The sequence below is a fragment of the Chiloscyllium plagiosum genome, unplaced genomic scaffold (assembly GCF_037043375.1).
Source record: "Chiloscyllium plagiosum isolate Xiang-an unplaced genomic scaffold, Cpla_swu_hap1 HiC_scaffold_1, whole genome shotgun sequence".
Lineage (NCBI taxonomy): Eukaryota > Metazoa > Chordata > Chondrichthyes > Orectolobiformes > Hemiscylliidae > Chiloscyllium > Chiloscyllium plagiosum.
This window is the reverse complement of record NW_028270139.1, coordinates 81,382,928-81,671,285: the sequence shown is the minus strand read 5'-3', so window position 1 is coordinate 81,671,285 and position 288,358 is coordinate 81,382,928.

Sequence of the window (288,358 nt, the reverse complement as noted above, 5' to 3'; positions counted from 1 at the left end):
ACCAAGTCAGAAGATTTATCTGTCTTTAGCCCCAACAGTTTCCCTAACACTTTTTCTCCAGTGACAATTATTGTATTGATTTTCTTCCCTTCTTTGTCCCTTGATTATTTAGTTATTTTGGAATATTAGTTGTACAAAGTATTTATTCAACCCCTCTGCATTTCTTGGTTCCCCATTATTATTTTTCCAGTCTCATTCTCTAATAGGCCTATGTTAACTTTAATTTTATCTTTCTTGTTCAATATTTAAAGAAGCTCTTGTTGTCCATCTTGATATTACTTGTAAGTTTACTCTCAAAACTTATTTCCTCCCTCTTTAGTTTTTGGTTGTCTTTTAATGGTTTTGAAAATTTTCCCAGTCTTCTGGCATATCATGTTATTTTCTTTCAATTTGCTTCTAGTATCTGGGATATTGTCAAACTGGCAAACAACTGAGGACCTTCGTATATAATGAGAACAAAGAACTGTGAAAATAACAGTGGTAGGATTGAGAAAAAAATGTCAAGTAGAGTATACCAAGTACAAATAAAGACATTAATTGATGGAAAAATGGGAAAAAAAGTGGATTCTAAGCTTAAAAAAAACCAAAGGAAAAGTTAAAAAAAGTGAAAATGTTACATGCTTAGATATATCAAAAACAATTAAAAATGACAGTCCACACCTGTAGTTTGTTAATTTTCAGTGCCAGAACATCTGGCTACAGTAAATGATAGTTGTTACATCATTAAACTAACAGAGGTAAGATTTAATTTTCTTTAGTAATTTTTGTTCACATCTATAATGGAAATACAGCAATTTCCTGCCATTCATTGCATTTCAATTATCATCCAGCCAGACAACGAGATGACATTTTTACAAAACTAATGGGGCTGTAAATCTTTTACTTTAATTTTACATATTTTCCTTGCCTGATGTCACTGTACCACTTTTGCATAAATAATAATGGATAATTATTACAAATGATAAATCGTGTTTATTTTGACACTAAATATATCCCGATGTTTCAATGTGAAAGCAACTTGTGTTCAATGTGATTGTGTTCATGCAAGGTCTCCTGAAACTTAGCTTCTGCCAAATTTCTGGCATCTGGCTAACAGCCAGTGCAGTGACCTTTTGTACTTCCGCAGCCTCCTTTTACAACAAATGATGTTGTGCAGAATGTAGCAGGTCTGAATCATCTTGGTTTGATTGCTGATCTATCCAGGGACCAGAAACACTCTTTCAGCAGGTCATTTGTACTTTCAATGTGTAAGGCTAAGACTTCATTGTATCAGTGCTTGAATGCTGCAGATGGTACTTTAGTCAATGCTGTAATGGGTTTTCCTACCCCACAGAAGACAGCCTTTCATTGCTTATATACAGTAGAACCTCAATTATCTGAACGAGATGGGCGGGCGTATTTTGGTTGGATAACTCATCATTCGGTAACTGATCTGATCATGAACAAGTGGTAATTTGAGAGCAGGTTATCAAACATTTCTCGGTTATCTGGCAATGCCCACCATAATGCTGTTTAACTGATAACTGAATACTGAGTTGCCTAATGCCATTTTTACGGGACCTTGAGATCTTGTTCGGTTAATCCTAAATTCGGATAATTGATGTTCGGATAATTGAGGTTGTACTGTATTATGATGGCTGCCCATAACTGATAAAAATTGCAACTTGTAGTACAAGTGGTCATACAGAATTTGCATATTAACAGAGAACTAATTCTACAGATTATGAGAGAGTGACCTTTAGTTTAAAGCAAAAAGAACAATACTGTTGACTCAAAATGTTTTGGACCACGCAAAGGTTTCAGTTTCAAAACATTCTTAATTTCAGTTTAGCCAGCAGGAGATTGAGAGTCAACACCATGGAGTATTCTACAAGCTACCACTTGGTGGACTCCCAGCAGATCTCTGTCTATAGGTTAAAGGCAGTATACTTATAACCTGTGTGTGTGAGACTAGTACATATTTCCCAAGCCCCACATGATTTACCATTACTACATCTCGTACTGTTCACATAAGTCAAAAGTAGATAAGCAAAGCAGTTAACAATGTTCTATTAATTAAAAGAAAAACAGCCCGGTCCAAGGACAGGGAGAGGATTAGACAAGAACAGTTCCAAGGTTAGGTAAAGACACCTGCAATATTTCAATTTGTGATTCACACAGACACTGCAATACTTAGTCGGCCATGTCTGCAAGCACCCAGATCGAACTTTTAAGGCAAATCATTTTACACATGTAAACTTTTAACCATTAAATTGTGTTAATGCAAGGTCTCCTGAAACTTAGCTTCTGCCAAATTTCTGGCATCTGGCTAACAGCCAGTGCAGTGACCTTTTGTACTTCCGCAGCCTCCTTTTACAACAAATGATGTTGTGCAGAATGTAGCAGGTCTGAATCATCTTGGTTTGATTGCTGATCTATCCAGGGACCAGAAACACTCTTTCAGCAGGTCATTTGTACTTCCAATGTGTGAGGCTAAGACTTCATTACATCAGTGCTTGAATGCTGCAGATGGTACTTGAGTCAATACGGTAGGGGGTTTTCCTATTTCACGGAAGGCAGCCTTTCATTGCTAGATATTATGATTGCTCACTACATTTGATAAAAAGTTGCAATTTGTAATACAAATGGTTACACAATTTGCATATTAACAGAGAACTAATCCGATAGATTATGTAGAGAGCAACCTTTAGTTTAAAGCACAAAGAACAATATTAATGTCAGCTATAACTTCCTTTTATTGGGACAATTATATGCTTTTAGAAAAGCTGACACATTTCCTGGGATTCAGGGGAAACCTAAGCCCGGATGTCAGAAAAGCATTTTGACAGTATAGATGCAATAAAGGTGCACGAGACCTGAAAAAAGAGACAGAATTGGAAATAATCACTTCCAAGTGGGATTTTCCACTATGTGTGTGGAAGCTGCCCCAAAAGGACAGCAGTGAGGATTAAGAGGAAAAGAACAATAGAAAGAACTTGCAGTTAAAGGGTACCTCGGAAAATGCTTTACTTTCAAAATGACATACTTTCTGAAGTACAATCCTGTTGTCATGTAGAAATTGTAGCAGTCAATTTGCACACAGTGATGACAACCAGAAACAGCAATGTGCTGATGACCATATAATTGCCTTCAGGCACCTGGTCAGATTCCAAATAGAGATGGAAATGTGTTGCTGGAAAAGCGCAGCAGGTCAGGCAGCATCTAGGGAACAGGAGAATCGACGTTTCGGGCATTAGCCCTTCTTCCTGAAGAAGGGCTAATGCCCGAAACGTCGATTCTCCTGTTCCCTAGATGCTGCCTGACCTGCTGCGCTTTTCCAGCAACACATTTCCATCTCTGATTTCCAGCATCTGCAGACCTCACTTTCTCCTCACAGATTCCAAATAGGCACAACGTGGATATTTGGTAAATTCTAGAGGTAATATCACAGGCTATTGAACCATTGGTGGAGAAGTTCTGATTATGGTCAGTTAGGTAAGAACTAGAAATTAGAAGAGACACATTGAGGAAAATGTTATTCTTGACTGTCTCAGCAGTCAGGCCGAACAGATGACTGAACTTGAAGCAATACAGCCACTTGTTAACTGTTGTTGGGTCAAAATTCTTGAGCTTCCACTATAACAAACTATAGGTCTATACCTACAACATGGACTTCAGCTGTTCAAGAAGGCAGCTTACTGCCCCATTCTGTAGGGCAACTTGGGAAGGGCAATAAATAGTGGTTCAGTCAGCAACACAAACATCCTGGGAATTATGACTTAACAAAGAGGATATAGTATTTTATAAATATGCAGCAAAGGTGATTTGATCCAACCTATCCATGCCAGTGTTTGCAGCCCACATAATCCCAGATTCATTTATCCTCATTTAGTTCTCTCAGTTTCACTTTCTATTCCTTTTTCCCACACATATCTTAATTGCCCTGAAATAAAAGATGCTTAGACAATATAATCTGGAAAGGAAACCCTAATTGAATGAATCCAATTAGCTGAATGTAGGGTATTTGTGATCCGTCAGAAGAACCAGATGGTCTACTATCCCTTGGTTTTTCGGACAAAAATTAGAATTTTTTCCTACAGTCCATTGTATGAGAATATAAACATTCAAACTGATCCAACTGTAATTGTGTAGCATATTGTATTTCATCTAAAATACATTCCCAATTTAAATTAAAGAGACACATGACATGCACAATCAAGATTTCATCAATTTCCTCCAAGATCCAATCAGTTTTGAAATGCCTACTGTGGCTATCTATTAAATCACTTCTAAATAATAGATTTCACATTTATCCCAAGGAACTTAGAAAATTTGAGCGCAGTTAAAATGTACTTTTTTTTTAAACACAACTTAGTGGATTGGAAATTATTAAATTCAAATCTGTAGAAACTGGTGATCTGAATACAAATCTATCCAAGTATGATTGTAATGTATTCACAATGTGCACAATCAACATCTGTCCTAGCCCAATGAATTACCCTGACCAAGCTTAATAAAATTAATACTACCATGAAAGATTCACTACATGCGATACATTAGGAGGGATGAGCAGTAGAGTAGAGTTATGGAGAGTTTAGATGGGGGTAGGGATATATACTACAGAAGTCTCCAATCAGGATTCCTGCACAAATGGAATGTAAAGTACAGCATGAGTTAAAAGAGGGACCAATACTCGAGAGGTCAATTTAAGAAAACTAAGCACAAGGTCCTTCTCTCGTCATTCCAAGATTTTTTTACATTCTTCCAAAGAACTTGTTTGTCACTGGCTAGGTTAGCATTCATTTCACATTCCCAAATACTGTTGAGAAAGTGGAGGTGAAGATGCAGGCTATGTGGTGTAGGTTGTCCTATAATGCTATTAGGAAGGAAGTGTGAATAGTTCTTTTTGTTCACCAACACTTACCATTAAGAGTATAAGCCCTGCCCTAATTTGCCTTTCCAAAATGCAGCATTTCACATTATTAAAATTAAACTCCATCTGCCACTCTTCGGCCCAATGGCCCATGTAATCAAGATCCTGTTGTACTCTGAGGTAACCTTCTTCGCTGCCCACTACACCTTCAATTTTGGTGTCATTTCCCCACATTCTGTATTTTCCATGTCCTTCTCTACAGTAAACAGTGATGCAAAATGCTCATTTAGTATCTCCCCCAACTCCTGCGGCTCCACACATCATCTGCCTTGCTGATCTTTAAGGGGTCCTATTCTCTCCCGAGATACCTTTTTGTCTGTCATGTATTTATAAAGCCTTTTGGATTCCCCTTAATCCTAGATGCCAAAGCTATCTCATGTTCCTCTTTTTGCCAGCCTGATTTCCTCCTTATGTATACTCCTATTGCCTTTATACTCTTCTCAGGATTCGTTCAATCTCTGCTATCTATCCCTGACATATGCTTCCTTCTTTTTCTTAACTAAAACCTAAATTTCTCTAGTCACCCTGTATTTCCTACATCTCCCAGCCTTGCTGTTCACACTAACAGGAACATATTATCTCTGGACTCTTGCTATCTCATTTTTGAAGGTTTTCCATTTTCTAGCTGTCCCTTTACCTGTGAACATCAAGTTTTGAAAGTTCTTGCATGAGACCATCAAAATTGACCTTCCACCACTTTTAGAACTTTAACTTTTAGATCCTGCCTATCCTCTTCCATCACCATTCTAAAACTAATACAATTTTGGTTGCTGACCGCAAAATGCTCCTCCACTGACACCTCAGTCACTTGTCCTGCCTTATTTCCCAAGGGTAGGTCAAGTTTTGCACCTTCTTTACTAGGTACATCCACATCCTTAAGATAAAAATCACACAATACCAGGTTATAGTCCAACAGGTTTACTAGGAAGTACTAGATTTTGGAGCACTGCAAGTGCTCCCAAATAAACCTGTTGTATTATAGCCTGGTATTGCGTGATTTTTAACTTTGTAAACCCACGTCCAACACCGGCACCTCCAAATCATGACATCCACAAACTGAATTAGTAAATTTTCCTGTACACACTTGACATATTCCTCTCCATCTAACCCTTAATACTATGGCACTCCCAATCTATGTTTGGAAGATTAAAATCCCCTACCATTATCATCCTATTATTCTTACAGATAACTAAAATCTCCTTACAACTTTGTTTCTCAATTTACGGCTGACTATTGGAGGGTCTATAGTACAATCCTAATAACATGATCATCCCTTTCTTATTTCTCCCTGGATGTATTCCCAGGAATATCCTCCCTAATTACAGCCATAATGCTATCCCTTATCAAAAATGCCACTCCCCCTCCTCTCTTGCCCCCCCTTCCAACCTTTCTGTAATTCCTACAGTATTTGTATCCTGTGACATTAAGCTGCCAGTCCTGTCCATTCCTGAACTATGTCTCTATAATTGCTATGATATCCCAGTCACATGTTCCCAACTATGCCCTGAGTTAATCTGCCTTCCTTGTTAGGCCTCTTGCATTGAAATAAATGCAGTTTAATTTATGAATCCTTTCCTTGTTTTCTGCTTTGTTCCTGCCTGCCCTGACTGTTTGACTCACTCCTTTTCCCAACTGTACCCAGTCTCAGACTGATCTGTTTCCTCACTATTCCACTGGGATCACCCCCCACCAACACCTCCACCCCCACTGTCCCACCATCTTATTAGATTAAGTCCTCCCTAATAACTCTAGCAAATCTCCCTGCCAGTATATTAGCCCCCTTCCAATTCAGGTGCAATCTGTCCTTCTTATACAGGTCACTTCTACCCCAGAAGAGATTCCAATAATCCAAAAATGTGAACCTTTCTCCCCTGTACCAGCTCCTCAACCATGCATTCATCTGATTTATCTTCCTATTCCTACCCTCACTAGCTCGTAGCACCAGGAGTAATCCAGATGTTACTATTCTCGAGAACCTCCTTTTTAAATTTGTGCCTAATTTCCTATATTCGCCCTTCAGAATCTCATCCTTTTCCCTTCCTACATCATTAGTTCCAATTTATACAACAACCTCCTGTTGTCCCACTCCCCTTTGAGAATATTCTGCACCGTCTCCGAGATATCCTTGATCCTGGCACCAGGGAGGCAACGCACCATTCAGATTTCTCACTATTGGCTGCAGAAATGTCCATCTGTGCCTCTGACTAGACAGTCCCTTATCACAATCGATCACTTGGAACCTGACATACCCCTCGTTACATTAGAGCCAGTCTCAGTACCAGAAATCTGGCTGTTTGTGCTACAGTCCCCTGAGAATCTATCACCCCCTCCATTTTCCAAAACAACATCCTTGTTTGAGATGGAGATAGCCACAGGAGACACCTGCACTATTTTCTGGCAGTAGCCCATCTACCTGATTGTATCTGCCCTTTCTATAACTGCCATGCATGACACCCTTTAGCTCCTGCAAGTTCCTCATTGCCTGTAACTGCTGCTCCAACTGATCCATGCAATCTGACATGCTTCACAACCAAATATACTTACTGCAGACAGAATCATCAGTAACATGGAAACTCTCCCTATTCTCCCACATCCATCAGGAAGAGCACATCACTCTATTAAAGGCTATCTTTGCATTTTAACAGTCTACAGACCCAGAAAATAGCACAATCTTACTGCTCTGAAAAATCACTACTCCAGGCTAACTTAGAATCTATATTTTATATTTTTAAATTTTTATCAAGAGACAGATCTCAATAAAACATTGAATCAAAGACAACCCACTCTATTCACTATTGGAAAAGACAGCAAGGTTAAACTTAAAAACTATGCCCTTATCTGTTCCTGTACTGTGAGCTCTCCCACAAAGGTTCCTCCAAGGTCATCTATGAATTTCACTGTTTGTTATTTTTTCTTAGACCCCCATTCTAATGTCCAGACCTCAAACAGCAAAGGCAGCAGCTGTGCAGCTTTACTGCTGTGGCAGACTGCAATGTAGATTTCTTTCTTTCTCTTTCTCACTGACCAACTGATCTCTACCTCTGTCGCTCTTCCTCCTTTTAAAATTGCCATTGTTTTGGTCTTTTTGTTCCCAAAACAATGCAACAGCTTAAAAAACATAATTACTGCTCCTGAAATTAAAGGAAATAATCCCCAACACCTAAAATATCTCAAAAAAGGAGCAGCTCTTATGGTCACAATATTTTCTGTCCTCCATCTTGGATTACCCAGAATCCTTTTATACTTAGTTTAAATATATTTCTCCAAGGTCTGCACACTCTGAATGTAATGTGGGTCAGATACAGTGCGGCAGTGCAACAGAGTTGTTTGTTTTTTGATGCTTATGGCCTGTACTATCTGGAAGGACAAGTGCAGTACCCATACTAAAAATAAATTCTAAATTCTCTTCAGTCATTTTTCTGACTTGGACAGAAATTGTCATTGCTTAATTTTTGTCAGGTTAAAAATCCCAGGAATTTGCTACCTAAAGACACTGTTGGAATAACTCCAACATACAGATTACAGCAGTCCAAGAAATTAGAACATCATTTTCTGAAGGAAAATAAGCAATGGATAATTGATATGACTAACCCATGACACCACAATTGCAGAATTAATAATTATAAAAATGTAAAATATTTTAACGGACTCCTTGGGTTTCCTTTCAGTTAACTGAATGGCTATTTATAAACTTGAACAAATCTTTCCGAATATCTCTTAAGCCCCTGCTGAATGAAATAAATCCTTTGGCAATATATGACATTTGCTCAAAGTTACAGAAAATTTTTCGATTAAAAGAGAAAGTGAGGTCTGCACCACCACTTCGTTTATAATTCTCTCCCAATAGACAATTTCTCGCTGGATTTCTGTTGACCTTTTCTGTAGTCATTCCTCTCCTTTTTGCCCTCATTTATTAGCTAAATGCAGCAAATTGCTACAGAGGACAGATGGAGCTCTGATACCAGTAAGTGACATCTCATTGGTGGCACTGATAAATTATAAAGTGTGAGGCAGAAAGTTAAGGAGCTACTGAGAAGGAATGAATCAGGTTTTGAATACCAGACCATCAAGAACAAACAGTATAAAATAAACTTTGTCTGAAAAGTTTCATTGGTTGTCCAATATCCAACATTGCTTTGACATTTTAGGGCAACTTTTAATTTTCATATATAATTGTACACATGCAATCCTGCTGCCAACATCCATTAATGTTTCAGACAATTTTCATGCTCTGTATCAGTACTCTGAAGACAAAACAGATTATATTCTCATAAAGTACACACAAAATTGGTGACAATGAGGCAAAAGGCAGACGAAACAATAGCCTCAAACATTCTAATAGTGAATTTGAAGCTTTGCATTTTGCACTCATCAGGACTGAAATGCAAAACAACTAACTTTATAAAAGGAAGCAACATATTATACAGCATGAGATGAAGATACTGATTGGTTGGACTATTTTTGGCATGGTGATGTGGCAGGAACTGTTAGCAGTCTTAGTTAATTGATTCAATTCAAATGAGTCAAGTTGACTCTGAATAGCCGGCACATTGCCATGTGGATATAAGGTTTGGCTATCTTCATAGGTCTCAAACCAGGAGGGGCAATAAGTGGATATATTCCTTTTTTCTATAAAGAACATTAATGTTGCTTTGAGCATTTGAATCACTGTGAGCTCAACTGGTAAGCCTGAATTAGCTTCTAATGCAATTATTAACACAGTCAGGGTTATTTAGTAAGTGTTGTCAAATACTAGAATCACATCTAATTTTGGACAGTGTGGACCCACTTTTCCCCTCCCTAGAGTGATGAGAGAAATAACAAAAAAAGGTGATAGAATATGGTGAGAATAAGAAAATCAGATTCTCAACAATGAGAGAAAAAAATCCAGATTTTTCCTCTAGTAGCTTAAACAGCTATATCAGAATTTAGCCCGCCCCAATTTCCATTATTTATATCTTATTAAATCCTTAACTTGCCTTACTTCTAATTATCCTCTCCTCCATTGAGAAACTGGAAGTACAAAATATATGACAGGTTATAGCTACAACTCACTGAATGCTCGTCCTGACCATCATGCAATTGCTTCTTCTGTCATTCCTGCATGCTCCATGTCCACTATGTGCCTTGTCTCTACAGGTATGCAACTGCCAGCCTTACCTCACCATCATCATGCCTCATTTCAGGCAAACTCAGTCACCCCCTCAGGCTGTCAACACTTTACTTTGGAGTTTCTGCTTCTGTCATGTTGCTTTGTGTATAGTATTAGACATAAATGTCACACATCTACACAGGATATTTTTATGCTGACATGAGCACATGCATCTTATTGCTCCTGATTTCTTAGTGCTCACTCATTATCATTGTAACTTGGAGCATTTCAGCCTCTGTCTGCTTCAAAATCCTTCCTTAGTGCACACTGACATCAGCACCGAGCTACAGGCTGCCAGCCTCTGTATGAATTGACTTTGATTCTTATTACACAAAGTCTTTTGCACTCATTTACTGCTGTCAGGCTCTGTGCTTTCTTTATAGCAAACAGTGAGAAGCAGGAAAGTAATGAAGTTGGGGAACATTAAACAATCAATCTATCAGATGGGGGGACATAAGGCTTATTGATGGACAGTATGGTAAGGCTTCAGTGCCGTAGCTGTATCGTTTCCAGTGACAGATGTGGCAAAAACACTGCCCGTGCTTCAAGCAAGTGGTGATGTTTGAAAGTCAAGAGGATAAGTGCTCAGTGGAGTGAAGTAACAGAGTGTAACTCAGAGGATATTGCTACAATTAGTCAAGGTACTTGTCTAATTACACTACAGAGGGTGGTCAGTCAGTGTGGTCCTACTTGGGCTCAGGGATCTGTATCATTGCAGTCCAGGGACTGAGTCATTACCATACTTGCTGGTCAGTTGCAAGTAGACTTTTATTGCTAATGTAGCGTACAAACTTTGGTTATGTAATGCACAATTACACAAACTCATATGCCTCAGATGCCCTTGTAGAGGCATGACCATGAACTCCTTGAAAAACCTCCACGCTGCAGAGTGTGAGAGATCAGAATTTTTAACAGCAACATCCTGTAATATTCCTTACAAATTGATTGAGCAATTGTCATGGTTCAAATATTAGAATACACATATTCCTTCTGAGATCTTTGGCCATTTAAAAGTTGGAGACAAAAGTTATCTCCTCCATACACAGCTTTTGGCACATTTACAAAACCCTCAGATGTATGCAGAATGAAGATACAACACTGCTTCAACCAGAGCCACAGTGCAATAAATCATTAGCTTCTTTAAGATGAGGTTTCAATGCCTGGCCCACTCTGATGAGATCTGTGGTATAGCCCAGAAAGGGTGTTATGTGGCACCCTATGTTCTTCAGAAGTGGAACTGACAAAGTGAGGACCTCCTGGCTACAAAAGAAATGAGGGATCAAAAGAAAATCTCTGAAGATGATGATGAGGGTGAGTATCAGGACTTTGACAGAATGGCTATCCGAGGCAGAACAATGAAGCAATACATCACGGAGCCTGAGAGGCCAAATATAACCTCATTAAAACCTGCTTCCAGGGTGAAAAACCTGCCTTTGGACTTTGTTCAGCTGTTTCAGATTCTGTTGCTAATCTGGCAATCAGCGTCTGCCTAGTGCAAAAGACATAAGTACTTTGTTCTTTTAAGTGGAGCTGGTTAGTTTTGCATTCATTGACCTTTCGTATTGCAAACTAAATGTCTCAACATCCATTTGATTCCACTTTAAAATATGTGCAAGTAACACATCATACATAAGAGAAAAGCAGCAGCTACTATGGAAATACGCCAGCACCACATGGTACTAAGGATTAGTAACTCCTCAGGTATCTGTCAGACTGTGACATCTGAATCTTATGTAGTGAAGTCCTTTATAACAGCTCAATGTTTGCAGGAATCCTGAAGGGTCTCCTTTTGACTGGTCATACTGAATTGATTCAGAATAGGCATGGCCTGCTAATTTGTCCTGAAGAGCAGGTCACTGCACTATGAGGGAAAGTGGACATGTAAGGTGCCCATTGTACACCTCCCAGCCTTGAATATCAGTGTGCTCTCATGAAAAACTGATAGATATAATAAACATTTCTCTGTAGAGATATGGGAAATCTTCACCTAATTCATCCTCTCTCTCATTCACAAGATGGGTATGTAGAAAGATGTGTGCAGGCCAAGCCTTTTGCACATTCCCTGCACATTATGTTGAGACTCTGTGGTTCACATTAAGGTACAATGGCTTAGCTGCAGCCTTTGTCATCAGGTTCACCAGTCCCTGAAGCCTGATACAATCTGCAGTCGAAGAGCGTTGTCTGTCTGTGAGAGATGATTGGCGATTACAACTTCTTTCATCCTTGACATGTCTGAAGTGATCGTTCATCTCTCACATAGGTGTGATTTATCAAGGTCTAACAGTGTTAATTATACTGTACCATACATTTTAACTGTGTGTGTGAAAATATATTGACAAAAGGGGAAGGTTGCCTGCACAATGTTTCACCTGTGCTACCTGTGTACACTCAATATGTTTTCTTCTTCCTCTGTCTCCAATCCATGCTTAAGTGCAGTCCCAATTTCTACATTTGGGGTTGAGGAAGTCTGCTGTGTAGTTGGTCTTGTCGGTTTGGAAATCTTGGGCTGTTGCTCTCTTAGTAGCTTTAGGTCCGGAAGGGTTAGGCTCACTTCTACCCAGATATAGGTGCACCCTCCTCAGCTTGTACCCTCAGGGATCATGAGCAGTGAGGGAGGCGAAGGGACATTGTACTGCTTCATTATCCTGAGAAGAAGCTTCTGGGGGACTTGTGTGTGTTGCCTCTCCTCCTTACGGATGTCCGGTCACACTTCCCTGTTTCCTGGTAGGGAAGGGGCACCCGAAGTGAGATCAAGGTCTTTCAAAATGCCCTTGATATTGAGCTCCCACGTCAAAAACAGTGGGGCACAGAGTTGTGTGAAAATCTGGCACTCACTGTGTCTTCAGCTTGAGTTGTTTCTCCACAGGATTCATCAGCCTGCCAATGGAGACAGCCAACTTCACCTATGCTGGAGTCAGTACAGTCTTGATAACATTGGTGAACTCCTCTGACCTTTGATCCAGTTTACCAAGCGTCTTTCACTAACCTGCCTGCCATTCCTGTGACTGTTTGTGCATTTGGATAAGGTTATTAATGGCTGACACCACAAGGTTAACAGCTGACTGGAGCTGAACAGGTGCCTGGTCCCTGACAGAGCTCTGAACTCCAACAGCCTGGGGCATTTTTTCCTTGGCCAACTGCCAAGATGTGTCAATGTGCACTCACCAGATTGTGTTCCTGAGTCTAATGTAGTAAGAGAAAGAGGTGAAGGCTCTGACCTTAGGTACAAAGGTACAGATTCTTGAGTACAAATTCTTAGGGAAAATAAATTAGAAAAATAAAGAAATAAAAAGTCCAGCACTACAGACCTTCAAAAGTACAAGATTATACTAAAAAATTAGAAAGATTAAGAAATAAAAAGTTCAGAATAACATTCATCCAAGACAACACCATAAAGACACAAAAGGATTTTAGAAGAAAGAGAACTTAAGACAAACTTCACTTGGTCTATTTCACGGCTTTGTGCTGGAGGACCCAAACCCCACCGTTGGAATCCTGGCCTGGACCCATGACAGTGCTGAAGATAACGCAGCATGGAGCCACAGACTCACTGAAGCCACCACAAGGAGACCCAAACCAACAGCCTTCGAAGTCGTCTGAAGGGAATTCTAAGCCGGACCAGAACAACTATACTACCAAGAAGATGGTGTAGAAACCTCAAGGAAAGCCGATCTATTGGAATTCCTGACCCACATCACCTACAGCCATCGCCGAAGCTGCTTGGTCGAAGGACTCAGTAGGAAGCAGTCATGAGGAACAGCCGAATCCATACTCCATTCTCTGCTACAGCAGCCCCCGGAACCTCATTCCTCACCTGAAAATGCCAAATCAAAGTGCAATGAATTTGAGGTTGAGTTGGTATTAGGACCGCCTGAACAATCCAGAAGCCACCTAAAACCTGAACTCACCTCCGACATTGCTGCTACAAGTCCACACTGCTAGGCTCACTTGAGTCTGCTCTGCTGGGCTGACTCAAGTCCATGCTGCAGGGCCCACTTGAGTCTGCGCTGCTGGGCCTACACAAGTCTGTGCTGCTGGGCCTACTCGAGTCCATGCTGCTGGGCCTACACAGGTCCATGTTGCTAGGCCTACTCGAGTCCATGCTGCAGGACCCACTTGAGTCTGCACTGATGGGCCTACACAAGTTTGCATTGCTGGGCCTACTCAAGTCCACGCTATTGGGCCTACTCAAGTCCACACTGCTGGCCAGTTTGAGTCCATGCAGCTGAGCCTACTTGCTGCCACTGATACCGTCACTGTGACTGAGCTTTTCACTAAATTAAGTAAAGTAAAAAAATAAACAAAATAAACAAGAGGAGAGAAAAAAGAAATGAAAAGTAGACAGAGAAGAGCCCTGTGCCATCTTAAGAGAATTTGTGAATGCCTAAAAGAGACGGAATGAGCCATTGAATTAAAGTTACTGGTTGGTTGCCCATTGATATCTCTTTATCCCAACATGAACAGACCTACTCTTATTCAGCCAGATTAAGTATTTTCTCTCTGTCAGATCAAATAAGCAACGGTTTTATTGGGATGTTCTAGTCCTTGCTTCAAGAATGCTATAGTGTGCTCACTCTTAAAAGAAGAATTCTTCTCAGGCTGTTGCCAAAGTTCTCTTCAGCTGAAACTGTGTAATCAGATCGTCATGGAGTGATTTTCACTTTAGGCTGTGAATGAGTTCCCTCCTTTGATTGGAGGTACATCTAATTTAGACAGTCAACACTACTCGTGCCTAAGATGGAGATATATCAACTTGGAAATGCAGTCATGCTCAGGCACATTCTATTTGGAACCTATGGAAACTCACCAGCTCACATACGTTTGAGTGGAAAATTGGAAGACAATCCGAACGTATCTTAATGGCATTACTATTTTATGCACTGGACTTTAATACAGAATTATATTTAATTTCAAATGTTCGACTCAGTTAGAATTTCAAGGATTTACCAGTTTTTCAGGACAGAATTGTGGTGGCACAATGGCTCAGTGGTTAGCATTGTTGCCTTACAGCACCTGGGACCTGGGTTCAATCCCATTCTTGGGTGACTATCTGTGTGGAGTTTGCACATTCTCCCAGTGTCTGTGTGCGTGTTCTGGCTTTCTCCCACAGTCCAAAGATGTGTAGGTTAGGTGGATTACCCATAGTGTTCAGGGATATGTGGGTTAATCATAGGGAATACATGGGATAGGGTCGGGGGAGGTTGATACAGGTGGAGCGCTCTTCAGAAGGTTGGTGTGAACTTGATGGGCTGAATGGCCTGCTTCAGCACTGTAGGGATTCAATGAGTTAAAAATCACATCAGGTGGTCTCCAGTTTATTTATTATGTGATAGTAAACTTATCTTCCAAGAATTTCTTAGTGGAAGTAAGCTCTCTAACTCTGTTTAAACCCACTCAGCCTCGCTTTATTCCAATTTGGCCCACAATGATTTTGTTCTAAATGCTGAGCCAAAACAGATTAACATCCGTCACTTCCGCATGCAATCCTCTTGTTCTGTTGGCTAATTTTGTTGACCCACATAGTCTTCATGGAGGTTACAATAAACTGTATCAAATGAATAGCATGCTAATCATCTTGTTTGAGTTGGAATCCTTTTGTGAATAAGACTGTACCTTTAAAATTGTCTTTGTGGCTTCTGGGGCTGGGTCTCTGTGCTCTCAACACAACAAAACCTTAAAAATGATTTTTTTGTGGAAAACAAAATCACTGCACCTGCCATCCTGAGAAAATCATTTTCCGGTATTATTTTTAATTCTATTTGATGCTCATTCCTATTGGCATTGAAGTTGTGAGTGCACCTGACCAATGCTGACTGTTTAGATTCTGGTAAGAACAGCTGGCAAATTATTATGTCTGTGTGTTCCAATCATCCAACCGTTCAGTCTGTTTCTAAGTAATTTGGAGGGCAGCTTTTTTGCATATTTACTGAAAATATCAAGTTGTGTGACCAGGTGACAAACACAAAAGAGCAAAACAATTTTCAAAGTGATTTGGACTATAATTAAGCAGATATGCTAAAGAGTGGCAGATGGATTTTAATGTCGATGAATTTAAGTTGATGCTTTTTGGAATAGTAATTCTGTTGTACACAAGCATGCTGATGAGATGGTTTCTTTTAAGGATGGAAAATTATTTTGCAGTGAAGTTTATTATTCAGTGGAACTTTCTCAATCACAGAACAAACTTTTACTAATGCCTTAATACACTTATTGAGATACATCTCAAGATAGTAAATTATAAACCAAAATAATTTTTATTCTAAAAATATCTTTTGATAAAATTGGATTTGAAATTTGTGTCCAATTTAGATGTCTATCTGTTATACCAACACTTGGTCACTGGAGAGTCCTTAAAGTAGAGTGACAAGAATGTGACATGTTATGACTAATCAAAAAAACCACAACTTAAGTTATGACTCATCTAAAAACACAAGATTCTCCCCATATCTTATTAGATCTGATTAGACTTGATATCATGGAAAGGGTAAGAAAGAGCATTATGTACAGGGGATGCATTTGACATCAACTTAGGATTCAGAGACTGGGGGAGAAGGTCCAGCTTACATTATATCTAATGGGAAATACAAGGTACAAAGTGAAAGGTACTGGAGATTGGAAAGCCATGTCTCTTTCACTATGAACCTGCCACAATTGCAGCAAGCAGGAAATTAAAATGCCAGAATTTCAGCTGAGATCAGGTTAGGCTGCATAAAGGCTTTATATTGAAAATTTTACAGTACCATATTATGCGGTGAACATGCCCTCATTCCAGACAAAGTAGATGGGCAGGAGGCTGAAAGAACACAGCAAGCCAGACAGCATCAGGAGGTGCAGAGATCGACGCTTCGTGTCTAACCCTTCTTCTTGAAGCATCGACTTCTCCATCTCCTGATGCTGCCTGGTTTGCATGTTCTTCCAGCCTCCTGCCTGTCTACTTTGGATTCCAGCATCTGCAGTTTTCTTTTGTCTCCCCCTACTCCAAACAAAGCCAGGAAGTTAGGAAGGAAGTGATGGACCCAAGGTCAGGGCCTGGCCAAAGGCAAAGTTGTCAAATGCTGGAAGACTCTGTGAGCCTTGAACCCTCTAGGTTATTTGGTGAGTCATGGGGGTGCAGCTAGAATAATGTGTGAGAATATCTAAACTCTACTCTTTAGTGAGGTCCAGTTGGAGTCTTAGCCTATTTGTTTGCTGGCCTTGCCTAGATCTCCGAAATTCATGAAGCAAGCATTACACCTAGGTCCTTTCTTTCACTGTTTTCTTTCCCTGGGATATGAGTTTCGCTGATAAGGCCGGCATTTATTGCCCAATCCCGAGATGCCCATGAGAAGGCATTAGTGAGCTGTAGTCCTTTAAGTGGAAGATCACATCCAGTTTTGTTAGAAAGTGAGTTTGGCTCAGCCACAGTGAAGGGTCAGTATTATTGGCTGGAATCTTTGAGAAACAAAGGCCGTGGTGAATTTTCTGACAGGATTAGACAAGAGGTTCGACAAGGCCAATTTGACGTCAGGAGCAACTTGTTGTGCCTTTTGAGCATTTGCTGAGCAGTGAGGCAAGTTTCCTGTGGGGGCAGTTTGTCGGTTAACAGGAATTAGAGCTTGTTCTACATCTTATTAATGATGTGGAGGTGCCGGTGTTGGACTGGGGTGGATAAAGTTAAAAATCGCACAGCACCAGGTTATAGTCCAACAGATTTATTTGGAAGCACTAGCTTTTAGAACGCTGCTCCTTCGTCAGGTAGCTAGTGGAATTTATAGCAATTCTGTTTTCTAGGATCCTCCTCCAATAGCTACCTGATGAAGGAGCAGTGCTCTGAAAGCTTATACTTCCAAATAAACCTGTTGGACTATAATCTTATTAATGATGTAACTCATTTACTTTACAAAACTTTACAAGGTAAGCGTTGAGAATTCTCAACACTTAGGCCTAAAACTGAAGACTTGATCTTCAGCACTAAATATCATCACAGGGACAATCCAAGGGTACCCATCACACACACCACTGTCCATGTCCATAGTCATTAACATTTGGCATTTGCATTCTCTTTATGACCATTCAGTAACTAACTTGTAAAGGATGCTGCAAGGACAGTTTGCACACAGGGTCAGGCAGCCACCTGACAGAGTTGGATCAGGTAACATCGCAGGGCTCAGCAGGTCGGGCAGTATCTGTGCAGAGAAAACAAAGTCAACCTTTCGAGTTCAGTGACCATTCTTCAGAACTAGACTTGAAACATTAGCTCTGTTTTCTTTCCACAGATGCTGCCAGACCTGCTGAGTTTCTCCAGCAGTTTACTTTTGTGTGTTTCAGATCTCCAGCATCTCTGTGCTTCCTGCTTGCTTTCTTACAGCCCACTACCCTGGATGCTCAAAGCATGGATTGCCTTGCTTTGCCAATAAGCACAGTCACACAATGAGGAAGCTTGCCTTGGTGGTCAGTAATCCTCAGTCAAACAGAAGCCCATCTTGTTGTTGAACATCGGACTGTATCAATCTCTCAGCTGTACCCTATACCAGCAATTTCCACAGCAAACACACTGCAGCGAGTAGGCAGCCATTGTTCCAAAGTTTTAGGGGAGTGGTCCTCACCAATGCCCATCAAATCAGTCACAGGGTCCTGGCACAGCAAGTCAAGGGCAGTTTCCAATACCAGTCCAGGTCCTTGGCTATGGTCAGACATCTGATCAAGGAGTTTGAACTAGTTTAACCAAGGTTCCCAGCATGTTTGATTGTAGCTGTTAACCAATCTCCTTGTCATTTCTGCTGCTGGTCCCCTGACCACACCTGTAAACCACTCTAAGAAATGTTTGCAGTTCAATCAAGCCTCATTCTAAACTTCTAAACTCCAATGAGTACAAACTAAGCCTACAAATCCCTCTATACCCAGAATCAGTCCTGCGAACCTTCTCTGACCTGCTTCCGTGGCTAGTATATCCATCGTTCAATGATCCCTGACAGAATCAGCAGTGGAGATTCTGTGTAGGCGCATCTTGGTGTATGCTTTCTGTGATCATTTGGTGAACAGTCTTCATTTAAATCTAATTTCCTGCTCAATGTAATAATGGTAAAACCGTAGCTCCTTATGTACCAGACTAACGCAGCCTATGCCAGATGGGAGACAGGAATAGGTTTTGTGAGGGACATGCAAGTACAGAATCCTTAAGCAAAGATTTCAGAGATTATTTTGAAAGTAGTGAGGGTGACAGCCTATCAAAAATGGGTTTGTAAATCAATAGGGGTGGTTTCATATCCCAGGCTTCTGATTACTGTGACTCCATGTTCAGAGTAGAGCTTCACAAAATTACACTTTTATTGCCATGCTGATTAAACCTTTCAAGCAATAACCAAATAATTATCTGATTGAAAGCACAATTCAAGTTAGGGACAATAGATACAGAAATAATAAGATGGTAAATGAGGCATGATAGTACCTGTCTGGGCTGGAGGAAGAATTGTTGACCATGGAAGGAAGCCAGCCTGGGTTAGATCATGGTGCTGTATAAATACTTGAATTGATTATTGATTACTTTTAGTGTCTGTAGGGGCAGAATGTTCCGTCAAGATACACTGTATTGAATAAATGAGCTAGCGAATGTCAGTGGATAGCCAGTCTGGAGGGAATGGGTTTAAAGGTCTTTCGGCTTCTATGTTTCAGGATGTTTTTAACTTTACCTTCTGTTGATTGGACTATTTTGAACATGTTCTCCTGTTGAAGGTGTGTGATGGCAATGAAAACTGTCTTTACTAGGACAACTGATTATAGTTCTTGATAGCATATTGGAGTGTTATTATTACAATCTCAATATTTCCTATTGTCTAATCAGCCATTTAAGACAGACATTACCTGCATTAAGCTACAAATAATTTCCCTATGCTTTTGCCAGAATCAAAGTGGATGAAGGAAAGCTGCAAATGCGAGAAATCTTTATGTCCATAAAAGCAGAACTTGATCACGGTACCTGGATCAGAGAGATTAATGCTTTGATTTGTATGCTTTAGAAAAATGGAAAGCTCCATCAAAACCCAGGTGCATAGATGTTAATGTGAACTGAAATTGAGAATAGAAATCTACACAGACACCACCTTAGTGAGGAGTGAGATGGCAGACTCTCTGTCACTTATCTGCAACCTCGTTTGTACAAACAGAGTTGTTTTCTCTCCACCTTATCTGCCAAACCTTCATTCTCTGCCCTGCATCCAAGGCAGTAAAGGGTTGAAATCCTTCTTGAGTGTCAGCAGCTCCCATCAGAGGCTTGGCACAATTGAAAAATCCTTCTTTTATATAAATATTTGCCAGTCGAAGGCTGGAGGACAGGCTCAGCACATTTGAAGTAGGGTGACCAACTCCCCTGAGAAGCATGTCCAGCTGGCAGTCAAGCCGATGAACGAATGTCATATTCCAATTGAAAAGCTTCCTTTAAGATTATTCAGCGCTCAACTGTTTATTATCCATTGAATTGTTCAGAGGAAATTATGTTTGCATATTCTGATTCACTGTTATTTTTGCCATGGCATATTAAATTTGCCGTGAAACACAGAAGAATCTATTGACAATGCAATTAGTGCTGCATGAAAATGAGCTAATGTTTCAAACATTAGTCATTGCTAGGTAAATTTCACTTTAAGCATAACTGACTTTGTGGAACATTTTGGGTTCACTATAACACTTTTAAAAAATTACTATTTCTGCGTAATGTTTGTGAAATTTTGTAATATTATTTATGTTTAATTGTAAGAAGTGAGCATTGTACAACATGTACATGCTATATTTCTATAGACCATACATAATAACCCTTTTAATATAGATGTTGAAACAAAAATGCTGGAGAAACCTAGCAGGCCTGACAGTATCAATGGACAGTGAAATAGAGTTAACATTTTGAGATCGATATGGTCATTCTATGGAACTCATGTTACTAGATTTGAGATTTTCAGATGATTAGAAATATTTATGCTAAATTTTTAAAATTGAAATATGCAAGCTTATGAATCCTGTTAAAATGGATTATTTTTGTGTGATGTTGTTCACAGTGAAATTGAGAAGTTACTGGTACTTAGTAGAATGTTTGGGAAGGGTGTAACTTCCACGTTTACTGCAGCACAACTGAAAAATAGCTTTATCAAAAAAAAATGCTCTTGCTAAAATTCTCCTTTTCTTTTAAACTTGAGTTTCGATTAAATTAGATTGCCAGAAGACAGAAACATTTCTTTGCATTAACACAAGATGAAAGCCCATTAATGGTGAGTGGATGTTTGCAAGCCCCACACCCGGTTAATAAAAATAGCTGTTCTGTCAGGAATGTTTACAAACAGTTGTGTCAAACCTAGTTTTGGTGGAGTACAAGTATCAGTCATAGAACTTTAGGTGAAATCGGTTTCCAAATGTGTTTCATTTTGCTTCTCCTGACCTTACATAATGAGCCAATGTTCAAAAAACAAGATTTAAAATGATTTTTTTCTTTTGATCTACTTTAAAGTATTTATATTGGTAAGTGCACCATTTCCCATCCCAAGTGTTTTAGTATAACATGACATTTTTCTTCTTAAATGTCAGCATATGTAAAACACAATGAAAGGCTGCAACAGCACAAGACAGGAGTGAATCACATTCACCAAAATGACAAAAGACTCCCTTCAAGATAAAATCTTTGCCTGTAAGCCAAAGTGCCTGCTACTGAAGTGTAGCACTAAAAATGTCATTAGTAGCTTAGAGAGATCCATCTGCATTTTCCAGGACATTTAAAATAAATTAACTTGATTTTTTTTTGTAAAAAGAAATGTTATTTGAACAAGATGATGTTATGAAGAAATGTTTGAAAGAGCAATTTGCATGCCAACAATCAACAATGTAAGTATTCGCAAAGCATCCCAATGATGGTACATTAACATTTGTTATGAAGCTAACAATCCATTTATACTGAACAGGCACAGAGCTGCACACCCTCTAAATGTGGGATCAGTGCTTGGGCCTCAGCTATTCACAATATATATTCATGATTTAGTTGAGGGAACGAAATGTCAGGTCTCCAAATTGGCAGATGACATAAAGCTGGGTGGGAGGGTAAGCCTTGAGAAGGATGCAGATTTGGACAGGCCTGAGTGTGTGGGCAAATGAATGCGAGATAAAAAAACTATATGCATACATGTGATGTTATCCATTTTAAGAGCAAAAAGAGGAGACGGATAATGATATGAACTTTTACAACTTGAGGAAGTGAAAGTATCGAATTGCTACAGTGCAGAAAAAAGCCATTCGGCTCATTGCGTCTGCACTGGCCCTCCGAAGAGCATCCCACCCAAACCCACTCCCTTAACGTATCGCTGTGACCTGGCATTTCCCATGGCTAATCCATCTAACCTGTATGTCTTTGGACTGTGGGAAGGAACTGGAGCACCCGGAGGAAACACACACAGTCACAGGGAACATAGAACATTACAGCGCAGTACAGGCCCCTCGGCCCTCGATGTTGCCCCAACCTGTCATACCAATCTGAAGCCCATCTAACCTACACTATTCCATGTACGTCCATATGCTTGTCCAATGAAGACTTAAATGTACTTAAAGTTGGTGAATCTACTACCATTGCAGGCAAAGCATTCCCTACCCTTATTATTTTCTGAGTAAAGAAACTACCTCTGACATCTGTCCTATATCTATCACCCCTCAATTTAAAGCTATGCCCTCTCATGCTCGCCATCACCATACTTGGAAAAAGGCTCTTCCTGTCCACCTTACCTAACCCTCTGATTATCTTACATGTCTCTATTGACCTCTCAACCTTCTTCTCTCTAACGAAAACAGCCTCAAGTCCCTCAGCCTTTCATCATAAGACCTTCCCTCCAGACCAGGCAACATCCTCATAAATCTCATCTGCGCCCTTTCCAAAGCTTCCACATCCTTCTTATAATGCGGTGACCAGAACAATGCTCCAAGTGCGGCCACACCAGAGTTTTGTACAGCTGCAGCATAACCTTATGGTCCAGAACTAGATCCCTCTATTAATAAAAGCTAAAACACTGTATGCCTTCTTAACAACCCTTGAGGAGAAAGTGAGGTCTGCAGATGCTGGAGATCAGAGCTGGAAATGTGTTGCTGGAAAAGCGCAGCAGGTCAGGCAGCATCCAGGGAACAGGAGAATCGACGTTTCGGGCATAAGCCCTTTCCTCATTCCTGAAGAAGGGCTTATGCCCGAAACGTCGATTCTCCTGTTCCCTGGATGCTGCCTGACCTGCTGCGCTTTTCCAGCAACACATTTCCAGTTCTTAACAACCCTGTCAACCTGGGTGGCAACTTTCATCGATCTGTGTACATGGACACCGAGATCTCTCTGCTCATCTACACCAAGAATCTTACCATTAGCCCAGTATTTTGCATTCCGGTTACTACGAACAAAGTGAATCACTTCACACTTGTCCACATTAAACTCCATTTGCCTCACAGCGCCAGAGACCCGGGTTCAATTCCCGCCTCAGGCGATTGATATTTGGAGTTTGCACATTCTCCCCGTATCTGCGTGGGTTTCCTCCGGGTGCTCCGGTTTCCTCCCACATTCCAAAGATGTGCAGGTCAGGTGAATTGGCCATATTAAATTGCCCGTAGTGTTAGGTAAGGGTAAATGTAGGGGTATGGGTGGGTTGCGCTTCGGCGGGTCGGTGTGGACTTGTTGGGCCAAAGGGCCTGTTTCCACACTGTAATGTAATCTAAAACCTCTCAGCCCAGCTCTGCAGCTTATCTATGTCTCTCTGTAACCTACAATACTACATCCTTTGTCACTATCCACAACTCCGCTGACCTTAGTGTCATCTGCAAATTTACTAATCCACCCTTCTACGCCCTCATCCAGGTCATTTATAAAAATGATGAACAGCAGTGGTCTCAACACCAACTCTTGCGGTACACCACTAGTAACTGGACTCCAGGATGAACATTTCCCATCAACCACCACCCTCTGTCTTCTTTCGGCAAACCAATTACTGATCCAAACTGCTAGATCTCCCACAATCCCATTCCTCTGCATTTTGTACAATAGCCTACTGTGGGGAACCTTATCGAATGCCTTGCTGAAATCCGTATACACCACATCAACTGGTTTACTCTCATCTGCCTGTTTGGTCACCTTCTCAAAGAACTCAATAAAGTTTGTGAGGCATCACCTACCCTTCACAAAACCGTGCTGACTATCCCTAATCAAATTATTCTTTTCTAGATGATTATAAATCCTATCTCTTATAACCTTTTCCAACACTTTACCAACAGCTGAAGTAAGGCTCACTGGTCTATAATTACCTGGGTTGTCTCTACTCCCCTTCTTAAACAGGGGAACCACATTTGCTATCCTTCAGTCTTCTGGCACTATTCCTGTAGACAATGACGATTTAAAGATCAATGCCAAAGGCTCGGCAATCTCCTCCCTGGCTTCCCAGAGGATCCTAGGATAAATCCCATCCGGCCCAGGGGATTTATCTATTTTCACACTCAGCAGGATTTCTAATACCTCTTCCTTGTAAACCTCAATCCCACCTAGTCTACTAGCCTGTATCTCAGTATTCTCCTCGACAACATTGTCATTTTCTAGAGTGAATACTGTCGAAAAATTCCTTTAGTGCTTCCCCTATCTCCTCTGACTCCACACCCAACTTCCCACTCCTATCCTTGATTGGCCCTAATCTTACTCTCATCATTCTTTTATTCCTTAAATACCTATAGAAAGCCTTAGGTTTACCCTGATTCTATCCGCCAACAACTTCTCATGTCTCCTCCTGGCTCTTCTGAGCTCTCTCTTTAGGTCTTTCCTGGCTACCTTGTAAGCCTCAAGCGCCCTAACTGAGCCTTCACATCTCATCCTAACATAAGCCTGCTTCTTCCTCTTGACCAGAGATTCCACTTCTTTTGTAAATCACGGCTCCCGTGCTCTACAGCTTCCTCCCTGCCTGACAGGTACATACTTATCTAGGACACACAGTAGCTTTTCCTTGAATAAGCTCCACACTTCTAATGTGCCCATCCCTTGCAGTTTCCTTCCCCATCCTATGCTTCCTAAATCTTGCCTAATCGCATTGTAATTGCCTTTCCCCAGCTGTAACTCTTGCCCAGTGGTATACACCTATCCCTTTCTATCACTAAAGTAAACATAACAGAATTGTGATCGCTATCACCAAAGTGCTCACCTACTTCCTAGTCTAACACCTGGCCGGGCTAATTACCCAGTATCAAATCTAATGTGGCTTCGCCCTTTGTTGGCCTGTCTGCATACTGTGTCAGGAAGCCCTCCTACACACACTGGACAAAACTGACCCATCTATAGTACTCGTACTATAGTGTTCCCAGTCAATATTTGGAAAGTTGAAGTCCCCCATGACAACTACCCTGCCTCTCTCACTCCTATCGAGGATTATCTTTGCTATCCTTTCCTCTACATCTCTGGAACTATTCGGAGGCCTATAGAAAACTCCCAACAGGGTGACCTATCCTTTCCTGTTTCTAACTTCAGCCCATACTACCCCTTTTGACGAGTCCCCAAACATCCTTTCCGCAACTGTAATACTGTCCTTGACCAACAATGCCACACCTCCCCCTCTTTTAACATCTTCTCTGTTCTTACTGAAACATCTAAATCCTGGAACATGCAACAACCATTCCTGTCCCTGCTCTAACCATGTCTCCGTAATGGCCACAATATCGAAGTCCCAGGTACCAACCCATGCTGCAAGTTCACCCACCTTATTCTGGATGATCCTGGCATTGTCACATAGATCGGTTCACTCCAGGAAGGTGAGAGAAGTCGACACCTAGGACTGGAGACTTTTGTGGATATACCCATTTCAAACAAGTATGCTGTTCTGGAAAATGTAGGGAGTGATGGATTCTCAGGGGAACATAGCACGAACAGCCAAGTTTCTGGTATTGAGACTGACTCTAATGCAATGAGGGGTACCTCGGCTTCCAAGAGATCAATTGTGTTAGGGGATTCTGTAGTCAGAGGTACAGACAGACGTTTCTGTGGCCAGCAGAGAAAAAGCAGAATGGTGTGTTGTTTCCCTGGTGCTAGGATCAAGGATGTCTCAGAGAGGGTGCAGAATGTTCTCACGGGGGAGAGGAGCCAGCAGGAGGTCATTGTCCACATTGGAACCAACGACATTGGAAGGGAAAAGGTTGAGACTCTGAAGGGAGATTACACAGAGTTAGGCAGAAATTTAAAAAGGAGGTCCTCAAGGGTAATAATATCTGGATTACTCCTGGTGCTATGAGCTAGTGAGGGCAGGAATAGGAGGATAGAGCAAATTAATGCATGACTGAGGAGCTGGTGTATGGGAGATGGATTCACTTGTTTGGATCATTGGAATCTCTTTTGGGGTAGAAGTGACCTGTACAAGAACGACGGATTGCACCTAAATTGGAAGGGGACTAATATACTGGCAGGGAAATTTACTAGAACTGCTTGGGAGGATTTAAACTAGTATCGTTGGGGGCTTGGGACCCAGGGAGATAGTGAGGAAAGAGATCACTCTGAGACGGGTACAGCTGAGAACAGAAGTGAGTCAAACAGTCAGGGCAGGCAGGGACAAGGTAGGACTAATAAATTAAACTGCATTTATTTCAATGCAAGGGGCCTAACAGGGAAGGCAGATGAACTCAGGGCATGGTTAGCAACATGGGACTGGGATATCATAACAATTACGGAAACATGGTTCAGGGATGGGCAAGATTGGCAGCTTAATGTTCCAGGATACAAATGCTACAGGAAGGACAGAAAGGGAGGCAAGAGAGGAGGGGTAGTGGCATTTTTGATAAGGGATAGCATTACAGCTGTGCTGAGGGAGGATATTCCCAGAAATACATCCAGGGAAGTTATTTGGGTGGAACTGAGAAATAAGAAAGGGATGATCACCATATTGGGATTGTATTATAGACCCCCGAATAGTCAGAGGGAAATTGAGAAACAAACTTGTAAGGAGATCTCAGCTATCTGTACGAATAATAGGGTAGTTATGGTAGGGGATTTTAACTTTCCAAACATAGACTGGGGCTGCCATAGTGTTAAAGGTTTAGATAGAGAGGAATTTCTTAAGTGTGTACAAGACAATTTTCTGATTCAGTATGTGAATGTACCTACGAGAGAAGGTGCAAACTTGACCTACTCTTGGGAAATAAGGCAGGGCAGGTGACTGAGGTGTCAGTGGGGGAGAACTTTGGGGCAGCGACCATAATTCTATTCGTTTTAAAATAGTGATGGAAAAGGATAGACCAGATCTAAAAGTTGAAGTTCTAAATTGGAGAAAGGCCAATTTTGACGGTATTAGGCAAGAACTTTCGAAAGCTGGTTGGAGGCAGATGTTCACAGGTAAAGGGACGGCTGGGAAATGGGAAGCCTTCAGAAATGAGATAACAAGAATCCAGAGAAAGTATATTCCTGTCAGGGTGAAAGGGAAGGCTGGTAGGTATAGGGAATGTTAGATGACTGAAAAAATTGAGATTTGGTTAAGAAAAAGAAGGAAGCATATGTCGGGTATAGACAGGATAGATTGAGTGAATCCTTAGAAGAGTATAAAGGAAGTAGGAGTATACTTAAGAGGGAAATCATGAGGGCAAAACGGGGACATGAGATAGCTTTGGTAAATAGAATTAAGGAGAATCCAAAGGGTTTTTACAAATATATTAAGGACAGAAGGGTAACTAGGGAGAGAATAGGGCCCCTCAAAAATCAGCAAGGTGGCCTTTGTGTGGAGCCACAGAAAATGGGGGAGATACTAAATGAATATTTTGCATCAGTATTTACTGTGGAAAAGGATATGGAAGATATAGACTGTAGTGAAATAGATGGTTACATCTTGCAAAATGTCCATATTACAGAGGAGGAAGTGTTGGATGTCTTGAAACAGTTAAAGGTGGATAAATCCCCAGGAACTGATCAGGTATACCTGAGAACTCTGTGGGAAGCTAGAGAAGTGATTGCTGGGCCTCTTGCTGAGATATTTGTATCATCGATCGTCACAGATGAGGTGCTGGAAGACTGGAGGTTGGCAAACGTGGTGCCACTGTTTAAGAAGGGTGGTAAAGACAAGTCAGGGAACTATAGACCAGTGAGTCTGACCTCAGTGGTGGGCAAGTTGTTGGAGGGAATCCTGAGGGACAGGATGTACATGTATTTGGAAAGGCAAGGACTGATTAGAGATAGTCAACATGGCTTAGTGCATGGGAAATCATGTCTCACAAACTTGATTGAGTTTTTTGAAGAAGTAACAAAGAAGATTGATGAGGGCAGAGCAGTAGATGTGATCTATATGGACTTCAGTAAGGCGTTCGACAAGGTTCCCCATGGGAGACTGATTCGCAAGGTTAGATCTCATGGAATACAGGGAGAACTAGCCATTTGGATACAGAACTGGCTCAAAGGTAGAAGACAGAGGGTGGTGGTGGAGGGTTGTTTTTCAGACTGGAGGCCTGTGACCAGTGGAGTGCCACAAGGATCGGTGCTGGGCCCTCTACCTTTTGTCATTTATATCAATGATTTGGATGCGAGCATAAGATTTACAGTTAGTACGTTTGCAGATGACACCAAAATTGGAGGTGTAGTGGACAGCGAAGAGGGTTACCTCGGATTACAACAGGATCTTGACCAGATGGGCAAATGGGCTGAGAAGTGGCAGATAGAGTTTAATTCAGATAACTGTGAGGTGCTGCATTTTGGGAAAGCAAATCTTAGCAGGACTTATACACTTAATGGTAAGGTCCTCGGGAGTGTTGCTGAACAAAGAGACCTTGGATTGCAGGTTCATAGTTCCTTGAAAATGGAGTCGCAGGTAGATAGGACAGTGAAGGCTGCGTTTGGTATGCTTTCATTTATCGGTCAGAGTATTGAGTACAGGAGTTGGGACATCATGTTGTGGTTTGTGCAGGACATTGGTTAGGCGACTTTTGGAATATTGCGTGAAATTCTGGTCTCCTTCCTATCGGAAAGATGTTGTGAAACTTGAAAGGATTCAGAAAAGATTTACAAGGATGTTGCCAGGGTTGGAGGATCTGAGCTACAGGGAGAGGCTAAACAGGCTGGGGCTGTTTTCCTGGAGCGTCAGAGGCTGAGAGGTGACCTTATAGAGGTTTCCAAAATTACGAGTGGCACGGATAGGATAAATAGGCAAAGTCCTTTCCCTGGGGTCGGCGAGTCCAGAACTAGAGGGCATAGGTTTTGAGTGAGAGGGTAAAGATATAAAAGAGACCTAAGGGGCAATTTTTTCATGCAGAGGGTGGTATGTGTCTGGAATGAGCTGCCAGAGGATGTGGTGGAGGCTGGTACAATTGCAAAATTTAAGAGGCATTTGGATGGGTATATGAATAGGAAGGGTTTGGAGGGATATGGGCCAAGTATTGACAGGTGAGACTAGATTGGGTTGGGATATCTGTTCGGCATGATCGGGTTGGACCGAATGGTCTGTTTCCATGCTGTACATCTCTATTACTCTATGACTCTAAGTAGACACACTTCAAACCAACCTGTTGCTTGCCGGTGCCATCTTGTGTCCCTGAAACTTGATTTCAGACCTCCCTACTCTCAACCTTTTCTATACTCGAACTACAATTTTCTTTCCCATCCCCCTGCTGGATTAGTTCAAACCCACTCCAATAGGCTTAGTGAATTTTCCCCCCAGGATATTGGTACCCCTCTGGTTCAGATGAAGACCAACCTGCTTGTAGAGGTCCCACCTACCCCAGAAAGAGCCCCAATTATCCAAAAATCCAAAACCCTCCCTACTGCACCATCCCTGTAGCCACGTGTTCATCTCCTCTTTCTCCCTATTCTTTGGCTCACTAGCACGTGTCATGGGCAACAAACCAGAGACAACAACTCTGTTCATCCTAGCTCTAAGCTTCCATCCTAGCTTCCTGAATTTCTGCCTTAAGTCCCCATTTCTCTTCCTACCTATGTCATTGGTGCCTATGTGGACAACAACTTGGGGCTGCTCCCCCTCCCCCTTAAGGATCCCAAAAACACAATCAGAAGCATCACGAACCCTGGCACCAGGGAGGCAACACACCATCCGTGAGTCTCTCTCATCTCCACAGAACCTCCTATCAGTCCCCCTAACTATGGAGTCCCCAATGACTACCGCTGTGCTCCTCTTCCCATGTGAAAATTCCACACGGACAGTCACCTGAGGTTGGAATCAAATCCGAGTCCATGGTGCTGTGAGGCAGCTGTGCTAACCACGGGTGACTGTATTGTAATGTGTTATGTGACCTGGATGTCCTTGTACAACAGTCACTGAAGGTAAGTGTGCAGGAGCAGAAGGTGGTAAAAGAGGCAAATGATATGTTGGACTTCATAGTGAGAGGATTTGAGTGCAGGAGCAGGAATGTCTTGCTGCAACTATACAGGGTCTTAGTAAGACCATGCTTGAAATATTGTGCGCTGTTTTGTTCTCCTTATCTGAGGAAGGATGTCCTGGCTACTAAGGGTGTGCAGCAAAGGTTTACCAGACTGATCCCTGTTATAGCAGGACTGTCGGATGATGAGCAATTGAATCAGTTTAAGATTATATTCACTGGGCTTTAGAAGAATGAGGAGAGATCTCATAGAAATCTCTAAAGTTCTAACTGTGCTGGACAGGGTAGATGCAAGAAGGATGCTCCTGATGATGGGGGAACACAGAACCAGGGATCACAGTCTCAGGGTACACAGTAAATCATTTAAAACTAAGGTGAGGAGAATTTTGTTTCATCCAGAGAGTAGTGAACTTTTGGAATTGGCTACCACAGAGAGCAAGTGAGGCAGGAGTTGGACATTGCACTTGGAGCTAAAGGTATGGGGGAGAAACAATAATACGCTATTGAGTTGAATGATCAGCTATGATCATAATGAATCAAAGGGCTAAATGGCCTAAACCTGCTTCTATGTTTCTATGTAACAGAGTTGACGAAAGGTTTTTGTCAGAGGGGGGTTGTGGTGTTGGGTCTTGGGAGGAGAGAGAAGGGTCAGGTTCTGGGGGTTAGATGGGGTTATGTCTGGGCTCAGGCAGTGTCAGGAAGTAGTAGTTTCCTAAGTGGAGAGGGGGAAGGAGGTGCATTAATGGATCTTGTGCAGACTAAAAAAAGGGGGTTGCTTGGTCTGGGGCAGGAGGGTTTAAGGGCGAGGGAGGGTGTGTGTTTGTTGGCTATTTAAGGGCGGGGATTTTTTATCCTTCCCAGGGGGGATTGTTAGGTTCCTAGGTGTCAGATCAGCACCAGGGGCTGTAAGGGGTTTGGGGAAACTGTATTAATTTGAGGGGTTCAGTTCAATAGGTCCCAGGACCTAAACTAGGTACTTAAAACTTCACCTTTCCTGACTGCTTATTTACCTTACTGCAACATAACACTCTAGATCCTCTGACAGATCTCACCCACTTAAAACCTTCCTAGAAGTCCTTAGCTCATCCCTCACACCTCTCGGCAAATGGAGGCCCCGACGCCTGAAGTAAGTGTTTTAAATGGTTAGACTCACCTTCCAGAAGTCCTTTGCTCCTCCCTCGCACCTCATCTATTGTTTATTCCTCGCCCCCTCCCCACGCACATATAAACCTTTTCCCAGCTACCATCAGTCCTGAGAAAGGATCAATCAACCCGAAATGTAAACTCTGATTTTTTTTCCACAGAGGCTGCCAGACCTGTTGAGATTTTTCAGCAATTTCTGTTTTTGTTTCCAATAGCTTTCGAGATTCCGAGTAATTGATTTGGAGTTCAACAAATCAAACACAAACATAAACAGGCCATTTCTTGTAATCGGAAACTTTGCAACATTTAACTTTGCATTAGGTGTTAAGCTAAAGTGAACAAAAAATAAAAATTCCAGTGTTATGTGCACTGCAGCAGGATTGAAGTTCACCACCTAACTGACTGGCAATGACTTACAAACCCTGGAAAAAGTTGACATAAACACTTGCTGTGAGTATAGAGGCTGTGGTGATATCACCCCTCTCCAATCAGTCGAACCACTGCAATCACAGTTTGTTTGTCATTGACTATAGCATCTGAGTGGCAGCTGTAGTTCAAAATGGAACTTATATGTGATGTAAACAGACATATATTTCACTGGGCTACAATACATGATCATTAGAAGTGTATTTGCTGAGACTCCCAGGGAAGAAAATGAATAATTACAGCAGATTGCTGCTGTGATACAGATGGAATCAGCAGGAGAAGCATTAATTCTCCTCACTTTGAAATTTCATACATGTTTGTGAATTGGGAGAGAAACCAGTTACTTCAGCCTTTTTTCCAGCATTTGCAGCTACCAAGCCGACACTATCATTTCACTAAAGGATAGTGTGAAATTTCTGCCTTCAGATATTACATGTGGGGACACCACCCACTTTGTATGCAGCAGGTGCTTATGTGACTTGGCCAACATTGTGTATCTTATACACTGCAGGCAAAGGTGCCCAGAGGCATGGTGCATTTGAGGAGACCAAGTAGACACTACGACAACAGATGAATGGACACCATGCAACAATCACCAGACAGGAGTGTTCCCTCCCAGTCGGGGAGCACTTCAGTGCTCGGGGACAGTTGGCCTCAGATCTTCGGGTGACCATCCTCCAAGGTGGACTTCTGGATAAGCAACAATGCAGAGTTGCCGAGCAGAGGCTGACAGCCAAGTTTGAGACCCATGGGGATGGCCTCACCGGGACCTTGGATTCATGTCACACTACAGGTGACCCCAAAACACCCCCCCCCCCCCCCCACACACACACACACACACACACACATAGTCTCTCTCCCTCACATTCGTGCACACACATACTGTCTCTCTCCCTCACATGCATGCACATATGCATATAAGTCTATTGGGTGAATTTCCATTTGCAGAATTGTAATTTCAGATACATTCTATTTAGTTCGAAAAGCACACAATCCATGTAATATTTTATAAATTCTTACTTTGGAAATAGAACCAGTCTGACCCAAGATTGGGATACAGACAGACTTTAACCTCACACCTTTAATGCAATGTCTGAGCTGAGCTGTAATCTTTTTATATAAGACCTTAAGTTATCTCAAAAATGTGACTTGAAAGAAGTTCTGGGATTTACATATCAATGAAGCAAAACTTGCAACCCATTCTAAGAAATGAAAGACTTAACTGCAATCTGGCTTTGTTCAATATATCACTTCAGTTGCATGACAATGTGGACTTTTGCTATAAATTCTGTGTTTTACAATCCTGCTTCATAGGAACAGCGCTCCAAAAGCTAGTGCTTCCAAATAAACCTGTTGGACTATAACCTGGTGTTGTGTGATTTTTAATTTTGTCCACCCCAGTCTAACACCGGCACTTTCACATCATGGACTGAGTAGGCAGAGCAGTGACCTCTCTGCCTGTAGCATTAATTCCTGCACTGTATCTGTTTCCTCACTGCCAAGGTGTGCTGACAAGTCTCATATCCAGGACTACCAGTACCTGCAATAAATCTGCACCAGGACTACCAGTACCTGCAACAAATCCGCAGCCTCCAGCAACGGACCTCCCTCCGGATCCTCCACTCCACGCTTGCAGCCATGCGCCGGTACCTACATTCCCTGCAACTCGACCTACCCCAGCTCAGGACAACTCTCTCACAGACCTGTAAAGGACCTCTACTGTTCTTCATTTACAGAAGAATCCATAGACTGAACAAACAGTTCTTTCTAGCCATTTCGGAAATTAAAGGCAGTAAGTACCAAAAACTTTCATGCACTTACCCCCAAACTCCGGATTCCTCAACTGTTCCAGAAACTTCCATCGGCCTCTGAAACCAGTCCGGCGCCATTACACACGCGGCCGCTACAGCGCCCGCGGCTATAGCCGCAGACGCCGCCGACGATGACGTCACTTCCGCCCCCACTGACCTCGCAACCTTCATGATCGCGGCCCAAACAACCGCCTCCGGGATCGCCGCACAGACAACCTGCTCTGCGATCGTCATGAAGACAATCGCCAACAGATTGGCGACCTCCGCGGCTATGGGGAAGAACTCTGTCTCCGTGGTCGCCGCAGCTACTTCCGCCCCCAGTGACGTCAGCAACCTACATTTGGACCACATCGCCGTATGTGTCTCCGCCCCCCCGCCGCGTTCCGTCACCACGCCTAACCCCGCCCCCCGCCGCGTTCCGTCACCGCGCCTAACCCCGCCCCCCCACTACGTTCCGTCACCGCGCCTAACCCCGCCCCCACGCCGCGTTCCGTCACCGCGCCTAACTCCGCCCCCCGGCCGAGTTCCGTCATCGCGCCTAACCCCGCCCCCCCCGCCGGTGTCCATCACCATGTCCAACTCCGCCCCCACGCCGACCTCTGTCCCTGCCCCCAGGCGTAACCCCGCCCCCACATCCAGCTCCAGCCCCACACCAGGTCCTAGCTCCCCGCCCTGCCGTGTGTTCACCATCCCTCCAGACTTACCCCTCTCTGAGGATGAAAGATCAGTCCTCAGCAGAGGTCTCACCTTCGTTCCCACACGTTCTCGGGTCAATGAATTCAATACACGGAGTGACACCGAACAATTCTTCCACCGCCTTCGCCTCCGTGCCTTCTTCTTCAATCAAGACTCTCGCCCACCCTCTGACGACCCCTTCTCCCACCTCCAACACACCCCGTCCACCTGGACACCCCGTGCTGGCCTCCTACCTGCCCTCGACCTCTTCATAGCAAACTGCCGCTGCGATATTAACCGCTACCTGAACTCCCCCACCCCTCCCACCCACTCCAACCTCTCACCCTCAGAACGCGCAGCCCTCCACTCCCTCCGTTCCAACCCCAACCTCACCATCAAACCAGCTGACAAGGGAGGCGCAGTAGTAGTTTGGCGCACTGACCTTTACACCGCTGAGGCCAAACGCCAGCTCGCAGATACCTCCTCCTACTGCCCCCTTGACCATGACCCCACCCCCCACCACCAAACCATCATCTCCCAGACCATCCATAACCTCATCACCTCAGGGGACCTCCCATCCACCGCCTCCAACCTCATAGTCCCACAACCCCGCACCACCCGTTTCTACCTCCTGCCCAAAATCCACAAACCTGACTGCCCCGGACGACCCATCGTCTCAGCCTGCTCCTGCCCAACCGAACTCATCTCGGCATACCTCGACACGGTCCTGTCCCCATTAGTCCAAGAACTCCCCACCTACGTTCGTGACACCACCCACGCCCTCCACCTCCTCCAGGATTTCCGCTTCCCCAACGCCTCATCTTCACCATGGACATCCAGTCCCTGTACACCTCCATCCCCCATCACGAAGGACTCAAAGCACTCCGCTTCTTCCTTTCCCGCCGTACCACCCAGTACCCTTCCACCGACACCCTCCTTCGACTGACCGAACTGGTCCTCACCCTGAACAACTTTTCTTTCCAATCCTCCCACTTTCTCCAAACAAAAGGAGTAGCCATGGGCACCCGCATGGGCCCCAGCTATGCCTGCCTCTTCGTAGGGTATGTGGAACAATCCATCTTCCGCAACTACACTGGCCTCACCCCCCATCTTTTCCTTCGCTACATTGATGACTGTATCGGCGCTACCTCGTGCTCCCACGAGGAGGTTGAACAGTTCATCCACTACACTAACACCTTCCACCCCAACCTCAAATTCACCTGGACAGTCTCGGACTCCTCCCTCCCCTTCCTAGACCTTTCTGTTTCTATCTCAGGCGACCGAATCAACACAGACATCTACTACAAACCAACCGACTCCCACAGCTACCTGGACTACACCTCCTCCCATCCTGCCCCCTGTAAAAACGCCATCCCATTCTCCCAATTCCTTCGTCTCCGCCGCATCTGCTCCCAGGAGGACCAGTTCAAAATACGTACAACACAGATGGCCTCCTTCTTCAAGGACCGCAATTTCCCCCCTGACGTGGTCGACGGTGCCCTCCACCGCATCTCCTCCACTTCCCGCTCCTCCGCCCTTGAGCCCCGCCCCTCCAACCGCCACCAGGACAGAACCCCACTGGTCCTCACCTACCACCCCACCAATCTCCATGTACAGCGCATCATCCGCCGTCACTTCCGCCACCTCCAAACAGACCCCAGCACCAAGGATATATTTCCCTCCCCTCCCCTATCAGCTTTCCGTAGAGACCACTCCCTCCGCGACTCCCTTGTCAGATCCACACCCCCCACCGACCCAACCTCCACTCCCGGCACCTTCCCTTGCAACCGCAGGAGGTGCAACACTTGCGCCCACACCTCCCCCCTCACTTCTCTCCAAGGCCCCAAAGGAAACTTCCATATCCGCCACAGATTCACCTGCACCTCCACCCACATCATCTACTGCATCCGCTGCAGCCGGTGTGGCCTCCTCTATATTGGGGAGACAGGCCGCCTACTTGCGGAGCGATTCAGAGAGCACCTCTGGGCCACCCGGACGAACCAACCCAACCAACCTGTAGCACAGCATTTCAACTCCCCCTCCCACTCCACCGAGGATATGTAGGTCATTGGACTCATCCACCGCCAAACCACAACAACCCGACGGTCGGAGGAGGAGCGTCTTATCTTCCGACTGGGAACCCTCCAACCGCAGGGGATGAACTTGGACTTCACCAGTTTCTTCAACCCCTCCCCCCACCTTGTCTCAGCCGGATCCCTCCAGCCCGGCACCGCCTTTCTGACCTGCAGTCTTCTTCTTGACCTCTCCGCCTCCATCCTACTCCGACCTATCACCCTCACCTTGACCTCTTTCCACCTATCACATTTCCAACGCCCCTCCTCCAAGTCCCTCCTCCCTACCTTTTATCTTCTCCTGCTGAACACTCTCTGCTCATTCCTAAAGAAGGGCCTGTGCCCGAAACGTCGAATCTCCTGTTCCCTGGATGCTGCCTGACCTGCTGTGCTGTTCCAGCAATAAAGTTTCAACTTTGATCTCCAGCATCTGCAGACCTCACTTTCTCCTCATATCCATCACTTGCAAAGTATCTTGCCGGTTTTGGAATACAGAGGAACCTCAATTATCTGAATATCGGATTATCTGAAGGAGATCTCGAGGTCCCGATAGAAACATTACGTCAAAGAGCTGTTTCAACCCTGATCGCAAAGTCTCTAAATGACTGACCACACGCTCTCTCTCTCTCTCTCTCTCTCTCTTTCCCGACACTTTCCTTGGAGTTCCCTAAACCTCCACTTCCCCAGATAATCTCTCCAACATTATCCTGTACACGGCAGAGGTGGAAACTGTCAAAACGTTGCAGTAAAAAGTTTTGTGTGTGTGTATATGTGTGGCTGTGTGTGTGTGTGTATATGTGTGTCCGTGTGTGCTATTTGGAGCCTTACTCCACAAGGGCAGCAGCAGTCTTATTGTTGGTGTCCAGTCTGGCTACCCCGGCCGGGGGGTAGGAGGTCAGCCGAGGGTTGGGGGCGCAGACCAGAGTCAGATGGTGGGTGGAAGTAGACGGGGGTGTGGGGTTGGGGATGTGGGGATGGAGGTCAGGCGGGATGGGAGTGGACGGGATTGGGGGGTGGGGTGGGGGTGGACAGGGTTGGGGCGGGCAGGTATTGTGGGTGAGGAGGGGGTGAGGGCAGGGTTGGGAGGCGGATGGGGGTGCTGGGACTCGCACACAGTGTAATTTTGCCTAGTCTGCTGAACGGGGAGCAGACTTCACAGAAATCCCCAAGCCCCAGAGGAAATTAATTAACCCAATAATCAATTATTTGAACGAAATAATGCCCGTCCATCTTGTTTGAATAATCGAGGTTCCTCTGTATAATAAGGAACATTTAGTTTTGAGAATTCTTTGCTGGTTTTCCATGATGAATAAAATTGTTTGTAACCATTTTTGTTCTCTACATTACTGGTAATCCCAGTTACATCAGGGATTATTGATAACACAGATAACCACTATTTACCAAGGTTTTCACCTTGTTAAGATCTCTTAACCATGGGCAAATTAATGCTCTAAAGGAATGTATTGAATTTTTAATTTATATTTGCTAACCAAAGGCTTTTTAAAAACTAATGTAGCTGCCTTCTGACATGATTACATTCTATTGTACCATAATTTTAAGTAGCATGAATAAGTGTGAATCATTCAATAAATCTCAATAAGCAAACACACTGAATTTTTGAAAAAAGATACATTTTGTCTATAATCTTACTGTTGCCAGTTAATCTGCATCATAATGATTGGAAGAATAGTACTGAACAGTGAGGAACAGAATAGAAATGGCAACAATATTTTGGAAAGATTGAAGGAACATTAGGATTTACATAGAGGTTAATTGAACCAGTTCAGTTGTTAGTTTTAAACATAAAATTAAACAGTATGAGGATCCTCTGATGGTGCTGGTACTTGCAAACTATTCAATTTAATTTTAGAAAATATAGAATGAACAATTTGGATGTTAAGACTGAGGATTTCTGCAAGCAGAGGTGTTTGTGAGACAGACATCATGCATGTAAGATCTGGAAAATTGTGAATTCTCAATTGTTTGTTTTCCACCCACTGTGCACTGCATTTTAAATTCTTGATCTGGTTGTCTGCTGTGCTGTCAAGCTTCATCAACAATTCAAGTTGGATTCTGAAGAGTCGAGCCTGTGAGCTTCCTATTTATATGCACTGCACACACACACACTGTGCTAATCACACCCATTTCAAAAGGATGTTAAAGAACAACAGGGGTCTTGTAAATTGGATACTGATCCTGTAAAGCTGTTTTGGCTGTCTGGGGTTTTCTGCTTCTGCACTGTCTTTTGCCCACAAAACTGAATGGGTGGAGAATGTCAGGTGGCAAGCACAGTAGGGAAAATTCCAACTTTATTTCATTTTACTATCAAGCACTTGCTTGCTTTGGGGATTAACTTTCAGCGTCTCTCCTGTACAGGGTCTATTGGTAGAAAATGGCAAAGAGTAAGACAATCAAAATGAATGCTGAAGGAATCAGATTGCATCAAAGATGAACTGGTCATGACCCCCATTGTTTAAAATCAGAAATCGTTTTTGTTGAGTTTCATGGACGGTTTCTCTCGATAAAGCCTTGTGCATTTTATACAGTCATAGAGTCATAAAATCCAACAGTACGGAGACAGGCCTTTTGGCCAAAACTAGTCCATATTGACCAAAATGCCCATCCACACTAACCCCATTTCCCTGAACTAGACCCATATCCTTCTAAACCTTTCTTACATATGTATTTGTGTAAGTGCCTTTTAAATGTTGTTAATGTACCTGTCTTAACCACTTATGCTGGCAGCTCATTCCATATGCGTACCACCCTTTGTGTAATAAAGTTGCCCCTCACGCTCCCTTTTATTCTTTCCCTTCTAACCCTGGGAAATAGACTGAGTACATTCACCTTATCCATACACCTTTATAAGGTCCACCCTCAGTTTCCTATGCTCTAAAGAAAAAAGTCCTAGCTTGCCCAACCTCTCCTTGTAACTCAGACTCTTAGGTCCTGGCAACATCCTTGTAAATTTTTTCTGCACTCTTTCCAGTTTAATAACATGTTTCCTATAGCAAGGTGGCTGAAACGGAACACAATACTCCAAGTGTGGCTCCACCAACATCCTGTTCAACTGCAACATAACTTCCCAACTTCGATACTCAATGCCCTGACTGATGAAGGCCAGCCCCAAACTAACCTAATTAACCATGAACCACTGCCATATGGCACCCCATTTGTCTGATTCTCCAACTTGGAGCAGGAGGAAATACTTGCTTGTGCCAGGATCTCTCTTGATTCCTAGCTCCAGCACCATCTTGACAAAGCCATTTTCTACCCGGGATCGACTACAGAGACCATGACACCAGAACCTGACAACCTAGTCTGAAGTTGCCACCTAGGTCAGTATGGTCTCAACAAGTACCCAGCAGTGTAGAAAGAAGGTTAATAAGCTTCTCTCCTCTACCAGGCTAACAGCCACCTTTTCTCTGCTACCTCACGCTCACTCTTATCACTGCTACTGCATACACATCCCACCAAGGCAAATACTCCACCTCTCTCAAATATTCCCTCAGTCACTCTCACCCACTCAATCTCCTCACATTCTAATAGATCTGAAGACCCTCTGTGCACCTATGCACTCTCTCAGGACACCTCACCACTGTTCCCCCCTGCAACAGCAGCACCAATAACTGTAGCAGCCACTTCACCTCACCCAATACCTCCTTTGTCTCATTTGGTGAAAATTATCTGCAAAATGGCTGAAAGGGCCAGGATGGGTGATGGGACACTTGATCTTGAGTTCCTCACCCATTATGAGGAGAGGGTCGTGATCCTTGCTGGTGAGGACATGAATTGTGGTCCTGTTACTGAAACATCCTTGTCCTGGCATCCGTTGTGTACTCTCTCATTGGTGCCGTTGTGACTGTTTTTGAAACATGCCAATATTTAGACCCTTCATTCATAATGCAATCCCCTCTTTGATTGTTGTCACATGTACCTAAGTACAATGAAAAGTTTTGTTTCCAAATCTTTGTCTCCAGGAAGGCATGAGCAGCATTGGCATGGTCTCCATGGCCAAGTAGGTGGTGCTGCAAGACTTGCCTCCTCCTTCTATCAGATGCATTGGCAAGGTTGTCGAGCCAACTCAAACCCTGGCACCTTGCTGGGCATTTTAGCGAGATTAGTGTCAGGAGCACCTAATGTGAGCGTATCTTTGCCACGTCTCCACAGTCGGCTGAGCGAGAGACAGCCCCAGGTCACTGACACTCAGGTTCTGCCGGAGACCAGGCACCAGCTCAGCCCCAGGTAGGAGAGGACCCCGTGCTATCCACCTTCACTGAGATGTGCAAGTGGGTAGAGGGCAGAGGACAGGTATGTCAATGGTGCTGGGCAACTTGACACAAAAGTGACAGCAATGCAGGAACACTGTTGGGAACAGCACTGCCTCAGGCATGCAATCGCCTGGCTGCCTCCACAGATGGGTTTGTGGCTGCCAGTTGACAGTCAGGTTCAGCAGTCTCAGAGGAAGTTGGCTTTGCACACAGAGATGCACTCCGTCAATTTAGTTACTGGTGCTCCACACCAGTGGTAAGGTGACCGGGAGATGAGGAACCTTGACCTCACTGCAGGTGCCCCGATCTCATACAGAGACACGGCTGTGCCAGGAAGGAGCATGGTGGAGGAAGAGGATACATATTCAGAGGCCTCCCCTCTGCACACTCCAGAGGTCTGCAGTGAGGCGTAGTGAGAGGGAAAGATAGAAAATGAGCTTGTAAAGGAATATAAGTGGCACCAGTAGCATTACAAATACATTGTCATATTTTTGATAATCTGCTCAATTTTCATCATTAGCAATGTGAGCGAATGTCTATCTAGCCACAACTGCATCATTGAAGAGACACAGGGTAGTCATTCTCAGAATAACATGAGATTCTATGGTCTAAGGTGTGAAGTGGGCAGTTCCTGCAGCATGTACAGGGTCCAGGAACACGTACGGTGGTTGCCACTTTGGTAACTAGTCTCAACCTTTCCAAGCCATAAAATATTGCTTGTGTATCATAGCCACGAGTGGGACTGATTCCGGACACTGCCTGATGTGGTCGGCAGTGTTAAGGCCAGGATTTGGAGTACACACAGCACTTTAGTGCCTATGGTTCACACAGCATGTGGTGCTCGCGCAGTGTCTCAGCTTCAGTGGATGTGCGTCTGTGGTTTGATTGCTGTTTACAGCAAGATGGAAGGAAAGAGTAGCCACTTCACATGCCGTGAGACTCAGGCTCAGTCTTGTGTTATTGGTGAACCCCTAAACGTGCAGATTCCCTTCATAGTACCTCTTTCTTTCAACCCCACAGGCATCAAACCTCTGAACATTCCCAGCCAACCAGTCTACTGAAATACAACAGCAAGGGCTGGAGAAACTCAGCAGGTCTGGCAGTATCTGTGGGGAGAATGCAGAGTTGAAGTTTCAAGTCTGATGATCATTCATAAGATAGCAGCTTGGAAAAAAAGTGGTACTTATGGTAAAGGTGGTGTCGGGAGGGTGGGGAGAGAGGAGAAAGTGAGGACTGCAGATGCTGGAGATCAGAGCTGAAAATGTGTTGCTGGAAAAGCGCAGCAGGTCAGGCAGCATCCAAGGAGCAGGAGAATCGACGTTTCGGGCATAAGCCCGGGTGGGGAGAGAGATGAGCAGACAGGTAGAGACACAGCCCAAAGAGGGAGACAGAGACAGAGAGACATGTGAAAGGGGAAAGGCAAAGAAGGGGATTATTGATTGTAAACCAGGACATAAAAGCTGAAGAAGTGATAATGAAGCTTAAGAATAGGAGGGAATGGATTGGTTGTGCTGAAACAAGCCAAGTCATACCAGGACTGGGTATTGGGTTGGTTAAAAACAAATCTGTAAATATTTCTTAATTTCAATGAGATCCCTTCTCATTCTTCTAAGCTCTAATGGATACAGGCCCAACCTTTTCTCATAACATAAGACCACTCTTATCCCAAACAATCCAACAGAGTTAGTCTGAAGTCACATTTAGGGTAAGGTATACAACTTTCTTTCTGGGTCATTGATGCCCCATACTGTTCAGGGGCACGATTGGTTTGGGAGCATGATCAATGTCTGAGAAAAAGCATTCCTAGATCTCCTGATATCACAACAAATAAGTTTAAATTGACGTACTTGGGGTCTCTTTGACAGTTAAAACAGTTTTCTTGCAAAATGACAATTCCGTAAATACCAGCAATGTCATATTAAAGGAGCCTGTGACTTGAAACAGGCAGCTATTTTGGCCACCGATTGGTAAAGCTCTTTCAGGCTGACATCATCTCAATCAGACATGGAAGCAACTTAAGAAATTCTTCATGATTTTAGGAATGAAATTATCATCCAAGGGAGTCAGTGACAAATTTTCCACCTCCACAATAAACACTTTGATTTATACCCCACAATTTCTCATTGATTTCAGTAGAAGAAAAGTTTTGGGATCTACATTTCTGAATAAACTCTCTGCAAATGCAAATCTCAGCACTGACAGCACGAAGGAAGAGATTTACTCTAAAATAAATAGAAGTACTTTAGTGTGTAAGGAAAGTAGATCGCAGAATTACAACTTAGTAAGAAAGGGGCATCATTCAATTTTCCAATTCCCTCCCTGCATTTGTTAATATATTTTCTGCTGGCACAATTGTCTCTGAAATAAACTGTTAACTTAGGACATATATTTCGGTTAAGACAAGCAGTTATGCTTGTTCTACTTTTTGATGGTTAAGCCATCCTTTACCTTGTTGTAGATGTTTCTTAACTCCAATCACATGAAAGCATCCCTTAGCTTGCAATAGTTTCACCCCTGCAGTTAGCTAACCTCACTCATAGTAAAAAAATCAGAAATATGGCAACCTAAAAAGACACATGCTTCAGGAATTAGAATGATGGGTGCCTTGTTCAGATTCTAAGACAGTTTACTTTTCTTTATGTCATATTTTATAAAATCAATACAGGTCTAAAAGGCATTTGTTCAAACAGAAAAGTGATATTATGGGTTTAAATGGAATCAATTATTTTTAATCTTTGTCATTGCAGTATTGAAGTTGGCTTGACTAGCATTTCAGTTCTCAAAGTTATTCATCAAATCATTATGCTGATTTATGGTAATATGTTTACTTATTCTACTATTTACAGATGGTTCATTCTTCTAATGCTAAATGTAAAGAAGTGATTTTAATTACTGGTGGAAACTGGCAGGCAGGCAGTTATAAATGCCCAAGCTAATTGCCCATCCTAAAGCCATAGACAGCTAACAAGTTAGGGTTTTGCTGTGCTCTCCTGAGAAGGTGATGCTGGGTCCTTTATAGCATGTGCAAGTCAGGTCCAAATGACATGATCAGAATTTTTTTCCTAGTGGGCCTAATCAGGAACTGAAGAGAGTTTCATGCCAGGCAAAGAACTACTTTCTTATTTTAATCTTTTCTTGAAGTTTCTCTCCTACTTGCTATACTGCTTGCAAGCAGGCAGCAATCAATCCCTCCTCTGGAGAAGAAAAGCAGGTGTTGCGCTGGATAAACTGCTGATTCATTCACGGCCAATCTGGATGGTTGCCACTGACCAATGTTATTGATGGCAAATCCACCTTGGCCTTGACCCCGGTCCGAGGGAAAAGAATGTTAGTAGTATATGCCAGTGGGTAATAACAGAAGATTTGTCTCCTTTTCATTCAAATCTTTAGCTTGTCATTTGCTGCTGCTATACATTATCCAAGCAATCTACCAGAGAGAAAGAGATTGATGTACATCCCCACATGACAGGGGGGAGACCGTTAACGGGAATTAAGTTAACAAATTTGTATAACCTGATCCTGATGCACACAGATTTGTTTCTGTTGAAATTGTGGCAGGTATCATGGCAGATACATGATCTGCTCTGGAGAGGCATTGTGATATTAAAATTAGACTATTGGTGTGAGATTTTGGCAGTGATTCAAATTCCTTCCCAAGAGGACCTTTGAATTGGAAGCGAGCTGGAGAAAAGTTTCTGAGGACAGTTAAAGGTCAGGAATACTGCTATGAAGAAAGACTCTGTGCTTTCAACCATTTTATAAGTTCCTTCTGCCCCATAGTTAATTGTGAGAGATGTATGTATCCATTTTGGAGGCATCAACAGAGAACATCAGGGTAGATGATCACATGCTTGCTTTTGAGGAGACTCCAAATGATATTCAGCATGCACAGGATCAAGGAAGGCAAGGAACAGGAAGAAGTCAAGTCAGTAACATTCACTCCTGTCGAACACAGTACACCATAGAGACTCTATTTACTTCAGCTCTTACAAGTGCAGTGCTCCCACAGTTTGAGATTTTGATGTCAGCTGGTGGCAGACAGCTCCAGCTTCCAAGTACCTGTTCCTTCTTGCAACCTCTGGCCACATATGTGCAAATCATCACATCTAATTGTTCTCTATAGCCATTTCAATGATGTGCCTAAACACATAGAGGCTTGTGCCATCAACTAATAATGAATAAATAAATAAACAATGGATGAATGAGAGTTATAGCAACCTTCCTTGTGACAGGAACTGCCAGAATGAGCATGCACCAGGACGAACATCACAGGCAGGCTTTTCAAGGGATCATCAGGCTTTTAATCAGACATCCACAGGATCAGAACAAGATTTGATTTTATTGTCCATTTGTAATTGACCTTGAGAAAATTGTTCTTGAAGCTCAAAAGACAGGGCTATCTGTTCCCACAAACAACTGTGCTCTGCACAGTCATACTTCATCCAGTTGTGGATGGTAGTGGCAAGTAAACAATTAATAGAAGGAGGAAGCTCCACAAACATCCCCACCCTCAGTGATGATGTGGTCAAACAGGTGCTTTGGGCCTTTCCTCTCTAGGCAAGATATTCCTGTGATTTTCTACCAACAATTCACTGCTGCTCAAGTTGAACTCTGATTAACCCTGTTAATAACACTCAGGAAAAATGTACATAATATATTTGCTAGTTTCTAATAAAGACGCTGATGCAGTTTTAGACATCTTGTTTTCACTGTATCTTTTGCATTTGGTATTTGTGCTAGTGCATGGTCATCACTGGTATGCCAGTGTAACCTTAGAGGGATGAGGTTCATTTTCAACTTGCTGTGCAAATGAAGGACGTTGGGGAGAAATAATTCAGTCATACCAAAGTCATATCTTTGACAATCTCCACACTCTTCTTATCTTCACATATTTCAGTCATTGATGAAACATGTCAGCATATGTCTATCAGAGCATTTGTAATTTTGCCACCAGGTATTCGGGAGCTCCTTTTCCCTATTTCTGATGAGACAGATATAGGGCCTTTTTCTCTGCACCTGTTAACTGGACTATTTGGCAATAGCAAGTACTAGTTGTCTTCCTTCTCCTTGGAATTTTGCACTGTCTCATTACACAGGAGCCTAACAACAGACCTGAAAACCAACAACAGACCTTCCTATTCACCAGATCGATGCAATAAACTTGTTGCAGATGACTGTGAGGCAGATGTATAACTGAGGTGATAATGTTAGGTGGATAAATGGGGAGATGTTGAAGAATAGAGAAAATGAATGCTGGATGATGATGAAAATCAAATGGGTGTGTGAGACATGAACCCCAGAAGTTAATCGGCTGAACTAATCACAGATTCTGGCACACTTGATTGACTTCTGGATTTTTCTCATGCAATCCACCTGCATGGAGTCTATGTTCAGGTTAATGTCAAGATCTACATTTTACATTCTGGATATTTTCCATTCTGGAAGTGAATTTCAGTAATTTTAGTCAGTGACACTGCTGTGATCACAATATATTTCCAAGTCAGGGTGGCAAGTGGCTTAGAGGTGAAGTAGAAATGTTGGTGTTCCCATGTATCTGCTGTCCTTCTAGATGGAAGGAGTCGTGGGTTTGTAAGGGGCTGTCTCAGGAATTTTGGTAAATTTCCATTTTGTAGATGGTACTTAGTGTTGGTACTGGAGGAAGTAGAAGTTTGATTTTGGATGTCCTGGAGCTGAGATGACTGACCACCAACATCTCCCTTTATGCCAAGTATGACTCCAACCAGCAGAGAACTTTCTTCCAATTCTCATTGACTCTAGTTTTGCTAATGTCCTTTGATGCTACATTCAATAAAATGGAACTTTGATGTCACAAGTCATCATTCTCACCTCATCTCTGGAATGCAGCTCTGGAAATCCAAACTATCTTCTCCATTTTTCAAGAACAATTATTTTACATATCCATCTGCAGCGAAGACTCTACAGAACTTCCCCAAACTGAAAGTAAAAGTGAAATGTTTTTCACCAACTTATGGGTGTTTAAAAAAAGTTTGACATCTTCTAATGAAATCCTAATGTTTATGTAACATCACTGTGATGTTAATATAGTGGAACTGTAACATTGTGTAATGAGGTAGTTTATTTACGTTGAAAGAATCAATGAGTGAATTAAACAAAAACGTTTTAGTTTTTGGAAACTATCTCTCTCAAACCAATTTAAAACAAATCACCTCTGCTACTAAAAGACTTCCATGTTAATGGTTAAACCCCCTTAGATACACAGAACCCCCCATATTATGCTAATTCAAAATTCAAACATCTAAACTTAAAAATAAATGAAAATAAAATGTACGTAAATCAGAAAGCTCATATAGAGTGAATGCAGAATTCCAAAGGAAATATAGGAGAGAATTTCAAGCATGTCAAAAACTATTCAAAGGCTTAGGCATTTAAAAAAAAAATCATTTAGTGGATGTGGGCTTTTATGGCTGGTCTGTAGTTGCGTGGAGAATGTGGTGTTGAGCTTCCTTTTTGAATTGATGCTGTCCACTTCATGCAGATACATTCACAATACTGTAAGGGATGGGAGCTCCAAGATTTTGACCCAATAATATATTGAAGGAACAGAAACATATTTCCAAGTCGGGATGGTTTAGAGTGGAACTTACAGGTGGTGGTGTTCCCATGTATCTGCTACCCCTGTCCTGCCTGATGGTAGTTGTTGTGGGATTGGAAGATGCTTTTAAAGGAGCATTGGTGAATTTCTTTTGTGAATCTTGTAAATGGTATACACTGCTACTACTCACTGCTGCTGATGGAGGTTGTAAATGTTTGTGGATGTGATGTCAAATTTCTTGTGTGTTTCTTGGAATTGATCTCATCCAGGCAAGTGTCAAATAGTCCATCACACTCTTGACTTGTCCCTTGTTGGTGGTGGACATGCGGAATCAGGAAATGAGTGACATGCTGCAGGATTCCCAGCTTTTGACCTGTTTTTAAGTATTTGCATAGTGAGTCCAGCTCATTGTTAATCAATAGTAACTCCAGGATATTGATAGTGTAGTCAGGGATAATTATACCATTCAGTGTCAAGCAGTTCAATTAGATTGATTCTCTTTAGTTGGAGATCTCGCAATATTTGGACATAGACAACTTCAGTATCTGACAAGTTGTGAATGGTGCAGAACATTGTGCAATCATCAATGAACACCTCACTTCTGACCTTAGGATGGAGAGAAGGTCATTGATGAAGCAGCTGAAGATAGTTGAGTCTAGGACACTGCCCTGAGGAACTCCACAGAGATGTCCTGGAACTGAGATGACTGACCTCCAACTTCTTTTGTGCCAGAGGAGAGACTTTCTCTGTTTCTCATTGACTCCAGTTTTGCTCGGGGTCCTTGATGCCACACTCGGTCGCGTGCAGTTTTGATGTCTAGGGTAGTCACTGCACCTCCCCTCTGGAACTCTTTATCCATGTTTGAACCAAGGTTGTAATGAGGTCAGGAGCTGAGAGAATCTGACAGAACCTGGACTGAGGATCAGTGAGCAGGTTGTTACTAAGCAGGTTGCTTGGCAGCACTGTTTTGTTTTGCGTACCAGGACACACCTGGGCAACTATTACCAGTGTTATAGTACTGGAACAGATTGGCTAGGGGTATGACAAGTTCTGGAGCATACGTCCTCAGTGCTATTGCCTAAATGTTGTCTGAACCCATTGCCTTTGCAGTATCCTCGTTATCACCTGGAGAGAATTGAATTAGCTAAATTCAGGCATTCTGTGATGACTCCATGTTGGGTGCCTCTGGGACAAGCTGGGATGGCTCATCGACTTGACATTTCTAGCTGAAGATTGTCGAAAATGCTTCAGCCCTTATCTTTTGGTCTGTTGCAGAGAGCTCTTCCATATTGAGGAAGGGAATATTCATGGACTCTGTCCAGTGAGTTGTTGAATTGTTCACCCCTGTTCATGACTGGATGTGGCAGGACTGCAGAGCTTAGATTTGATCCGCTGATTGTGAAATTATTTAGCTCTGTCTATCACCTGCTGCTTATGCTGTTTGGCATGCAAGTAGTCTTGTGTTGTATTTTCACCAGGTTGACATCTGATTTTTAAGTATGCCTGGTGCTACTGCTGGTTTGCCCTCCTGCACTCCTCGATGTACTCCCTCCTTGATCCCCTGGCTTGATGGTAATGGTGGAGTGAGGGATATGCCAGGGCATGAGGTTACAGATTGTGTCGGAGTACAATTCAGTTGCTGCCAAGTGGTCACAATGTTTCGTGGATGCCCATTTTTGATTTGTTAGATGTGTTCGAAATCTAGAGGTGAAACGCCTCTGCTGTGGTTTCTCGACATTCCATGTGTGAAATTCAAAGGGGACGGATCTTTACTGTAGTCAAGGGGACTGTGAGTTTGTCACAGATCAGGTGTAACTAGTCCAGTATTGCAGCTATTTTGAGGTGTTGTGGAAATGTCTGTACAGATTTGGGCTACATTTTTGGACAATGAGATAAAGGGTGTGACTGTGTATGATGACAATGGATTAAAGAGCAAATAGTGGTGCTTCAGGAGAAGGAGTAGTGATAAGGCATCCCAAGTAAGTGTGTAAGAAACACAGAGGTGGGTAAGATCAGTAGTTTGGGGAGATGAGGCGTGTGAGAGTTGTTGAGGGGACATTATGCACACAATATTGACAGGTTGTACTCGATAAGGAGAAAGTGATGCTGGAGATCAGAGCCAAAAAGTGTGGTGCTGGAAAAGCACAGCCAGTCAGGCAGAATCTGAGGAGCAGGATAGTTGACGTTTCTGGCACAATCTCTTCATCACTTGTGCTCCATAAACCTTGGTATGAGATGTGTTTGGTGGCAGATTTAAAGCTAGTGGTGCCTCTGTGAGTGTGAGGTAGCAAAGAGAAGATGCAAACACTTAACCTCGCAGCAGATCATTACCATTCTTCCTGCAGTGCTGTGGGATTTGTTTCACCCAGGATATTGCACTGACCAAGGCCACTATATCGATGGATGACTGAGTCTGTTGGCATATTTCCTTTGCTGGTTAGCAGGAAAAAGCGCTGCCTGCCATTGCACCACCAATATCTTCAGATCCCTTAAGCAAACTGTTGCAGCTAAATGGGCCATTTCCTTCAGGACAACAATGCAGGACTACAATGCAAAGGGCAGTTTCTGGTTAGCACTGTCTGAAGAGGCATGCGTCTGTGTTTTAAATATGGCAATGGTGTGAACGTTACAAAGTCATGGCAACGGTGGGTAATGGTATCCCTTCTTCCACACGATTCCATGAGATGGATACTGAAGAAATCATTGTATAATTAAGAAATTGAAGTGATTAAGATTGCATGAGAAAAGATGAGAAAAGAGAAAAGACAGGCTCCGTCTCGTGCAGCTTATGTGAATAAACTTTTTACCTAAAAATAGGGAAAATAAGTCCTACGTGTCTCTGAATCTAATGTTTGTTTCTAATGGTGAACAATAAGAATTGATCTGTTAAATTATTCAATATTATATTGGGGCAGCACGGTGGCTCAGTGGTTAGCACTGCTGCCTCACAGTCCCAGGTTCAATTCCAGCCTCAGGCGATTGTCTGTGTGGAGTTTTCACATTCTCCCCGTGTCTGGGTGGGTTACTCTGGTCCTCCCACAGTCCAAAGATGTGCAGGTCAGGTGAATTGGCCATGCTAAATTGCCCATAGATTAGGTGCATTAGTCAGAGGGAAATGAGACTGGGTGGGTTACTCTTTGGAGGATCGGTGTGGTCTTGTTGGGCCGAAGGGCCTGTTTCCACACTGTAGGGAATCTAATCTAATCTATACTATCCATATCTCGTTCTTATTTTCCAAGAAATGACATAAGCATTTTCACACCAGATAAAAACATCCTGCTGAAGGAAAGAGGCACATCAGAAATGTTTAGTTTCCCTCATGTTGGTGATGGTCTTTGCCCCGCTTTTCTATGTCACTAATATGACTAGTCATTTACCAGCCCATGCATGAATGTTATTCAGGTCTTGCTGCATACTATTGCTTCACCATCTGAGGAGTTGCAAATAGTGCAGAGTACAGTACAATCTTCAGACAGCATTGCTAAATGAGGATCTGCTCAAATTGGGCATCATGATATAGTCGTGGACTGTTTCTTTCAGTTTGTTATTAATCAAATTATTATTCTGTTTTTAAGAAGATTTGAAGAAAAACTTGTGTTGTTTTATAAAATAAAACGGATTGTACTGTCTCTTTCCTTTGTGAATCAACTTTGCAACTGTTCGAACTAACTGACTGCACAGCTGTTTCTTTTTTCATTCTATATCATTGAATCCACGAACTGTGTAGAGCCAGAAGGTAATACATGACTGCTATGACACATTTCCTTTTCAAAACTACAGTGTTATAAACATAAAAACTGAGAATAGAAGCACAAATAGTCTCTGCCATTCAAGATGATCCTCTGTCTCAATATCATATGTCTGCTCTCTCCTCTAAATCCTTTGACACCAACTAGCTTCTAGAAATTGATGGATTTCTTTCTTAAATATATTCAGTGACTGTGCCTTCTGTGTTCAAGAGTTCCACAGGATTACCACTCTCTGAGTGAAGAAATTTCTCCTCATCTCAGTCCAAAATAGTCTAGACCATATCCTGAGACAATGATCTCTTTTTGTTTGGGCACCCCAGCCAGGGGATATTATCATCCCTGCATCCAGTCTGCCTGCCTTGATGATCTTTTATGCATTTCTAACAGATTCCCTTTGATCTGTCTAAACTCCAGTGAATACTGGACCCAGTCAACCCAATCTCTCCTTATTCGACAGATATCCATCTCAGGAACAAAAGCAGAAATTAATGGAGAAATTCACCAGATCTGGCAGCATCTCTGAGAGAAAGCAGTCAATGTTTTGGGTCTAGTCACCCTTCTTCAGAACACCATTTGCCTTTGTAACTGCTCGCTGCACCTAAATGCTTGCTTTCAATGATCGTTGTGCAAGGACAATTAACCATTCTAATCTCGCACTATGTAGAAACTACTCTGCCATCCCGCTCTTCCTACTGAAGTGGGCATCTTCACAGTTATCCATGTCATTCTGCATCTGCATGTATTTGCCACTCACTCAACTCATCTCAATTACAATGAGGCTTCTTAACATCCTTCTCACCACTTACACCTAGATTTGGGTCATCAACAGACTTGGAAATAGTACATTTGATTCCCTCATTCAAATTGATGATATATTGTGAACACCTTTTCTTTAAAAATTCAAATTCTACTGCATGCTATAGTGGGATTGGAACTTGGGTCCCCAGATTATTAGTCTAGTGACAATCACTATGCCATCATTTCATAGAATACCTACAGTGTGAAAACAGGTAATTTGGCCCAACAAATCCACACCAACCCTCCGAAGAGTAACCCACCCAGACAAATGCACTTAACCTTACACACCCCTGAGCACTATGGGCAATTTAGCATGGCCAATTCACCTAACCTGCACATGTTTGAATTGTGGGAGGAAACCCACACAGACATGGGGAGAACTCAATACAGACAGTCACCTAAGGCTGGAATTGAACCCAGATCTCTGGTGCTGCGAGGCAACAGTGCTAAACACTAAGCCACTGTGCCACCCTGTAGGATAACTATGACAATTATGTTATTTTTGCAATGAATGAAAAACAATCAAGTGCATGCACTGCAGTTACACTAATTTTAGTTAGATGTATTTCACTTCCAAACTCTTCTCATCTAATACCAGACACATTTTTTAGTGGAATATGGAATGCAGTAATCCTACTGATAACATTAAGTAAATTATACTGGAGATTGAAAATGTATCACCCTTCCAATGCTGAGCAACTTTTAAAATCATATTCATATCTACCAAATAAATTGAAGTCCAGAAGGACTGTGAGACCTCGGCCACTGGCCTACCCTTGTCTCATTTGAAACCCGATCTTCAGGTCAGTGGGGGAATTCAACAGCCAGAAAGTGACCCTCACCAGTGTGGGCAGGAGGTAGCAGGGGCATCTCTACCAATGCCCTCCTTTCAACATTGTTTGAGAAATGAAACTGTCCATAATGTTCTAGCTAACTTTCTGTAGTCATGTGCTATCAACCCCTATTATAACTTGCTTTGACTTTCAGTGGTGGAGAGCTGTAAACATATTACTTGAAACATGATGTCAGTGATGAACAGCTGTGATTTGGAGAATTTTCGAAGCTGTGAGAGAGTTAATCAAAGAGAGAAATGAGGAGGAATTGAAATTGCAGCCCACAACTCTGGCATGCTGGTTGACTCAAAATTCCATTCCATGTTGTTGTGGACATGAAAGGATATATGAGATAGCACTAGATTTTCTTTTTAGAGTCATATTGTTGAGATATCAATAGAACTGCACAAAGAGACTGAGCAAATAAGAACAGTATCTGAAAGACAAGTGTCATGTTATATTCGAGCGTTAACTCCAGGAATGACACTCCCCAGGGAAGGAACAACATTCCTAGAAATGAACAGATACCAGGCAAACTGACACCAACTTACACACACACATTAAAAACAAAACTTGGACATGTTAGAGACAATGAATAAAATGTATATACAGAGACTGACGAAAGTGTGACAGATTACAATTATTACAGTTTCCTTCAAGAATGACAATTTTTCTTTGTTCAATATGTATATAAGTTACCATGTATATTACCATGTACACAGGGGTAACTTACAGGTACAAGTGATAATGCATGCATTTTCTTTTGTTTTTCTTATGGAAAGGAGGATGTTTGGAGAAATTTAATTACAAAAAATGTATTTGCTGGCTTGCTGTGGGCATACCTCTGCTCTAACTTGTTTTCATGTCAGTTTGTGATGGTTATGAAGCAAATTGCTTGAAAGATACTGCTGCTATGAGCTGGGTCTCCCTCTTGGGTGTCTCTTTCACCCCATGACAAGATTTTCTACCAACAGCCTGGGCTCACTTGGCCTGCCTGTCCTGAGAAACCCACTTTACTTGGGCTTCTCCTTCAAGATTTGACCCTGGGGATCCTCTGCATTCTGTCCACTGCACCTTCTGGGCAATAGCTCTCTGAGGTGGGACTTTCTCCTGAGAAAGGGGAGATGAGATCCCAACTCCAGCCAAACAATACCTTGGAGCAATGAATGGCAGTGAGGAAGCCAGTATTGGTAGGAATCTAGCCTGTCTTGGCCTCTTGGATTGACCATGAAAGCCACTGTTCAAGTTTCACCACGCCTGACCCCGCCCCCCCGCCGCGTTCCGCCACCACGCCTAACTCCGCCCCCCGGCCGAGTTCCGTCACCGCGCCTAACCCCGCCCCCAAGCCGCGTTCCGCCACCACGCCTAACTCCGCCCCCCGGCCGAGTTCCGTCACCGCGCCTAACCCCGCCCCCACGCCGCGTTCCGTCACCGCGCCTAACTCCGCCCCCCGGCCGAGTTCCGTCACCGCGACTAACCCCGCCCCCCCGCCGGTCTCTATCACCATGTCCAACTCCGCCCCCAAGCCGACCTCTGTCCCCGCCCCCAGACCTAACCCCGCCCCCACATCCAGCTCCAGCCCCACACCAGGTCCTAGCTCCCCGCCCTGCCGTGTGTTCACCATCCCTCCAGACTTGCCCCTCTCTGAGGATGAAAGATCAGTCCTCAGCAGAGGTCTCACCTTCGTTCCCACACGTTCTCGGGTCAATGAATTCAATACACGGAGTGACACCGAACAATTCTTCCGCCGCCTTCGCCTCCGTGCCTTCTTCTTCAATCAAGACTCTCGCCCACCCTCTGACGACCCCTTCTCCCACCTCCAACACACCCCGTCCACCTGGACACCCCGTGCTGGCCTCCTACCTGCCCTCGACCTCTTCATAGCAAACTGCCGCCGCGATATTAACCGCTACCTGAACTCCCACACTCCCCCCACCCACTCCAACCTCTCACCCTCGGAACGCGCAGCCCTCCACTCCCTCCGTTCCAACCCCAACCTCACCATCAAACCAGCTGACAAGGGAGGCGCAGTAGTAGTTTGGCGCACTGACCTTTACACCGCTGAGGCCAAACGCCAGCTCGCAGATACCTCCTCCTACCGTCCCCTTGACCATGACCCCACCCCCCACCACCAAACCATCATCTCCCAGACCGTCCATAACCTCATCACCTCAGGGGACCTCCCATCCACCGCCTCCAACCTCATAGTCCCACAACCCCGAACCGCCCGTTTCTACCTCCTGCCCAAAATCCACAAACCTGACTGCCCCGGACGACCCATCGTCTCAGCCTGCTCCTGCCCAACCGAACTCATCTCGGCATACCTCGACACGGTCCTGTCCCCATTAGTCCAAGAACTCCCCACCTACGTTCGTGACACCACCCACGCCCTCCACCTCCTCCAGGATTTCCGCTTCCCCGGTCCCCAACGCCTCATCTTCACCATGGACATCCAGTCCCTGTACACCTCCATCCCCCATCACGAAGGACTCAAAGCACTCTGCTTCTTCCTTTCCCGCCGTACCACCCAGTACCCTTCCACCGACACCCTCCTTCGACTGACCGAACTGGTCCTCACCCTGAACAACTTTTCTTTCCAATCCTCCCACTTTCTCCAAACAAAAGGAGTAGCCATGGGCACCCGCATGGGCCCCAGCTACGCCTGCCTCTTCGTAGGGTATGTGGAACAATCCATCTTCCGCAACTACACTGGCCCCACCCCCCATCTTTTTCTTCGCTACATTGATGACTGTATCGGCGCTACCTCGTGCTCCCACGAGGAGGTTGAACAGTTCATCCACTACACCAACACCTTCCACCCCGACCTCAAATTCACCTGGACAGTCTCGGACTCCTCCCTCCCCTTCCTAGACCTTTCTGTTTCTATCTCAGGCGACCGAATCAACACGGACATCTACTACAAACCTACCGACTCCCACAGCTACCTGGACTACACCTCCTCCCATCCTGCCCCCTGTAAAAACGCCATCCCATTCTCCCAATTCCTTCGTCTCCGCCGCATCTGCTCCCAGGAGGACCAGTTCAAAATACGTACAACACAGATGGCCTCCTTCTTCAAGGACCGCAATTTCCCCCCCGACGTGGTCGACGGTGCCCTCCACCGCATCTCCTCCACTTCCCGCTCCTCCGCCCTTGAGCCCCGCCCCTCCAACCGCCACCAGGACAGAACCCCACTGGTCCTCACCTACCACCCCACCAATCTCCATGTACAGCGCATCATCCGCCGTCACTTCCGCCACCTCCAAACAGACCCCAGCACCAAGGATATATTTCCCTCCCCTCCCCTATCAGCTTTCCGTAGAGACCACTCCCTCCGCGACTCCCTTGTCAGATCCACACCCCCCACCGACCCAACCACCACTCCCGGCACCTTCCCTTGCAACCGCAGGAGGTGCAACACTTGCGCCCACACCTCCCCCCTCACTTCTCTCCAAGGCCCCAAGGGAAACTTCCATATCCGCCACAGATTCACCTGCACCTCCACCCACATCATCTACTGCATCCGCTGCAGCCGGTGTGGCCTCCTCTATATTGGGGAGACAGGCCGCCTACTTGCGGAGCGATTCAGGGAGCACCTCTGGGCCACCCGGACGAACCAACCCAACCAACCTGTGGCACAGCATTTCAACTCCCCCTCCCACTCCACCGAGGATATGCAGGTCATTGGACTCATCCACCGCCAAACCACAACAACCCGACGGTCGGAGGAGGAGCGTCTTATCTTCCGACTGGGAACCCTCCAACCGCAGGGGATGAACTTGGACTTCACCAGTTTCTTCATCCCCCCTCCCCCCACCTTGTCTCAGCCGGATCCTTCCAGCCCGGCACCGCCTTCCTGACCTGCAGTCTTCTTCTTGACCTCTCCGCCTCCACCCTACTCCGACCTATCACCCTCACCTTGACCTCTTTCCACCTATCACATTTCCAACTCCCCTCCTCCAAGTCCCTCCTCCCTACCTTTTATCTTCTCCTGCTGAACACTCTCTGCTCATTCCTGAAGAAGGGCCTGTGCCCGAAACGTCGAATCTCCTGTTCCCTGGATGCTGCCTGACCTGCTGTGCTGTTCCAGCAATAAAGTTTCAACCCTGATATTTTAACCTACCTAAACTGGTGGTAACCTGGATAGGGTTAAATTTTCCCCAATAGATCAGTACTTTCCAAAATAAATGTGGACATCACTTTTTTAAAAATCAGAAGACTTTCAGAACCTTTTCCCAATAATCATATAGACTCTGATTTTTATGTTGATGGTGATGGTTGGATAGTGGTAATGGGGTATAATTGGTGGTTAATTCAATTGATGTTCTTGGTAAGTTCTTATTGTTGAAGGTCTATTTAATTTAATGACAAAATCTCGCTACAATTTTCTCTCCCATTTCCTGACTGGCAGCCTGTCCAATTTGTAAGATTCTAGGAACCCCAAACATCAATCACATTCTCTTTCTAGTAACCCATCCTGTAATCCCCACAGGCTTCACTCTTCCCCAAGTCATGATTTAACCCACTTACATTCAACCATTCCTGCTCACCTTTCCCACCCAGTATCCGGCCATGCCAGCTGCAGTCATTCACTGTAACGCTTTACCCCTTGAAGCCAGGGTGCTCCTGATCGTGGATGATGCACCCACTAGCCCCTTCCTGTCTTACAGCCTTCTTGGTCCTACTTTACCAATAACTACCTCTGTAAAACTCACAGCTCATCCTCAAAAAATGTTATGTTTTCTTTAATATCCAACTGAAAATGGAATTGGCACATGAGACATTGGGTTAATATCTCAGTTGATGGTGAAGTGGGATGAAAATTAATAATTAATATCTATATATCATCAGCAAAAATTCAGTCATATTAATTTATAACTTTGTGCCCTTTCTCACAGTTCAAATAATTGTTAAAGGGTATGAAGATAGATCATGTCTGGGGTAAGTTAAGGCCTCCTCAGCACCCAATATTGCATAAGCAGATCAGAAGCAGAGGCAGGCCATTCAGCTCATCAAGATTGTACTGTCATTCTCTGAGATCATGGCTGATCTGATAATCCTTAACTCCACATTCCTACCTTTTCTCCATAATCCTTGACTACCTCACTGATTAAAAATCAGACCATTTTGGTTTTGAACATTTTAATGATCCAGCCTCTACAACCCTCTGCAGTAAAGAATTCGACAGATTCACAATCCTCTGGGAGAAGTAATTAGAATAATAGAATTGATATTGTGCAGAAAGAGGCTATTTGGCCCATCAGATCTGCACCAACCCTCCAAAGAGCATCCCACCCAGACCTAGTGCCCTACCAATCCTTGTAACCTCTCATTTTCCATGGTTAATCCATCCAACCTGCATATCCCTGGACACTACAGAGCGATTTAGCATGGCTAATCCATCTAACCTGCACATCTCTAGACTGTGGGAGGAAACTGGAGCACCTAGATGAAACCCAAACAAACACGGGGAGAGCATACAAACTGCACACGGACAGTCACCCAAGGCTGGAACCAAGCCAGGATCTATGAGGCAGCAGTACTAACCACTGAGTCACTATGCCATCTTTTCATCTCTGCTTTAAATAGATCTCCCTTATTATAAGATTATGCTCCTGGTCTTAGAGTCTCCCACAGGGAAAACAACATCTCAGCATGTACAACGTCTTCTCACAAAAGTTGTCTTCGCTGAACATCTCATCTGATTTTCCCAGCTTGCTCGCAATGACCCCTTTCAGCATGAGGCTGGAAAGATTCCGTCTCATGTGTTGAACCTGTACAGTGAGGCATGACCTCTCCTCAGTGCTGTTTAAAATCAATTGCCCTGTGACGTAACTTTAGGGTGACAAAATACACGTTATATTTAGCTATCTCTATTCATACTGGATGAGTCACCAGCTGGGTACTAAAACCATATTAATACTTTCAATGTATTGAGTTACAATAAATATGTTTTTTTTCAAATGTTTCCAGTTATTCAAAAGCCCCAGTGGGTTTGAAGGACTTCATGAGTGACTGCGTGTACTGATATTGATTTGATTAATGCCACCATATCACAGTGTGCCCACTTTTGATATGGGATGCATTTAAAGTTTTTCCAATTTGGGCTGTGAGTATCTAACTTGCCTGACAATAGTAGGATGGAAAAACGCTCTTCCCTGAAGCATTAGTACATGTCATTTAAGTTTCCTCATTGTTAACTATGAATCTGCCATTGAAAAATGAGCAGGTTTTCTCGATGAAATTAACAGCATCTAAAGCTGACTAAAAATGTTCAAATGTTTATTTGTGATTTTAGAGAATGATTTGTGTCTCAGCGGAGTTTAAATACAACAATGGTCAGATATTCAAATGGCCACAGATCCCTTAAGTCTAGTCGTAAACCAGGGAAAGATAGAGGAAGATAAATGTGCTCCAACTCTTGACTAATTACAAAACTAATCCTACCTCCTTATCTATACATGCACTTCTCACCTACATTGACCCCAACCCTTTGTACTCCCCATAATCCTGGCTAGCAAGTCTGGGCCAGACACTCTTCCCCAACCAGATACGACTCCTCACACCCTGGATCTAATGATGGGAATCCAACAACGGTACATTTATAGTCTTCCTTTTCTCCAAAGTACATGTTACTCCTTTAAGGGACTCTAACAAATTGGTTAAGCATGATTTCCCTTTAGGAATCCTACTGAGTCTTCCTGATTACTGTGCATTTTTCAAGTGCACAACTATAATCTCTTTAATGGTTGATTCTAACATGTTCCCTATGATAGAGTTCAAACTAATTGGCTGCTTCCTGATTTCTGCCCACATTTGATGATTAGAGGAGTTATATTTAGTACATTCCCATCTGCTGGAACTTTTCTAAATCCAGGGAATTTTGTAAAATTGACATCGATGTACCTCCTACCTCATTGGTGACATCTTTTTAAGACCCAACAGTCGTACAAGTTCGGAAAGTAGAATTATAACATGCATTAATTGAAGAAGCGTTAACTGTCATCAGTGCTTTCAAGCTTCAACTTATTAAAAGAAAGCATCTGTTCAGAATTTCTCCCAGCTTTTAACTGAGAGCTCTGAAGGAACAGGAAAAGAAATGTTGGCATAGAAAAACAGAAAGAAATTCCAGTATTGTAAAACCTCCAGAGAATGACTTTGGACGTTCTATACAAATAGGAGGTTCAGAAGCTAATTGGAAATTGGATGCTGACCCTGGTGTGCACTAAAACTATTTCACTCATCAATTGTAATTTTGAAATTACTGGTCGTTCTGCTATAGCGTGTGTTTCATTAACACAAATTCGCTGTAATGTGTTTCACGAATTAGGGATATTGTTTCTAAAGCGTGAACTTTCAAAATGTGTGTTGTAACACGATTGCATCTGTAAAACTTTACATGCTGGTTCTAAAGTGTGATTTTTCTGTAATGTGGGGTTACGCAAGAACGTAACCATTGTATTGTAGAAGAACTACCAGCATACAGGTAGATGATTTTTAATATTATTCCCCTCCAGAGATCATTCTTTGTAGTGTTTTCATTTGAACATGACCTGTGATACAATAGTCATTTTAAGGTGTTAAACTGTAAGAGAGAAGTGTAGAAGTTATGAACATATGAATTCAGAACAGGAGTAGGCCACTTCATCCCTCGAGCCTGCTCCACCATTCAATAAGATCATGATCAAGCTAATTACTGACCTTGCTTATCAAGAATCTATCTGACTCTGAGGGGATTCAAGATGGCGGTGATGAAGTAGGTCTGCCCTGTCAAGCTCTGCACCAGAACTCAGACAAAGTGGTGCACTCACCACCCTCCCCCCCCCCCCAACTTTTATTACCCAATGTGGTAGAAATAGTTATTTTTGGACCCCCAGAGTTGTTCAGTGTTAGTTTAAAATAGTTAGAAAATGACTAAAGGAAAGGGACCACAAGGATCGCAGCAAGCCGGCAACAACAGACATGCCTGCAGCCAGGGCATCGGCCTCCATGGTCGTCCCTGGGGACTTACCTGTGGAGAAGAGCCCTCTCAGAGTAAAACTCTGAGAGAAGATTAACTCAGCGATGGAGGAGACCCAGGCCAGGCTGGAATTGATCTCGGCTATGCTGCAGAAGCATGACCAGAAGATCCAGCTTCTCAGGCAGCGCGTCATGGAGGTGCAGCAGCGGACTGCAGCGTCCGAAACTGTGGTGGAATCCTCAGCGGGTTGGGTCTAGGCCTTGGAACGGGGGGTATGGGCCTTGGAGCAGCAGATTGACAACCTCGAAAATCGAGGCCATCAGAACAACATCCGTCTGGTGGGGCTTCCTGAACAGGAAGAGGAAGACCAGCTTGTCAGCTTCTTGGAACAATGGCTCCGGAGTTTTTGAAGCTGGAAGTCGAGGCAGACTGGGTGCGGATCAAGCACGCCCACTGGGTCGCAGTGCACAGGCCTGGGTCGGACTAACGCCCCCTGGTCTCAGTCTGGCTCCAGCACACAGAGATAAGCAAATGATGCTGGAAGCCTCGAGAGCACTGGGGAAGGATCCACAGGTTCTAATATACAAAGGATCATGAATTATGCTTTTCCAAGACTTATTTGCAGTTGTGATTCCTAAGAGCAAGGTCTTTGATGAGGTAAAAAGTTGGCTGAGGGACTTGAATATCCAGTATTCCGTAAGATATCCGACAATATTACGTTACAGCCACGGAGGGTCTGTCTTTGATTTTGACTCACCGGAAAAGGCAAAGGACTTCCTAATTGCTTTAAAATAGGCTGGCTGGCTCAAATAATATGGACAATAAGTATACTTTGTTTTTCTCTGTAATTTGCCTGGTTGACCTGGTTGTTGGGTTTTTTTTAAATATGTGGGAGTCTTACTTTTTTTTCCTCTCTCTCTTTTCCCTTCTCTCTTCCTTCCCGTTATCCTTTGTTCTTTTTTCTCATCATTTCCTTTTATTTTCCTCTCTTTGTATGGGATGGGAGTGGTTGGGGGATGTTTGGGCGGGGTGCTATGTATTTGTGTTCTACCAGGAGTGCCTAGGGTTACTGTATGGATGGGACGGGTTGAGTGCCCACTTTTAACTTTCTTGTTATAAGATGTGTGTAACTTTTTCTTTCTTTGTGTTGTCTGGGGCTGGACGTGGCTTCAGCTAGAAGGAGCCATGGAAGGGTTAGTGGGTAATATGAGTGCCCCGAGTGGCCAAGGGGAAAAGTTTCCTTTCATTCATGTTATATGTTGGTCTGTTGGAGATGGAGCTGTTAGAAGTTTTGATTTGGTAGCTTTGGTAGCTGTATTTTTAAATTTGTACAAACTGTTTACTGTTTTCACTCGGCACACTATGAGTGGGATTCTTCCTCCCGAGGGTTCACGAGCTGTTTCAGATGATTATGGCTAATCATTCATTTAAATGGTGCACCTGGAATATTAAGGGGAGTTGTTCACCAATTAAGAAAAAAAAGATACTTTCAAGTCTTAGAAAAGAGAAGGGCATTTAGCCTTGCTGCGAGAAACACACTTAACTGATAAGGAGCACTTGAAGTTATAGCAGGGAGGGTTCGGACAGGCATTTGTCTCTCACTTTACTTCAAAAAGTAGAGGAGTTGCTATACTCATCCAGAAGAATCTCCCATTTCAATTGTTTGACCAAATTAAGGATGAATATGGGTGGTTTATGTTTTTTGAAGCTTTAATACATGGAGAGGAATATGGAATTTTGAATGTATATTGCCTCCGGCACATTCCCTCAAATTTTTAATGGATGCATTTTCCAGGTTGATAGCCCTTGGGGCACATCATACAGGAGGAGACTTTAATTGACTTATTGACCCCGAAGTGGACAGGATGCCTAGGGGTATTGTGGGTATGTCCCCGCAATCCAGGCAGTTAGTGGACCTGAACAGGGAGCTGGGGTTGGTGGACGTGTGGCGATGTCTTCACCCTAAGGGTAGGGATTTCACCTTTTTCTCTAATCCACATAAGTCCTCTACCAGAATTGAAATGCTTTTTGTTCCATTGATCTTTTTGAATTTGGTGCTGTCTTGCAGAATCAGGGACATAGCCATTTCCAATCACTTGGCAGTGTGCAGGTTAAGACCGGTGGTAATGGGATAGGCTCGCGACACTAGCACATGGATGCTCTTGATGGATAGCAAGTTTATAGAGTATTTTTCACTGGAATTTAAAATCTTTTGGGACATTAATTTGGCTACCGCCAGTAATCTGTCAGTGCTCTGGGAGACTGCCGAGGCCTGTGCAAGAGGTTTGATTATTTCTTACTCGGCGACCCGGAAGCGGCAGAGGGGAAGACAGCAGCGTTTGCTTGAGGCTTGCCAGAAGGCAGCTGAGTTAGCATACTTTGACAGACCGTCTGTAACCAAATCACAGCAGATTACAGCCCTTAGAGCTACTTTGAAAGCTGCGTTCACCCAGACAGCAAAGAGGGAAATCTCTTTTGCAAAACAGAGGTTATTTGAGTATGGTGATAAACTGGGTAGATATCTCAGATACCTGGCCAGAAAGAAAAATGCTCTCCAATCTATCATATCCATCAGAGAGAATGCTGGTACTTTTACTTATGATGCCATAAAAATTAATGCAGCATTTTGGAAGTTCTACTCTGAGCTGTACCAGTTGGAGGGCTGTGAGGACAGATTGGCAAAGATGGAGTCCTTTTTCAAGACCCTGGACCTTCCAGGTGTAACTTCATAACAAGCGTCTTTTCTGAATGCCCCCCCGACAATCCAAGAAATGCAAGAGAAAATGAGGCAGCTCCAGAGTGGTAAAGCACCCAGCCCAGATGGATTTCAAAGTGAGTTTTATAAGAGGTTTATAGACATGCTGGCCAGGCCACTGTTGGCTATATGCAAATACTTGTACAGTCAGGACTGCCTCTCCTCCTCACTGAGAGAAGCAAATATTTCTTTTATTCTCAAGAAAGGGAAAGCCCCAGAGGGTTACACTTTGTACAGGCCCATAGCGTTACTGAACGTGGATTTTAAAATTCTGCCAAAAATGCTGGCGTCAAGGTTGGAGCGGGTTTTGCCCTTCATCATAAAGTAGGACCAGGCAGGTTTTATTAAGGATCGTAGGTCTACTAATAATATTAAACATGGTCCAGGTATACCAGCAAGGGTCGATTCCAGTTTGGTAGTCTCTTTCTCGAAAAAGCATTTGACCAGGTGGAGTAGCCGTGCCTCTTTTATATATTAGGGTGGTTTTGTCTTAGAGGGGTCTGTGCCAGGCGGGAACCAGTGTTATATAGTGACCCAAAAGCAGCAGTTCTCACTAATGGTATACAGTCGGAAAATTTTAGTATCGGCAGAGGCAGCCGACAAGGATGCCCTCTCTCGCCACTATTATTTATATTGAAGATTGGGCCACTGGCAGAGGCCATCCGGAGGGACCCCAATATAATTGCCCCAGGCAGGCATAAAATCACCCTTTATGCAGATGATGTTCTTCTATTTTTAACTGATCTGATGACATCTCTGCCCCGTTTTATGCAAATGATTAATTTACTTGGTTTGTTTTTAGGGTATAAAATTAATTTTATCAAGTGGGAGGCCATGCCTGTGGGGGTCCTCACTAGAATATCCGATCTTGTGAATGGAACCTGTTTCCCTTTCAGGTGGTCACAAGGAAGTTTCTTGTATTTAGGCATTTTTAACACCCCGGCCTTTGTACAATTATATAAAGTTAACTTTGTGCAGTTGCTGGAGAAGATAAGGTAGGACCTTTGGTGATGGGAGGATCTACCAATATCTTGGTTGGGTAGAATAACACTGGTCAAAATGAATGTTCTTCCTTGTTTATTATAGCCCATGCGAATGCTCCCTTTGATATTGCCTAGGCAAACACTACAGAGGTTTTACAGTTGTCTTGGGTCTTTCATCTGGCATCATAGGTGGCCTCTTGTTAAGCTGGACAAATTGCAGCTTCCAAGGAGGATTAGAGGTTTGGATTTCCTGGATTTTAAGAAATATCAGTTGAGTTCCTTATTATCGTATGTGGCTGAATGAACTTGCCAGGATCTGCAGTCAATCTGGTTGGACATTGAGACCTCCCAGACAAAATGCCCCCTCATCAATTTGTTGTTTATGGACAGGATGAGAACTGTTATGGATCATTACAGAAACTCGATTGTCCTTAACACGGTTAAAGCATGGAGAATGATGTGACATGGTGAGAACAGCTTATAAAAAACTTCCCCTTTACTCTCATAGTAGGAATGTTAGGATTCTAACCAGGGTTGATGGACTCTGCCTCTAAGCTCTGGGAGTCTAGAGGAGTCTCCTCTTTGGGAGATTTATTTGACAGGGGTCATGATGTCTTTTGAGCAGCTGAGTAAGAAATATAAGCTATCTAGGAGGGATCTCTTTTGTTAATTTGAGGTTAGGGACTTTATACAGAAAAAGATGACATCAATGGTTAGTCTATCAGTCGGATGTGGAGAGGAGAGTGCTCCAGTCTACGGGTGCTCTCTCGGTCAGCACCCTCTATTACTTGTTAGAAGGTAATTTTTTGAAAGACATTGAATGGCTATGCAGAATCTGGACTCAAGAATTGGGGGTGGAAATCTAATCAGAGGTATGGGAGGATATTTCGGAGAACGGAAGGAAGATTTTGATTTGTAACAGGATGCAGGCTATGCAACTGAAGGTACTCCACAGGGCTCATTAGGCACCAGAGCAGTTGCGAAATTTAAGACAGGAATGTCCCCAATGTGCCCCAAATGTAAACAGATATTGGTACTCTTACTCATTGTTTGTGGTCATGCCACAAGCTTCGTAGGTATAGGGTGTCATAGTGAGTGTTTTAAAAGGTGTCTTGGGAACTGAGGTTGTGGTGGATCTGGTGTCTCTCCTTTTGGGATTGCCAAATCTCCCTTCTTTGGACACGCATGGGAAGAACATTCTAATGAGCTGGACTCTCAGGGTGCTGTAGATTAGTTCTGGAGCACATCCCCTGGACTTCCTTAGGAGTCCTGAAAATGGAACTGTTTTCTAGAACGTGGCGGCCCTTTCGAATTATGTAGTATTTGTTGGCTATGTTGGTCAGGGCCTTTGTGTAGACATGAGGGCTATGTCTGGCGGTGCGGGGCCCCTGGGAGGAAGAATCCTGAACAAATATGGGCTTGCTTATTGATGCTCCCGGTGATGGGGAACTTTGATGGGATTGTGCTGAGTGCAGTAACTCAACTGAATGTAATTTAATTTGCCTTGGTTTAACTTGGTTTAATTTAGTTTGTTTTTAGTTATTTACTGAATTGTAGCTTTTGTATTTTTTTTTCTTTTGCTCCTCAGTGGTTTGTGGAGTAGAGTAATAGTTTATTTACTGTTATTGTGTTATATTATAAGGTTGTTATACTTTCTGTAGTGATTTTGTAATTTTGTAAAAAAACCTTTTTTCAATAAAAATATATACAAATAAAAAAGAATCTATCTGACTCTGTCTTAATAAAGATTTATAAACTCTGCTGCACTGCCATTTAAGGAAGACAACCCTCTGACAAACCATTTCTTCTTATCTCAGTCTGTATTATGAAATAATGACTTCTAGTTCTAGATTATTCCACAAGAGGAAACATTCTGTCCACATGCCCACTGTAAAGACCTTTCAGGATTTTTTATGTTTCAAAAAGATTGCCTCCTAGCCTTCTAAAGTCCAGCAGGTACAAACCTGCCATGACTAACATTTCCTTAAAAGACAATTCTAGTGTTTGTCTAGAAAATCTTCCCTGAGCTGCTTCTAATGCACTTGTACCCTTCCTTAAATAAGGAGGCCAATAATGTACACCATACTCCGATGTGGTATCACCAATGATCTGTAAAACTGAAGCATCAAACTTACCTACTTTATATGTTTAATTCTCCTCGCAATAAACAATAACACTATTAGCTTTCTTAATACTTGCTGTATCTGCTCGCTATCCTGTTGTGATTTGTGCACTATGATACCCAGCTCCATCTGCATCTCAGAGCTCTGCAATTTCTCACCATTTAAGTTACATGTTTCTTTTTATTCTTCTTGCCAAAATGACCTATTCCATAATTTCTTACATAATAATTGATGTTCCATAGCTTTGCCCATTGACTTATCCCATTTACAGTAAAATCATAACACCAATCACAGATGGCTAGCCCACAATTTGCACATGAAGACTTGAGAAAGCACCTGCGCAATCAATTAGCCTTGAAACATAGTCAATGTGTAAAAAAAGACACAGTAATACAGTAGGTTTGTGCAAAATGTCCTTGTTATTTGAATTTGTTCACACTTTACAACATCCTGACGCTGAACTGAAAAATACGTTGAAAAATGTTGGCACTTAGCTTTGTAAAAGGTCAATAATCTTTCTCTACTTCATGTGATGCCTTCAAATAGGTCTGCTATGGTCGTCAATGTGGTTAAACACGTTTGCTGTGATCTTTATGCTGCAGTATGATACCCTGGAGCAGCTCTATTGTATTTGCAGCTTCACCTGGAGAAACAGCCAGGTGAATGGGTGGGCATTCATTGAACTCTTCAGTGACATTAGGCTGATGACCTTTCTTTTCTTCCCTTGATACATTTTGTCCTCATCATGAGCTAATGTTGGAATGCATCCAAACAATTTTGTTGGCCTCAATCTGCCTAGTTAATATCTTGACATTCGCATAGGATTGTGACTTCTTATTCATAAAATTGTAGAAGCTATACAGTGGGGAAGCCGGCCATTGAGCCCATCAGGTCTACACTGACCCAGGGACCCTGGTCCTTGGCACAGTGAGGCAGCAGTGCTTACCATTGAGCTACCATGCTGTCTATATTCCTTCCTATCCTGAGAAGCTGCACCTTTTTGGTGCCATTTGTACTGGTGCAGACTGAAGTAGTGACACATCAATTGCTTTGCTTTCTATCATTACACAATCCATCATCAATGATTAAAGATGATGCATCCATTCAACTGTATTAGAATTAAAAATATCACTGGGTACATACTCACTCAGACATGGACAAGGCTATTTTGCAGCCATCACTACTGGCTTGTCCATGATTTCACAAGCTAGCATAGCCATTGTAGTATCCCCTGTTTCTAACTGTAAGGAACCTACATTTGTCTTTACCAATGTAGTTCTCTTCATATACCTATTGGGGTATTAAATTGGGCGATGGCAAATTACGTCAGTATTAGGCAGGAGCTAGAGAGTGTTAATTGGGAGGAGCTGTTATCGGGTAAGTCTACATTTGGCATGTGGGAATTGTTTGAAGACCTGCTGATCGGAGTTCAGGACTGGCGTGTTCCACAAAGGAGGAAGGACAAGAATGGCAAGGTAAGGGACCCTTGGATAACAAGGGAGGTTGTGAATTTAATCAAAAGAAAAAAGAAGCATATATAAGGTTTAGGAAGCTAAAATCAGACAGGGTCTGTGAGGAATATAATCAAAGCAGGAAGGAACTCAAGCAGCGAATTAGGAGAGCAAGAAGGGGCCATGAAATGACATAAGTGAGTAGGGTTAAAGAGAATGGCAAGGCATTCCATACATGTATTAAAAACAAAAGAATAACTGAGGAGAAGGTAAGACCCCTCAAGGATAAAGGAGAGATCTTACGCTTGGAGGCACAGGATGTGGGCGAGATCCTAAATGAGTACTTTGGGTCATTATTCATCCAGGAGAATGATATGGAAGATAGTGAGATTTGTGTGCAGCACGCTAACATGCTAGGACATTTTGATCTCAAGGAAGAAATGGTGTTGGGTCTCTTGAAGAGCATTAAGATGGATAAGTCCCCAGGGCCTAATGCTATTTAGCCCAGGTCATTGAGAGAGGCAAGAGATGAGGTTAGCCACTGGAGAGGTCCCAGAGGACTGGTGAGTAGCTAATGCTGTTCATCTATTCAAGAAAGGAAGTAGGGGTAATCCAGGAAACTATACACCGGTGAGTCTCACATCGATGGTTGGGAAGCTAGTGGAGAGAATTCTGAGGGATAGGATTTACATGCATTTGAAAAAACATGGCCTAATTAGGGACAGTCAGCCTGACTTTGTGCAAGGCAGGTCATAGCTTACTAAGTTGATGAATTTTTTTGAGGAGGTAATAAAGGTGATTGATGAGGGTAGAGTTGTGGATTTTGTCTGTATGAATTGTAGGAAGGCGTTCAGCAAGGTCTCTGATGGTGGGCTCATCCAGAAGATTAAGATACATGGGATCTGTGGTGACTTGACTGCATGGATACAGAATTGGCTTGGCCATTGAAGGCAAAGGGTACTGGTGGAAGGGTATTTTTCAGGCTGGAGGTCTGTGACTAGTGGTGTACCACAGGGAGCCGTACTGGGACCTCTGCTGTTTCTGATATAAATAAATTACTTGGATGAAAATGTACATGGGTGGGTTCATAAGTTTGCAGATGACACAAAAGTCAGTAGAGTTGTGGATAGTTTAGAAGGTTGTCAATGGATACAGCAGGATATAGATCAGTTGCAGATATGGGCGGAGAAGTGGTAGATAGAGTTTAATCTGGGTAAGTGTGATTTACTGCACTTTGGGAGATCAACTGTAAAAATTTACAGTTAATGGCAGCACATTGAACAGCATTGATGTACAGAAGGACCTTGTGGTTCAAGTCCAGAGCTCCCTGCAAGTGGCCACGTAAATAATTGGGTGTTAAAGAAGGCTTGGCTTTATTCGTCAGGGAATTGAATACAAGTGTCAGGATGTCATAGTCAAACAGTGTGGCACTGGAAAAGTTCAGCAGGTCAGGGAGCATCCAAAGAATAGGACAGTTGATGTTTCAGGCATAAACCCTTCATCGGGAAGCCCCTCCTGATGAAAGGCTTATACCCGAAACATCGAGTCTCCTGCTTCTCGGATGCTGCCTGACATGCTGTGCTTTTCCAGTACCACCCTTTTTGACTCTGGTCACCAGCATTTGCAGTCCTCACTTTCCCCTCGTCAAGATGTCATGTTGCAGCTTTATAAGACTTTAGTTAGGCCACATTTAGAGCAGTGGTGCTGGAAGAGCACAGCAGTTCAGGCAGCATCTGAGGAGCTTCAAAATCGACGTTTCGGGCAAAAGCCCTTCATCAGGAATAAAGGCAGCGAGCCTGAAGTGTGGAGAGATAAGCTAGAGGAGGGTGGCGGTGGGGAGAGAGCAGCACAGAGCACAACAGGCCAGTGGGGGAGGAGATGAAGGCAATAGGTCAGGGAGGAGAGGGTGGAGAGGATAGGTGGAAAAGGAACTAGGCAGGTCGGACAAGTCCGGACAAGACAAGGAACAGTGCTGAGCTGGAGGTTTGAAACTAGGATGAGGTGGGAAGGGGAAATGAGGAAGCTGTTGAAGTCCACATTGATGCCCTGGGGTTGAAGTGTTCCGAGGCGGAAGATGAGGCGTTCTTCCTCCATGCATCTGGTGGTGAGGGAGCGGCGGTGAAGGAGGCCCAGGACCTCCATATCCTCGGCAGAGTGGGAGGGGGAGTTGAAATGTTGGGCCACGGGGCGGTTTGGTTGATTGGTGCTGGTGTCTCGGAGATGTTCCCTAAAGCGCTCTGCTAGGAGGCGCCCAGTCTCCCCAGTGTAGAGGAGACCGCATCGGGAGCAACGGATACAATAAATGATATTAGTGGATGCGCAGGTAAAACTTTGATGGATGTGTACGGTTGGAGGCCTTACCACGTGGTTAAAGATGCCCTCCAACGCATCTCGTCCACATCCCGCACCTCTGCCCTCAGACCCCACCCCTCCAACCGTAACAAGGACAGAATGCCCCTGGTGCTCACCTTCCACCCTACAAACCTTCGCATAAACCAAATCATCTGCCGACATTTCCGCCACCTCCAAAAAGGGATATATTTCCCACCACCAGGGATATATTTCCTCCCCACCCCTTTCCGCCTTCCGTAAAGACCGTTCCCTCCGTGACTACCTGGTCAGGTCCACGCCTCCCTACGACCCACCCTCCCATCCTGGCACTTTCCCCTGCCACCGCAGGAACTGTAAAACCTGCGCCCACACCTCCTCCCTCACCTCTATCCAAGGCCCTAAAGGAGCCTTCCATGTCCATCAAAGTTTTACCTGCACATCCACTAATATCATTTATTGTATCCGTTGCTCCCGATGCGGTCTCCTCTACATTGGGGAGACTGGGCGCTTCCTAGCAGAGCGCTTTAGGGAACATCTCCGAGACACCCGCACCAATCAACCAAACCGCCCCGTGGCCCAATGTTTCAACTCCTCCTCCCACTCTGCCGAGGACATGGAGGTCCTGGGCCTCCTTCACCGCCGCTCCCTCACCACCAGACGCCTGGAGGAAGAACGCCTCATCTTCTGCCTCGGAACACTTCAACCCCAGGGCATCAATGTGGACTTCAACAGCTTCCTCATTTCCCCTTCCCCCACCTCATCCTAGTTTCAAACTTCCAGCTCCGCACTGTCCCCTTGACTTGTCCGGACTTGTCCGACCTGCCTACCTCCTTTTCCATCTATCCTCTCCACCCTCTCCTCCCTGACCTATCGCCTTCATCTCCTCCCCCACTGGCCTGTTGTGCTCTGTGCTGCTCTCTCCCCACCCCCACCCTCCTCTAGTTTATCTCTCCACGCTTCAGGCTTGCTGCCTTTATTCCTGATGAAGGGCTTTTGCCCGAAACGTCGATTTCAAAGCTCCTCGGATGCTGCCAGAACTGCTGTGCTCTTTCAGCATCACTGATCCAGAAATCTGGTTTCCAGCATCTGCAGTCATTGTTTTTACCTCACATTTAGAGCAGCGCATTCAAGTCTGGTCGCCACATTACAGGAAGGATGTGGAGGCTTTGGCGAGGTTTACCAGGATGCTGCCTGGATTACAAGATAAGAACTAGAAGGAGAGGCTAGAAAAACTTGGGTTGTTTTCTCTCGAGTGGCAGATGCTGAGTAGAGACTTGATAGAGATACATAGATAGAGTTGATGGTCAAAATCTTTTTTCCAGATTTGAAATGTCTAAAACTAGAGTGCATGCATTTAAGATGAAAGGGGGAAAGTTCAAAGGAGGTGGTGGGGGGCGTACATTTTTTACACAGAGAGTGATGGGAGTGTGGAATGCACTTCCAGGGGTGATGGTGGAGGCAGATATAATAGGAGCAATTAAGAGACGTCTAGATAAATAAATGAATATGCAAAGAATGGAGGGTTATGGACGAAGGTCAGGCAGAGGGATTAGTTTAATTTTCGTTACGTTCAACACAACATCATGGGCTGAAGGACCCATTCCTGTGCTGTACTGTTCTATGGTTTATGTTCTATGGAGAACGGGAAAAATTTCTGGCTGTCAGAGCTGCTTTTTTTTTGAGGTATTTTAGGCATTGGAGGTGATTTCCTCGAATTCCAGGAGCAGCAATTACTGTTTTATAGGCTGTTACATTGTTTTGGAACTTTGGAAAAGAAAAGTCAAAATTAAAGCAGTTTAAAAGGGAGAAGAGCAGACAAAGGAAGCACATGGTGAGCACAGTGCAGGAGAGAGAGAGAGAGAGAGAGAGAAAAACCTGCACAGTTACCACCTTTGCTGTTTGAATTTGTGTATTGCTGGACATTGGAGTGCATCTGGGAAAATTAACAAACAGTGAAATTCACAACTAATCTTGGAGGAACTGTTGAGTGACGTTCACAGCACAAAATCAGATAAGTTAATTGTTGTTTTAAGTCTGTCCAAGAGAAAGGCTGCAGTAATGAGTATTGTGGATTCTTTCTTGATTATATGTTTTTGGAGATAAGTCTCTGATTAAACTTAAAATATAAGCCATAGCTATTAATTTAACCTGGGGCAGTGTTTGTAGAGGAATAAGATGGTGTTATTTTCTGGGTCTGTAGATTGTGAAGGAGCAAAAATGGCCTTTGCAGTGAGATGTACTTCTTGTCAGATGTGGGAGTTTAAAGAGAGTTTAAGGGTTACTGCGGATTATATCTGCCATAAATGCTGTTGGATGCGAATCTAATCAGATCAAGTGGATCGGTTGGAGAGACAAATAGAAGTGATGAGGAATTTGCAACACTATGTGATGGATGGCAGTTATAGGAAGGTGGAAAGTCTCAGATACAGTCACATAGATGGGTTAACTCCAGGAAGGGTAAGAGAGGTAGGCAGCTAGTCCAGGAGTCTTTTGTGGCTATCCCCATTTCAAACAGGTATGCTGTTTTGGAAAATGTAGGGGGTGATGGATTCTCAGGGGAATGTAGCACGAACAGCCAAGTTTCTGGTATTGAGACTGGCTTTAATGCAGCGAGGGGTACATTGGCTTCCAAGGGATCTTTTGTGTTAGGGGATTCTGTAGTCAGTGGTACAGACAGACGTTTCTGTGGCCAGCAGAGAAAAAGCAGAATGGTGTGTTGTTTCCCTGGTGACAGGATCAAGGATGTCTCAGAGAGGGTGCAGAATGTTCTCATGGGGGAGAGGGACTAGCAGGAGGTCATTGTCCACATTGGAACCAATGACATTGGAAGGGAAAAGATTGAGATTACAGAGAGTTAGGCAGAAATTTAAAAAGGAGGTCCTCATGGGTAGTAATATCTGGATTACTCCCAGTGCTAGTGAGGGCAGGAAAAGGAGGATAGAGCAGATGAATGCATGGCTGAGGAGCTGGTGTATGGGAGAAGGATTCACATTTTTGGATCATTGGAATCTCTTCTGGGGTAGAAGTGACCTGTACAAGAAGGACGAATTGCACCTAAATTGGAAGGGGACTAATATACTGGCAGGGAAATTTGCTAGAACTGCTTGGGAGGATTTAAACTAATAAGGTCGGGGGGGGAGGGGTGGAGGTGGGACCCAGGGAGATAGTGAGGAAAGAGATCGATCTGAGATGGGTACAGCTAAGAATAGAAGTGAGTCAAACAGTCAGGGCAGGCAGGGACAAGGTAGGACTAATAAGTTAAACTGCATTTATTTCAATGCAAGGGGCCTAACAGGGAAAGCAGATGAACTCAGGGCATGGTTAGCAACATGGGACTGGGATATCATAGCAATTACGGAAACATGGCTCAGGGATGGGCAGGACTGACAGCTTAATATTCCAGGATACAAATGCTACAGGAAGGATAGAAAGGGAGGTAAGAAAGATGGGGTAGTGGTATTTTTGATAAGGGATAGCAATACAGCTGTGCTGAGGGAGGATATTCTCAAAAATACATCCAGGGAAGTTATTTGGGTGGAACTGAGAAATAAGAAAGGGATGATCACCTTATTGGGATTGTATTATAGACCCCCGAATAGTCAGAGGGAAATTGAGAAACAAACTTGTAAGGAGATCTCAGCTATCTGTAAGAGTAATAGGGTATTTTAACTTTCCAAACATAGACTGGGACTGCCATAGTGTTAAAGGAGAGGAATTTCTTAAGTGTGTACAAGACAATTTTCTGATTCAGTATGTGGATGTACCTACGAGAGAAGGTGCAAACTTGACCTACTCTTGGGAAATAAGGCAGGGTAGGTGACTGAGGTGTCAGTGGGGGAGCACTTTGGGGCCAGCGACCATAATTCTATTCGTTTTAAAATAGTGATGGAAAAGGATAGACCAGATCTAAATTGGAGAAAGGCCAATTTTGACGGTATTAGGCAAGAACTTTCGAAAGCTGATTGGAGGCAGATGTTCACAGCTAAAGGGACAACTGGAAAATGGGAAGCCTTCAGAAATGTGATAACAAGAATCTAGAGAAAGTATATTCCTGTCAGGGTGAAAGGGAAGGCTGGTAGGTATAGGGAATGCTGGATGATTAAAGAAATTGAAGGTTTGGTTAAGAAAAAGAAGGAAGCATATGTCAGGTATAGACAGGATAGATCGAGTGAATCCTTCGAAGAGTATAAAGAAAGTAGGAGTATACTTAAGAGGGAAATCAGGAGGGCAAAAAGGGGACATGAGATAGCTTTGGCAAATAGAATTAAGGAGAATCCAAAGGGTTTTTACAAATATATTAAGGAGAAAAGCGTAACTAGGGAGAGAATAGGGCCCCTCAAAGATCAGCAAGGCGGCCTTTGTGTGGAGCTACAGAAAATGGGGGAGATACTAAATGAATATTTTGCATCAGTATTTACTATGGAAAAGGATATGGACGATATAGACTTAGGGAAATAGATGGTGACATCTTGCAAAATGTTTAGATTACAGAGGAGGAAGTGCTAGATGTTTTGAAATGGTTAAAGGTGGATAAATCCCCAGGACCTGATCAGGTGTACCCGAGAACCCGGGAAGCTAGGGAAGTGATTGCTGGGCCTCTTGCTGAGATATTTATATCATCGATAGTCACAGGTGAGGTGCTGGAAGACTAAGGTTGGCAAACGTGGTGCCACTGTTTAAGAAGAGTGGTAAAGACAAACCAGGGAACTATAGACTGGTGAGCCTGACCTCGGTGGTTGGCAAGTTGTTAAGGGATGTACACGTATTTGGAAAGGCAAGGGCTGATTCGGGATAGTCAATATGGCTTTGTGCTTGGGAAATCATGTCTCACAAACTTGATTGAGTTTTTTGAAGAAGTAACAAAGAAGATTGATGAGGACAAAGCAGTAGATGTGATCAATATGGACTTCAGTAAGGCGTTCGACAAGGTTCCCCATGGGAGACTGATTAGCAAGGTTAGATCTCATGGAATACAGGGAGAACTAGCCATTTGGATACAGAACTGGCTCAAAGGTAGAAGACAGAGGGTGGTGGTGGAGGGTTGTTTTTCAGACTGGGGGCCTGTGACCAGTGGAGTGCCACAAAGATCGGTGCTGGGTCCTCTACTTTTTGTCATTTATATAAATGATTTGGATGTGAGCATAAGAGGGACAGTTAGTAAGTTTGCAGATGAAACCAAAATTGGAGGCGTAGTGGACAGTGAAGGAGGTTACCTCAGATTACAACAGGATCTTGACCAGATGGGCCAATGGGCAGAGAAGTGGCAGATGGAGTTTAATTCAGATAAATGCGAGGTGCTGCATTTTGGGAAAGCAAATCTTAGCAGGACTTATACACTTAATGGTAAGGTCCTAGAGAGTGTGCTCTTTGAAAGTGAAGTCACAGGCAGATACAATAGTGAAGAAGGCGTTTGGTATGCTTTCCTTTATTGGTCAGGGTATTGAGTACAGGAGTTGGGACGTCATGTTGCGGCTGTACAGGACATTGGTTAGGCCACTGTTGGACTATTGCGTGAAATTCTGGTCTCTTTCCTATCGGAAAGATGTTGTGAAACTTGAAAGGGTTCAGAAAATATTTACAAGATTGTTGCCAGGATTGGAGGGTTTGAGCTACAGGGAGAGGCTGAACAGGCTGGGGCTGTTTTCCCTGGAGCGTCGGAGGCTGAGAGGTAACCTTATAGAGGTTTCCAAAATTATGAGGGGCACGGATAGGATAAATAGGCAAAGTCTTTTCCCTGGGGTCGGGGAGTCCAGAACTAGAAGGCATAAGTTTTGGGTGAGAGGGTAAAGATATAAAAGAGACCTAAGGGGCAATTTTTTCATGCAGAGGGTGGTACGTGTCTGGAATGAGCTGCCAGAAGATGTGGTGGAGGCTGGTACAATTGCAACATTTAGAAGGCATTTGGATGGGTATATGAATAGGAAGGGTTTGGAGGGATATGGGCTGGGTGCTGGCAGGTGGAACTAGATTGTGTTGGCATATCTGGTTGGCATGGATAGGTTGGACTGAAGGGTCTGTTTCCATGCTGTACATCTCCATGACTCTAAGCTCCCATTGTTTTTTCCTTATAGGTCATCATTGTCATGTGCTTAATTTTAGGGAGCTTATCGACAATTCTCACAGTGATTTCATGCCTTTATTACTTCTCACTCCTACCCAAACGACTTCTCCATGCTATTTTCCTGAATTTAGGCCAAAACTTCTTTATTACGCTGATAACATCATTTATTATTAAAGCCATCTTTTACTAGCTTCCTATCCTTCCTAAATGTCATGTAGCCATCAATATTCAGGTCTCAATCTGTGTCATCCTACAGCCATATCTCTGGAATGACTAACAGATCATACCAACTTAGTTTGCTCAGAAGCAATTACTTGTAATTTCCTTTCATTTTGTTGATCAGCTTCTCCCTCACCGACAAAATGTAACTGCCACGGTAACTTATTTCAAAAAACCATTTACTTATTATGAAATTAACCTTAAAATTATCCTTTCAGAAGTAACTGTCAAATCAATTAACTGCAGGCCCTTCACTGGATGTTGTGGCCATCACTGACAGCGCAAAATATTTGAAAAAAATGTCTGTGCCCTTGACTAGAGGGTAAACTTCAAAAGGCAGTTGTCACTCAACCAACATTATCTCAGTTGTAGTAGACATGCAAAAGTAAATTTCTCTCAGATGTGAAAGCACAGGGCTTAAGGTCAGAATTATCCAGAATTTCATATGTTGCAGTGTACAATGACATTAGTATAGTTACTTTGCTGAGAAAACAGTCAATTCTATTCTGTTTTAACATCTCTGTAACTGCTGTCATTATGTTAGACTACTTGTGTTTGCAATAGAGCAAATACATCCAGGTTTGAAGTTATAAAGATTGAATCCTTAATTTGCAAAAGGAACAAGCAACTATTCAAACAGAAAGATTGGTACTGACTTCATTTTAAAATCTGTTTCTCCTATTAATTAACCTCACATTTCAATTCAACATTAGGAGGTCAATGGCTCAGATTAAAATAAGCTCAAGTTAATCAAACTTAGTGTCAAATGTTACACGTAAAAACTACAAATTAACGTCATGTTGGAGGAAAAAGACCAAATTATTCAAAAGTGCTCTCTTCAAATTAATTTGTAGACATTTGGACCAATTGAGATTTGGTACTGAATTTTCTCATTTGCAGCTCACATGTCTTGTTGAGTTGACATCGTGGTGCCTGGGATATAATGATTCACAGCAATTTTGCTCATGCAATCTTCCACTCTTCCCCTCATGAGGGCTCCTTGGTACCCTCTTTGTGCAATTGCATTCCAGCAGGAGTAGAGGTGCTTGCCACTTCTGGGACCTATCAGTGTTCGCACTGCTGGTGCCATATTTAAAACCAGGTTACGCGCTTCAGATGATGTAAGTTGGGAACTGCACCTCACTCTGTGGTGTTCTACCATTATCACTGAGGAAATATCTTCAAAAGACAAGTTGGCTTTCTGCTTTCTGGACGGGGACCTGGAGGTGCTTGTTTCAGGAGTAGTGGAGAGGAAGGTTGACCTTGATTGAGTTGACCACTGGAGACAGATAAAGGCCTGGGTCTGTGGTTAAAACAAAGAATGCATAGCAATGCAGAATAAAGATCAATGATCTTCTGCACTCAACAGGGGAAAGTGCCATCACCTTCTTTCCACTAATTCACACCACATCAGGCCACCACACACAAAATCTGCCATATATCTCGCATCAAGAGTAATGGATTGTAACTCTTGCTTTTGTGTGCATCATGTCCACCAAAATGCATGCACCTATCTCATCGTCCCAAACTACTAGCCTTTCCTGCCTTTTGCTCTTTCTCATTACTCACTCGAGTTATCTCACTACCATGTCGTGCTCCTGCATTACCACTAACTACTCTTCCATCCACCTTCATCACATTCAAATCCCTCCCAACCTCCAGACTGATGGCTCCATCACCCTCTGACTGAAGTTCTTGGAATCCTCGACTGACTCTGGTCCAATCCTCAAACTCTAACAACATAAATCTGACTCTGGTAGGACCAAGTTACTAATGAAGGGCTTTTGCTCAAAACCTCGATACTCCTGCTCCTCGGATGCTGCCTGACCTGCTGTGCTTTTCCAGCATTACAGTCTCTACTCTAATCCCCAGCATCTGAAGTCCTCACTTTTGCCAAGTCACTGACTCACCCATCATTATACCCCTGGATTGAAATTGGATGAGAACAGGCCCGCTTGACCCTAGTAAGGACTTTGACTTTCTCACCTAGTCATTTAGCTGAAGCAAATGCAGTGTGTTTGCTTGTCCTGTAAGCTACTGGCACATGTTGTAGCTATGGCACTGAAGTAGCATGGTGTCATATAGCAACATGTTCCCCCACCTAACTGTTGAGTGCTCTGCACTGTGGTAAGCAGACTGTCCTTCTGTGCTGAAAAGCATTGTTAACCAGTGAGACTGGCAGCCTCCAAGTGAGCTGTGAAGTGACTGAGTGCTAATAAATCATGAGGGGAATAGCTAAAGTGAGTAGCCAAGATCTTTTCCCCAGGGCAAAGGAAATATTTTAAAACGGAGGGTGGTGCGTATATACAATGAGCTGTCAGAGACAGTGATACAGGTGAGTACAATTACAATGTTTAAAAGACATTTGGACAGGTACCTGGATAGGGAAGATTTAAAGGAATATGGGCCAAATGCAGGGAAATGGGATTAGTTCAGTTTAGGAAACCTGGCTGACATGAACAAGTTGGACCAAAGGGTCTGTTTCCGTGCTGTGTGACTGTAGGACCCTATGATACTTTTTTGCCCACTTTCCAGGCCTGTCCATGTCCATTGTCAACTGCCCACTTGCTCAAAGTAGTGTCCCTCCACCTAGCTTTATGTCATATGCAAATTTGACAACAACGTCCTCTGTTCTTTTGGACACATCATTAAATTATAACATAAACACTTGTAGTCCCAACACTGACACCTGCGGAACTCCACTGTGATCCTGCGGAACTCCACCAGCTGTGATCCTGTAAAAGACTCCTATACCCTCTGCCTACCTTCTGCCAGTCAGCCAATCCCCTCTCCATGCCAATACCATTCCCCTAACACCATGGGCTCCTATCATATTTAGCAGACTCCTGTGCAGCATCTTGTTGAAACCCTGTGGAAATCCAAAACAATCACATCCACTGGCTCTCCTTTGTCTGGCTCATTACCTCTGGAGAGAATTCTAATAGATTTTTCAGGCATGACTTCCCCTTAATGAGGCTGTGCTGCCTCAGCCCTATTTTACCATGCACTTCAGAGTAATCTGCAGTGCCATCCTTACTAATGGACTCTAAAATCTTACTAATGACTGAGGTCAGGCTAACTAACTTATTGTTTTCTGTCTCCTGCCTCCCTCCCTTCTTCCCTCCCTCCCACCTATCACATTTCCAACGCCCCTCCTCCAAGTCCCTCCTCCCTACCTTTTATCTTCTCCTGCTGAACACTCTCTGCTCATTCCTGAAGAAGGGCCTGTGCCCGAAACGTCGAATCTCCTGTTCCCTGGATGCTGCCTGACCTGCTGTGCTGTTCCAGCAATAAAGTTTCAACTTTGATCTCCAGCATCTGCAGACCTCACTTTCTCCCTCCCTTCTTCACCTGGGGTGTTACATTAGCCATTTTCCAGTCCTTTGGGACCCACCCTGACTCCTGTGATTCTTGGAAGATCACAGTGAATGCCTTCATAATCTCCTCAGCTGTCTCCTCCAGAGCTCTGGGTTGTAGTCCATCTGGTCCAGGTAATTTATCCACCTTCAGATCTTTCAGCTTCCCCAGTGCCTTCTCCTTAGTGATGGCCACTACATTCACCTCTGTCCCCAGACTCTTTTGAAGTTCTGTTATGCAGCTGGTGTCTTCCACTGCAAAAACTGATGCAAAGCACCTTATCAGTTCCTCCGCCATTTCTTTGCTCCCCATTACTATTTCTTTGGCTTCATCCTCCAGCACTCAACTGTCCACTCATGCCTCTCTCTTGCCTTTTCAGTATCTCAGAAAAAAAATTGCAATCTTCTTTTAAATTACTTTCATGTTTCATCTTTCACCCCCCACCAATTGTTTTATTAGTTATTCTGAATTTTAAAGGTTTCCCAATTCTCTGGCTTCCCACTAATCTTCACTCATTGCATGCTTTGTCTTTTGCTTTTATGCTGTCTCTGACTTCCCTTGTCAAGCATGGTTGCCTCATCCTCACCTTAGGCTGTTCCTTCTTCCTTGGCATGAATTTATGCTGTGTCTCCCGAATTACACCCCGAAACTCCAGCGCTGCTCCACTGCCTTCCCAGTTAGGCTCCCACTCCGGCCTCACCATAGCCTCCCTCATGTCTTTGGACTTACCTTTACTTAATTGCAATACAGCATACTTTATTTAACTGGAACCTTATGAATTAGTACTCTTGAAAAACCAGCAAAACATTATGTACCTCAAATACTGTAAAGTTAATTATTATCACAATCTACGATATCTAACAGTTCAGGGTGCAAGTGAGAAGGCTCTCTGCCAGTAATTGTTATTTAAGGCAAAGTTGTATAATTATTTAAGTGATTTATGATGTAAATAAAGCAGAACATTTTTGTGTATACCCCATGCATTACATTTCTATTACTTTGTGTGTTTTTACATTAATTAGATGGATCTCTTGATCAACTGGTGCACTGCTGGTCCTATAGATGCTGTTTAATTAAAACCTTTACATCTGATTCCATCTTCTCCCTCTCAAACTGCAGAGTAAATTCTGTCATATTAAGGTCTCTGCTCCCATGTGGTTCCTTCACCTTAACTTCCCTTCTCAAGTCCCTGTCATTACACATCACTCAATACTGAATTGCCTGTTCTCCAGTGGGCTCTATGTACCGAGCTACATATTTAACTCTTATTTATTTTTATACTTTCACAAAATGTGGACATTGCTGGTTGGGCCAGCTTTTATTTTCCATCCCTAATTATCCTTGAGATAGAAGCAGCAAGTTGGCTTCTTAGACAGCTGCTGACCAATGGACTACAGTGCTATTCAGAGGCTGTTTCTGGATTTTTGACAGAGTAATATTGAAATAGTTTCAAGTAACGATAGTGCATGACTTGGGGGTGGGGCGGGTGATGTGGAAGTATGCTGCTGCTGTGCAACAGCTTTCTTCGTCTTCTGGGTTGTAGAGGTCATGGGTTTGAAATTACTGACAAAAGTGCCAGCCGGGTAAATTACTACAGTACATCCTACAAACATTACAGCAAACATTGTGCACCATTAAGTGCACGATGAAGGTGGTGGATGAAGGAGTGCCAATCGAGTGAACTACTTTATCCTGGATAGTGTCAATTTTCTTGAATGTTGTTGGAGCTACATTTATCCCAGCAAATGGAGAGCATGTCATCATACTCTTGGTATGTGCCTTATTGTGTAAGAAGGCATGGAGAGTCAGAAGGTGAATTACTTACCAGAGAACTTCTAGCCACTGACATGTTCTTAGACCACAATATTTAAATGGTTTGTCCAGTTCAATTTCTGGTTAATGGTAAAGCTGGATGTTGATAGTAGAAACCCATTGATGGTAAAGCCATTGAATGTCAAGGGGGGATGGTTATGTTCTTTCTTGATGCACATGTTAGTTATTACTTATCAGCCCAAACCTGTAGGTCTTGCTGCAGACAGCCTGCTCCCATATCTGAGGATTTTTGAATGGTGTTGAATGTTGTGTAATCATTGCTTATGATGTAAGAAAAGTAATTGATGAACCAGTTAAAGATGATGGGGCCTAGAACACTACCCAGAGGAGCTCCAGCATAGATGCCGTGGGATTGATGATTGTCCTACAATCGTACCAATCCTCCTTTGTGCCAGGTATAATTCAACCAGTTGAGTGTTTTCTCCTTGATTTCCATTGATTCTAGCTTTGCCCACTCTCCTTGATTCCAGATTCAGTCTAATGCTGGTTTGATGTCAATCAATGGCACTCTCATCTCACCTCTAGAATGAGTTTCTTACCTTACCTTGAGTTCAGCACTTTCCTTTGCCCACGTTTGGACCAAGGCTGTAATGAGGTCAGGAACTGAGTGGGGCTTGTCAGAACCCAAACTGAGCATCACTGAGCAGATTGGTCCATGTGCCTCTGTTGTATTCAATAATGTGACTTACTACCACATTCACAAAGGCAATTATGCATAATCGATAAATGCTGGTTTTGCATCCGGTGCACATATTCTGTGTGACACAATGGCTTAGGGGTGGCATTGTGGCTTAGAGGGAGGCACAGTTGCTCAGTGGTTCGCACTGTTGCCTCACAGCACCAGATTTGATTCCAGCCTCGGGCCACTATCTGTATGAAGTTTGCACATTCTTCCCAGGTTTGCATGGGTTTCCTCCAAGTGCTCCAGTTTCCTCCCACAGTCCAACCATGTGCAGGTTAGATGAATTGGTCATGCTAACTTGCCCGTAGTGTTCAGAGATGTGTAGGCTATGTGCATTAGTCAGGAGTAAGTATAGAGCAATGGATATATGGGAATGGGTCTGGATGGGTTACACTTCAAAGGGCCGGTGTGGACTTGTTGGGCCAAATGGCCTGTTTCCACATTGCAGGGATTCTAATTCTAATTCTATGATTTAAGAAAAAGACAATGTTCAATTCTATTTCAGAGAATCTAAAACTTTTTAAAAAAGAACAGAAACAAATGGAATCCTTCATTCATTTTGATAGAGAAGAACTTTGAACTATCAGTGTTCAGATCACAGAAATTAAAACTTACAGCTATGCTTCCTCTCAGTAAGACAATTATTTGGGAGGTTTCAAATAAATGTCATCACTTGCTTTTAAAATCACAGATACCAAACATCTTTACTTCCAACATTTTTATTATTTGAAAAGTTAAAATGAGAAGGGAATAAAGTAAAACAAAAGTAAATTCAAGTAATGAGAAGCTTGAAATCACACTCAGCAGATTTTGCCAATTCCCAAATCTGCCTGTTAGTCCAATTCATTGGCTTCTGTTTGATAACTTCTGGCAGTTTATGACTAGACAGTTGGATTAAGCAGCATGCAAAGGTATATGTATTAACTCAGAGAACAAGATTTGACGAAAATAATATAGATCAACCAACAGCACTTAAATTACCAGATTGTGAAATGAGTTGCATCAATATTGGTTGTGCAATTTTTCTTTTTTTCTGCTTGATAGATAGTGTAAAGCAAACTAATCAACAGGGCAATCTAAATAAATAAAACTCATGCATATATAAGACACCATAAATTGTAAGTTGTATTTATAATTCATTGAGATGAAATTGATTAATGGTGAAAACACAGAATGGTTGAAAACAATTTGCACTCATTCTACACACACTCATTTTCTCCTGTTTAAATGGAAAATTGAATGCAATGTAAAGTGTTGATTGGCCACTTCACACTTTTACTGCAGACCAATTTCAGCCTTATTTATTTACAATTAAGGCATCACAAATCAAAAGTAAATTAGTCTTGTTAGCCTACAAATATTTCATGTGGAACACTAAATTATTTAAATGTTTTTGTTGAAGTAACTGTGTGTATTTGGGAAGATGTAAAAATACCATCCACAGTAGTTCCTCCTTTCAACTTTCTTATTAAAGATTGGTACATATGGCTTACTTTTTAAAGACAAATGTTGCTTATTAGCTGCATGCCTTGTCTGTATTTAAAATATCACAACTGTTTAGAGTTACATAAGGAGAGATACAGGAAGTGGTGGAAGCCGTTTGAAACTAAATCTGCGCTCATGGTACTGTGTGCAAAGGCTGAACATGAGGAAGAATTTCTTGGTTGTCTTTTGGAATGAAAGCTCAGACTTTGTTCCTGATCATTCTTTGTCAAAAGGGTTTCCAGGGTCTCAAGTTCCAGCAGTCCATTGAGCTGGTCTGCACATCATGACAAATGTAAAAGGCAGCTGTCATTAGCTACATAGTTATATTAGTTCACTATTGCTAATTTTTGTTTTCTAGTAGTTTCTGGTTTATACGCTACTTCTCATTGACTTGGTCATTTATCCTGCACAGCTAGCACATGGATTAAAACTATATTAATTTGCTGTTAGAAAGAGCTCTACATAAATTACTATAATTTATTATGAACTACTGTTCATTTCAATGCATGCTCATTCCAATGAAAGGGGATTTAAAAAAAAAAGATTAAAGTATGTTTCAAAAGAATCTAAGATGGTTAATTGTGTTTTAACTACATAAATCCATTGATATTAATAATTAATTAAACTGCGACTAATGGATACCTTGGATGGAGCTTTAAGACGACAGTAATTCAACTAAATAATACTGACAACATCAGTTGAACACTCTACAAATGTGCACAGACTCTTAAGGTTGAATTACACATGTCAACCACTACTTTCAGTATAGTTTAAAAGATAAGTACCAAGTAGTGACAATGTAGGGAGGCATGGAATGTGTTAATTTGCTGGAGGACATAGCTATCAGACTGGACTGATACATGATTTTGACAGAAGCAGCACTAGTAAGAAAACTAGATGCTCCCATCTTCATGAATGTACTGCAACAGCCTGTCATTGTATTAATAGGAATGACTGTTGCACAGTTCTTGCTTGAGATGGATTCAGGCCATATCGAGGAACTCAAAACTGGATGTCTATGAGGTCTTGCCAGACAACGGCATCACTATTTTCCAGCATCATAATCTGCCATTTCATAGTCAGGTATTTCCTCAGTCATTCACTACAATAAAGTCCGGAGAACAATCAGGTTTCAATGATGAGTATAGAAGAGCAAGTCAAGAACAATACTAGACTAACCTAAAAAAAGCAGATCCCAGATGATGAAGGTGAAGAGAGGGTTGTATGTTTACTCAACAGTGGATGTAACACATTGTAGACAAAGTTAAGATAAGATCAAATTTCTGGTGTCCTACCACATTCAGTTCTGAGCAATGGTGGACAATTCAGCAATTGATAGGAGGAGGCAGCTTCGAGATCATTACAATCTCCAAAGATAATGGAGACCAATGCACAATTGCAAAAGATATAGCTGAAGTATTTAAAATGGCCTTCATCCAGAAATCCTGTGTTAATGATGCACATCATCTGCCTCCTGAAATCTCTACCATCACAGAAGTTCATTTTTAGCCAATTGGATTTACTCCTACCACAATCAAGAGATGTTATACACACTGGACACAACAAAGGCTAAGAATTCCAACAGCATCTTGGCTGTAGCAATGAAGACTTCTGAACTAATTTCATCTCTAGTCAAGCACATCTACCTGACAGTGTCGAACATTGCCCAGGTATGTCCCATTGAAGAGTGCAGGATAGATCAAATCCAACAAATTATCAATCTATTACTCTGCTTTCATCAACAGAAAAGTGATGGAATATGTTTTCAACACTGCAGTCGGCCACTACAGACTCAGCAGTAATTCGTTTTGGGTTCTGCCATGCACACTGACCCCAGACCTCACACAGTTTTGACTTAAATATGAACTAAAAAAGTTGATTTGCAGAGGTGAGGTGAGAATGACTGCCCTTTATATCAAGCATTTGATTGAAAATAGTTCAAGAAGCCGAGGTGCAGCTGAAGTCACTGAAGATATGATTGAAAGCTCTCTTCTGAGTGGAAACATGCCAATTATGTTGGATGATAGTTGTGACTGTTGGAAGCTACACATCTCAGCCTGAGGTTCATCAATGCAGGAGTTGCTCAGGGCCCAAACATCAAGGAAACCTCCCTCAATCATTATCTTGGCATCATAAGGTTTGAAACCCAACCTTAAATATTCACTCCCTTTACCAACAGTGTAACATGGTGACAGTGTCTCTCATCCATCAGATGCAAGGCAGAAACTTAACCAGATCTTTATAGAATCCCTACAGTATGGAAGCAGGCCATTAGGCCCAACAAGTGCACACCAATCCACCAAAAAGTAACCCACCCAGAACAATTCCCCTACTACTCTACATTTACCCCTGACTACTGCACCTAACCTACATATCCTTGAACACTACAGGCAATTCACCTAACCTGCACATCTTTGGACAGTAGGAGGAAACCGGAGCACCCGAAGGAAACCCACACAGACACATGGACAATATGCAAACTCCACACAGATTTTTGGCCAAGGCTGGAATTGAACCTGGGTCCTTGGTGCTGTGAACTATCATGCCATCCTCTTCATTGAAAGCATTCCCCAAATCTGTGACCCTTCTCGAAAAATAAAGGCATCCGGAATATAGCTGCTACGAAATCACATGTTATCCTATTTTGGAAGTATGCCATCAATCATTTATCATTGGTCAAATCATGAGAATTCCCTTCCCAAAAGCTCTGTGCGTGTACAAAATCACAAAATTATTACGGTACAGAAGAAGGCTATTCAAACCATCATGTCTGCATCAGGTCTCTGTATGAATATTACAAATACTGTTATTTTGCTGTCTTTTTTTCATAATGCTAAATATTGTTTCTAGTTGCTTTGTTGAATATTTCAATTAAACTTGTTCCCACCACATTTCTAATTACTATGTTCCAGGCCTAACTACTCAATTTGTGGGGAAAAAAAACATGTCACATTTGCCTCTTTTACAAACTACTTTACATCTGAGCCCTTTTATTCTTAATTTGTTCACGATGTGGATCAGTTTCTCTCGAACTCATGAATTTAAAAACCTACACCAACTCTCCTCTGAGCCGCCTTCTCTCAGGGAAAACTAGTCCTAGTTTCTCTATCTTATCTTCATAAGTGACTCATTCTTGGACGCATTCCCATAATCCTCTCTAAATAAAAATCGAAAGAACTGTGGCTGCTGTAAGCCAGAAACAGAAAGGGAAGTTGTTATGGACTAGGCCAGACCACCTCAAAACATTTCACAAAAGTAGCTCAGACCCTAACTTTGCTAGTTGTTTTAAGCAGGTGGAACATGGATAGAACAAAGAACAAAGAACAAAGAAAATTACAGCACAGGAACAGGCCCTTCGGCCCTCCAAGCCTGTGCTGATCCAGATCCTTGATCTAAACCTGTTGTCTATTTTCTAAGGATCTGTATCCCTCTGCTCTCTGCCATTCATGCATCTGTCTAGATACATCCTAAATGATGTTATCGTGCCTGCCTTGACCACCTCCGCTGGTAACGTGTTTCAGGCACCCACCACTCTTTACGTAAAGAACTTTCCACGCGTATCTCCCTTGAACTCATGACCCCTAATATCTGAGTTTCCCACTTAGGGAAAAAGTTTCTTGCTTTCCACCCTGTCCATACCTCTCATAATTTTGTAGATCACAATCAGGTCGCTCCTCAACCTTCGTCTTTCCAATGAAAATAATCGTAGTCTACTCAACCTTTCTTCATAGCTAGCACATTCCACACCAGGCAACATCCAGGTGAACCTCCACTGCACCCTCTCCAAAGCATCCACATCCTTTTGGTAATGTGGCAACCAGAAATGTATGCAATATTATACATGTGGCTGAACCAAAGTCCTATACAGCTGTATTATGACTTGCCAACTCTTGTACTCAATACCCCGTCCAATGAAGGAAAGCATGCTGTATGTCTTCTTGACCACTCTATTGACCTGCGTTGCCACCTTCAGGATGCAATGGACCTGAACACCCAGATCTCACTGTCCATCAAGTTTCCCCAGGAATTTTCTATTTACCATATAGTTCGTTGTTGAATTGGATCTTCCAAAATGCACCACCTCGCATTTGCCCAGATTGAACTCCATCTGCCATTTCTCTGTCCAACTCTCCAATATATCTATATTCTGCTGCATTCTCTGACAGTCCTCATTCACTATCTGCTACTCCACCAAACTTGGTGTCATCTGAATACTTGCTAATCAGATCACCTATACCTTCTTCCAGATCATTTATGTATATCGCAAACAACAGTGGTCCCAGCACAGATCCCTGTGGGACACCACTGGTCACAATTCTCGATTTTAAGAAACTCTATTCCATTACTACTCTCCATCTCCTGTTGCCCAGCCAGTTCTCTATCCATCTAGCGAGTACACCCTGGACTCCATGCGACTTCACTTTCTCCATCAGCCTACCATGGGGAACCTTATCAAACACCTTACTGAAGTCCATGTTTTATGACATCTACAGCTCTTCCCTCATCAATCAGCTTTGTCATTTCCTCTAAAAATTCTACTAATTTGGTAAGACATGAACTTCCCTGCACAAAACCAGGCTGCCTATCACTGATAAGCTCATTTTCTTCCAAAGGCGAATAGATCCTATGCCTCAGTATCTTCTTCAGCAGCTTCCCTGCCACTGACGTCAGACTCACTGGTTTATACCTGCTACCCTTCTTAAACAAGGAGACAACATTAGCAATTCTTCAGTCCTCAGGAACCTCACCTGTGTTCAAGGATGCTGCAAAGATCTCTATTAACGCCTCAGCTATTTCCTCTCTCACTTCCCTCAGGAACCTGTGATAGATCCCATCTGAACCTGGGGACTTGTCCACTTTAATGCCTTTTAGAATACCCAACACTTCCTCCCTCCTTTTGCTGAATTGACCTAGAGTAATCAAACATCTATGCCTAACTCAACATCTGTCATGTCCCTCTCCTTGGTGAATGCCGATGCAAAGTACTCATTAAGAATTTTACCCATTCCCTCTGACTCCACGCATAACTCTCCTCCTTGGTCCTTGAGTGGGCCAACCCTTTTTCTAGTTATCCTCTTGTTCCTTATATATAAATGAAAGCTTAACCCTGTTTGCTAAAGATATTTCATGATCCCTTTTAGTCCTCTTAAATTCCTTAAAATTCCAGGAGGGATGTAGTTGGTCAAACCAGGTAGTTTTAAAAAAAACAGAATTTATTTACAAGATTATCAAACAAAACACCACAAACAAATGAGAACAGAAGAACTAGACGGCATAGGTTTAGGGTGAGAGGGGGAAGATATAAAAGAGACCTAAGAGGCAACTTTTTCACACAGAGGGTGGTACTTGTATGGAATGACCTGCCAGAGGAAGTGGTGGAGGCTGGTACAATTGCAAGATCTAAAAGGCATTTGAATGGGTATATGAATAGGAAGAGTTTGAAGGGATATGGGACGGGTGCTGACAGGTGGGACTAGATTGGGTTGAGATATCTGGTTCGCATGGATGGGTTGGACTGAAGGGTCTGTTTCCATGCTGTACATCTCTATGACTCTAGAACTTAACCTATCTGAAAACCCAACAGATCATCCCAATTTAATGACACTGTTCCAAATACTTGCAGCAATCCCCATAAACACATCTCAGCACAAAAAGTAAAATCAAACACAGGGTCTTACAAGAGAGATGGCAGAGAGGGAGTACCAGCCTGGACCTGCTGCTTTGGGTCCAGCTGCTTTAAAACTGTGTTCAGTGAATAGCTAGACCAAACCAAACCAGAGTAAAGACTGAGCTGGGAGAACTGGCCACTCCCCTTTCATTGTGCAAAATTAAAACCAACTCATTGTACAAGTGTCTTTTTTAAAACTTGAAAGCCTTTTGCCTGAGGCAGTATTTGTTAGTTATAATCAAACTGGTCCTAATGCCCATCCCAGCAAGACTATTCAGAACCTGTCTTTTTACAACCTCCTGAAAAAAATTCCAAGGACAACATAACCTTGTTAAAGGAGTAGCATCATCACAAAGTTGCAGGAAAAGCTCAGCAAAGTTAATGTTTCGGGTCTGGTGACCCTTCCTCAGAACTGAGGAATCATGCGTATTACATTGGATGATAGTTGTGACTGTTGGAAGCTGCATATGTTGGAAGCTTCTGAGGAAGGGTCATTGGACCCAAAATGATAATTTTGATTTCTCTTCACAGATGCTGCCAGACCTGCTGAGCCTTTCCAGCAATTTCAGTTTTTGTTCATAATCCTTTCTAATCGTTTCCAATGTTGAGTGTAGAAACATACATGCACCACATGCATTGCAGGGCTTCAGGATGGTAGCTCACCACCACCAACTTGCTGAAGTCCCTCATCATCCCAGTATCAAAGAAAACACATGCAATGTGCCTCAATGACTACTGCCCAATGGTTTGAACTCCATAACCATGAAGTGTTTTGAGAGGCTCGTCATGACCCACATCAATTCAAGCCTCCAGCCTGCCTCAATCCCCTACAATTTGACTACCAGTGAAATAAGTCCACAGTGGATAACATATGTCAGGCTCCTACTCATTGACTACAGCTTTGCCTTGAACACGTCCAGACTAATCTCAAAGCTCTGCATCCTTGGTCTCGGTTCCGCCCTCTGCAACTGGATCTTCAGCTTCCTGACCCACAGACTGCAATCAGTGAAGACAGGCCACAGCACCTACTCTGCAATAATCCTCAACACTGGTGCCTGCAAGTATCCATACTCAGCTCCCTACTGTACTCCCTGTGCACCCCTGACTGTGCAGCCAGCTTTCATACAAGCACCATTGACAAGCTTGCTGATGACACCACAGTTGTAGGCCAAATATCAAACAATGATGCGTGAGAATACAGTAAGGAGGTAGAATGCTGGGTGGCATGGTGCAATGAAAACAATCTCTCTCTCAATGTCAGCAAAACAAAAGAACTGATCACTGATTTCAGAAAGAAAGAAGGAGGACATGCCCCTATCTACATCAATGGAGCTGAGGTGGAGATGGTCGAGAGTGTCACGTCCCTAAGAGTGACCATAACCAACATTCTGTCTGGACATTTTTGAAGAGGATTGATGAGAGCAGAATGGTGGAAGTTATCTATATGGACTTCAATAAGTCATGCAACAAGATTCCTCATAGTAGACTGGTTAGCAAGGTTAGATCACATGGAATACAGGGAGAATGAGTGATTTGGATACAGAACTGGCTCGAAAGTGATGGAACGTTGCTTTCTGCACTGGAGGCCTGTGATCAGCGATGTGTCACAAGGATCAATGCTAGGTCCACTGTTTTTTTGTCACTTATATAAATGATTTAGATATGAACATAGGAGATATGGTTAGTAAGTTTGCAGATGACACCAACATTGGAAGTGTAGTGGACAACGAGGAAGGTTACCTCAGAGTACAACAGGATCTTGGTCAGATGGGCCAATGGGTCGAAAAGTGGCAGATGGAGTTTAATTTAGATAAATGTAAGGTGCTGCATTTTGAAAAAGCAAACCCGGGCAGGACTTATACACTTAAAGGTAAGGTCCTTCAGAGTATTACTGAACAAAGATACCATGGAGTGAGGGTTCATAGTTCCTTGAAAGTGGTGGCCCAGTTAGATATTACAGTGGAGAAGGCATTTGGTTTGCTTGCCTTTATTGATCAGTGCATTGAGTGTAGCAGTTGAGAGATCATGTTGCAGTTGTACAGGACATTGGTCAAGCTGGTGTCCCTGCTATAGGAAGCGTATTGTGAAACCCGAAAACATTCAGAAAGAGTTAAAAGTGACATAAGGGGCAGCTTTTTCACATAGAGGGTGATTATATGTATGGAATGAGCTGCCAGAGGAAGAGGGGGAGGCTGATACAATTACAATATTGAAAAGGCATCTGGATAGGTATATGAATGGGAAGGGTTTAGAAGGATATGGACCAATGCTGGCAAATGGAACTAGATTAATTTAGGATATCTGGTTAGCATGGATGAGTTGGACCCAAGGGTCTGTTTCCATGTGTACAGTTCTATGACTCTAAGACTCTAGCATGGTGCAAAATGTTGCAGAAAAATATTAAAGGAAGATAATCTTTATGAAGCCATTAATGTACATGGATTTTCCAAAGGCATTCACACCAGTACCACAAAACAGCTTAGTGAAAACATTTATAGAACCCTGACAGTGCAGACAGAGGTGTTTTGGCTCACTGAGCATCCTCTAAAGATCTTCCCACCTCCCCCTGCTCCCCTTCCCCGCCTCCCCCTCTACTTTGCACAACCAGCCTGTACACTATGGAACAATTTACCATGACCAATTCATCTTACCTGCACATCTTTGGACGATGGGAGGAAACTAGAGCACCTGGTGGGAAACCCATACAGACACAGGGAGAACATGCAAACTCCCCACAGACAGTCATTCAAGGCTGGAATTGAGCAAAGTTCTCTGGTGCGCTGAGGCAACAGTGTTAACCACTGAGCCATCATGTTTCTCTTCGCTCATAGCCCATTGAATAAAACTGTTCTTAGCAAAATTGATTTAAAAAATTGGCTGAAGATATAAATTGGAAGTAATAGTCAGTGAATATACTTTGGACTGGAGAAAGGATTATAGTGGAAATCCGAGGGATTGCTATTGGCACCTTTGCTTTTTCTGATATATAATAATGATCAAGATCTTGGTGTGAAGTGAGTTCACAATTTCAAAGTTGCAGTGGATACAAAACTTAGATGAATTGTAAATTGTGAGGACGACAGTAAAACTCCAAAAGGACAAGCTGTAGGTGGCAGATGAAGTCCAATTTGGAAAAGTATGAAGTGATGAGTTTTGAAGAAAGAATATGGAAAGTTATTATAGCATAGATGGCAGGAGGAGCAGAGGGACCTCAGTGTATATGTGTTGAGATCACTCAAGATAGTAAGACAGAAGGAGATCAGATAATAAAGCATACCGCATTATTATTATTTAAGCTTTGTTAATAGCGGCTTGGAGTTCAAGCTCCAGTTAGTTTTCCTGAAACCATACAGGACAATTCTTAGATCCTAGTTGGAGTACTGTGTACAATTCTGGATGTCACACTATAGGACAGAGGTGAACACATTGGAGAAAGCACAGAAGAGATAAACAAAAATGGTTCCGGGCAAAATTTTTTGTAAGCTGCACAGCCATACAGTTATTGAATGGTTTCAGGCAGGTCAAACATAAATGCTGATCCATTAATTCCCATTTCCAGAAACGGTGGCTAAGCACAAACTCAGAGGTCTGTGCAGGAGGAAAAGATATTAGAAGGAATGTTGCTTCCAGGAACGATTGGAAATATAGAGACAGTTCTTCTTGGAAGGAAGATATCAGACAGGAGATATTACAATTTACAAAATCATGAGCGATATAGTTGGAGTTGATAGGGATAAACACTTCCCAGTCATAAAAGGATGAAGATCATCAGACCACATGAAATAGGAACACATGTATAAGACCAAAGGGTGGTAAGTTAAAAATGAGAAATAAGTGATTTAGAAGAAATCTGAGGAAAATGTTTTGACCCAGAGGATGGTAGAAATAGGCAACATGATCTCTGAGAAGGTGGTGGAATCTGGCAACATTAAAGAAGCATCTGTATACGTAATTCAAATGCCAGGAGGGCATAGTCAGCTATGGACCAAGTGGAGGTAAATGAGATTGGTGTGGTTTAGCGTTGTTGGTCAGCAGAGACATGTTGTGTAGTGCAGTTTAGTGTAGTTAGTCAGCAGATCCATGTTGTCTAGTGTAATTTAGTGTTGTTGGTCAGCAGAGACATGTTGTGTAGTGTAATTTAGTGTAGTTAGTCAGCTGAGACATGTTGTATAGTGCAGTTTAGTGTTGTTGGTCAGCAGAGATATGTTGCGTAGTGTAGTTTAGTGTTGTTAGTCAGCAGAGACGGCACGGTGGCATAGGGGCGCAACAGTGGCACAGGGCGGCACAGTGGCACAGGGGCGGCACGGTGGCACAGGGGTTAGCACTGCTGTCTCACAGCACCAGAGATCTGGGTTCAATTCCGGGCAACTGTCTGTGTGGAGTTTGCACATTCTCCCCGTGTCTGCGTGGGTTTCCTCCGGGTGCTCTGGTTTCCTCCCACAGTCCAAAGATGTGCAGGTCAGGTGAATTGGCCATGCTAAATTGCCTATAGTGTTAGGTGAAGGGGTAAATGTAGAGGAATGTGTCTGGGTGGGTTGCTCTTCAGAGGGTTGGTGTGGACTTGTTGGGCCGAAGGGCCTGTTTCCATACTGTAAGTAATCTAATCTAAGACATGCTGTGTAGTTAGTTCTGTGTTGTTGGCCAGCAGAGACATGTTGTATAGTGCAGTTTGGTGTTGTTGGTCTGTAGAGACATGTTGTGCTGTGTAATTTCATGTGGGTTGTCAGTAGAAACATGTATAGTGTAGTTTCATGTTGTTTGCCTGCAGAGACATGTTGTGTAGTATAGTTTAGTGTTCTTGGTCAGCACAGCGTGTTATGTAGTATGATTTAGTGCTGTTGGTCAGAAGAGACATGTTATTTAGTATAATTTAGTGTTGTTGGTCAGCAGGGACATGTGTAGTGTAGTCTTGTGCTGTTGGTCAGCAGGGACATGTTGTGTCGAGTAGTTTCATGTTGTTGGTCAGCAGAGACATATTGTTTAGTGTAGTTTAGTGTTGTTAGTCAGCAGAGACATGTTGTCTAGTGTAGTTTTGTGTTGTTGGTGAGCAGAGACATGTTGTGTTGTGTAATTTAGTGTTGTTAGTCAGCAGAGACATGTGGTCTAGTGTAGTTTAGTGTAGTTGGTCAGCTGGGACATGTTGTGTACTGTAGTTTAGTGTAGTTGGTCAGCAGGGACATGTTGTGTCGTTTAATTTAGTGTTGTTAGTCAGCAGAGACGTGTTGTGGAGTGTAGTTTAGTGTAGTTGGTCAGCAGGGACATGTTGTGTCGTTTAATTTAGTGTTGTTAGTCAGCAGAGACGTGTTGTGGAGTGTAGTTTAGTGTTGTTCAGCAGTGACATGTTGTATAGTGTAGTTTAGTGTTTTTGTTAAGCGGTGTCATGTTGTGTCATGTAATTTATTGTTGTTGGTCAGCAGTGACATGTTGTGTAGTGTAGCTTAGTGTTGTTGGTCAGCAAAGCCATGTTGTCTAGTTTAATTTAGGGTTGTTCCTCATCAGGTACATGTTGTGTAGTGTAGTTTAGTGTTGTTGGTCAGCAGAGACATGTTGTGTAGTGTAGTTTAGTGTTGTAGTCCGCGGAGCCATGTTGTCTATTATAATTTAGGGTTGATCCTCATCAGGGACATGTTGTGTAGTGTAGATTCGTGTTGTTGGTCAACAGAGACATGTTGTGTAATGTAGATAAGTGTTGTTAGTAAGCAGAGCTATGTTGTCTAGTATAATTTAGGGTTGTTCCTCATCAGGGACATGTTGTGTAGTGTAATTTAGTGTTGTTGGTCAGCAGTGACACCTTGTGTAGTGCAGTTTAGTGTTGTTGGTCAGCAGAGACATGTTGTGTAGTGTAATTTAGTGTTGTTGGTCAGCAGTGACACGTTGTGTAGTGTGGTGTTGTTAGTCAGCAGGGACATGTTGTGGAGTGTAGTTTAGTGTTATTAGTCAGCAGAGACATATTGTGGAGTGTAGTTTAGTGATGTTATTCAGCAGAGATATGTTGTGTAGTGTAATTTAGTGTTGTTGGCCAGCAGAGACATGTTGTGTAGTGTAATTTAGTGTTGTTGGTCAGCAGTGACACGTTGTGTAGTGTGGTGTTGTTAGTCAGCAGAGACATGTTGTGTAGTGCAGTTTGGTGTTGTTGGTCTGTAGAGACATGTTGTGCAGTGTAATTGCATGTTGTTTGTCAGTAGAAACATGTATAGTGTAGTTTCATGTTGTTTGCCTGCAGAGACATGTTGCGTAGTATAGTTTGGTGTTCTTGGTCAGCAGAGACATGTTGTGTCGTGTAATTTAGTGTTGTTGGTCAGCAGTGACATGTTGTGTAGTGTAGTTTAGTGTTGTTAGTCAGCAGAGACATGTTGTGTAGTGTAGTTTCGTGTTGTTAGTCAGCAGAGACACGTTGTGTAGTGTAGTTCAATGTTGTTGGTGAGCAGAGACATGTTGTGTCGTGTAGTTTCGTGTTGTTAGTCAGCCGAGACATGTTGTGTAGTGTAGTTCAGTGTTGTCGGTGAGCAGAGACATGTTGTGTAGTGTAATTTAGTGTTGTTGATCAGCAGAGCCATGTTGTGTAGTGTAATTTAGTGCTGTTGGTCAGCAGAGACATGTTGTGTAGTGTAGTTTAGTATTGTTGGTCAGCAGGGACATGTTGTGTCATTTAATTTAGTATTGTTGGTCAGCAGAGACATGTTGTGTAGTGTAGTTGAGTATTGTTGGTCAGCAGGGACATGTTGTGTAGTGTAGTTTAATGTTGTTGGTCAGCCGGGACATGTTGTGTAGTGTAGTTTAGTCAGCTTCACTGTAGTGTAGTGTAGTTTGTGTAGTGTACTTTCCGCAGCTACACTGGCACCACTCCCCACCTTTTCCTCCGCTACATCAATGACTGTATTGGCGCTACCTCGTGCTCCTACGAGGAGTTTGAACAGTTCATCCACTTTATTAACACCTTCCACCCCGACCTCAAATTTACCTGGACCGTCTCAGACTCCTCCCTCCCCTTCCTTGACCTCTCCATTTCTATCTCGGACGACCGACTCAACACGGACGTTTACTATAAACCGACTGACTCCCACAGCTACCTAGATTACACCTCCTCCCACCGTGCCCCTGTAAAAATGTCATCCCACATTCCCAATTCCTTAGCCTTCGCCGTATCTGCTCCCAGGAGGACCAATTCCAATACCGAACAACCCAGATGGCCTCTTTCTTCAAAGACAGCAATTTCCCCTCAGACGTGGTTGACGATGCTCTCCACCGCATCTCCTCCACTTCCCACTCCTCCGCCTTGAACTCCGCCACTCCAATCGCCACCAGGACAGAACCCCACTGGTCCTCACCTACCACCCCACCAACATCCAGATACATCATATCATCCTTCGTCATTTCCGCCACCTCCAAACGGACCCCACCACCAAGGATATATTTCCCTCCCCTCCCCTATCAGCATTCCGTAAAGACCACTCCCTCCGTGACTCCCTCGTCAGATCCACACCCCCCACCAACCCAACCTCCACTCCCGGCACCTTCCCCTGCAACCGCAAGAAATGCAAAACTTGTGCCCACACCTCCCCCCTTACTTCCCTCCAAGGCCCCAAAGGGATCTTTCCATATCCATCACAAATTCACCATCACCTCCACACACATCATTTATGGCATCCGCTGCACCCGATGTGGCCTCCTATACATTGGGGAGACAGGCCGCCTACTTGCGGAATGTTTCAGAGAACATCTCTGGGACACCCGCACCAACCACCCCAACTGCCCCGTGGCTGAACACTTTAACTCCCCCTCCCACTCCGCCAAGGACATGCAGGTCCTTGGCCTCCTCCATCGCCAGACCATGGCAACACGACGCCTGGAGGAAGAGCGCCTCATCTTCTGCCTAGGAACCCTCCAACCACAAGAGATGAATGCAGATTTCTCCAGTTTCCTCATTTCCCCTCCCCCGATCTTTTCTCAGTCCCAACCCTCAGACTCAGCACCACCTTCTTGACCTGCAATCTTCTTCCCGACCTCTCCGCCACCACCCCCTCTCCGGCCTATCACCCTCACCTTAACCTCCTTCCACCTATCGTATTCCCAACGCCCCTCCCACAAGTCCCTCCTCCCTACCTTTTATCTTAGCCTGCTTGGCACACCCTCCTCATTCCTGAAGAAGGGCTTATGCCCGAAACGTCGATTCTCCTGTTCCTTTGATGCTGCCTGACCTGCTGCGCTTTTCCAGCAACACATTTTTAAGCTCTGATCTCCAGCATCTGCAGTCCTCACTTTCTCCCTGTGTAGTTTAGTGTTGTTAGTCAGCAAAGCCATGTTGTCTAGTATAATTTAGGGTTGTTCCTCATCAGGGACATGTTGTGGAGTGTAGATTAGTGTTGTTAGTCAGCGGAGCCATGTTGTCTAGTATAATTTAGGGTTGTTCCTCATCAGGTACATGTTGTGTAGTGTAGTTTAGTGTTGTTGGTCAGCAGTGACATGTTGTATAGTTTCGTGTTGTTGGTGAGCAGAGACATGTTGTGTCATGTAGTTTCGTGTTGTTGGTCAGCAGGGGCATGTTGTGTAGTGTAGTTTAGTGTTGTTGGTCAGCAGTGACACGTTGTGTATTTTAGTGTTGTTGGTGAGCAGAGACATGTTGTGTCGTGTAGTTTCGTGTTGTTGGTCAGCAGAGACATGTTGTGTCGTGTAGATTAGTGTTGTTAGTCAGCAGGGACATGTTGTGAATGGAACCACAAAGAGATCCACAAGAAAATTTGTTTTTTGCTGTTGAGAACCATTGAAACTTAATGAAATTCCATCGCATCTCAGTAAAGCTATTTAATAAAAATGGAAACAGTGCCAATAATGGTAAGTCTGGAAGCAGTCTCAGGTGTCTTGTTAAACTTAGTATTCGGAAGCAGAAATTGAACTTCCAATGCAAGTGCATCCTGATTCAAAAGGCTTTGGGGTGTCGTGTGTGGCAAGATGTTCCGAAGTGAAGAATTGGATGCCCTTGTGAAGAAGACACTCTTTGGTGAGGTTTGATGACTCACTATGTTTGTAATTACAGTACAACCTCGATTATCTGAATGAATTGGGTAGGGAGTGTTCGGATAACTGATCTTTTAGATAACTGATCTGATCATAAACAAGTAGTAATTTGAGTGCCGGCTATCAATGAGTGCACTTATGATTTATGTAGCATAATGCAGCATGATCTGAAAAATAAGATTTTTGATGTGGAGAAAAAAAGTTCAATAATGCACCAAGGTGAGATGAGAATCTCTGGAGTGAGCAGTGAAAAGCACATGCTTCCATTAACATTGTATTATTGCCTATTCTCAACTGATTGGTTTGCAATTTGCTGTTCTCCCCTGTGGCAGAGTGAAATGAGACAGCCAGAATTCCCAACATGGTACATGGTGGCTCCAGCTTGCCACTTGCTCCTTCAGGCCCTCATCTTGGTCAACAATCTCCAACATCTCAGCGTATATTCCATGGCATGGCACCCTCAGAGGCAGGCACAAGACACACGCTCACCTCCCTGCAACATCGTGGCATATTCCAACTCACTTGGAACACAGATCAACACTTCAATATTGTACTTTGGAGTCCACCAACACCTTTTATTCCATCACAGCTGCCAGGCCACTCTACACACAAGGGCAGTTTCCCATTGCAAGCAACAGAGCAGGGTCCACTTCAAGTGCTCACTTACTTTGTGCTGGCTTGGAATCTCAAAGCATCTTTGCCATATTGCACTTTGATGCCTCATTCAGAACTTAAAGGGTCACAACACTCCTGTTTTTCATTACCTTTTGGTGCAGATCAAGCAGATCAAGGCAGCTAGTCACAGTTGTCAGCAATGATCAGTCAAGAGGACGGAAATGCCACTGTACAATTCTGTGCTGTATTAATGTCTTATCTACAGTGTAAACCATCAGCTAATCTTGCAGACATACTGCACAAATTTTAGCCAAATGGCTAGGTCTCAAAGTCTAAGGATTCTGGATCAGTGGTGCTGGAAGAGCACAGCAATTCAGGCAGCAACCGAGGACAGGCAAAATCGACGTTTCGGGCAAAAGCCCTTCATCAGGAATAAAGGCAGAGAGCCTGAAGCGTGGAGAGATAAGCTAGAGGAGGGTGGGGGTGGGGAGAGAGTGGCATAGAGTACAATAGGTCAGTGGGGAAGGAGATGAAGGTGATAGGTCAGGGAGGAGAGGGTGGAGTGGATAGGTGGAAAAGGAGCTGGGCAGGTCGGACAAGTCCGGACAGGTCAGGGGATCGAGTTGCTGGAGGTTAGAAGCTAGGATGAGGTGGGGGAAGGGGAAATGAGGAAACTGTTGAAATCCACATTGATGCCCTGGGGTTGAAGTGTTCTGAGGCGGAAGATGAGGCGTTCTTCCTCCAGGCGTCTGGTGGTGAGGGAGCGGCGGTGGAGGAGGCCCAGCACCTCCATATCCTCGGCAGAGTGGGAGGGGGAGTTGAAATGTTGAGCCACTGGGCAATTTGGTTGATTGGTGCGGGTGTCTCGGAGATGTTCCCTAAAGCGCTCTGCTAGGAGGCGCCCATTCTCCCCAATGTAGAGGAGACCGCATCGGGAGCAACGGATACAATAGATGATATTAGTGGATGTGCAGGTAAAACTTTGATGGATGTGGAAAGCTCCTTTGGGGCCTTGGATAGAGGTGAGGGAGGAGGTGTGGGCGCAGGTTTTACAGTTCCTGCGGTGGCAGGGGAAAGTGCCAGGATGGGAGGGTGGGTCGTAGGGGGGCGTGGACCTGACCAGGTAGTCACGGAGGGAACGGTCTTTGCGGAAGGTGGAGAGGGGTGGGGAGGGAAATATATCCCTGGTGGTGGGGTCTGTTTGGAGGTGGCGGAAATGTCGGCGGATGATTTGGTTTATGCGAAGGTTGGTAGGGTGGAAGGTGAGCACCAGGGGCGTTCTGTCCTTGTTGCGGTTGGAGGGGTTGGGTCTGAGGGCGGAGGTGCGGGATGTGGATGAGATGCGTTGGAGGGCATCTTTAACCATGTGGGAAGGGAAATTGCGGTCTCTAATGAAGGAGGCCATCTACGACCCACCCTCCCATCCTGGCACTTTCCCCTGCCACCGCAGGAACTGTAAAACCTGCGCCCACACCTCCTCCCTCACCTCTATCCAAGGCCCCAAAGGAGCTTTCCACATCCATCAAAGTTTTACCTGCACATCCACTAATATCATCTATTGTATCCGTTGCTCCCGATGCGGTCTCCTCTACATTGGGGAGAATGGGCGCCTCCTAGCAGAGCGCTTTAGGGAACATCTCCGAGATACCTGCACCAATCAACCAAATCGCCCAGTGGCTCAACATTTCAACTCTCCCTCCCACTCTGCCGAGGATATGGAGGTGCTGGGCCTCCTCCACCGCCGCTCCCTCACCACCAGACGCCTGGAGGAAGAACGCCTCATCTTCCGCCTCAGAACACTTCAACCCCAGGGCATCAATGTGGATTTCAACAGTTTCCTCATTTCCCCTTCCCCCACCTCATCCTAGCTTCTAACCTCCAGCAACTCGATCCCCTGACCTGTCCGGACTTGTCCGACCTGCCCAGCTCCTTTTCCACCTATCCACTCCACCCTCTCCTCCCTGACCTATCACCTTCATCTCCTTCCCCACTGACCTATTGTACTCTATGCCACTCTCTCCCCACCCCCACCCTCCTCTAGCTTATCTCTCCACACTTCAGGCTCTCTGCCTTTATTCCTGATGAAGGGCTTTTGCCCGAAACGTCGATTTTGCCTCTCCTCGGATGCTGCCTGAATTGCTGTGCTCTTCCAGCACCACTGATCCAGAATCTGGTTTCCAGCATCTGCAGTCATTGTTTTTACCTCAAATTCTAAGGATACAGGTTCTCAGTCAAGTCAAGGGGATTGTCCTCAGGCCTGAGTGCTGGCACAGTCCATCAAGGGCAACATCCAACAGCTGGTTGGATAGTCAGGGTCAAGTCTTTGTTGTGACTACAGGTTGGGAGTGGGCCATTGTCACTTCTGCAAACCCATTCAGCCTGGGGATTAGAAGTAAGTCCCTAGGATCTGCACAGGGATCAGTAAAAGAACTGCTCACTCATCAAATAGGGTGGTCCTTATAAATCAATCACAGGGATAGACCACACTTGGTCCTGGCAATTTGCTCACTGAAAGTCAAGGGAAGGGGTTTGCAGGGTTCACTGCTGTTTTAGGAAACTTGAGAAGTCAATTGTGCGGATTGGAGATGACATCCTGGAATACTGAGGGGGCAATAATTGAAAAGGGAACAGCTTAACTGATGAGAGCGGGAGATGATTGTCCATTGGAGGACATAATGTCCCTTTATTTAAGGGAAGGGATAATTTCATTGGAGGTAGCTCAGACAAAGTTTACTCGAATGAACTCCAGTAGAAGGGGATTGTTTTATGAGCACAGGAAAATAGATTGGGACTCTACCCATTGGAGCTTACAAGAAGAAGAGGTGATCTCATTGAAGCATATAGGATTCTTAAGGGGCTTGACAGGATAAATGCTGAGAGGTTGTTTCCCCTCAGGGGGGACCCTAGAACTAGAGGGCATAGTCTCAGAATAAAAGGGCACCAATTTAAGAGGGAGATGAGGAGGACTTTCTTCTCTTAGGAGGTTGTGAGTCTTTGGAAGTCTTTGCCACAAAGAGCTGTAGGGTCAGAATTCTTGTGTATATTTAAGTCTGCAATAGATTTTTTGATCAGCAGGGAAAAAAATTATGGAGGTGGTTGGGGAAGGGGATGTGAAGAAGGTTGACTCAGCCATGATCTTATTGCATGTAGGAGTAGGTTCAAGGGGCCAAAAGGCCTACTTCTGTTCCTATTTCTTATGGTTTTCAGTATAATTTTTTTTTATCATAACATCTCATCATATATAACTTCCTGAATGCCACATTGAAATATCTGGTATGTCATGAATTGAGTCAAGCCAACTTTGATTTAAAAACCAAGTCATGTAAGTGAAACACTGGTCAAGTTTTACTGTCTACTTACAGTTGGAGATGCACACATGGATGGTTAAACATCCAAAGAGATGATTTCCCAGTGTCTGGAACCATCCGTGAATGGCATTGACCCTAAATTCAAGGCACAGACTTGGTCCAGGTAGTTGGAACTCACCTATGCACTGACCCAAGAAATAATCTTTTCAAGAAGGAGTTAGTTATAGTTCTTAACGCTGAGATGGATGATCAGCCATGAATATTTTGAATGGCAGAGCTGGCTTGAAAGCCTGAATGGCCTACTCCTGCTCTTACTTTCCAAGTAATAAATTTCTATATTTCAATGAGTCATTTATGACCCTCACCAGTTTGGCTTCGACAGGGTGACCTTGCACCATAACGGTGGGCAGGGTTATGTTATAGAGCTGTGACTCAGGAACTAATTTTACGAGATTAAAAATGTAAATAAAAACATTTGGTGGGATCACAAGGAAGCTCAGCACTGATTGGACTAACAGGAGCTCAAAGACTAAAGAAATGGACATCCTGTAGATTACCAAGCTGAGTATGGGACTCACAGTGCTCTGTGTTGGCTTCCATCCTCATCCAAATCACAAATGTGCAATGGAAGTGTGAAATGGCTGGAGTGAGTAGTGTGTTTCTGACTTGTCAGTGAATTGAAGTCTTTCAAGCAACAATTGCATAAATTAGAGATTTGCACATTACAGATTGAAGACATCCATATACACAGTACTTGTGTGTGAAAAGCGTGCAGTGACCATCAATTACAAATCATGGACACAAGCAATCTTGACCATGTTATTGTCATTACAGATTGACCAGAGTCATTGCTGTGAAGCAGAAATAGTGACAAGTGACCTTAACAGTGTTTTTATGCCAGAGGAATAGAATGGAATGGCCACATGCATCTTTAAATTGTTCATTCCATTCCAGTGAGCTTCCTTTCGTGAGGGTGTCCCGGTACGTCCTCGATCTGTGGTGACACTGTGTCTCGCCAAAATTGACGCTTTGCCAATTTTTGTTCAAATTCTGCCCATTATCATAAGTATTCAGGTTATCAATTTAATCATTATTGTTTATTTTACTTTAGTTTTGTTCAAGTTTTGTATAATTAAGGTTTTTGGTTGTATAGGATCAGAGCATTATTGAGAAAACATACATTTTGTTGAATCTCTATGTGTTGCACTCACTAGGACACTTCACAACAATTTCATTTCAAGGGGAACACCAACATTGATACTCCAAGAGAGGAGAGTACAGATTGTTTGCCAAATGGGCTCTGCTTGGAAGAAGTGTTGTCCTTGAGAATGCAACAAAATAGTGGGAATGTTCAAAGGAGATGTGAGGGACAAGTTTATACACAGATAGTGGTCGGAGTTTAGAATATGCTGCTGCCAGGAGTGATGGTGGAAGCAGATACGTTCGGAATGTTTAAGGGACTTTAGGTAAGCACATGAATATGCAAGGAATGGAGGGATATGGACTTAGGACAGGCAGAAGAGGTTAGTTTAATTTGGAAACATGTTCGGCACAACACCATGGGCTGGTGGACCCGTTCTTGTGCAGTACGATTCTATGTTCTATGTTGTATGTTGGAGCTGTACAGAGCTTTGGTTAGGCCACAGCTGGAGTAGTCTGTGCAGTTCCAGTCACCATATTATAAAGAAGGATGTATTTGCACTGGAGAGGTAGGAGGGTGGGGATGTGCAAAGGAGATTCACAAGGATGCTGCCTGGGAGGAGTAGATTAGGTCTGAAGAGAGGCTGAATAAGCTCCAGTTGTTTTCACTGGAACAGAGAAGGCTGGGAAGGCAAACTTGAACAAAACTAAAATAAAATAAATAATAATGATTAAGGTGTATAAAACTTTAAGGAGCCTGGACAGGATGGATAGAAATGTTCCCTTTAGTTTAAGGATCAATTACAAGGGGCATAACTTTAAGGTGAAAGGCAGAGGGGATTTGAGGAAAATCCTTTTCAACCAAAGGTCAAGTCTGGGCCACAAGCTCATTTACCTTCTTCCTCATACTGCGTGCACTCAGATATAACACCTTGAATTCTGTACTAGCTGTCCCTCTTCTCATTGTCATTGTCCAGTGTTTTTGTAAAACCACTGTGTTGTCCTTGCCAACAAGGACCTGTGATATTCCTCTCAATTGCTCCCACAGAACCTCCCTCTGCAAAATCTCTATCAATTCCCAGTGTCACCAACCTTTGCTGCTTCCCTCGCTAGTGTCTCAGGAATCCACCTGGGAAGGTAGTTGAAGTGAGAAACCTCACAGTCTTTAAAATATACTTGGATGAGCTCACTTGAAATATCATACATTCAAGGCAATGGCTACATGCTCAAAAGTAGGATTGGTATAGATTTAGAGTGGTGCAGAAGGGGTAAGGGGCCTCTTCTGTTTTGTCTGACTTTATGAATTAAGGATGACTGACAGTTAAATTTTAAATCAGGCAGATTAACACTTTTTATCAAGGCATTGACCTAAGTACTGAATCTGTGCATTGCTGATACCTATTTTATTATGGCAGCATTGAAGGAGCAGGAAAATTGACGTTTCGGGCAAAAGCCCTTCATCACGAATCAGGATTCCTGAATCAGGATTCCTGATGAAGGGCTTTTGCCCGAAACGTCAATTTTCCTGCTCCTTCAATGCTGCCTGACCTGCTGTGCTTTTCAAGCACCACTCTGATCTAAATTCTGGGTTTCCAGCATCTGCAGTCCTCACTTTTGCCTACCTATTTTATTATGTTGAATGTATGTGCATTTTCATTCAGTGTCTAGAAAGAACAGGGCTTTGTGTATTAATATGTATAGCTTCCAATGCATGCAAGTGCCCACACTGTGAGCCCAGTTGACAATCCTAAATTGCATGTTGGCATCATTTTTGTACTCATGATTATTCAATGGTATTCATTGTTGGTGTATAAATTTCAGTCCTGTACTTTTGACTGCTCACCAGAAGCAAGGTACTCACCATATCCAACCAGCCTGCACTTGCATCAAATGGAATACACTGTACAAAATTGGATATGACTCCACAATTGGACAATGTTTACTAGTGAATCCTGACTGTGTGAAGAGTTACACGAACAACTAATTTAGGACAGTCAGTCTGGCTCACATTGTAGTGGGAGAAAGTGAGGACTGCAGATGCTGCAGATCAGAATCGAGAATATGGTGCTTGAAAAGCACAGCAGGTCAGGCAGCATCCGAGATGAAGGGCTTATGCCCAAGATGTTGATTCTCCTGCTCCTCGGATTATTAAGTGATGCACATATTTTCTGATCAACCAGTCCAGGGATGCGGTTTTTTGTAGGGTAGTGGAAGTGCCCATACATCTGAGCCAAGTTCAAGTCCAGAGGTACATCATAATATCCCTGAAAAGGTTGATTAGAAAAATGTCTACCTTGAGGAATTCCTGCAGTAATCACCTGGCACTATGACTGGCCTACAAAAGCACTACCAGTCCAGAGATGTTTGTACATACCTCTGGAGCAGGTGAGATGTGAACGTGGGCCTCAGAGATAGGAACAATACCACTGCACCACAAGAGCCCATATAGTAGTAGGGTTACATGCAAATGAGAGTAATTGATATGATCTTTCAACAGTTACAGTTCTGGTTTGTCGATGTGCCGATTGTGAAACTGTGCTTATGCAGCTTGCAAATATCAGGCCTATCGCTAAATGCATATGATAATAATTATAGGTAGACTGTGGTTTATTATATAAACTATTTTTCCTCAGGAATATATGGAGTAAAATAGCTACTAAAAAGAAGCCAAAATTATTGATGCTTTGAATGTATATGTAATTTCATGTTATTTGTTCCACATATTAACTTGAGCAGGTTGCTCAGTATGTAGAGTACTTTCATTGCATTTTTGTGTCTTCATAAGGTACAAATTGTCATGATTACTCAATGAATGCTAAAACACCATGTGGATAATAGACTTATATGCACAAATAAATTATCTTCTTTTTGACAGTAAACTACCTTTATTATTTGTTGATCAGAATTTGACAGCATGCTACCTTAGTTTCATTATGAAGTTGCTGTAAAATGACTACAGCAGCAAGAATTCGCAGATGACCCTGACTATCTGAAATGTACATATCAGTGACTATTCAGATTATATTCATATTAATAATTATTCAGTCACTAGACTTAGATGTGAGATAATTTTCTACATCTGTAATAGAACATGCAGATTGTGGTCTTTCGTAAAATAGTCATATCAAAGGTCAGAGATGACCAGATTTCCATTATTTATTCATGGTAGCTTGTACCCAGTCTTCTGAAGGGCCAATAAGCTTTGATAGGTGTTATCAGTGTTTTTTTTTGCATCAGTACATAATCACAGCAATATGGTCTAAAATGAAGAATTGAGTTATTTATCTTCCAATATGAAAAAAGCTATAATTTGGTTTGTCAAATGTCAAACTTAAGTCTGGATCAGTATTCCAAGCTGACTTGAATTTCATTTGTTTATGCCTAATCAAAAACTAGGCTTTGTTTTCTCTAGCTGAACATGGAAGCCAGTTTTAATTAAAATGCCAAGTTTGATTTCAGATAGTTGCCACTTATATTGGACAGGTGAAGAATAGATTAATATAGTTGCATAGAGTCAGCATATTGCAGTAATTTTGGCACATTGGGCAGTAATTGGTTGGACAGTATAACAACAACTTATATTAGGTTTCAATACAATAAAATGTCCTAAGATGCTTCATATGCGTGCTACCGAAACAAAATTTGACATTGAGGCCATATCAGACCATATTGGTTTGGATCTAATGTGGATGATAGTGGTCTTGTTCACCTGTTCGAGCAATTTCAGTTGTTGCATAAGAGATGTTCTTCCTCAAATTCCATGTCTCTCGCAAAACCTTATATCTTTCACCTGTCAACTTTATATCACAAGGTCATGAGATATTTTTCTTGACTACCTTTATCTAAACTTGTCATAGCTTTGTACATCTTTAGCTAATTTTTCCTTTTTGTCTCCTTTACTTTAGTTAAAAACAACCACAACTATGATTCAAGGGTGGACAGAGAGAGAAAAATCAGGGAACTCTAGGTTGATTAGCCTGATGTAATAATTGGCAAACTGCTGGAATCTTTTATTAAGGAAGTTTTAATAATGCACACAGCAAATAGCATGAAAAGAGCCAACGTGCTTCTGTGGGGAGGAAATCGTGCTTTGACAACTTATTGCTTTTTTTGAAGATGTAACTAATGTAATAAATTTAGTTCATGTAGACTTCCAATAGTTAGTTGATAAGGTGCCTCATGAAAGTTTAATATATATGGGAAAGAATCATGAAGTTAAAGGTGATATATCTACATGCATAAATAATTAGTTCATGGACTTGAGCAAAGAAGATCAGGATAAACAGAACATTTTCAAGTTAGCAGCCTGTTATTGTTAGAGTGTTGCAAGGTTCAGTGCTGATGTCTCAAACATTTATAAGCTGTTTTAATAACTTAGACAAAACAATCAAGGAAAAAGTGACCTTGATAAAAAAGTATATATGAATTTAAACTTTGTGTAGGTTTCAAAGAGACTGAGGAGAGATTTTAGAAGTAAATGCGCAAACAAGATAGCTGAGAGCAAATATGGGCAGGCATGAGATTATTCACTGAGAGTGAAAATAGAAAGGCAGAACTTTTTTAAATGGTGTGAAACTAGTCAAGCTTGAATTTAGAGACACTGGGCTGTTCTCATACAAGTAAGGTAAAGCAATAAATCATGCGGCACTTTATTGGAAATCTGAGGATGCTACATTTACTTGTTCCCCTTTATCTAACTATTAGTTACATCTTCAAAAGATACTAATAAATGGATTTCATCAATAAGTGAGACAGCAAGGAAGTGGGAAATATAATGAAGGTTGAAAGGGGCAGTCCTTAGCATACATATATATACTTGGCTGCTTGACTCAATTTCAAATATGTTGCCAAGGCTGCATAAAGTTTGGTTCATGTAGTGTAAGGATTTCAGGACCCTGGAGCAAAATTGCAATGATGTCATAAATGCAGTGATGTGAGCAGAGTTACGATAATGCACTGTAAACTCTACTGCACATTCTGAAAGTAAAACTAAAAGACTGCAGCAGTCATGACTGGAAGGCTTATATGAACTCATGGACATTAACATAGGAAAAAGTTAGATTCATCCTTACTGAATTTTATGTAATAATGTCAGAACTTGGTATATCTATGATAACTATGGATAGCAGTATGTAATATTAACAAATGAGAAATACGGTGACTTTGGAATCTAAACTTTAAAACAATTCTTGACTTTGCCTTCTCCTCAACTGGGAGAAAGTGAGGAAAGCAGATGCTGGAGATCAGAGCTGAAAATGTGCTGCTGGAAAAGCGCAGCAGGTCAGGCAGCATCTAAGGAGCAAGAGAAAATGCTCCTGCTTCTTGGATGCTGCCTGAACTGCTGCGCTTTTCCAGCAACATATTTTCAGCTTCTCCTCAACTAATCTGTCTTGACCCAAATTCATAATGTGGCATCTAACCACACAACAAAGAATAATGCAGCTGTGGGATGCACTGATTAAAATATCATGACACCAGTGCAGACCAAGAGACAGATGAGAGATTGTCTGGAAAGAAGAAGTCAATTTTTTTTCATGAACTGTCAGTACAGCATTAACACAGCCATCCCAGATCAGTCTCAGCTTCAGTGTGAAGAAAATACCTCTGAACAGAAAACTCATCCAGTGAAACTACCGGAATATAACAGTCACAGAAAATATGTTTTTCACCATCAGTAATAGGAAAAATAAACTTAAAAAAAAAACCATGAGATTAGGAAAAGCCCAGTACCAGCTAAGAGGACAAATCTGCAGAAGGAGACCAATTATTGGACACTCTGAGCAGATTCAAACCCTTAAGGGAAAGAGCCAGAATGTTTCATTTCTATCTGAAAAACTAGGCTAGAGAATGCAGTTAAATCTCTAACAGTGAGTCAAAAAATTAATGAAATACTTGATTGATGGCCGAATTAACAACTGCAAGTTAAGATCATTTTTCATAAAAAACCTTGATAGAGAAAATAAAAAAAATGTATATAAAAATCACAATTGCACCTCAAAGTATCAGAACTTTGACAGTAAATTTAATGAATTATTTAAACATTATGAACAACAAATTCAAGTTTTATTCAACAGCTAAGCAGAATTACTGATTTCATTCATTAAGACATGAAAAACCAAAAAGAAAAAGCAGCATAAATCTAATCAAATGGTGTCAAATTCAATGAAAATATACTATGAAAGGAAAAAATTATCTGTGTCAAGGATGCCATGACAGTCATCACATATTTTAGTTAATATAATATTGAATTGTATTGAGTGAAGCCACTTTGAATTTGTGCCCACTGATCTTTAGGTGCTGCAGGAACATCTTCAATATCTCTCCACCATATTGGTAAAGGAGTGTCAATCTTTATACTTAAACAACAGAAACTCCAACAACTTTCGGTTTTAACACTGAAACAGCAATCTTGGCTGTAACAACGTTACGGTAACAATAGCAAATATCAAATCCCAGAAGAGTCTGTAGGTAGCTTCATTAATGACAGTCTGTAGTGTATCAGCCTAATGCTGACAAATGTTCAGTTTCCTAGGATATACCATCAGCAAGTTTAGAAAACAAGCTAATCCCCCAAAACACCAAAACCTTCCTGTTGGCTATGTTTTTAACATAGCTTGCCTCTGCTTAGAAAGTCTCATAAAGAAGTCACAAATTTGGCTTTGGGCTACAGAGTGACAGATGGTCTTTCAACACATATTAAGGACATATTGGCCTTCATTAATGTCATATTCCATTTCAATCCATTGTATCCCATGATTATTGCTGCAGACAGCTCAGCCACAGATATTGGGAAAGTGCTTTTTCAGGAATGGCTGGAAGGATATTGAAAGCACATACTTTATGCATCATGGGCATTATTGGATACAGAAACTAGTACACTGACTTGGAGAAAGAGACCTTTGTGTTTACATGCACCAGTGCAAATCCTGATGATTGCATTTTGGGCCTCACGGTCATGATTAGATCAAACATGAATCATTGGTCTTTCTGCTGGATAAAAAAAAGAAAGTTAGCTAAAATTCCTCATTGTGTACAATGATTTTGTTGCAGATTTATGGAATTCTCCTCTGAGACTCATTACATTCAAGGCACATAACAGACATTGTCTTTCCAGAGAGACAATTGATGTACTCAAATATAAAGACATGTCTTTGAGGACTTCCTCAACAAGGTGGAAGAAAAGAGAGTTCCCGTGTGCATTATTTTGTGTAAGCATTGCATGCAAGGATAGCCTGCACTCAGTTCATGACTTGAGTCATAAAAACCTATTTCAAACACATACAACACTTCACTATTCTTGACAATGTAATTTTTTTGATGATTGGCTGGCAATTCACTATTTATTCCAGATACGCATTTTCCCGTTTGAAATTGGGCTCCTTAATAAATAACTATATATGCACAATAAAAGCTGATAAAATTTACTAATATCACTTTGATCATTTCTCTTTAGAATAATATAAACAATGCTAAAACAGTCTCTGAAAGCATCTGGTTATTTGGATCAGGCTTCCATGTTGACATTCCAAGTTGGCAGATTGGAGCTTGGTGAAACATGTTGTCTATATCTGTATTTAGAATTCCCTCAGAGTTCACATGAGTACAGTGAAAAGTTTATAAGTCACCACTTACAATGCCATCTTGTGTATAAAGGTACTTAGATACAGATTCTTAGATACAAATTCTAATGGGAGAAACAATAGAAAAATGAAGAAATAAAAATCTAGCATTATGGAACAAAGGAACAAATTAGACAAACAAAGAAATAAAAGAAATAAAGGTCCAGCATTATAGATCATGGGAGTAAATTAGGAAAATAAAGAAATAAAAGTTCAGAATAACAGGCGTTCCAAACCATTCGATGCCAGCATTTAGCCTCCAGACTACACCAGGCCTTTACCTTGAGGCCAAAGGTTTACACTGAGGCCAAGCTAGGCCGAGATACTGCCCTGCCGGGCTGACATACTGCCACGCTGGACCAAGATACTGCCACGTTGGGCCAAGATATTACCACACTGAGCCTAGATACTGCCACTCTGGGCTGAGATACTGCCGTGCTGGGCTGAGATACTCCACGCTTAGCTGAGATACTGCCACGCTGGGCTGAGATACTGCCATGCTGGGCTGAGATACTCCACGCTTAGCTGAGATACTGCCACGCCGGGCTGAGATACTGCCATGCTGGGGTGAGATACTGTCATGCTGGGCCGCGATACTGCCACACTTGGCCGAAATACTGCCATGCTGGGCTTAGATACTAGGAGAAACTGATGACTGCAGATGTTGGAGATCAGAGTCAAGAGTGTGGTGCTGGAAACGTACAGCAGGGCGTGCAGCATCTGAGGAGCAGCAAAAATGATATCTCAGCATACGCCCTTCATCAGGAATGAGATACTGCCGTGCTGGGCTGAGATACTGCCATACTGGGCTCAGATACAGCCATGCTGAGCTAACATACTCCACACTGGGCCGAGATGCTGCCATGCTGGGCGGAGATACTGCCACGCTGGGCTGGGATACTGCCACGCTGGGCTGGGATACTACCACTCTGGGCTGAGATACACCACGCTGGGCTGAGATACTGCCATGCTGAGCTGAGATACTGCCACGTTGGGCCTAGATACTGTCACGCTGGGCCAAGATACTGCCACGCTGGGCTGAGATACTGCCACGCTGGGCCAAGAAACTGCCATGCTGGGCTGAGATACTGCCATGCTAGGCCAAGATACTGCCACGCTGGGCCATGCTACTTCCACACTTGGCCAAGATACTCCACGCTGGGCCAAGATACTGCCACGCTGGGCTGAGATACTGCCATGCTGGGCCAAGATACTGCCATGCTGGGCCAAGATTCTGCCATGCTGAGCCAAGATACTGTCACGCTGGGCTGAGATACTTCCACACTTGGCCAAGATACTCCACGCTGGGCCAAGATACTGTCACACTGGGCCAAGATACTGCCACACTGGGCTGGGATACTGCCACGTTGGGCTGGGATACATCATGCTGGGCTGGGATACTACCACGCTGGGCTGAGATACACCACGCTGGGCTGAGATACACCACGCTGGGCTGAGATACTGCCATGCTGAGCTGAGATACTGCCAGGCAGGGCCTAGATACTGCCACGCTGGGCCAAGATACTGCCATGCTGTGCCAAGATACTGCCACGCTGGACTGAGATACAGCCATGCTGGGCCTAGATACTACCATGCTGAGCTGAGATACTGCCACGCTGGGCCAAGATACTTCCACACTTGGCCAAGATACTCCACGCTGGGACAAGATACTGCCACGCTGGGCCAAGATACTTCCACACTTGGCCAAGATACTGCCACGCTGGGCCAAGATACTGCCACGCTGGGCCATGATACCTCCACACTTGGCCAAGATACTGCCACGCTGGGCCAAGATACTGCCATGCTGGGCCAAGATACTGCCATGCTGGGCCAAGATACTACCACACTTGGCCATGATACTTCCACACTTGGCCAAGATACTCCATGCTGGGCCAAGATACTGTCATGCTGGGTTGAGATATTGCCACGCTGCGCCAAGATACTGCCACGCTGGACTGAGATACTGCCATGCTGGGCCTAGATACTACCATGCTGGGCCAAGATACTGCCATGCTGGGCCATGATACTTCCACACTTGGCCAAGATACTCCATGCTGGGCCAAGATACTGTCACGCCGGGTTGAGATATTGCCACGCTGGGCCAAGATACTGCCATGCTGGGCCAAGATACTGCCACGCTGGGCCATGATACTTCCACACTTGGCCAAGATTCTCCATGCTGGGCCAAGATACTGTCACGCTGGGCCAAGATACTGCCACGCTGGGCCATGCTACTTCCACGCTTGGCCTAGATACTCCATGCTGGGCCAAGATACTCCACGCTGGGCTGAGATACTGGCATGCTGGGCCAAGATTCTGCCATGCTGGGCCAAGATTCTGCCATGCTGGGCCAAGATTCTGCCACACTGGGCTGAGATACTTCCACACTTGGCCAAGATACTCCACGCTGGGCCAAGATACTGCCACGCTGGGCTGAGATACTGCCACGCTGGGCTGAGATACTGCCACACTGGGCTGAGATACTGCCATGCTGGGCTGAGATACTGCCATGCTGGGTCATGATACTTCCACACTTGGCCAAGATACTCCAAGCTGGGCTGAGATACATCACGGCTGGGCTGAGATACTGCCATACTGAGCTGAGATACTGTCATGCTGGGCCTAGATACTGTCACGCTGGGCCTAGATACTGCCATGCTGGGCTGAGATACTGCCATGCTGGGCCTAGAGACTGCCACGCTGAGCTGTGATACTGCCACGCTGGGCCTAGATACTGTCACACTGGGCCTAGATACCACCATGCTGGGCTGAGGTACTTCCATGATGGGCCGAGATACTGCCATGCTGGGCTGAGATACTGCCATGATGGGCTGAGATACCCCACGCTGGACCGAGGTACTGCCATGCTGGACCGAGGTACTGCCACACTGGGCTGAGATACAGCCATGCTGGGCCAACATACTGCCATGCTGGGCCAACATACTGCCACGCTGGACTGAAATACACAACACTGGGCTGAGGTACTGCCAAGCCAGGTCTTTGAGAGAAGTAAGGGAAATGTTCCTAACATAATGTAAACTGACTTGGGAGATGGATGAAGAGTGGGAAAACTACCCTGATATTTGTTTACCTACCCTGAATTCATTAGCCAGAAGGATGAATATGGGATTGAGATGGTTGACAAAATCCGCACTAACGGAGCAATCACCCTCTGGTGTTAGTGAATCATCCTTAGCTGGCACAAGTTGTACACTTATTTGTCTACTTAATGTATTTAAACCACTGCTTCATAACAAACATAACCAACAATCTGAAAGTTCCTTACAAATGGTTGATTACCTCTATTAGGTAACTAAAATCACGAATTCGTAGAGTCACAGACAGTCCAACTTGCCCATGCCGACCAGATATTCCAACCCAATCTAGTCCCACCTGCCAGCACCCGGCCCATATCCCTCCAAACCCTTCCTATTCATATACCCTTTTAAATGTTGCAATTGTACCAGCCTCCACCACTTCCTCTGGCAGCTCATTCCATACATGTACCACCCTCTGAGCAAAAGAGTTGCTCCTTAGGTCTTTTTTACATCTCTCCTCTCTCACCCTAAACCTGTGCCCTCTAGTTCTGGACTCCCCACCCCAGGGAAAAGGCTGTCTATTTAGCCTATCCATGCCCTTCATAATTTTGTAAACCTCTATAAGGTCACCCCTCAGCCTCTGACGCTCCAGGAAAAACAGCCCCAGCCTGTTTAGCCTCTCCCTATAGCTCAAATCCTCCAACCCTGGCAACATCCTTGTAAATCTTTTCTGAACGCTTTCAAGTTTCACAACATCTTTCTGATAGGAAGGAGACCAGAATTGCACGCAATATTCCAACAGTGGTCTAACCAATGTCTTGTACAGCCGCAACATAACCTCCAAACTCCTGTACTCAATACTCTGACCAATAAAGGAAAGCATATCTAATGCTTTCTTCCCTATCCTATCTACCTGCGACTCCACTTTCAAGGAGCCTGTACTCCAAGATCTCTTTGTTCAACAACACTCCCTAGGACCTTACCATTAAGTGTATAATTCCTGCTAAGATTTGCTTTCCCAAAATGCAGCACCTCGCATTTGTCTGAATTAAACTCCATCTGCCACTTCTCAGTCCATTGGCCCTTCTGATCAAGATAAGATTAGATTAGATTAGATTAGATTCCCTACAGTGTGGAAACAGGCCCTTCGGCCCAACAAGTCCACACCGATTCTCTGAAGAGTAAACTACCCAGACCCATTTCCCTCTGACTAATGAACATAACACTATGGGCAATTTAGCATTGCCAATCCACCTGACCTGCACATCTTTAGACTGTGGGAGGAAACCCATGCAGATATGGGGAGAATGTGCAAACTCCACACAGACAATTGCCCGAGGCTGTGTCAGACATAGCTTTGAGTGGCTGCTGCATAATTTACATTTCATCTGCAATGCTTCACTGCATGTAATGTTTTACTATTTCTATTGGGTTTATTTGTTAAAATATCCTGCAAAGTTAGGTCACTTTTTGTTTGAGAATGATGACTTGTTGTGTCAGGTCAATGTCACCAAGCTTTGAATCTCTCCACCAGCATATTAAATGTGAAGGAGTGAAGATCACAATAGCAGGAAGGAATCTTACTATTGGAGTCTAATCTCAATTGTTGGGCTGGTCTCAATCAGTGGTGCTTGTTGAAGTTCACCCTGACCAAACCTGTGCTGTACTGGGCAGGAGGATCGCTGAGAGTCTCACACTCCTCAGGGATACAATCGCCTATGTGCAGGACAGAGGGTTGGACACCTGCTTGATCAGCCTGGACCAGGAGAAAGCCTTTGACAGGATATCACACAGGTATATGAGAGATGTTCTGTCCAAAATGGGCTTTGGGGAGGGAATCTGCAATTGGATCTGACTGTTCTACACCAACATTGTCAGTGCAGTCTCAATCAATGGGTGGGAATCAGATGGCTTCCCAGTCAGATCTGGAGTCAGGCAGGGCTGCCCTCTCTCTCCTGCCTTGCTTGGGTGCTGCATAGAGCCATTTGCCGAGTCCATCAGGAAGGGTGCGAGCCTGAGAGGGGTGACTATTCCTGGCAGCGGGGGTCTGCAGGTCAGGGCCTCCCTGTACATGGATGACGTCGTCGTTTTCTGCTCGGATCCGCTGTCCGTGCACAGACTCGTGTGCATATGTGACCAGTTCAAATGGACCTTGGGGGCCAAGGTAAACCAAGGCAAGAGCGAGGCCATGCTCTTTGGGAACTGGGCCGACCAATCCTCGATCCCCTTCACCATCAGGACCGACCACCTGAAGGTGCTGGGTATTTGGTTCGGGGGGCGCTGGGGCATGCGCTAAGTCTTGGGAGGAGCATATCAGCAAAGTGAGGCAGAAACTGGGCAGATGGAAGCTACAGTTGCTTTCCATCTCGGGAAAAACCTGGTCATCAGGTGTGAGGCACTGTCATTGCTGTTATATATGGCACAGGTCTGGCCTATTCCCAGAACCTGTGCCGCTGCAGTCACCCGGGCCATCTTCCAGTTTATATGGAGATCAAAGATGGACCGGATCTGAAGGGACTCGATGTATAAAGATCTGGGCAATGGGGGAAAAAATACACCCAATGCCACCCTCACCCTGAGGGCCACCTTTGTGTGTGGCTGCATCAAGCTGTGCATGGATCCCTGGTACACAAACACTAAGTGTCACTACGTACTGAGGTGTTACGAAGGATGGGCCTGGCCTCGCTGCCGCGGAATGCTCCGAGTAGTTGGACCGTTCTGTATCACCTGTCCTTCTTGGAGAAGTTTATGAAGAAAAACACCTTTGACCACAAATCCATCAGGAAGTGGTCAGCATGTAGTGTCCTTGAGACCCTTCGGGAAAAGGAGAAGGCGGATCCTATCGAGCGATTCCTGAGCAGACTGTCAAAGCCATTTGGCAGAATGCCTCATCGACAGAACTTTCCAACAAGCACCAAGACATGGCTCGGCTGGTGGTGAGAAGGGCTCTGCCTGTGAGATCCTTTATGCACACCTGGATTCTTTGCCACACCGCACGCTGCCCTCAAAGCGGCTGTGTGTGTGGGGGGAGGGAAACGAGACTGTCACACACCTCCTTCTGGAATGTGCCTATGCAGAGGAAGTCTGGAGAGGAATGTAGTGGTGTTTGTCGAGGTTCGTCCCGAGCAGTGCTGTGACGTGGGACTCCGTGCTCTACGGTCTGTTCCCCAGGACGCACACCAAGACGAACATCAACTGTGCCTGGAGGATCATCAACTCAGTGAAGGACGCTCTCTGGGCGGTCCAAAACCTGTTGATCTTCCAGCTGAAGGAGTTGACCCCGACTGAGTGTTGCAGACTGGCACATTCCAAGGTCCAGGATTACGTGCTGAGGGATGCGCTGGAGCTTGGGGCAGCTGCCGCCAAGGCGCAGTGGGGAAAGACCATCGTGTAACATCTGCCTTCCTAAGAAGAACAGGGGGCCCACACAGTCATTTGGGCTCCGCTGACGCCTCAGCTAAATATATGGACATATGATTGATAAACGTACAGGCCTGTAGATACAAATGATAAATTCTGATCTCTGTATGCAAATGTTTACGTATGTATGGCATGACCAACTGTACAGACCATCAAATTATTTTATGAATAAAGTATATTTTTGGAATTTTAAAAAAGTGGTGCTTGTCGAAGTTTGTCCCGAGCAGCTCCGTGACATGGGACTCCGTGCTCTACGGTCTGTTCCCTGGGACGCACACCGAGACGAACATCAACTGTGCCTGCAGGATCATCAAGAGGCTCTTTGGTCTGTCCGAAATCTGTTGATCTTCCAGCTGAAGGAGCTGATCCTGACTGAGTGTTGCGGACTGGCACATTCCAAGGTCCAGGACTACGTGTTGAGGGACGTGCTGAAGCTTGGGGCAGCTGCTGCCAAGGCGTGTTGGGGAAAGACCACCGTGTAACGTCTGCCTGCCTAAGAACAGGGGGCCCATGCAGTAAGTGGGCTCTGCTGACGCCTCAGCTAAATGTATGCATAGTAAACGTACAGACCTGTATATATGAATGATTATTCGATCTCTGTATGCAAAGAAATGGAATGTTTAAGTATGTATGGCATGACCAATTGTACAGATCATCAAAATATTTTTATGAATAAAGTGTATTTTTGAAATAAAAAAAAGTAGGGTGCTTCTCAGTGACATATACAGTCTTGGATGCAGATGAATGCCCTACTCATGGAAAGGGACCTCGATCATGGTTTTGGTGTTGTGTGATCAAATGATGGTCAGTGATCCAATCAAAATGGAGATGCCTTTCTGTTCTCAGAATATGGCCTGATAGTGTTCAAAGTGGCCCCTGTGGTCTTTGGAAATGATTAGTCTAATAATGGTCCAGTGGGATTTCAGTGAGAGTGAGGTGACCAGTGGGAAAGAAAAATGTTTTTAAAAAAGATAAGACTATGAAAAGAATGTACTGGCCCATTGTCAAGCATGCAAGACGAGATTGACCAGTTTATGTCATTTTCAATTGTGACTTTTTTTTTCTTCTGCATGGACAGTGTTTATGGTGTAGCTCATTCAACCTGAAGGAAACATGTCTCCTATTCCTGACAGAAAAGCCATGATATAAAGGCATTGACATTATAGTTTCAGTCCTGTAACCTCCTTTCACCTGTGGAGTATCATATGGCCTGAAATATCCAGCCTATGTAAATTGACAATGCAGAGACTATAATCTTTTCAAGCAACATAATCTTCTAAGATTCCTGCGCTCCTCTGATATTGGTGACAATATCCCCAGCTGGCTGGATCCTAACCTCTGTAATAGCCACCATAGACTTCTCTGCCTCTTACATCCCTCCTTTAAGATGCTTTCTCAAAACTACCTTTTCAACCAAGCGTTTGGGCATCAGCTTAATAATTCCCTTGTTGCCCTGTTTTATTAAATCTCTGCAAAATATCCTTGCATTCTTTGGGAGGGTTGATAAAATTAAAAGTTATTCTTGTTAAAATGAAGACGGGGAGGGGGGGGGGCTTGTTATAATATTTGAATGACCAACCCTGCGAATGGATTCATTTGTCTTCTTCATTAAAATCAAAAGTGGGCAGATTCAAGGCAACTTTTTTACTAATTCAAAATCTTGAATTGTAGTTTCTAAGTACCTTATGTAAGAGTTAAAATTCAGCTCATTAATTCTGTATCTCTCTTCATAGAAGCTACCTGATGAGTATGATGAGCAGTTTCTATTTTATTGAAAACATATTTTGCACTGATTACAGTACTGATTTGGACAATAATTAGAAATGTTAGGTACCACTGTTATTCTACAATCTACTACCTGATGGTGGCAGTAAAGAAGAGCAATTATCATACAACTGCAGTGTTTTAAAAAACAACAAATCTCTGCTTTGCATGGCTTTGCCTTGATTGTTCTGATTCTCAGAAGAATTTTAATCCTCTACAAACAGCGATTTCATCCATTCTGCTATAATCTGTACTTTGTTCCGGAACCAGTTATTTACCTTCATTTGTCAGTGTAATTTGACATCCCCCAAAATCTCTCAGCCAAGTTTTCACCAAGAAATTTGATTGCTCTTTTTTTCAGATGTGAAGCAGGCACCTATCAGTCCTGAACAATAAATGCTGTACACATTTGCATGCTGCATCCAAATTACAACACCAATCAGATTGGATTGAGTGCCACTATAGATACACAAACTTTGCACCAAATACATTCAAAGAATTACTCTCTAATATTAGAAGGAACGAGCAGAATCTAATCAATTACTACTACTATTACTTTTGATCATTCGCAAAATGATGGGTGCTCACATTCAGGTCCCTCAGAAGTCTCCTCTCAGAACACTCCAGTGGTCCTTGGGGGTGGCACGCTGGCACAGTGGTCATACCTCTCATGACTGGCTGTCTGGAGTTTGCACATTTTACCCGTGTCTGCATGGGTTTCCTCTGAATAGTTCGATTTCCTCTCACAGTCCAAAGATGTGCAGGTTTGGTGGATTGGCCATGAGTGTTGAGGGGTTACAAGGATTGGGTAGGGATGGTCTGAGGAGAGTCAGTATGGACTTGATGGGCCTAATGGCCTGCTTCCACACTATAGGGGTTCTTTGATTTGTTCTTTCAGGACACTCTAAAGGTCCTTTTGGGCCCTCCATCTCCATTATCCACCTGCCCTCTTCTGACCATCGGAAGTTCAAGCCAAGGAGGGCTTATGTGCCTCTGGCAAGGAAACCCTCAGCATGTCTGAGCTGTCCATGCACAAACACTCTAGGCTTATTCAGCAGGATCCCTCCACACCAACTGAGGAACCAAGGACTATTCTGAGTGATTGCTGGAGCATAGAAAGAGGAAAGTCCACTTCAGGTCCTTTGGCTGCATGAGTGGCATTGCACTATATATGAATTCTCATATTTGTATACGTTTCATTGTTTTATCACTACATCTGTTAGCCCCTAATGTAACTGTGCCAGCATAACACCAAACCTCATCTGGTCCACATGGTACATCCATATGGCACAGTTACATTCATAGCTACACATACACTCAAACAAACAGATGTAGCATCAAAACAATGAAATGCATACAAACATGAGAAATCACGTACAGTGCAATGTCACTCATGCAGTCAAAGTACTTATGTACCACATCTCAATGCCTGTGTTGAGAGCCTTGTACACATCTAGAAACAAGAGGAATCAGGTAATCAGTATATAGGGTAATGGGTCCTGCTGACTCCAATGCTCCTTGGCTGACAAAAATCTTCATAATTTCTCAGGGCCCTGTGTACAACAGAGTTGTTATGGTATGACTGGGTCAGCAGTATCAGGGGCAGAGAGCTGCACAGCATACAGGGAGCCAATGGATGAGGATATGCAGGAAATCAGAGCTCCAGCTGATGAGTGCGGTACAGTGTTTCCCTTTAAAAGGCCTCACAATGTTAGGTATGACATTACCCTCCATCACAGATCAAGACATTTACCCCATCTATTCCAGGTATACTCACAGCTAATTTCTTTTCAATTGCATGCTTTTGATTTCTGGCACAATGGATAGCGATGGTCTTCAGCCAGTGGTTTCCAACATCTGCCTATGCGTCTGTGAGGCCTGACATCCTGGTGCCCTTCCTGATAAGCTCTTCCCATGCACCCCATTGTCCATACATCACCCTAGGTCATCATCTACATGCTGCCTACCTTGCCTAGCCCACCCTCAGCACCAGGCATATGAGGTGACTATCCTGGGTGTGGCCATACTTGATCCCCATTGATCCCAGAGTGCTCCTGTCATGGATGAACTCTCTCCCTGCCTGATCTCATTTCTATCCATGATTTACTGTATATGTCCCTTATAAATAATGTTGCTCCCCCCCACCCGCTTCACTATTGCTATTATCCATCACCCCTAGCTAGGAGCCCTCGATCCTGAAGATTAGGTTCCTATGGTGGTACCTTCCCTTCTCCCCTTCTCCCAGACATTTTTCTCTACTTAGTTCTGGTGGACGGACCTGACAGACAGATCATTGTCCCCTCCCTTGAGAAAACTAACCAGACAGCTGCGTACATGCTGTGAGCGTATGAAACTGATATGGTGCACTGCTGGACAGCAAGATGCCAGTCTAGTTGATTGAAGTCTGCAAAGCCTGGAAGGTGCAAGTTTGTAGGTCGGAGTAAATGAGCAATGCTGACGTACAGCTTGGTCCAATCCCTGAGCTGGTGCCTGTGGAAAGTGTCCTTGCTGCTCCATGCTGTCTTAGAAACTTGTCTATGGGATTTTTTTGTTCTTTTTTATTGATTCACTCATGGGACATGGCGTCACTGGCTGGGCAGGGGTTTAGTAGCAAATCAATTGGAAGCTGCGTAGAGATCTGATCGCTCCTCAGTTGAGCTGCCCCTCAATGTCGGTCAGGTGCATATTATTAAACAATGCATGAAGAGCTGATATTAATTTATTTCAGTTCACTTTTCACCGCTGAAAGAAATAACTACTTACATAATCCCAATTGTTCTTGAATTCAATAAGATGTTTCACTTTAATTTAAATGCTTTCTAATTTTCTTCGCCTTTTCTCAATCATGGCAACATGCTGTGAAATTTGCCCCTTACCTAATTTCTACAAATCTATATCAAATTTATAATGTCTGTTCTGCTCCAATTGACACATAATCACTTGTCTCTATGGTAGAAATGTAGAATAGAATCATAGAACCCCTACAGTGCTGAAGCAGGTCATTCAGCCAATTGAGTCTGCATTGACCCTCCGAAAAGCATGCCACCATATAGAACATAGAACAATAGAGCACAGAACAGGCCCTTCGGCCCATGATGTTGTGCCGAACGTTTGTCCTAGCTTAAGCACCCATCCATGTACCTATCCAAATGCCGCTTAAAGGTCGCCAATGATTCTGACTCTGCCACTCCCACAGGCAGCGCATTCCATGCCCCCACCACTCTCTGGGTAAAGAACCAGACCCAACCCAACCCTGTAAGCCTGCATTTCCCATGGCTATCTACCCATCCTGCACATCCCTGAACAAAATAAGCAATTTAGCATGGCCAAACCACCTAACCTACAAATCTTTGAAATTGGGCCCCCTGGAGGAAACAGACATGGGGAGGATGTGCAAAGACAATCACTCAAGAGTGGATTCGAACCTGAATTCTTGGTGCTGTGAGGCAGCAGTGTTAACCACTGAGTCACCATGTTGTATTGTAAATATTGTGAATATTGTAAATATCGTAAAATGGGCATAGTCAAGGCAATAAACTATTCTTTAGAATATATTAATTATAGAGAATATATGACATGAATCGCTTTCCCACTCACAGAAGCACTCATGGCTCTGGTTAGTGTTGAAGATGGAAGTACATTCAGAGATACCATCTTCCTTGTAATTGATCAGAAAGTTCATGGGAAGAATGGCTGGAAGTGCAGAAGCTTGATCCTGACATGCTCCATCATTGTCCCTTTTTATAATATTACGTTTCTTCCATTGATTTATAAATAGGAAACTTGAAAGAATTAATGGGCTTGAGAGTCATAGAGTCACAGAGATGTACAGCACGGAAACAGACCCTTCCGTCCAACTCGTCCATGCTGACCAGATATCCTAAATTAACCTAATCGCATTTGCCACCTCTTGGCCCACCTCCATCTAAACCCTTCCTATTCATATATCCATCTAGATGTCTTTTAAATGTTATAAGCGTACCAGCCTCCAAAACTTCCTCTGGCAGATCATTCCATACATGCACCACTTTCTGCATGAAGAAGTTGTCCCTCAGTCCCTTTTAAACCTTTCTCCTCTCACCGTAAACCTATGCCCTCTATTTTTGGACAACCCCACCCCAGGGAAAAGTCCTTGGCTATTTACCCTATCCATTCCCCTCATGATTTCATAAACTTCTATAAGGTCACCCTCCAGCCTTCGATACTTCATCGAAAATAGCCCCAGCCTATTCAGTCTCACACTATGGTTCAAACCCTCCAAACCTGGCAACATGCTTGTAACTCTTTTCTGAATTTTTTCAAGTTTCACAACTTCCTTCCTATAGCAGGGAGACCAGAATTGCAAGCAGTATTCCAAAAGTGACCTAATCAATATCCTGTTTCACAACATCCTTTCTACAGCAGGGAGACCAGAATTGCAAGCAGTAGTCCAAGTGTAAACCAATCAATGAGCCATAACATGACTTCCCAACTCATATACTCAATGAATTGACCAATAAAGACAAGCATACCAAAAGCCTTCTTCACTATTCTGTCTCCTGGAATTCCACTTTCAAGGAACTATGAACATACTGTACCAGGTCTCTTGTTCAATAACATTCCCCAGGACCATGAAGTGTATATGTCCTGACCTGATTTGCCTTTCCAAACTGCAGCACCTCACTTTTATCTAAATTAAACTCCATCTGCTACCCTTCAGCCCATTAGCCCATCTGATCAAGGTCCCATTGTACTCTGAGGATAATCTTACTCATTGTCCACCATGCCTCCGATTTGGGTGTTATCTGCAAACTTACTAACCATACCTCCTAAGTTCACATCCAATCATTCAGATAAATGATGAAAACTCAGAAACAGTGAAAAAAGAAGTCCGTGATATGAAGTGAAATGTTAAAGATGGACTATGTCGAGGTTAACCATTCTTTTTCCATTTGGATTGTAAATGAGAAGTGATGTCTAGCAGTTCAGTGTTATCTCCTTGAGGGTCTTCTATGTCACCAATTTTCTACTTTGCATTTCCCAGGACATTTAACAATTTAACTCCTCTCTTGTATCTGCTGGTTTCCCACACCTCTAATCCTTTCTTTTGTTTCTCACGTCACAGACTTATCAAAATGTCTGTTTATCTCTCAGACTCTGGTCAGAAAACAGGTACACATGCAAAATATGATAATTCTACCTATATTAAATCCAATTGGTTTGCTGCACATTTCCAACATTTTCTCTCAAATTGTGTATTTTACCCTCTGACCTCAATAAATATAAAATTTGTGACATATAATGGGAGATTCACCCTTTATAATATTGATAAAAAATGTCTTTAATTGCTGAGTGTAGGATCTCACCAATTGTCTACGGAAGAAACTGAAAAATGTGTTGCTGGAAAAGCGCAGCAGGTCAGGCAGCATCAAAGGAGCAGGAGAATCGATGTTTCAGGCATAAGCCCTTCTTCATTCCTGAATTCAGGAATGAAGAAGGGTTTATGCCCGAAACGTCGATTCTCCTGCTCCTTTGATGCTGCCTGACCTGCTGCGCTTTTCCAGCAACACATTTTTCAGCTCTGATCTCTAGCATCTGCAGTCCTCACTTTCTCCTAATTGTTTAGGGAATAATTGTAAAGCTTGTGAACTGGAAAATTGAAAAGGTAAATAAATGACTTGACAATTGACTTCAAAAAATTAAAAAAATAAACTAGACGAGCAGCAAATGTAGCAGCAGTGTTCGATAAATGACCATATTTACTTCAGCAAAAATACTTCCAGGATTTGAAATTCAAGTTAGGAACAATAAAAGCAGACTCAGGTTAGTACTGCAGCAAAAGCAAAGATGGAGATAAAAATAAGAAAAGGCAAAATCAACAGTTTGAATATATAATGACAATCTCCCTTAACACCTTGTCGATCAGAATATTCACTGTGGAAATCATATGAATATCGCTAACCAAATCATTACTTAAGAGTGTGTATCAATAAAGAATCAAATGAATGCAATAAAGAAGAGTTTACAATAATCTAAGTAGGACATATAAGTTTTGAACTATTTGAGCAAAAAATTGAAACTGAAAGAAATTGAATAAATTAAGCCTGCAAGAATTGAAGCTTGTCTGATTCACTGTTGTTCTTTTTCCAATGGGATTTAGTGCAGTATTTTCTGAATTTGGCAAGCTTAAAGGTAGGAATTAATTAGATATAGAATCCCTACAGTGTGGAAACAGGCCCTTCAGCCCAACAAGTCCACACTAACCCTCTAAATAGTAACCCATTCCTCTACCCTACATTTATCCTTTAATACTAGGGCAATTGAGCACGGCCAAATCACCTAATCTGCACATCCTTGGAGTGTGGGAGGAAACCAGAGCACCCAGAGGAAACCCATGCAGACACAGGGAGAATATGCAAACTCCACATAGACAGTCACCCGAGGCTGGCATCAAACCCAGGTCCCTGGCACTGTGAGACAGCAGTGCTAACCACTGAGCCACTGTGCTGCCCTAGATTGGGGATGTACACAAAACCTTATGCCTTCTTACTTCTGTTGGAATTCAGTCCAGCTGAGAAATATCATAGGTGAATTTTCTGTACCATTACAGGTTGATCTCCTTAACTTGTCAAATATGAGCTGCTTTAAAGCCTTAGATGTTGTCAGATCTGTTGCCACTCAGTGTGCCTGACAGGTCAATCTAGGTGGGAAGAAATGGATATCTCTCAGTCAAAGACCGTCAGTACCTCATTGATGGACTCTGTTGACAGCCAGACATCTCCCTTTGCTTCCAACTATCCTGCTCCCTCGACTTCTTACACCCACTCCCAGAAACTCCCCACTCTAAATCAACTACCTTATTCCTGGATCCTGTATGATTCTGGGTGCTCTTGTGGAAGCAGCGTCAGTAACAGTAGTGTGCAAGATAAAACATGGAACATAGAAGATAGAACATTACAATGCAGTACAGGCACTTTGGCCCTCGATGTTGCACCGATCTGTCATACCAATCTGAAGCCCATCTAACCTACACTATTCCATGTATATCCATATGCTTGTCCAATGATGACTTAAATATACTTAAAGTTCGCGAATCTATTACTGTTGCAGGCAAAGCATTCCATACTCTTGCTACTCTCTGAGTAAAGAAATTACCTCTGACATCTGTCCTATATCTATCACCCCTCAATTTAAAGCTGTGCCCCCTCGTGCTCGTTGTCACCATTCTTGGAAAAAGGCTCTCCCTGACCACCCTATCTAACCCTCTGATTATCTTATATGTCTCTATTAAGTCACCTCTCAACTTTCTTTTCTCTAACGGAAACGGCCTCAAGTCCCTCAGCCTTTCCTCGTAAGACCTCCCCTCCAAACCAGGCAACATCCTAGTAAATCTCCTCTGCACCCTTTCCAAAGCTTCTACATCCTTCTTATAATGCGGTGACCAGAACTGTACACAATACTCCAAGTGTGGCCACACCAGATCTTTGTACATGGTTCCAGAACTCGATCCCTCTATTAATAAAAGCTAAAACACTGTATGCCTTCTTAACAACCCTGTCAACCTGGGTGGCAACTTTCAAGGATGCACTGCAGACATTCACAAAAGAATCTCAGATGGCACCTTCTATACTCACAAATGTTTCTATATAGAAGGCCAAGAGCAGCAGATAAATGTGAACAACACCACCTTCAAGTTCCCCTCTAAGCCACCCACCATCCAGACTTGGAAACGTATCACTGTTCCTTCACTGTTGCTCAGTCAAAATTCTGGAATTCCCTCCCTGTTGGCATTGTGAGTCAACCTAGAGCAGGTGGACTACTGCAGATCAACAAGCCAGCTCACCTTCTCAAGGGCAACTAGGAAGGTTAACAAATGCTGACCAGCCAGCGACGCTCACGACCCACAAATGAATAAAAATAATGCTATAGCTTTCTCTGTGAGAGGAAGTGGTGCCAGGCCATACTTCCAGGTGAAGGAATGTTGGCTGCCTCAGTGATGTTTGATTGGCATTATATTTGACAGGCCTTCTCTAGAAGAAGGAGCGTGGGTCTCCCCAGGCACTTGAGCTTTAATTTCATGTCAGGGTGAATGAGGTGAAAGTGACATTACATCATGATTGTAATGGTGAAATCAAATCAAGCTTAGAAGTCATCAGTTTACAGTTATCATTTCATAATATACTTTATTGTTTACATATTTATGGAGATTAAACTGGCATCCTGCAAAATCAGTTATTGCGATGTGAGATTACTCCATGCCCAATTAAACTGATTCAGGCAGTGCTTAGGTTTGGTGGTATCTGCTCATTTTCAAAATGAGAATGTGCAGCCCATCACTCAATGTGGTGATAAGCACTGCATGTAGATCCAAGCTCATGGGGTTAGTGTCAGTGAAAGCTAGGTTGCACCACTTAAAACCAGCTCTTGAGTGGAATGTACAGCAGCAGCTAAAATTCACTGGGCAACATTTGAAGAATTTCAGGAAGGACCCAAAGTGGAGCAAGTGGCAGGAAAGCATCCTCCCCATTAGGGTTTCATATGCCACAATAGAGTCCTTGGTACAGGGAGTCAACAGAAGGTAATCAAGGCATTTCAGTTGGCATGGTCAGAGGCATGTTGAACCAAACTAATTTAATTCCACCCCTCTACTTTGCAGGAGAAGAAGGAACATACTTTGTGGCTAGGACAGATGCTGATAGTGGAGGCAGGCATTGTTGCATTGCTGAACCTTTTAGAGGATACAGTGCTGGGACAATCAGAGCAACAGTCACCGAGGGCAAGGGCAGTGGAATTGGTCAAACCATAAAGCATGTTCCTATTGAATGTAACTTTACAAATACCACTGTACCTTTATCCAATAACCGGTTATGTACCAGCTGCAAATTGTGCGATCTAGTGCCTCTTGCTATCACTTGCTATGATTTCTGTTTTCAAATATCCAACAACGGCTTCCTGACCAGCCAACGGCACAAGAGATCAAAGGCCTGAGGATAGAACAGAGGAAAGACATTGTCACTTGATTAAACGTTCCTGTCCACAACCTGAGATACTGCCATTGTGCGTAATTTGGAGGGTTATGTAATGGTGGGATCTTCCAGAGGTTTTGTACATAACTTAGATTCTGTCATTTCCAGTGTGGAAGTGATAATCAATTCCGTGAGAACAATTGTGGATCCAACCTTCTTGCAACATCTAATGGCCAATATTTCAGTTTCCATTACAAAGTAGCAATGCGACGCAAAGCCTGAGTGCTGTGTCGAACTGTTGTCACTCCCCAAGGGTGGCATCTCAATATTCTTCATAACCTGAAGTCACATTTTCCTTTGAGAAAGATCCTATGACTAAATATTTAGGATGCCATCCACCATAATAGCCACTGACAGTGCTGCTCTTACTCTGAGACTGCATGGCTGATTCCACGACATGGCATAACTTTGGATCAACCTCTTTAATCAATTATAGCAGATAAATGCTTGACTTGTAAGTCACAGAGGTGCTCCCTGAAGATCCTAGGAGGGTAAAAGTGTCTAATCCCTCTGCGAGAGACTAGTCTTCCTTTCGGCTGCCAGTCCATTTTCCTCTGATGCTGTAGCTCAATGGAACTACAAAGGGACATTACTAAGGACAAAAATAGTGAACTTAATGCCCAAGATCAATTTTAATCATATTGAATGGTTGGGCAAGCCTGTGTTCAACTCCTGCTTCTATTTCTTGTGTTTTTCTGTTCCTAACCTTTCCAAAATCTTTCAACAACTTCAGGAGATACGTGGGAACACCACCTGTAATTTCACCTCCAGGTCACTCATCATTCAGACTTGGAAATATGTTTTCTATGTATATAGTTATTTAAAAGTTACTGGATGAAAATTCTGGAACTCCCTCCCTCAGGGCATTGTGAGTCTACCTATACTCATGGATTGCAACAGTTGAAGAAGGCAGCTCACTATCACCTTCTTAAGGGCAATTGATAAATGCTGGTTAGAGATAAAAAAACTGCAGATGCTGGAACCCAAAGTAGACTGGCAGAAAGCTGGAAGAGCACACAAGCCAGACAGCATCAGGAGGTGGAGAAGTCAACGTTTCGGGTACAACCCTTCTTCACAACTAGATGAGGGGGCACAGGGAGCTACAGTTAAAGGGAAGAGGTCTTGGGGTGGGGAGAGTAACATAATAGTGAGGTAGTGATAGGTGGAGAGAGCAATTATTGAAGCATACAACATCCAGGATTTATTAGCGGAGGCATCAGGTACAAATGTAATGAGTTATGCTGCATTGATACAATACATTGTTCAATGTCAGCTGGATGCAGTTCTGGGTACCATACTGTAGGAAGGATGTGAATGTATTTGAGACAGTGTAGAAGAGGTTTGCAAGAATAGCTCCAGGGAAGATGTACTTCAGAAGATAGTTTGAAGAGGCTGTGGTTATTTTCATTGGAGGGGAGAAGGCAAATAGAAGATCTGATAGGATTTTACAAAATCATGAAATGACAGGATAGAGAGTATAGGAATTAACTGTTCCCACTTGTAAGGGAATAAGAATGAGAGGGTGGAGTTAATGTGATTTGCAAAAGAAGCATACGTAAGGTAAGAAAAATCTTATTTTCATATAACGAGTGATTTAGGTCTGGAATATACTGCCTGTAATTGTGGTGAAGGCAGGGTCAATTGAGGCAGTCAAGAGGGTATTAGATGTTTATTTGATAAGAAACAATATGTGACCGTACAAGAAAAACTGCTTATATAGAGAACTGTTGCAAACCTAATGGACTAAATGGACATCTACAACATGCCATTTCTGTGAGACTGTGAAACAGTATTGGTGGCAATGGGTATCTGTGGTGCTGGTGGTGGTGCTGGTGGTTGGGAGGATTGGGGGTTGTGGGTTGATGGGTTGATGTCTGTGCAGATGAATGTCCATTCATTGTTGCATGTATAAGACTGGTTTTAACTAGAGTGGCGGGTCGAGAATGGAAAGTTGTGCATCACGTTAGAATTACACATTGACAAATGTGACAATATGTCTCCTCTACATACTCCTGACGTATGCACAGAATGCCTGCCCTTTGCCTTTAATAAGATCATGCAATATGGGTCACACCTTAAGTGATGGGGAAGAGACATTCCCTGCCCATCCTGCCACCCACTACACCATTTTCTATCTCAACCAATGTATGTAGAACCTGGACTACTGACACTGTAACCATTTTGCAGTTGCTTGTGTAATGTTGTGCCTGTGTTCAAGTATGTTAGTATATCTTTAAGAGACAGGCTTATGATATTATCATTATATTATAGTATATAGTTTGAGGTATAAAGGTCTCACACTCCACCTTCAGAATCACCTGAAGCATGAAATGCTATTGGAAGCATTGCTGTTCAACTGTAATTTAAAGTTTGTTTATGATAGTTAACTGGAATAAAGTTGTATAAAGTCTTCAATATTATGATATCCAGACTCAGTTTCTTATCCTAGAGAGGAATAAAATAAATATTGTCACATTTGGTAAAATGCCATGTTTTAGGCAAGTGCTTTTCAGTTTGTTCTTAAGCGAAGCCACTGTAATGAAATGGCAAGTTTTCTCTTTGCTCTAGTTCTGAGCTTGAGACATCTAGGACTGGAAATTGAACTTGTGTTTGCAAACTCAAGATTCGGACCATGAGCATAAAGTGGAGAATGTCACATCTCTAGTTGCATCTACTTTCCATTAGAGTTAATAGATAAGGAGAAATATTCCCTCATTTGCCTGTGTGTGTAATGAAGTTTCTCTACACTGGTAAAATATCAATTTAAGTGACCTCATTTTGAGCACAGCTCTTTTTCCTGAATTGACTGGAACTCAGGATATATTGTGTGGGTTTAACTAATTATGTCTGCGTCCCTGAAGTAACGTGAGAATGAAGGTGTTTGGAGATTAGAAGAGAACAGTTTAGTCTCCTCATTGTAGTCTGACCATCGACTCAATGCTCTCAACAACAGCAATTTCTATTCCACATTTCAAAAAGGCAAATCCTTCACATCTCAAAGGTTTACATGAGCTTTTGATTTTATAATGCCCAATTATAATTCACTTTCAGCATGATTACACACATATGAAAGCTTCAGCGAAAATCCATAACATTTTGGCATCTTAAGAATGTTTGCAGCTGCTTCAAGCAGAATGAAAAGAAATGATTAAATCTGCAGAAAACCTTCTGAATACTATAACAAACATTACATTTTGACAAGGTTTTATTGAGATCTTAAAAGTGGTAGATCTGAATTTTCCTTTCCCACGGGAACAAGCTTGAAGGAAATACCAGAAGAAAATTCAGACAGTCTGACTCTGGACCAGCAAAATCTGGTGCATTTCTGCTTCCTGGATCATCATCAAGAAGATCACTTGCCCTGTATCTATAGATAGTCCATCTGTATAGGAGATGTATGAACTCATAGCTGGGACTGAAAGTACTGTGTGCAAAAAAAGAAGTATAACACTGCCTCGTGGGCATGTCAGCTCCTTGCTCATTCTGATCAAAATGTGGAGGTGTCAGTGTTGGACTGGGGTGAACAAGGCCAGAAGTCACATGACACCAGGTTATAGTCCAATGGATCTATTTGAAAGTATAACCTTTCAGAGCACTCCTCCTTTGTCAGGTCACCTGATGAAGGAGCAGGGATCTGAAAGCTTATGATTTCAAACAAACCTATTGGACTATCACCTGGTTGTGGGATCTCTGACATTTTGATCAACATCAGGAATTGAGGAAATTTTCTGGTTAATCTGCGAATCTTCACAATTGTGCCCTGACTCCATTGTATACCCTTACTGGATGAGCTTGTCTTTTCCTGTCAATCATTGGCCAGCATTGTTCATGACTGTTTTTTTAAAATTAATTATTTTATCATGATGGTTATAACATTTCCTGTCTAAATAAGCTGTGAACTCATGGTCTGTTAAATCAATAATTTATTGTTAAGGAAACAACAAGGTCTACTGCCATACATCACCAGTTATCTGTAAATTAAAGTGGTTGCTACAACAACACTAGGTTGGGAGGTGAAAACTTTGAGTTAATGTCACCAGAGCTAAATCTCTGAGGGGAACAATCTGCTTCAGAAAGTATATTGGATAAATGTTTATGGATTTCTTCATGTAACTTATCTCTGGGTTGGCAGGTTAAAAAATCATGAAGGTACATTAACCATGAGTATAGGTGATGCACAGAGTAGTTATTGTGTTACAGCTTAAGCAACAGCTAAGGAGATCCATAAAAAAACTTTCAACTGTGATTAAGAAGGCCAAGAAAAGAATCTATTTAATCCAATTCACTTCTTGTAATCATCTCTAAGCACCCATGAGAGAAAGAATTGTTATAGTTCATAGGATGCATTTGCTTGGACCCTCTAGGATGACCCTGCAATTGGTTGAATCAGGCAGAAGCTCATTGATCTCAATGCCAAAAGTAGGTCAATTTCTTTCCTCTGGAGCCTTCCCATTGATGAAACTATAAATTGCAACATAGCCATGGCTGGCTCACAGAAGGTGATCAAGAAAGACTTCTTACCCAGGCAGATGAAATTGAACCTGGAAAAGTGTGAAGTGATTCATTTTGGAAGGTTGAATTTGAATGCAGAATACAGGGTTAAAGGCAGGTTTCTTCTCAGTGTGGAGGAACAGAGGGATCTTGGGGTCCATGTCTATAGATCCCTCAAAGTTGCATCCAAGTTGATAGGGTTGTTAAGAACGTGTATGGTGTGTTGGCTTTCACTAGCAGGGGGTTCAAGTTTAAGAGCTGTGAGGTTATGCTGCAGCTCTATAGAGCCCAGGTCAGTCCACACCTGGTATATTGTGTTCAGTTCTGGTTGCCTCATTATAGGAAGGATGTGAAAGCTTCAGAGGGGGTGCAGAGGAAATCTACCAGTATGCTGCCTGGACTGGAGGACATGTCTTATGAAGCAAGGTTGAGGGAGCTGAAGCTTTCTCACTGGAGCAAAGAAGGATGAGAGGCGACTTGATAGAGGTATACAAGATGTTTAGTGACATAGATAGAGTGAATAGTCAGAGACTTTTTCCCAGGGCAGAAGTGGCTATCACAAGGGGACATAATTTTAAGGTGATTGCACGAAGGTTTAGGGGAGACATCAGAGGTAGGTTCTTTACACAGAAAGTGGTGGGTATGTGTAATGCACTGCCAACGGTTGTAGTAGAGTCAGATACATTAGGGACATTTAAGTGACTCTTGAATAGGCACATGAATGATAGTAAAATGAAGGGTATGTAGGTTTGATCTTAGAGTAGGATTAAAAAGTTGGCACAACATCAAGGGCCAAACAGCCTGTACTGTGCTGTACTGTTCTATGTTCTAAGCTCTATAACCTCTTCATCTCTACACCTCTCCACCCCGACCCTTACCTCATCACCACCACCACCACATCTTCCAGTGATTTCCTTTATAAGGGATCCTTATTTAAAACATTTTAAAGGGTGAGCCATGTTGTTGACGTCATCAGACAGCAAATGCTTGCTTCAGTTGTCTGCTCAAAACAGAATGGTCAATAATTACATGAAAATTGCAACTGTTTCTGTAACAATGATTTATGGTACAAGTATGATAGGTGTATGGAGGCTTCAAAAATCTGCAGGCTCCGTTATGTTTGATGTGCTGATTCCAGATGTTCCTCTGCAGTCAATGTGTTTTGTACATAAATTTATCTTCCAAGAATTTTAGGTAGGAGGGAAAAGGATGGTACATGTCTGTTTGGCTGCAAAAAGGTAGATGGCTCTGTTCTGCCTTCTACAACCAAATTAAATTTTCCAAACCAGAACACCACATCCACCAATGAACTGGTATCCTGGATAATTGATAATCCACCTGTGTGTTGTGAGTGGGTGACAGAGATGTTGAAAAAATGATTTTCCTGACACACTGCTTCATCATCTTTGTGAACTCAATCCTTTGGCTTGACTCTTCTTCAGTACAATCAGAAGACAGAGAAATTGTATGGATGGAATCTTATAAGGACCTGAATAACAACTCATTGAAACATGCAAGATTCTGAAGGGGCTCAATGGGGTGGTTGCTATGAGATTGATTCCACTGGCTAGGAAATCTAGAACACAGAATCACAGCCTCAGTAGAAAGGTTTAATTGTGGAGGTCTGAACTGACAAGATGTTTGTTCTCTCAAAAGTTTTTGAATGTTTTGAATTCCCTATCCCAGAGAGTTGTTGAGTCTAATTTATGGAATGCATTTAAGGCAATTATTTTATATTTCAGGAAATCAAATAATATGGGGAGGAGACAATTAAATGATTTGGAAGTCAAAGAACAACCATAACAGATTTGAGTGGTGGATTAAGCTCAAAAAACCATGTTGTTCACTCTTCCTATTTCATGGGTTTTTGAGTCAGATGGTTGTACATTAGAATTTAAGATTTCCATGGATTAAGCCAAGACGTTCATGAGAGAAGCTGTGAATCTCAATCCTTAACCATATGGTATTACACTGAAGTAGTCCTTAGAATTCAAAACGTTATCATCCATTGCACTTTGGATGATCCAGCAATGCTCAAGACAAAATAAACACTTCATGAAAATGCTCAGACTTGAACCCAAGATGGTTGATTTTGTCACTTCTGTTGGAGGTAGTATAGGTATCCCGGCATAGGATATTCTACTCTCTGCTTGGTGTTGCCTGATTTCAGCTTGAAAGTTTCTTGTAGCATAAGACTACAAGAAACTGTAAGAAAAGGACTTGAAGTAGGCTATTCAGCCCATTGAGTCTGCCTCCATCATTTAATGAGGTCACAACTAACCTGATAATCTTCAACCACACTTTCTTGCCATTTGGCCATAACTCTTGATTCCCTTACTGACTAAAATCCGTCTATAAAAAAATTCAAAGAACTGCAGATGCTGGAAGTCAGAAACATAAGCAGAAATTGCATGAAAAACTCAGTTCTGAAGAAGGATCACTGGGCCCCAAACGTTAACACTGTTTTCTTTCCACAGATACTGCCAGACCTGCTGATTTTTTTCCAGCATTTCTGTTTTGGTTTATGAAATCTATTTATCTCAGCCTTATACTTTCTTAATGACCCAACATGCACAGACATCCATGGCAAAATATTCCACAGATTCACTACCCTCAGAGAAAAAGTAAAATCCTCCTCATCTGTTTTCAACAGGTGATCTCTTATTCTAAGATGATACCCTCTCACCCCAGACTCCCCACGGGAGGAAACAACTTTTCCTCATCTACCCAGTCAAGCCTTTTAAGAATCTTATATGTTTAAATAAGGTTAGCTCACATTCTTTTCAACTCGAATGCATACAATCACAAACTACTCAACCTCTTCTCATGATACACTCCCTCTATACACAGAACCAACCTGCTGAAACTTCTCCATGATTGCTTACAATGTCAGTATATCCTTTGTTTCATATGGAGACCAAAAGTATTGACAATTTTCCAGGTGTGATCTGACTAGTGCCTTGTATAGTTTTAGCGAGACCTCCCTACTTTTATATACCATTTTCAATTAAATAAAGACCAATATTCTATTTGCTTTCCCTATTACAGAACAGTACAGCACAGTACAGGCCCTTATCTGCTAATCCTGGAATCTGGATTGTTGGAATATATGTATGATGAAGCCCACCCCTCCAAAAAGCCTTTGTGCTGCACCCTTCTGTGGGCTTTGCTCATTTAAAAATATTTGAAACCTCTATTCCTCCTATCAACATGCATGACCTCACATTTTTTCACATTATATTCCTTCTAACTGGTTTGTTCCCAAATACTTAACCTGTCCATATTCCTCTGTGGACTCTGTGTCAGTCTCCCCATTTCTCAAATATTTTTGATTCATCCACAAACTTAGCTGTGGTCCATTCAATTTCCTCATCCAAGCCAATCATATGTAATGTAAACAATTCTGGTCCCAACACTGAACCATTTGGCTTGCCACTATTCATTGGTTGCCATCCTGAAAATGACCCCCTTATCCCAACTTCCTGCCTTGTAGCAATTGAGCAATCTTCTCTCAATGTTAATATGCTTTATGTAACACCATTGGCTCTCACCTTATTAATGAGCCTTACATTTTGTTACCATATCATATATCTTTTAGAAATCCAAATATATTACATCTATTGGTTCTCTTTATCTATTGGTTCTCTTTGCTTGTTACTTCTTCAATCATTTTAATAAATTTGTCATGCATGATTCCCACTTCATGACTCATTGCTAATTCTGGTGTGTGTTTCTAAATGCTTTGCTATTGCATCCTTTTTAATAGAATCTAACTCTTTTTCCCACTCACAGATGTAAAGTTAATTGACTAATTGTTTTTGTGGCTCCCTTTCTTTTTGAATAAGGGTGTTATGTTGACAATTCTCCAAATCTGGGAATTTTCCAGAAGCTAAGAATTTATAGAAGCTACTGCCAATGCACTGTAGCTACTTCCTTTAAAATTCTAGAATGCAACCCGTTCGGGCCAGGAACCTTACTGGTATTAGTTTTCTAGTATGTTTTCTCCAGTGAGCAAAGAACCCTGAGATGGAACCTAGCCCAGTTTGTGAGCTAGGTAAGCGCATACTGTCCTTGCTGCAGGAGGTCTTCTGGAGCAAGCAGATAGCTGACCCCACCAAGAACCCTCACTGGTTTCTATGTCAAATCTTTCTAATGTCTAATTTGTACGGTAAATCTGGTAAGATTGCAACCCATTGAGAGTCGGGCAGTTAACAATGCACTTAGCAGGCAATAATGAGCATCAATTGGGAACTCATTGCTACCTGCCGACAATTTCACAAAACTGATTGAGAAATGTGTAGAAGATGTAGCAAGATCACCTCAACATCAATCGCCTCACTGACAGTTGCACCCAATTCTGCTATGCCGTAGGCCACATCGCGCTTGGCCTGATAAGAGTCACCCTCAGTCTTCCTTTGCTCTCTTTGGAGCATTGATACTCTGCTCCAGCTCTGTTTGAGGCAATAATAATCATGGAACAATCGTGAAATTCAAATTTCCTGTTCTGTCAGAAGCTGCGATAGTTGCAAAAGAAAGCAATCACAATGAAAGAGCAAACAAATATGCTTATGGATATTAGGGGGTTGTAATGCTCAAGTGTTGCTTTATACCGGTTATATACAGTAAGCAACTTGCTCAAATTTTCACCAACTATAACTCTCTAGTGGTAAAATATTATTACATGAATTCAGGAAAAATGTTTTGCTGAGTCTTTCCAATATTTTATCAGTATTACTTACATACTAAGGCGGCTGATTTGCAAGTTCTTTGGAATTCCTACTTAACATTAATGTGTTTATGCATGTGTGTGACTGCAGGGACTTTCTTTCTACTTAATATTCTATTAGAGCTCTCAGATTTTAGAAGATTAAAGTGTTCCTGTATTGGTCTCTTTATGTGATATGGCAAAGCAATATTTTTCCTTTATTACATTGTATTTTGTTCTATGCATTGATAATTCTGTTCCTTCTGTACCTTACTATGTTTGCCAGAATTAATGAAATTGCAATAGACTGAATTTGGAGCTTCTATGTAGTATGCTTTTATTCCCCGATTTTTATCTATCATCTGGTATAAAGTTTCTATGATCTAAAGTAGTCATGGCAACCAAGCTAGATTTTAATTTACTAAGTCTATTTTGTTTTAAAGACCACACCTGAATGAATCTGCACATATTTATCAAGTATTCCCTGGTTCAGCAATTCTTTAATATATACATTTGATTTTTGTTTAACATGACTTCAATAGGTTTTTTTTTTCAAAGAAAGAAGTGTATTTATAAAAAGGGATAGTGGCAAACCAAGAATTAAATGTCACACTTATTAAAATCCTCAAGCATTAGCATTAATGAGTGAGGTGATACTGTGATTCATTCTCATGTTTCTGGTAGGAAATTTTCCATCTTTTGTGTGGGCTGGTGTATAACATGAATCTTCTTTTGAGCACTGGCAGCTGGATCATCAATGTATTTGAATTTATAGTGCCATCTGGATTTATTTCACGGAAAGGTTTGCAGATAGCTGAAATTATAAGAGGTTTTTTGATTTCACAATACACTCCTTCAGTATTCAAAGCATGTAATAGGAACATGAAAGTGCACATTTGTCCTTCTGTCTCAGTAAAACTGAACAACCAATTTGCTCAATGTGTTCCATTTGCAACCACAGCACATACATCTTTGTAAAGGGTTTCATGCTGTGATTGTAGTCATTTAGAAAAGTGCTTTATAAGCAAACTTTTTAGCACACATTATAAGTTAGCTGACCACAGTTTCAAAGTCACACCTTTACCTAAAGGATCTAGTAGTTTTATCTGTACCAAGGTAAAATGTGAGTTGACCCAAACATCATTCAAAACTATGTCAAAGGAAATCAAACTCCTGGAATATGCATCTTTTTGTCTAATTGTTCTGATTTCCTCCTGTGGGTTCATGACCTTTAAGAAAGTGGCTGATCTGTTTGTGACAATGGCAGGTTGAGGGATTGAACTCCAAGAGTGCAAGATGACCTAAGAGGCAATTGAAAGATCAAATGAGTTTTATTTTTAGAGCCAGCAGTAAAGAATGGGCCGGGTGCTGGCAGGTGGGACTAAATTGGGTTGGGATATCTGGTCGGCATGGACGGGTTGGACCGAAGGGTCTGTTTCCATGCTGTACATCTCTAAGACTCTAAGTTGTTTGATTTAAGATATTGATACAATTTTGAAGAATATCAGGTGAGTTATCCTGAGTGTTCTGGATAATATTTAACCCCAAATCAAATGTGACAAAACAGTTTATCTGGCCATTACAAAATTGCTATTCAGGGCCACTTGCTTCATGCAAATTGACTGTGTGCTTCCTACATTAAAACTGTGACTATACTACAAAATTGCCTCTTTGGCTGTAAAGCACTTTGGGAAGTGTTGATGTTTTGTCAAGAGTGATACAAATGCAATTTTTTTTATCCCTCATAATTTGTCACTAGTACCATTTAAAGAATGATGGTACTAAAAAAAAACTAATTAAAACAAGACAACTTAGATATATCTAGGCACTGGCATGGAGAGGGGATTGGCTGATCAGCAGAAAGTATGGAGTGGAGGTAAAGGAGCCTTTTTCTGGATGGCAGCCGGTGATCAGTGGCATTCCACAGAGATCAGTGTTGGGACCACAACTATTCACGTTAAACATTAACAATTTGGATGGAGGATCTTAGGTTTTGTTGTTAAGCTTGCAAATGACACAAAGGTAGGTGGAGAAACAGATAGTTTTGAGGAAGTGGGGAGATTGCAGAAGGACTTGGGCAGGCTAGGAGAGTGGGAAAAGAAGTGGCAGATGGAATATAATGTGGGAAAGTGTTAGGGTGTTCACTTTGGTAAGAAGAGCAGAAGTGTAGATTATTTTCTAAACGGGAAAAGCCTTCGGAAATCTGAAGCACAAATAGACTTAGAAATCCGAGTTCAAGATTCTCTTAACATGCAGGTTCAGTTGGCAGTTAGGAAGGTGAGTGTGATGTTAATTTTTGTTATAAGAGGGCTAGAATATAAGAACAGAGATGTACTGCTGAGGTTGTATAATGCTCTGGTGTGACCACATTTGGAACATTGTGAGCAGGTTTGGGCACCATAACTAAGAAGGATGTGCTAGCGTTGGAGAGGGTCCAGAGGAGGATTATAAGAATGATCTCAGGGATGAAGAGGTTGTCATACGAAGAGTAGTTGAGGACTCTGGGTCTGTACTTGATAGAGTTCAGAAGGATGAGGAGAGATCTGATCTAAATTTACAGAATACAGAGAAGCCAGAATAGAGGGGATGTGGAGAAGATGTTTCCACCACGAGGATCTGAGAGTACAGCCACAGAGAGAAGGCACAACCCTTTAGAACTGAGATAAAGGGGAATGTCTTCAGCCAGAGTGTGGATAATCTGTGAAACTCATTGCTGCAGAAGCTGTGGAGGCCAAGTCATTGAGCGTATTTAAGACAGAGATAGATGGGCTCTTGATTAGTAAGGGGATCAAGGGTTACAGGAAGAAGGCAGAAGAATGGGAATGAGGAACATGTCAGCCATGATCAAATGGTGGAGCAGCCTCGATGGGCTGCATGCACGAATTCTTATTTCACCTTGTTGTAAACCGATTAATATCATGATGATTTAATTTTACCTGATCATATGGAACATATATAAAACTGCAAACATATTACATTTTTGACAAAAGAGTGATATTTTGCTATTTGCTGCTTCTGTCTTTTTCTGTTTCAGCTGCAAAGTGCACTGTACTTCATTCAGACACTTCATCAATCCAACCATCTCATCTTACTCTGAGTGCACAGACCCTGATGCATTTCATTTGGCAGCCAATGCCCGGCTGAGTCACTGAGAGAACAAAACACATTCATATTATTCTCATCGGGAAAAAAATCTTAAGTGCCTTGTCACAGAGTCCTTCATGGCTTTGCAGTTTCATGCTTCAATATATGAATGCTCCTTAGCATGTATGCCATGTTTGATTTACCATAAGAAGAAGCAAGAAATGAAACATCAAATGATACCATGGGGATTTATGTGAATTATGTTTGCTGCATTCAGAATTCTTTTGCAACTTCTAATTTTTACAATCGGCAACATTATTTATTTATTTGTCAATTGTTTCTTAATAAAAATTTGAGAAGCTCTAACTTTTATTTTTCATTTATGAATATGATAAATAGCACATAGTTTTGGAATTAAAGAAAGTAGGTTGATTGGGGTTTCAACATTTATGTTTTGGATTTTATTTTTTGATGCAGTATTTTATGCAAATATAACAGTTGGGAAGTTTTACCAATTCATCTTTTAATTTGGAAAGTTTGAAACCTGTACTTTCTGAGCATTTCAAATTCTGGGGCTGGATTTTCAATATGGAATGGAAGCAAAATAAAGGTCAAGGGACACAATTTCATGTCACCCAACATTGAGACAACTCCCTGACAATTTTCTGACAAGCTCATAATGTGGAATTAAGCTCCAGAAGTGGAACCCAGGTGCCAATCCCATCACATACCTATCTCTTCTTGGTTCCAAAGAGGAGTCATATTATGTTGGAAAGGTTGGCTGTTTCTTCCTGCTCAAATGTTGCAGAGCCTGCTGAAATTTTCCAGTACTTTCTGGTATATTGTACTCATTGCAAGTGAACCTGTAATCTTTGAAACAAGGTACAGGAACCACACTCAAGCACGTTTATGAGGAATAGGAACATCTCAGGAGGGATGTAGTGATCAGCTCATAACAGGGTGGAAGGCTTAGACAGGCAGTGATCTGTTGGTGCACCATGAAAGCAGGGTTCTCTGAGAAGGTTGTACGGGTGCTGGAACAGTTACTAGTGTTGGCAATGAAAGGGGTCGTCATGGACCTGAAGGGATCCTCGGGTCATTGGAAAGAGGTTTTAGAAGCACTGTTACTACAGCTAACAACAAGGAAGGTAATGGCTGGCCATGGGATTAAGGTACTTGGAGATAGGGATTAGTAGCAATTAAGATTAAAATCCACAAAACAGATGGAGAATCCTGCGCATGTGGAGAGCAAGAGAAATAACAGGCAGAAAATCTACATTAGAAATATTGTCTGCATTGAACAGCTTATGGCACTGACTCCACTTCTTACTCAGCATGCTATAGCTGCTGATTTCGGTTTCCACCTCCGGTCAGCTTTACTTGGTTGGCTTTCTCTTGCCAATCCCTGAGGGCAACACACTTCTCTGATCTTGCAACACCGTCCAAAAGCACATTAAATGAAGCATCAACAAGTCCTAGAGTTATCCTGGTACAAGTGGCTGATGTATAATCTTTTGCTTCTCCTGTCACAGTAATAGTTGCCATCAGCAGTTTACATTGTTGTTACATAATTTGATCCTACACTCTTCCCGTGTACCTGCCTTTAATTAGATGGTGAACAAACTCTCCCGCCAACTAGTAGCAAGATTGATGAAATCCACAAGGCCATTCTGACTGAATAATATTGTAAATGGTTCAGCCTTTTCTATTGCACTGTTATGCTGGACTCCCTCACCATTGAAGATGGAGATATTTGTGGAGCCTCCTCCTCCTCCAATGAGTTGTTTTGATTGTTCACCACCATTCAGAATTGAAAGTGGCAGGACTGCAGAGCTTAGATCTGATCAGCTGATTTTGGGATCCCCTAGCTCTGTCTATCATTTGTTGCTTATGCCATTTGCATAAGTAGTCCTGCTTAGTTCTTCAGCAGGTTGGTGACACATTGTTTGGTAGTTTTAGTTCAGCTGCTGGCATGCCCTCCTACATGTTTCCTTGAACAATGATTTATCCCCTGGCTTAAGGATTATTTCAGGTCCCAGTAACCCATCTTCAGAATGCAAACCCATTCAGGCATGTAATGAAGAAGGGCCATTAGACTTGAAGCATTAACTCTATTTTCTCTCCACAGATTCTGCCAGACTTGCTGTGTCTTGCATTAGACTGGGTCTCTGCTTACTCGGTCAGTGACAATTTCACTATGCCACTGCCTCCCTAAGAAAGCTTAGGAAGTAGAACACACGAAAAATAATGTCACTCTTATCCTTCTGTTCCTTCAGGGATACGAATGGCATGTAAATTATTGTATTTGAAATGATTTTTTTTCCAAATGAAATGTTTGTCTCACTCCCTTTATATTTTAAAATTGCTGTCTACTAAACAATAGCCTCCATTTGTTCTTTAGTTATTTGTTTTCTGACCTCCAGTTCTTTAAACTTCTGACTAATCATATTCATACCTTACCATAGGCAAGTATTTTATCTTTTATTTTTGTCTAAGTTATTAATTCTAGAAGTTGAAGAGGCCATTGTGGATCCTCCAAATTGTTGCCCTCCAGTGTAACATTAACAACGTTAGCACCAGGCGAGGATACAGATGATTTATTTCCTTTTGCTTTCATTGCACTTCAGTTAGATGTACTGCCTGTATGGTTACTCACTTTGTTGTTTTTGTATTTAAGCACCTAATTTCTTTTCCCATTCTTTTTAGACTTACCCCTTTCCATTTGCCTTTGGTACATCCTCCACAGTGTTTGGTCACTGTGCAACGCCTATCTCTGTAGGCTTTTATTCCCACTTTCGCTGGCCACTGAGTCATAGAGTAATAGAGCTGTACAGCACACAAAAACAGACCCTTTGGTCCAACTTGTCCATGCCCACCAGATATTCTACATTAGTCAAGTCCCATTTGCTAACATTTGGCCCATATTCCTTTGAATTCTTCCTATTCATGCATGCATCCAGATGCCTTTTAAATGTTGCAGTTGTACCCACCTCCACCACCTCATTTGGCAACTCATTTCATACGTGCACCATCCACTGTGTGAAAAGGTTGCCCCTCACCTTAAACCTATGTTATATAGTTTTGGACTCCCTGACTATGGGGAAAAGACATTACCTATTCACCCTATCCAAGTCCCTCATGATTTTGTAAGGTCATCCCTCATCCACTGACACTTCAGGGAAAATATACCCAGCCTATTCAGCCTCTCCCTATAGTCCAAGCCCTCCAACCATGCAGCACTTTTGTAAATCTTTTCTGAACCCTTTCTGAAAAATACAACATTTTTCCTAAAGCGGGGAGACCAGAATTGAATACAGTACTCCAAAAGTGGCCTAACCAATGTCCTGTACAGCTGCAACATGACCTCCCAACTCCTCAACTCAATGCACTGACCAACAAAGGCAAGTGTACCAAACACCTTCTTCATTACCCCAGGTCCATTGAATTTACTCAGGATAGCTGTAACTCAAGGCAGTCCTACCAATGGAATATACCCTCAATGTTATTTATTAAAACAGAGTACACTTCAAAAGTACTGCAATTTACCTTTCCCACATGATGCTTACAATCTTAAGTGAATCTTGTTTATATGGACCTGTTTGAAGATTGGACCAGAATAGGTTATCAGTCTGCTGCACCGTTCAATATGACCATGGTTCATCATCTAACTCAATACCATGTTCCTGCTTCCAATCATACCCTTTGATCCCTTTATCCTTAAGAACTACATCTAGCTCTTTCTTGAAAACATCCTTAGTGTTGGTCTCAACCATTTTCTGTGGCAGATGATTCCATGTGCTCAACCCTCTCTGGGTGAAGAAATTTCTTCTCATTTCATCCTCAATGGCCTATCTTTAGACTGTGATCCTTTGTTCTGGACCCCTAGAAGCACTGGCAGCATCTTTCCTGTGTTTACTGACAATAATTCTGTCAAAAATTTATTCATTTCTAAGAGATCTCCCCACCACACTCTTCGAAACTCCAATGAATATAACCATTCCAGTCTTTCTTCATATGTAAATCTGTCAATCCCAGGTATCAATCTGGTAAACCTTCACTACACTCCATCCATACCTAGAATATCCTTCCTTAGATAAGGAGACAAAAACTGCACGCAATATTCTAGGTGTAGTCTCACCAAAGTCCTAGACAGTTATAGCCAGACATCATTGCTTCTATACTCAAATCCTCTCACTGCAAAGTCCAAGTGCAGCACTTTGATTGCAGATTGGCAGAGACTTAACACAAGACATTCACACAGATACATTTACTCATGAAAGATTTTCAGCCCCATTACCTTCGTATGGAATGTGAATTTCAATGGCATAAATTTGGCTACACTTTCATGAGCTAGAATACTGGAAATCTTTAAGTTAGTGATGTAAATTGCCAATTTATCTCCACATTTTAGCATCAGGACATTTCAATGGGCTGAAATATTCCATTAATATACACAAAGTTTGATTTTAATTCAATAGGAAAATGCCAATAGTTCTGATTGAGATTGTAAGGCAATTCAATCCAAGATCAAAGATTTGATGAGATACTGAAAACATTATTTGCATTAAAAGTTATATTGCATCATGACTAGGATTTCAGATTTTAACATAAGAACAGTCACAAGAACGCAATAACTGGAAGTAGGAGTAGGCCATTCAACACCTTGAGCAAGCTCCACCATTCAATAAGGCCATGGCTGGTCAGATTGTGGCCTCTGCCTCTCCCCATTACTGAAGACTCCCTTCTTGATCACAAAATCTCTCAAACTCAGTCTTGAATATCTTCAATGATCTCATTTACACTGCTCTCTTGGAAAGAGTTAGAGCAAGACAATGTTCATTATATCCAAAAATGGTCACCTCTCCAGTATATTAATTCTCCTAAAACTATGCTTAATTAAGCTTTCAACACTTTTTATTTGCCTTTATCATACCTTTTGATCCACTAGGCCAAATATCTATTATTCTGAATAGTGGAGCTTTTATGTGGTGGCTTATGCAATTCCTTATAATATCAGTTTAATACTATACATGCAGGTCCTGGGCCTCCTCCATCAACAAATTCTAATCACCCAACGCCTAGAGGAAGAATGCCTCATATTCCACCTTGGGACCCTGCAACCACATGGCATTAATATGGATTCCACCAGTCTCCTCATTTCCCCTCTCCCACATTATTCCAATTTGAAACTGCCCTCCTGACCTGTCCATCACCTTTCCTGTCTATCCGCTCTACCCATGTCTCCGACCTAATACCTTCTCCCCCTATCGCATCTAGCTATCTACCTATCATCAATCTATCGCATTCCCAGCTACCTTCCCCCCAACCCCACCCCCCCTCCCGTTTATCTCTCAGCCCCCCCCCCGGCCCACAAGCCTCTTTCCTGATGAAGAGCTTATGCCTGAAACGTCAATTCTCCTGCTCCTTGGATGTTGCCTGACCTGCTGTGCTTTTCCAGCATCACACTCTCAATTCTGATCCCCAGCAACTGCAGCCCTCACTTTTTCCTACATATCCCCTTCCTCTTCAATTGAAAAGCACACCCATACAACAAAATCCCATCTGCCCTGCAGCTCTGACCTTCCATGAGTCAGAGTTTTGACTTGTTCTTGGAAGAAACAACATCCCAGCACCTAACAACTATTTAGCCCCAACTGGACCCAAATTGGAGAGTGGACATTGCTGAGCCTATAGGCATTCCTGAGGACGAATACCCCAGACACGAGGATAGAACATTTGCGGTAAAGCTACCACAGTAGGCCTCATGGATATAATAACCAGTTTGGCTGCACTGCTCAAAATGTGAAAATAGAGTTGAAATTATTGCAAACGATAACTTCTACATGACAATACAAAACCAAGGATGACTTGAGAAACTTTAGCAAGTTAAAAGTTTAGAGACTGATCAAAGTGCTGGCACATTATAAAGAATCTGTCTCAGAGAGCTTTGGATCTGGGTTTTATGGAACATGCATACCAGAAATTATGATGAGGCAGGAAGATGGGGGGGAAATGTCATGCTGAGACTGTATGCCTTCTTCTGAAGGCATACATTAAAAGGATAAAGTTTTTTTTATTGACTACAGGCATCCCTGACATATCTCTTTAATGAATAGAGCAATGCATGATTTCTATGGCATTCACTGGCTGGTTTCGAAGAACAACCCCTGTCTCGGATGGGATTTGATCAATAAAGTTTGGCTCAGACAGGAGGAAATTGCTGCTGGGAATTATATAGCTATAGACTATGTACAAGACCTAACTGTTTCTTTAATAAGAGCAAGCATTTATTGGTGAGTCTTCGAGGAGAAAGTGAGGTCTGCAGATGCTGGAGATCAAAGTTGAAACTTTATTGCTGGAACAGCACAGCAGGTCAGGCAGCATCCAGGGAACAGGAGATTCGACGTTTCGGGCACAGGCCGAAGAAGGGCCTGTGCCCGAAACGTCGAATCTCCTGTTCCCTGGATGCTGCCTGACCTGCTGTGCTGTTCCAGCAATAAAGTTTCAACTTTATTGGTGAGTCGACTGTTCTGTTACTTGCATTTAGATAGAATAGAATTCCCTACAGTGTAGAAACAGGCCCTTCAGCCCAACAAGTCCACACTGACCCTCCGAAGAGCAACCTACCCAGAGCCATTCCCCAACTTCACCCCTGACTAATGCACCTAACACTGTGGGCAATTTAGCATGGCCAATTCACCTGACCTGCACATCTTTGGTCTGTGGGAGGAAACCGGAGCACCCAGAGGAAACCCATGCAGACACAGGGAGAATGTGCAAACTCCACACTGACAGTTGCCTAAGGCGAGAATTGAACCCGGGTCCCTGGGGATGTGAGGCAGCAAATTTGATTCCATCTAATTATTTTGTGTTTACGTCCTGAAGTTATCACAGGAATTGCATTCCTATGTTTCTTCTTTATAGCACCAGTTATGACCTTCTTTACAAATACTCGGTATGACTCTCTTCATAATATTAGGTATAATTATCCTTTGTCATAACCATTTATTGTGTTGGCTGTAGAACCATTTGATTACAAAAAACAAAGATATTGTAACATGATAAAGTTATACTTAATTGGAAACAAACCTGAGAGCCATAGGTCCCAATGACATAAAGATGTTTTATCAGGAGAACATGAGAGGTATAGACATGCAGGGGTTTTCACCCAGGGAGCTTTAGGCAAGCCTTGCTACATTCCATTCCCTTCATAGTTGTGTTTACCACCTAGTTCCCCCTCGCTCACCCAACCCGACCCATTACCACCACCATTTCCAACCCTCACTCCACCCAGATTTGTTATTCGTTAGGATCCTGGCTGATCCAACATACCTCATGGCAACTTTCCTGCCTTTTCACCAAAACCCTTGACTCCACTACTGATAAAGAATCTACTTCAGCCAAAAGTAGATTCTTGACTCCATCTAGTCTTCAGCTTTTATCTCCTCACTGACAGCAATGTTTTTGGCTGCCTAGGTCACACTGTCTAAAATTGTGCTTTTGAATCCATCTGCATCTCTATTGCCTTTTGCTTTCTGCCCCTCTTTAAAAATCTCCATTTCATTTGTCTCCTTCTTTAGTTTGGTATTCCTTGCATTTTTGCAAAGCATATATGCCTATTTTCTACATTAAAAATTATGTTATGTTTGATTTCTTTTATCACTATCTGATATCTTATTTGTTAATATTTTATTTTCATCTGTTTAGACATCCAATTCAATGTTTTGGACTATTTTTCATATTTGAATATTAGATGAATGGTGATTCAAATCACAAACATTCTTTATGTGAAAGAACAGGCCTTTCTAAGACTAATATTAATTCTTGGGATGATTTGCAATGCTTTGATTAAATTAACAGGAGATTAAATTATCCAGTTTAGTTACTATACAATGTTTAATTATTCAGGAATATAACCATTAAACTAGGGCACTCCATCATACTGGTCCTCAGGGCAACTAGTTGGAATTAAGTTGAGTACATTGAATTAATTTAGCATTTAAAGAAATGGTCTATTGAAGGTAGATTGAGTCCAGTTCATTATATACAACTCAAAAAATACAGCAAAAGAAAATTTAGGTACATTTGAAGCCTCCCAGAAACAAAAACAACCTGCATTTATAAAAGGGCGAGAAAGCTAACACAATGTGGCTTATGTGGAATTATATTCAATTTGAACACAGGGCAGGGTATAACTCAAATGTTTTTTTAGGTCTAACTTTGATTTACACATAATTCAAACAAATCTCCACCACAGGCAATGGATACTTACATTCTCTACATAATGACAATGGGAAGCTGTATTCTAAACTCTGGGATCCAGTGCAAGTGCAGGTATGATGCTGAATGACTTAAAAAAAAATTATTCATGGGATGTGGGTATCTCTGGCAATGCCAGCTTTTATTATGCATCATGAGTGCTCAGGGATCAGTTCAAAGTCAATCAGATGACTGTGGATCTGGAGTGACATGTTGGCCAGACTGAACAAGGTGGTAGGTTTCCTTCCCTAAAGGATAAAAGTGAACTAGATAGGCTCTTACCACAATTGACAGCAAAAAGCTTACTTTTAAAGTTCCAGTAATTTACCTGCAGAATTCATCCCGCCTATGGGGATCCTGAATTTTGACCTCCCACTCAATTAAATTTGCCTGCTCACTTCTCTTCTTGCTTTCAGGAGCAGCACAAGACTCTATCCAAGATGAGAAATGCCAACTCTGAACCAATCTCTGCATCCCGTTGAAAAAGTACATTGAATGTGTGGATGTCACATGATGAAGGGACTACTTAATTGTTTTTTTTAAGTTGACAGAAGCTGCTTATAGAGACTGTTCCACAGAAAGCCATTGAACTGTCCATAATCAGACAAGCAGCCAAGGTAATAAACACAATATCTTGAATGTGGGAGGCCCAACAGAGTGTTCATACTCAAGTTCACTTGAAAAACAAGCTCAAGGAAATTTGGCAACTGGAAATCTCCCAGTTAATTGGAAATCTTTTACTCTACAAGATGTTTTCTTCAATTTTATAGCAGCAGCTTCATAAAAGGAACTACATACCTCCCATAAAAAAGACTGAGATAGTTATATACCATGGCCTTTTTTTCTAACATCCATCGAGAGCTAATCTTTTTACAAGAATGTATGGGAGATGAACGAGTGAGCTGTCAAGTATTATAACCTGGGATAAATGGATGATAATAAGTCAACCTTATTTTACAACTCACTAAAGGTTTGCTGCTGAAATCATTTAATTGTGGCACAAGCTCTGGGGTTTGGAATATATGCAACTCCTACACGCACAGGTACTGATCCCAGGCAGGAAAAATTAACACAGAAATGCCATCGCTGACATAATTTTAACTTTTCACCTTTTTGATCAAGGTCATTCATCTGAACAGTGGACAGTATCTTCCCCATTCTGGAGCTGTGATTTGGCAATGGGAGTGGAGGTGAGTGAAGCTTCTCCTCAGGGACAACTTGTTTTTCCTCACATAATGACAATGCATGTGTGAATAATATTGCAAACTTGTTATAGCAACAGACAGAAAGTCATTGCCCCTGTTATTGCCTTCTAGGGTCAAAGGCCCTAATGTCACATTTAAAAGTTACATGAGCAGGCATTCTTCAGTGTTAGCCAGGAGGATCAGTCTTACTCTTTAGATACATTCGATTGAAGCCAGTCCAGTTGAGCCTCTTAATCCAGAGGTATCTGTTTGCCCATGTGAATAGTAGCAACATCTCCAGAACTTGGACAGCGATCTTTGCATAGAGAGTGTGAAGAACAGTGCACTAACATTAAAAAACAGGACCTCAAAAATTGCGATTACAGTATTATTACATAAACTGTTTTCAAATTGGTATAGAGTACAAGTATAAACAATTAGAGAGATGAATGCAAATTTCAAAAACTGGTCCAGGAGAATTGGCTTCCGGTTTGTTCATCACAGACACCAGTATTGGGCAAAGTTGGCAGTGTGCCAGTGTAATAGTCTATACTGGAACCACACACAGGACACTGCTCTTGTGAGCCACATAACTAGAGAAATAGAGAGGATTTTAAACTGAATAGTAGAGGTAAAGGATATAAATCCACGCTGTTGGGGTTCTATGGAAATATTAAGGAGTAGCGACAAGGTGAGAGGAGAAGACAATAATAAGCACATTGGATAAGCACATGGATGATGATGGGATAGTTTAGGGGGACAAGCTAAGAATAGTTCACAGATAGCGCAATATTGAGGGCCGAAGGACCTGTTCTGCACTGTATTGTTCTATGTTCTATGTTCTACAATGGAAATGAAATACAGAGGATGGCAGGAAGGGACAAAGACAATAAAAAAACTAAGAATGCACCAACAAGCAAGATTGGGTGTTACAAAGATAAAAAAACATCTGGAGGTTCTGTACCTGAATATGCATGGCTTTCAATAATAAAATAAATAAATGAATTGATAGCACAAATTGAAGAAATTAATTGTGATCTGCTATGCATGAGAAAGATAGGTCTGCATGGTGACAAGGACTGGGTCCTCAATATTGAGTGGTGCCTGACATTCAGAACAATAATAAGCCAGATAAGGGTGGAGGTGTAGCACTGTTAATCACGGATGGCATTGATATCAACACCCAAAATAATGTTGGTTCAGGAGATCAGATGTAGAATTGATTTGGAAAAAGATGAGGAATAGTAAGAGATAAAAAAAATGTAATAATGGGAAGGACTCACAGACATCTTAATATTATCCACAATATAGGATGAATATACAAAAAGAAATACTGAGTGTTTCTGATCAAAGGATGACTTTAATCTACATATAACCAACACATTCTAGAATGGCAGTAATAGTCTGGACAAGGAATTAATTAAATGCTAGCAGCACATTCTGGAACTGAGCAGATAATATAAGACTAAGTATTACATATCGTTTTAGGATTAATTCCAAGACCACAGAGTAAAGTCAACCTTTGGTGGAGGTGATCATAATATGATTGAATCTTACATCCAATTTGAAAGGGTGAAGTTTGTGTCTAAGACTGGTGATTTGAGTTTAAGTAAGAGCAAAGTCTAGGCAGGGAATTTGAACTAATTAAGTCGACTGGCATTCTAGTCTAGGGGATGGATCAATAATAGCACAGTAAGAAGTATCTTCCTACTATAAAGCAAAGTCTAAAGAGAGGGCCCACTATCTCTTGCTAATTAATGAAGTTGGAAAAAGCATCAAATTTAAGGTGAAGGCGTAACAATGTGCAAAGATGAGTGATAAGTCAGATGATTGAATAATGTATGAAGAACAGCAGAAAATGACACAAACATTTAAGTAACAGTTGTAAATCGGGAAGTGGAAAGGAAAGAGGAACTTGGGCTGACAAGTGGCTAGTAACATACATGCCACGCAAATGCCAGGCTATGACTATCACCAGTAAGAGGCAATCTAACCACTGACTCTTGACATTCAATGGTGGAACCATTATTGAATGCCCCACTATCAACATCTTAGGGATTATCATTGACCAGGTAAAAATAACCAAGAAAGTACTGCAGATGTTAGAAATCAGAAACACAAACAGAAATTGCAGGAAAAACTCAACAGGTATGTGAAGACAAATTAGAGTTAACATTTTGGATCCAGTGTTCTGAAGATTTGGGTTTCTTCAGTAGCTTCTTTTTAACAGTAACTACATTGCTGTTGGTCTAGAGTCAAATATAGTCACATGGTAGTTTTCTTTCAATTGGAGGTGTAGTGGGCAGTGAAGAAGGTTACCTCAGATTACAATGGGATCTTGATCAGATGGGTTAATGGGCTGAGGAGTGGCAGATGGAGTTTAATTTAGACAAATGCGAGGTGTGGCACTTTGAAACGCAAATCAGAGCAAGACTTATACACTTCTGGTAAGGTTCTAGGGAGTGTTGCTGAACAAAGAGACCTTAGAGTGCAGATTCATAGTTCCTTGAAAGTAGAATCGCAGGTAGATAGTATAGTGAAGAAGGCTTTTGGTATGCTTTCCTTTATTGGTCAGAGTATTGCGTATATTGAGTACAAGAGTTGAGAGGTCATATTGCGGCTGTACAGGACATTGGTCAGGCATTTCTGGAATATTGCGTGCAATTCTGGTGGATGTTGTGAGACTTGAAAGGATTCAGAAAAGATTTACAAGAATGTTGCCACGGTTGGAGAATTTGAGCTACAGGGAGAGCTTGAATAGGCTAAGGCTGTTTTCCCTGGAGCATTGGAGACTGAGGGGTCACCTCATAGAGATTTATAAAATCATGAGGGACATGGATAGGATAAATAGACCAAGTCTTTTCCCTGGGGTGAGGGAGTCCAGAACTAGAGGGCATAGGTTTAGGTTGAGAAGAGAAAGATATAAAAGAGACCTAAGGGGCAACTTTTTTCACGCAGAGGGTGGTATGCGTATGGAATGAGTTGCCCAAGAAAATGGTGGAGGCTGGTACAATCGCAGTATTTAAAAGACATCTGGATGGGTATATGAATAGGAAGGGTTTGGAGGGATATGGGCCAAGAACTGGCAAATGGGACTAGATTGGGTTAGGATATCTGGTCGGCATGGACGAGCTGGACCGAAGGGTCTGTTTTCGTGCTGATATCTCTATGACTCTATGACTCTGTGATTGGAAACCAAACTCTACTCATCACATAAACACAATGGCTGCAAGAGTAGGTCAGAGGCAGGAAATACTGCAGCGAGTAACTCACCACCTTACCCCCACCAGCTCCAAGATACATGTCAGGAGTGTGATGGAATACTCTTACTTGCCTGGATGAGTGCCGCCCAACAACAGTCAAGAATCTTGACTCCATTCAGGACAAAGCAGCCTGCCTGACTGGCACTGTATCCACATGCATTCACTCCCACCACCACCGATGCTCAGTAGCAGCAGTCTATAAGATGCACTGCAGAAATTCACCAAAGATCTTCACATAGCAACTTCCAAACTCATGACTACTTTGTGTCGAGAGTGTGGTGCTGGAAAAGCACAGCTGGTCAGGCATCCGAGGAACAGGACAGTCAATGTTTTGGGCATAAGCCCCTCATCAGGACTGAGGCCTCACTCCTGATGAACAGCTTATGCCTGAAACATCGATTCTCCTGCTCCTCAGATGCTGTCTGACCTGCTGTGCTTTTACAGCACCACACTCTCAACTCTGGTCTCCAGTTTCTACAGTCCTCACTTTCTCTTTCCACGGCCACTTCCATCTAAAAGGACAAGGACAACAGATATATGGGAACACCACCAACTTCAAGCTCCCCTCCAAGCCACTCACCATCCTGACGTGGAGATATATCACCATTCCCTCACTGTTGCTGGGTCCCAAATGGAATTGTAGGTCAACCCACAGCAGGCAGACAGCAGCAGTTCAAGAAGGCAGCTCACCACCAGCTTATCAAGGGCAACAAGGGACAGGCAATAAATGCTGGCCATCCAATGACATCCACGTTCCACAAAACAAATAAATAAAAAAGTATTGAAATTATAGTCACAAGGGAAGTGGTACGAGGCAAATTGATGGAGCAGGCTGATAAACCTCCGGGCCTAGATGCACTTTACCCTAACCTCTTAAAGGATGTGGCCAATGAGGGAGTAGGCTATAACAAGTTAAATATTAAGAACTTTTAAATTCATACAGGAGGCACAGTTATCTAATTAAAATCTCCCTTGTAAATACAAATATGATTGCCCTTCACTCATATATATTGCCTGGTCATTATACTGTTATTTACTACAATCATGATGAGCACGTAAGAGTGATCCATTTCATTCCCTCCCATTCTTTGTGGATGCGGGCTTTTGGATAAATATTTATTGTGCCACGTTCTCCGCATTAGCACATTTGATTATCAAGCCAAAGAAAATATAAGGCATTTGGCATCACTTGCGACTGTGAGGCTTCTAGACATAACTGTCAATCCTTAGGCTATTGTTCACTTCACTATGAAATTTCCAACTCTCTGGTTATGGCTGTGTCTGTCCCTCTGTCACCCGGTACTTTACCTTCCTTGGCTATAGTAAAACCAATAAAGGTGCAAGGCGGAACGTGTCCTCGCCTAATATATGTGTGAGGAGATAGGTTAATAAATTACAAGGTTGCTCTGGGCAGCACTCTTTGTTCAGTTGGAACTTCGGTTAACAAGAGATGGCTTTCAGTCCACGCTGCAGCGCCCAACCATGCTAGGATCTTGATATCATGAAAGCCCTGAGTCAAGGAGCCTTAATGCTGCTCTGTGGACCTTTCCTCAGAGAAGGGAACACATCTCTGGATGATTCTCAACCAATTCCCACATTGTTGCATGGATTTACCTCTTGTTAGACTCTGGAACATGGCAGTAACTCCTCTATCCCCCGACCCTGAAAACACTCTCTTCCTAATTTATCTCTCCACTATTAATAAGCACTATGTTCTGAGCTAGTGACAAGAAAAATGGTGGACATCATAAGACCAAAAGACCATAAGATATATGAGCAGAATTAGACTATTCAGCCAATTGAATTTACTCTGCCGTTCCTTTGTTTCTCAACCCCATTCTCCCACCTCATCCCATTATCCATAATCCCCTTACTAACCAAGGACCACTGTATTAAATACACTCAATGACTTGGCCTCTACAACCTTCAATGGCTTTCCTAGAATCACCACGCTCTAGCTGAAGAAATCCATCGTTATCTCAGTTATAAAGGGTCATCCCTTCGGTCTTAGGCTTCTAGTCTCTCCTATGTGTGGAAACATCTTCTCCAAGCCTACTCTATCCAGGCCTCTGAGTATTCTGTATATTTCAATCAGGTTAGAATTAGAGTTAACAGTATAGGCTCAGAGTCCTCAATCACTCCTCGTATAACAAGCTCTTCGCCCCCAGGGTCATTGTTGGAAACTTCATCTAGACACCTTTGTAAGACAGCATATCCTTATTTAAATATGGTGTTCCCCATATTTAGATGTGGTCTGACCAGAGCTGTTTAGATGCTCAGCAGTATGTCCCTAGACGAATTCTGGTTCTCTCAAAATGAATGGTAACATTGCATTGCCTTTCGAACTGCTAGCTGAACCTGCACATTAACCTGAAGTGAATCCTGTATGGGGACTCAAAAGTTTTGAAGCCTTTCTCCACTTAGAAACTAGTCTACATCTCAGTTTTAGAAACCACTCCAACATCTTCTGCCCTCCCCCATCACCAATCAAGTGTCCCTCATTGTCTTTGATCATCAACTATAAATAGCCCAGGGCTTACACTGACCACAAACTGAGATAAGATGGAGAACTTGATGCATAGTGTAATTTCCTTTTTACTGAAAGTGGAGTGAAGTGAGTGGTATATTTATGAGACTAGAGTCAAAAGGAGCAAAAACAAATATGCTTAAGTAGCTTTCGTTCTACTTCATTTATATTTTACTTTCTGTTTGTAGACTTATCTGTTGTCAATATTTGTCAGAAAATTAGATGAGCTTTGAAGAAAAAATCCACTGCAGATGGCTTCATAGTCTTGAAACATGAAAATGCAATTAGATTTTACCGAGTACTTTGCATTTTGAGCTCTGTACTACTTTGCAAAGCAAAGCCTGTGTATTCTGTATTATATGACCTGAATTCATTCATTTATACAAAAGTAATTGGCTTGCAGAAGGTAAAGAAAGTGGATTATGGAACAGACTGCAAATGAAATTATACTCCTTTTTAACTGCATCCAACCACTGGAGTAATGCCATACCGATGTCTGTTCTTGTTCCTGTACATGCTGTTCATTTTAATATACTTTTCTTGTTCACTGCTGAAAACAAAGCTCAACAAAATCATCCATTCATCTGAGTGCATTGCATTTTGCTTTTAGATTCTGCATTTATAGTTTCATTTTCATTATCAGAAGTTTAAAAATTCTTTCGCAGGCTATAGGCGGATTGGCCAGCATTTGTTGCCAATCCTAATTATCCTCAAAGTCCATTTGGTGTAGGTACATTCACAGCGCTGCTGGTAGTTAGTTCTGATGATTTGACTCAGTGATACTCAAGCAATAACAATCTATTCTCAAGTCAAGATGGTGGGTGGCTCAGAGGAGAACTTGCAGGTACTGATCTTCCCAGGCATGTTCCCATTGATGTTCCCATGTCCTTCGAGGCAACAAAGGTCATGAATTTGAAAGATGCTGTGTGATCAGACTTGAAAGCTTCACCACAGTGCAGTTGTACATGGTCTGCATCTGTGGTGAAGGGAATGAATATTGAAGCTGGTAAACAGAATACCAGTCAAGCAAACTTCTTTGTCCTGGATGATGCTTGTGGGGAGTATTGCATCACACATCTGACTTGCACTTTGTAGATGGTTGACAGGCATTGCAGGGGGCAATCAGAAAATGAATCACTCGCCACAGAATTCCCAGTCTCTAACTTGCTCTTGCAACCATACAATTTGAATGGCCAGTTCAGTTAACTTTCTGGCCAATGGGGTGAGTCCAGTTTGTGATCACTGGAGATTTAGTGATGGTCATGGTACTTAATATTCAAGGTATATTGTAATCTTCTATCTTGTTGTAGATCGTTATTGCCTTACACTTTTGTGGCTTAAATATTACTTGCCACTTTTCAGTAGAAGTCTGAATGTGTACTAGATTTTGATGTATGTGTGTATGGAGGCTTTGTGAATGTTACTGACCATTATACAATCATCAGTGGACATTCCCAGTACTGACCTTGTGGTGAAGGAAAGACTCTATTCATGTCTCAGTCAACTTACATGACTCCAAAGTAGCATATTGGTTAATTTGTCTTTTCCTAAAATAACCTTTGAAAGATGATTGAATGCAATTCATAACTTGTTTAAAATAAAGGCTGAGAGACTTGGGTCTGTTCTCATTGGAAAGAAGAAGGCTAAGAGGGAATTTGATAGAGACATACAAGATGATTAGAGGATTCGATTAAGGTAGACAGTGAAAGTCTTTTTCCTAGGATGATGACGTCAGCTTGTACGAGGGGTCATAACTACAAATTGAGGGGTGATAGATTTAAGACAAATGTCAGAGGCAGGTTCTCTACGCAGAGAGTGGTAAGGACGTGGAATGCCCTATCTGCTAAGGTAGTCAACTCAGCCACATTAGGGAGATTTAAACAATCCTTAGATAAGCACATGGATGATTTTGGGATAGTGTAGGATGACGAGCTGAGAATAGTTCACAGGTTGGCATAACATCGAGGGCCAAAGGGCCTGTTCTGCACTGTATTGTTCTATGTTCTATAAATGGTGGTGACTATTTCAGAGAGTATTATCGGATAAAATATGACATCTGGCCACATAAGGAGACATTAGAGAAGGTAATTAAAAGATTGATCAGACAGATAGTTTCGAAAGAATATCTTAAAGGATGAGAGAGACTAGTTAGGTGGAAAGGTTTGGGATAGAATTCCAAAACTTAAGGTCTGAGCTGCTGAAGGCAATACTGCTGACGGTGGGGTGACAGAAATCAGGGATATACAAGACACAAGAATTAAAGGAACACAGAGTTCTTGGAACATTGTGGGGTTGCAAGAGATTACAGGGATAAAATGGTGTGAAGTCATAGAGTATTCTAAACAAAGATTGATCATTTTAGAGCCGAAAATGTGTTGCTGGAAAAGCGCAGCAGGTCAGGCAGCATCCAGGGAACAGGAGAATCGACGTTTCGGGCATAAGCCCTTCTTCAGGTATCATTTTAGATGCAAGGCATTGCTACACTGGGTGTCAGTACAGGTCAGCACACACAGACAATGATGGATAAACAGAATGAAGTTAGGGTATTTGCAGCAGGAATTTGGACAAGCTCAAATTTACAGACAGTGGAAGGCTTGTGACCAGAGATCGTTGAATCATCAAGTATTGACAATTGTAATAGAAACATGACTGGGGTTGCAGAAAGGCTGAAGCGAGCTGGCACCAATACAGGTAATATAATTGGTGCTTGAGTGTACATTTCTTGTTAATGAATAAATTGTAAATTTGCCTGTACCATTGCAATGGACATATTTTGCTGTGGCCAACATATCCTAATGTTCCAGGATCCTGAAAAACAAGATAATTTATTTTCCCCTTAAATGAAAAGTCATCCCTTCTGTTCTCTCAAACCACCTTCCACATCCTGCCCTTCCTCTCTTTTCTACAGGCCTCAAATCATAACGGCTCCTCAACTCTGCAGATAATTCAGCAGGCTAGGAAATAACATGTGAATTGACAACATTCCAAAATAAATAAATAGGAATAAGAATTATAATAACCTTCAGCAGGAATAACAGAAGTGAATGTTGCAAACTGAAATCATTCTGTATGAAACATTTGCCAGTACATTTAGGCCAAACGCACTGATCCATCTCAGTGCACAGCTGCTCACTTAGAATGAATTTGGCCACAATATCCTGCTCGGCTCTGACTGTTCCATTCTGATCTCCCACATCTCCTCCCTCATCTAGTTCAATTTCATTCTACTCTCCTGGGTCCATTTTTGTATACCCTGTGTTTTGAAATCATGTCTCCTCTTATATTGGCACCTTCCCCTTCATACTTCTTTTTCCTCTTCTGCTTCTCCAGCTAGCTGTTCCTTTATTCAAGAATCAAATATCTCAAATCAGTCAACCGAGTTTGTTCAATGTTATAAATGCACCTACATCTCATCTCGGTTATATCAATAGTATTTTGTTGTCTTCTGGAGCTTTGTTAATGTTTTTCTGAATATGGATAATGAGCTAGATGTCTCTGTCAATAACACTCTTCTTCCTGTGCATATATGGCCTCAAACCTTTCACAGATTTGTCAGCACAGATTTCATTTCTTCTGTCATCATGTTGAATTCGATACTCACAGCAGGAATCTCACAGATAGCAAAGCAGAATATAATTAACAGACAATATAAAATATGTTTAAATTATTGCACGGAAAGCAGAATCAGTCCTAAGCTTTGCATATGCAATTAAGGCAGCCATTTTAATAGAATGAAGCAAAGAACATATTTTTAATAAATGCAAACTTTTAAGAATTGATATTTCAAACTTGCAAAGTTACATTTTCAGGACAGGAGAAGATGTCTATATATGTTTATCGCTTCAAAAAAATCTTAGTTCTACAATTCATAACTTTTAAATCAGTCTGCAGCATGGAACTAATGGGCAATCTGCCAAGTTCATGCAATTGCATTGATTTCTGTGCAGACTCTGTCAGCATAGTCTATGACAAAGAACCTGTGGAGCAGAAGGATACTGTGACACCAACTTCCAGATTTCTGCATTCAATTGTCCAGGTGTGGATGCCAGAAGTTTAGCTGTCAGTTTTGCCAACAAGAATGGTGAGTGCTGACAACATCACCTTATTAATACAGCAAATTGTTGGTCATTACTTTTTAGACCTGTCAGCTTCCATTGTCTCTGAGTTTAACATTCAGTTTAGCTTAAAGTTGTTTATCAATGCTCCTTCTAAAAGTGTTCACTGGACTAAACCAAACATCATCAGATGCTTCTTGCTCTGGATTGCTGCTTGTCTCTTTTTGTTCTGTTCCATCACTGATGCTGGTCATTCAGTCCTCTTTCATAAATCAATGTCTATCCTTTTCATCTATGCCCCTGCCATTCAATATCTATGTCCAGCTGAGCAGAGATTTGATGGACTGATACATGGATTTTCTACAGCTGTTTCTACCATCTCTCTTTGTTTATGTTCAGTTGTTAACTTACCACCTAAAAACATGTCTTTCTACGAGAGTCCTGCTAAATCTATGTTCTAATCTCCGATGTGTATGCCACCACCACCCTGTTGGCATACAGCCTGTAATAATGCATTTTTAGAAGGAATCAGCTCTCCGATGAATCATCACTCAAAGAGGTCACAGGCTACTGCTTTTTTTGTGAATGCTCATGCAGAAAAACATAAGAGATGGGTATGAATTAGTAATCACAATGTAAAACTGTTGTTACATAGTATAGTTAAGTTGATCATATTTAATTCAATCCTGAAATTAAGTCTGCATGAGTAAGTGTTTTATAAGTTGCATGTCAGAGATATTTAATGCTGTTGCCAGACAGCTGTAAAATCACTCTCTCTTCATCTCTCAGACAAGGCTACAGAAATGCCACAGATCAACATAGACTTGTCCTCCCAGATGTCAACTGTACTATCTCTCTCCCTCTCTCTAAACTTTACACTCCTCCCACAAAGGAAGATGACAGATCAATGAGTGTAAATAAGGCAGATGCAAACTTGATAGATATAATCTATGCAGTGAGAGGGACTAACAGGCAAATGCTACATCAGTGTCATTGGCATGTGCTTGAGAACTCCTGTTCACAGTTCGATGAATTGACTAACTGGCCATTATATGTATGAGCATTGGGATGAGTGGGTGGATAAATGGGAATGTTAGAAAGTACATATAAAGAGGAAACCTTGAGTGCTGTTGAAATTTAAGTGACAGTGTGGACTAATGTGATGGAGTACACTGGACAAGATGGAGCATGGATTACACTACAGATTGTGCAACTGTGCTCACTTATTTGGACCAGACAAGAATTAAAAGATATGAATGGAAATAAATACTGGCAAATGGATAAAGAAGGCAATCATTGTCTGCAATTTCACAATAAAAAAGCTATCTACAAGGAGTTTTAATATGTATTCATGGTATGTGAGTGTTGCTAGCTGGACCACATTTATTGACAGTCCCTAGTTGCTTTTGAGAAGGTGGCAATGAGAGACTACCTACAAATATTGAACTGTGCCAGTCCATATTTAGAGGTAGACTCACAATGCCATTGGGGAGGGAATTCCAGCATTTTTATCAGGGACACTAAAGGAATGGTGATCCGTTTTCTAAGGCCAATGGACTTAGAGCTTTGATTAATACATATAACAAAAATGCTGTAGTAATTACAGAGATTTGGCTGAGAAAGGGTCAAGGCTGGCAGTTTAACATTGCAGGATTTAGATGTTTCAGGCATGTTAGAAAGGGATGTAAAAGAGGTGGGGAAGTTCCATTATCAATTAGGGAGAATATCATAGCTGTACTAAGGGAGGACCCGTGGTGGGCTTATCCAGTTAGGCCATATGGTAAAAATCAGGAATAGGAATGGTGTAATCTCTTTGATGGGATTGTACAATAGGCCTCCCAACAGTCAGCAAGACAGAGAGCAACAGATATGTGAACAGATTATAGGAAAATGTAAAAAGACCAGGTTTGGTGTATTGGGTGATTTTAATTTCCCCTATATTGACTGGAGCACTCCCGTAGTGTCAGGGGCCTGGAGGGGGTCAGTTTGTTAGATGTGACTAGGATGGTTTTTTGAAACAATATGTGAATACTCCAACTAAGGAAGGCGAAAGTGAGGACTGCATATGATGGAGATTAGAGTCGAGAGTGTGGTGCTGGAAAGGCATAGCAGGTCAGGCAGCATCTGAGGAGCAGGAAATTTGACATTGCGGGCAAAAGCCTTTCATCAGGAATTAGCCCAGCCAGATGATCGAAATTTCAGTGGGGTCACAGCTCAAGAACAGCAACCAGAATTCTCCAAGGTTGAAGTTACTTTAGATTAGATTCCCTACAATGTGGAAACAGGCCCTTCGCCCTAAAAAGAGTAACCCACCTTGACTCATTTTCCCCCTGACTAACACATCCCAATACACTACGGGCAATTTAGCATGGCCAGTTTACCTAACCTACACATCGTTTGGAATGTGGGAGGAAACCCACACAGACAGGGGAGAATGTATAAATACCACACAGACAGTCACCCAAGGCAGGGATTGAACCCAGGTCACCAAAATATTAGGCAGGAGCTGGACAATGTAAATTGGCAGTGGCTGTTTGAGAGTAAATCCATATCTGGCATTTGGGAATCTTTTAAATGTCAATTGATTAGTGTTCAGAGCCAGCATCATCCTATAAAATGAAGAACAAGGATAGCGAGATTTGGAGCCTTGGCTAACAAGAGAAATTGAGAGCTTAGTTCAAAAGGAGAAGGAGACATATGCAATGTTCAGGAAACTAAAGACAGACAGAGGACTCCAAGAGTACAAAGGTAACAGGAGAGAACTCAAACAAGGAATTGGGATGGCTAAAAAGGGCCATGACATGCCTTTGGTAAACAGGATTAAGGAAAATCCAAGGAATTGTTACAATTGCAACATTTAAAAGGCATTTGGATGGGTATTTGATTAGGAAGGGTTTGGAGGGATATGGGCCAGGTGCTGGCAGGTGGGACTAGATTGGGTCGGGATATCTGGTTGGCGTGGACAGGTTGGACTGAAGGGTCTGTTTCCATGCTGTATATCTGTCTGACTCTATGACTCTATTTTATACAAAAATCATGAACAAGAGGGTAGCTTGGAAGGAATAGATCCACTCAAGGACAAAGGAGAGAATTTATGTGTGGAGCTGAAGAATTTTCCTTAACAAAAAATTTATATTGGCATTCAAAAAGGAGAAGGACGTGCTGGATGGTGAGTCTGGAGAGGGATATGTTGAAATTCTGGGACATGTTAATATAGAAAAGGAATAGCTTGGTGTTTTAAAAAGCACAGAGGTAGACAAGTTTCCAGGACCTGAAGGGATTTATCCCAGAATGCTGAGGGAGGCAGGTAATGAAATCCTGAGGCCTTGTATGAAACCTTTGTATCTTCTTTAGTCATAGGAAAGCTCCCAAAGTATTAGAGGATAGCCAATGTTGTTCTTTCATTTAAGAAGGGCAACAAAGATATTCAGGAAATTACAGTTTGGTGAGTCTTATGTCAATGGTAGGAAATTATTGGTGATGATTCTTAGGGACAGGGTTTACTCTTATTTGGAAAAATATGGACTTATTAGTGATAGGCAGCATGGCTTTGTGTGCTGAAAGTCATGTTTTATGAACATGATGAAGGCTTTTGAGGAAGTGACAAAGATGATTGATAAAGGCAAGGTGGTAGATGTTGTTTGTATGGACTTTGACAAGGTCCCTCGAGGCAGGCTGATACAAAAGGTGAAGTCACATGGGAGCCATGGTGAGCAGGTGAGATGGATACAAAACTGGCTTAGTCATAGAAGATAGGGAGAGTAGCAATGAAAGGATTTTTTTCCTGACTGGAGATTTGTTCCACAGGGTTCATTGCTGGGACCCCTGTTATTTGAGTGGCCTAGTTAGTATGTTTGTGCATTACAAAGGTTTGGGTGAGCTGTGGACAGTGTAGAGAATTGCCAAAGGATACAGCAGGATATTGATAGGCTGGAGAGTTAGGTGGAGAAATGGCAGATGGATGTAATTTAGACAAATGCAAGATGGTACATTTTGAAACATTTAATGGAGGAGGGAAGTATATAGTAGAGCAGTTAGTAGCATCAATATACAAAGTGATCTAGGTGTACAGGTCCACAATCCCTGAAAGTGGCAACACAAATGGATAGATTGGTCAGGACGGCATACGGCATGCTTGTTTCATTAGCTGGGGCATAGAGTATAAAAATTAGCAAATCATGTTCCAGCTGTTTAGAACTTTAGTTCAGCCACATTTGGAATATTGTTTACAGTTCTGGTCGCTGCATTACCAGAAAGAGGTAGAGGCTTTGGAGAGGGTACGGAAATAATTTACCAGAACATTGCTTGGTTGGAAGGCTATTAGCTTCCAAGGAGAGATTGGAAAAACTTAATTTGTTTTCATGTGAATGTCAAAAAGTGAAGGGTGACCTGATAGAATTTACAAAGTTATGAGAGGCATAGATAGAATGGATAGACAGATTTTTTTTCCCCAGGCTAGAAATGTCAGGTACTGGGGTCATAGGCTTAAGGTAAAAGGGGGTCAGTTTAAAGGAGATGTGAGAGGCAAGTTTTTTTACACTGACAGTGCTAGATGCCCAGAATGCGTTTTCAGAGGAGGTCGTGGAGACAGATACAATAGTAACATTGAAGAGGTATCATGACAGATATAAGATTAGACAGGAATAGAGGGATATGCTTGGTTTTTAGTTAGAATGTCATGGTGCGTCAGTGCAATCTTGGCGGGCTGAGGGGTTGCTGCTGTGCTGTACTGCTGTTTGTTCTTTGTTCTAAGTCAAGATGAAGAGTGGCTTGGAGGGGAACTTGCAGGTGGTGGTGTTCCCATGTATTTGATACCCTTACCTTTCTTGATATAAATGGTTGTGAATTTGAAAATTATGTCAAATGATTCTTTGGTAAATTTCTGCAGTTGATCTTGTAGATACTACACACGAGTGTTAGTCATGATGTAAAGATGCCGGTGTTGGACAGAGGTGGATAAAATCAGAAGTTACACAATACCAGGTTATAGTTCAACAGGTTCATTTGACTGGCAGTGGCAGAGGAAATGGATGCTTGTCAACTGGGCTGCTTTGTCCTGGATGGTGTCAAGCTTCTTGAATCTTGTTGGAGCTGCAGTTGCACACATGCAGGCAAATGGGAAGTATTCTGTCACACTGCTGACTTTTGACTTGCAGATAATGGACAGGCTTTCCAGACTCAGGAAGTGAGTTACTACTCTTTTGATTCCTAGCTCTTTTCACCACAGTATTTATACAGCTGATCCAGTTCAGTCACTGGTCAATAATAATCCCCAGGATTTTAGTCTTGGGAATTCAGTGATGGCAATGCTTTCAATGTCAAGGACTGATGGTTAAATTGCCTCTTAATGAAAATGATCATTGCCTGGCATTTGTGTGATGCAAACGTTATTTGATACTTTTCATCTCTGTATATAATTCAGGTCTTGCTGCATTTGGGCATGGTCTGCTACAGTATCTGAGGAGTTGTGAATGGTGCTGAAAATTGTACAATCATTGGTGAACATTTCAACCTCTGACCTTATGATGGATGGAAGGTCTTGATGAGGCTGCTGCCCAGGGCCTCGGACACTGGACTATGACTCCTAATTGTGGACTCCTCCCACATGGTGGGAATACCTTTCCTGTGTTTACTCTCACCCTGTTACAGTTTTATAGGTTCCTTTGAGATTTCCCCTCATTCTTCTGAACTCTAGCGAATATAATCCTAACTGAACCAGTCTGAATTTTAATGACAACATGTGCACTCAAATAAATGGTGTTGCAGTGGGATCCTCTCTACCCTCAGCTGTTTCGAATATTTCCATGAGAAACAACCTTTTGGTTGAATGAAACCTAACCTCCAACTCTAGACATGTTTCCAAAACATAGATGATACTTTGTTACATTTGAATCTCCAACTCCACGTAAGAATTCCCTTACAAACTTTCATGTCCCCCACCCAACGTGCAAATTCCCTCCATTTCCTTGAGTTGCTAGTTGAGCAATTTGTTAATGGGTTCTCCCCTACTGATCACCATATGCCTGCCTTCATTGGCCAATATGCACAATGACTCCTAAAGCTCGACATACTATATGGTGGTCTTATTTCTAATCTTGTAAATTGCTATTTTTTCAATGCGCAAGCTATCCCACAGGATAATACCTATACCGATCAGATTATTGCTTGCATTGTATTGCACATAATAAACAAATAGTCCAAAGGCCATCACCTTTGGATTTGAAATGTACCCAGTATACATTAAATTATCCTGGAATCTCAAACTTGAGTAACAGATTAAAGGAGTTGTTTCATGCAGCTATGATGCAGCAACATAGCACCATTCTCCTGAGAGAATACTTCCTCTGGCTGGGATGTCTAGAACTAGGTTCACAGTCTCACATCGAAGGGTTAACCATGTAGCACTGTTAAAAAGAGAATCTCCTGCAATGAGCTGTGACTCTCTATCATTAAATATATTCATCCATGGATTGTGATGTTGCTGGCTGGAAAGCATTGATTACCCATCTGTAGTTGCCCTTGAGAAGTTGGTGGTGAGCTGCCTTCTTGAACTGCTGTAGGCAGATCTAGAATGCCATTAGGGAGGGATTTCCAGGATTTTGACCCAATGATAATGAAGGAACAGCAATATATTTCCAAATCAGAATGGTGAGTGGCTTGGAGGGAACTTGCAGGTGGTGGCATTCCCATGTATCTGCTGCCCTTGTCCTTCTAGATGGAAGTGGTCATGGGTTTGGAAGTACTGTCTAAATATCTTTGGTGAATTTGAATGTTATGTTTGAATACTAAGGGAATCATAGAGATGGTGTGACAATACTATGGCTTTCAGAGGTTATTTTGTCCTGGCTGTTTTTGAAGAGAGGTTATAAGGTGGAAGTGATGAGCAGTCTACCAGAGCCACTAGAATGCACAGTTTGTTTGGGCTTGACTTTTTAAAATAAAAGTTGGAACAATAGAAGTAGCCTGAATGGGTGTGGTCAAGCTCTCACAGAACCAGGACTTTTGGTTTTAGTTTTCAGCAGTTGCTGTTGGGGTGCTTTTTAAAAAAAATCTCTCAGTTATATACACAAGCTGGGGGCTCTCTACTTGGAGCTGAATGTGAGACAATCTGATTTCTGAATTTGCTTTTTTCCAAGAGTGTGTTTATGGGATGTTGCTATATTGGAACAATTAATGACTGATAGTTACTGTATCTATTTTTCTGTTAAGTTTTCCAGTAGAGTTAGGTTATTCCAACTCCATCTTTGTCTTGGGGTTTTTAACTATAGACGATGAATAAACTGTGTTTTGCTTTAAATCCTTTAGTTTCACCAATCAAATTGTACCTGGAACATAACACCTTACATTTATCTTTAAAATAAGAAAAAGTTAGTGTCTAGATTATCTTCTGAATATTGTGATAGGGTTTGGTCTGGTCTATAACAATGGGGATATGCAACTGAGATGGATGGTCAGCCATGATCCTAGTGAATGATAAAGCAGGCTCAAGGGCTCAATGGGCAGCACATGGTGTTACTTCTTACATTCTTCCATGCTCCAGAAGTTGCTGCAGAACATCTGTTAGATGGTAATATTTTCTGTCACAAAAAGCTATTGAAGTAGCATCAACACATTAGTTTAAATGGTAATTAGAAGTTTTCATATAAAAGAGGAACACGAGGGGATATGGGAAACAAATAGAGGAATGGATTTAGTCAAGTTGGCTCATGCGAAGAAATGTATGGGACAGATTGATGGGTTGAACAGCATTATCCAGTTCTGGAAGACTTATGGTTTTACAGTATGTATTCAAATTGCTATCAAATATTGCAGCCCCAGCTTCAGTTTAATCTCTGATAAGATTGTTTGGCTTAGAATAAATCTACCACAGAATTTTTAAGTTGATATTTTTGGTAGCATTTGATCTTTGTGATGGAGTGGATATGGGTTATAATCTCAGCTCATTAACAATTATTTTCTCCCACTTTGCTTGTCTATAAATTGTATCAGGTCAAACATAATGGTGAACCTTTACCATCGTTTACATTGAGTCAAAAATAATGTCAGAAAAAAGCAACGCTTTGGAGTTAATTGTCTATAGAATTGCATTGACTTTATCCAAATCCTATATTAAATATGTCTCCTTAGGAACGGATGTGTTTCTTGGTTTTGGTTATGCACTAGTCTATGTTTATGCTTCAGAAATTATGCAAAAGAAAATCCCAACCAGCTTAATGATTCACCTCCCTGCCAATTGTCCAATTAGTTGTTTACTTTGGGCTGTATCTTATGTGTTACTTTTGAATGGCTTTAAGCATTCTGGAAGGTTTTTCACAAGAAGGCCTAGTAAGGTTTCTTACCAAACCCACCATATTAATTACCCACTGTACTCCCATAACATCCAACTTCATAGTCCTTTAGCCCAACATGCCCACACCGACCCTCCGAAGAGTAACTAATCCAGACCCATTCCCCTGACTAATGCTGTGGGCAACTTAGCATGGCCAATTCACCTAACCTGCACACCTTTGGATTGTGGAAGGAAACCGGAGTACCTGAAGGAAACCCATGCAGACATGGGGAGAATGTGCAAACTCCACCCAAACAGACGCCGGAGGTTAGAATCGAACCCAGACCCCTGGCACTGTGAGGCAACAGTGCTAACCACTGAGCCACTGCGCCGCCCCATCTAATTTCCCCAAATTCTCTCATCCCCATTTTCCAAACATCTTACCATGCCATGTTCCCACTCATCACTTGACACCCAGCAGATATCCGCCAAAACACTGGCATCTCTTTCGCCATTGCCGTCTTGAACAACCTATTTTATTCCCTGGAAAAATACTGGCATTCTGAAGCTATGCTGTTCAGTCAAAGACAGAGTTGGAACAGTCCAGGGAAGGCATTGATTACTGTGTTCTTTGACAGGGTCCTGAATGGTCCCTCATTCTGGAATCTGGCAGAGGAAATCATGTCATCAGACCCTGCCAGCCTGGTCTGAGGTTGCACCTGGGTCAGTGCCATCTCCAGGGTGTGGAGGAATGGCCAACAATGCAGAAAATAGGTCAATGACCCTCTCCACTTCACCAGGGTAAGTGTGACACTCTTCTCTCTGTTATCTCACACTCACTCCATCTCTGCCACTCCAATCTTCTCCTACCAGGTCACATACTTGAAGTTGACTGCAATATTTTCACCCACATACACCATCCCTCATCTTATACAACGGTAAACCAATGTTGACTTCTTATTTGAAGAATCACAGAATCCTTACAGTGCGGAAAAACGGCCATTTGGCACATCGAGTCTGTACTGAGCCCCTGAAGAACATTCTACCTAGACCCAGCCCTCACTCTATCTCCACAATCCTGCATTTACCAAGGCCAATCCACCTAACCTGCATGTCTTTGGACTGTGGGAGAAAACTGGGGCACCTAGCAAAAACCCACACAGACATGGGGAGAACATACAAACCCCACACAGTTAGATCCATTTCTCTTGAATATATTCGGTGATTTGGTTTCCACAGCCATCCGTGGTAGAAAATTCAATAGGTTCACTACTCTTTGAATGAAAAACAATTTCCTCACCTCAGTCATAATGGTCTATCCTGTATTCTGAGACTGAGTCCCCTGGTTATAGACACCTCAACCAGGGAAAATATCGTCACTGCATCTGGCTTGTCCACCTATTAGAATATTATATAAACCATACTGTATTCTAAGTTTCATCAGTAGTCGTGGAGTACGAAGAAAGGAGATCGTGATGAAGGTATATGAGGCACTGTTTAGACCTAAGCTGGCGTTTTGGGTATAGTTCTGTCTATCCCCAGTAGGCAGGATGTGAATGTAAAATGTAAAAACTTGGAAAAAGTGCAGAAGAGACTTATGAGAATGTTTGCTGGGATTCAATATTTCAGTTATGAAGGAAGATTAAAGAATTTGGGATTATTTTCCTGGGAATGTTAAAGGCGAAGAGGAGATTTGAGAGAAGTTTTCAAAATCATGGGGGCCTGGACAGAGTATTTAGGGAGAAACTGTTCCTGCTTGTAAACAGGTTGAGAACCAGAGGATATAGTTATTAAGTGTTTTGTGAAAGAAATGAGGTAAGAGAAAACTTTTTCACATATCAAGTACTTAGAGTCTGGAATGTACTGCGTGAAAGTCTGGTATACACTCTGTCTCACAGACACTCACAACCCCCCACCCCAGACACGCACACAGACACACACATTCCAGCAGACACACACACTCCCACACGTACACATGCACCCTCTCACAGACTTAGACCCTTTTACACTCACACACACACATTTATGCACTCTCTCTCATAGACACTCACAACCCCCCACCCCAGACACGCACACAGACACACACATTCCAGCAGACACACACACTCCCACACGTACACATGCACCCTCTCACAGACTTAGACCCTTTTACACTCACACACACACATTTATGCACTCTCTCTCATAGACACTCACAACCCCCCACCCCAGACACGCACACAGACACACACATTCCAGCAGACACACACACTCCCACACGTACACATGCACCCTCTCACAGACTTAGACCCTTTTACACTCACACACACACATTTATGCACTCTCTCTCATAGACACTCACAACTCCCCACCACAGACACATACACACACACACACAGAAACAAAAACCCACATGCACACATACACATATATGTTTGTGGAGTGAATTTGTACTTGCAGAGTTACATTGTACTTTGCTCAAAATCTGCATGAATCCAAGTAAGACTCTGTTAACTCACTTTTTAGATTAGAATCAGTATAAACATTATGACACAGACAGCAGAACACAGGGGGCTAACACCTTCAACATCTTAACATCTTATCTGGGCTGACACCAATTGTTATAGCTAACCTGAGAACGTAACTTTTAAAACAAAGTTTTGTGATTTACATATGAAAGAAGTGAAACTAACATGGTCATTCTAACAGATGAGAGACTTAACAAACAATCAAGGTATTTTTTCAATGTATAATTTCAGTTACATCACACTGTAAACTTTTGCTATAAATGCTGTGTTTTACAATTGCGTCCTCCACTACCACCTGATGAAGGAGCAGCGCTCTGAAAACTAGCGCATCCAATTAAACCTGTTGGACTATAACCTGGCGTTATGTGATTTTTAACTTTATACACCCCAGTCCAACACTGGCATCTCCAAATCATGGTTCAATTGAGGCATTCAACACAGCAAAGGGATTTAAAATTGACCACAGTGATTGTGTGCTATGAATTGGTAATTAGTGACTAATGGTTTTCCCACTCTGCCAGCAGGTTGGAAAAAAGTGGATGAAAGGATGGACATCAGATTTAAATATGGTATTGAAAGTTTGCATGTGTCCGCATTCCAGTGTAATTATCAGTATGTGCTGCCTCACAACTGCTGCAGGTGACTGCAGTGGCTGTGTTTCCAAAAGGTTGACATTGCACATGTGGAAAGCTCTGCACATGCCCACTTTGCGAAACATGCTATCAGCAAAAGAGAATCACAAGAAATAGTCTCCAACTCCAACTGAAAGATGAAAATGAGAATTATTATGTGAGACATCAAATGGCAAGTATTTTCAGCCTCATTTTGGGGAAGTTGTAGTAGTGATAGATAAACTAACATTTTATGATTGATTTAGTTTAGTTATCATATCAAAGTATATCAATTGATTCATTTAATATTATCATACAATCAATGCATAGCTTAATACTGCCAACTGCCTAAGCGCTACCTACGAACTACGTGGATGCTGAAGGAATCAAATACTATCACCCTGTGTCAGATACAGACCACTAACCAACAAACCAAGCCAGAAAAACAGTCAGACAAAATGGTCTCAGGATGATCCAGGTTATGATTAAGGACGAACACATGAGACTATATAGGTACAGACAAGAAATTGCACACCACAAATAGTTAATTTCAAGAACAACCAATCAGAAGTGGACTGTGACAATCAAACAGGCCATCACCATAGGACAGGACAGAACTGCATATAGAAGGAGAACGGCACTACAGGACAAAATGACTAAGCAAAACAACAGCAGAGAAGTTAACGCGACAGATACCTGGGTAAAATTCCTCTCCAACAGACAGCTTACAGGCACAGAAACCGCCAAAGGATTCAACTACAAACACTGGGACGCAAAAACAACAGACTTCCTAGCTGCACCAGAGTATATGCTCAGAACTAATGATGAACTGAAGAGACACAGCAAATAGTCAAACCATTGTATTCTTACTAACGAAGAAAAGTCAAATGAACAACCTTAACACCAAAGAGAGAGAAGCCCTAAAAACACTCAAAAATGACAAGAACATAATCATTGTATCAGCGGATAAGGGCAAAGTGATGTTTATAATTGACAAGACCGAATATCTTCAGAAAGCAGAGAAACTACATGAAATACCATACCTATCTACAGATGGAGTGTGACCTCATGCCGCAGCTAACCAACAGATAAAGAAACTCACTACAGAACCTACAAACAAATGGGCTGATAACCAGGATTGACCTACAGAGGATTAAACCTGAAAGCATCATACCAAGATTTTACAGATTATCCAATGTATACAAACCTGACATACCACTTAGACCCATTGTGGCACTCCCAGGAGCTCCACCACATAAACTAGCAAAAGAACTTCAAACTACTAGACCTGCTGACAACGCACTTCACATTCAACAACCAAATGCATGAACAGATCAATGGGACACCTAGGGGCTCACCCGTCTCTGGGCTCATAGGAGAAGCAGTGATGCAAAGATTGGAATAAACAGCCCTCCCACAAACCTAACTCAAACTCTGGATCAGATACGTGGTGACACTTTCGTTAAGAGAACAGAAATCAAGAGCACACACTGGATTATAAACACCATGCTCACAGGGATCAGATTTATGAGAGAAGAGGAAACCAACAATCAATTCCCATTCCTGAATATGATGGTAGAAAGAACACAGAATGGTGAATTCATGACAAAAGCCACACACATGGACCAGATCCTCTACAACAGCAATCATCTGCAACAAGAGAAGCTGCATTAGGACCCTGTTCAAAATGGCTACAACACACTGCAGCACTCCCGACCTATGAAGAGAAGAACTAGGACACCTCTGTAGAGCCTTCGCCAAGAGCGGACATCCCTGCAACTTCATGCACAGATGCCTAACAGGCAAACAATATGACAAGAACATGCCACAACCTAACTCACTAGCCACGGTACCTTATATAACTCATCAGAGCAAAAGACCATATACATGTCATGTGCAAGACAAAGATAATTTACAAGATTCCATGCAACGATTGCATGCAATACCATATAGGAGAAACAGGCAGACAACTAGCAATCCTCATCCACAAACCCCAACTAGCCACTAAACACTCCAGCCAGCCATCCCTCGTAGCCATACACACAGATGACAAGTACCACAAATTCAACTGGGATAACACAACAATCATAGAACAACTAAACAGAGGACAGCCAGAGAATTTTTAGAAGCATGGCACTCATGCACAGATTCCATCAACAAACACATTGACTGAGACCCAATATACTGGCTGCTACAATGAGCAACTGGAAGCAGCAGGAATGGAACCAAATAAATACCAGAGGACACAGTACAGCAGCGCTTCACAGGAGGTGCCAAAGCACTGAAGATGTCACCGAGACAGGGACAACACATCTGCAAATCAACTTCCCAGCTCGGCGAACATATCCACAACTATGACAATAATGTAACATCATGTGACTCTGCTTACTTTACTTGACAAAGAAATGTACAATGGGATTGTGAACAGAGTGACGGCAATAACATAAAGTTCAGACTTATAGCTGCAAGGGTGAGAGGTTTTTGTTTCACTTCAGATCAGATTTCCAAGGTTGAATAAGACCGAGAAGGTATGTATTTTTCATCAGTCATGTTCAGGGATGCAATTACAAATCTGTGGAGCAGGTGGGCCTTGAACCAAGTCCTCCTGGCTCAGAGATAGGGAGATATTTTTAATCAACCTGTTTAGAGATGTTATTACACAGCTCTGGAGCAGATGGGACTCAGTTCCAGGCCTCCTTCCTCAAAAGTAGGGACACTACCACTGGACTACAAATGTCCTGTAAGACAGAGAAGGTATTCTGTTGGGCTTGTTAATCCTTATCAAGGAATCATAACTACAGCTGTGACCTTCTATTGGTGTCTTTGAAGTATAGCAGTTGACTAAATGTAACCTTTGTCTTAGAATTTCCGTTGTAACAATCTTTTTAAGGTTATACTTCTGTAATCCTTTAAAGTTTAAAATAATATGTCGAGATTCATATTTTCTGTGTTAGGTTTACTTTATTCAGTGTAAATGATAATATAAACTGTTTCCGACAGTCAAACACAGCTGAAATTAAATCAATTGGAACTAAGGGAAAAACAAAAGTGAATGGCCAGTGATAAATAAGAGTTTGATTCAATGGGATCTTCACCACATTGACTGAGGTTTGTGAAAGAAGTCCTAAGTTCATATGCCTCCCTTTTTTTTCTTTAACAGAGACAACAAGCATTTAAAATGCTCCTCAACTTTAGTAAAGTAGCAATAATAAAACTTAATTGAAATGGTGAACCCAAGGATAATTAATCATTTGTGGAAGAAGTCAGAAGAAAGTGAACGTGACATTAGTCAATATCGATCAATCTTATCAGTCAATTAGAGATTTATCCTGCATCCCTTAAACCAATTAGCAATAAGCCCGGCCTTGCCGAGACCAATCAGAATGTAATAGGATGGAAATGATCATGCTGTGGGCTGTGGCTTGGAGAGAGTAAATAGCCAACAGTTTGTGTTCTTGTGGGGCAGTGGAATAATATCTCAGAATAGGTTGATTAGAAAATATCCATTGAAGTAGCCTATGAGCAGCTCTAACTTGTTAATTAGCTAACTAGTTTGCACAGTGTTCTCTGCTTACAAGGCACCTGTGCCCTAACTCCAACACTAGGAATTTCCCCTACTTCCTATCTACTCTGGGTTTATGTTATATCATTACCTCAGCAGCTTGATTTTATTTTAATGGTTAGATGTGGCAGGATGGAAATATCATGACACTAGTAAATCAGAGATTCAGGTTAAGATTTGATACGTAGATTTGAACCACACCATGGAAGATAATGGTACTTAAATTCAAGTACCTCCTAAAGCAAGGGGTTGTGGGATCAATTCAATGTTTTGTAGTGTGGTGGTACTGTCCTTACTCCTCAGCCAGGTCAGTCCCGGCTCAAGCCCATCTGCTCCTGAGTTGTCAAATAGCCTATCTGAATTGATCTGTAGTTCACTAAAAACAATCCTGATGGTACATTTCTTTGTCAAATGAATGTAAGTTGTAGCATCTTTCAGTTTTTAAGGTACTTGTAAAGAAAGCTTGAAGTTATCTTGCTCTCCAATTGGAAGGGTCATGAGGCATTGCAACTACAACTTTAAGTTGCAGAGGAAAACGAATATGTGAGGCATCAAATGCCAGACATTTTCAGCCTCATTGTGGGGAAACTGTAGGATTAGTAGGTGGACTAACATTTTATGGTTGATTTAATTTAGTTATACTCACATATCAAAATATATCAATGATTTATCTAATATCATCGCATAACTAATGCATATCTTAACATTATAACATCATGTGATTCAGCTTGCCTTCATTTGGCAAAGAAATGTATAACGGGATTGTGATCAGGATGAAGACAGTAACAGTTACTCCTTCCTATCGGAAAGATGTTGTGAAACTTGAAAGGGTTCAGAAAAGATTTACAAGGATGTTGCCAGGGTTGGAGGATCTGAGCTACAGAGACAGGCTGAGCAGGCTGGGGCCGTTTTCCTTGGAGTGTCGGTGGCTGAGGGGTGAACCTTAGAGGTTTACAAAATTATGAGGGGCATGGATAGGATAAATAGACAAAGTCTTTTGCCTGGGGTCGGGGGAGTCCAGAACTGGAGGGCATAGGTTTATGGTGAGAGGGGAAAGATATAAAAGAGTCCTCAGGGGCAACTTTTTCACACAGAGAGTAGTAAGTGTATGGAATGAGCTGCCAGAGGATGTGGTGGAGGCTGGTACAATTGCAACATTTAAGAGGCATTTGGATGGGTATATGAATAGGAAGGGTTTGGAGGGATATGGGCTGGGTGCTGCCAGGTGGGACTAGATTGGGTTGGGATATCTGGTTGGCATGGACGGGTTGGACCGAAGGGTCTGTTTCCATGCTGTACATCTCTATGACTCTATAATGTGGTCCAGTGTGACTTGTGATGGAAACAAGAGCTATAGTATACCTGTAAAGTTGCTGCTCTACTCGAATATGTAGTATTTATGACCTAAATAAAATTTCCTGAAATATAGCATTGGACTAACCATTATTGGCTAAATTCACAAATGCACAAATTAATATATGGCTCCATGCATCTGTATGTCAGCATTATAGAAATAAATAGTTAGAAAGACTTAGACTGAGACTATGCACATTGGCAAGTCGATTTATTGACACATAAAGTCATAATACAGACTGTTACATTTCCATTTATCAGAAAGGTAAAACTTTTTGAAAGCTATAACTTTTACATTCTCCATAGGGAAACTGAAAATCAAAATACCCAATTCACCACATAAACGCCAAATGAACAAAGCATGAAGAAAACATTACTTTGTGTAGCTTTTATTTTAACATAAATCAAATTCCATGTAAATTAAACCTGAATTCACAACAAATTACAGAGAACATTAAATTACACATGGGAAAACAAATACAGCAAACTTATGAGAGTACATAGCATTCACTCATAGCATAGGGCTGGACATAAAGGTTAAATAACATTCATATCAGTCTCTCAGGATATGATGCTGCAGAACAACAGTTTCACATTATATTCTGTTTTATTTGTAAGGTCGGTCAGGAGTCTTATCAAACAGTCAGGCTGAAGAGCCAAATGACAGCAGTTTTCACCTCTGATTTCACAGTTACCATCAGTAAGGCATCAACTTTGGGTTGTAATAAACAAACAAAGATCAAAGAACAGGATAGCACAGCAACACGCCCTTCAGCCCAACTACACTGTGTTGACACATGATGCCTTTCTTAACTAAAAACCTTTAGAGAGTCATAGAATCGTACAGCATGGAGACAGACCTTTGGTCCAACTCGTCCATGCGACCAGATATCCGAACCTAATCTACTCCCATTTGCCAGCACTTAACCCATGTCCCTCTAAACTCTTCCTATTCATATACTTATCCAGATGCCTTTTAAATGGTGTAATTGTACTTCCTCTGGCAGCTCATTCCATATACGCACCACCCTCTGCGGGAAAAAGTTGCCACTTAGGTCTCTTTTAAATTTTCCCCTCTCACCCTAAACCTTTGCCTTCTAGTTCTGGACCCCCCAACCCAGGGAAAAGATCTCATTAATTTACCCTGTCCATGCTCCTTGTGATTTTATAAACCTCTATAAAGTCACCCCTCATCCTTTGACGCTCCAGGGAAAACAGCCCAGCTTCTTCAGCCTCTCCCTGTAGCTCAAATTCTCCAACCTTGGCAACATCCTTGTAAATCTTTTCTGAGCCTTTTAAGTTTCACAACATCCTTCCGATAGGAGAGAGACCAGAATTGCACCCAATATTCCAAAAGTGGTCTAACTGTACAATGTCCTGTACAGCCACAACATGACCTCCCAAATCCTATTCTCAGTGACCTGTGCAATAAGGGAAAGCATATCAAACACCTTCTTCACTATCCTATCTACCTGCAACTCCACTTTCAAGGAACTATGAACCTGGACTTCAAGGTCTCTTTGTCCATCAACACTCCCCAGGACCTTGTCATTAAGCGTATAAGTCCGACTCTGATTTGCCTTTCCAAAAAAGCCAATCATCAGCCCATTGGCCATTGGCTTCAATGTGGTCCATATCCCTCTATTCCTTGCCCATTTATGTACCTTTCAAACATTGTGATTGTACCTGTCTCCATCACCTCGTCTGGCAATACAGTCCTGGCACATCACCCACTGTATAAAAACAAACTTGCCTCTCACATTTTCTTTAAACTTACCTCTTTTACCTTAAACCTGTATCCCCTAAAAATTGACATTTTTACCTTAGGAAAAAGAGTGACTATCCATTCTATCCATGTCCTTCATAATTTGTAAACTTTTATCAGGTAACCCCTCATCCTTCGAGGTTCAAGTGAAAACAAACCGCTCTCCTAATAACTAATACCGTCCAAGAAGGCAAAATCTTGGTAAAACATTTTTGCACACTCTTCAAAGTCTTCATATTTTAGGACCTCTCCAGTGACTAATGAAGATACAAAGATTTTGTGCAAGTCCTCCGACATTTCCTCACTAGCCTTCCTCAGCTTTTGGAATAGATCCCATCAGGTTCTCGATGCTTGTCTAACTTCACCCTGACCACCCACCATGATCTTCTCCTTTGTGAATACTGATGCAAAGTATTTGTTAAGGAGTTCACCCACTTCCTCTGTCTTCATGCATTACCCTTTGACTTCCCCATTAAAAGGCTTCGGGATTTTCCTTACTCCTGCTTGCCAAAGACACCTCAGAGCCCCTTTAGCCCTCCTAATTCTTGTTTGAGCTCTTTCCTGCTCTCTTTGCATTCTTTGAGAGCTCTGCCTGCCTTCAGGGTTTAACCTCATGTGACACGGACACAAGAACCAGAGCAATAGGTTAGCAAGTGAAATAACTGAGGAGGAGTCAGCAACTAAGGCTAATAGGAAAAATTGACATGGAGAGGTCACTGTTCACTGCAGGACTGGCAATCTGAAGTGTATTTGTTTTAATGCAAGGAGTATGACAGGTAAGACAAATTAAATTGGAGCTTAGAAATTGAGATAGCAAGAGAAATTTTGTCAAAAAAGAAAAGTAGCCTTACATAAGGCTTGGGAAACTGAAGACAGGCTAGTCCAGGGGCTTGGAAATAATCAATTAGCCACTTTGGACTCTCTGAGTCAGGATGAAGAGCCAAATGCCAGGCAGCTCACCATCTGTCTTGACTCTTTCTGCCCTAACTAAGGGCTGGTTTTCTCACAGAATAAAAGAGAAGCAGGTACCAAGGGAGAAGCTACTTTGGTTCAGGTTGAGAGGTCCTGAGTGGGTGAGAAGGCAGCATCGAGGGCAAGTAGGAATAGTGCGGGTGATTGTTGAGGTGTGACAGTGAGTGAAGGAAGATGTTTCATTTAATAGTTAGAAGGTTGAGCATGAGTCTTGGTGAGGCATGAGTACAGGAGCAGAGATAGACAAAGTCTGAGAGTATTGGACAGACAATGGTGGGTAATTATTCTGGCAGCTGAAAATGTGCTGCTGGAAAAGCGCAGCAGGTCAGGCAGCATCCAAGAAGCAGGAGAATCGACGTTTCGGGCATGAGCCCTTCTTCAGGAAAAATTTCTGAACACATTTTCAGCTCTGATCTCCAGCATCTGCAGTCCTCACTTTCTCCTAATTATTCTGGCAGACAGGAGAAGGTCATTAGCATTCTGTCTTCATTGCTGTACATTCCTTGATAAAGCTAACAACCATTCTGAAGGAGAGTTATACTGGACTCAAAATGTTAACTCTGTATCTCTCTCCACATATTTTGCCAGACTTGCTGAGTATCTCTAGAATTTTCTGTGTATCTTTCAAATTTCCAGCATCAACATTATTTTGCTTTTATATTATATGGCTGGGCAAATGTGACAATCTGTTTATTTTAACTTGTGGCCTTCAGACTTCACGTTCCCTTTGCCAGGACAAAAGCAGTATGTTGGTGCCTCTGAATTAAACCTGCCTTCTGAACATGCACTTTTACTAACCCAAAAAGGCCCTGTTTGGTGAATTTCTGCAAAGCATCTTAAGATAGTACACACTGCTGCTACTGAGCATCAGTGGTGGAGGGAGTGAATGTCTGTGGATGTGATGCCAATTAGGTTGCCTTGGCCTGGATGGTTTTTGAGTGCAGCTCACTCATCCAGGCAAGTGGGGAATATTCCATTGTGCTCCTGGTTGGTACCTTGTAGATAGCAGACAGGCCGTGGGGAGTCAGGAGCTTCCCCAGTTACTCGTCACAAAATTTCTAACCTCTGACCTGCTAATGTAGCCACTGTGTTTATGTGATGTGTCAAGTTTAGCTTCTGATAAATGGTAATCCCCAGGATGTTAATAGTAGGATATTCAGTGACAGTAACACCATTGAATATCAAGGGGCAGTGGTTAAATTGTCTCATATGGGTGATAGTCATTTGTGTGGTGCAAATATTACTTGCCACTTGTCAGCCCAAGTCTGGATACTGTCCAGATCTTGTTGTACTTGAACATGAATTGCTTCAGTATCTGAGAAGTTGCAAACGTTACTAAAGGTTGTGTAATCATCGGTGATCATACCCACTTCTGACCTTATGGTGGAGGGAAGTTCATTGATGAAGCAGCTGAAGATGGTTGGGCCTAGGACATTCTAGAAACTCCTGCAGAGATGTCCTGGAGCTGAGATGACTGATCTCAGCAATCACAACCATCATCCTATGTGCCAGGTATTACTCTAACCAATGGAGAGCTTGCCCCCTGATACCCATTGATGCCAGTTCTGCCAGGGCTCCTTGATGACACACTCATTCAAATGCAACTTTGATGTCAAGGGCTGTCACTCTCACCTCACCTCTGAGGTGAGATACAACTACCAGCCCATTTCAGAAGACAGTTAAGAGTCAACCACATTGCTATGGTTCTGAAGATGTATGATCCAGGTCAGGATAGTTAAAGAAACAATGAGATTTTAATTTCCATTTTTAAACCCCAGTTGAGTTTTAACAATTGCAAATTAGTTTCTGAACATCATTTAATGACTGTTAATGCCAGATTTTTTAAAATTCAATTCCACTGTCTAATATGGTGAGATTCAAACCTCGATCTCTAAAGCATTGCTTGCATCTCTGAATTGTTAACCCTGTGATAATACCACTGAACCATCACTCCTCAAGGATATACCAATACCTTCCTTTACAATGTATGTTTTAAAGATTTCCTACTTTAACTTCTTTGGAGATAGACCAAGAAAATGCTTGGTGAGATGAGGGCTCACATGATAAGCTATTTGGTTTCACAGTATGGTGTATCTACAAAACGTAACCATCAGATTCACTTAGCTCCAACAGCACAACTTACCTTCACATGAAGAGAACATATAAGAAACATATGGCTCACCTCCCATATCTGTGGATCATCTTATTTGTTTTAAACAAGATGCCTTCTCACTGTCTCTGCAGCAGTTCTGATCTCTAAGTCTCAACGAATGTCTTTGCAGCTCTTCTTGTTAAGATGTGACTACCTGTGAAGCATCCAGCTTTCTGCAAGCCTGCATCATGTCTCATCTTGCTCATCGTGAAAAAATGTGGTTTAATGATTTCCCATTACAATGAATGTGAGATGGTTTTGAATTACTGAAATAGTCTAATTCTAATTATTTGTAGTCAATGGATAAAAAAAATTACAATTAAAATTCACAATTTCTATTAGCACTCTTTAAGGGTGTCGCTGTTAAGAACTGTTAGTGGGCGGCACGGTGGTACAGTGGTTAGCACTGCTGCCTCACAGCGCCAGAGACCTGGGTTCAATTCCCGACTCAGGTGACTGACTGTGTGGGTTTTGCACATTCTCCCCGTGTCTGCGTGGGTTTTCTCCGGGTGCTCCGGTTTCCTCCCACAGTCCAAAGATGTGCAAGTCAGGTGAATTGGCCATGCTAAATTGCCCATAGTGCTAGGTAAAGGGGTAAATGTAGGGGAATGGGTGGGTTGCGCTTCGGTGGGAAGGTGTGGACTTGTTGAGCCGGAGGGCCTGTTTTCACACTGTAAGTAATCTAAACAACATTTATGTTTCAATTGTCCTTGGATTAAGTGGCTCTGGTGGGCCTTTTCTGAAGGCAGTTAAAATGTAACCACATTACTGTAGCTCTGGAGTCACATGTAGGGTCAAACGAGGCAATAATGACATATTTCCCTCTCTGAAGTATATAAGTGTAGGAGGTGGGTTTTAAGTGAAGTCATGATAGTTTTCGTGGCCATCAATTCTGAAACTATCTTTATCTTCTACATTTAATATTGAATTTAATTTCCATTCTTGGCCATGGTGAGATTTGAACCTATGTCTCCAAAGCATTAGCCTGAGCTTCTGGATTAAATATAGCCACTATACCTTAACCATCTTTACTATCCCAATATTTCTTAAATGGATGAATATAATACCGATTAAAACTTGCACTGAACTTCCCAAATTTCCAAGCAAAACACAATTGAAAAAAAAAACTCAAGATGTGTGTAAATGTTCATTTAGGTCATTTTTCCAGCATTCCTCCTATTATCACAGCGAGAGGTTGGAAGAACACAGAGGCAGGAAGAGATCATCTAGCCCCACAAGCTTATTGTATTTCTCTTTATCCAAAACAATGTAAATCATCTAATCCCATTCCAATTGAAATTATAGTTTCTTTTAAAAAAGATATCCAAACATTTTTTTTCAAATACTTTCTAAAAGCATATATTTCTACCAATATGGTATCTTTCACCATCCCAGGATGACCTAAAGTTTGTTGCAGGCATTAATTACCTTTGAAGGATAGTCACTGTCATAACAAAGGAAATGCCGCAGAAACAATCACATTTGAACCTGTTTATGTGGACTTTTCTGAGGATTAGATTAGAACAGGTAATCAGCCTGCTCCATCCCATCCTCCAGCCTATGATCAGATGATTATCATTCCTGAGCCAGTTCTCTGAGTCAAGCTTTCTTTATACCTTTCTGACCATACAAATAAGCTGATCGGTCAACCTTTCACACTGTCTAGTCTCCAGCAAAAGATCAATTTGACAACTGGCAAATGTCACAGAAGTTTCAGCTACTACTGTTGGTTTGATCAATTAATACTTTCGGACTTGCTTATGTCTCCTTCGAAAGGAAACACATCACACGCTTTAATGAAATTTTACCTCAGCTTTAGCCTGCGGATGCTGTTCACCACTTGTGTATCAACAAATCAACCGTGTGATATTTACATAGCACAATTCTATAGCAATCACAAATTGTTAACTGATAAATAATCCACATTGTCACATCTGATTCACCGTGTCCGCTTTAATCAGAACGTTTGCTTTTCCAGAGATACTGTGACAGTTCAGTCCATTGCTGTTGAATTACAATACTTGGTTGAACCACAGACATGTTCCTTCAGCAAAGCACAGAAACACATTAAAGCAACCAGCATCCTTTCTAATCATTAGGTCATCACCTGGCCTCATATGATTTGTCTCTCATTTCATTAAGTTTCATTTCAGCTAACCCAGCAATTTTAGATTAATATCTACAACTGGAGTGTCAGCCTGGATTTCTGTGTTCGAGTCCTGAAGCAAGATTTGAGCCCATGACATCTAACTCAAAGTTGGGTGGGCTATCAACTGTTCAATAACAGACACATGCATGAAATGAAGTCATAAAATAGAAGAAAAGCATATTTTCCATTTCTGATTATTGTTTAGGGACACTTGCTGTTACGTACAGAAATGGACATTGGACAAGAACAAGGGAAGGACCTGGCTGTGATGCTACAATAATTGAACAGTCTGTCAGCATGCATTACCTGTGCTCACTTGGAGAATAATCATTTAGTTGTAGTATGCATGCAACATACACAATGTGCTGAGGCATTCAACATTTGGTACTCCTGTTCAAGTTGTGGAATCTGAGCTCCTTTCCACTTACCATCGCTTTGCTCTTCTGCATTCAATAGCTAACACATTGACTGATCTCATGCCTTCTTTCTGTGTATTTCCAGCACTAATGGCCTGGCTGGCCATTTACTTAAACGACGGTCAGGTAGCTAGTTATGTGATGAAGGAGCAGCGCTCGGAAAGCTAGTGCTTCCAAATAAACCTATTGGACGATAACCTGGTGTTGTGTGATTTTTAACTTTTCTCCCCAGTCCAACACCAGCACCTCCACATCGTCATAAACTACAAACACAGTGATTGGATGTGCTGGTGCTCAAAATGCCCAAAGAAGGAATAAGTCCTGCCTGATACATTAAACTTGAGATGAACAAACCTTAAGGGGAAATGTTAAATGTGGGAAGGGAATAAATTCCTGGTAAAGAGAGAGGAGATACTATAATATTAGGTGAAGGGCGCATGAAAATGGGGAAAAAGTGCTGCGCAAAGAGAAAGTTACAGGATGTTTGACAAATGAGAAATGTATGTTAAGGAGATAGTGGGAAAAATGGAGCAAAGAGGTAGATAATGACATGACAATTTGCATTGCGTTTCTGAGCTCTGTTCAGTTATGTGTAAATTAAAAACAGCTATGTGTCCATGTTGAACCTTGAGGCATTCCATTCATTACATTCTCCAGCCAATGCAGCTTCTCTAATGAGTTCTCATTGCTTTCTCCCTTCAGAGACTTTCTTCTTTAAGGCATTTTCAAGGTTTTTTTTCCAAATCCCCGTAATATTGAATTTAATTCATAACCTTTCATTTGATACGTTGTCAAATACAGTTTCAAATTCAATTACATTACGCTAATTCAGCAAATGAGTTAAAAATCATCCAAAAACATTAATTGACTGTGTTGTTCAAATGTTGGGCCACAGGGCGGCGGGGTTGATTGGTGCGGGTCTCCCGGAGATGTTCCCTAAAGCGCTCTGCTCATTTCAACTCCCTCTCCCACTCTGCCGAGGACATGCAGGTCCTAGGCCTCCTCCACTGCCGCTCCCTCACCACCCAACGCCTGGAGGAAGAACACCTCATCTTCTGCCTCAGAACACTTCAACCCCATGGCATCAATGTGGATTTCACCAGTTTCCTAATTTCCCCTTCCCCCACCTCACCCCAGCTCTAACCTTCCAGCTCAACACTGCCCTCATGACCTGTCCTACCTGCTTATCTTCCTTTCCACCGATCTACTCCATCCTCCTCTCTGACCTATCCCCTTCATCCCCACCCCCAATCACCTATTGTACTCTATGGTACTTTCTCCCCATCCCCACCCCCCTCTCATTTATTTCTCCATTCTGCAGGCACCCTGTCTCTATTCCTGATGAAAGGCTCTTGCCCGAAACGTCGATTTTCCTGATCCTCGGATGCTACCTGACCTACTGTGCTTTTCTAGCACCACTCTAATCTAGACCATTCCCTTCCTGCTCGAGGCAGAAACAAAGTAACCTGTCAGGGCTCCCCCGACTCCTGAAGCTCTTCCACCTACCTAAAGGCCATGGGAAGTAGTAATTTTATGCTTCTCAAATGGCCAGTCAATGGTTTCAGTTGGTGCAGAGGTAGGTAGGGGTACATTATAGGCCTCATCCATCTTCCCTGCCTTAGTGGGCGGCACGGTGGCACAGTGGTTAGCACTGTTGCCTCACAGCGCCAGAGACCCGGGTTCAATTCCCGCCTCAGGCGACTGACTGTGTGGAGTTTGCACATTCTCCCCGTGTCTGCGTGGGTTTCCTCCGGGTGCTCCGGTTTCCTCCCACAGTCCAAAGATGTGCAGGTCAGGTGAATTGGCCATGCTAAATTGCCCCTAGTGTTAGGTGAAGGGGTAAATGTAGGGGTATGGGTGGGTTGCGCTTCGGCAGGTCGGTGTGGACTTGTTGGGCCGAAGGGCCTGTTTCCACACTGTAATCTAATCTAATCTAATCTAAAACCCACTGACAGGAGGCCAAAAAATACTGCCCATAGAGAAATAAAAAAAAACTACAATGATGCACTGTTAATAATTATCAAGCTCTTTGCAGGATACCTTTGTCTCATCAAATAGATTTTAAAAATTTTTTCAATAATTATAGTAGCTACAATATAATCTATCGTATTTTAGAATTAATGGCATTACACATTGTCTTTGCAAATTAATCTGTCCAGATGGAAGGAGTATCAGTGGATGAACATTTTATTTGTCGTGACCTCAATTCAGATACATTTAAAATTGTGATGGAAAAGGACAAGGATAGATAAAGAGTAAAGACTTGAAATTGGGAAATGACAACTTTAGTAAGTTTGGATGCGATTTGGCAAAGATGGACTGGAAACAGTGAATTGAATATCAATCAGTGTCAGGGAAGTGGGAAATATTTAAAGAGGAGAAATTCAAGAGAATTCAGAACAAATATGTTCACACACACAAAATAAAGAGTATACTAACAAATCTAAAGCTAGCCTGGACGTCAAAGACCATACAACTTGGAATAAGGAAAAGGCAAGAAAGTAATTTTATTTCAGATAATAAAAGCTGCAGATAAACCTAGAAGCGTATATTAAATGCCAGGAGTGGAATTAAAAAGGAAATTTAGGAAGTAAAAGAAGTAGCTTGCACAGAGTTCAACTCAATGTAATACTGCCTCAACAGCATAGTTAATTCAAGGAGTTTGATGAATCAGGGAATTTGATGCAGTGTGGGCCTGGTCTGTTCTTCTACAAGGTAAGGAATGGTCTGAGAGAAGAAGCAAGAGACTAAATGGCAGTAATACGTAAGTATTAAATGCTTCTAGATTATAGCACGGGAAGGAAAAGAATGAAAGGGAACATCAGCCTCCTGAAAAATACAAATACAATTTTAAAAATCCTGCTCAGCCACATGTGCAGGAAGTGACACCAGCTAAAGTAGGAATTCAAATTGTTCAGCAACTGCTCTCACTATGGCACATTCAAGAGTTTGAGACATTTGTGGATAGCATATTTCTCAAGCTGGTCCCTGCAGATTGAAAGAGGAAATGGCTGACCGTGAGAGAACCAAGCAGGCACTGCATCTCACTCTCAAACCAGTGTGCTGGAATTCATGGTTCCTCTAGGGAGTACTGGAACAGCTAAATTCATGGCACCCTGGATAGCTAAACTGGATCCAGAATGGGGCTAGTGTAAGGAAAGTTGGGAATATAGCAGCAATAAAAGATTTTGCAATTAGGGAATCAGGTCGATGTTTCTGCCACTACTAAAGTGTTTCCACGGCCACCTCTCTGTGGCTTGAGTCAAAGATATCCCTGACTGCTGGCACCAAGTGGGACTAATTATAATTCGGTAAAATTGGAGTAGTAATGGAGAAGAATAAAGATAATGTAAAAATAAATTACGTCATACTTGAATTATATGGGGCAAGGATGGAATCACATCTCAACTATTGTGTGCAGTTTTGATCTGCTTGTTTAATGAAGTATGAAAATACATTGGAGGTGGTTTAAAGGAGGTTTACGAGATTGAAACTGGGAATTGCTCCTTTGTCATTTGGGGATAAGGTGGACAGGCTGGGCTTGTTTCCATTGGAGTTTAAAAATGTAAAGATGACTTGATCTGTTTTGGTAACTTCGCATAATCAGCCACTGGAGATCAACAGGTTTACCATCATTTTACTCAAGTGACACAGGGAAAGCATCATCGCAGCTGGACTAGAGTGAGACTTTGAAGAATACAAAATAAAAGCACCTTTATATTATAAAACACCTCATTATCCACATTCCAATCTTTCTTCATGCAAATATAAGAAGCAAATATCATTCTCGGTTGTAGATTAATCTTGTTAATGTCACCCAGGCAAGGATAATTCAATCCAGTATGGGTTTGCCCCAATTCTTACCAGTGTTCATCAGTACTTTATTTCAAAACTTCTACTGGCCCCAGAAATGTTTGATTGTATGAGATTCTGTTGATGAATTCCTGCTGACACCATCCTCCAAGATTAGATTACTTTACAGTGTGGAAACAGGCCCTTCGGCCCAACAAGTCCACACCGACCCGCCAAAGCGTAACCCACCCATACCCCTACATTTACCCCTTACCTAACACTACAGGCAATTTAGCATGGCCAATTCACCTGCACATCTTTGGACTGTGGGAGGAAACCGGAGCACCCGGAGGAAACCCACGCAGACACGGGGAGAACGTGCAAACTCCACACAGTCAGTCGCCTGAGGCGGGAATTGAACCCGGGTCTCTGGCGCTGCGAGGCAGCAGTGCTAACCACTGTACCACCGTGCCGCCCATAAAGATGCATAAGGTTCATTAACTAAAGCTTGATCTTTACATTTGCAATAAAAAATTCTACTTAACCCTAATAGTTAAAATTTATGAGAACTGATTTAACAAGGTAGACATGGAAAGGATGTTTCCTCTTATGACTGAATCCATAACTGGGTTGGGAAGTTGGGGTTACTGCTTTAAAGTGAGGGATAGCTACCTTGTGAAAGAGGTGAGGAGAAAGGTTTTCTCTCAGAGGGTTGTGCCACTTTTGAACAGTGTCTCAGAAGGAGTGGAAGTGAATGTTTTTCAGGCAGTCATAAATAGACTCGTATTATGCAAAGGTTGTTACATGTAGATGGGAATATGAAAATCGGAATACAAACAGATCAGTCATGATCTCATTGAATAGGGGAACTAGCTCTAGGGCCGCAATGACTTACTTCTGCACCTAATTTGTTTGTTCTTCTGTTTGTATTTTCAGGATACATTTGCTCATTCGTTCTTATTGGAACTTACACGAACATAGAAACTAGAGTAGACCATTTAGCCTTTCGAGCCTGTTCCGCCAATGAATTTTGCCGAGAGGTGTGAGGGAGGAGTGAAGAACTTCTGGGAAGGTGAGTCCAATGGTTTAAAAACGGACAGCATGGTGGCTCAGTGGTTAGCACTGCTGCCTCACAGCACCAGGGTCTCAGGTTCGATTCCAGCCTCGGTGTGACTGTCTGTGTGGAGTTTGCACATTCTCCCCGTGTCAGCGTGGGTTTCCTCCGGGTGCTCGGGTTTCCTCCCACAATCCAAAGATGTGCAGGTCAGGTGAATTGGCCATGCTAAATTGCCCACTAGTGTTAGTGTTAGGAGGGAAATGGTCCTGGGTAGGTTACTCTTCGGGGGGTCGGTGTGGACTGGTTGGGCCGAAGGGCCTGTTTCCACACTGTAAGGAATCTAATCTAAAAGACCTTAGTTCAGGTGTCGGGGCCTCCATTTGCCGAGAGGTGCGAGGGAGGAGCAAAGGACTGCTGGGAACTTTTTAAGTGAGTGAGATCTAAACCCGAGACCCTACACCATAGGGCCGCCCTCCCACCCACCTCCTCTAACCTTACTAAGAGCCTGTAAGCTCGGTAAGTTTTCAGGTTTCTCTTTTTTTTCTTCTCTTCCTTTGTTTAGTCCTGTGCGGGCTTTCAGCGTAGCGGGATATGGATGTTAGGCCAGTTGCATGTTCCCTCTGCAGAATGTGGCAGATGAGAGACACTTCACATGTCCTGTCGACTACATCTGCAGGAGGTGCACCCAACTCCAGCTCCTCAAAAACCGAATTAGGGAACTGGAGCTGGAGCTGGATGAACTATGGATCATCTGGGAGGCTGAGGGAGAAATAGAGAGGAGATACAGGGAGGTGGTCACTCCCCAGATACAGGATAAGGACGACTGGGTTACTGTCAGGGGGAGGGAAGGCAACCAACAGTCAGAGCAGGGATCCCCTGTGGCCGTTCACCTCAGCAATAAGTATACCGTTTTGGATACTGCTGATGGGAACAGCCTACCAGGGGAAAGCCATAGTTGTCAGGTCTTTGGCACAGAGCCTGGCACTGTGGCTCAGAAGGGAAGGGGGGGAAATAGAAAAGTGCTAGTGGTAGGGGACTCAATAGTTAGATGGATTGACAGGAGATTTTGTGGTCAGGAATGGGACTGCCAGATGGTACGTTGCCTCCCAAATGCCAGGATCCGGGATGTTGCCGATTGGGTTTACAAGGTTCTGAAGGGGGAGGGTGAGCAGCCAGAAATCGTGGCACATACTGGCACCAATGATATAGCCAGGAAAAGGATTGAGAATCTGAAAAGTGACTACAGAGAGTTAGGTTGGAAGCTGAAGAGCAGGACGAGTAGAGTAGTGATCTCAGGTTTGCTACTGGTGCCACGAGACAGTGAGGTGAGGAGCAGTCAGCGAATGCAGCTTAACACATGGCTGCGAAGCTGGTGCAGGAGGGAGGGCTTCAGATACCTAGACCATTGAGATACCTTCTGGGGATGGTGGGACCTGTACATGAAGGATAGGTTGCACCTGAACTGGAGAGGCACATATGTCCTGGATGGGAGATTTGCTCGTGTGATTCGGGAGGGTTTAATCTAGTTTGGCAGGAGGGTGGAAATCAGAGCCACATGTCTGAGAGGGGGTCAGTTGCAGACAGGACAGTGACAGGATATATTGAATCTATCAGGAAGATTCCTCATGTGATGAAACAAAAGGATCTTTTAAAGTGTGTCTGCTTTAATGCAAGGAGTGTCCGGAATAAGTGTGACGAACTTAGAGCATGGATCAGTACTTGGGGATACAATGTTGTGGCCATAACGGAAACGTGGATTTCACAGGGGCAGGAATGGTTGCTTGATGTTCCAGGGTTTAGAATGTTTAAAAAGAACAGGGAGGGTGGAAAAAGTGAAGGGGATGTAGCATTGCTAATCAGAGAGTGCATCACAGCTACAGAAACAAATGTTGTTGAGGAAGGTTTGTCTACTGAGTCAGTATGGGTGGAAGTTAGGAACAGCAAGGGAACAGCCAAAGCATTGGGGGTTTTCTACAGACCACCTAATAGCAGAAGAGAGATTGAAGAACTCATAGGCGAGCAGATTCTGGAAAAATGCAAAAGTAGCAGGGTTATTTTTATGGGTGATTTCAACTTTCCCAATATCGACTGGAACCTCCTATGTGCAGATGGTTTGGATGGAGCTGTTTTTGTCAGTTGTGTTCTGGAGGTGTTCCTTACTCAGTATGTAGACAGACCGATGAGGGGAGAAGTCATTTTGGATTTGGTGCTCGGAAATGAGCCAGGACAGGTGTCAGATCTCGCGGTGGGAAATAGTGGTGACAGTGATCACAACTGCCTCACATTTACCATAGCCTTGGAGAGTGAAAGGTGCAATTACCGAGGGAAGATATTTAATTGAGGAAAAGGAAATTATGAAGCCATCAGGCAGGAATTGAGAAGTACAGACTGGGAGCAATTGTTCCACAGAAAGGGCACAGCAGATATGTGGAGACTGTTTAAGGAGCAGTTGTTCCGAGTGATGCACAAATTTGTTCCTCTGAGACAGATAAGAAGGGGCAAGATTAAGGAACCTTGGATGATGAGAACAGAGGAGCTTTTCGTCAAAAGGAAGAAGGCAGCTTACGGAAGGTGGAGGAAGCAAGGATCTAGCACAGCTTTAGAGGATTACATGCTTGCTAGAAAGCAGCTCAAACATGGACTGAGGAGAGCCAGGGCATGAAAAATGCTTGGCAAAAAGGATTAGAGAGAACCCAAAGGCGTTTTACTCATACGTGAGGAATAAGAGAATGATCAGGGAGAAGGTAGGGTTGATCAGAGATAGTGGGTGGAAGTTATGCGTGGGGTCTGAGCAGATAGGGGTAGCCCTAAATGAGTTTTTTGCTTCGGTTTTCACCTCAGAACATACCAGATGGCCTCCTTCTTTAAAGACCACACTTTCTCGTCCCATGTGGTTGATGATGCCCTCCAGCGCAAGTCATTCACTTCCTACAACTCCCCACCCTCGAATCCCACCCCTCCAACTACAACAAGGACAGAACCTCCCAGTCCTCACCTACCACCCCACCAACCTCCCTACACATCGCATCATCCTCCGCCATTTCTGCCACCGACAAATGGATCCTGCCACCAGAGATACATTTCCCTCCCACCCTTATCCGCTTTCTGTAAAGACCGTTCCCTCCACAACTACCTGGTCAGGTCCACACCCCATAACAACCCACCCTCCCCTCCGAAAATCTTCCCCTGCCACCGCAGGAATTGCAAAACCTGCACCCGCACCTTCCCCCCCCCCGCCATCTCTGTCCAAGGTCCCAAAGGAGCCTTCCACATCCATCAAAGTTTCACCTGCACTTCCACACATGTTATTTACTGTATCCGTTGCTCCCGATGTGGTCTCCTCTACTTTGGGGAGACAGGATGCCTACTCGCTGAGTGTTTCAGAGAACATCTCCAGGATACCAGCAGCAACCAATCCCAACTGCCCCATGGCCGAACTCTTCAACTGCCCCTCCCACTCTACTGAGGACATGCAGGTCCTGGGCTTCCTCCATCGCTACCACCCAACACCTGGAGGAAGAATGCTTTGGGTTCTTCCAACCCAACAGCATCAATGTGGATTTCACCAGCTTCTTTATATCTCCTCCCCCTCCTTATTCCAGTTCCAACCTTCCAGCTCAGCACCACCCTCATTGACTGTCCCACCTGTCTATCCTCCTTCCCACCTATCTGTTCCACCCTCCTCTCCAACCTATCACCATTACCCACACCTCCATCCACTTATTGCACTCTCGGTTACCTTCCCCCCAACCCTATCCCCCTCCCATTTATTTCTCCATCCCCATGGCTCCCAGCCTCATTCCCAATGAAGGGCTTTTGCCTGAAACATCAATTTTCCTACTCCTTTGACGCTGCCTGACCTGCTGTGCTTTTCCAACATAACACTCTCGATTCTAATCCCTAGCATCTGCAGTACTCACTTTCACATAACTTTTCAACATGTCTGTTATTTCCCCATAGTATCCACACTTTCCACCTTTAGTGGTCAACATTACTCCTGACCACCTGTTTTCCCTTCATGCAACTATAAACTTTCTTTGATTTTGATGTCTTTGGCAAGTTTCCTTTCATAATCTTTCATAATTTATTATTTATGCTGTCCAGCATATCCTTTCTATTCTCCTTCAAATCCATTTTGCAAAGCTATTTATCAAGTTCATCTTTATTTTCCAATGGCGGCACGGTGGCACATTGCTTAGCACTGCTGCCTCACAGCGCCAGAGACCTGGTTTCAATCCCTGCCTCGGGCAACTGTCTGTGTGGAGTTTACACGTTCTCCTTGTGTCTGCGTGGGTTTCCTCTGGGTGCTCTGGTTTCCTCCCACAGTCCAAAGATATGCAGGTAAGGTGAATTGGTCAAGCTAAATTGCCCGTAGTGTTAGGTGTAGGGGAATAGGTCTGGGTGGCTTACTTTTTGGAGGGTCGGTGTGGACTTGTTGGGCTGAAGGGCCTGTTTCCACACTGTAATAATCTAAAAGTTCCCTTTAAAAAATCGGTGACATAGCAGTTAGCACTGCTGCCTCACAGCACCAGAGACCCGGGTTCAATTCCCACCTCAGGCGACTGACTGTGTGGAGTTTGCACATTCTCCCTGTGTCTGCATGGGTTTCCTCAGGGTGCTCCGGTTTCCTCCCACATTCCAAAAATGTGCAGGTTAGGTGAATTGGCCATGCTAAATTGCCCGTAGTGTTAGGTGAAGGGGTAAAAGTAGGGGAATGGGTCTGGGTGGGTTGCGCTTTGGTGGGTCGGTGTGGACTTGTTTCCGAAGGGCCTGTTTCCACGCTGTAAGCAATCTAATCTAATCTAATCTAAGATCCAATTCTCACAATTGTATAACAATAACACGTCAAATCAAATTCTTTAAAAGCTACTTCATAGAGTCCCTACAGTATGGAAACAGGCCAACAAGTCCACAACCAACCCTCTGAAGAGTAACCCACTCAGACCCTACTACTCTACTACTACTTTACATTTCCCCTGACTAATGCACCTAGCCTACACATCTCTGAACACGATAGGCAATTTAGCACAGCCAATCCACTTAGCCTACAGATCTTTGGATTGTGGGAGGAAACCAGAGCACCCAAAGGAAACCCACGCAGACACGGGGAGAATATGTAAACTCCATACAGACAGTCGCCCGCAGCTGGAATCAAACCTGGGATCCTGGCGTTGTGAGGCAGCAGTGCTGACCATTGAGTGACCATGCTGACCATCTTGTGTCATTTATTCAGTTTTCTGGTTAGAAGATCTTCTCTTCCCATTAAATATAATCTATTGCACGTTAATCTTTATCATAGTTTTAATGTTGCAAAAAATGGAAGAAGCTGCAGAGAGACATAGATAGGATGCACAGCTGGGCTGAGAGGTGGCAAATGGTGTTTAATGTGGACAAGTGTGAGGTGATACACTTTGGACGGAATGCAAAGTACTGGACTAATGGTAGGATTCTTGGGAGTGCAGATGAGCAGAGAGATCTCGGTGTCCATGTACATAGATCCCTGAAAGTTGCCACCCAGATTGACAGGGTTGTTAAGAAGGCATACAGTGTTTTGCCCTTTATTAATAGAGGGATTGAGTTCCGGAACCAGGAGGTTATGCTGCAGCTGTACAAAGCTCTGGTACGGCTGCACTTGGAGTATTGTATACAGTTCTGGTCACCACATTTTAAGAAGGATGTGCAAGTTTTGGAAAGGGTGCAGAGGAGATTTACTAGGATGTTGCCTGGTATGGAAGGAATGCCTTACGAGGAAAGGCTGAGGGCCTTGAGGCTGTTCTCGTTAGAGCGAAGAAGGTTAAGTGGTGACTTAATAGAGACATACAAGATATCAGAGGGTTAGGTAGGGTGGACAGGGAGAGCCTTTTTCCAAGTATGGGCACGGCAAACACGAGGGGACACAACTTTAAAGTGAGGGGAGATAAGTATAAGACAGATGCCAGAGGTAGTTTCTTTACTCAGAGAGTAGTAAGTTTGTGGAATACTTTGCCTGCAACGGTAGTAGATTTGTCTGTTTAAGTGCATTTAAGTCGTCATTGGACAGGCATATGGACGTACATGGAATAGTGTAGGTGGGATGGGCTGCAGATTAGTATGACAGGGCAGCACAACATCGAGGGCTGAAGGGCCTGTACTGTGCTGTAATGTTCTATGTTCTATGTTAAGTTCAATACTAAAGAAGGCAAACTGAAATACTACTTCACTACACAATAAACAGCTTTTGTGTCAATCATTTTGTCACTAAGCTTTTATTAATGGAAACGACCAGTGATGCTTGTCAAAAATCAAGTTTCCAAAAATCAAGATCAAATGGACAATTAACCCAATAAAACTAATGTTTCCATTTCTTAATTATTGAAAGGGGAATCAATCTATGGCATACTAAGTAACCTCATTCGCTAGAACATGTGTTGTTCAAACAGAATAATTCCATTGACTTCAGTACTTGAGCACATTTGGCATTTTAACTTCCAAGTAAATAGTTTGGTCTGAATTAATGTGTCAGATATATAAGAATTCTCCTTTCTATTCTCCTAGTTTTTGGCCAGCTACTGTTTTCTCACATGATTATTGGTGGTCTCTTCAGAGCAAGTAAGAGATGGAAATCATTCTTAATTTATTTTTCTAAACACAGACATTCTGATATCAACAAATAAACCATTGAAATCTATAGTACTTACTATAACAATACATGCAAATTGACATAAGACTAACATCCACATATTACATTCTAGTAATTACAGGATTACTTTATAGTACAAAGAAGCAGCTTCATTGAACAAAAAACTGATACATTTAGTATACTGTACTATACAATTCTGTTTCTTTTTAAATGTGCACACTACAAAAAAAAGCCAACAAATATCAAACATTTGAATACGTGTAGATTTGTAGCAAATGCTGACATTTTTAAAAGTCCTTTGAGAATTCTAATATAGAAATATGCCAGTGATTCAGACAATACTTTGAACCATCACTTTTATTGTTATTTTTAACCATAACAACCTCATCTTTCTTTGTCTTTATGGCTACTGAAATCATGACAAAACTTCATAAAGACAAAAAGATAATGTCAAGTATCATTTAAGGGTAATGGGATAACTGAATCAATGAGAAAATCTGTTGGTGTAAAGTGATTCATTTTGAAGGGGAAAATGTTGTGAGACAGAAGACGATAAAAGTCATAATTCCAAAGCGAGTGCAGATTAGGAGACACCTGGGTATCAATGTGCATAAATTTTGGAGGTGGTGTGACAGATTGAGATGGAAGTTGATAAAGCATATGGCCTACTGAGCTTTATCAATAGACATGGACATTGATTGAGGTGATTTTGGTTTTGGATTGAATGTGGCAGAGGTTGAATAATTTCCCACAGGTTCTGTAAGTTAGCTCCACTCCTGCAGGGAGCTGGTCGACAGTGAGGTGAAGCATTGCAACAAGGTACATTGAGAAGAGCACTGGAGCGATGTTGCAGTCCTACTTGACACTGGTCCAAAAGGGGAACAGGTTGCTGGTGGAACCGTTTGTTATTACCATGACTTTCATGTTGTCATGGAGCAGGTGAAGGAAAGTGACAAACATTATGGTGCAACCAAAGTGTAGAAGGACGCTCCATAATGCATCCTGATTGTTGGTGTCAAAAGATCTTTGTAAGGACAAAGAAGGCTACGTACAGGGGTAACTTCTTTTCTCTGCAATTTTTTCTGCTACTCTCGCGTAGTGAAAATCATGTTCATTGTGCCCTTCCATGGCCAAAAGCCACTCTGTGACTCCAGGAGGAGCTGCTCAATGATGATGGCAGTGCGGTGTTCAGGTCTGTCACTGACGGGAACATACACAAGGTTCCTGATGTTACAGGTCCCAAACTGCAGTATGCAGATGATGCTTGTGTATGTGCAATGTCCAGGGACACAGTCCAGACTGTTGTCAGCACCTTTATGAAGGCATATGAGAGCATGGCTCTCACCCTGAACATCTGCAAGATGAAGGTCCTTCATCAGCTTGGCCTGGTATTGTGGAGCAAACCCCTAGTCATTGAGCTCCAACAATTCCGGCACATGTCCTTGAAAATTCGGACGAGTGAGGTGTTTATGCTATTTTCCGTGTCAGTCTTGGTTTTCAGTGCGTGTTTACTAGTTTTTATTGGGTAAATAATGTTGATTGTGGCAAAAGCTTCTATTGTTAATTGGCTCCAGTTTCCTCTCACAGTCTAAAGATGCGCAGGTTAGGTGGATTGGACATGGTAAATTCGGGATTACGGGAAGAGAATGGGATGCCCTTCAGAGGGCTGGTGCAGAATCTACAGACCGAATAGGGACTCTATGATTCTATCACCCACAGAGTCTACACAATTACATTCAGGATGGGGAAATATTGTTTGACGTCTATTGGAAGCTGTTCCACTCTGGATCTGTCTTGCTAAGAACTTTGCATGTCAGTTCATGTTTACACAGATCCCTTGTGCATTTCTTGCTGCTGTTACTATATAGCTATGTTTTTCTTCTGACTGTTTCGTGTTGTAATCTTTGGCTGCAAATGTAGAGCCAGAGTTCTTACATTTATGATCTCAGCATCCTTTTGCACTATGTGCCTTGTTCAGATCTTGGAATGTAGGACTACTTCATTATGGTAGTGATAGCCTGTACTTACTATATAGCATACTTACATCTTAGTCTGGTTACAGTTTCAGTACCATTAGCTGCACCTAATCCCTCCAGATGCTGTCATCCAGCTACAATGCATTGTCTTCCATATACTGGTAGTGAGTCAATGCTGTGACTTGTCTCTTTTACACTTTTTGGAACACTTGTTAGATGTTGAGACATTTACAAACTCTATAGTCCACCTTGACAGTTCGGTCTTTGAAAAGTTACAATTATTGCTATTATCATGGCACGTAATGGCAATTGATCTATCAATTCCTGTTGCTTTTGCATTAATTAATTAAGAAAAAAACATTAATTGATATTAATTAATGTTGGACATTAACTAACATTCCTTAATAATTAGACATTAATTCTAAATAATGAATTCTAAAATTGACTCTTATGTGCAGCTAACCTTCTAGTGCTTTCCATATCTTTGGAGGATATTTATGATTCTCTTCAGATGAGCCTTTGGCTGGGGCTCTGTGCAACCTTTTGTTTTGATTGTCCTTTATTTAGCTGGTTCTGGAATGGCTTGGTCTCCGAAGCATTGCTACATCCTTTGTTTAAAAAGTTTGAACTTGGACAGTACATACATGACTTTCCAATTCACAATGGAGGATTTGGTGCGATACTTCTCTTGTTCTTTAATCTTTTTGAGTTATATTTAATATTGTGCACTCTTTCCATGCTTCCAATATTGAACTTTAGATTTATTTCTATTTGTGGCTTAACATTTCTTCTTGGTCTTGCTCTGTTGGCTCTGCACTGTCCCCTGAATGGAGCCCACTTATTTTTGTAGCTGTAAAAATTTAGGTATGCTTTCCCTCTGTCAGCACAGGCTGACATCCGTCAGTGATTCAAATTTGAAAAGGCACTACCATCAGCAAAAGGGTTCTGCCAGACTGAGTCGGCAACTTGTCTAATTGCAGCCCAGAAGATAGACCAATGTTTGTCAGGTGCCTGGTCCTATCAGAATTGGGGGTGTGTCCTTGCGGCAGGGCTTAGCTCACAATCAGACCTGTAAAGTTCAGTGCAACTGATCTGGGGATCTCAGAAATGTCACATGGGTATTTTGGAGAAATCCATTCAGGGCTGGGGCTGGGCTAAGCTCAGTTGAGGTTGTCTTACCTACTTGGTCAAGATGAGTAGGGTGGATGGGTCAACATCATGGTTTAGAGCATTGATGATCAGGGGCTTGTCAAGGGGCAATTAATGGAATCTGGGGAAAGTGGGAAGCTTAGGTCTGGCTCTGCGTTAATTGGATTGGGTCACTGAGAGGCTAATTATAGTGTGAAGAATCAAGTTAAAATAGATGTGTGGGATTTCATACCAAATAGCAAGGTCAGTAAATTGCAATGGAGGGTCAAAGGGGCTGTTTGGGGGACAGGAAACTACAAAAGCAGCGAGTTCTCACAAATCACATGAGGAGTTCTGAAGAAGGGTCTTCTCTCTCTCCACAAATGCTGCTGGACCAGTACTGGACAATTTTCTGTTTTAGTCAATATGAGGAGGGTGTCTGCCCAACAAGGGCATAGTGAGAAAGCCTTGGGCTCAAACAGTAAATTTGGAATATTAACGGTTACATAAAGGGGATGATTGGAAACAGAGAGTTTGGAGAGGGAGGCTGATAGACCATCAGGAAGAGAGGGTGAAGGTGGGTATGGGAGTAATCATCAATACCAGCTGGAGCCTGTGAGTCACTCATAAGGATACAAAGTTGAAACCTTGCCATTTTCACATCAAACTCAAAAAGCACAATAATCAAACAAAATGGCGACCACTGCATGCTGTATGCACATAGTAACTTACTGTTTTTCTCTTTGGAGTTAGGTGTAATTACATGAATGTGAAGTTGTGCTAGGGACAATTATATTTATCAGACATCCACTGATTCAGTAATGTGACCCATTTGGAAGCAAGTTGCAATCTATTATTAGCTTTTTTTAAGGTATGAATATTTAAAAAATACGGCCTCAAATAATCACTATTTCATTCCTTTCATCAATTGAACCCTTGTAATACTAGATTAACAAATCCTTACAAATGTGAACCTGAAAGTCTCACCTGGGTTGCAATTTCCACATCACACCTTATACATTAAACTGGAAGACAGTGCTTCAGAGCTGCCACACTCACATACCTAACTGTAAGTATGAAAAGACATGTTCCAGAATGCTCACGGGTCTTTTTTTGAGGGTGGGAGGGTGCCATCACAGAGGATAAATGCCTGAGTCACTCATAAGGATACAAAGTTGAAACCTTGCCATTTTCACATCAAACTCAAAAAGCACAATAATCAAACAAAATGGCGACCACTGCATGCTGTATGCACATAGTAAGTTACTGCATGCTGTATGCACATAGTAACTTACTGCATGCTGTATGCACATAGTAACTTACTATGTGCATACAGCATGCAGTGGTCGCCATTTTGTTTGATTATTGTGCTTTTTGAGTTTGATGTGAAAATGGCAAGGTTTCAACTTTGTATCCTTATGAGTGACTCACCTCTCCCCTAAGGTAACACTAGCAATTTGACTCTGTAACATATATCTTTGAGGGCGGTGCACGGTGGCACATTGGTTAGCACTGCTGTCTCACAGTGCCAGAGGCCTGGGTTCAATTCCCGCCTCAGGCAACTGACTGTGTGGAGTTTGCACATTCTCCCCGTGTCTGTGTGGGTTTCCTCCGGGTGCTCCGGTTTCCTCCCACAGTCCAAAAATGAGCAGGTTAGGTGAATTGGCCATGCTAAATTGCCCATAGTGTTAGGTGTAGGGGAATGGGTCTGGGTGGGTTGCGCTTCGGCAGGTCGGTGTGGACTTGTTGGGCTGAATGGTCTGTTTCCACACTATAAGTAATCTAATCTAATCTGGATAATTTATATCGCTTGGAGTTCCTTATGGAGGCAAAATATTGGCTTTCTTGAGAAAACTCCATGTCACACTATATAGGATATATTATGTTGTTTTAAAGTGAACAACATGAGTATTCAGGAGTACTGTTACTGTTTCTGGTCAATGGTAACCCCCAGGATGTTGATAGCAGAGGATTCAGTGATAGCAAGTTTTGAGAAGATTTGTAGCTCAGCTTGTGGTTTTGGATGTAGGTTTGCTCACTGATCTGGAAGGTTCATTTCCAGATGTTTCGTCATCCTATGCGGTAACATCTTCAGTGGGCCTCAGGCAAAGCACTGCTGAAGATTCCTGCTTTCTATTTATATGTTTGGGTTTCTTTGGATTGGTGATGGTTCCTGTGGTGATTTTATTTCCTGTGGTGAAGTCACTTCCTGTTCCTTCTCTCGAGGGTGGTAGATGGGGTCTATCTCAATGTGTTTATTGACAGAGTTCCAGTTGGAATGCCAGGCTTCTAGGAATTCTCATGTGTGTATTTGTTTGGCTTGTCCTAGAATGCATGTGTTGTCCCAGTCAAAGTGGTGTCCTTCCTCATCTGTATGTAAGGATACTAGTGAGAGAGGGTCAAGTCTTTTTTATGGCTAGTTCGTGTTCATGTATCCTGGTGGCTAGTTTTCTGCTGTTTGTCCAATGGCGGAACTTTATCAACAAACACATCGAGTTAGCCCCCATCTACCACCCCCTGAGAAAAGGAACAGGAAGTGACTTCACCACAGGAAATAACATCACCACAGGAATTGACATCACCAACCCAAAGAAAGCTAAAGATATACATAGATAGCAGGAATTTTCAGCAGTGCTTCACCTGAGGCCCACTGAAGATGTTACCTAGTAGGGTGACGAAACGTCTGGAAATGAACCTTGTAGCTCAGCGAGCAAACCTACATCCAAAGATTCAGTGATGGTAATGTGAATAAGCTCAGCCTCATTTCACTGAAGATTTTCTCCTATCTTTCTTCATATCCTGTCTGACCTCATCTAAACTGTGATAGTCACTGTCTTGTTCCTACTAAGCTGCTGAACATCTTAGCAACATATTCTACCCTCATGAAAAGTGACATTATAAATGACTCACTTTTCTCAAGCACTGGAACTCTTCCATTCAAATCAACGCTTTCAATAAAACACTCTTAGCTCATGGGGATAGCCACTTATTTTTAAAGTTGTGTGGAATGTAGTTTGATGTGTAATAGTACAATTTGTTCAATCATTCCATGTGGATAATTTGGAAAAAGAATCTAATTCAGTATCATTTTTTGCACCTCATCAATATTTGCAGTTCTTTTTAAAAAGTACATTTTTTCCTTTATGATGTAATTTTATCTCTCTTACTGTTAAATGCTAAATTTGATCTCACCACTGTCTCTGTCTCTGTTGTCATATTAATTCCAGAAACAAACTGTCATCCCATGGGACTGCAGCCAACAGAGTGAGTATTGGAAAATGGTTTTAATGTTCAGAGGTTAAACTTCACATGGATATTCAGTGGATCTAGATATCTAGGTACATAAGGAATTCTACTGGAATGAATTGCAATAGATTCTGAGGTGTCCGCCCTGAGTCATCATTATCCAAGAATATGAGTCGACAGATTCTCGTCACAACTAGGTGGACAATTCTGACTTCATTGAGTACTGACTCACTGAATTTCTAGTCCCTTTAAGGTGTGATTAGAGAGGGAATGGGAAGACTGCCTTCTGCCACTTTCAAGCCCAATTTTAGGGTCTTGATACAATTCCAGGCTTCCCAAGGAATCTCACCTAATTGCTTCTGTGGATAATAAAAGCTTATCTGCTCAAAGTCAATATAGTTTCTGAATGTTTCTGTGAGCAAATATGATCGGGGATCAGTTACATTAAAATGCTGCTTCAGGAAAATGTAAAAATGTAAATTTTTAGGTAATACGTGAGACATGCTGTGCAAAGCATCTGGTAAATTATCTAAAATTAAACTATCCACATGATACAGGGCAAAATCAACATCTTCAGGTCTGATTAAAGTCAAAGAGTAATACAACACAGGAAAGGGGTCTTCACCCATTATGTTCCACTGCCATTTAGGAAGTGGGACACGGTCTCGGGCACAGCAAGCCTTATTCCTCATTTATTTTGTGCTTTTCAGGACACTGCTCAGATATTGTCTGGATGAAGACCTTTTAAAGGCTAACAGCCAGAGCTAGTTTTTGTGGGATCTACCTTTTGGAGAGAGACCACATTTGCAGAAGGTCATTGAAAGTAACAAAATGATGTAATGTCAAGAATTGCTGCAGGAGTTCTCCCAACTGATTGGCTTAAATTTGATAAGAGTTCAGGAGCACCAATGAGGGTAATACTGACTTATAAAGTCATGTCAGCATATGGAAAGAACTCTTATGAAAATTCTGTCTCTAAGATTCTGTACTTTTTTAAAGGTTGATTCAGCTTTGTCTCATCTTCATTATCTGGTCGGGTGCATGGTACCGAAAGGGTGAGGAATAATGTTAATGAATTTCTGTACAGCGAACATAGATTTATAAAATTACCACTGACTTGTCTACTTTCATTAGACAGGGACAATTGGATTGAGTATCCTGTGAGAATTCCTCATCTGTGGAACGGGTATAATATCTCTGTCAATCAGTTCTTTATTAGAAGTTTCATATGTGCGATCATAGTTATCATGTGCTTTGCTCTGAGGATTGTGATCTCAAGTTAATTCCACAGTGCCAAACAGCACTGAAAAAGACCATCATATAATTCCAGACTATTACACTATAAAGGGCAGGTTCAAAATGGGCAGGCCAGCTGAAGTCAGAAGAAAAGAAAGTTGTATCGTTTACTGGGCAGTCGAACTGTTATGAGTTTAAAATTGAATCACAGCCCAGGCTGTGAATTAAATGTAAGTTGCAAAGGGACAGAATCTCTTTATTCATTTGAGGGAAACAGATGTTACTGATTAGGCCAATATTCATTCCTATTTTCCCAGGGGACAGCTAAGAGTCAACAAATGCAATCATATGTCAACTAGACCAGGTAAGGATGGCACTTTTCCTTTCCTAGCTGATATTACTGAACTAGGTGCGTTTTTACAACTATTAGTCATGGTTATAAGGTCACCATTAAGCAAGTATGTTATTGAACTCAAATTTAACCATCTGCCATGGTGGGAGTTGAACCCAGTTCTCCAGAATATTAGCCTGAGGTCCTAGATTGCAGACCTAGTGACATTACCACTGTCAGCCGTGATCATGTATAATTTCAGGAAATACCACAGAAAGTCACAGAAAGTAAAGAAAGTGTGAAGAAATCTGAATGTATAGAATAAAAGAGAACTGGACAATAATTATTAATTGTTTAAATTTTCATACCAAGAGTACTTTTTAACTGGGTTGGGATGATAAATGTTAGTACTCAACGGGTGACCACATCAATCAAATTTGTAGGCTTTCCTAGTACTCCCCCTTGGAAAATAGTTTGCTGACCAGTCTTCTTGTGGTCTGGGACAGCAGGACAACAGTTTTACAGCAGTACCATAGGGCCAGCACTTGGGGACAGCAATGACCATTTGTAACATCAAACATACTCGTGCCTTCTGGTAAACATATGGCCATGTTCATGGAAAGAACATCACCTGTCGTACCAGTCATGGCAATTTACTACAGCTTCACATAGAATCCCTACAGTGTCGAAGGAGCCCATTTTGCCCATTGAGTCCACACCAATCCTCCAAAGGGCATCCCACCCAAACCCATTGCCCCTCCTCCAAACCTTATTCCCGATAATCCCACATTTCCTCTGATTAATCCACCTAACCTACACATCCCTGGACACTATGGGCAAGTTAGCATGGCCAATCCACTGAACTTGCACATCTTTGGACCTTGAGAGGAAACTGGAGAACCCAGAGGAAATCCATGCAGACATAGGGAGAACGTTCAAAGGCCCCAAGAGCCTGTTCCACTATTCGTTAAGATCATGATTGATCTAATTTTAACCTCAAATCCACATTCTTCCCTACACCTAATAACCTTTTAATGCTGGGCTTAAAAAGAAACTAGCTACCTCTTACTTAAGAATACACTTGAACTCGGTTTCCACTATCTTTTGAAGAAGAGTTCCAACAGCTTGTGACCTCTGAGACAAAAAGAAACTGATCTGCTTCAAATAGATGACCCTTGACCTAACCAGTGACCGCAAGTTCTCAATTCTCCCAAAAATGGAAGCATCTTCTTCACATCTACCCTGTTCAAGATCCCTCAGGGTGTTATATGTTTCAATGAAGCCACCTCTTTCTCTTCTAAACTCCAGTGAACACAAGCTGTTGAATATTTCCTCATGACACACCTTACCCATTCCAGGTATTAATCTAGTAAACTTCTCTAAACTGTCTCCAATGCATCGGTATCCTTCACTTGTTAAACTGAGTAATACCATGAACAATTGGGGTCTAGACGAGGTCTATCCAGTGACCTGTATGGCTGAAACATAATGTCACTACTTCTGTATTTAATTCTCTTGCAATGAATGCACTCGATTTGTTTTCTGAACTAACTGCTGTTATTGTAGATTTTTTTTATAAATGATGCATGAGGACACACAGATTCTTCTGCATCTCAGAGCTCTGCAATCTCTCACTATTTGTATAATGGGCTTGTCTTAAAAAAAATTCCTACCAAAATGAACAATTTCACATTTTCCCACTATATTTTCCATTTTGTAACTTCCTTGTGTCCTCTTCACGACAAGATGAGATTGACAGGCCTTGACATCAAGATTGCATTTGACGGAGTGTGACACCAAGGAACCCGAGCAAAACTGGAGTCTGTGGTTATCAGGGGGACAATTATCCACTGTGCGGAGTCATACCCAGCACAGAGGAAGCTGGTTGTGGTAATCGAAGGCCAGTCATCTCAGCTCCAGGTCAACTCTCCAGAGGTTCCTTAGGGTTATGTGCTTGGTGCTGAAAGATGTGTTGCTGGAAAAGCGCAGCAGGTCAGGCAGCATCAAAGGGGCAGGAGAATCGACGTTTCGGGCATAAGCCCTTCTTCAGGAATCTTTGGCACAACTACCTTCAACTGCTTTATCAATGTTTCATTAGAAGTGGAGATACTTGTTGATAATTGCATAATGTGCAGCACCATTTGTGACTTTTCAGTTACTGGAACAGTCCATGTCCAGATGCAAAAGGACTTGGACAATGTCCATGCTGGTGTTAAAAAGTGACGTATAACATTCACACCGTGCAAATGCCTGCCAATGACTATCTCCAATAAAAGACAATTCAACCATTGCCCTTCAACATTCAATGGCACCACCATCACTGAATCCCACATTAACAATCTCCTGGGGCTTACCATTGGCCAGAAACTCAACTGGACTTGCCATTGACTCCAAAAATAGATCAGTGGCCAGGAGTCCAGCAGTGAGTAACTCAACTCCTGACTCCCCAAAGCCTGACCACCATTCACAGGCACAAGTCAGGAGTGTGATGGAATACTCTCCACTTGCTTGGATGGAGCAACTCCAACAACATGAAAGAAGCTTGACACCATCCAAGACAAAATAATCCATTTGATTGACATCATCCACCATCATCCACTCCCTCCACTACTGATGTTCAGTAGTAGAAGTGCATACTATTGATGAGATGCATTGCAGAAATACATTTTGACAGCAAATTCTGAACACAAAAGTTGATTGAATTCCAACAAACTACCCCATTGTCCTTTGTGGAAGGAATGACACAACCAGTGGAGAGTTTTCCCTGATTTTAATTGATTCCAATTTTGCTTGGACTTCTTAATGTCACACTTGGCCACTTACAACTTTGAAGTCAAGGACATCACTCTGACCTCTAATTTTGAGTTCAGCTCTTTTGAAAATGTTTGACCAAGGCTGTAATGAGGTCAGGAGCTGACGCGCTCTGGTAGAACACAAATAAATCCTCAATGGAAGATTATTGCTGTGTAAGTGCTACTTAATAGCCCTACATAGACAACATTTGTCATCTCTGATGATTGAGAGTAGAAGTTTGGAAAAGTACTGCAGTCACTAAGAAATGGAAATCTGAGATTAAGAATAGTATTAGATTAGATTAGATTCCCTACAGTGTGGAAACAGGCCCTTCAGCCCAACCAGTCTACACCAACCCTCTGAAGAGTAACCCACCCAGACCCATTTCCCTCTGACTAATGCACCTAACATTATGGGCAATTTAGCATGGCCAATTCACCTGACCTGCACATCTTTGGACTGTAATGTCAGGAACTTTGCCCTATTTATTGGACTTCTCAACATTGAGTTGGGGTTTGTGAGACTGGAATCTGTGATAGAACGCCAAGTACTACTATCGTTTGAGTCACTGATGGACAGAAGGCAGTGTGAGACTCACTTGCTTTATAGTATGTATATTACGTGGATTAAGAGAATAGATTCACTCATTATGTTGCAAAACTCTATATTAAATAGATTAAGCTAATATATTTACTTCATCTTAAAATGTACTTGCCTTTTTGTAATCATTTTGATCAGACCTTTAAGAACCTGTTAGGTACTTCCAGTCTAACAGTACAGGCAGGATCTGAACAAAATGTTCAAGAAGAAGATGGATATCATGACTGGGGAAGCATTCCTTGTTCCATGTGGCCCTCTATTGATGGGTTCTGTTAGCGAACTGGTTGGCTGGTGTGGAGCCCCTGCAGTTTTGGTGGAATTTGCAGCAAAATCCCAAGGGGCCAAACCATGCCAAGAAGGACTGTCTAGAGAAGCAGGTTTCCCAAACAAACCAAGGATGCTGCCTAATGGGTGGATTCCACTGACCAGTCTCTGGTGGTTGTCTTGGGAGGTGTGAGAATTATTGGAGGCAAATGGTACGTTGACTGCTGAACTGACCACAGCAGAAGAACAGAAGTTTGTCTCAGTAGAGGCAGCACAATTTGGCCACCATCCAACAGAACAAATGGATCCACTAAAAGTGTGCTCCTTATCGGCTTCAGCTGAGAGAGAGAAAGAGAGCTATCTACAATGAACCGTTTGATACTGCAAGTGGATTCTGGAATGTTGAGTGAAATCATTTACTCATTCCAAGATGTTGTCTGGTGTGAGGGATTTTAGTTATGGAGAAAGGTTGGATAGACTGGGTCTGTTTTCACCGGAATGCGGGAGGTTGAGGGCTGACCTGCGAGACATTTATAAGTTTGTAAATGACATGGATAGAGTGGAAAATGTGACTTTTTCCCTGGGTGGAGGGGTCACTTACTAGGGAATACAAGTTCAAGGTGCGAGGGGGCAAGTTCAAATGAAATGTAGGAGGCACGTTTTTCACATAAAGGGTGGTGAGTGCCTGGAACGTGTGGCCAGAGAAGGTGGTAAAAGCAGACACAATAGCAACATTCAAGAAGCACCTGGATGAATACATGAATAGGAAATACATGGGCGGCACGGTGGCACAGTGGTTAGCACTGCTGCCTCACAGCGCCAGAGACCCGGGTTCAATTCCCGCCTCAGGCGACTGACTGTGTGGAGTTTGCACGTTCTCCCCGTGTCTGCGTGGGTTTCCTCCGGGTGCTCCGGTTTCCTCCCATAGTCCAAAAGATGTGCAGGGTCAGGTGAATTGGCCATGCTAAATTGCCCGTAGTGTTAGGTAAGGGGTAAATGTAGGGGTATGGGTGGGTTTCGCTTTGGCGGGTCAGTGTGGACTTGTTGGGCCGAAGGGCCTGTTTCTACACTGTAATGTAATCTAATGTAATCTCGAATACAGAACAACCTCAATTGTCCGAACAAGACAGGCAGGGAGTATTTTGTTCGGATAACTGATCTGAACATAATTATGTAACAAAGCATGTTTACAGAGTTTTTATTTCATGCAATCAATAAAATGTGTACAAACACTGGATATTGCTTAAAAATTCATGATATTTTACAATAAAATCACTTTTTGTCTCAAGTTTGACTGAAGTCTATGAAATGTTTCACTGACATTTTCTTCAGTTTTATCCTGATCCTCGACAGCAGCCAATATCTTTCTGTTCGGTGTCGCCTCTCCAGACTAACCAAATGTTGTCCCTCCTTTCTCAGTGACTGCCAAGCCCTTAGAGAGAGAGAGCGAGGTGCAAAATACAGGGGGAGCAAGAGAGAGAGGGAAGATATTTTTTGCTGACTTCAATTTCTGTCGTCTGATCCATTCTTTTTGGGGGGCAATGTTTTCCACGTTTCCTCCTGTTTTCCTCGTGTTTATTTTCATGTGTGCTAACTCACTACGATTTGCTCTCCCCATCAAAAAAAATTATGTAAAATTTTCTTGTCACCTGAAAGATATTGAACTGTGTTTTGTTTGGAAAAAAAAGAGTCATCATGGGATAACGAGAGGTAAAAGCAATAGAAACAAAAAGTTCAAGCACATTTTTTGACTTAACTTTGTGGAGAACGAGCTGAGGAAAACAATTGTTGGGTTTGCAAAATGGAGTGAGTCAATGTTGCGAGGGAATCTTGCTGTTAGAGCACACAGCTCAATCTTGCACATGTGTTGTTATTGTGTGTTCACAGTCATAAACCTTTGTTCTCGGGAAGAATTAGTATGAGAGCCTTTTTATAAAAAGTGAAAGACTTAACTCTAACATCACGTCTCTTGTATATGTTTGAAGTTAATTATTTATTAAAACATACTTGCATCTATATTCCTGTTCAAATTTACAAAATGATGCTTGAAATGGATGAGGAATAGAATTTTCCTACTTCAATTGAAATGCATGCTCAGGGAACTTGAGAACTTGTTCAGGTAATCCAAAATTCAGAAATTGAAGTTTAGATAACCGAGGTTGTTCTGTAGAGGAATACAGATCCTGTAAGTGAAGACAGTTTGAATATGGAAGGGCAAAATGTGTCAGTGCAGGTTTGGAGGGCTGAAGGGCCTGTTCCTGTGCTGTACTGTTCTTTGTTCACTGGTTCACAATCTATCAAAGACTGGTAGACAGCAAGTTATTGAAGCTACAGGTTGTAGTCATGACCCTTTGGATAGTTGAAGCTCAGCACAGCAGTGACAAGTCCTGAGAGATGGAGCATGTGAGTCACCACCCATAAGCAGAACTTGACTAGAAAAAGCCAAACTAATATGAGCAATAGTTGAATAAAAGGTAATCGTAAAGGAAACCAAACAACCAACATAATGTCATAATGGTGTACAATATCTGCTGGCTGTGGAACGTAAGTCATTGGATATAAACTTATTTAGACATTTCACTCTCTCAATGAATAAAAGAAGAAATTGTTCACAAGTTGGAGAGATAGAGAGATAGAGAGAGAGATAGGTAGAGAGATAGAGAGAGAGACAGTGAGAGAGAGAGAGCAGCTTTTGAGTTTGATCAATCTTTTCTGTCTGGATGTGAATTCCTTGAGTGTCTCTGAACTAACTCCTAGCCCTTTCTGATCTGGTTCATTTCTGTTTACGTTCATTAGCTGCCAAAATGCTAACTTATGCCATTTGTGTGGCTTCCTCTCTAGAGCTAGAGATTTGGGGAAGCTAAGATTGACGTCCTTTTAAAGAACTTCCAGTGGTTGCACAATAAACCCTGCTACAGTGTGTTATGTGGAATTTGTTTCTTAAGGGCTTGGTAAAAACTTACTTCTTGGAATTGGTTACAGTCATATAAAACCAGTTGAAGAAAGGAAATTAAGTTAAATGGCATAACTTATTTCCAATTTCCATAAAACGTTGTGGGTAAGTTGTTGGAAGGAATTCTGGAGATAGTATTTACATGCATTTGGAAAGGCAAGTACTGAATATGGATAGTCAACATGACTTGTGGATGGGAAATTGTGTCTCACTAACTTGATTGAGATTTTGAAGTGATAACAAAGAAAATATATGAAGGCAGAGAGGTAGACATTGTCTATAAGGACTTCAGTAAGGTGTTCCGCATGGTAGGTTGTTTAGCAAGGTTAGATCACATGGAATCCAGAGGGAGCTAACCAATTGGATGCAAAATTGGTTTGAAGGTGGGAAACAGAAGGTGTTTTTTTAGATTGGCCTGTGCCTGGAGTCCAGAGTGCTACAAGGATCAGTGCTGGGTCCATTTTTTTCATCATTTATATAAATGATTTGGATGTGAATATAGGAGGTATGATTAGTAAGTTTGCAGATGATACCAAAATAGGTGGTGTAGTGGACAGTGAAGAAGATTATCTCAGAGTTCAAGGGACCTTAATAAGATAGGTCACTGTGCTGAGAAGAGGCAGATGGAATTTTATTTAGATAAATGTGAGGTGTTGTATTTTGTTAAGGTAAATTTACAGTTAATGGTAAGTTGCTGATCAAAGCGACTCAGGGTGCAGGTGCATAGTTCCCTGAAAGAGGAGTTACAGGTAGACAAGATGCCTTCATTGATTACTGCATCGGGTGTAGTAGTTGGCTGGTCATATTGCAACTGTAGAAGGCCACTTTTAGAATATTGTGTTCAATTCTGGTCTCCCTGCTTTCGGAATGATGTTTACAAACTGTTGTTAGATTCGAAAGGGTTCTGAAAAGATTTACACGAATGTTGCTGAGATTGGAGGTTTGAGCTACTGGGAGAGGTTGAATAGGCTGGGGCTTTATTCCCTGGAGTGTTAGAGGCTGAAGGGTGACCTTATAAAGTTTTATAATGAGGGGCATGGATAGGGCGAATAGTCAAAGTCTTTTACCCAGGGTAGTGGAATCCAAAGCTAGAGGGCATAGATTTACAGTAAGAAGGGAAAGATTTAAAAGGAACCTGAGGTACAACTTTTTGTGCGGAGGGTGGTGTGTGTGTGGAATGAGCTGCCAGAGAAAGTGATGGAGACTGTACAATTACAATATTTAACAGGCATCTGGATGGGAATAAGAATAGGAAGGGTTTAGAGAGATATGGGCTAAATGCCGGCAAATGGGACTAGATCAGTTTAGGATATCTGGTCAGTGGGGACGAGTTGGACTGAAGGTCTGTTTCCATGTTGTATAACTCAACAACTCTCTGTGTGTTGTATTTAATTTAAAAGTCCTGAAGAAATGGTAAATTTCAAAACCTTTGTGATTGAATTATTGTGTTTGAAATTTCATTTTCTGGCTGGAGTGAACTTCCAAACATTATTGTAATAAATGAGTGGATCTTTAATTCTGAATAATAAAGTTTGCTTATCCCAAGCATTGGTTGGTGTAAGTTGGTGCTCTAAAAAAATAAGGGAAGTTAGAATTTTAGAAAGGTAATTCCACAATCAGAAATTTGACAAAACTAATTTCAAAGAATTTGAAGAAGACAAAATCTAACCAAGCAGGTAGACTTTTCCTTCGCTCAGACAGGAATGACAACACGTAACTTTAGTCTTTGTCTATGTGGAAGAGGAGAGTGTGATGTAATTATGTCCAAGAGTTTTCACTCTGCCCTGATTCGGGTCAGCACCAAACATTATCTGTATCAGCTCGGTGCGTTTATATATTTGATATGTATCATCATTACTGAGCAGAGATACTTGGACTAGTTAACCCATTCTACTTGAAGTGGGATGGATGGATATTGTTTTGTTTTTCAGATACCAGCAGAATCAGAAGGTATTTTCTCCCAACAGCTTTGAATTTGGCCCAGAACGGGACTTTGGTGCTCAGAAATGAGGTGGCTGGTGAGCCAGGTGGAACTCCAGCCGTTGGCACCACTGTCGAGATCCAGAGTGGCTGGTGGGAAGGGTGGCTACCAAGCCAAGATGGCAGTTGGTGGCATGAATGCTGGTGAGCCAAGATGAGATTTGGCATCGAGGCACATGGCAAAAGGTGGTTGGTGAGTGCAGGTGGTGTTTGGCCTGGAAGTCGGTGGCTATTGGCAGCACCGAGGAGAGATCGAGCCCTTGAAGGGAAAGCCCAGCTTTGAGTGTCTGCAGGCCTGTGGCTAAAGAAGAACTGTAGTGATTAACTTTTAACTTATTTCTTTATTTTTCTACTTTGTACCTAAGATTTTATATTGAGACACCTTTGTAACTAAGATGGTGCTGGGAATGGTGACATTGTACAGTTTTCACTGTACTCCTGGAACCCTGTACATGAGTACATGTGGCTGAATGTTGGTATTGGGGCTGGTGATGGGATGGACTTCTCCCTTGATATAGCAAATCAAAACAGGCCAGACAGAAACATGTGAGCAGACAGCCACTGGGGCTGTTACCTTGCAAGACAAGGCAAGCAACCTTGAGAATGGTATTGATTGTGTTTCTCCACTGTCCCATCTCTGTGGGGTGAGGCAAAACTGGTGTGTAATGTTACTCAGGAGCTGGAAAGGGTGAGTAAAGAAATAGAACCCTTAGGTATGGATAAGGAAGAGATCAACAAGTCCCTCTTCCCTAGTGAAGTTAAAGAACCTTCTGTGAAAATTGATTTGTATTCACAGGGAGTTCCCATGACAGTTACAAGGAATAGTGTGAAAGCATCATAGGTTCAAGACTTTCAAATCGTATTTCATTGAAAAATTGAAAGAATGTTCTTTTTAAACTGCTGCAAAGAAGATGTGATAAAAATGATTCAACTTTTTCTCAAAACATAGATAAAACGTTTTGGAAGATATCCAATTTGAACTGAGAAATATTTTGTCTGTTTACTTGTGGTGTTTCTTTTTGATGGTGTGTTTAAAAGAAAGATCTGGAAAATGTTTTCTTTAAGACAACAGAGATTTAAAATATCATTTTGGCATTATGGAGTTTTGACAGGTTAAGGAGTGAATGGAGTTTTGACAGGTTAAGCCTTTGCAGATACTCAAGAGTGTCAACAGTTTAATAAAGTGAGTAAAGTGTCAAAAGCTGAATAATAAGTGAATGGATGACCTATGAACTGATTAATTAAGGCAGAGAGATAATTACAAATAAGCAGAACAAAGATGGTTCCAATTAGCTGGAATAATATGAGTAGGTATGAGAGTCACATGATGAGGGGCTAACAAAAGTAACAAGTTATAAAAAGAAACTCTAAACTAATTAAAGTAGAGATAAAATCACAAGTAATCAAAGTGATGGTGTCAAAACAGGACAGTTAGGAAGATTTACAAACACAGAACAGTATGATGGGGTTACATGTAGTACGAGTCAAAAAGGGTGGTGCTGGGAGAACACAGCAGGTCAGGCAGCATCGAGGAGCAGGTGAATTATCGTTTCAGGCATAAGCCATATTCATCGGGAATGTGATGGTAAAAGGGAACTGAGATAAATAGGGGAGTGGGGTGGGGCTGGGAGCAATGTGAGTGGTATGGCAATACGTGATTGCAGGTAGGAGGTAATTGTGATAGGTCAGTGGAGTGGATACGAAAGAAGGAAGATGGACGGGTAGGTCAGGTCAAGAGGGTGGTGCCGAGTTGGAGGGTTGGATCTGGGATGAGGTAGGGGAAGGAGAGATTTGGAAACTGGTGAAGCCGATATTGATACCATGTGGTTGAAGGGCCTCAAAGTGCAAGATGAGGCACTCTTTCTCCAGTCATTGGGTGGTTTGGATTTGGCGGTGGGGGAGGCCCAGGACTTGCATGTCCTTGGACGAGTGGAAAGAGGAGTTGAAGTGGTCAGCCACAGGGTTGCTGGGTTGTTTGGTGCATGTGTCCCAGAGATGTTCTCTGAATAGCTCCATGAGTTGGCGTCCTGTCTCCCTGATGTAGAGGAGACCAATGGACATAGCAGATGAGGTGGGTGGATGTGCAGAAAGATCTCTGCAGGATGTGAAAAGACCCTTTGGGGCCTTGGATGGAGGTGAGGGGGAGATGTGGGCACAGGTTTTACACCTGTTGAGGTGGCAAGGGAAGGTGCTGGGAGTGGAGGGTGGGTTGGCGGGGGGGGGGGGGGGCGTGGATCTAACAAGGGAGTTGTGGAAGATGTGGTCTCTGAAGAAAGGAGATAGGGGTGCAAAGGGAAATCTATCTTTGGTAGTGAGGTCTGGCTTTTGGTGGTGGAAATGGTGGAAGATAATGCATTGCATCTGAAGATTAGTGCGGTAGAAAGTGAGGACCAGGGGGCTTCTCTCCTTGTTCCAGTTGGAAGGGTGGGGTTTGAGGGTGGAGGTGCAGGATGTGGAGGAGATGCCCTGGAGGACTTTGTTGATCACATGAGGGAGGGAGAAATTGTGGTCCCAGAAATGGGAGTAGCACAACATGAACCCAAGATCACCATTTGTATTAATCCATTGATGCTCTTGATTACTTGCGAAGACTTGTTATTCAGCCTGTCAAAACTCACTCACACTATTTGTACTTAATTGTTTATACTGAATTACCTGGAATTATCTTGCCATTATCTCTCCACTATATATTCTGTGCCCGTACGCCTCTCTCCATTTTACCTAGTGAAGGAGCAATGCTCCAAAAGCTTGTGATTTTAAATAAACTTGTTTGACTATAACCTCGTGTTGTGTGACTTCAGATTTCAAGAATGCAGCGAGGGAACTGGAAATCTTGTGGAAATACTTTTTGAAAACAGGAGAATCTGTTTCCCAGAACTGACTACGAATCTTTGATATAAAAGCAATGTTTAAAACCACTAATCTGGGGGATTGTTGTTGCTGAAATTGAGATTGATGAAAATACTTGGTGTAAGTTGTTAGTTGGAGATGGAGAGAACTGCAGATACTGGAAAGTCAGTGTCGATAAAAGTGTGGAGCTAGAAAAAGCACAGCAGGGCAAGCAGCATAAGAGGAGCAGGGGAGACGACAATTGCTAGTTCAAGCATTCAGTGGGAAATCCAATTGAATTTTAAAGGGCAACAAATAACTTGTGAAGCTATTAAATTACCTGCTGTATGGACCAAATTATTATCATATAGAGATTGAGCAAATTGGTTACTGACCAACGTGGTTTGGAAGTTTGCGATTGGAAAGCCTGGGAAACTTATGATGGACCTGAGTGCCAAACATGCTGTAATTTATTTGAGCTATATGGTTTGAGACAGTGGCATAAACTAACTACTTCCTTGCTATCCAGACATCTGTTGTCCTGGAAATGATTCTTTAATCTCACATGCTAACTTAGCGTTTAAGCCTGATTTATTAAAGACTAATTCCAATGCTACCCTTTTGGTTTTAAATGGTACACAACAGCAAATACAGTGCCAATTTAACATTCTAACCCATCTGCTTGGAGTTTTGCTGTGGACACTCATGTTTTATAGTGAATGATTAAATGATAACAAGAAAGCCCATCAGGACCTATGAGATGGCCTGTAAACTATATCACATGTATAACCAACTTGCAGTTATTTAGTTATTTTTATATATATATATATATATATATATATATATATATAAAATATACTTGTAGAAAATGTTGATCATCTGTTTTGAAGATATCAAAGGGTGGTGCATAGTGCTGGACTTAAAGTGCCATCTTCAAACCAGACCATTAAAGGTTAATCATTAAGGGTTAATTGTTCATGAACAATTGAAGGAAAGTGGAAAAATACATGAAAAACAGGCCTAATGAAAAAACAGTCTGTTTTAACTGGCAATAACTATGTGTCACTGAATTGCTTGTGAAAACTGCTCAGTTGGCAGTTACATGGGACCACCTGGATTTGTTTTCCAGTCTGTTTTGAAAGTTGGAAAAATGCTGCAGTTATTAAGAACTGGAAATTCTTCATATAATCTTAGATTTACGATAGTATTAATATCGGGGGCTTTGCTCCAGTCATCAGACTTTTCACTATTGGGCCGGGGTTTGTGAGACAGCTGCCACAGAACCTGTGATAATGCTCCAAGTGCCATCATCACCAAAGTTCTTGATGGATAGTGTATTGTGTGAGTCTCATTTATTTGTATATATCTGTACATTCTGTGGTCTAAGTACATTCACTCATTACTTTGCACATGTATCCAATATATATGAAGTAGATTAAGCTAATAAAATTGCTTCATATAGAAGAGTGCATATCTTCTTGTAATCATTTTGATCAGACCTGAAAGAAGCTGGTCGGTCCTTTCAGCCTAACAATACAGATGGCAGCTGAGTAAGGCAGTATACTGGCAGATAGGTGAGGTTGGTGGGGTGGAGTAGAGGTCTGGGGTAATTGGATTGGGTCAGGAGAAGTTGTCAAGTCAGGAGGGGTATTAGAGGGCTTGTCAGGTGAAGCTGTGCAGTGGATCTAGTCAGATTGGGTGAGGGAGACATTCTTCATCCCTGGAAGCATTGTTACAAACTGCTTCTGCACACTCTCCAGTAAATTCGCACCCATCCTATAATGTGGTGAAAAGTGACAGATAAGTAAAGGGGAAGAATGAAAGATTGTTTTTCTCTTTCACTCTTAAGCCAGTTAGACAGAAGTGAAGTGTTCTTTTAATTTAAAGATATACATTTTTAAATTAACAACAATTAAAATCTGAAGAATGAGAGATTATTTTCATATCCAGACAGGTTGACTGGTGGTAATCAACACGTTTCATTTCATTAAAAGAAATTTTAATTGATGTCAGCAAGACTCAATTTCTCCAGTGATTTTATTTGTTCTAGAAAAACAATTTATATCTAGATAATATAATATAATATAATATAATGAAATGTCCTGAGGTACTTGTCAGCACAAATACAGCAACTGCATGCAGTTAACTGGTGATAAGGCAGTACATTTTGCCTTAGACAGGTGGATTCCAATATTTACCTGTGCCTGAAATTAATGTCATATTTGCTGTCAATGTGCACCATTAACTTCACTGCTAATTTGACATCAGATTATGAGTCAATATATTTTGAAAAAAGAATCAGCTGCTTGAAGTAGTTAAATGTTAACTCTATTATAACTTACAATGTGTTTTGTTAAATTTATGGTACATATTCTGTGATAAGTGCTTTTCTAACAATATATCGTGCTACATTGTCATGAAATTTTAGTTAACTTCCCATGATGTTGTCATTTTCTTTGTTTGTAATCAAAAGTTTCAACTAAGGATAGAATATTTGCTGAGTGATATACATATATAAACTTTTACATACAAAAAAATTCTCATTTCTCCAGACTCTTTCATCTTTGCTGATTCCTCTTCTCCTGTTAAATCAGACATTCAAATATCTTCTAAGCTCTTTCATTGGATTACGAGGTTTGGTTTTGACTCTAAGGGATAGAACTTGAATTTGTTTTTTGAGTGCATTTGTGCACTGTGTTTCTTGTATTGTATTTATTTCTTGGGAATCCTGAATGTTTGCGCATGTCTTGTGTTGGTAATCATAATTTGGAGGAGCCGGTGTTGGACTGGAGTGGACAAAGTTAAAAATCACACAACACCAAGTTATAGTCCAACAGATTTATTTGGAAGCACTACTTCCAAAGTGCTGCTTCTTCATCAGGTGATTGTGGAGACTTATGGTCCTGCTCCACAACCACCTAATGAAGAAGCAGCGCTCCAAAAGCTATTGCTTCCAAATAAATCTGTTGGACTATTACCTGGTTTTGTGTGATTTTTAACCTTGGGTAGGTAGGTCGACTTCCAGCTAGGCTAGTACAATTATTAAGTATCTTTGCAGTCAAGCAGTGTATTACGTGAGATATCGACTCTCTACCTGGACTTTGATCCAGCTGAAATTTAGACACAGATACAAGAACAAGCCCGAATAATTCACAACAGAATTTACATTGGTCTGACAATGAGCTTCACCTACTGGATAACATTGCTATTTGTTTGTGATTTCATGGAGCTGGAAACACCATTGCTTCTCTGAGATGATCCCCGCGTCACATATCATTGTGCATTTCATGCTTGTTGAAAATACATTGGTTTCTTGCTGCACTATTAAATATTGATATAGACTTGATATAGAAAGAACTCATCCAGGGTTAGCTGCTACAAAATAAATCCAGTCAATACATGTTTCAAGTGTTTCTTCACTGAAGTACATTCAGGTTTTTAAGAATCTTCGCAAAATTGACAGTCATTTGCAAATATTCAGACGCAGTTCTGTATATCTTCATTAACAATCAAATTAATTTTTGTGGAATGTCTATAAACTTTTGACGGACTTTAATATAGGGATCATTTTAGAAAGAAATCAGAACAGAATTGTGAATGCTTAAGGAACTCGTACCAGTTATACAAAGCAATGCTCATAGTCACAGAAATAAAAGATGAAAAGAATGATGAGGTAACTTCTTGATGATCGATTATAATGTACATTACTTCCATTCTTAATTTCTTTAATACCTTTTTCATTGGAGTATGTAACAAAGTTCAATAATCTTAATGAGTGTTGTATAAAATATGGTAAATTCTATTTTCTTGTATTCTGAAATATTAATATTTTATAGAATACAATTTTATATAATGGTTTTAATTCCTTACATAATGCTTTCTTACGCATAGCTTTGTATTTAATTATTTAAAAAGTCTTTCACTTTAATATTAATAAAGAAATATGGTATTTGAAATGACAGCTTATGAAAGAATAAGGACAGTAGTACATGAGAAAACCATTGCTTTCAAATTGCACAACGCAATTTTGAATAGATGCATAACACTTTATTGTTACTCAATATAAATCTTTGAATTCCATGATGGACTATCTTGTTGTGGTAATACCTTGACCACATGCAAAGTCCAAGAAGAAAAGTCTATATTTTGAATATCACTAGCAGCTTTTAGGAGCTTGGAACAGATGTGAACTGAATATGGTCTAAGGCAACATATTAACATGTATCACCCATAACCTAAACATTAGCATGATAAAATAGAGCTTCACTGGGGCCACATTTCATCAGGCTTTGGTCCATCGTAATCTGGCAGCATCATGACGTATCTCCTTATGAATACGCTCAGTAGCTATTCTTAAGGCATGGTACAGTTAACCTTTTACTTACAAGCTATAACAAATAAGGAAGACCAATAAACACACGTTTGTAAGCAGGAAGAAGGCTTTGCCCAAATTGCAAAAAGCTGCGCATACAACAAAGGCTAGTCATTTTGAAAAGGACTAAAAAATTCTTGTGTTCACAAAACACAGACAAATGTCTTTATAGCAGCCCTGCATAAGAAGCACTGGACATCCAGGTCATTGCTTTCCTTAGGAAAATCACAGATCAAAACAGTTCTGGAATTCTAATAGTGATATCAATGGACTCTAAGTTAGATATGGAAGCAGAAATTAGTGTTCTGTCACATGGACTTAAACAGCTACACTATGGCTTCATTACATCTCTCAGTAAACAATGTCGAATTCTGGCCTCTTCAAATTTTGTATTGCTTACTGATGAAAAAAACACACTTCTCAATTCTGACACTGATTGAAATTTGGAATGATTGCTGTTTGAAGTTGCATTTTAATGTATTCTCTGACTTTTCTTACGGCTGTCTCTGTATTATGATTGTTATTGAATGCAGTTTTTCTGATGAGATTTTGCATTATATTTTATTTTAATACAAACACAGTACAATTGTCAGCAACTACATCCCTGAGCCCAACCTGTCTTCTCTTCATTATGGTGATACTGTAGCTTTATGGGATGTATTTTGTCCTGGTTGTTTTTTAAAAGAGGTTTTAAGACAGAGGCACCAAGCTTTCTACTTCAGGACTCCATGAAGAACAAAGAACAATGAAAAAAGAACATTACAGCGCAGGAACAGGCCCTTCAACCCTCCAAGCCTGCACCGATCCAGATCCTCTACCTAAACCTGCCACCTATTTTCGAAGAGAGATCTTATCTCTCTGCTCCCTGTTCCAGGCACCCGCCACCCTCTGTGTAAAGAACTTATCATGAATATTTCCCTTAAACTATTCCCCTCTTACCTTCAACATGTAAACCCTGAATAAGTGAGTCCCCCACTTTGGGGAAAAAGCTTCTTGCTATCCACCCTGTCTGTATCTCTCATGATTTTGTAAATCTCAATCAGGTCCCCCCCTCAAACTCCATCTTTCTAATGAAAATAATCCTAATCTACTCAACCTCTCTTCATAGCTAGCACCCTCCATTCACAGGCAATATCCTGGTGAACCTCCTCTGTACCCTCTCCAAAGCATCCACATCCTTTGGATAATGTGGCGACCAGAACTGTATGCAGCATTCCAAGTGTGGCCGAACCAAAGTCCTACATAACTATAACATGACCTGCCAACTCTTGTACTCAGTACTCCATCCGTTGAAGGAAAGTATGCTGTATGCATTCTTGACCACTCTATTGACCTGTGTTGCCACCTTCAGGGTTCAATGGACCTGAACACACAGATTCTCTGTCCATCGATTTTCCCCAGGGCTTTTCTATGTCGTGACTCAATAATTCCTGTCCACTTCAAGTCAGGGCTGTGACAGAATACTTTCCATTTATTTTGATACTACTGAGTCTGGAATGGAGCACAAATAGTGGTTCCAATGTAAAATCAAAATACATTTCCAAAAATATCAAACTGACCAATTTAATGCCTTTTCTATTCCAAGATTTAAACAACAAGATCTATCAAGCAAGGTTCTTAATAATCACAATTATTGTTTACTGTCAAAACAAAAACTTACTAAATGAAGAAACATTAATTAGTTAACATAGTCAGTAATATTACATACGTTTGCAGATGACATAAAAATTATTGGTGTAGTAAATTACAAGAGGAAAGTCTTAGGCTACAGGCTGATATAAACAGCCTGGTCAGAGAGACTGAACCGACACAAACAGCATTTAATCGAAAAAATGTATGAGTGATGTAATTTTGGATAACTAACAAGACAAGTGAGTACACATTGAATGTTAGGAGCTGAGAATGACAAAAGATCACAGGGGCCTTGGTGTACATGTCCATAGATCTATTAAAGACAGCAAAACAGATAGATAAGGTGCTTAAGAAGGCATATGGTATACTCATCTTCATTAGTCAAAGCATTTAATTCAAAAATGAGGAGAAGCAGTATATAACATTATTTAAGTCACAGCTGGAGTACTGTGTGCAATTCTTGTTGGTACACTATAGGAAGGATATGATTGCACTCGAGAGGGTGCAGATGATATTTCACTGGGATATTCTTTGGGCTGACATGATTCAGCTGTGAAGAGAGATTAGATAGGCTGGGGTTATTTTCCTAAGAGCAGGGATGACTGGGCAGGGTTCTGATTGAGGTGTACAAAGTTCTGAGGGGCATAGATTAGGAAAAGCTTTTCCTCTTAGTAGAGGAGTCAATAACAGAGGCAAAGAGCAGGAGGTTGAGGGGGATTTAAGTAAAAAAAAATGTTTATCCAGAGGATTGTAGGCATCAAGAATAGTAGAGACAGGAACTCTCAAGACATCTAAGACTTGTTTATATTAAACACCATAGTACATAAGGCTACCAGCCAAATGTGCATACACACACACATAGACACACTTATTCACTCACACTCTCTCGTACTGACACTCACCTGGACAGAGAGAGAAAAACAATTCTCTCTAGAAAGTGACTTTCACAACAAAACATTGGGTAATAATTTATTCCTGAAATCAAAGGGAGAAAGCATTGAATATTCCATAGAATGTTGCTCTGATGTTGTAGGACTTCTGGTCAACACAGAGATCATGGATGCTTGGCTCTGGGCTCTTGCAGATACAGCTTTCTCATGAAATATAATCTTGAGATGTTTCTTCAATAATACTTCCAAGCCACTTTCAAGATGGTGGTGGCAGGGTAGGTAGGAAGTGTTTGGACACCTGAGGCTGTCTGGTTCTGATCACCAGGCCTGCTGCATCCTTCTTTTTATTATTTTTTTGCATTTATTTATGTTTAACATCAAAATTCATCTTGCCTTCTTTTAATGGCTTCAGTGGAGAAAGGATGTTTTGGGAGGGTGCTGCAGGAACGAAGGCAGTCTGGTTTGTTCCATGTGACCACTGTGGTTCCATCATGATTGGTCCTGTCTTCAGTGATGAGGTGGACTGAGCCCAGGATTCCAACGGCCTAGCGGGATGGTCTGCTTTAGCAGCAGCTTCAGTGACAAGGTGGGTCCTTGAAGCACCTTCGGCAGCATGGCAGTCCAGCCCGCGACTCCAATAACCCAAGACTCGATATCCGCTGTCTGCAGCGGTGGAGAATGTGGTTCCTGTCTTCCTCGTCGTTGGGAACCCATGACCTACAAATAGAATGAAGTTGGACTTTGTCTTAACTTCTTTTAACTTAGGATTTCTGTTAGTAATATAAGCATCAGACTTATGAACTTTTCACTTTTTTTTTAGTAAAAATGCAAGTGTCAATAAACTGCTATTTTTATTCTTTGAAAAGAACAAATAGAACCCAATTTGAATTCAGATTTCTTTTCTGAAACTAGAGGGATCAACTGGATGGCTTGTTCTTAGCAAGTTTTCCTCCAACTCAGCTGGGTAAAGCAAGCACCTCTCCAAGCCAATCACTCCTCAAAGCAGCCCCAATCTTGTGTTAAAGCAAAGCAAGCAGTTATCATCAATTCTATGATCTGCAGAAAATGATTCTGAAAATGGCACTCTCCAGTGACCACAATGAACTTCCAATGACCTCTTTTAAAGAAATCACTCCAGGTATTGCCACAAAAATTGAAATAAATCAATTTTCCACAAACCTTCAAAACTTAAGTAATCCAAACAAAATCAATTTATTAAGTGTCTTTTTAACAGCCTCGATAAGTTCAGTTCTAAGGCACTGATAGAGTTTGATATCATCCTGTACAAAACAACTTGGTTCATTGACATATTGTGCATGTATCTATATCATGTGGACTGCAGATATTCAGGTAGATAGGCTTACTACCCACTTCTCAAGGGCACTTAAGTTTGGACAACAATTTCTGGCCTGTTCAACAACACCCATACCCTGAGAAAGAACCTAAGAAAAATGCAATGTAAGTTGCCGCAAAACTGACTATCATCATCACCAGATCCTTGCAACGTTGGTAATAGGTGCCTTTTCAACCAGTCAACTGATCCACGAAGTAAGGCATTGAAGATTTATATTCTTGTCACTTTCCACATGATAAAAGATGTAATAAAATGAAGAAATTTGGCACTTTTTTTTAACCAGATGTCAAGCTTCCCTAAACTGGAAGACTTTACTGATATTGTAGATTTTATGTTAACAATATCAATTGGAATTTAGAGACATTAACAGACTCACAAATGGCATAATTAAATATTGTACATCAAAATAATAACTGAATTTTGTTGGGAAAGCTAAAAGAAAAGTAGACATTGCTGCTGGTACTTTTTCTTGATTGTTTCTCCTTCTAACCTCTGTGGATATTAATAACAGAAACTACATCTTCACAGAAATGCAGTGGGCTTAATGGAACAAAAGAATGATTCACTATTTTGAAATCTAACAAGATATAAAGTGTTTTCAAAATGACAGATTGTTCTCTTGTTCATTACTAAGAATAACATTTATAATCCTGTCTGCAGATAAAATTTTTTGAAAAGCATTTCAAATCATTTATAATGAAATGAGACATCTACTGACAACTGATTAAGACACTATAGACGATTAATTTTCGGAACATTCACTGGGTCATGAGATTACAATGTGCTTAGTACTTATTTCAGATTCTGAATGCATCATAAAAATGTGCATGACTAGGTAGCTATAAAGGAACAAACAGGCAAATAAATGTATGAAGTGTGATGCAGCAAATAGGGGATGATAATTTGCACAGTTGGCTCCAGATTGAAGATCATTGTAAAATACCAGCAAAAGTAATTTATCAGCCAGCAGTGTAAGCATGTGGAATTTACATACTGTGAATGAGTCAATGGTAGATTAACAAAGGTGAAAATAACATATTGGTGTTATCAGTATTATCCTAAACAGGATGCCTTGAAGTGAACACCACACTTTCAGATATGTAGCAGTTAAAGCAGTGGGGCCCAGGATTAGCACAGCCTTGTGGACAAGAGCTAGGGAATGTGGCTGGCAAGTTATCTGAATACATACAGCATTCACAATAACACAGGTGATTTAAAGGCACAAACAGAGCTAAATAATTATGAGATAATTGCCATGACCAGAACATGACTGCATGGTGACCAGTAGTGGGAACTGGATATTCAACATTTAGGAAGGACAGACAAGAAGAAAGGAGGCGACATTATAATGATAATACAAGATACGATCAGTGCATTAAGAAAGTAGGGCCTCAGATTGGGAGAACAATGTGTTTAGGTGGAACAAAGAAACAGCAGCAGCCATTGTTTGGAGCCATCAAACAGTAATGGTAAGGTATAAGTCTGGAAAGGAATAAGCTTATAGCATGTGTCTCACGTTCATCACCAATTATTCAATCTGCAAAGAGACCAGGAACAGAGGAACTTTGACTATCTGAACGACACTGTGGGGAGTATTTTGTTTGGATAATTGAATGTTCAGATAATCAAATGTTCAGATAACACAGTTTAGCCAAGCATCAAGACCTTGAGATATTGTTCAGATAATCTGAAATTCGGATAATTGACCTTCAGATAATCGGGGTTCCTCTGTAAAATAATAAAGCACTAAATTTAGGAAAGATGAGTTCAGAAGTGTCTTAGAATGGTTTTCTGGAGAAGTATATGAAGACCTGATTAGAGGACAGGTTAATATGCATCCAGTATCATGTAAGAGGGATAGACATATTTGATGTCACCTTTACCAATTTTTCTGGCTGCTGATGCATTCCTGACAGTATCAGTAAGAATGACCACTGCACAGTCCTTGTAAAGACAAAGGCACACCATCACATTGGGAACACCTTCCATTATGTTGTGTGGCCCGATCACCATGTAAATGGGACAGACTTCAAAAAGATTTAACAACTCAAGATTAGGCATCCATGAGATGCTATGGACTATTAAAAGCAAAATTGTACTCCAGCACAATCTGTAACTTCATGATCTGGCATATCTTTCACTCTACCATTACAATAAAGTCAGGGGATTAACCCCAATTCAATACAGAGTGCAAAAGTGCATGCCAGGAGCAGCACTAGGTATACCTAAGATTGAAGTGTCAATCTGATGAAACTTTATCAAAGTGTCAAGGGGAGGTGGTTAGATTGTCTCTTTTTGGTGATGGTGATAGACTGGAATTTGTATAGTGTGAGTCTTAGTTGTCACTTGTCAGCCCAAGCCTGGATATTGTCCAGATCTTGTTGCATCTGGACATGGACTGCTTCAGTATCTGAGGAGTTGTGAATGGTGCTGAACATTGTGCAATCATCGGCGAGCATCCCACTTCTGACCTTATGATGGAAGCAAGGTTTTTGCAAGGTTTGTGAAGGTTTGTAGCTCAGGTTGAGGTTTAGGGTGTAGGTTTGCTCTAGGGTGTAGGACTGCCATAAACACTACGTAGGACAAACAGGAATGCATACAGTAGATCAGCAGTGTCTTGTACAGTTTCATCATTATATTCTTACTTCTGTATTCTATACCCCTGCCAATGAAGGAGAGCATTCTAAATGCTTTCTTTACAACCTTATCTCCCCATTCTGCTAATTTTGGGGACCTGGGCACTGGCATGCCAAGATCTCTCATTTCATCTACCCCTTTTAGTATGTGGCTGTCTATTGTGCATTCCGTGTTACCATTTGACCTCCTTACTCTTATCAGAGTTGAACTCCATCTGCCACTTTCCTGCCCTATTCACCAACCAATCTATATCATTTTGGAGCATACAGCCAACCTCTACATTATCTACTGCATGGCCAATTTTAATATCATCTGCAATATTCCCGTTGTGTTCAAGTCCAAATCATTAATGTATAAAACAAACAGCAGGGCCCCCAACACCAAGCCCTGTGGAACACCATTTGAAATAGACTTCCATTCACAAGCACAACCAAAAACAATTACCTTTTGTTTCCTGTTATAAAGCCAACTTTGGATCAAATTCAACACATTACCCTGTAGCCCTTGGACTTTAACTTTTTGACCAGTCTGCCTTGTGGAAGCTTGTCAAAAGCCTTACCAAAATAGATGTAGACAACATCCAACCAACTATCCTCATTGATCCTCTGTGTCACTTTCTCAAAGAAGTTAATTAAATTTGTGAGCCATGACCACCCCTTAACAAAGCCATGCTGACTATCCCTGACTAATTCATACCTTTTTAGGTAGCAGATTGTCTGATCTTTCAGGACTGATTCTAACAATTTGCCCACCACCAACGTTAGACTAACTGTAATTGTTTGACATTTCCTTTGTATCCTTTTTAAACAATAGAACCATATTTGCATTCCTTCAGTCTTCTGGTACCTTAACTATGTCTAGTGAAGATTGGAGATAATCCTCAGACCATTTGATATTTCCTCCCTGACCTACATTAACATCCCAGGGGACAATCATGTGGCCCTGGCAATTTACTCACTTTCAAGGACTCTATCTCCTCTAACACTTCCTCTCTCATTATGATTATTTTATCCAATATTTCACACTGCTCCTCTTGGATTACCATATACACAACATCCTTTTCCTTCGTGAATATGGGGACACAAAATTCATTTAAAATTTTTCCAATATCCTCTGCATCTTCACACAAGTTCCCTTCTTCATCTTTGATAGATCCCACTTTTTCTTTAACTATCCTTTTGCTCATTATATACTGGCAAAACATCTTTAGATTTTCCTTTATCTTACTTTCGAATATTTTTTCACAACCTAATTTTCATTTTTTTTTATTTGAACTCTGAACTTCCTACACTCCTCTAGGTTAGCTGCATTCATCCCACAAGTGAATTAAAAAAGAAATTAGTTAAGTCTAATGAATAATCTTGTTGTTTGGCATGAAATGTTATGTTGCATGTGAAAGTGAGGTAGTTCAATCTAGAGCAAGGGTGTTAAATATGAATAAGGGAAGTTATAAAGGCACAAGACATAATTTGCCAGAGCTGGATTGAGAAAATACATTAAATCGCCTGTCTGTACTTAGCCAATAGACTATCTTTAAAGAATTAATCTATGGCTAATAAAAACAATTCCTTTGTTGTGCAATAACTCAAAGTATTCAGTAACGGTGGCAGACAAAGGGAACTAAGGATTGTACAAGGTGAAAAGAAAAAGCTTCTGAAGTGGCCAGAACTAACAAAAAAAGTCAGAAGATTGGAAAGATTTTAGAATACCACAAAGAGGGACCCAGAAAATGATGAGGAAAAGAAGACTAGAATATGAATGCAATCAATCAAAAGCATAAAAATGTTATCTAAAATTTTTTGCAGGTATATTAAAACAAATTATTTCACAAAGATGAATGAGGGTTCACTAATAGCAGAGTCAGGGCAACTTATAATGGAAAATAGAGAAATGGCTGAGAAACTAAATAGTTCCTTTGCTTTCACTGAGGAAAGTACAAGAATTCTCTCAGGGAGAATAACGAGTTGAAAGAAATTAACAAGAGGAACAATGTGGCAGTGACGTTGTGGTAATGTCATTGATCTAGTAATCCAGAGTTCCAGGCTAATATTCTGTGGAAATGGGCTTGAATCCCACCATGTCAGATGGGCAAATTTGAATTCAATAAAAAGTTTGGATTTCAAATAGGCCTAATTTTAACGTGAAATGCAAGAGGTTTAGAGGGTATTTGAGGAAAATCTTTTTCACTCAGAGGGTAGTGGGAATCTGACATGCATTGATTAGGAGGCTAGTTGTCTTGGAAAACCTCACAAACTTTAAAAAGTGCTTAGATAAATACTTGAAGTCTCATAACATTCAAGGCTACGGGTCTAGTGTGAGAAACTGGGACTAGTGTAGATAGTCATTTATTTTTGGGGATTCGCACTTGATGGGCTGAAGAGCTTCTTCTGTACTGTATGACACTATGCTTCTAACGTTGCACTGGGGAAATTAATGAGACTGAAGGTTGATAATTTTCCAACACCTGATAATCCAAATTCCAGAGTGTTGAAGGATATAACTAGAGAGCTAGTCAATAACTTGGCCTTCATCTTCCAAAATTCCATTGATTAGAATCATAAAATCCCTACAGTGTGGAAACAGGCCATTTGGCCCATTAAGTCCACACCAACCCTCCAAAGCATCCTACACAGACTTACCCCCATACCCCCCCCCCCCTGTAGTCATGCCTTTTTAATCCACTTAACCTGCACACTTTTAGATTGTCAAACAATTTATGCAGATTGGAAGCTTGCAAATGTTAAGACACTATTGAAGAAAGGAGCAAGGAATAAATAGAGAAATGCAAATCTACCCGCCTTCCATTAATAGAATGCGAAATCCTCAAATCTATCTTAAACAATGTAATAAATGGATACGGATAGTGATCAGATTAGCCATTATTACCTTGGATTTGTGAATGGAAAATTGAGTTCAACAAACCTGATGCAGTCTTTGAAGGATGTCACTCACAAAATTGAGAAAAAGAAGTTGATAGATTTTCATAAGACTTTGATAAGGTCCCTCAGAGGAGATTGGTTAGCAAAATTAAGGTACATGGTTGAGGAATTAATTTACTGCCATTGATTAAGAATTGACTAACGAGCAGAAAAAAGAGAGTAGAAATAAATGAAATAATATTAAATGGTAGCAGGGTCAATGGGCTGAAGTCTGTTATGGTCCTTTTAAAAGTCCCTGGATAAAGAGATTTGGCTGGAATTTCAACTCTTCCAGATTCTCCTAAGGCAACTTGTGAATCCATTGGGCACTTCTGTGGATCTGGCAGGAAATTAAAAGTTTAAAAGGCATTACGAACATTTTTGAAGCATGATTTTTTTATTTACTGACCACAGGTCATTCTAGAACTTGTCTTCCCTCACTAGCTTGCTTGCCTATTTAAATGACTTATCCTTCAGCCACCAGAATTTAACCTGTAATATCTGAGACCATGCCAAATAATCAGCATGATACCATTCCCTTGGTGGGATGTTGCCTGGTAGCGGTAACCCTCCTTAACCGTTTCCTGGACCCATCTAAGAGCTCTTCTCAAAGTGTGTAAACCCCCATCTTGTTGGATTCATGATTTCTTAGACACAAATACCTGCCTCAGTGAGATCCCAAACACCTGTGAGAGTAGCACTAAGTAGCAATAAGACACCTTTACTTCTGAACTCAAATCCTTTTGTAATGAAGGACAATAAACTGTTTGCTCCCAGGACTGAAAGCCTCCAGTTAATCAGATGTTTCTGAGAAGCAAAATTCCCAACTCTGTCCAATTCACCCCTCACTAATTTGTAATCATCATTCTCCAAAATGCTTTACTCTTTCCCAAATCCCAACCCATCCCCCGTCCCCTCACTCCAATACTGATCACCTTGCACCAACTGACTCTTCTCACCAACATCCTACACCACAATACCTGTCAGACCCACCTCCTGAAAGCTCATTGTATCTAGTTGTTTTTGATAAGCAGCAATCTATCTAAGCTATACTCCACACAGCAGCTAGGAAGCTCCACACATGTCAAGTGACACACAATACTTCAGGTGTGGTCTCACCAAAACCTTGTATAACTGCAGTAAGACACCTCTACTTCTGATCTCAAGTCATTTTGCAATGAAGGACAATATACTATTTGCCTTCTGAATTACTTGCTGCAGCTGCCTATACTTCCATTGATTGGTGTACAAGGATGTCAAGATCCAATTGTACATCCACACTTCCTAATATATCTGTATTTAAATAGGACTTTTCCTGTCTGATTTTCATACCAAAGTGCATAACTTCACATTTAACCATGTTGTACTGCATGTGCTATGTGTTTACCCACTCACAAAAATTGTCTAAATGACTTTGAATTCTCTTCATAATTCACATGAATACCTGGGGCCCAATCACTGATCTTTGCAGTATCCTACTAGTCACTTGTAGAAACTTAAAAAAAAAACATTTATGACCATTCTCTGTCAAACAATTTGCAATCCATGTCAATAGATTACCCTAATCCCATGTGCTTTAACTTTGGTTATTGACCTCTTATGTGAGACATTTTCAAAAGCTTTCTGAAAATTTAAATACACTACATCCACTGATGTTCCTTTATGAATACTTCCAATTATAGTTGCAGTAATTTATTAAGTATGATTTGCCTTTCTGGATCCATTCTGCTTCTTTCTATTCTGCTAGTGCTTTGTTATTTTGTTACCTCGTTTTTATAATTGTAGCATTATTGTCATTACTGATGTCAAGGTAACTTGTATTCTGTGCTTTTCTCTCACTCCCTTTTAGAAACAGTAAGGTTGCATTTTCCACTCTCCTTTGATTAATTCATTCTGAAGATGTTATAAAGACAGGCCTGAAGTGTTTTCTCTAATTTTAAATGGTTATGTTTATTTCCACTGCTTGCTTACATAGTTCTGACTTAGGTATGATGGTGGATGAGGGGAGGTGGTGAGCAGTGCTGAGGGGGGGGGGGGGATGTGTTGAAGGGTAGGTTGTGTTGAAAGGTGGGTTGTGTTGAAGGGCGAAATATATTGAGGAATGATCGGGTTGGCAGCTGAACAGTGTGGAGGAGTGACTTGTATTGAGGGATGAACAGGAGTAGCACAGTGCCTCAGGGGTTGGGACTGCTGCCTCACAGCGCCAGGGATCTGGGTTTGATTCCAGCCTCGGGCGACATTCTCTCTGTGTCTGCGTGGGTTTCCTTCTAGATTCCTCCCACAGTCCAGAGGTATTCAGGTTAGGTGGATTGGCTTTGCTAAATTGCCTGTAGTGTCCAGGGATGAGCAAACTAGGTGGATTAGCCATAGGATATGTGGGGCTACAGGGATAGTGTGGGATGCAGTTCAGAGGATTGGTGCAGACTTGATGGACTGAATGGCCTGTATCTAGACTGTAGGGATTCTAATGTTAACGTTTGAGTTAAATGGGGATGAGAAGAGTATGGTAAGTAGCGTTGGGGAATTGAGTTGTATTTGAGGTCAATAGAATTGGGGGCTATAGCATGTAGAGGGCTAGTAAGTAAGCAGTATCAGGGTCATTCAGCGGTGTTGGAGATATGAGCATTCTTGTCGGTGGGCAGTACTGGAGTATGAGCAGTCTTGGGAGGTGTCCAATGTTGGGAGTTTGAGCAATGTTATGGACTGTGTAATGCTGGGGTACGAGCAACTTTGGGGCCAGTGAACAGTTTTAGGTTATGAACAGTGTTGTAGTGTGGACAGTGTTGGGGGCATAAGCAGTGTTGTAGGGTTGGCAATGTTGGGGGTATGAGCAGTGGGAATGTGGGCAGTGTGGAAGGTTAGCAGTTTTGGGGTGGGCAGTGTTGGGGTATAAGCAGTGTTGGAGTGTCAGCAGTGTAAGGTATTGGGCAGTGTAGGGGTGGGCAGTGTTGTAGGGTGGGCAGTGTTGTAGGGTGGCATTGTTGTCGGGTGGGCAATGTTTTATGGTGGGCAGTGTTGGCCGATTGGCAGTGTTGGGAGTGATCAAGTGTAGAATAGGTTAAAACCAGATGACAGGTACATAGAAAGACATTAACGTTTATTGAACTGAAGGGAGATCTCACTAGGCTTGGCTTCAGTGTCTGATGTGAAAGGCTTTGTGGTGTTAGAGCGATTGCAGTTTGCTGAAACGCTTCACCGATGGGTCCATGCTGTGGCTGAAACAGGAATGTCCTCAGGCCCCAGACTGAAAAAGTAAGGTGACAGTTTTGAACACCGTCACAGAGCAACATGAACTTGCACTGTGATACTGAATGGTAAACCTGTGTCATATTATCTTGTATGATTCTCCTTGCTTTTAAGGCAACCAGCTTCAGACAGCAGGCCAGCAAACCGTACAGCATGTTTTACAAATGAATTTGAATGCATTTAGGCCCAACCCTTCCATTATCAGATACATGTCACTACAGATGACAGGACAACATCTCCTGTAGCATATGCAGTAATAAAGTATCCGTGAAGAACAGTCTCTCACTCTCCCTGAGGGACAATTTCCATCTAATGAACTGAGTCCTGTTAATGCAGTCACATTCATTCAGCTTTAGAAACAGATGCTTTCCCTTCACTTTTGATGGGCCTGGAAGTGTAAAGACACCAGACAGTTTGGCTGAGCTGTACTAAAAATGAAATGGATGAATCTAGGCAGGTAATGGCACTGACTGCAGAGCTGACTGCAGTCGAATTCTTGAGCAGCTGTTTGGTAAAAGCAGTTTGCCGGAGTAGAACTCCTCAACTCCTTTCATACAAATGCAAATGAGATGTAGCAACAGGAAAGCCTTTAATTTTTTTAATATATAATTGTTCTTGATATGTGAATAGTGCAGGGCCAGCAGTAGTTGTTCATTCCTAACTGCCCTTGAAAAGGTGGTGTTAAACAGCTTTCTTGAACCATTACATTCCACCTGGTGCAGGCACATCTACAATACTGTTAGGAGGGAAATTCCAGAGATTTGTCAAAGCAACAGTGAAGGAACGGTGACAATGCTCTGCATCAGGATGATGTGTGTCTTCGAGAGGCACTTGCAGTTGATGAAGTTGCTCTTTGGAGTGAGTTACTACGATTCATCATGTCAATGGTACACACGGCTGCCAATGTGTGTGAATGAAGGAGGAAGTGAATGTTGATGGTGCTGGTTGTGGTGCCAGTCAAGCAGACTGCCTTGTCCTGGATGACAGCTTCTTGAGTGTTGTTGGAGAAGTAGAGAGTATTCAATCACACCCCTGACTTGTGCTTATTGTTGGTTAAACAGCTTCTGGAAGTCAAGAGATCAGTAATTTAGTGAAGAATTCCCAGCCCTTAACTTGCTTTGTGGCCACAGTATTTATATGACTGGACCATTTAACTTTCTCTCAGGAAGTTGATGGTGGGGGATATTTGATTATGGTCCTATTGTTATAGAGTTATTCAAGGCAACAAATGAGGACATTCAGCCCATTGAGACCATGCTGGCACCCTGCAAAGCAATCAACTCATTCCCACTCAGTGCTCAGCCTTGTAGCCCTGCAAATTAATTTGTTTTCATGTGTCCGTCAATTTCATTTTGTTGTCATTTGATGAATATTGTGCAATCTCCACTTCTGATCTTATTATGAATGGAAGTTGGTTGATGGCGCAGCTGAAGGTGATTTGGCCTCGGACACAACACTGAGGAACTCCTGGAATGAGCTGCCAGAGGAAGTGGTGGAGGCTGGTACAATTGCAACATATAAAAGGCCTTTGGATGGGTATATCAATAGGAAGGGTTTGGAGGGATATGGGCCGGGTGCTGGCAGGTGGGACTAGATTGGATTGGGATATCTGGTCGGCATGGACGGGTTGGACCGAAGGGTCTGTTTCCATGCTTTACATCTCTATGACTCTATGACTCCATGTCCTGGAGAAGAGATGACTGACCTCCAATAATCATAACCATCTTCCTATGTGCCAGTTATGAACATAATTAGCAGAGAGTTTGCCCTTTGATACCTATTAATTCCAACTTTGCCAGGGCTCCTTGATGTCACATTCAGTCACAATCCAGCCTTGATGTCAAAGGCTGTCACTCTCTCCTCCCTTCTGGAATTCAGCCCTTCTGTCCATATTTGAGGAGAAAGTGAGGACTGCAGATGCTGGAGATGTGTTGCTGGAAAAGCGCAGCAGGTCAGGCAGCATCCAAGGAGCAGGGGAATCGACGTTTTGGGCATAAGCCCTTCTTCAGGAAGAAGGGCTCATACTCGAAACATTGATTCTCCTGCTCCTTGGATGCTGCCTGACCTGCTGTGCTTTTCCAGCAACACATTTTCAGCTCTGTCCATCTTTGAACCAAGGCAGAAATGAGGTCAGGATCTGAGTGGCCCTGGCAGAACCCACCCTGGGGCGTCACTGAGCAGGTTATTGCTGAGCAGGTGCTGCTTGTTAGCACTGTTGATGACATCTTCCATCACTTTACTGACGATCGAGAGTAGACTGATGGAGAAATTGTCTGGGTTAGATTTGCCCTGCTTTTTGTGTACAGGGGAAATCTGGAAAATGTTCCACATTGTCGGGTAGATGCCTGTCTTGCAACTATACAGGAACAGCTTGGCTCGGAAAGTAGTAACTGGATTAGAGTGGTGCTGGAAAAGCACAGCAGTTCAGGCAGCACCAGGGGGGTTCTGTCCTCAACTTCCACCCTACCAACCTTCGCATAAACCAAATCATCCGCCGACATTTTCACCACCTCCAAACAGTCCCCACCACCAGGGATATATTTCCCTCCACATCTCTTTCCGCCTTCCGCAAAGACCGTTCCCTCCGTGACTACCTGGTCAGGTCCATGCCCCCCTACAACCCACCCTCCCATCCTGGCACCTTCCCCTGTCACCGCAGGAACTGCAAAACCTGCACCCACACCTCCTCCCTCACCTCCATCGAAGGCCCTAAAGGAGCCTTCCACATCCATCAAAGTTTTACCTGCACATCCACTAATATCATTTATTGTATCCGTTGCTCCCGATGCGGTCTCCTCTACATTGGGGAGACTGACACCTCCTAGCAGAGCGCTTTAGGAAACATCTCCGGGACACCCGCACCAATCAACCACACCGTCCTGTGACCCAACATTTCAACTCCCCCTCACACTCTGCCGAGGACAAAGAGGTCCTGGGCCTCCTTCACCACCGCTCCCTCACCACCTGACGCCTGGAGGAAGAACGCCTCATCTTTCGCCTCGGAACACTTCAACCCCAGGGCATCAATGTAGACTTCAACAGTTTCCTCATTTCCCCTTCCCCCACCTCACTGCAGTTCCCAACTTCCAGCTCAGCACTATCCCCATGACCTGTCCTACCTGCCTATCTTCTTTTCCACCTATCCACTCCACCCTCCTCCCTGACCTATCACCTTCATCCCCTCCCCCACTCACCTATTGTACTCTATGCTACTTTCTCCCCACCCCCACCCTCCCCTAGCTTATCTCTCCATGCTTCAGGCTCTCTGCCTGTATTCCTGATGAAGAGCTTTTGCCCAAAACGTCGATTTTACTGCACCTTGGATGCTGCCTGAACTGCTGTGCTCTTCCAGCACCACTAATCCAGAAGCTGGTTTCCAGCATCTGCAGTCATTGTTTTTACCCTGATGACAAAGACAGTCATTCACCTCATTTCTGGAATTCAGCTCTTTTGTCCGTGTTTGAACCAACGATGCAGATGTGGAGCCAGGTTAGAAGTGAAATGTAAGAACGGAGTTCTGCTTGTGCACATCAGGATCTGTTTATAATGAAATGTGATCCAGATGCCATAGAGGAGAAACTCAAGCAGAAACCAATTGAAATGTAAAGTGAAAGCTGTGACTCACTTAGGAAATTGCACAGATACTTAAATCCCACTTTCCCAATATTGTCACAAAAAAGATAATTACATAAGCAAGGTTTTTAAAGTTCCAAGTTTATGTGCATGATGGACTCAGGTCAATAGAAAACACTGACCAAGTTCCTGTACTTAAGAGCCACTACTTATTACAATTAGATAAAGGTGTTATTAATGGAAGCCAAAGTACTGGGGAAACAAAGTTCAATAGCACTTGTGCAAGGGATTTGATGAGATGTCCTTTTTGCTTTTCAATGACCTCCGTTCTTGATCTCTTTTCTGAATTTTTTCCTTGTTCACAGGAAGCCTGTGGCAGTTAATACACAAATAATGAAGTCTTTTAGCTACTAGTTAAATGTAAACAGCTAACAGCAATTAATGGGAGAATATAACTGACTTTCTTTGGTTAAATATATACAAAGAAATAGAGACACCGATCCTGCTCCCTCCAGTCTGGAGATCCTATATTGTTCATACACACCAGTGGTTTAGCTGATTTGAACCAATAACAGAGTTGTCATCACCTTTGATCTCGAGTATCCACATATGTTCACGATTGCACAAACCAATCAGCAATTTGTGGCTGGGTGAATCTCACTTTGCACACACTCTCCGGTACCTTTGCCATCTTAACTCCCCTACTGCTTGCAAAGCGCCAGTGTAAACACAACTCACAATGTAATCCAGTAACTTGATTTTAAACATGCTGCAATTCCTTCCACAGTCCTTGGTTTTAAAACAGTCTATATTAATTAACAATTACAAATAAAGCAAAATCAAAAGACTCTCCAAACTGTAATACGCCTGTGTTTCACAGAGGAAGGACAGCTGCATTTTGAGAAGCAGTGAGACAGAGGATATTGGTATGCAGAAGTAGAAAAGGAAAATCAACAACGGAGTATGTTGATGAGAGTTTGATTTCTGTTTGAAAAGATACAAACAGAGCATTGGACATTTAGAGATTTTAGGGAAGAGCTGAGATGGACTTTACTGGTGAAACTTCCAGCCAGAAAACTTTGGTTGAATGGGGTGATTTTGAAAGGATGTTGGAATTATTAACTGTAAATGATTTTGGAACTATGCCTATTTACTAAATATCTGCTAGAAGTGCATTGTACATTGCAGTTAGCTGTAATTATGACTGAATTCATCAGTTAATGTAAGAGCACCTTTTCTTTGCTATTTGAAGCCTGTTAACATGTGTTCAATCTTTGTAAATTTTAATTTGTTTGTTATAATAGAAAATTCTTAAAATATGAAATCTTGCCCTATTTGTTCTTGCAATAAGTCATTGGGAAGTTCAAAGTTTGGATATTACATGCCCTGGTTGAGCTTTTGCCATGGGAGTTAGAGGGTGACATTTAAGATAGATTGTATGATTTGCCCACCACATTCCCATCTCCCTTGAGCTTATGCCCATAAAAAAGGGGTGGGTGGAAGTTGAAATCTGCAGCCCATCTGTCATTTATAAATAAACAATTAAGTGTCAATGAATCTTATTAAAAGCTTACATAACCCTGCTCATGACATAAGGTGGGAAGGTGGACAGGTGTGGGCCTAACCATTTTTGTGTTTAAAAGCACTGGAAGGAGAAGGTATTAGCTTATATGGGTGCACTTTGCCCAATGGTGACACCCTCTGAGACCATAGTAACAACTTCCACCCTACCCTTCACTTTGAAACTCAACCACCACACCCATTTTGCCAACAAATCATGCCTCCATGTTCCTTGTGGTCCATTCCAGTGGAAATATCCTTTCCTACCCAAGTTACATGCTTTACCTAGGCCTGGAGTTCCACCGTGCCTACTATATGGGACATCCCCTGGTCAAACAGCACTTCATGACAGAGCTCTAGCACTTACAAGGCTGATGAAGCTTGCCAGTCAATGAGAACAAAAGTCCCAATCTGCGCCAACTTAACTCCAGGTACACAGCCTGTTATGGCTGTACTGTCGGTTTGCTCTTAGCTTGTCAGCTCACTGACAGGGGGTATGGTGGAGAGAGACATCTGCACCCCCCCACCTCCCTGCCCCACCAACCTCAGCAAATTTCTGCACAATCTCTTTTTAAAGGTTGTTGGTACCTAAGGGAAATTGTAAGAAGGCCAGTTCCTTTTCAGTCTTTCAGTAGTGAGGTTTAGATACATGGCTACAATCAACATTATAAATTTGGCGTTCAGCAATTAATGTGCATGTTTTTGTGAGCGTTTTCTGAGGAGCGGGGCAAAGAAGATGAAAGGAGGAATATTAGGCCAGTTTATTTTCACCATCATCAAATACTCACACCCACGTTAATCACAACAACGTATTCACTAATCCAGGCACAAACTACCTTGCGTGGCCTGATAATAACTAACTTTGCAGTGTGTCCCTTGCATTTGTGCAGCACTGACTGCTGGAACTCTGCTATAAACAACACTGACAACAGCGATGGAACTCCCAGCAGCAACGAAGGTCATCAGAGCACCGAACCTTCATGCCTTGCGTTGATTCACATCAACACAGGGGACAGAAGCTGCATCAGTCAATCAAAAGTACACTCATGCATCAAGGAGGTCATTGACGTACTGTTCATTAGCCCTCCTGTTGAAAAACAGCAATAAAATGAAAGAACACTGTCGTTTTTTTTCCATGCCACAGGGCTCCCAATGCTCAGAGCATGAGGAATAGCACTCATAAGACATTCAGCGCTCTGTGTACAATGTCATCACAATCATGAACCATAAAGGCTTCTGCTCAGTTAATGTGCCAGCAGTCAATGTTTCTCAGACATTAGGGCATGATTATTTTAAGTCATTCCTCTTTGCCTGTGTCCTTTAAAGCAAAACACGGACCAAAGAGCAATAACTCTGAGGAAATTAAGGCGATCCATTTTAGACCCTGATATTGGCACCCTGGAGATTGGCAAATACAAATTAAAGCCAACGAAGCATTCACTGCAGCAGCTGTCCTGTCCACATTGCAGTGGCTCAATATGAGTATGACCTCTGCTCGACCTCACTCGTTAAGAAAATCATTTTTGAGCTGTACCATGTCTAAGAAATTAATTCATTGGGCAAAGTTGAACCAAGTTAATTTTAACATTACTGAGTTTCTCTTTTCATAGTAGAACGTGGAGGTGGAAGCTGTCCTGCTGTCAGGGCAGGAAGTGAGCAGTTGGTGCCAGTGCAACATAGGATAGTGGTCTGCCTCCTAAGAGCAGCCAGTCCTATCATAGAGTCAGGGAGAGATGGTCACTCCTGAGGGAGCTGGGGGGGTTACAGCCAGTCGGTATAACTTCAATAGTCACGGGGCAGATCACTGGACAGGGAAGCCTACAGGTAGGGTTCACTCTTATGCTCTTTCAGGTTCAGTCTGAACCCATCCTGTTGGACAAAGTGGTCAAGGTCCACAACTGCCTTTTTAATAATTTATTTTAACTTTCACAAGTTTCAGTGCCCAGCCACCTTTCAAGTAAATCAATACTTTAAAAAATATTTGTCACCTTGTTGCTAATTTATAAATATTAGTGCCCCAATTCTTTTTTCAGCTAACTCACTAACTCAGCACCATACTCACAAAAAATGTTCCAATGGCTTCTGAGCTGCACTCATGCTGTTAACCTTTGAAAAATCACTGATTCTGAAAATGCTGTTCCTTTACCTTAGCTGTTTCGTTTTAATTCATCTAATCCCTTTATTAAATTTCATTTATATGTGGCTCCTCAGTGAACACTTGCCTATTACTGTTTTTACTGCTGTCTGTCACTCTTGTCATTGATAAACACACATTTTCTGTAACTACCATACAAATCACAGCCATGATAATGATTACTGCACATCTTATCCCAAACTTGCACTTTATTACATTTTACAACACTTCCATATGCTGGTTTATGAATTGTTTATTAATGTTTGAAGGTGGTTTTGACGGGTAAGATGTGCATTATCATTTCAGGTATATTTTGCTAACATCAAAAACTTCACTGGGACCAGCATTTCAATTACAGGGGTAATTTCAGACAGGCTCCAAATCTGACAGTATGATTTACATTTCTGCAGTTTGACCCCAAGCGTTCAATAGGTAAGATAAATTATTTCACCAGTTAGATGCACATTCAGTGTGTGGTCTGATGACTTTGTTAGCTGTATCTTGATAGTTACTCATTGTGTCGATGAATGGTTTTCACTGTTTAATGGAATGCTGGGTTGCGAAGTTTGGCTAATTTCTAAAATTTGACTGCTACAACCAATTGCAATTCCTTCTTTTGAGCTTTTAAGCATGGGCTTCTTTTGAATTTAACATATTCATGCTGAAGGAATGGTAACAGTCCCCCAGCAGTAATCTTCTTCAGCTGTCTTCCTTACCTGCAACTTTCTCATTGTCACGTAAAACATTTCCTTTGGCTGTTGTTGGCATTTATCTAGTATCTTCAAATGGCAGGGAATCGATCCACCACTAGAAAATTGCTGATGGCACTATTAAATAATCCAAAATTTGGCCTTTAGTGAAGGAAGTTGGTAACAGGTCCACTTCTGTCCCCAGTCTCAGGACTGTTGATATTATATCATTCCCTGCATTGTTACACCTCCCACCCCATCTACAAGAGTCAGTAAAATCCAACTCCATATTTTCTTTTGATGAAATTTATAGTGCTTATCTTCAAGAAGCCATTCTCATGATTCTTCTGCATATATCTTTAGTGGAAGAAGGAATATAGTGATTTTTTTTGTTGAATATCACTGTGGCTCTTGTGATTGAATCATCCATGTACGTCTTGTGTTAGATCATGAATTGGGACTGAAACGTTTACTATGAGACCTGGTACAGTAACTGGCAAGTCCAGTGTATGATCTATCTCCATTCTCCTACATTCCCTTCATTCCTGTGAGTTTAAAAGACTTCCTCAAAATAACTCAAAGATTTGAAATTACTTCACCTTCCCTCTATGTAGAATTAGCCCCTCTTGTGCTTCATCTTTGTGAAGCAAAGATACAAGAGAAAATATTCTGACTTTTCACTATTGAACAAGATCAAACCAACCAAAGTTGTGCACCAGAAAGCCAACTCCTGTTACTTTTTTTTTCACCAATCTGCTGTCATGCAAAATTTCCTGGCCATGTTTGACAGACTCTGAATTTCTTATCGACATTGGGAATAATGGAATCCTCTTGCTGGAAGCGTTTGTCGTGCAGAGATATTGTAAGCTTGAAGTGCACATACAGTGAGAGAAAATTGTCCATTTTGAATCTCAGCATGTACATTAGTGAATGAATGTAAAACTCGCTTCTGCATTTTTTGGGAGATTACATTCTCAGCTCAGTAGAATAACTTTTACATTTCTGATAGATCCATAAAATATTGTCGCTGTGCATGCAAAGGACTTTGTGAATTATCTCAGGGGATGTGGGCATTGCCAGCATTTATTGTCTTCTTGAATCATGAAAGTTCACGTCATGGTGAAAGAGCTTTAGGTGAATGGTTTTTGCAAGATTCTGCAATTGTCCATGCTTTGGACACTTTGTTTATTCATTAAAACCACTTTACCCAAGCACTCTTGTTGGTGAGGGGCTCAAAGAGACACAGAATTTAGTTATTGGTTCAACTCAATTTTATTAGCAAAAATTAAAGCACACTTGTCAAAATTTCTCAAATTCTCACAATATTCACTCCCCCAATATTTAGTTCTATCCACCTGAGAAAGGATATCACCCACAATGAGCCACGTATTTGAGCTGGGCCATTGGAATGTCCTTCTTTTCTGATGTAGGGCTTGATCTCTTCCATGAAGATGGTCAGGGCAGATATTCTATCTCGCTCTCCAGGTGATCAGAGCTCCATTGCTGGGACAGGTCGAGTCTTTACCAGATGTGTGTTATTATCCCCCTTCACCCCAGAACTCCCATAAATGTACTCTAGCCTTTGACCAATGAGGTCATGAGCTGGGTTCAAACCATCCTATGGGATCACACTCATACCCTTCACTATTGCCATGCCAGAATGTATAAAGTGCACGTGCTCAGGCAGTCAGGATGCCAGAACGTCTGATTGCTACTTCTCCAATAACAGCACCTGAGTTGGTTGAAACTAGAACATTTGGAAATTTTGAACCCTTGAACTTTTGGAACCTCTTTGATCTCAGTTTCCACTATTCTCTATAGTCAATAGCTGCTGGCTGTTGTTTAATTTAGTTTGGGGAGAAAGTGAGGTCTGCAGATGCTGGAGATCAGAGCTGAAAATGTGTTGCTGGAAAAGCGCAGCAGGTCAGGCAGCATCCAGGGAACATGAGAATTGACGTTTCGGGCATAAGCACTTCTTCAGGAAGTTTGGCCAATTTTCTGTCAGGCCTGATTTCTTTGGTTGTGGGTCAATTTAGAATGTCTAATTTTGGGCCTGTGGTTACTTGCCCACAATTAACAGAAAGAACGTTTGTAGAATTCCTGTTTCACCTGCCCACTTAGCATTAGGAAATACTAGGTAGCTTTTCTCTGGCACATTTTCTCAAATGGAACAATTTACTTTTTATCCTTTCTGCTGCTGTATCTCTTGATATCTCAATCACTTAGGTGAAAGTGAGGCCTGGAGATCAGAGTCAGGCAGCATCTGACGAGCAAGAAATGAGGAAAGATGAAAGGCTCCTGCCTGAAACATTGATTTCCCTGCTCCTCAGATGCTGCCTGACCTGCTGCGTTTTTCCAGCACCACTCTAATCTCAATCACTCAGCTGAGGGACAGAGGTATTTATATTCTCGTCATACTATCTAGTGATTATTTATTGTCACAGTAACTTAAAAACACATTTAGCTGAAAATCAAATGTGGTGTGGTCTCTCCTAATGGTCTGAGGGGAGCTGTTTACTTCTAGTAGGTTGGTGCAGGGTTCAAAATTGCAGCATTTGACATTTAGATCTGTCATATTTCTACCAGCTGTGATAGGCTGATGATTGCAAATCACTGTGGGCCACAAGTATGGACACTTGCATACACACTTCTTGGGAACTTTTGTATGCAGAGCGACCGGGTGTCCTTGTACAAGAATTACACAAAGTTACTGTGTAGGTGTAACAAACAATCACAAAAAAATAAATGGTATGTTAGCACTAATTAATGGATTGAGGTAAAGGAGTCTTACTGAAATTGTTTAGAGCTTTAGTAAGACTATGCCTGCTCTCCTTATTCAAGATATGTAACAAAGGATAAACAAAAAAAATTGTGGATGATGGAAATCATAAACAAAAATAGAAAGTGCTGGAGAAACTAGACAAGTCTGGCAGCACCTGTGGATAGAAAGCAGAATCCAGTGACTCTTTTTCAGAACAAATTTGAATTTTGGATTGCTCTTACACCAGAGGAATTCTCAGTCATTAAAATCAGAGGTTGATAGTTTTTGTTTTATCTTCAGGAAATTAATGGGTATGTGGGGAATTCAGGAAGACAGAAAATCAGGTAAGAGCTTATTACATCATAGAGCAAGTCTTGGGGACCAAATGGCTCTAATTTGTTCCTATTCCTTACATCCCTTTGTGTATACTTAGCAAACAATATGATACCCTTTCTGGTTATCAATTGCTGTAAGGAAGCTAGCTTTTAAAGTTTGAAGCATGAGCTTTACCTTTGCTGAGTTCAGGCTGGACTTGGCAGTTTGTCTGTTTCTTGTAGATTTCAGTAAAAAACACAGAAGACAATGGCTCAACTATCAAATTCCTGTCAGATTTCACCAAAACTGCATTGAGGGGAGATTGTGCAAAAAACTCTCAACTTCCATTTTTTGGAGGTGGGTGCCAAGTGGAGTGGATGTTGATCCCACCTTACAAAGTGCACAGAACAACTCAATTGATATCAGTGAAAAACCAGCTCCCTTTGCAGCCGTGTCATGTTTGAAAGGCTGCTGTGCACTCAATAAAGTGATGGCAATCTGGTATTGACCAATCACCAGTTATGTTGTGACACAGCAGCTGTAAAGCCTTGCAACCCATGGCACATTCCTGCCATGGCTGACACTCTGGGCATATACAACACTGTGTTTCATCCTCATTGCTGTTTAACCACGACGATCTACACTTTAATGCTAGTAGTTACACCCAATCCTAACACCCTCTAAGTCAGTGCCACTCGATCCACAGGTAACTACTGCAGACCTGCAGCTTGCCACTATCCATTAGGGGACCTAAACACAAGCAAATCAGACAAATCCAAACATGAGCCTTTATTTACCGACAGCAAAATGAAACAAAAGCCAATAGAGGCTTAAGTTCACCATAACAATGTGAATCCGATTTTGGCAATAGAGCTAACAAATACTTTACAATCCATAACTGTCTGCTGCCATCAGCGTTTTTCTGTCTGGGTGCCAATGAAGGTCAATGTGGCCTATATGCAACTGAGTGCTGTCTTGGACAAGGACAGTGTTTCATCCTCCTCTTTGGAAGCTGGCTGCCATTCCCACAGTTCTTCAGGATCCAGAGCATCACCTCGCCTGCTGTAGCTGTGCAGAGTACAACATGCCAGGATGATGCTGGACACTCTGCCCGGACTATACTGGAGGCACCCCCACCCCATTCCTATTTAAGCAGCTGAAGTGGGAGATAGCACGGGGCAGGATGACACCAGGCACACAGATACACAAATGGCTGCTGAGCCATAAGTTGGCCACTTGACATACAAGATGGCTGCTGGATCACAATCGGGAAAGAGACAGCAGAGCAAACACAGACACTGTCTGGGGCCACCAGAATGGCAGGACAATGCACTCACAACCTAGTTAATTAGTTTAAGGCAGGTGGGGGAGCGAATAATAATGGGTAATGTACACTGCCTGCCGAAGTGTCTGGGTCCAGCCAACACATTTGATAGAATTGCTAACTCTTTGTTACAGACTCAATACAAACTGTCAATAGCCAGGGCTGCAGTTGTCATCCTTCTCAGGAAGAGTAGTTAGCGCCCATTACTACAGCAATGGACTTCCACACAGACATTGAAACTGACAATGTCTGCACTGAAACTGATAATGACCGCACTGAAAGTAACAAAGGCTGCGCTGGAACTGACAATGACTACATCAAAACTATCAACGATTCTGCAATGTTCACAACAAACTATGTTACAGAGACAATAACCTCATCACTGACCTATTGTATTACAAAATGTAAAAAGGTATCTTGACATGTGCTCCGGGCTGAGAGAAGAATCGCAGCTGACCTCTGTTCTGTTGCTGTCTTTCTCTCCCTGGATAACCGATATTTCCTTGTACAATAAATTCTGTCATTGAACCCCCGACTCTGACTCTTGGGCTGGTGATTTTCCCAACACCACAGTGGACCTTGATCGTTGACAGTTATACACCCTGCTCCTTAATTGATGCACAGTGGTGTCATGGCCCATGGTCACAGTGAGTAGCCCTTGTCCCCTGTAAGCAGCTGTGTATAGCACCAAGATCCTCAAATACACTGGGCACCAAGAGTGCTCTGATATAGGAGTCCTGGCAGCTGCCAGGGTAGTGGGCACAAACCTCTAGGAAGTGGTGACAGTGATTACAGAATGCCTTGAACATTGAAGGAATGGTTTCCCACCTTACACTGGGTGATGAATTCCACAATGTTGTGATAAGGCCCTCTCATTGCCACACGTGTGTGCAGTCAATGGCAACTGGTACCTGGGGACGGGAATTATAGCTTTGGCTGCCTGAGCTGCAGCGCTGACCTCCTCACCGAGGAAAGAAATCAACCAGTGTGATCTCACACAGATGGCATTGGTCACTGTCCTGATGTATTTGTGGGACCACGACTGAGTGATCTCACACAGCTCTCCCTGAAAGGAGACCGTCTTATAGACATTCAGAGCAGCTCTCACCTTCACAGCCACCAGGAAAGGGATGGCCTCCCACTCCCACGGCTCTCAGATCCCGGCTCCAGCATCCCGCACAGTTCTTTTAGAGCATCCTGGGTTATATACAACCTGTGTCAGCAGTGAGCATTATTTATCTCCCAGAAATGTAGTTGAGTTCAGATAGCCCTGGGTCTCCTGTAGCCCACACACATCTTGAGGGACCACGCGGCTGCAATCTCTCCCTAATTCGAGTGCTTCTTGTCCTCTGGCCTTCTGTTGCTCCCAACTCTGCTGTTAGCCCTTGTCCTCCCATATCCATCTTCAGCTTCTTAGGAAGACTCCCACAGTTGTCTTATGTGTCCCTGCATGACTCTCTAGAAACACTGACAAGGAAATCAACATTGAGGATTAATCTTTATGTCTCAAGAACATTTCCTTAATCAATCTTAATGGACCTCTTGTCTAGTGGACATATTTATATTCAGCTGGACTAAACTCAGTTGAAGCATAAATGAGGAATCCATGGTTGCAATTAGTAAGAAATCTAATCCTTTCTCCCTATCCTGTGGGGATTTGGGGCAATATGCTGATATCATGGTATTAAGAATCTGCTGGTATATCTCTGAAGCTCCCTGTGTTTGTGGACAGTGTGTGGTTGACTTTAATTGTTTTTGACCCAAACTGTTGACGATATCTTGGAAAATTTTAGATATAAATTTAGCACTTGACCAGATTGTATTTCAATTGGTAGAGCATGGTATAGTTAAAAAAAAAGAGCTATCTCTTCCATTACACCTTGGTTCAAAGGAATTACTTCTAGAAATCAGGTAGTCATATCTACATTAGCAAATATATCTGACTGTCCTGCTCTTCTTCTGGGTATTAGTCCTACACAATCTACTAACACTTGATTGAATTTTTTTTTTAAATGGTCTGGGTATTAATGTTTGTTTACTGTTGAGATTTTCTAGCATCTGACATAAGTGACACATGTTTTACGGTACATCTTTATGAAGAAATGGCCAAATAACATGCCGTTTAAACCAGGCTTGAATTCTCCATATTCCTCCAAGTCCCGTCATGTCTAGAGAATTTAACAGGGATATGTAAAATAACTGTGGCTGCCTTTCTAAGGAGCTGAAGATGGATACAGGAGGACAAGGGCGAACAGCAAAGTCATATGCTATTTGCAATATCTCCTTGATGTTATCTGGGCAATACTACCATTTGATGAACAACTGTCCATTCTTCATCCACAGAACTTTTTAATATGATAGTAGCCAAGAACCTTCTTGGACTCAATGCCTAATCTTGGAGGAAGTTAGAACTGCAGATCCTGGAGATCAGAGTCAAAAAGTGTGGTGCTGGAAAAGCACAGTTAATCAGGCAGCGTCCGAGGAACAGGAGAGTCGACGTTTTGAGCATAAGCTCTTCATCAGGAATGTTTCACCATTCCAGATGAAGAGCTTATGCTCGAAACATTGACTCTCCTGCTCCACGGACGCTGCCTGATTAACTGCTTTTCCAGCACTACACTTCTCGACTCTGATTTAATCGTGGATCTACTGTCTGAGATTTAATTAATGAAGACATGCTGAATATTTCTTTTGAATTATCCCCATCCTGAAATAACGTTTCAGCTACTTTAATCTACTCAAGCTATTACTATGAACTCTGGTAATTTATTTTGTTTGGTCATTGTTCTGGTCACTACATATGATGAAAAAATACCTGTAACTTGTTCAAGTAACTGTTCCATCTCTTTAACGTCATCCTGACTTTCTGTGATTATTTATGGATGAAGCTACCAACTTTATGGCAGCTAAATTATTTCCTGGGAGTAAATCAACTCTATCCATGGGCAATTTCTTAACAACTCCAAATAACATTGCTCTGGAAAACAAGTCACTTTTAGTGCAATGTAACTGGATATACTGTCCACTTATCCTGTTTACTAACAATTGCGCTTTCCTTTCATTCCTTTGGGGTAAACTACATCCTTTCTCAGCCACAGAGTTTGAGTATCTCAAGCGTCCTTTAACATAGTTATGAGTTTTGCTACATAACTTGAGGGAAAATGGTTTCTCTTTCCTTTCAACTAAAACCTTTTGTTATCCTCTTCTCTGGTCTTATTCACCTCCACTACACTCACAGCAGTGACTACCTCCCATCTTAGTTTAGATTGAGCCATAATTTGATTCGTATTTCCTTTTGAGTTCCACTTTCAGACTCACATTATGAATTCCAATTGGCTTCCCTTTTACCTTCCATAATTCTTATCAAAAGTGTCCAACTTTATTGCAATGGAAATACTTAGGACTTCAATTTTTATGACCATCTCCTGTACCTTCTAATCTGAGGCAGAGAAAGAACATAGAACATAGAAAAGTTCAGCACAGAGCAGGTCCTTTGGCCCATGATGTTGTGCCGAGGTTTAATCCTAATGTAAAATATAATAACTTAATCTACGCACCCCTCAACTCACTGCTCTCCATGTGCATGTCCAGCAGTCACTTAAATGTCCCTAATGACTCTGCATCCACCACCACAGTTGGCAACGCATTCCATGCATTCACAACTCTCTGTGTAAAGAACCTACCTCTGACATCTCCTCGACATCTTTCCCCCAATATCCTAAAACTATGACCCCTCGTACCCATCAATCCTGGGGAAGAATCATTGGCTATTAACTCTATCTGTTCCTCTCATTATCTTGTATACCTCGATCAGGTCTCCTCTCTTCCTCCTTCTCTCCAGAGAGAAAAGTTTAAACTTTTTCAATGTTTCTTCATAAGACAAGCCCTCCAGTCTGGCAGCATCTTGGTAAACCTTCTTTGCACCCTCTCCAAAGCCTCTGTATCTTTCCTATAGTAGGGCAACCAGAACTGGACACAATATTCCAAGTGTGGTCTCACCAGGGACTTGTAGAGCTGCAGCAAAGCCTTGCGGCTCTTAAACTCGATCCCCCTGTTAATGAAAGCCAAAATACAATATGCTTTCTTAACAATCCTATCCACTTGAGTGGTAACTTTGAGGGATCTATGTATCTGCACACCCAGATCCCTCTGTTCCTCCACACTGCCAAGAATTCTGTCTTTAATCCTTTTATTCAACATTCGAGTTTGACCTTCCAAAATGCATCACTTCGCAGTTATCCAGGTTGAACTCGATCTGCCATTTCTCAGCCCAGCTCTGCACCCTGTCTATGTCACGCTGCAGTTGCAGTAGCCCTCTATACTATCGATGACACCTCCAACCTTTGTATCATCTGCAAATTTACTAACCTAACCCCCAACGTCCTCGTCCAAGCCATTTATAAAAACTACAAAGAGCAGAGGCTCAAGAACAGAGTCCTCCGGGATCCCACTCAATACTGTACTCCAGGCAGAATACTTTCCAGCTACAACCACTCTCTGCCTTCTGTCAGCCAGCCAATTCTGAATCCAGATAGCCAAATCTCCCTGCAGCCCATACTTCCTGACTTTATGAATGAGCCTATCAAGGGGAATCCTATCAAATGCCTTCCTGAAGTCCATATATACCACATCCACTGCTCGACTGTCATTGACCTGTCTTGTCACCTCCTCGAAAAATTCAATAAGATTCGTGAGGCATGACCTGCCCCTCACAAAACTATGCTGACTGCCTTTAATCATGGTATGCTTTGCCAAATAGTCATAGATCCTATGCCTCAGAATTCTTTCCAAAGCTTTGCTGACCACAGACATGAGACTGACTGGTCTGTAATTGCCAGGGATTTCCCTATTACCCGTCTTGAAAAGTGGAACAACATTCGCCTCCTTCCAATCCTTTGGTATGACTCCCATGGGGGCAAATATCCTCGCCAGTGGCTTGGCAGCCTCCTTTCTCACTTCTCGGAGCAGCCTAGGATGAATCTGGTCGGGCCCTGGGGACTTATCAATCTTAATGTCTTCCAAAATTTCCAGCACATCAACTTCATCAATCTTGATCTGGTCAAGACTGTATCCCAGCTCCTCAAAGTTCTCATTCACAACAAGGTCCCTTTCCTTAGACAAAACTGAAGCAAAATACTCATTCAGGGTTTCCTCTATCTGCTCAGACTCCATGCACAAGTTCCATAGGCTATCCCTGATCCGTCCTACCTTCTCCCTGATCATTCTCTTATTCCTCACGTTTGGGTTCTCCCTAATCCTTCCTGCCAAGCCTTTTTCATGCCCCCTCCTGGCTGTCCTCAGTCTATTTCTGAGCTCCTTTCTAGCAAGCCTGTAATCCTCTAAAGCTGTGCTAGATCCTTGCTTCCTTCATCTTTCATAAGCTGCCTTCTTCCTTTTGATGAGAAGCTCCTCTGTTCTCATCATCCAAGGTTCCTTAATCTTACCCCTTCTTACCTGTCCCAGAGGAACAAATTTGTGCATCACTCACAACAACTGCCCCTTAAACAGTCTCCACATTTCTGCTGTGCCCTTTCTGTGGAACAATTGCTCCCAATCTGTACTTTTCAATTCCTGTCTGATGGAGTCATGATTTCCTTTTCCTCAATTAAATATCTTCCCTCAGTAACTGCTCCTTTCTCTCTCTAAGGCTATATTAAATGTGAGGCAGTTGTGATCACTGTCACCAAAGTGTTCTCCCACCGCGAGATCTGACACCTGTCCTGGCTCATTTCCGAGCACCAAATCCGAAATGGCCTCTCCCCTCGTCGGTCTGTCTACATACTGAGTAAGGAAACCCTCCTGAACACACCTGACAAAAACAGCTCCATCCAAACCATCTGCACTTTGGAGGTTCCAGTCGATATTGGGAAAGTTGAAATCACCCATAACAACAACCCTGCTATCTCTGCATTTTTCCAGAATCTGCCTGCCTATGCATTCTTTAATCTCTCTACTGTTATTAGGTGGTCTGTAGAAAGCCCCAATGAGGTAGCTGCTCCCTTGCTGTTCCTAACTTCCACCCATACTGACTCAGTGGACTAACCTTCCTCAACAACATTTATTTCTGTAGCTGTGATGCACTCTCTGATTAGCAATGCTACACCCCCTCCTCTTTTTCCACCATCCCTGTTCTTTTTAAATGTTCTAAACCCTGGATCATCAAGCAACCATTCCTGCCCCTGTGAAACCCACGTCTCCGTTATGGCCACAACATCATATCCCCAAGTACTGATCCATGCTCTAAGTTCGTCACTCTTATTTCTGCCACCCCTTGCATTGACGCAGACACACTTTTACCAATCCCTTTGTTTCATCACATGAGAAACCTTCCTGATAGATTCAATACACCCTGTCACTGTCCTGTCTGCAACTGACCCCCTTTCAGATATGTGGCTCTGATTCCCACCCTCCTGCCAAACTAGTTTAAACCCTCACAAATCACATGAGCAAATCTCCCATCCAGGACATATGTGCCCCTCCAGTTCAGGTGCAACCTATCCTTCATGTACAGGTTCCTCCTTCCCCAGAAGGTATCCCAATGGTCTAGGTATCTGAAGCCCTCCCTCCTGCACCCGGCCTCACAGCCACATGTTAAGCTGCATTCGCTGACTGTTCCCCATCTCACTATCTCGTGGCACTGGTAGCAAACCTGAGATCACTACTCTAACTCATCCTGCTCTTCAGCTTCCAACCTAACTCTCTGTAGTCACTTTTCAGATCCTCAATCCCTTTCCTGGCTATATCATTGGTGCCAATATGTACCACGATTTCTGGCTGCTCACCCTCCACCTTCAGAATCTTGTAAACCCGATCGGCAACATCCCGGATCCTGGCACCTGGGAGGCAACATACCTTCCGGGAGTCCCATTCCTGACCACAAAATTTCCTGTCAATCTGTCTAAGTATTGAGTCCCCTACCATTAACACTTTTCTATTCTCCCCCCTTGCCTTCTGAGCCACAGTGCCAGGCTCAGTGCCAGAAACCTGACAACTATGGTTTTCCCCTGGTAGGCTGTCCCTACCAGCATCATCCAAAATGGTATACTTTTTGCATGGGATCCCTGCTCTGACCGTCGGTTCCCTTTCCTCTCCCTGACAGTAACCCAGCTGTCCTTATCCTGTGTCTGAGGAGTGACCACCTCCCAGTACATCCTCAGCCTCCCGGATGATCCGAAGTTCATCCAGCTGTTGAGGCATTCTCTGGTTACTTACCTTCCTTTCACTTTCACACTTCCTATTCTTGTAATTATGGGGGTAGCAGAAAAATGGTTTATTTTATGGATCAGCTCATAACCATCAGCTATTACTGCTACCCCTGGTCTTGAACATGTAATCTTATTACAAAAGGAAGTTAGTTTTTAAATTCTTCCAAGAGAATGCTCCGTTGATTGCTTTGTGTCTAGTTTCAAATCCTTTTGCTCCTGTCCTCCTGTCAAAATTACTTTGGTTAACTTTTTCAAATTTTGTGTAGGTTTACCAATTTCTATTACCTTACATTTCAAAAGTTATGTCTGTATACCTCTGCAATTAACCCATATGAACACAGAATACCCATTTCATAAACCATAGAAACCTTCTCTAATAGTAAAACACAAATTTCCTGTCCTACCTTTCAACTTGTTCTGTACAGTTAATGTTAAGATTTCCTTCCGTCATGACATTTGATTCACTATTTTCTGAAATGTCAGAAAAATACCTTTGCATCCTTTTGCTTGACTTATGGTAAGGGCCTCCACAATCATAAACACGTACTTACTAGATTTTAGTTCATGGTTTTCATTTTCATCAGAGCCTTCTACACTTCTGAAATCTCCTTTTTGTAACAGTACTATTTCACACTCTCTCTCTCTCTCTCTCTCTCTCTCAAATCTTTAGTTCCAATCTTCTCATTTCCAGATCCATTCTGACAATTCCAATTCCTTTTCCTCACCTTTTGTCTGCTCGTTCCTTGTACCATAATAGCTTCTTCCTTTTTTCCTCAATGAAAAATGAAAGAACTGCGGATGCTGTACATCAGAAACAAAAACCAGAAATTGTTGGAAAAGCTCAGCAGGGCTGGCAGTGGCTGTGGATGGAAAGGGTCCAGTGACCTTTTCTCAGAACTCCTTTTTTCCTTTTGCCCAAACACTTCATCTGTAATTTGATATGAACTGATTCCAATCTTTTACTATGTGGAATTCCTGGTTTCTCCTGTGTCTCCATTAAATCTGATAATGTTATTGTCTTTCAATTATTTGTTCCTCCTACACCCTAGCAATCAATCCACTTGTCAATTGAATTGGCAAGTAAATTACCTGGCTTTTGTGATCCCTGGTATATCTGTCAGCCACATCTCTTCTACCTGATGAAGGTCGTAGCACTTTATTTTTTTCATTCGTTTGTAGAAATCATTATTTATCTATTTATCCTTTATCACTTTAACTCTAGTCCCAAACTTGCATCATTTTTGTTCCAAATTCCCAACAGAACTGCCCCAAATCTTGTCACAGAACACTATCACCAGTGAGTCAAGATAAAGTTTTTGGAAGTTTAAATAATATGCATAACCAGCCTAAATTTGGCTTGTATTCTACTGAATTTTAAAGGCATGGAGAAGATCTCAATAGAATCTTTAAAATGATAAAGAAACTTAATTGATCAGGTAGGAACATGTAACTCTTAGAGCCCAAGACAGCTTATTTAAGAGTGTTATCAGGTAACATCTGTCACATTAAAAAAAATTGAAAACTGTCTCCCTAAAGATAATAGATGCTGTGTCAACTGAGATTAATACCTTTAACTAACAAAAATCAATGTGTGTGGAGCAAAGGTGAGTACACTGAATTGTGGATGAGTCATGATTTAATTTAATTCCTATGTTTCACCCTCACAAAGCAATTAAGATATAATTATACTAAAAAATTGAGGAATTTTTGAGATTAGCAATTTTGACTTTGTAATTGTGCATGGTTGTTCAACAGTAAATTTTCCATCAATAAATAATATATTACATTAAACTATTAAAGCATAAGTAATGTGGGGAGCAAGCATTTATTTAGTTATGGTTATGATGTCCCTTGGCAATGTGGAGATAACTCCAAAATACTGATAGACTGGCTTGATAGAACATACTAGCAATCAAGTCATAATGGCTCTAGGCAGCATATAAGCTCTACATGACTCAGGGAACCTGTCAACTACAACTCTTCAATATTCCCATGAAGCGATACCTCCAGGCTAGACATGGAAATCAAAAATGATCTCAATATTCCTACATTTAAAATGGAGTCTTGAAATCGCCTGTTGACAAAGCCACGTTAACACTTAAAATGCAGGACCTATAATTAATTTAAATACCATTTCTGAACAAAAGCTGCAAGTTTTCTAGTTGATAATCTTGACACAAATTGCACTCATCCTCAGTGCAGATTTTATTTCTTCAGTTTTCCCTCAAATAGCTTTACGTATCGTCAATCTTAAAAACATGCATAAACCTGTGCAAGCTGAGAGCCCTTTGGGAATTTTCTTTTCTTGCATTAAGAAGTAACTCTTGGTGCATTTCAGGATGGTAACTTGATGTAGTTTTGTTGATATGGTGGAAAATGGGTTTCACCGAAAGAAGCATTTTAATCAGAATTTTCATTCCCCTTCCAACCCCATACTTACAGGTAAAGTGATTTGTAATAACAAACTGGCTTTAAAAGAATTATACAGAACATTTAGTTATACTCATACAGAGCCATCTGTTTCTTGATGAATGAAAAATAAAATTAATAAACATTTCAAATGTGCTTATTAATACCCTTATGCCTAAACAAAAACATCCTTGAGATATTCTGTGGGTAAATAATTGGTGTCATAGAAACTGCTGCAGGAATGGTGAAAGAGCAGCAGCAACATTGACTGACCTGCATGGATCTACATAAGGGAGAAGATAAACAAAATAAGCAGAGGAGGAAAGAAAGGAACATTACAAAGAAGTTTGGTGTTGATTATTGCAATTAATTTCTCATCAAGAAAAATACTTGCCCCAAAATGTGCTTACATTCTTACTTTCTTATTCCAATGCTGTCATGGTTTAGGTAAACCCAATGTATTCGTATTCAAATGTACTTATTGAATAATTAAACAGCTTAGGAAAAAGGAGTCAGAAGTGACCATAGAGAGGCTTTTAAAATTTGAAATGTGTTGATGGTTTCTTTATATATTCTATATATATGTTCTACTGTACATTTTAGGTGTTACAATTTAAACTCAAATGCCAATGAAATTTATTCATTAATGAATAAAATCTCAACAGGAGGCAATCTGTTGCAGTAACTCAGGAAACAATTTAGCTTATAAATAATACATATTAAAGCAGAAAGCAACATTATAGGCATACTACACTACAGTGCTTGCTTTCTGGCTTAGCATAGGATGCGGATTAATCTCTGTCTCTGGCCTCTTTCCAACACCAAAAAGTCTTCGACTTCTGATTGGATGGCAGGGTAATTTTACTTTCAAGCTTCTAATGTATTTTGATCACTAAAACCTATTGGTTATTAACTTTTCCAAGCTACAACATACAAAATCAACATTTACATCATTATATTTTGATTGGTCTAGGTTAGGCGAGGTTTATTGCTAATGGGTGGATGGGATGCATAATCAATCTCTAATTGGCTCTTAAGGGTGATGGATATTGACTGATGTCACTTCCATCATCTCCTGACTGGTTCAGTAAGTTGCCAATTATCCATGAGCCCACCTTCTTCATTAAGTTTTGTTAATGTCGCTTTATGACTTTTCACAACAATAAAAGGATAGTTTGAAATGTTCTTTACCTCTTTTTGTAAGGCAAAGGACTCTTGTTCCAAAAGGGCACAATGATTGGTATTCTTGAACTCATGTCTCAATTCTCATATAATTAGCAATGTTCCCATGAGAATCTGTATACTGTGGAAACAGACCATACGGCCCAACAAATCCATGCTGACCCTCCGAAGAGTAACCCACCTGGACCCCTTCCATATTACCCAACATTTACTTCTGACTCATGCACCTAATCTACACATTCCTGAACACTATGGCCAATTCACCTGGCTTGTACATCTTTGGATTATGGGAGGAAACCCACGCAGACACAGGAAGTGTGCAAACTCTACACAGACTGTCACCCGAGGTTGGAATAGAACCCGGGACCCTGGCACTGTGAGGCAGCAATGCTAACCACTGAGCCACCGTGCCATCCCTAAATTAAATGAGACACTTGGTTGTCAAGGACAAATTGTTCTTCTTACAGCAATTTGTTAGATGACGCTCTCCATTTCTCCATGGGAAATTTATACCTGGAAAGAGTTTTTAATTAACCTTTCTTAAAGACAAAAGATATAATGTAAAAAAATCCTTATAATCTCAAAACTATGTTAATCTCATTGACGATCTCAACATACTAATTCAAATAGATAGTACTGTAACAACTTCTCGAATCTCGAAATAGTAAAACGGTGAAATATTTTTCACTGTATAGTCTTGAATGGTGGAAATCTAAGGGATTATGCCTGGAAACAGAAGATAGGTGCAGGAGGCCTCCTCTGGAGTATTGTGTGCAGTTCTTGTTGCCCTGTTATACGAAAGAGATTATGAAACTGGAGAGGGTTCAGAAAAGATTTATCAGGATGTTGCCAGGAATGGAGGGCTTGAGTTATAAACACAGACTAAAATTTATTTCACTGGAGCATAGGAGGCTTATAGAGGTTTATAAAATCATGAGGGGCATAGACAAGGTGAAAATCAAGGGTCTTTTCCCTAAGGTGGGGCAGTTCAAAACTAGATGGAATATTTTTAAGGTGAGAGGAGAAAATATTAAAAAGGACATGAGAGGCAACCTTTGTTTTAAACAGAGTGGCTAGTGTGTGGAATCAACTGCCAGAGGAACTGATGGATACAGGTTTAATTACAATGTTTAAAAGACATTTGGATAAGTATGTGAATAGGATAGGTTTGGAGGGATATGGGCAAAATGCAGGCAGGTGGGACTATTAGAAACATGGTCAGCGTGGACTATTTGGACAGAAGTGTCTGTTCCCAGGCTGTATAAGTCTATGACTCTTTGAGTAGCCTATTCAACCCTTTGACCTGTTTCACCATTCATTATGATCATGGTTGATCATCAAGCTCAATACCCTGTTCCCCACCCTCCCAACATCCCTTGATCCCTTTAGACACAAGAGCTATATTTACCTATTTCTTGAAAACAGATAATACTTTGGCCTTGCACCCCTTTCCATGATAGTGCCTTCTGCAGGCTCACCCTCTCAGGGTGAAGACATTTCTTCTGATCTCAGCCCTAAAAGGTTTACCCCGTATCCTTAAATCGATGACATCTGGTTATGGACTACCCCATTGTCAGGAATATCCTCCCGGCACCTAACCTGTTTAGTTCTGTTAAAATGTTATAATTGCTATGAGACCCCCCCCACCCCCTACCCTCACTCATTCTTCTAAACTCCAGTGAATATAATCCTAACCAACTCAATCTCTCCTGCTATATCAGTCCTGCCATCCCAGGAAACAGCTTGCTGCAATACCTCTATAAGCAAGAGCATTCTTCTTCAGGTAAGGGACCAAAACAGCACATAATGTTCCCAGTGTTGTCTCACCAAGGTGAGACCTTAATTTAACATAATTACAAACTTAATTATAACTACAAATTTCACACATTGTTACTGTGGTTATAATTTCTTAATAAGGACTAACAAACTGAACAATAACTCTGCCTTACTCACGATGAAGAGGTGCTGGTGTTGGACTGGGGTGGACTAAGTTAAAAAAATCACATAACACCAGGTGATACTCCAACAGGTTTATCTGGATAAACCTGTTGGAACTATAACCTGATGTTGTGTGATTTTTAACTCTGCCTTATTCAACCATGCAAGCCTGGCTATTAAATAGAAATAAACTAAATTGTGGCACAACCCCTTTTTCACCACCCTGACTTGCAGCTGTAACTCTATAACATAAACATTATAAATATTATTGTTTCCATACTCTTTGCAATTCCATGTGCATTTCTTTGTTAAATGAGACTAAACAGAGTGAGGTGATGAAAAAAATCTAGATTTGCATTACTGCTGTTAAAAAGAATAATATTAGATTAATGAATGAAAATATGATTATAACTAAACTAAGTCACTCGTAAAATGTTAGTTTCTCACTAATCCTACACTACTTTTGAGCATCCTAAACTTGGCACCATAATTACACCATAAGGGTCTATCAAGTTAATCAGAAGTCCAGCAGAAACCTCCTAACACAGACAGTACACAGAATATGGAACTCGCTACCTCATGAAGCAGTTGGGGTGAATAGTGCAGATGACTTTCCCTAAATGCATTGATGAGGGAGAAAAGAATAAATGGTTGTGCTGATGAGGTGAGATGAAGTAAGCTTGGAGAAAACTAGAGTATAAAATGAACACTGGTATAGTGAACACAAACAGTCTATTTCTATGCTGTAGAATTCTGAAAAGGCCTTCAACTTGTTACTTTGATGCCAAAATGCAAACTAACGTTGCAGTTTCTTGTTGACCTGCTTTTCGCGTTCAGTTAATTATAGTTAGTGCTGCATAAATTGACTTCATTCCAGAGTGATTCAATTTCACAGGCAGCTAAATGCATTCAAATTATTTGTTTAATGGCTTTTGTCAAGTTCTTTGATATGAGTGCAATTGTCTTCATCTTACTGGTTTGTGGGAGTTGCTGGTGTCAATCCATATTCTTGTTGATCAATTGGTTTCTTCTGCTGATGTCATACATTGAAAAACCACTTAACCTCATTTCAAATAAATTTTACAAGGTGATTACAACTTAAAATTTATCATAAACTAACACAACAAACGATCAGATACTGAGCGCTCTACTGTGTCATAAGGAAGAACAGTAGGAGAAAGAATAAATTTGGTTATGGAAGCACTCATTAATTTCAAATTTTAAATCAACATATTGTGTTATATTTATTATGCATGAAATAACATTTCTCACAGTATTTTATCCACTAAATCTAGTAAATTTTGTGTAATATTGGCACAATATGGCATCAGTCACACAATGCAACTGTGGACTAATCAAAACAAATGAGGTGAATGTACTTCGGGTGTGAGTGGTTGAGTTAATAGGCATTGAATCATGTAAGCACAAAAGGTTACATTGGGTAAGTTGGTGAACAAGGAGATATAAAGGTAATGGGGTAGGTACATATAATCGGGACTCTGATATGTAGTGGCTTATTTATATGGCCATGCTTTAATTCCTATTCATTTCTCTCATTCCGGTTAGCAAAATGAAAACCATGGCATTTTGCCTTAATTTGTTTTTGCAATATTTGATGTACTAGAGAGAAGGCATATTATAGCATGCTATAATTGAAGCTTTCAATGATTTTTATGGTCTTGGCAGCTTTTATGTTCAAGGGGCAACTATTGAGTGTCCTTGATAATTATGTACCTGTCAGGCAGGTAGGAAAGGGTCGTGCGAGGGAGCCGTGGTTTAATAAGGAATTGGAATCCCTTGTTAAATGGAAGAGGGCGGCCTATCTCAAGATGAGACGTGAAGGTTCAATTGGGGCGATTGAGAGTTATAGGGTAGCCAGGAAGGACCTGAAGAGAGAGCTAAAAGCAGCAAGGAGGGGACATGAAAGGTCCTTAGTAGATAGGATTAGGGAAAACCCTAAGGCTTTCTATAGGTATGTTAGGAATAAAAGAATGACTAGGGTAGGAATAGGTCCAGTCAAGGATAGTAGGGGGAAGTTGCGTGTGGAGGCGGAAGAGATTGGGGAGACACTGAATGAATACTTTTCTTCAGTATTCACTCAGGAACAGGGCATTGTTGTCGATGAGAATACTGAGGCACAAATAAGTAGAATGGATGGCTTTGAGGTATGTAGAGAAGAGGTGTTGGAAATCCTGGAAAAGGTGAAAATAGATAAGTCCCCTGGGCCTGATGGCATTTATCCTAGGATTCTCTGGGAAGCAAGGGAGGAGATTGCAGAGCCATTGGCCTTGATTTTTATGTCCTCTTTGTCTACAGGAGTAGTCCCAGAAGACTGGAGGATAGCAAATGTGGTTCCCTTGTTCAAAAAGGGGAGTAGGGATAGCCCTAGTAACTATAGGCCGGTGAGTCTCACTTCTGTTGTGGGCAAAGTCTTAGAGAGAATTGTAAGGGATAGGATTTATGCACATCTAGATAGGAATAATGTGATCAAGGATAGTCAGCATGGTTTTGTGAAGGGCAAGTCGTGCCTCACAAACCTTATTGAATTCTTTGAAAAGGTGACGAAGGAGGTTGATGAGGGGAAAGCGGTAGATGTGGTATATATGGATTTTAGTAAGGCGTTTGATAAGGTTCCCCATGGTAGGCTACTGCAGAAAATACGGAGATATGGCATTGAGGGTGAGTTGGAGGTTTGGATTAGGAATTGGTTGGATGGAAGAAGACAGAGGGTAGTAGTTGATGGCAAAGTTTCTTCATGGAGTGCCGTCACTAGCGGTGTTCCGCAAGGATCTGTTTTGGGACCATTGCTGTTTGTCATTTTTATAAATGACCTGGAAGAGGGGTTAGAAGGTTGGGTGAGCAAGTTTGCGGATGACACGAAAGTCGGAGGAGTTGTTGACAGTGAGGAAGCATGTGGCAGGTTACAGCAGGATATAGAGAAGCTGCAGAGCTGGGCAGAAAGGTGGCAGATGGAATTCAATGTAGCTAAGTGCGAGGTGATTCACTTTGGGAAGAATAACAAAAAGATGGGGTACTGGGCTAATGGTCGGATATTTGGTAGTGTGGATGAGCAGAGGGATCTTGGTGTCCATGTACACAGATCTCTGAAAGTTGCCACCCAGGTAAATAGTGCGGTGAGGAAGGCATATGGCGTACTGGCTTTTATTGGTAGAGGAATTGAGTTCCGGAGTCCTGAGGTCATGATGCAGTTGTATAAGACTCTGGTACGGCCGCATCTGGAATATTGTGTGCAGTTTTGGTCGCCATACTATAGGAAGGATGTGGAGGCATTGGAACGGGTGCAGAGGAGGTTTACCAGGATGTTGCCTGGTATGGAAGGAAAATCGTATGAGGAAAGACTGAGGCACTTGGGGCTGTTTTCACTAGAGAAAAGAAGGTTTAGGGGTGACTTGATTGAGGTGTACAAGATGATTAGGGGGTTAGATAGGGTCGACAGTATGAACCTTTTCCCGCGTATTGAGTCGGGTATTACAAGGGGGCATAGCTTTAAATTAAGGGGGGGTAGATATAGGACTGATGTTAGGGGTAGGTTCTTCACTCAGCGAGTCGTTAGTTCATGGAATGCCCTGCCAGTAACAGTGGTGGACTCTCCCTCTTTATGGGCATTTAAGAGGGCATTGGATAGGTATATGGAGGATAGTGGGTTAGTGTAGTTTAGGTGGGCTTGGATCGGCGCAACATCGAGGGCCCAAGGGCCTGTACTGCGCTGTATTCTTCTATGTTCTATGTTCTATGTTCTATAACTGGGAGAAAGTGAGGACTGCAGATGCTGGAGATCAGAGCTGAAAAATGTGTTCCTGGAAAAGCGCAGCAGGTCAGGCAGCATCCAAGGAGCAGGAGAATCGACGTTTCGGGCATAAGCCCTTCTTCAGGAATAAGGAAGGTGTGCCAAGCAGGCTCAGATAAAAGGTAGGGAGGAGGGACTTGGGGGACGGGCGTTGGGAATGTGATAGGTGGAAGGAGGTTAAGGTGAGGGTGATAGGCCAGGGAGGGGGTGGGGGCGGAGAGGTCGGGAAGAAGATGGCAGGTCAAGAAGGCGGTGCTAAGTCCGAGGGTTGGGACTGAGATAAGGTGGGGGGAGGGGAAATGAGGAAGCTGGAGAAATCTGCATTCATCCCTTGTGGTTGGAGGGTTCCTATGCAGAAGATGAGGCGCTCTTCCTCCAGGCGTCGTGTTGCCATGGTCTGGCGATGGAGGAGGCCAAGGACCTACATGGTTGGCGCGGGTGTCCCAGAGGTTTTCTCTTCGTCGGATATGTGGAACAGTCCATCTTCCGCAGCTACACTGGCACCCCCCACCTTTTCCTCCGCTACATCGATGACTGTATCGGCGCCACCTCGTGCTCCCACGAGGAGGTGGAACAGTTCATCCACTTTACTAACACCTTCCACCCTGACCTGAAATTTATCTGGACCGTCTCAGACTCCTCCCTCCCCTTCCTAGACCTCTCCAGTTCTATCTCGGGCGACCGACTCAACATGGACATTTACTATAAGCCGACCGACTCCCACAGCTACCTAGATTACACCTCCTCCCACCCTGCCCTCTGTAAAAACACCATCCCATATTCCCAATTCCTTCGCCTCCGCCGCATCTGCTCCCAGGAGGACCAATTCCAATACCGAACAACCCAGATGGCCTCCTTCTTCAAAGACCACAGTTTCCCCCCAGACGTGATCGACGATGCTCTCCACCACATCTCCTCCACTTCCTGCTCCTCCGCCCTTGAACCCCGCCCCTCCAATCGCCACCAGGACAGAACCCCACTGGTCCTCACCTACCACCCCACCAACCTCCAGATACATCGTATCATCCTTCGTTATTTCCGCCACCTCCAAACAGACCCCACCACCAAGGATATATTTCCCTCCCCTCCCCTATCAGGGTTCAGGAAAGACCACTCCCTCCGCGACTCCCTCATCAGGTCCACAGCGCCACCAACCCAACCTCCACTCCCGGCACCTTCCCCTGCAACCGCAAGAAATGCAAAACTTGCGCCCACATCTCCCCCCATCACTTCCCTCCAAGGCCCTAAGGGATCCTTCCATATCCGTCACAAATTCACCTGCACCTCCACACACATCATTTACTGCATCCGCTGCACCCGATGTGGCCTCCTCTACATTGGGGAGACAGGCCGCCTCTACATTAGGGAGACAGGCCGCCTACTTACGGAACATTTCAGAGAACACCTCTGGGACAACCCAACCACCATGTGGCTGAACCCTTTAACCCCCCCCCCCACTCCCACTCCGCCAAGGACATGCAGGTCCTTGGTCTCCTTCATTGCCAGACCATGGTAACATGACGCCTGGAGGAAGAGCGCCTCATCTTCTGCCTAGGAACCCTCCAACCACAAGGGATGAATGCAGATTTCTCCAGCTTCCTCATTTCCCCTCCCCCCACCTTATCTCAGTCCCAACCTTCAGACTCAGCACCGCCTTCTTGACTGCAATCTTCTTCCCGACCTCTCTGCCCCCACCCCCTCTCCGGCCTATCACCCTCACCTTAACCTCCTTCCAAGTATCGCATTCCCAACGCACCTTCCCCAAGTCCCTCCTCCCTACCTTTTATCTTAGCCTGCTTGGCACACCTTCCTCATTCCTGAAGAAGGGCTTATGCCCGAAACGTCGATTCTCCTGCTCCTTGGATGCTGGCTGACCTGCTGCGCTTTTCCAGCAACACATTTTTCAGCCATAACTGGGAAACAATATTTTACAAAACCAAAATATCCCTCAATATATTGAAGCTGTGTAGACAATGCCAATAACAAGCTTGAGTAATTTATAGCCCCATTGCAGTGGAAATTGTGGATAAAATAAATTAAAGGGCAGCTTACTTCTGTGAACCTCAACATTTAAACACTTTCGAATAAGTGAGCATGAGCTTGCCTATTTAAGGTGGAATTGCATGAACAGAGCATGACTTCAGTGTTGGCAATCTTACTATGCACCAAATGGATCTATCAAATACACTTTTGTTCAGAATGAGACTTCAGCATATTGAACAAAGTTATTACAAAATGGGTTTAGTTTACAGCTGCTAACTAATCAGGATTGTTATGCTGTGGTTATACATGATTGATTCCTAATACACTTCCTCCATTCCTGCAAATAAACTGTCCTTCAAGCAACAGTGGAAAACATACATTACTAATGTAGTGGAAAATCTAAGCATTTTTTCTCATTTAAGCTGATCTTGTTTGTATGTACAGTCTGACAGATTACTCATTCGTTACAATACTCTTTTGTATTACCTTCACCTCATCAAGAGTTTTATTCTGGAAAATGGCAAATGTTGATCTCTATGCACATTTTTTGATGTTGTAAAACACAATGCATGCTGTGGTTTCAGTTATTTGGAGAAACCTTTACTAATGCTGTCAATACATTAATTACATTCACATGGTGTTACTCTTAGAAATAGCATTTGCCATACAAGAGCATCTTGCAAAAGTCTTGTTGGGAGTTTTACATTTTTCTAAACAATTGCACTGATATTTCCTTTTTGATATTGTCACGATAATGATAAAATATTGATGACTGATTTTTGAATTCCACTATCTGATTTTAAGACCCAGTACTTCCATGGACTGAAATGAGTTTTAAAAAAGGTAAAACTGAATTAAAATGGCTACAGAAACCAGCTGACCACACACAGGTGAGCTGCATGAAAACAATGTGGAATAAATAACATTGTCCGAACTGAAATTAGCATTTTTATCAAAGGCCATAGAAACTAATCCATCCACTCATGTATAACATAATCCTCATCTCTTATTGATTTATAGTTGAATGGTAAATATCAAATAATAGAGAACAAAGAAATGACGTGACTATTAAGCAATGACTCAAACATTGAAATACACAAACCACCTTGTATTTCAGGGAGGTGCTTTTGGCACTGTGGATTTCATTCATCTTTCATTTGCACTGAACATGAGGCTTTTTGAACTTTGACACTTTATTATTTTTTGAGGGGGAGAAACGGATTAGCAAAGGACTTCAGTAGATTTGAGTGTAGATGATCAGGGTCTGAAGGTTTTTCAGCCGAAAGCCTAGTAATTATGCCAGGAGCATTTTCTTCGAGTCATAGAGCTGCACAGCACAGAAACAGACCTTTCAATCCAATTTGTCCATGCTGACCAGATATCCCAAATTAATCTAGTCCCATTTGCTAGCATTAGGCCCAAATTCCTCTAAACCCTTCGTATTCATCCATCCATCCAGATGCCTTTTAAAAGTTGTAATCGTACCAGCCTGCACCACTTCCTGTGGCTGTTCATTCCATACATGTACCACTCTCTCTCTGAAAAGGTTGCCTCTTTTTAAATCTTTCCCCTCTCACTTTAAATTATGCCATCTAGCTTTGGACTCCATTACCCTGGGAAAAGTTGTTGACTATTTATCCTATCCATATCCCTCATGATTTTATAAACCTCTAAGGTCACCACTCAGCCTCAGATGCTCCAGGGAAAATAGCCCCATCCCATTCAGCCTCTCACTGTAGCTCACACCCTTCAACCCTGGCTACATCCTTGTAAATCTTTTCTGAACGTTTTCAAGTTTTCACAACATCCTTCCTATAGTAATAATTGAACACAATATTCCAAAAGTAGCCTCATCAACGTCTTGTACCACTGCAATATGACCTCCCAACTCCTATACACAGTTCACTGACTGATAAAAGCAAGCATACCAAATCTTCTTCATTATCCTATCTATCTGAGACTCCACTTTCAAAGAAGCATGAAGATGTACTCCAAGGTCTCTTTGTTCAGCAACATTCCCCAGGACCTTATCATTAAGCATATAAAACCTGCTCTAATTTTACTGATTTCCTTCAATTCCACTCTCACACTAGACACTTGTTTCCTGAACATCGAGGAGATTATTTAAGCCCTGTTTTTTTTAAGGAAGAACCAAAGAATGTGTTGAATTCTTTTGCCATTGTTTTTCTTCTCCATTATAATATGCCAGGTTTCTGACTGTAAGGTACCCTCCATTTGACTTAATTAACCTTCACAATCATGACCATTTTACTTTGTGCCAGGTATGACTCTAACCAGCAGAGTGTTTGCCCCCTGATTCCTATTGATTCTAGTTTTGCGAGGACTTCTTGATGCCATACTCAGTCATAGAGTCATAGAGATGTACAGCATGGAAACAGACACTTCAGTCCAACCCATCCATCCCAACCCAATCTAGTCCCACCTGCCAGCATCCGGCCCATATCCCTCCAAACACTTCGTATTCATATACCCATCCAAATGCCTCTTAAATGTTACAATTGTACCAGCCTCCACCACATCCTCTGGCAGCTCATTCCATACACGTACCACCCCTTGTGTGAAAAAGTTGTCCCGTAGGTCTCTTTTATATCTTTCCCCTCTCACCCTAAACCTATGCCCTCTAGTTCTGGACTCCCTCACCCCAGGGAAAAGACTTTGCCTATTTACCCTATCCATGCCACTCATAAACCTCTATAAGGTCACCCCTCAGCCTCCGACGCCTTGATGTCAAGAGCTGTCACTCTCACCTTACCTCTGGAATTCAGCTCTTTTGTCCAGGTTTGAATGAAAGTTGCAATGAGATCAGGAGCTGAATTGTCCTGGGGAAGACCAAACTGGGTGTCACTGAATAGGTTGTTGCTGAGCAGGTTCTGCTTGTTAGCACTGTTGATGACCCCATCCATCACTTTACTGATGATGGAGGGTCGACTGATATGGCAGTAAATGACCGGGTTGGATTTGTCCAATTTTTTGTGTACAGGACATACCCAGGCAGTTTTCCACATTGTCAGGTAGATGCCAGTGTTGTAACTGTACTGGAAGAGCTTGGTTGGGGGAGTGGCAAGTTCTGGAGCACACATCTTCAGTACTATTGCCAGAATGTTATCAGGGCCCATTGTCTTTTCAGGATCCAATGCTGCCAGCAGTTTTTTGATATCACAGAGTGAATCAGATTGGCTGGAAACTCATATCTGTGATGATGGGGACCACTGGAGTAACCTGAGATGGATCATCGACTTGGCACTTCTGACTGAAGATTGCTGCGAATGTATTAGCCTTACCTTTTGCACTGGTGTACTGGGCTCCTCCATCATCAAGGGTGAGGATATTTGTGGAGCCACCTCCTCCAGTGAGTTGGTTAATTGGCCACCACTAATCACAACTGGAAGTGGAAGGACTGCAGAATTTAGATCTGATCCGTTGGTTAATGGGATTGCTTGGCTCTATCCATCAATTGCTGTTTCTGCCATTTAGCATGCAATTAGTCCTGTTTGGTAGCTTCACCAGGTTGACACCTCATTTTTAGGTATGTCTGATACTGCTCCTGGCATGCCATCCTGCACTCTCCATTGAACCAGGGTTAATCCCCTGGCTTGATGGTAATGATGGAGTGGGGGATATGCCAGCCCATGAGGTTACAGATTGTGCTGGAGTACAGTTCTGCTGCTGTTGGTGGCCCACAATGCCACATGGATGCCCAGCCTTGAGCTGCTAGATCAGTTCGAAGTCTGTCCCATTTAGCACAGTGATAGTGCCACACAACATCATGGAGGTTATTCTCAATGAGAAGGCGGGACTTCGTCTCCACAAGGATACTGCGGTGGTCACTTTTACCTATACTGCCATGGACAGACCTTCTGCAGCCGGCAGATTAGTAAGGACGAGGTCATGTATGTTTTTTCGTCTTTTTGGTTCCTTCAACACCAGCCGCAGACCCAGTCTAGCAGTTCTATCCTTTAGGACCTGACCAGCTCCATCAGTAGTACTGCTGCTGAGCTACTCTTAGTGGTGGACATTGAAAGCCCCCACCCAGAGTATATTGTGCCCTTGCCACCCTCAGTGCTCCCTCCAAGTGTTGTTCAACATGGAGGAGTACTGATTCATCAGCCGAGGGAGGACAGTACATGGTAACCAGTCAGAGGGTTCTTTGCCCATGTTTAACCTGAAGCCATGAGACTTCATGGGGTCTGGAGTTGATGTCAAGGTCTCCCAGGGTAACTTCCTACCAACTGTATCCCACTGTGCCCCACCTCTGCTGGGTCTGTCCTGCCAGTGGGTCAGGACATATCCAGGGATGGTAATGGTGGTGTCTGGGTGTTATCTGTAAGGTATGATTCCTTAAGAATAACTGTCAGGCTGTTGCTTGACTAGTCTGTGAGACATCTCTCCCAATTTCAGCACTAGTCCCCAGATGTTGGTAAGGAGGACCTTGCATGGTCAATAGGGCTCTTTGTGTTTTTGTCATTGTCTCTTCTGGTTCCAAGGTCGATGCCAGGTGGTCTGTCTGGTTTCATTTCTTTGTTGTGACTTTCTAGCGATTGAAACAACTGAGTAGCTTGCTCGGCCATTTCATGACAAAGCAGTCTTGATTGGCACCAAATCGGCAAACATCCATTCACTCCACCTCTGACTCTCACTAGCAGCAGGGAGTACTGTTTACATGATGTACTGCAGAAATTCACCATGACCTCTACCATCTAGAAGGACAAGGACAGCAACTGCATGGAACACTGTCACCGTTAAGTCCCTTTTCAAGCTTCTCACTGTCCTGACTTGGAAGAATTTTGGCATTTCTTCACTGTCACTGGGTTAAACTTCTGTCCAATAGCATTGTGGGTGTAATTACACTAAATCGACTGCAACATTTCAAGAAAGCAGCTCGCCACCATCTTCTTAAGGCCAATTATGGACGAGCAATAAATACTGGCCCAGCCAGCGAAGCCTTTATCCACTGAATGAATTAAAAAGAACTTTACTGTTAAGATCTGTTGTGGCAAGAATCATCAGTGAATCATGACCAGAATTACACACAGGTATATGGTTTCTGTCCTATGATCCTTCTAAGATTAACGCCTGCCCCAGAATGCTATAATGTCTACTCATGATAGAAAGGTAGAATTAAAGAGAGAACCTCACTGAAAATCTTAAATCTTGAGGGTCAGCCAAAAAGGCTGCTTTAAACAAGAAAATATTATAATACTGTCAATGCTTCAGGTCCATAACTAACACATATGAGGTTTATTATTACCTTGAAGCATTTTTAAAGGTTATCCTACTCTGTGTTTTTTAAATATAGCATACAGGAAAAGTTTAACTACAAATTTGGCAATATGATCTGAATGTGCAAAACAACTTCATAGCAAAGTAATGCTTCAACAAGAGCAAGTATATGTTTTGTGATGCAATCAAATCCAAAAAAGATAGCTTTTATCTTTAAACTTTGCAGTATGTGTTTACAGACCTGAACAATTGACCTTCTAAATAAAGCAAAACCAACACACATTGACTTTTCTATCAATCTCACTGAACTAAATGAGTGAAGTAAATCTTAAATCTCAGGGTTCAATTAAACTCAACCATAAATAAAAGTAGCAGTTAAATTTCCATTACAAAGCATTTAACAAATCAATGCTCTGATCCAAAACTGTTTGCGATTGCACAAGCATTTATCAGGCTTTTCACCTGACTAAGACAAACAGGCATTATTGACTAATCATTATCAGGAAATAGTTGCTTTTATCTGTTAACCATCTATATATTAGTTTTACAAGGCAATTTGAATATATCCCATGGTCCTCTTGTGTAAAAGAGGAATTATACTTATTGCTGATATTTCTATGGGGTGAGCTTTTAAAGATGCAGCCTCTCTGTTTGTATTTTTTAAAATTTGTTCATGGGATGTGGGCATCATTAACTAGCCCAACAATTATTGCCCAAAAGTGATTTGGGAGTTAACCACATTGGTTGGGGTCTGAACTCACATGTAGGACAATTCCTTCCAAAAAGGATATTAGTGAACCAAGTGGATTTTTACAACAACAGGCATCATAAGGCCAGCTGTTAGTTCTTGATTTTTGTTCAATTTAATTTTCACTTCCTGATGTGGGGTGATTTGACCCCCACATGCCTCAGAATTTTAGCCAATTTCTGAATGACTAATTCAGTAACATTACCACCAGGTCGCTGCCTCTCTGTTGGAAGAAGACATCAGAAAATTGAGGTTCAGATGTTGTGTTCAGCAAGGACATTCACTGATATGTGTCCCTGGCAAAATGACTTAATTCAGAATTGTTATCCTTAAATTCTACCTAACACACACCAACTTTTTCTTATGTGAATTACTCAGCATTTCTTTTGGCAATCTGGAGGGCACATTGTAGTGGTGGACTCACATTTATCCTCGTAATAAATGTTCTTGTCATCTTGTGTAGGTTCTCTCAGGGCTGAAGTAGCCAATTTCCAGAATGGGATGGCTATAGGCGTATGCAGAACTGGCAATGCATGCTGGTTCTGTTGGCTTTCAGGGTATGGATGGTCAGATGTGGCTTCTGCAGCTGGCCTTCCTCTGGACACAGGTTTGGTATGGCAAGTGCCCAAAAATTGCTGAAACAGCAATTTTAAAAAAACAGGGCATGTCTCCACATAGCCAGATGACTGCAATGCTTTCTCAGATGTGGTGGGAAAGCCTTGTGTGTTAATGTGAGATGACTTTTTTAAAAAAATAGAATCTCTACAGTATAGAAAAAGGCCATTTCACCCAACAATTCCCCAAAAAGCATCCCACCCAAATCCTATAACACTTTATTTCCCATGGCTAACACACTTAACCTACACATTCTTGGATATTATGGGCAATTTAACATGGTCAATCCAACTAACTTGCACATCTTCAGACTGGAGGAGGAGACCTACACAGACATAGGGAGAAAGTGCAAACTCCACATAGACAGTTGCCCAAGGGTGGAATCAAAACCAGATCCCTGGTGCTATGAAGCAGCAGCGCTAACCACTGAGTCACTGTACCAACCTATTTGATAATTTATGCTTGGATGTGGCTCAGAGAAAAATAAACAGGCTTCACCACTGACTGTCACTGACTGTTCTTTGGGATCACCAGGCTTCACCACTGACTGTCACTGACTGCTCTCTGGGTACACCAGGCTTCACCACTCACTGTCACTGACTGCTCTCTGGGATCACCAGGCTTCACCACTGACTGTCACTGACTGTTCTCTGGGATCACCAGGCTTCATTGTCGACTGTCACTGACTGTCACTGACTGTTCTCTGGGATCACCAGGCTTCACCACTGACTGCTCTCTGGGATCACCAGGCTTCATTGTCGACTGTCACTGACTGTTCTTTGGGTTCACCAGGCTTCATCGTCGACTGTCACTGACTGTCACTGAGTATTCTCTGGGATCACCAGGCTTCACCACTGACTGCTCTCTGGGATCACCAGGCTTCATCGCCGACTGTCACTGACTGTCACTGACTATTCTCTGGGATCACCAGGCTTCACCACTGACTGTTCTCTGGGATCACCAGCCTTCATTGCCGACTGTCACTGACTGTTCTTTGGGTTCACCAGGCTTCATCGTCAACTGTCACTGACTGTCACCGACTGTTCTCTGGGATCACCAGGCTTCACCACTCACTGTCACTGACTGCTCTCTGGGATCACCAGACTTCACCACTGACTGTCACTGACTGCTCTCTGGGATCACCAGGCTTCACCACTGACTGTCACTGACTGCTCTCTGGGATCACCAGACTTCACCACTGACTGTCACCGACTGTTCTCTGGGATCACCAGGCTTCACCACTGACAGTCACTGACTGTTCTCTGGGTTCACCAGGCTTCACCACTGACTGTCACCGACTGTTCTCTGGGATCACCAGGCTTCACCACTGACTGTCATTGACTGCTCTCTGGGTTCACCAGACTTCACCACTGACTGTCACCGACTGTTCTCTGGGATCACCAGGCTTCACCACTGACTATCACTGACTGTTCTCTGGGTTCACCAGGCTTCACCGCTGACTGTCAGCGACTGTTCTCTGGGTTCACCAGGCTTCACCACTGACTGTTCTCTGGGATCACCAGTCTTCACTGTCGACTGTCACCGACTGCTCTCTGGATTCAACCCCCCCAATTGTCACTGAATGCTCTCTAGGTTCACCAGACTTCATTGCCAACTGTCACCGACCATTCTCTGGGTTCACCAGGCTTCATTGCCGACTGTAACACTGTCCTCTCGGTTCACTAGGATTCACCGCCCACTATCACCGACTGCCATCCTTTTCACCAGGCATCACCGCCGACTGTCACCGACTGTTCTCTGGGTTCAACCGTCTTCATCACCGAATGTCACCGACTGTTCTCGGGATCGTCAGGCTTCACCACCGACTGTCACCGACGATTTTCTGGGCTCACCAGGCTTCACCACCGACTGTCACCGATTGTTCTCTGGTTCACCAGGCCTAACCGCCGACTGTTACTGACTGTTCTCTGGGTTCACCAGGCTTCACCGCTGACTGTCACCGATTGTTCTCTGGGTTCACCAGGCTTCACCGCCGACTGTTACCGACTGCTTTCTGGTTTCACCAGGCTTCACCAGGCTTCTCCTCAGGTCAGTCTAAATGGCCTTCCCCACATGTGAACTCTACGTCTACATTCTCTGGTCACTGGAAACATACTTCCTGCACTTGCTTTGTCAGGTCCTGTTCAAATTTTATAGTTTTTGAAATTCCCCCTGATTTTTCTAAACTCTCGTAAATATGGTCCTAACTATTCTAGTTTCTCTTGCGACTTGAGTCCTGCCATCCCAGGAATCAGTCTGCTAAATTTTTGTTATACTCCTTCCATAACCCTTCTTCAGAGAAGATGACCAAAACTGAACACAATGTTCCAAATGTGGTCTCACCAAAGCCCTGAGCAATTACAGCAAGAAATCCTTGCTCCTGTGCTCAAACCTCAAGAGCGGAACAGTGGCTCAGTGGTGAGCTCTGTTGCCTCACAGCACAAAGAACCTGGGTTTGATTCTACTCTCAGGTGACTGACTGTGTGGAGTTTGCAAATTCCTCCGGGTGCTCTGGTTTCCTCCCACAGTCCAAAGATGTAAGGGTTAGATGGATTTGCCACGCTAAATTGCCCAGAGTGTCCAGGGATGTGCAGGCTGGGTAGATTGGCCATGGGAAATTTGGGGTTATAGGGCGGGTCTGAGTGGGCTGTTCTTCACAAGGTTGGTTTGGTTTGGATTGTCAAAATGGTCTGCTTCCACACTGTAGGGATTCTAAAATTCTTCTCACTCAGAAGGCCATCAACGTTTGTTGAACTTTGAGTGTTTTTGAAGAGAAGGTTATTCCATCAGACTCCTTACTTGTACCTTGTAGATGGTGAATAGTTTTTGAAGAGACAGGAGCTGAAATACTTACCTCAGAATCAAAAACCCTGTCCTGCTTTTGTAGCCACTGCTGTACTGTTCAGTTTCTGGTCAATGGTGATGCTCGGGACATTGGTAATAGGGGATTAAGGAATTATAATGCCATTGATTATCAAGGGGTCATGGTTAGTTTTCACTTTTGTTGGCAAATTCCATTGGTTGGTATTTGTATGATGTGAAAATTACTTACCACTTATTAGCCCAAGCCTAGACTGTCCAAGTTTTGTTGCACTTGAACATGAAATGCTTCAATATGTGAGGAGTTGCAAATGGTGCTGAACCTCCCTACTTCTGATATTTTGTTGGAGAGAAGATGAAGCAGCTGAAGATGGCTGGGCCTAGGACACTACCCTGAGGAACTCCTGCAGTTCCTGTGGCTAAGGGAATTGATCTCCAACAATTGTAACCACTCATTGAAAGCCAAATACTGTGAATGTCGGAAATCTGAAGCAGAAACTGAAAATGCTGGAGAAACTCTGCAGATCTGGCAGCTTCTGCAGAGAGAGAGAGAGACAGGGTTTTTTTTTCCTACATAGCAATCTGATATGGAGGATCACTCCGCACTCATAACAATAATATTAGAGAGAGACATGGTTGCAAGACAACATTCTGTTAGCTTTCCGAATTATTTGCTTTACCTGCATACTAACCTTTTGCAATTCATGCCTGAGCATGCACTGCTCCTTCTGAGTTCTCAGAATTCTGCAATCTCTTACCAATTAAATAATATGTTTTTGCCACTGAGTTAATCTTTTTTTTATACCCCATTGTATCCCCTTTATATCATCCTCACAACTTGCAAATCCTACTGACCTCTACACAACTTTATCAAACCCTTGTGCAGGGCCTTCAGCCTCCTGAAGAAGGCCTTATACCCGAAATGTCGATTCTCCTGCTCCTCGGATGCTGCCTGGCCTGCAGTGTTTTTCCAGCACAACATTTTTCAACTTCAGCCCTTACTCCCGATGACTAAACAGCTGAGGCTCAGTCTCTCAGTTCGAGCCACACTTGTCCCCTTCCCTTCCCCCTCTACCACCCTTTGTTTCTGTGGATGAAACTGACAGACTAATCATGGCCCACCTCCAGAGCAACATGACCAGACAGACTTGCATAAGTTGTGACCTGATCACTCTCTGGTACCTATAAATCTCCCCCATCACATTAACAACTTATACTCCTCAACCCCTGACTTATTGCTACATAGGTAATGGACTGACCATGACCCACTCACCGGACTTAGAACATGGGTCTCCTGACCAAGACACCTTCAACAAAAGCTGAACTGTGGGTAATGCCCTGGACAGGTATGAGATGCTGTCCTTGACATACTGTGCCCAGGATCCCTGACTGATGGGTGTCTCCATGTCTTCCACGAAGACTATCTACCCATGGTTTGGATACTTGGCTGCACATGCAGCGTGTTTGCTCGATACACTGTTGGCATACAGTGAGATTGATGCATCACACTGCCATACAGTGAGAAATGTATCCCCTAGACTGAAGACGGCTTAGCAGAAATGCAAGCTGCCTGGTTGTATAATTGTGTCAATTGGGGTGCATGGCAAAGCAGGAATATTATGAGCATACAGGTAGATGTTAAATGTGTCAGCATTAAGAGAACAAGGGAGCAACCTTGAGATGCAGTCCAGTCCAGCCTGCAAGCTGATGCCTGCCCCTGTGTGCAAGCTGTCCTATCTGCAGCCTATCAGTGTTAGTTACTGGTGCGTCTGCAATACAGGCCTGTATTTTCAGAGCAATGGAATGGCTGGTTCTAAATGCTAAGGAGGAGGAACGCATTTGGCTGGTGCCCATGGCTTATGCCTTGAGACACTATTGCCCAGTGACCAACGTGAAGCCCATTCAGAGTAAGCAGTGAGCTGAATCTGCCATTTATATGCTCTGATTTCCTTGACTAATCTTTTAATATCTATCTTGTTTGGCGAGTTGGGTAATGTGGAAGTCTGAATATTAATAGGTTGCATTTAGCAGCAATAATGACTGCCAATTGGTTTCTGACTGTTGTTACTTCAGAAACAGACAGATGTTTCAGCAGAGCATTGTGAGGTGGCAGTGTGAACAGAGAGAGATCAAGGCCCATATAGATATCATGGATAGAAAGAAGGATGAATTACTGCAGGCAGATTGTTGAGAGATAGCAAAGAGATAGCAAGCAGTGCTTCAAAGATAGTTGTCTCTGAATGACACCTTGTGCTACATTGTCATGATTATAGAAAGTAGAGAATGGAGCAGCAGAATGCATGTTTGACGAGGTTGTGTTGGAAGAATAGGTTAACATTTCTGGAATATTGTGTTTAATCTGTGGTCGATGAAAAGTGAACAGAACTGATGAGATACATCAAAACAACTTGGCAGTGTTCCTGTAGCCAGGGGACTTCTGTGCAACCTGTTTAACAACAGTCAGAGATATTTAAATAAATTCAATTTACGTGGATTTTCAAAAGCCCTGCCATTGAGTGCTCAATAATAGACTCTGAGAAGGTGTAATCAGGAAATTAGTACAGGAATGGATTTCAGGACAGACAGCAAAAAGTGGGATTAGTAAGTGGTTATTCAGAATGGCACAACACAGTGAAGTAGTGTTCTGGGACCACTGTTTTTCATCATTTACACTATCTATTATGTTTTTAATTCAAATTTCTGAATTGGTGGATGACGTTTTATGCAGGATAGGAGTGGGTGGCAGAGTGCTTACCCATACTAAAGACGATGACGACAAATGACAGTGGGACTACCCATAGTAAACTTGATGCTTGGGCAAATGGCAGGTGAAGCTCAGCACAAAAATGTGAAATCATGCATTTTGGTAGGAAAATAGGGAACGTATTTCTTACTTGGAAGATCTAAGACTGCATGTTATAAAGCCGCATGGATCTGAATATCAAGACATAGGTCATTAAGAGTTCCACCATGGGTGAAAGAGATCTTAAGAAAAAGCAAGTCAAGCACCAGGCTCTATCTGAAAAGGATAGAATGGACATAAAGGAGCAAACTTTCAGAATAATTATGAAGCACAAAAAACCTACAGAGTGATAAAGGGAGATTTTAATGATCTGAAAATGGATTGGAATAGTAGCGTTAAAGGAAGAGAAGGAGAAGAATTTCTGAAGTACAGTAGTGCCTCGACATACGAGCGACCCCGTTCACACACAAGTCAGTTTACAAACAGGATTGTACGTAAAATTTTGCTTCAATGTACGTACGAAATTCAAGGTACGAACAAAGGTACAAACGCAAAAAGCCCGCGTGCGACACCACGTGGTTACATTGTTCTGCTTTGCTATGCGCTTGTTGAACGCAAAAGCTCTCAGGCCCCGCGTGATCTCATTCAGTTCGTCTTTGGCGCGTGCGCTGTGAACAGCATTCGTTGCTACGTCCAAGCATTCTTACGCTATCCGAACAATGGAAAAAATTGATTCAGTTCGCGAACTTTTCGGTTCGCGAACCGGGTCCCGGAACGGATTAAGTTTGTAAGTCGAGGGGCTACTGCATCTCCTGGAGAAACGATTTGAAGTTAGAGAGCTGGTTGTTAAAGTGCTTAAAAAGGCTTTGCAGGATCTCTGGCTTTTAGAGTAAATACTCAAAAACAAGCTGTTGCTGGAGTATAATGAGAATGCACTTCCTAATATGATGATGCGACCCTGACACCATCAATCAGCTGCTGTAGAAATTCTGAGGAGAGAGGAATAGAAGAACTTTCAGTAATTCTGTAATTATGCAATTAGGAGAGCCCAACTTGTTTTGGATTGGTAATCTCATGCTGATTGTCACTTCAGTCCTGTTCTTTAATGAAAAAAATGAGCATCACATGTGAGAGGAGGTTCCACTTGGTGCTCCTTCTAAAATATGGAACCATCCTTCCCTTCTGATTGTTCTTTCATAATATCAAACTGTCAGAAGGAGGCAAATCATATCCCCTTTTCACAGCTGTCAGTTCCACATACAGGGGAACCTCCATTATCCAAACGAGATGGGCGGGCACTATTTCATTCGGATAATGGATTATTCGGTTAATTGATTAAATGCCTTTCCTCTGGGGCTCGGAGTTTTCTGTTAAGTCTGCTTTCCTGTCAGGAGTCTAGGCAGCAGCCCCGGCGCCCCACTCCCCCACCCCAACCCTGTCCAACAGCGCCTCCCATCTGCTCCCAACCCCCTCCAATACTACCCCCCCGCCTGCCCCTCCCACCCCGCCCACCCCCGTGCTGCCCTCTCCGGGACAGCTGGAATGGATACCAACAACAAGACTGAGCGCACACACTCAGCCACACACACACAACCTTTTGACAGGTTCCACTTTTGCCCTGTACAGGACAATGTTGGAGAGATTATCTGGGGAAGGGGGAGTTTAGGGTACACCCCTGTGTAGAACTCCAGGGAAAGTGTGGGGAGAGACAGAGAGGGTGGGAGGTCATTCATTTGGAGACGGTGCCTGAGCTCCCATCGACGTCCAGGACTGTTCTCGGCAGCATTTCAGTAAGCCTCGTTCACTTTTAATCACTGTAAACAAAAGACACGATTAGTGTTGGAAACACGTCTTTGATGTAATGTTTCTATCTGGACCTAGAGATCTCCTTCGGGTAATCCGATATTCGGATAATCGAGGTTCCTCTGTAATGTAATTTAAAGATTCTGACAGCTACTTTAACAATTTCCACCAGTGTATATAGTAAGTGTAATGTTCAGGCACTGCGAGGGTAGGGTGCCCCCTGGGTAGGCAGTGTGTCAAGTAAGTAAGGTAATGAGGGTTTAGGATTAGAGCAGTTCGAATGCCAGCAGTATGATGACAGATGGGTAGAGGGTAGCCTGTCAGGTACATAGGATGCCAGGTGGGAGGGATTGGGTCCCAGTGGAGTGTCAGAGGGGTCTAGAGTGGGTCAGGTCAGGTCATGGTTGAGAAGTGAGTGTCAGGTCAGGACTGAGGTGTGTGTCAGGTCAGGTCTGGGGATAGCGAGGAATTTGGGTGTGCCTGAGTTAAGTATGGGCTCTGTTTAATAGTTACTAGGGAGGTGAACTGTGTATTTAATAGTCTAACTTTTCCTGAGATACTATTTTACTTCATTTCATCAGAATCAACCAAAGTCTCTGATGTCAGCAGTGTGATGGAATACTCCCCACTTGCCTGAATGAGTGCAGCTCCAACGACACTCAAGAAGCTTAACACAATTTTTTCCAATGGGAATTCCATATCTATTGTATTTAATTACTTCAAAACATTATACAGAGGAACTTCAATTGTCCGAATACCAATTATCCGAAAATTGGATTATCCGAAGGAGATCTCAAGGTCCTGATAGAAATATCACATCAAAGACGTGTTTCCAACAGTGATTGTATCTTTTGTTTACAGTGATTAAACAGGCACCGTCTCCAAATGACAGCCCTCCCACTTTTTCTCTCTCACCCCACACTTTACCTGGAGTTCTACAGAGGGGTGTACCCTATACTGACCTGTCCCCAGATAATCTGTCTAACATTGTCCTGTGTAGGGCAAACGTGGAACCTCTCAAAAAGTTGCAGTAAAAAGGTGTGTGTGTACGCTCTATTTGGAGACTTAAGCCACAAAGGCAGCAGCAGCAGTCTTGTTGATGGTCCAGCCCGGCTGCCCCGGAGAGAGGGCGGGGCAGACACTGACAGGGAGCAGGAGTGGGGTTGGGCGGGGTTGGGGGGGGCAGGGACGGGGTTGGACAGGGGCTGTTTTGGGGTGTGGGCTCGCACACTGTAAACTGCTGCAATCTCCTGAATGGGAGCAGACTTTAAAAACTCCAAGCACAAGAGGAAAGACATTTAATCAGTTAACCGAATAATCGATTATCCGAACGAAATAGTGCCTGCCCATCTCGTTTGGATAATCGAGGTTCCCCTGTACCTGGTTATAAATCTATCTTCATTAATTTTTTTACACTATTTTGTGAATTGTCAAGTTTTCTGGAGCCAAGTCAGCTTTCTTGAAACTTTTATTGAACCAGCTTGCCAATTGCTTCGGAAGTTTTCTACATTGTCATGCAGCTGGACTGATGGAACATCCTCCGCAATGTTGGTCCTTGTAGATTGTGCATCATAATAGAAACATGAGATGCAATGCAACACTGGCAAAGAACTAGTGGGAAATTGAAACAGTCACTTATGTTGGGGAGTAGCTAAAGCCAAAACAGCCTTGCCCCAGTGTGCACAGATCCTAATGTTACATCGTAAAATGAGACGCACTGTTCTTAATCTTTGTAACACTCACATCCATCACACAGTGCTGACGGTGACGAGAGCTAACTCATTCCACATTATACATTGAACAGCTTTATTTCATCGGATGAATTCTAACACGAAGCATGGTGCTGTATTCCTCCAGAGGGAGGGAGTTCTAATCTTGTTATCCTATTCAGTAAGCAGAAGCAGTTACTTCACAATCCAAATGCAGAAAAAAAGGCCAAAGAGTGAACTAATAGACATATACCACTAAACAAGAAATTATTTAATACTAGAATAGATCTATGTAATAGCATGAAGGATTCATAATGGAAAACTCCATAGTAGCTGCATGGATAACTAATGACAGGTGCTTATCTTAAGGACACATATCATTTGTAATGCTATCGAACCTATTAGCTTAATCTTCTCTTTTATTGAGAAATGGGTGTATTAAGTTGGTTGCTGAGGGACTTTGCTAAAATTTTCAGCAGTTCCTTCATTTTTTATTTGATTATTCTGTCTCATTGTAATATGAATCACACAAAAGTAAAAATCTGTTTTAATAATTCATCACAATTGGTTGTTTTTATGGCCATGAGTTGAGATTAAACAGTACATATTCTGGTTTTGGATTCAAGAGTCCTGTCAGAAGTGTATGTTGCAAAAAGCACACATTTTGAGCCTGTGATTATTCATCTGTTCATTTTAATTTACAGAAAATAAAATACCAGGAATGCACAGTTTACCTATATATCATTCTTGGCCTGCGGCCCCATGGCAGAATTCAAGTAATTATCCTTACTTTCTCAATAGGTTATCGGTGTAGTGATCAGAACAGGGCCTGCTGCAAGTTCTCAGCCTGTGAAACAAAACCTGCAAAAAGAAAGGAGAGAGACTATAATATTTCAGATATGTGACTCAAAACAAAATTTAAAAAATGAAGCCTTTCAAATGAAAACCAATTGTCTTGAAGGGTGCATCCTAAAATATAATGTGTATTTTCTCTTGCAGACAGACCTTCTCTATATTTCTGTATATCTGGTTTTCAGCATTTGCAGTTTTTGTTGTTAATTTAGGAAGTAATGGTCGAGTCATATTATTTCCCAACAGCATAATTTGAGCTGTAAATGGCCTCCTAAACTTTGAGTACATAGAGTCAGAGAGATATACAACACAGAAACAGACCTTTCGGTCCAACTCGTCCAAGCCAACAGATATCCTAACCTAATCTAGTCCCCTTTGCCAGCATTTGGCCCATATCCCTCTAAATGCTTCCTATTTATATACCCATCTAGATTACTTTTAATTGTTGTAATTGTACCAGTCTCCACCATTTCTTCTGGCAGCTCATTCCTTACATGCACCACCCTCTGAGTGAAAACAATGCCTTTTAGGTCCCGAGTAAATGTTTTCCCTCTTACCCTAAACCTTTGCCCTCAAGTTTTGGACTTCCCCACCCCGGAGAAAATATGTTTTCTATTTATCCTATCTATGTCCCTCATGATTTTATAAAACTCTATAAGGTCATCCCTCAGCCTCTAACATTCCAGGGAAAAACAGCCCTGGCCTATTCAACCTCTCCCTCGAACCCAAATTCTTTAACTTTGGCAACATCCTTGTAAATCTTTTCTGAACCCTTTCGAGTCTATAGTAGGGAGACCAGAATTGCATGCAATATTTCAAAAATGACTTAACCAATGTCCTGCAGAGCCACAACATAACCTCCCAACTCAATACTCTGGCTAATAAAGGCAAGCAAACCAAATACCTTCTTCATTATCCTATCTACCTGTGACTCCCCTTTCAAGGAGCTATGAACCTGCACTCCAAGGTCTCTTTGTTCAGCAACACTCCCCAGATCCCACTGTATTCTGAGGTAACCTCTGTCGCTGTCCACTACACCTCTAATTTTGGTGTCATCTGCAAACTTACTAACCACACCTCTTATGTTCTCATCCAAATTATTCATACCAATGACAAAAAGCAGTGGACCCAGTACCCATCCTTGTGACTCGCTTTGCTTTCTCAGGCACTGAGGCAATAACACATGGCTCATCATATAAAGGTTATTGCCGCTTAACTTTTCACATTTCATTGTGGCCCAGGGGATCAACAATTCTATTTTACCAACTCTCCTGACAATTTTTTGTTTGAAGAAAATCATTCATAGAATGAAGGCAATATAATCCAGGACAAATGCATCTGCAGAAAATATTTGTGGCTTGAGGAATTTTTGATTCAAATTCAATGAACTAGAAGCTGTGGTACAGACACTGCAACATATTAGGAAGGGGGAATGTTACTCAGTTACATTGTTCCAGGAGGCAATCACACTCCTTGTTTTCTTAATTGTTCTTGGGATGTTTTGCATTATTGGTTTGGCCAGCATTAATTGTCATTCCTAAATATCCCGACGGCAGGTAAAAGTTAATGGTTAGCTCCTGGAAAGCCAGTAGCATTGTTGTGGTGTCACAGAAAGAGTAAACCAGAACCGCAGGCTAATGATCTGGGGTCGTAAATTCTAACCCCAGATCATGATTTTCAAACAAAATCTGGAAAAAAGTAGTTGGCCTCTTTGCGATCAACTACTGTTGATTGTCACCAAAAATACCCTTCTCACTAATATATATTGAGGAAGGGAATCACTTATCCTCATTGAGTCTGCTCGACCTGCATTGTTAGTATTTATTCATTCTTGTGTTATGGGTGTCAATGATTGGGCCAGCATTTATTGCCTGTCCTGAGTTGTCCTTGTGAAGGTGGCAGTGAGCTGTCTATTTGAACAACTGCAGTGCATGTGCTATAGATAGACCCACAATGTTCTTAGGGTGGAAGTTTCAATATTTGACTCAGGTGATAGTAATGAATGGTGATAAATGTTCAAATTTGGATGATAAGTGGCTTGGAGGGGGGTCTAACCAGTGAAACATTTTCCCTGAATTCCCATTAACTCCAGTTTTCTAAAGTTCCTAGATGCTACATACAGTTTAATGCAGTATTGACATTAAGGGCAGACACCTTCACCTCAACTCTGGTATTCAACCTCCCCGCATCCACCCTGCCAAGTCCTCCAAGAATTGTATATGTTTCAATTAGGTCACGTCTTGTTCTTCTAAATTCCAATGAGTACAGCCTGATCCTAGAGGAGAAAGTGAGGTCTGCAGATGCTGGAGATCAGAGCTGGAAATGTGTTGCTGGAAAAGCGCAGCAGGTCAGGCAGCATCCAGGGAACAGGAGAATCGACGTTTCGGGCATAAGCCCTTCTTCAGGAATGGGAGTAAGGGCTGAAGAAGGGCTTATGCCCGAAACGTCGATTCTCCTGTTCCCTGGATGCTGCCTGACCTGCTGCGCTTTTCCAGCAACACATTTCCAGCACAGCCTGATCCGACTAAATCTCACCCATTAGACAATGTTCTCCATGTTTACTATCAATCTCATGAACCTTCTCTGAATGCCAATGCCAGTGCATCATATAAGAAGCCCAAAACTATTCACCGTGTTCCAGCTGTGATATACCTTTTATATCCCATTCCCTTTGACATGAAGACCAGCATTCCAGTTGCCATCCCTGTAGTTGCTGATCTTGACTGCCAGATTTTTGTGTTTCATGCTCAAGGCCTTCCAAATCCCACCATTTTAGAGCTTTGCAACCTTCTTCCATTTAAATTCTATTCAGGTCCTCTGATCTTCATGCCAAAGTGTGTAACTTCACAGTTCCCGAAAGTGTATTCCACCTGCCAAGTTTTTGTCCAGTTGCTGAACCTATCTCTTTGTGTCACCCTCGCCACTTGCCTTTCAACCTAACTTTATCACACAGTGTGAAACAAATTGGCTGTAGACTGGTATCTGTGATGCTGGAAACCTCGAAGGGAGGCTAAGATAGGTCATTCACTCAGCATTTTTGGCTGAAGACTGCTGTGAATAGTTGAAGCTAATCATTTATGTTGATGTGCTGGGCTCCCCACTATGGAGCCTTTTCCTCGAGTGAATTGTTTAATTACCCCCACCATTCATGTCTGGATGTGAGAGCACTAGAACTTAGAACTGATCCTCTGTGGGATTGATTTCCTGTGTCTATCATTTACTGCTTATGCTGTTTGGCATGCAAGTAGTCCTGATTGTTGATTTCACTGAGTTGCCAACTTATTTTTAGGTATGTTCGGCCCTGCTCTCAAAAGTCCTCCCACGTTGGCAACGTTTTTCTACAACCTCTGCCATCGGGGAGAAGGTACAGAAGCCTGAACATACGCACCAGCCGGTTTCGTAACAGTTTCTACTCGACTGTTGTTAGAATACCGAATGGACGCACAAACTATTAATGTTCACCTGCACCCGTGTTTTTGTTTTTGCCACTGTTTACCAATTATTTACTTATCTATACTACTTAACTCGGTGATCTGCCTGTATTGCTCACAAGACAAAACTTTTCACTGTGCCTCTGTACACTTGACATTAAATTTAATTCAATTCTATTCCATTCAATGGGCAAATAGGAATGGGCAATAAATTCTGGCTCAGTCAGAGAAGCCCACATCCCAGAAATGAATAAAATATGAATATATAGGGGTGACACGGTGGCTTAGTGGTTAGCACTGCTGCCTCACAGCACCAGAGACTCATGTTCTCTTCCCTCTTCGGGCGACTGTGTGGAGTTTGCACATTCTCCCTATGTCTGAGTGTGTTTCCTCTCACAATCCAAAAGATGTGCAGGTTAGGTACATTAGTCAGGGATAAATATAGAATAATAGGGTAAGGTGTGGGTGGGTTACTCTTTGGAGGATTGGTGTGGACTTGTTGGGCTGAATGTCCTGTTTCCACAATTTAGTGATTCTATGAACTATTGTCCATCCCTAATTGCTCTTGAGAAAATTACCGCATGCCACTGTCTTAAGCTGCTGCAGTCTATATAGTGCTGGGAAATGCACAGTGCTAGTGAGCAGAGAATTTGACCCAGCTTTGATTATGGAACTATACATTTCCAAGTGAGCATATTGTCAGGCTTGGAGGAGAAATTCAAAGTCATGGTATTCTGTGTCCTTTGCCTTTGTTCTTCTGTACAGTATAGGCTGAGTATTTGGGAAGTGCTATCAAAAGTGCCACGGTGAATTATTGCAGTGCATCTGTTTACTAACATATGTATATATGAGGTGCCAGTGATTAAATAGTGCCAAGTAGTATGTCATTTTGTCCGAATGGCATTGATCTTCTTGGGTGTCATTGGAGCTACACCACAAGCATTCAGACAATTTGAGAATATTCTTTGAGTCCTGACTTGTGTCTTTGTGAGTGACATACAATAATTCTGTTAATAATAACTCATTATCTAAAAATTGAGCAGTTTGAAATGTTAGATCTGTTGTAAATCAGCTCAACATGATCGTTACACAATATCAGGCAACACAATGCAGAATGCCCTCAATGTGAAGGCAGAACATTATTTTCAAAAGAATTGGATGGTGTATCCAAACAATAATGCCATAGGACAGATGCATCCCCAGCAAGTGCATTGTTGAGGATTTACCCTCCTGTTAATTCTTACAGCTCTTACTGCAAGCTTAGTGTAACACTAATGTCCTTCAGGCCTTGTTCAGCTTGGATCAAATTCCTGCTGCTCTGCCTCACTTGCCAATGGACTTTGAAGTCAAATAAGTCATTGAGTGTACCCAGAGTATATGCTGGCCCTTGCTACCCTCAGTGCTCCTTCTAAAAGATGTTCAACATGAACAAATGAACTAATCATTTAAATGAAAAGGGGCAGTGTGTGCGAGTGGTTTTCATTAACTATGAGACTTCATCAAGTCCTGAGTCAATACTGAAGATTCACAGGGACACTATTTACTGAGCGAATACCTCCTCTAGTGGGGCTGGCTTGTTGATGTGAATGGACATTACAGAAATGGTGATGGAGGAATTTGGAACACTGGTTGTAAGAAATGAATCTGTCAATATGACTAAGTCAATCTGTTACTTGACTAGTCTATGAGACAGTTCTCCCAGTTTGTCCATAGTCCATAGATGTCAGGGAAGGGATCTTTGCAGGGTTCATTAGCATGTAGGTGCCTTTGCAGATCCATTTCTGATGGCTACGTTCACACCAGGTGGTACATTTGATATTATTCTTATAGTTTCCTACAGTTTTGACATACATTTTTAAAATCTATTCGTCAGTTGTTGACATCACTGGCTGGGCTAGAATTCATTGCCTTCTCTAGTTGCCCTTCATGAGGTGGCAGTATGTTATAAGCATCAGAGTTGGAAGTATTCGAAAGAATTTATGTACTTTGACTACAAAGACTTGGTTAAAAGACTCTCAATAGAATGACAAGCTATTGGAAAAAAATAATTGCTTTGTAGAATTCTTAAACACATTTTTCAGTTCTGTATGGGTGTATAGTTTCTTATTCAGGTATACTATTATTCTTCATGTTAAATCAAATAATGACTTCACTCTTTCTAATGTTGAAGTACACATCCTTTCAGTATTTAATTGAAAAATAAATCTGAAGTTAAAGCTGCTGTCAATCTATCCCATGATTAAAAAATGTTATTGTTATAATCTCAACTCTCAGAATATTGTACACAGATGAAAAATCATATCTGTGAAAATGTAATATGAGCTCTGGTTCTGAACTCTCATGGAAAGCTCTGGGCTCTTGACATTGAAATAAGTTAGATTATCGGAATTCTTAGAGATACCGATCTCTTACAGAAAGACACATTTACACCAACAGGTAAATGAACAGCAGACATTCTGGGCAGAGTCTCACTGAGACGCTGGGAAAGAGGCCGGGCCACAGGATCTCAGCTGGCGGCTGGAGACTTGATGAGGAACAAAGGGAAAATAGCCAAACCACAAACCAATCAAACACTTTCAAGGTTACCATTGGGCCTTCCCTAAGAACCTTAATTCTGAGAAGGGAAATCTTGCTTATCTAAGATCTGCCAGCCAGAGGCCAGCAGCTCATATGATTAGATTAGATTAGATTACATTACAGTGTGGAAACAGGCCCTTTGGCCCAACAAGTCCACACCGACCCGCCGAAGCGAAATCCACCCATATTTACCCCTTACCTAACACTACGGGCAATTTAGCATGGCCAATTCACCTGACCCTGCACATCTTTTGGACTGTGGGAGGAAACCGGAGCACCCGGAGGAAACCCACGCAGACACGGGGAGAACGTGCAAACTCCACACAGTCAGTCGCCTGAGGCGGGAATTGAACCCGGGTCTCAGGCGCTGTGAGGCCGCAGTGCTAACCACTGTGCCACCGTGCCGCCCACTGCCGCCCATATGCTCATCAGTGCCAAAGGGTAAATGGTGGCTGCATGGCTTTAGCTGTCATGCAAGCCTTATAACAATGTTAATCACTGTGGTGATAGAAATAGATCTTTAATTGGTCATTTAAGGATTTCAACTGGTGACCAGGCAAGAAGGGTGACCACTGGCTTCCCACCTAGAATTTAATTCCTTCTGAGGTGGGAATATGGGTCACAGCTGACACAATTGTGCCTAATTACATGATCCTCCTGCCTCCGAATTCACCCCCAGAGAAAACAGAACATTCTCTACACTATTACAAAACAGAAGAACTAAAATCACAATAGTTACAGCACACTAGGAGGCCATGCAACCCATCATGGATAAATTTCCAGGTGCTTATCCAAAACTCTTGTGAAAGCTCATTTTGTTTCTCCCTCTTTCACACTGAGATGGTGCCTTCCAAATCCTGACTATTCACCAAGTTAAAATGTTTCTTAAGGTTATCTTTGGTTCTTTTGCAAAGCTCACCTCAAAATAGCTTCTAGATTCTTCCACCCAAGGGAAGCAGTTTCTCTTTATCTGCTCTGACTATACCCCTCAGAATTGTGAACACCTTTATCGAATCTCCACCCAATCTTTTTTAATTGAGATAATCAACCACAGGATTTCTAATTCAACTAAAATCTGTCAACTATAGGATCAGTCTGCAACTAAGTTTTCTGGACCCTTTAATACCTTCAATCCCTTCCTAAAATATAGTGTCCCAGAATTGGATACATTTCTCCAATTCAGGCAAAAATAGAATTTTATTGCGGCTCCTCTACTCCCTTCTTAAACCTGCCCTATCATCTTTAATAAACTAGGCATATATATGTCAGACATCTATGCGTTTTCTTTAGCATTGTGTTTTGTTCTGTAGCATTTCACTTTATTCTTTCCACCAAGATGCATTACTTCCCTGCACTAAAGTTTAATTGTCATATTGTTTCTATGTCTTCTTGAAGTTTATCATTCTCCTTCTCACAGTTCACAATACTTCCACATTTTGTGTCATCTGCAACTTCTGAAAGTGTGGTCTGCACACTTAACTAAGGCATAAATATTTATTAAGATGGCTTTAATATTTGTATGAAACCATTGGGGAACCAAATACTCTTTGCTCCAGTGGAAAATACAAACTAGAGCACCAATATTTTCTGTTCTCTGTAACTCAGCCAATTTTATACCATTCTATGCTTTTTTACCATGTGTTTCAACTTTGCTGCCTAAGCCAATTATGAGGTATTTTATGAAATGTCTCAAAATTTACTGCTTGGCCTATATTATTTTCACTCCCAGGTTCTTATCTTTGCAATTAATTTAGCTTACTTTTCTCTCAAAGACACCAGTCCTTTAATCTTACTCTCATCCCAACAAATGCATACAGCTTCACACATATCTCACATTAACTTAGATTTGAACAGACCTTCTTACACAGCCATTGTATCTGAATGAGACTATCCACAACCTCGGCATCATTTTCAGTAAGAACTAAGATACCAAACCTGTGTCCTCTCCATCTGCCTTTGTAACCTCCCCTGCCTCCATATTAGCATGACTGATTCAGAAACAATTGTCAATGTTTTTCTTCAATTAAGACTCAACTATTTTAATGTTCCTCTAGCTAGTTTCCTGTTCTTTGCCCTTGTTAAATTTTAACTCTTTCAAGATTGCATCACATCTTATTTTGTATCAAACACTGCTCACCCATCACATTTATCCATGCTTAATACTTTGACTATTGGCAGGCCAGATCCCTCAATTTAAAATTCTTATCTTTGTTAGCGATTTTTGAGAAGATTTGTAGCTCAGGTCGAGGTTCTGGATGTAGGTTTGCTCGCTGCGCTGGAAGGTTTGTTTTCAGATGTTTTGTCACCATACTAGGTAACATCATCAATGAGCCTCCAGTGAAGCACTGGTGGTTTGGTCTACTTTTTATTTATGTGTTTAGGTATTCTTGGGTTGGTGATGTCATTTCCTATGGTGATGCCATTTCCTGTTCTTTTCCGCAGGGTGTGGTAAATGGGATCCAAGTCAATGTGTTTGTTGACAGAGTTCTGGTTGGAATGCTATGCTTCTATGAATTCTCCTGCATGTCTCTGTTTGGCTTGTCCTAGAATGGGTGTGTGGTCCCAGTCGAAGTGATGTCCTTCCTCATCTGTATGTAAAGATACTCGTGAAAGTGGGTCATGTCTTTTTGTCACTAGTTGATGTTGATGTATCCTGGTTGCTGGTTTTCCAATGTAGTGTTTGTTACAGTTCTTGCAAGGTATTTTGTAAATGACATTTGATTTGCTTGTTGTCTGTACAGGGTCTTTCAATTTCTTTAGCTGCTGTTTTAATATGTTGGTGGGTTTGTGGGCTACCATGTGCCAAGGGGTCTGAGTAGTCTGGCAGTCATTTCTGAGATGTCTTTGATGTAGGGGAGAGTGGCTAGGGTTTCCGGACTTGTTTTGTCTGCTTGTTTGGGTTTGCTGCTGAGAAATCAGCAGACTGTGTTCATTGGGTCAAGATTACAGTGGTGCTGGAAAAGCACAGCAGGTCAGGCAGCATGTGAGGATCAGGAAAATCAACATTTCAGGCAAACGTCCTTCATTAGGAATGAGGCTGGGAGCCTCGAGGATGGACAGATAAATGGGAGGGAGGTGGGCCTGGGAGAAGGTAGCTGAGAGTGCAATAGGTAGATGGAGGTGGGGATGAAGGTGATAGGTTGGAGAGAAGGGTGGAGCGGATAGGTGAGAAGGAAGATTGACAGGTGGGACAG